General features: G+C 38.1%; 8 protein-coding genes across 12 annotated transcripts; 2 read left to right on the top strand and 6 right to left on the bottom strand.

Annotated features, from left to right (window-relative positions):
* Window positions 1-3,562: 3,562 nt before the first annotated feature.
* On the bottom strand, window positions 3,563-6,562 carry atp23 (ATP23 metallopeptidase and ATP synthase assembly factor homolog). The gene is made up of 6 exons (XM_033989675.2): window positions 6,313-6,562; window positions 6,069-6,114; window positions 5,799-5,880; window positions 5,570-5,707; window positions 5,223-5,306; window positions 3,563-5,147 (listed from the first exon to the last, which is right to left on the bottom strand). Exons 1-6 carry the CDS (start codon window positions 6,458-6,460, stop codon window positions 4,944-4,946), a joined length of 702 nt encoding a protein of 233 aa, XP_033845566.1. The 5' UTR covers window positions 6,461-6,562; the 3' UTR covers window positions 3,563-4,943.
* Window positions 6,563-6,984: 422 nt separating this feature from the next.
* Window positions 6,985-11,145, top strand: rpap3 (RNA polymerase II associated protein 3). 2 transcript variants are annotated; one of them, XM_055231406.1, is made up of 17 exons: window positions 6,985-7,128; window positions 7,283-7,442; window positions 7,601-7,777; window positions 7,856-7,966; window positions 8,038-8,165; window positions 8,255-8,376; window positions 8,448-8,518; window positions 8,594-8,728; window positions 8,916-9,043; window positions 9,128-9,249; window positions 9,333-9,400; window positions 9,470-9,556; window positions 10,029-10,216; window positions 10,293-10,467; window positions 10,557-10,654; window positions 10,731-10,831; window positions 10,915-11,145. In XM_055231406.1, the coding sequence occupies exons 2-17, from the start codon at window positions 7,290-7,292 to the stop codon at window positions 10,998-11,000; spliced, it is 1,950 nt and encodes a 649-aa protein (XP_055087381.1). In that variant the 5' UTR covers window positions 6,985-7,128; window positions 7,283-7,289; the 3' UTR covers window positions 11,001-11,145. The 2 variants fall into 2 exon arrangements, with proteins under 2 accessions (XP_055087381.1, XP_033845569.1); XM_033989678.2 differs by lacking the exon at window positions 6,985-7,128 and having other exon boundaries at window positions 7,221-7,442.
* A 486-nt stretch (window positions 11,146-11,631) lies between these two features.
* Window positions 11,632-15,633, bottom strand: LOC117391771 (uncharacterized). Of its 2 annotated transcripts, XM_033989673.2 has the most exons (6): window positions 15,245-15,633; window positions 13,837-13,866; window positions 13,508-13,750; window positions 12,515-12,772; window positions 11,903-12,151; window positions 11,632-11,721 (listed from the first exon to the last, which is right to left on the bottom strand). In XM_033989673.2, the coding sequence occupies exons 1-6, from the start codon at window positions 15,312-15,314 to the stop codon at window positions 11,633-11,635; spliced, it is 939 nt and encodes a 312-aa protein (XP_033845564.1). In that variant the 5' UTR covers window positions 15,315-15,633; the 3' UTR covers window position 11,632. The 2 variants fall into 2 exon arrangements, with proteins under 2 accessions (XP_033845564.1, XP_033845565.1); XM_033989674.2 differs by lacking the exon at window positions 11,903-12,151.
* Window positions 15,634-15,696: 63 nt separating this feature from the next.
* Window positions 15,697-22,510, bottom strand: LOC117392184 (mitogen-activated protein kinase 12). Its single transcript, XM_033990203.2, has 12 exons — window positions 22,233-22,510; window positions 20,883-21,012; window positions 20,750-20,808; window positions 20,035-20,146; window positions 19,415-19,444; window positions 18,494-18,541; window positions 18,306-18,420; window positions 18,116-18,187; window positions 17,918-17,997; window positions 17,258-17,336; window positions 16,994-17,167; window positions 15,697-15,963 (listed from the first exon to the last, which is right to left on the bottom strand). Exons 1-12 carry the CDS (start codon window positions 22,352-22,354, stop codon window positions 15,899-15,901), a joined length of 1,086 nt encoding a protein of 361 aa, XP_033846094.1. The 5' UTR covers window positions 22,355-22,510; the 3' UTR covers window positions 15,697-15,898.
* Window positions 22,511-23,182: 672 nt separating this feature from the next.
* Window positions 23,183-37,966, bottom strand: mapk11 (mitogen-activated protein kinase 11). Its single transcript, XM_033989795.2, has 12 exons — window positions 37,662-37,966; window positions 30,765-30,894; window positions 30,630-30,688; window positions 29,843-29,954; window positions 29,411-29,440; window positions 28,906-28,953; window positions 28,698-28,812; window positions 28,547-28,618; window positions 28,115-28,194; window positions 26,130-26,208; window positions 25,785-25,958; window positions 23,183-25,171 (listed from the first exon to the last, which is right to left on the bottom strand). The coding sequence occupies exons 1-12, from the start codon at window positions 37,772-37,774 to the stop codon at window positions 25,098-25,100; spliced, it is 1,086 nt and encodes a 361-aa protein (XP_033845686.1). The 5' UTR covers window positions 37,775-37,966; the 3' UTR covers window positions 23,183-25,097.
* Window positions 37,967-70,352: 32,386 nt separating this feature from the next.
* Window positions 70,353-104,046, bottom strand: cerk (ceramide kinase). Its single transcript, XM_033990184.2, has 13 exons — window positions 103,762-104,046; window positions 93,821-93,949; window positions 91,964-92,086; window positions 90,800-90,925; window positions 89,736-89,802; window positions 88,409-88,554; window positions 85,563-85,637; window positions 84,766-84,918; window positions 83,134-83,239; window positions 82,604-82,653; window positions 79,690-79,895; window positions 73,359-73,564; window positions 70,353-72,161 (listed from the first exon to the last, which is right to left on the bottom strand). Exons 1-13 carry the CDS (start codon window positions 103,907-103,909, stop codon window positions 72,077-72,079), a joined length of 1,620 nt encoding a protein of 539 aa, XP_033846075.1. The 5' UTR covers window positions 103,910-104,046; the 3' UTR covers window positions 70,353-72,076.
* An 864-nt stretch (window positions 104,047-104,910) lies between these two features.
* tbc1d22a (TBC1 domain family, member 22a) lies at window positions 104,911-231,288 on the top strand. Of its 3 annotated transcripts, none has more exons than XM_033989780.2 (14): window positions 104,911-105,147; window positions 105,584-105,640; window positions 107,306-107,483; window positions 109,144-109,393; window positions 114,128-114,307; window positions 132,557-132,627; window positions 143,335-143,463; window positions 145,350-145,415; window positions 152,580-152,694; window positions 167,566-167,672; window positions 180,073-180,148; window positions 190,478-190,605; window positions 203,431-203,526; window positions 229,500-231,288. In XM_033989780.2, exons 1-14 carry the CDS (start codon window positions 105,092-105,094, stop codon window positions 229,626-229,628), a joined length of 1,638 nt encoding a protein of 545 aa, XP_033845671.1. In that variant the 5' UTR covers window positions 104,911-105,091; the 3' UTR covers window positions 229,629-231,288. The 3 variants fall into 3 exon arrangements, with proteins under 3 accessions (XP_033845671.1, XP_033845672.1, XP_055087480.1); XM_033989781.2 differs by lacking the exon at window positions 145,350-145,415 and adding an exon at window positions 144,859-144,921 and having other exon boundaries at window positions 104,939-105,147; window positions 229,500-230,423; XM_055231505.1 differs by lacking the exon at window positions 145,350-145,415 and having other exon boundaries at window positions 104,939-105,147; window positions 229,500-230,424.
* A 44,179-nt stretch (window positions 231,289-275,467) lies between these two features.
* On the bottom strand, window positions 275,468-277,018 carry LOC129457372 (zinc-binding protein A33-like). Its single transcript, XM_055231536.1, has 2 exons — window positions 276,897-277,018; window positions 275,468-276,430 (listed from the first exon to the last, which is right to left on the bottom strand). The coding sequence occupies exons 1-2, from the start codon at window positions 276,999-277,001 to the stop codon at window positions 275,468-275,470; spliced, it is 1,068 nt and encodes a 355-aa protein (XP_055087511.1). The 5' UTR covers window positions 277,002-277,018.
* Between the last annotated feature and the right edge of the window lie 11,340 nt (window positions 277,019-288,358).

Below are 288,358 nucleotides of genomic sequence, written 5' to 3'. Positions count from 1 at the left end.
CCGTGACAAATCTGCACAGCTGGAGGACACTTATCTGGACTAACCACATAGGAGACGGGACAGGTCAAAGAGAAGGGACTCACCCGGGACACGAGCCCACCCTCCGGGCTCATCCCTGCACAATGTGGGACGTCCCATGGGCTTGTGTCCGCTCAGAGCACCACACGTTACTAACAAGAGGAAGAGAGGTGATCTGTCCTTGAGCTTCTGAATGACGTGCTGAGTGTTCATGCGTCTCTTTGTTGTTGTTTTTTTGTTTTTACTTTTGTCCATTATGTCCGTTATGTTTTGGTTTGGCTTTCTGCAGCCGTGGCAGGAAAATATATCTTTGTATTTATTTAATTTTTTTCTGTAAAGCCTGCAGTAAACCAAAAACTGCAATTAATTTATTATGAGACTTAGATTGGGTAGTTTAATATTGGCATGGATTAAGTAAATGATAATAAAGATGAATGAATGAACAGGGTTGTCAGATGCCAAATAGTGTCAAGTGTGAAGGCCTTGGAATGTAAAATAAGAAAATACAGACTGTGTGGACACTTCAAATATTTATGTTTGCTATTTTCCACTGGAAATGGGACAATTTTAAACAAAGTGCTACAGTGGGTCTACAAATGTTTCATGGTCAGATACTCAAAAACATTACTTACAAAAGATACCCAAAAATGTCCAATAAAGTGGAACAAACAAAGCTTTTAAACATGAATAAGTGTTTTCTTCATCCCAGCAAAAGCAAATTTAAATTTTCATCACGCAGGGAGGCCAAAGGCAGAAATGAGAAGACAATAGAACAAGTGAGTTCTACTTACATTTCTTTGTGAAACTTTCAAAGAAAAGTCCACAAACTTTAAGAATCACTCCAAACTGTCAAGGTTAGCAGAGCTGCCTGTTGGGATGTATTAATGAGCCTCTGTCTGCAGGGAGAGCCACCCGCTGCTGCACCTACCCCAGGACATATCCAGCAGTTATATGTTAATCACTTTCTCTTAATTAATATCACGCATATCATTAGCAGAGTGGTGATCCAAATGCCAAAGCAAGCTAATTACTGCTGTGGACATCATCTTCTGCAGTGAGAGTTAGCCAGCTGTCTTTGAAGGCATCTTATCTCTGCACTGTGTATATTGTCTAAGGCATTTAGCACAAATAAGAAGTAAAAAGAAGAAAACAAACAATGTAAATCTGAGAGGATAATTTGCTGATGAGAGAATAATGATGGTTAATTACAGACTTTAAAGATGTGTTTTTTGTAGACACTGGCCAATGTGGTTACAGAGAAAGACTCATGAAGGACTAGTGTCGGTGAATGTTTGGATTTCCTGATATAAGCTCCAGGATTAGGTCTTAATAAACCTCCGTCAATGTCACACAAATCCACTGACTTACAGTTTTGAGGGACTCGTCGTGGGAAAAGAAAGCAGTAATATCTTACCACATAATGATGATAATAAAAAAGTATGAAAAACAATTTAAGGCAAAAAATAAATAAATAAATACAAATTCTGAGGGACTTGTAATGTGGTTTTCTCTGCTCTTACTATTCTAAAAAATAGGATTATAACTGTCCACAGTATATTCAGTAAATGGGTAAATGGCCTTGACTTTCAAAGTTTGTACCCTGCCTCACTGTCTCATACTTCATAGCAAATGCATATATAAAAATGTACTATGAAAAAAAACACAATTTGTTAAAGGTGCATCATGCAACCTTTCTGTCTGCTCTGCTTGTCTCCATGGAGATATAATTGTGAAATATTTCTAAATATGGCATCAAACATATCCACACAGACAAGCAGATGGTACGAGGCCAGGTTACAGAGATTATAGTTACAATGTATGTTTTTAAGGTATTTTTAGCCTCACTAGACGCAACACGAGAAAAGAAAGAAAAGACATGTGCACCTTTAATGAGAAATAGTGTGTACACAACAACTTTTACTGAAGCAGTGGCCAGTTTAAATGTAAAATTATGCCAAGTAATGTTGAAACTTTTGAAATAAACCTGATCTATCTGTTATTTTAGTAGAAAATAAAAGGATCAAAGATTAGTTTGATATCACAAGGTCTCCACAGCATAGGCCTACTTCAAATTCAGACTGAGATTGCATTGGCTCCTCGAAGCAGGCACATCTCAAACATCTCTCCATGCACAGTCCACGCTCAGTCGGACTTCGTTTGGAATAGTCTAATTAATGGCACGACTTCATTACTGCTCCGTGGGTAAAGTCCCTGTCCCACTGCACTTCTCTGGAGGCTGTGTGCAGTTGAAGCAGGAGCATAATTACTTCACAGTGGGCAGCCCCTCACTTACAAAGATAGAATCTCAAATAAATAAAAAAATAAATCCTCTTTTCACTGATTACTTTGTTGAATGTTTGTGATAAAAAGCCACAGCATCTATCTACAACACTCAACTCATTTACATGTAAGTCATTTATATTATTAAAATAATTAAGCCTGAACTGTGCTTGTTCTGTTATGAAGCAAAACTGCCATCTAGAGGATCAACTTGGTAATGTAGTTGTGTGTGTTTCAAGTGTATAGTTTTTTTTTCTAGTTTTGACTATTTTATCCAGCCCTTAAAAACACAAATAACTGCTCACTATATATATTGAGCAAAATTATTTAATTATGGCTATATTTAATCACCAGGCCAGATGGCATTGTATGAAAAAAGTAGAAATCTTGTGTCAACATTGTCGTTATATCTGTTTATTCCCAAAAGATTTATTCCGTAGTCTTTCAGTCTAAGTGCTTAGAGCCTGTGTGGATAGAATTATGTCCTGTTCTATATAAAGCAATGAATGATAAATTGCCTTTATAAAGCCACCTGATCAAATATATTAGCTTTTATTACATTTGTACACATGTAATTCTGTTTTGTAGAATTCGTCTGTTTTGTCAACTTGGGATGACATTGCATTAAGCCCGAACATCATTTCCTCCTTCATCCCTCTCTTTAGAAGCTCTTTTGATCATTTTCTAAGCTGCTAAAATTAACCTAATCTTCTTTAGCCCTCCCATCCCACCCACGCTCATTGTTCAACCGATGCCCATGTTTTCTCAGCAGACACTTCAGAGATACAATAAGTGGTATATTACATTACCGCAGAGGAGAGACTGAGGGCTTTTGAGCGTGTGGTGTAATACAGATATACAGCAGAGAGAGGGAGGGGTGTTGGGTCCTTATGAGGCTAATTCTTATTTAACTTTGTCCCTCTTTAATTTCTGTGGAGAGACATGATTCTTCAGCAGCTTAGAATGTCATGGTGGTATGTGTGTGTGTGTGTTTACTGTAGACTTGAACTGTTAACTGTATAAAGAAAACATTTAAAGGTGTGCTATCTAACTTTTCTACCTACTTGGCTCCTTGGAGATGCTATTGCTTTGTTTGAACCGTTCCACCATATGACAGTAAAATTATGCATTTGTTCAATTACAGGTGCTTTTGCTCCTTACAAATTGCTTCAAAATTGTGAGTTCCCTTGCCCCACCACAGATCTGACCTGTAACTTGAATTAAACAAAATGTAGTGTGAAAAAAACATGAAGAAAACAATTTTGTAAAACTTTGTTTGGTTTACTCTTTAAAATTTAAGCACAGTCCAATCTATAGCAAAAGAAAATTTCAATTCTGTTAAGTGGACACAATTTTAACAGTGGAGATGCTTTGCTGCTCATTCAAGCGACTTCTTCAGTTTTGCTCAGATTGCTGGTGGACACTACCCATATCTATCTGAAGGTAGGAGCCAACTACACTGAAACTAACACATCTATTTGTTCAGTGTCTGTTTGTTGTCTAGATCTATTGAACTACACCAAGTGTGAACTGTGCTTGAGTTATATTTTGTATAATTGTTCCGGCCCCTGATGGGTGCTCTCACACCTATTAGCATATTGGTTATCACTATTGTTTTCCTCGTTTTGATTTGGATCTGAGGATGGAGTTATAAATAGGAGATAAATGATGTCCAAGCCCCCCCAGTCCTTTTCAAAGATGGATTGTCTTCCCTAACAAAAATTGCCTCTTTAACTCACCTCTTCAACCATTTATTTTCTTTGGCTAAGATCTGTACCTCACTATCTTCAAAGCAGCGGTTTGTGGCTTTGAGATGGCCAGGACGGCAGATTGGAGTCCCGAACTGCTCTCATGACGGTGTTTGAAAATTCTCTTATGGTATGGCTGTTTTGCTTCTCCAATATCACGCTCATTGCAGTCTTCACCACACTGATTTGTGACTTGCGGTTTAAATGAAAACAAGGAAAACAATAGTGATAGCCAGTATGCCAACAGGTGTAAGAGCATACATTAGGATGAACGATTATGCAAAATATGACTCAGGCACAGTTCTCACTTAACTAGGTCATTTGAACTACACTAACAAACAGAAACCATAAACGTGTGTTGCGTAGTTAGGTCCTCCCTTCAGATAGATATAAGGCAGTGTCCACCAGCAATCTGACCAGATCTGAAGAAGCTGCTTGAATCAGAAGCAAAACGTCTTCACTTTAAAACTTTGCTCAGTTGACAGAATTTAATTTTTCTTTTGCTATGAATCACATATGGATGACTGATTGATTACACAGACATAGTCCACTCTATTTACATGGAATCAATTGAGGTTGCAGAAACATTAATGAACAAACAGGAAATTGTGCATTTCCTCGTAAGCACCAATGATCACCTAAAAGTATCACTGCAGCCTCATCTAATACTTCCAAGGTGATTTCAGTCTTTACAATCCCTTTATGCAGAATTAATGTCCAAAAAGAAGAAATGTTTTATACTTCAACTACAAGGACACACTGAAATCCCTTCAGGAGAGATTTAATTGATTGACAGCTGAAGCTGTAAATAAGAGACTGTCTCAGAAGCTGCCACTGTCACAGTCTGTCAGCTTTTGGGCCAGCTAAAGCACCCTGAGAGGTAAATGAGATGTGCCATTAAATGTTTGCATTATATCGATCTCTGCTTTCATAATGTCTATAGGCAAACTTCGCATCCTTCTTGCTGTGAGGGATTCGTCCAAATGGTGCATGGTCATTGAAACAAGAGTCAAAAACTTCATCCACTATTTTCTCAGCCTCTTCTCTGCTTATTTTCCTCACGGCCAGGATGGAGCGGAGAGCACGACCTCGAACACACTCCTGTAAGATATTAGTAGGGTTTGTATGAAAGAAAAGAACAACCAAAATGAAAACACTTCAAGGTTCATTAGATACCTGGTGGTGCTTCTTTAGGCCAAAATGGAATCTCGAAAGTTCATTACTAAATGAACAGTCTCCACTAAGGTTAGCCGCCCGGATCTAAAACAGAAAAAATTAACTATTACATAGTGAACTTTGTGTACGCAGTAATATGCTATGCAAGAAAATATTTGTTAAAATTGAATCTAACCATGAGACCTATATGGTTTACCCTGTATATTGTAAATTTTGTTTTTCACAGTTCATAAGTGCTTTTTCACAACTCAAACATGTACAATCATTGTTGATGGTGAACTGCAACAATAAAACATGTCATTCAAGGTTATGAGATAAAGCACACAAGCAGCCAAGGTTGCACTCACCTCAGAACATGCCAGGTGTCTGTAGTTCTTAAACCAGTCCACATGAGCTCGGCAGTGATCAAAGGCATGGATGAGTTCATGTGTGACCACTCTGTTCATATGAGACTGCTGGTGAATGTTGTTTTGACACAAAACTATCTGTAAATTATCCATACAAAAGTTCATTTTAATTTTTTATGTGATAGACAAAAGTACAGTGTGTTTTAAAAAGATGAAAAGGTGCACTCACTTGAGAAGAGGCAGCATCAAATCCACCACTAACCGTACCATCACAGTCTTCACAAGCAAAATGTCTGTCTTTAAATACTTGGCTGTACAATAAAAGAAATGCACATGAAGCACTGTCAATGCCGTACATCACGAGATAATATAAGGGAATGTGCTGCAGACATACATAAACAAGAAACAGTGGTAGATTTGAATACAAGAATTGATAAAAACAGGTCAATGCATTAATGATCTTAAGATCAAATGTGGCCTGTGACATTATCATACATACCATCCAGAATGCTTCATTGCACCGAGTAAGAGTTTGGCATAAGGACCTAGAGGGAAAAAAAAACCCACAGAAATGATTAAGTAATCTATTTTTAGCTTCCACTGAAAGCTCGCCATGGCGGTCCAAAAAGAGTCAACTTAAAAAGCACTCAGCACGAACAACTACAACGACAACGTGCATCAGACATTACCCTTTCGTTGGTAACTAATATTTTAAGAAGACATTGCAGAAATCCTGGACTTACTGGTATCTATAGCGTACTGCAACATGACCTGACATTTGTGGTTGAACGTGAAAAGACTCTCTGTGATTGATCCCTTCTTGTACTTCGACTTGTTTCTTTCGGGGAATAAATCATACCCATAATCCTCTTCTTGTTTAGTCTGGTCCATTTTCTTTTTTAATATCTACAATTTGGAATCAACTGCATATGTACCGCTGTTAGCTGCCACCGCTAACCAAGCAGGAGGTCATCGCTGTTGTGCAGGTCACGTGGTACAGGCGAGTCAAACGTAAAGTTTTATTTAATTATTAATTATTTTGTATTATATCTTATTTAAATATTTTTTGTTATTTTGGTTTGATATGTAGGAACTGATTTAAAAAAATACTGTGTTCATATGATTTTACATAAAAAATATATATATTTTCGGTCAGCAACAAAGCTTGTTTTAGAAAGTTAACATGGCCGACAATGTGAAAGTACAAGTACAAAATCATGTACAAAATTGGCACTGATACCCCCCAAAAATTTTAATGACATCTAATAAACACGCTATATATTAGTACTACATATAACATGTTCTTAGCCCGTTATTGTCTTTCATAGATTCATGGTTATACTTTTATCACATAATTGTTCTTTTTCCATAAACGATCTTTGGCACATTTCGGCGCATGCGTTAGAGCAAAGGATGATGGGACTAGGCTGTCATGGCTCCGAACACAAACACAAACGCATGATGTTTGTCGAATTTTATTACTAAAAGTAAAAGTTAAGAAACTTTGAATGCGTTTGTCAGACTGTACATTATTTTGCATGAAACTGTACACGTTCAAGGTAACTACGGCTTCATTATTATCTGAAACCAACCATAATTCATGTATGTTTTGTTATTTATCGGCGTGAATCTCTTACTGTTTTTTAGCATTAAGCTAACGTTAGGTTGCAACTTTGATTGAGATTTACCCTAAACCAGAGTCTGCCATTTTAGAAAGATCATGTCCGGTGGAAACAAAGCTCTCGAACTGCAGCTTCAGATGCGCCAAAATGCAGAAGATCTTCATAGTTTTATGCGGGAGTTGGATACCTGGGAAGAAGACATTAAGAAGAAGGATGAGGAGCTCCGTACAGGAGAAGTACAAGGGGGAGAGGTAAGCTTTTTATAAACAGTGAAATGTCCTATTATATTTCTGTTTTGATATGGTAAATGTAATTAAAATAGTAAAAATGTATAGCAGCACCCATCCACATCATCAGTAGGTTATATCACATATAATGGTTGTATTAGCAATTTGTGTTTATTTTATAGAAGAATCTCCCACCTATCCGCAACAAAGACTACAAGGCAAAGATGAGAGAAAAGAAGAAAAAGAAACCGGCATCTGCAAGTAATGGCCTTGGAGGCAATGGGGATGAGATGACAGGAGAGAAAAAGCAAGAAAGAATCAAGGGATATGACTATAGATCCTGGGACAAATTCAATGTGGTATGCTGTTAATTGTACAGTTTAAATATTATTAAAGTTTTGCAAGATTTATGACTTCTTAAGCTTTTGTCCCATCAGGACAAGGTCTTAGAAGAAATGGATAAAGAGGACAGCCCAGTCGAGTCAAATGAATCAGACCCTGAGGAAATTACAGTGAGTCGAGAGAAGGCCCTGGCTGAGAAAGAAAAGGTACCTTAGTATAGATCAACTGTTGTGTTTATTTTTGTGTTTTATACAAGTACTTAGACATCTTTTTCCAGGGCAACATGTTTTTTAAAGAGGCCAAATATGATGATGCCATTGAGTGTTACACCAGAGGAATGGCTGCAGACCCTTACAACCCTGTGCTTCCAACAAACAGAGCTACAGCCTTCTTTAGACTCAAAAAGTGAGCATTTTTGGTAATTTTGTAAAATAGAAATTATGAAACCTTAAATTTGAATGAACATGCTACCCATTTCATTATGTTCTTTTCAGATATGCTGTGGCTGAATCTGACTGTAATTTAGCAATTGTATTAGACAGCAAGTATGTGAAAGCATTTTTGCGAAGAGGAGCCGCACGTTATGCTCAAAATAAATATGAACCTGCATTAGAAGGCAAATAGTGTAAAATCATTTGTCTACCTGATTTAAAGATTTAGAAGTAACACTCAATATTATTTGAACAGATTATGAAAATGTTCTCAAACTTGATCCGGAAAACACAGAGGCACAGAATGAAGTGAAGAAAATTAAGGAGGTTAGTTTCATATAATAATCAAGATGTATTAATGTGTGCCAGTACATGTTGGTTGTAGCTTGTATTTGCTTTCAGGTCATTGGTTCCCATACAGCTCATCACACAGAAGAAGCTGTACCAATTAAGGAAGTCCCAAAAGTGGACCCTGAACAACAAAAGCAAATGGAGGAACAGCAAAGAAAACAGGAGGCAGTATTACAAAAAGACAGGGTAAGATTGTACATAAAGTATAATCACTATATCACCATGAATTCATAACAATGAATAATATTTTTCAAACCAAAGCGTCTTTCAAAGTCCTAACTACGCTGCCATTATCTTTAAAATGTATTGCAACAATTCAAAATCTGTGATTATAATGATGTGGTAATATTGTGGTTTCTGTTCTTCTTTATAGGGAAATGCTTATTTTAAAGAGGGAAAGTATGAAGCAGCCGTAGAGTGCTATGGCAGAGGGATGGAGGCTGACAGTTTGAATGTTCTTTTGCCAGCGAACAGAGCAATGGCCTACCTTAAACTTGAGAGGTAAAATTAATTCCTTCTATTAAAATAGAATTGTTTTAAAATTACGTCAAGAATTTATAAACAATATCAATCGATTTGCTTTAGATTTAAGGAGGCAGAGGAAGACTGCACTAAGGCCATTTCTCTGGACAACACATACTCTAAAGCCTTTGCTCGTCGAGCCACAGCCAGAGTGTCATTAGGGAAACTGGAAGAGGCCAAAAAAGGTAATAGACCTCACCTTTCTTAATTTAAAATGATGTGATTGATGTTGTATTCTTAGCTCTTTATGTAATGTAATAATTAACAGATTTCGAAGAGGTTTTGAAACTTGAACCTGGGAACAAGCAGGCTTTGAATGAGCTTCAGAAAATACAGGTATTGTACACACAATGACCAACAATATAAATATCAAATGCAAAACAAATGATATTGTGCCTTTATTAGGATGTTACCAGTGGATGTCTTCAGTCCGACTGCACACAAAGAAGAACAGTCCAACCAATAGAAAAACCCAAACATTTGCAGTCCACGGTGAGTTATTCTGCTCTTTATTCTACATTTCACATATTATACGAGAATATATCTTATAAATCTGAGGCTAAGTGTGTATTTAAAATGTATGAAAATTCAGTTCAATCATAAGGATCAAAGGTGTATGCCGGCAATGAAAATACAGTGTTAAAAATAATGAAATGTGTCATAGCGTTAGTTGTCCAGCAGATGTCACGTGAGCCACTATTCATCTCAAATTAAAAAAAGCATCAAATAATTTAATAATTTAGAAATTATTATTTCGTTAAAAGGTTTTCATAATTATTCCACAATATCATGCATTTTACAATTCAACACATTTTTTTGTACCCAACACTAAATCCAGTGCAACGCAACGAGTACATGATAATAATACATGGTTTGATCTATTGCTTGTCTGCATTTCCAAAATTTACAAAGGCTTTTTTAAAGTGAAATTTTAGTGAAATTAGAACTATGTCTTGTTGTGTAGAAACCCCTCAGGCGAATTGACATAGAAGAAATCACTGGAAAAGTATTGGTGCCTGATATACCAGTGAATAAGTTCCAGGATGCAGTGAATAAGGTTCAAGAGGACACATCTCCACTGTCAACATCACCAAGTGCCAAGATGATTAAAATTGAAGAAATAGCAGATTTTTCAGCAAGCCAATCAGGACCGTGAGTCACAAAGGACTTCTTTATGTTCACTTCTTTATGTACATGTAACCCCATAATGAAGTTGTTTAATTTTCAGATATACACAAACAGAAAAGCCTTCACTTAGAATTAATGCTTCTGCTCCTGATACATCAGTCCAAACACCATTGCAAGTCGTGGACATACCCCCTCCTCCACCAAACAGTTTTCAATTTGAAGCAGATCTGCGCAAGATTGGATCTCAACCTGAAATCTTCTACTCATATTTGAAGGTGTGTGATTTGGGAATATAGCTCATAACTTGTGTATGTTATATTTTAGTCCAAATATATCTTAAATTACTTTATTCTCCTTTTAACAGCAAATTAAACCAGAGGCATACTCAAAGATATTCCACAATTCGCTTGAACCAAATGTTCTTAACCAGATCCTAAAGACACTGCATAGTTTTTACTTAAAGTAAGTTTGAGCACCTTCATCAACTCATTATTATATTTTTTATTATTTCTTACTTGCTTATTCCACTTTTGTGTAGGAATGAAACACCAGCTCTAACCTTTGAAATCCTCCAGAACATAGCCAGTGTGAGACGCTTTGATATGGTAGTCATGTTTATGTCATCTTCAGAGAAAAAAGGTATTTTAACACAAATGTTGACCATTTTCTAAATAATTCTCTGTTGCAACTTTAAAATTACTCATTGTTTTGTTTTTCTTTAGTGTTATCAGAACTGTTTGATTTTCTCCACCAAAGTGAAGTTGAGGGATCGTCCGTTACATCTTTACAGAAGAAGTATGGTGTATGATGGTGAAACTGTGAACTGTGAATGGTGAATTTCTTACAGTGAACAATGTCTTATTCAAAATGTGAGTTGTTTTTTAATGGCAATTATTCTGGGATTGTTGAGTATAACTGTGTATTGCTGACATAGGCCTACAGGTAAGAGCTTATTAAACAGCAAAATACTTACAAATACAAGCATGTCTTTCTTGCTTTTAAACCACTTTATTTTTTAATTTATCAAACCACATAGCAGTGGCATTTTAATCCTGTTTACTTTTCCATTTCGATTGTTAATAATAGCATGATATAATGAATGATGTTTAAATAGTTTCCGCCTTTGCTTACTGCCCACACTTTGACCTTAAACTCAAATTCAAATCATGGAAAAGCAAACAAAACACAGCCCTGTTTCACAAGGCGTGTACAGGATGACAATTATTCAAGTCACTCTTTGCTTTCCTAGATAACTGAAATGCATTTTGAACTAGTTTAGATAAAGTTCAAAGCCCACCCCAGGTTATGATTATAATGTTTTTACTGCTTTTAAATATGATTGCTGACCCAAATGGCAGAATGGAAATTGTATATGGGCCTACTTAGAAAACGTTTTGTTGCTGGACATTAAACTGATCAGAATCCTACAACGGTTTTGCATCACAGTGTTGTAATTATCGTTAAGACGCCAACAAAAAGCAAAACAACTGAAGCCATCTCCGAATGAGTGGATGCACTGCGAACCGTACCTGGAAGTGAAATTTAAAATATTAATAAAAACTATAATATCATTGCTGTATGTTTAGTAGCATAGAAGAATATGGAGAGATTGGTGAAGGAGTCACTGTGATTGGCAAGATTTAGGATTTATAGAGAGAATATGATCAATATGGTCATTATGATTTATTGGAATTCTTAAAAGACATCTACCTTTAATCTGTACAGTTTTTGTCGTAGTGGCAGACTTTCTTGATGCTGTGTTTTGAGCCTGACACTTAATAGTCACTGATTTTAGAGGAAGATCAACTGTCAACTCAATCACATGTCCTCTGACGCTTTGAGTGTCCACAGATGAGACGAAACGACAGGAGGGCTGGCATACAGCTGAGCACTCAAATTTAGCCTTTCTTCCCATCTCTATAACATCTGGGCCTGCGATCTTCATATCTAAAGGACCCACTGTGGTAAGGAATAGAGTGTGATAGGTATTAAGTTGACAGTGGACTTCCTGATTAGATGTGGATGTTTTAAAATCACAGTTTTACTCAAGTACAATTTCTAAAGCGTGGATTTTAAGGATAAGTACTGCAATGCAATGAGGTAGAGCAATTTGACAACTAATCTAAAGGTTGACAGTTCAATCCATGGCTCTCCATCACTACAAATGTGTTATTGAGCAAAACACTTCTTGACATTTTATGCATTTTTTAGACTAGTCATGTTTGCATTTTCTTGTCAACATGATGGTAGCTTGCAGAAAATGTACTTGAGTAAAAATTCAAGTCTCCTCTTCCCTCTTTTCTCTTGTGTTGGGGCTCTTACCATTGACAGTGATCTGTTGTGTTGCATAGACAAACAGCCCGGACACTGTGTTAGTGGCCTTACAAATCAGTACTGTAGATCTGTCCATCTCGCTGGGGGTCACAGAGAAAACATTCCCCTGTCCACTGACTTGTGGACCAGAGCCAAACCTCCAAGAGTACACACAAGATGGCCGACAGAGGGCGTGGCAGCTGAAGGTTTGACTCACAGAGGGGTTGAGGAGGTCACTGCCCGAGATGGACACATTTACTGGACCAACTGGTGAGGGAAAAAAACACTTTAAAACAACTTAAATAGTGGCTATGCTTACATGCAACCCAAAATACAGTTATTATCAGATTTCTGGACCTGTCATATTATTTAAATTAGACACAGACCTCAAAATCTGTAGGGCTGTAGTCAACAAAAGTGTTTGGTCAACTAAAGATATGTCCTGCCGATCAATTATTTGACTAAAAGGGGTTTGGCAAAAGCTTTCTGTATATCCAACCCAAACTGCATGACTACACCTACACGGTTCATGCAAAAACAACTATTTATGCAGAAAAAAAGAACTAGGAAAGTGTATTTATTTTATATCTTCAGCTATAACTCACTCAATATATTCTCCTTTCTGCTGTTATCCCGTGTAAATCCTTTATCTAGCTAAATAAAATCATCAAGACTATCGACTGATAAATCGACTAAACGACTAAAGGCCTGCAACCCTAAAAAAAATCTAATGTGAGGAATTAGGGAGACCATGATTAGAAAGGAATCAGCTGATATTAATAATCGTATAACTCCAAACATAATATCAGATTTTAAGTGTGCATACTTTTTCAGAGACGCTCAACAAAGAATGGATCATAACCTATCAAATATTTAAATACAGCACAGTTTCTCATGCACTATCCATTACCAAAGTGCCTAATAATTACAAAATCATAACACATATATCAAACCTGATGCCCACTGATCTGATCTTGAAATAAACTAATATCTCTTCCATACCTAACACTTGTATTTTCTTAGTAGCTGTAGCAATTTGCTTTCCTTCGGTTACTGAGCAGGCCACAGTCAGGTTCTCGGTGTAATAGTTGACAGTGAAAGCCACAGACTTGTCCTGTGCAGGAGCTGTCTGTCCATCCAGAGACAGAGAGTAAGTACACGACACACAATTAGCCACACACTCCACACTGCTGGGCACCCCCACTGTCACAAAGTCTGGGGCTATGATAGTTGGCGTCAGTCCCTCTGCAAAGAAAGTTACCAGTGATGGAGTCAATCAATAGAGGTAATAGTCATTTATAAGTGAAGATTTATATGTTCTAGTGACGTACCTCCACTTGTTAGTAGTACTTGCTGAAATCCTGATAAGGAAAAAAAGATTAGTTTTATTATTTGCTCAGGTAACACCCTTCCACCTGAGTTTTTAATTTTACTTTGTCAAAAATGTATGTATGATGTGTACTTTCCGCAACTAATCTACTACATTAAACATAAATCTTTATCGTTTACTTGATTTTTTTTACACCAGTAGATGGCAGATGTGGGACCTGTTCTTCCCTTGTCCCTTCCCTAACCTGGCATTTGTTTAGACTCGCCTGTGCTCTCTGGTCTTCTTCCAAACTGGCACACTATCTGAGTGCAATAATGTAGATAGCACCTAGTGGTTGCATGTGAGAATGCAACAGGATCGGGTCAGCCAATCTAATTACAGGTGGTAGCTTTAATGTTACAATTATCATGAAAAGAAATGTAACTACTTATTATTGTGTTAAGTTAATGTGATAGATAAACGAGCACTTTGCTTTTAGGTTTACTGTGAAGCGTTTATTGACATTACTTGTTATTGCATTTTATTTGTATTTTTGTTGTCGTTTTTTAGTTCTTAACCAAATAATCTTGGCATCCCTACACAAAAATACACCTGTAATAAAGTCATAAAAACAGGCATTATGAAGCTTAATACGTCTATTGTAGCTCGAGACATTTAATAAGCTTTTTTTTCTCGTTTAAATGAATATTAAACACCAAATAATAAGTAAATGAAAGTCTGCAATGAGGTTATGTCCATTTTTTTAAAGAGATGCCAATTTTCAAGTACGGCTTTGTTATGTAGTTAATACCTAAACCATTGCAGATAGAAGAAAACAATCACTGGCCTAATGTAAACACTGCACTGTAGGAGTGGCAGATTGGGTTAAGACATGGCTCTGAGCGTTTAAAATATAAGATTATCGGGTAGATTCTAAATAATTAGTATAGGTATATGCACGTCACCAGAGTCAGGCTACTACAGTGGACATAGAAAATGAGACAAAGCCTGCATTCACACTTTGTTGCCTAAGTATATGAAAAGGAATTACAGAAATATATATGGAATTCTCAAAGAGGCCTCACTGCTTAATAATAATAGTCATCAAATTATAATGAAAATTTAAAAAGACAGATGCATAAATACACTGCACCACTATTTCGGTGATCCCTATTCTCTCATATTAGTAGTGTATTTAATCTAAATCCAAACTTGAAACTTGTATGCATTCAACAAAAATCAAGTTCACCATTTATTTTAAAAGCAAAGAAAATTGTATTCTCAGCCAATACATTTACAAGTTTTTAATTCCACAAAAGTCTTAGTGCTTTGCCTTATCAAAGTAGTTTCATGTTTTGTAGTTTCATCAGTCTTATAAAAGTCACCGCTTTAGAAGTTACACCATAATACAGTTAGTATAAAGGTATTACCTATCAAAAGCAGCAATAATCCATATGTTTTATGAAGTCCATTATGTCCCAGTATAAAGTTATTATCCATGTTGCGAACACCAGCAATCAGGCAGCTCTCCCCCCGAGTTGCTCAGGTTTAGAAGCAAACAGCTCATATCACTCTCATATTTATCCTCTTACTCACCAACCTTCAGAGCGGGTCTCAAAAATGAGCCTCGGTCTAGAATGAACAGAATATGACACACACTCTTCTGTACGAGATCTGTCTGACCCCTGCTCACACTTAACACTTTGCATTTAGATTTTAGATTTATGAACTGAAGTAAAGCCATAATCCTGAACAAAGAATAACAAAACAGCACAGCAGCAGTTCTCTTTGGTGGAAACACTCACCATAACCCACTAACTAAACTCCACAGTCACCTTTGCATAGTTGTGTTGTGTGTTTATCTTTATCCATTCTGAATCTCTTGTTTAAACATGCTATTTCATTTGCTTCAAACTACACTGCTTCTACAGCCACTTTACATATTCACAATTAAGAACATACAATTCAAATTTATTCACATATTAAAACAGTAGCAGTTTCGATGACAAAAGGCCGATAAAACCATGTCTGCAAACCCGTCCCACACATTGTGCATAGGCTGAACGTACAGGAGAGTTTCTGCTTCAAAGGGTGGTCTCTCTGGAGTCTTTCGGAGATCTAAAGGTCAGGATCTCTGTGAATGTGTGGCCTGGAAACACAGAGGGGAAAATAAAACAGATATGTTATGGCCATCTATACATTTCCAAAACCAAACCAAATAGTAGGAGGCGCCTAGTGGTGTGTTATGAGATGGCAGCGCAATGACACAACATTTACCTCACTTTTTTGCAAAGAAAGTGAGGTAAATGTGTTTATTGGGTCAGTATTTGTTGTTTTCCTAAAGTTTATCTTATTATTATTATTTTTTAAGTAAAACATAGATGTGGAGAGAAATTTGTCATGCTGTCATACTATTATTGTTGGGGCACAAAGCTCAAACCATGGACCCAATAATTGTGGTGAATGGACCTAACATATTAACCAACATAATACGTAATTTTATTTAAAGTGTAAGTGTATATTTTCTTACTGTCAAAGGCAAACTATTAACAATAACACCCCCCAATGGTTTCTATAGCCCTGTAACGTCTTTCTAGTCAAGAACTTCTCAGCCATTGGGTACGGGGACGCTGCGTGATACACAAGCACTTAGCACAGGGGCGTCAAACTCAATTTCACCGAGGCCCACATCAGCAAAATGGTTCATCTCAAATTTGCAAAGATATAAAAAATATGTCTGCGTAAACTGACATTTTAAGACAGTCATACATTTAAATTTACCTTGTCGCGGGCCACATAAAATGACATGGCGGGCTGCAATTGGCCCCGGGGCCTTGAGTTTAACACATGTGACTTAGCAGGTGGTATTTGAAATGGTTTATGATTTTAAAAGGTAAAACTGAATAACATTTAAAGTTAGGGATATTTTAGAGGATTTTGGACATCAATATTTATAAAACTGTTAAGTAAAATAACTAAATGTTATAGTAGAAATTGACAGTATACTTGTAGTTAACAGATTTAGAGTAGTGGGGTACTAGGAGTGTGAGACAAAGCTTAGGGGGTATTCAAAGGGGTTGAGAAGTCTAGTAAATTTGAAAGTGAAATAGTGACCTCCTCTGGTACTTTAGATACTGCAGTCGGCATATTTAACAAAGCCCTCTCTTGTTTAGCCTTACGTTTCCACTGGTCGAGGGGCAGGTCAGTGTTGTCCATAGTCTGGTCGTACGGCTGCGCTTCGGTTTCTTCGTCTGTGTCTCGAAACTCACTAAAGAACGGCAGCTCCAGCGACTCTGAGGCGCTAACCCGCTCCTCTGGGTCCAACAACAACATCTTCTCCAGCACACTCACAGCTACAAAACAAATCATATAAACTTCCTTGTTAACATTACTACAAGTAGACAGCACGAGTAATATGAGGAAAATTAGACATATACACGTACCATCTGGACTAGCTTTGGAAAATATGGTGTGCAAATCTTTCTTGGACACCTTTGGTATACTTCTGAGGTAGCTTCTGGCCTATAGGGGAAAAAAAAGGTTCAGTGAGGCAGGAAGTACACCATATACATATAGAGAAATGTGTAGGATAGAAACATTGAGATGAATATACAGTGTTGATGAATATGGTGTTGAGTATTATATATATGATCTGTAAATTAGTCAAATAGTGTGTCCCAAATATCTCTGTTGGTCAGTTATTATTAGTGATGAGGAAGATGAAGCCTTATGACACAATGAGAACTTTCATGGCCAGTCCCAGCCCAATGCTTCACAAAAATTAATCCTCTAAATGCTGCCATCTACTGGGGATTTTAATGTATTACAAAGAATATGAAGTTTATTTAAGGTCTCCCACCATTGTGTATGAACATTTTGTACCAGTAGCAAACAATATTTATAAACCTTTTTAATGCTTATATATACTTTCTTGATTTTTCTGCATTTACACAAACCAAAGCCTTGATCATTTGACTTCCCTGTCACTGAACCACCTTTCACTTCATGGTTTTATTTGGCACGCCCGCTTTAGCCCGAGCCACGCTTCAAACCTTTGCTTCATTTTGCCCTAGAGTAGCTGTTATAGCCGTTACTCCACTTACGTCTTGGCTCTGTAGCTTCATCACAAACTCAGGGGTGGGTGTTCCTGTGATCTTCATGATTTCTTTGAGCTGGTCCAGATCTACGGTAGCTCAGGGGTCAAGGGTCATTCTTTAAAAGTTGATGTAAGTGGATTTAATGTACAATGTTTGTGTGTGCTGTATAAAACAATTACATATTATAAAGGAGAAAAAGGATACGGTCATTTCCTTTAAAAAGAGGTTTCCCCAGCAGCATCTCAGCCATGATGCAACCAGCGGACCAGATGTCCACTGCAATACAAAAGACAAAACACATCAGTGGTTTATTTTCCACCAGAACACCTACATTGTGCACTGTTAATATTTATGTATTAGTAGTTTGGTTGCAGACAAAGGTGTAGTACCATACCTGTTTGCGTGTAGTGCATCCAGTTGAGTATTACTTCAGGCGCTCTGTACCAACGCGTGACAACATAACCAGTCATCTCTGTGTCAGCCTGCCGAGCCAAACCAAAGTCCAAGATCTGAGATAAGAAAAACATTTAACTGATAAATTAAGAAATCTACAAAAACTATACTTTGCTAATGATCTGGTACCTTCAGTTCACAGTCTGGATTGATGGCTAAATTTCCTGGCTTGAGATCCTGCAAAACAAAACAAACAACAAAACAAAATTAGGGTTTGACATAATTTCAAAATCCACAAGACTACTAGTATTGTACATCATTATTAATTAATAAGCTGTCTTCTTTTCTGTTACACAAATAGAAAAGGAACTATTTTGTTGTGCTGAGAAACCTCACAGACATTTGCAGTCTATAAATATGTAACGAGGGAGGCTTCAAAAGTGCTGTCTTTTTGAGCCAGAAGACATTCTCTGCAAAGTCCCAGATGGCATTCAATTATGAAAACTTCTTTTGCAACCATAAAAACTGCACAGTGTCTCTGCATACATTGATTCATATTATTGAAAGGGTGGTCTCTCATATTGTTATCTACACTGAGCTTTGAAATGCTTCAGACTTGATTGGCTTACATGGCGAAAGAAATTGTCTATATCCTGGTTATACATTCTAGCTCACTTTTTAAGAGGTTTATATTCAAAAGCTAGTTAGTAAATATGACTAACCCACTTCTGCTTTCCAAAATGAATTACTCACTTTCTTTCACTCCACAAAAGTGAAAGAATTAGGTGAAAGTTGACTGCCATTTTTATGACTTCTGACAACATGGGGTAGTAAATTTAAACTCTGAATAGCAACACATGCAGATATAGACTTTATAAACATCTTAATATTGCATTGCTTTAGACCCAGTAGTGAATTAACAGAGAAATGTTTAAATATTGCAATCAGACAGACAGCATAACATTGAATCTCAGCTTTACGTCTGTCTGGCCATTGAGTGCAAATGAAAGTGGTAAATCTTGTGTGGGAATGCAAATGAAAAGAGCAGCAAGTGAAAAGAATAGGCTCCACCCCCTAAGGTCAGGTCTAAAAGGTCAAAAGGTCACGTACCCTGTGGATGATCCCTGCCGAGTGGATATACTAAGGGCACAAGACAGGGGCATAGTTACACTCTCAGCAAAACAACCTCTTACTTTTTATTTTATCTTTTTAATTTGTCTTGAAAACATTGAATTTTTATCTAACGGTGACACACAATCTAATAAAAAGCTTTATTCTTGACAAAGTAGGCCTGTCACGATAACAAATTTTGAAGTACAATATATAGCTGAAGAAAATATAGATGAATCACTTTGGTAGTTGCATGTATAATACGTCATAGAAGTTATTTATTCAACTCTCCACAGTTAAAATCTAATCACAGAGCAGGAAAAATAACAAAAATGTACCCACGATTAATACTAACCCCCAAAGATTATTGTTCATTCTAACATGTATTGAATGATAACTGGATACAGTATTTATGACAAAGGCAATATTGTTTTTTAGGATTAAAGTTATGTGTACATGTATTTTGGAAACAGAAATCGCTTACAACAATGAAATTGCACCAGTTTTTAAAATTGGAAAGTATTGTTCAGTAGTGCGAGCAAAAATGGGTTTAATAGAGCAGAAAGTGAATGCACATCCAGTCCATTTAAGACAACTAAATGTACTGTGTGCATGATAACCTTGAGTCCTCGGAGCATCTGATAAACCAGAAACTGTACTCTGTCCTCGGTCAGTCTCTCCAGCTTCATCAGTTTACCCAAGTCTGTCCCCATATACGGCATCACCAGATAACTGTGCACAAACAGTATAGTTGATAGATAAGAAAGCTTCATGTTAGCTGAAGCAAGATAAAATATCTGTATTAACTAAAAGTGGTAGACATCATCTTTGGTTTGTACGGTTAAAGGTACACTATGTAACTTATCTGGCGATGGGCGTACGTTATGCCAATGTTCAACAACATGCCCTTAAATTTATCTACATTTTATTTATTCAATTAAAAAAAAAAAAAGCTTTCTTTATTGCAAAAAAGACCTTGAAAAACATGCATCCGTGCTGTGAGCAAGATCTGATCTGTATCTTGCCCTGGTCATCTGCTTGTCTCCATGGAAATAACAGGCTATGAAACATTTCATAGCAAAGCAATAACATCTCCATGGAGACAAGAAGGTGGTGGACCTGCCACCAGAAAAGTTACATTGTGCACTTTTAAGAGACATCCTCTTTTACATGATGGATTGGAACACATGGATTGAATGGTTGGATGTCTTGAATGGGCACAGACAAAGGACAGTGAGTGAATACTATATTGATATGGATGCAGAGGCTACAGCTGTTAATATAGATTAAGAAAGTGAAAGAAAATGAGATAAAGAGAGGGGCAAAAAGACTTACAAGTCTTTAAACCGGTCCAGTGCAATCTCTGCAGTGAAGACATCTAACAACCCAATCACCTGTGATATGACACCAACAACATGGATTCAGCACAAGTTAATATTCCCAGTACATTAGCAGTAGTTAAACTCACATTTTCATGCTTCATGTGCTTAAGCAGTCGCAGCTCTCTGTAGGCTCGTTTGGCAAAGAGTTTAGACTGAAAAGGTCGGTGGAGTTTTTTGATTGCAACTTGAGCTCCCGTTCGTCGGTCCCATGCAGAACTAGAGGTGATGAAATAGTCAAACTTAACAAGTGTTGCACTAAGCAAGAAAAAAACCTAAAAACTTTAACGGTTGGTTTACTTCATAGGTAGGCCTATAGATAAAAGTACAGGAACATAAAATGTGTTTATGGTGTAGGAAGTTACATGCACATGTATGTACATTGTACATTATGTTCTTTACCCACTCTAAAAGTTTAAAAACTTTAGATTCTAACCAGAAGAATTGCTCTTGACATTATTTTTGTAATGACAGTCCTGACAAAATACTACTACTACTATGTGTTTGATTTCAGCTGAAAGGACATTAAGACATATGATTAATATGTGAAGTCAGTTCATTTAAAATAAATAATGATATGTTCCAATATTTGTGCATCCCAAGACTTAATATTTCAATCAATCTCTCATAGAGTCATATGGGCCCCTGTCCTCCACCTGAAATTATAACATCATCAAATTGTACCTGTGTCAGTTCTGGCATGTTACAAAATGTCCGTCCTGGGACAACATGTTTTTATGTTAAATCCTGGTTGTGGTGCATTGAGTCCATCTCTTTGACTCTCTGTAACAATGAGGCTGGGGGTAGTGTCTTTGTTGACCCTCATCAACTCATTACAATGCAAAGGGAGGCCCTGCAGAGCCAGCTGCGGACTGAGGGAGTGGTCAGCATTTAGCATACCATGGGGTTAGTTATTATGGGGTAAATGCAGGAAATTCAGTGGTCAATGTTTTTTATTTAAATGGTTAAAGTATGTAAAACTGTTTTATATATATGTTTATGTGGCTTCTGTTTTATGTAGATTTTTTTTTTTTTTTTTTTTTTTTTGAGATTTGGATGACAAAACAGAATTTGACATTTGCAATATAGAGATTTAGTTCTGTAGATAAGAATGACATTGGCAACTATAGCTGTAGCAATAGTTGGGCACGATGTAAGCAAACAGAGACTGAAATGGTGAAACAGAAGCAGGCATTTCCTCAAATGTAGATTCAGTTAGGGTATACAGAAACCCAACCTCTCTATAGCTTTTGGGCTATTTAAAACAAGGTCTAAAATATTGATGCTTAAGTAGGGAACGTGATCAAATTGTCATGACTTTAATTAAGCAAAAACATCTTGGAGTCACATTTCAATTTTGCGCTCATTATGGTGGAGCCAAGAGCCAAATTGAACTCAAATGAAATAAGAATATAGTGTCCGTTTCTTGTAAGACCTACCACACTGTCCCATAGGCTCCTGTCCCGATCTGCTTGAGGTCTCTGTACCGCTCCGGGACCTCCCACGCGGTTCTGTTGACCTCCTGCCGGTAGAAGCCCGTCCTGCTGGAGCGCAAAGCCATAGCCCACCGTGAACGAGACCTGGGCAAAAGGTGCGACTGTTCTGCTACTAAAACTCTGTAGACAACATGAGCAGATTCTCAAACTTCTAACTTGGCGTATTCACAGAAAGTTTGAGGCAAATTCCTTCAGACGCACCAGGGACGCATCGGCACACCCCCCGCGCGTATTGTTTTGGCGTCCCTCCTGTGGCCTTGGGTAGTCTCTGGGTGTGTCCACAATGAGAAGGGACAGCCTCAAACATCTGCCCACCCTCGTTTATTTAATCCCCTTGTTCCTACTTTTTCCTATTTTGCGTTTGTTTCCGATAATGTGTCTGGATGTGCCAGCAGAGGGCGCACGTAGTTTTCAGAAATAACACAATTTAGACTCAATTCTGTTACTTCACATAGCATTGCCTGAAATAAAATGGGTTGTTACAATTGTGACAAACCAGTGAGGGACATATTAAAGCTGATGTGTTGCAATAATGGACAAATTCATTTCTGACTCATGATTGTGGTGATGTTACACATAATTATAATGTTTCTACTGAATGTGCTATGGGTGTTTAAGATGTAGGGCAATATTATAGAAACTAAATCATCTCATAAATGGGAATAGATATAATAGATCTGCAATTAATTTAAGCAGCTAAAAAATTGGTGGTGCCTGGTTATGTACTTTCACCACCAGATGGCAGTAAAATGACTGAAAAAAACTCGTGACTTCAGCTCCTAAGTAAAATCAGTATACTGTAGTATGTCATTGCTCTGGTTTAACTAAAAGTTCAACAAACCTATAATTATAATATATATTCTTGCTAAACAATCAATCAATCAGAGACATACTGGTATTAAAAAGATTTGAATTTATTTCTCTCAGGCCAAGACTTGTAGATGGATGAAGGCGGGCATTCATCTCAGGTAGTCGTGGCTACAGCAGAAGTACATGCATATCCAAGTACTCAAATACACACAGTACATACATACAGTTATAGTATACATTCAGTTTGCAGGTACTATTCACATTCACCATTTACATTGCCCATTTTACACCGAACATTCAAAATAAATCTCAAGCTTTGACACCTCAAAATGAGACAAACTATAAGTGAGTAAAGGCTACAAGAGAATCTTCAGACTGTACCACTGACAAAAAAAGAATAACAGATTTAGGTCATAGGTAGCTGTTTTGTAAATGGTTTGTTATTTTCCTGTGTTGTTGAAATGAATGTTTCTAGACTACAAATCTCCACAAAATATCAAATTAAAGTTTTCAGAGATAATACTGTAATCAGCCATTAGGTCTTAAGAATTGTATCCGAAATGAAATACATTACTTAAACATTTAGTGATATGAAAAGACTAAACTTGCATACATTTGACATAGTTTTTCTCTGCAAATATTAAATGTTGAGTGGCATAAAGAACTCTCTGCTCCTTTGCATGGAACCTGCAGTGCATTACATTTCCATTAGGTAGTCATTTGTTTTAATAACCAGAGTTAAGTTCATAACAAATATTTAACTTCTTGGCTGTCTGGTGTAATTGAACTTTGTGTTCACGCTAAGTTAATTTTGTACAGCGAGAACACATATTTTGAAAAAAAAGAAGCTGTTTCCAAATGACAACTTATTTTTCATGAGTGAGATCCAAAAATGTGCAGTTGAATAATTTTTGATGAATAATATTTGATAAAAAGTAATTACAGATAGTGTTAGAATCTTTGTTGTTAGGACTGATTAATCTTGTGACATTACAGCCAAAACAGTTGCAAACAAACATTTGGATTGCAGTTACTATGTGGGTGAAGTTAGTTAAGAGAAAATGAGAATATTGCAACAGTACACACAGACAGACGTACAGTCATATATTTTGTTAATATGAGCTTGGTTCATGCAGTAGAGTATGGTAGCTAATTGCTAAGCCGTTTTAGTGATAATGGTGTGGTATAGCAGCAAGCCATGATATACACTCAGGCATAACATTGTAAATAGGGCTGCACAATATCATAATCAACTTCGACTTCAGTTATTTTGATAATAGAATGTCCTCTCCAAAGAACAAAGACAAATCTTGGTTTCAACAAACATCCTCTGAAATTCATGTGATTCTTGTATCTGTTTAGTAGTATAAGATTAGTTTGTCGTATTTTAGTTTTCTGTTAATGCTCCTGGAGTTGTTTGTGCACTCAGTATGTATGTGCACTCAGAGCAGAACCCTACTTTTTAAGCATACATGGAAAATTTAATCGCAATTGCAAAACTTGCCACAAATTTGCAATTAGATTTTTTTTTTTTTTTTGACCAACATTGTGCAGCCCTAAACGTAAATACCTAAATATACAGCCCATAAAAACAGGTTAATTTTCTTGTGGTAAACGCATTGATTGGTACAACTGCTCCCAGCTCTTTCCATTCAGTCCACCTATATACTTACAATGCTATGGCTGGCTGTGCATATATTCTAAAGCCATTGTAGTTGATGATCCACATGTACTGTCACTTTGGAAATCCTAGTGTGCATTTTTCATTTTTTTTTTTTTGTGTAAACAGTTTAAGTTGCATCCTTGTATGAATCCTTCCACTCACAGACATCCCTGAAGTCCAGCTTTCTGATACATTGGAGATTGTCCCAGTATTTTGCTCAGATGAACCTGTAGAAGGCGGTACTGAGCAGGGCATATTCTTGGCCTTGGTCATAGGTTCATAATAACACTCATGGTCCAGTCTTCCTCTCATTTGAGTCCATAGCTCTTAGAGGCTTATTGCTCCGCCTGAAGAGTATCACCGCTGCAGACTGGAGTTTTAAAACTGTTTACCTCTTCAAAAACCAACTCTGTAAACATATTAAGGAGCATTACTGGATAACGGCTATACTGTATATTTAGTCTCAAAGGGTTATGACTACGTTATCAATGGATGTTTAGAGTCATCACATTTTCAAGACAATTTTAAGACAGTATTTTCAAGGACTCCAACTCGCCGGCTTACGCTTCCCCAAAACCTGAGTTGCACTTACACATCACCGTGCTTAAAGTGTACTTAAAAATATGCTGAGATCCATAACTTCATAATGGAGGCAACTCTCCTGAACCTCAAACACTAATGCAAGCTTTAACACTTTTGCATCATCTGGTTTGAGAAGCTTAGTGAAAAGTGAGGTGTTAGTATATTCATTTTATTTATTTTTGATTAAGTAATGCAATAAACAACATTACCTAAACTGTTTAAAATGTATAGTTCATAATGTAAGTCTGTTTTTACAATACCTCACTGTTCTCAAGTCCTTGTTTAGAACTACTCAAGTCATTTTTTAGTTTTAGACCTGGTTTAGATCTGGTGGAACAATGTATATTCTTAGGTGGTAAAATGTGAGAACCACTGCAATAACTGGGCTCTATATACAGTAATCAATCCTTCCTTTTTACTGTAGTAATTCTCCATCATACCTTTCCATTCCTCTAGGGTGCGGTCTTTGCTCTCTAGAGTTTGGTCATAAGGCGGGGCTTCGGGCTCGTCCTCTGGATCATGGTACTGGGAGAAGTAAGGGTGGGCCAGCGCTTCACTCGCTGAGATCCGCCCATCACAGTCCAAAACCAGCATGCGCTTTAAGAGGTCTACGGCTGTGTCAAAACAGACCCAAAACGACAAATTATTGGACATGGAAGCAGAAATATCCTTTTAAAACCATCTGAAAGGCTATTCTGCATCATGTAGACAGCAACTTGAGACTCAGTGGCCTTTGTGAATTAAATTAAAGACTTTGGTAATCAAATAAACAGCGAATCGATCACCTAGTGGGTTTGCGCCTCTGAAGATCTTCTCCAAGTCTTGTGGGGGCATGTAGGGCAGAGACTGGATGTATTTCTGTGCCTGTAAAGAAGCAAAATTTGGTCAGTGATTTGCCCATTTAGCATTTTTTCAGACTTTTATATAACCTTTTGGCAAGTTAGTCTTAGTATTGGACTAAAAAACATGATGCCTTCGTAGTCTCTCAGTTGTCCAGGTTCTGTGGCCAGTTGCCAGAATAAAATGTCCTTTTGAAATAAATGATGTGAAATAGAAATATGCTGTTACACTGGGGTGTTTAAATGAGTCAAATAACAATCACTCCTAGCTGTTAGTAGTTGATTAGGTGTTTTGGGTGCAATTTGAGCACAAATCCTGGGAAGATGAAACACAAAATAAGCAGGATTACTCAAATCTGAATAAATTAAACAAAAGCCCATGTTTTTGATGGAGAATATAATGGGTTTAAAAGCCCCCAAAATAAGACCTGTATTTTATTTTATTTTATTGTGACCCCATTGAGATTCAATATTGCTTCTTCCAGGGAGTCCTGCTGCTCTTTATAACATTTACAGATGAATTGTCTATGTAATCCCTCAGTCGTCCAACTAGGATCCATAGTCAAAGAAAAATTCCAATCTATCAAGATAAAGTTATAGGAGTGAAGACATTTTGCTGCTCATCCAATTCGCTTCTTCAGTTCTGGTCAGATTGCTGGTGGACACTGCCTTGTATCTATCTGAAGAGAGGAGCTAACAACACTGAAACTATCACATTTAATCTTTACAGTTTCCGTTTGTTAGCTAGGTCTATTGAGCTACCTCAAGTGTGAACTGTGCCTGAGTCATTTTTTGCATAATAACTCAGGCCCCTAATGGGTGCTCTCACACCTATTAGCATACTGGCTAGCCCTGTTTTTTCCTGGTTTAGCTTTAGGTCTGAGGATGGAGTTATAAATAAGAGATAGATAATGTCTCAGGACGACATTCCTATTCAAACAAGGACCGTCTTTCCTGACAAAACTTGCCTCTTTAACTCCCCTCTCAAACCAGTTCTTTTCCTTGGCTAAGATCTGTACCTCACTATGTTCAAAGGAGTGGTTAGTGGCTTTGAGATGGAGATTTCATGATGGTGTTGGTACACTCTCTGTAGAGAATGTACCAACACCGTCGCAAGAGCTCCTCAGGACCCCAATCTGCTGTGCATCTGCAGTCTTCACTACACTGGATGGAGTACACAGATCAAAGAAAATAAATGGTTTGAGAGGGGAGTTAAAGAGGCATTTTTTGTTAGAATCAATATCTTCCATCTTTGAATAGGAATGGGGGCTCTAAACATCATCTGTCTCCTTTTTATAACTCCAACCTCAGACCTAAATCTAAACTAAGAAGACAGTAGGGCTAGCCAGTATGCTAATAGATGTGAAAGCACCCATTAGGGCCATGAATGATGATGCTAAATATGACTCAGGCACAGTTCATACTTAAAATAGCTCAAAAGACCTATCTAACAAACATAAACTGTAAACAATGGGTATGTTAGTTTCAGTGTAGTTAGCTCCTCCCATCAGATAGATAATATGGCAGGGTCCACCAGCAATCTGACCAGAACTTGGATGAGCAGCGAAACGTCTTCACTCCAACAACTTTTTGTCCAGTTGACAGATTTGAATGCTTCTTTTACTATTTAAGGATGAACAGAACGCTAGTACAGCACAGCAGATGTGGTTTCTTGTAGAAGAGTTACATGGAGTATAGATAATGCAATAACAATCAATTTTTATCTGACACTGCTTTCATTTGTAGTGACAAAGTGTTTCTAGGGGTTATCCATCACATCCTGCAGTGACACGTACAGACAATTCACTTAACTACTGTGTCCCCTGGGGCTAATCAATCACATCACTTACCAGGTTAGCGGGGTATGGCCATTGATTTAGACATTGTCAAAGTACACACTCTCTTTAAATCTATAACTTCACACCACTTACATGTTCAGAGCAGATTTTTTGCAGTAGATCTGGCGTCGGTGTCCCTACCACCTCCATGATCCGTTTTAACTGGTCAATATCTGATTTCATAATAGGTTAAGGGCAGCTACAGAAGTCAGAAAATGCATTTGTAGCAAGTAAGTCTGTGGATATTTTGAATAATCTGAATAATAATATGAATATCTGAAGTTACCCAATAATTGCATAGTTATTTATGCAGTAACAGCCTAATAACAGTGCTTTGTCATCATTAAACAAAAAATATGAAACCCTGAAAACATTAAAATTAGCATAACCATACATGTAACAACCAACATAAGTCATACCATAGCAATTATACAAGTTGTGTTCGATCGCATAGTAGTAGTGGTGTAGTAGTTATAGTATAGTAAGTATAAACTTAGTAGTTGACATTATTTTGTAAAAGGATACAGTCAGAACCAGGAAACAGGACCTTTCCTTTTATAAGCTCTCCCATGATGCATCCCACTGACCATATGTCAACTGGAAGACAGACAAAATAGTTTTATTCATTCATTTATACAGTGCTCATTCAGAACAGGATTTACAGCAATTTCCTCACCATTTTGGTTGTAGTGCATCCAGTTGAGCATGATCTCTGGCGCTCGATACCAGCGAGTGGCCACATACCCTGTCATCTCATCATCTGTCTGTCGGGCCAGGCCAAAGTCAAGGATCTAAAAATCACAATTCAATTCATTTGTTTAGGAGAATCATAATCATCACAGCATAAACCGTAATCATAAAGAATCATAAATAGTGGCTCTTACTCTGAGTTCACAGTCCTCATTGACCGCGACATTACTGGGCTTTAGGTCCTGGGAAGAAAAACAAGAGAAAAGTACAATGCAAATCATTAAAAAAAAGCATATTCTCAATGAAACGTGCTGTGTGTGATTTATTTGACCTTATGAGGTTTATTATATTCTTCAGTAATAACACATATCTACAATTACCCCAGTAGCATAATTATTGCTTTTATCCGTGATGGTTATCTGTTTAATAATTCATTAGTTCAAGCAACTGAATAATTTCCTCTGTGGAACAATAGAGTGCTTATCTTTGCTTATTTTGCAGAAGAATAGATTCATTATTTGTATTTAACATGAAATAAAGAAAATGAAACGACTGACAACTTCATGTGACATTAGAGGCAAGGCCATTTATGACCCCAGCAAACATTTTTTACAGCACATGTCCCCTCTTGTTCAACTATATAGATTTAGTATGCATATTTTCTACCAGATTACGGTAAAAGAAATATCAATCACTTACTCTGTGTATTAATCCTGCTGAGTGAATGTACTGTTCGACAGGCCATGGGCAGGGCAGTGGCGGAGAGGAGGGAGAGGAGAGAAAGAAGTCAATAGGTCAATAGAGCAATTCACCAGAGCAGCCTAAAAAAATGTGCTCTGGTTTGTTCTACTGTAAAAGGGTGGGCTTTCTGGTTAATAATAACACAAACTGACACATACTAACACAACATTTGCATTACAGTAAAATATACAACTGGTTAGTCAAGTAATAGGTGAAAATACTGTAAGTAGTTATTGCATTTTTTTTAAGTATTGTTATAGTCCCATTAGAAGTAACCATCCTAACATCTCAACTGCAGTTTAAACACTGCTGAACCCTTTATTCCCATTGCATGGCATTGTGGTCATTATATTGCATATGCAGCAGGTAATTAGTGAAGCGCTAAATTACCTTAAGCCCTCGGAGGAGCTGATAGATTAAAAACTGTACATGTTCATCAGACAGTCTCTGAAATTTCACAATGTTGTTGAGGTCGGCACCCATCAGGTTTGTCACCAGGTAGCTGTGGTGAAAGGGGGAGACAAAGATGTAAGTGTGAAGCAGCATCAGAGGGGAGAGAGGTTTAAAGGGGGAAGGGAACAGTGGCTGCCATGGAAACCAGCAGACATCTCCAGAAGTGTGTGAACCTCGTCACCATGAATGAGCCGGCATCAGTAGAGATGAGGCACATATGGGACTATATGGAAAATTTAAATATTTTTTAAACTTTATAACCAAGATGCACTTTGTAACTTTTCCGGTGGAGGGCCTGCTACCTTCTTGTCTCTATAGAGATGACTTTGCTTTGCATAGATTGCACAATATTGCATTAAATGTGTCTATCTTCATTAAGACAAGCAAGTGATGCGACAAGGCCACCGCTCAAACTAAGAATACATACTTTTCACTGTAATTTTGGCAATAAAAAATAAAAAATAAAATAATAATAATACATTTTATTTGTTAGGCGCCTTTCAAGGCTCTCAAGGTCGCCGTACATACATACGTACACAATACAAGAAATGTTTTGTTTAATGTTCTGCACCATGAGACAAGCAAGTAGTGGAAAACACATAGATTCCAACGAAGAGTTACAGTTTAATCTACCATATTTATTAATTAAAATATAAACTAGCAGAGTTATGAAAACTGTACAGAAATGATAATATGATGTATAAATAGGATCACTTTGACTCACAGCTCATTAAAATCCTCGAGAGCAGCAGCAGGTGTGAAGACATCCAACAGTCCTATTACCTGCACAGACACAAACAGCATAGGTCCACACCAAACATTTATTTCTGTTATTCTAAAATACAAAAAATGTACCTACATTCTCATGTTTCATGTGCTTGAGTAACCTCAGCTCTCTGTACGACCTCCGGCTGTGGATCAGTGACTGGAAAGGTCTGGACAACTTCTTCACTGCGACCTTCTGACGCAGTACCACGTCATAAGCAGAACTGGAGGAAGAACACATAATAATACATATTAAGCCTGGAGTGATATTTAAATAATATCTTTCTCTGTGCTGTAATATCTTGGAACAGTCTATCCCTAACTTCACCCATTATCGATGTGTTGTTTAGGACACGTTTAGAGTTACACCACCATTTTTAGTATGGCGTCAAAACTGTATCCATCCTCTAAATTTTCTCTCTTAATACCAATATAGGCTTTTCCATGGCCAGTGCCAATATCGATTTTTTTTTTTGCCTAGATCCTCTGACAGAGTAATGCAGGTAATTTTTGCGCAGCCAATAAAAAGAGCAAATATTTGTCTATATATTGGTCTGTCTCTGTGCTTCCTGGCTAATAGCTTTTAGGTGAAACTAAACATTTTTCGCTTTAACCTTTTTAATAGCTTTATCTACTGCCACTAGTCATTTGGTAACTTTAGTGCAAACTGAGTAAATTTGGAGCTTTCTATTCACAAAGGCCTGACTCTAAGTTTGTGCTGCATTTAGTGACCTCTGCAATTTCCAGTACTTGGTGACATCACACAGAACTTCCCTGATTGCAACCAGGTGTTTATAATCCCTCCTCCCCCCTACCCAGTTTAGCAGCTCTATCTGAAATGTGGTTATGGGCGGAGTTTAGGTATTCAGTCCCACATTAACCTTAACATTCATAAATGATCACCTTAGTACATCCACATATGTTTACATTTTCATAGAGGAGTTGAACATCTTAACCTCTGCTAACTCTAGCTAACTTCCTTACTGTCTCTTTATCAGACATCACTCTTTTCTGACAAGTTCGTCTCGTGTATGTGTATCTTCTAACATGAAGCGGAGACGGGCTAGTCAAAGCAAAGGGGTTTGTCAGTCAACTATCTATCTGTCTATGTGTATGTCAGACAAGTCAAAAGCATATAAAGCGAGTGAGAGGATGTGGTTGAGCTGGAGAATTGAGGATGTCAGATTGTGCAAGAGCAGGGTGTTGTGTTCCCTCTTTTGAAATGTAAATGTCATCCTTCATATTGTACGCTTTATTTTTCCTCCAGTCCACGACCGTCTTTAGCAATGTCTCTTCACGCCTCAGAACTGATCAATGCAATACTGCTGTTAAAACAAACAGGAAGGAAACGGGGGCAGGATTGAGAAATTTTGCAAAAGCGCTGCATGTATTAACCAGGCAACAGAATACATACAGGATTAATTAGTGTCCACAATGATTTTTTTGTATGGTGCATAGTAATTGATTATGTTTGTTATTTACTAGGCCAACATACATTTCTCTCTTTTATCAATATTCTTGTACACTACTTGATAGCTTTATATTAGCTCTTATTGGTTGTAACTTCAGCTTATCTTGAGATTTCCCACTGCTCTGGTATTGGAACAATCCACATGTCACTCACTCAGAGCATGATGGAGGAAACTGCCACCATATAACATTGTTTAAACTTATTTGCATAAAGTTCTGTAGTGTAATAGTGTAGTGGAATTTCCCCACCGTGGGACTAATAAAGGCATATCTTATCTTATCTTAATAGACATGAATGTAATTATTGGTGCTTAAGTCATCTCACTGTTTATCCTTCCTGCTTATTTCCACCTGAATTCTAATTGTACACCTCTGTCCCACAATCCTGGCAGAGTCGATCCATATGGTTCAGTATTCATCTGGTGCCCGGATGCCCCGCCAGGCTCTAGCAGGACAGCAGCCTGTCTGTCTGATCTGAGCCAGGCCTATCCCTTTCCTGTGCCAGCTTCCATACAAGGGACTACTGCTGCTGCATGGTGAGAGCATGGCCATTGATTACTTCACTTTAGTCATAACATTATTTTATATCCGCTGCTAATGGAGGGACTTAAAAATAAATGGGTGAAAATGAATATTAAGAGGGATGATATGCCTACATATAAATGTTGCCATATTTGCTCATCAAAGAGCAAAATATAAAACTGTGCTATCAATTATTGACATTATCAATTAATTACGTATTGTTCAAAATTATGGTGATGGTGTTCTGCCCTGAAAACCTGAAGTAATGCCACTTTTCTAATCTACATAGCCTTTAAAAAAAAGTGTTAGATTTATACTTTTTTTACAAGTTTATTTTGATTGAACAGAAGTAATCATTTGAAATAATTGAGATTTCAATTGAGTCAAAAATCATGATCATCATAATCTAGCAGCCCTAATGTTCTGAATCTCCCATTCAAAGATGTTTAGGGGAAGAAAAATGGCTAAATTGCATGTTGAGTCATCAAATATTTCCATACACGTTCTAAGAGAGCTTTGCCAAAGATTACATGGCTATTTTAACACAAACATGCAGCTTGCATATATTTGTGTCAGACATATGATTAATTACCACAAACCCAGTCGCACTGTTCTCAGTTTATCACATTTAAATAATTGTGACAAGCAATGATAACAATTTTGACAGGAGAAAACCAGGCAGGCATGTTTGATTCATTTTATCCAAATGGGAGGCTTCATCCAGCTCTATATTATATGAACAAATGTTATGTTTTTATTCAGGCAGCACATAAAGCAGCTGAGATGGGCCCACTGCATATGTTCTCTATAGATCTGTCAGTGGTACGGCCCTAATAGAAATGCATGAATATTTGACGGTAATTGTACAGATAACACCTTGTTTTAGTTGTTAGAATTGATTTTGTTAGTACACTACAACAAGAAGTTCCAGCTGAAATTAGCAGTAGTATCAATTTTAGTATTTGCAGTCGTGGGAGCAGTGACAGAAATACAAAACAAATAACAACAGTAGTAGTACATAGATCCAAGTATAAAAACTATAGGGATATATTGAAATTTAAAACTTGATTCCTTTATCTGGGCACAGATAATATGTGTGTCTGTACCCAGATCATAAAATGTGTGCTTGGGTTTACTGAACAAACAAGTTTATGAATTACATAATTCTGTTCAATCCTACCCTAAGATCCAAAGCATCTGTTTCGTCTTGGCACTCAAACAAAGAAAACAACACATGATCCTAACGTGCTTTGTTCACAGTCCCATAAGAGACAGCACAGTCATGGACGCCATTTTTACACAATATACCAAAAATATTCCACCCTGAATGAACCATGAACTAAACAAGAATAAAAGAAAAATTCTGGAGAAGGAGTATATTGTAATTGCAAGTCAACACTAGATATCATAATCACATCTTTCGATATGACTTTGCTAATAAGGAACCAAATTCGAATGAATATACTGCTATTTCACAGGCTCTTGGTGCATCCAAAGGGCTCCATGTCACAGCACCCCTCCCCCTGTAGCTTGTGCTAATCAAGTCGTACCATGAGAAAGTCAATGACAATGGACTGAGATCAACCTCAACAATACAGGTCAGACAGAGGGACCACTGCAGGAATGTCCTTTGTATCTGATAGGATCACACTACAACTATAACTTCACTTTAGCCACGGAGGCATTAAAGGTCCTGTACCTGATTTCTTCCCCATGTATTTGAGCAAAATATGTCTTGCCCCCATCCAGATATTGTATAAGTAGCTCTTGAACACAAAATAAGGCCACTGTGTGCTGTGTGTATCTAATTAGAAAGCATTTTATTGTCCAAAAGTCAAGTGCATTAGCATGATAGTTGTTGTTAGCATCACCCATCACAGCAAAACTCCACTCTGGTCTCTGAGAGTTGGAAAAAGCACTTATAAACTCATCACTCATCATGCTCAGAGATGTGGTAAGTGTGGAATAACTTTTGGACAAACCATTTAAAATTAAGTACTAGTTAAAATAGTAAAAATCATGCACAGCCTCTTTAAACATATCTATCTTGCATTTATTTACAAGTGTTTTTAATGTCAAAAAACGAAAAATGTACATTCTTGGTCTGAGCGTGATGACCTCTCCACAGATCGGACCTGTAACTTGGTTGGGAGGCATCACCATTGAATGAAAAGTAGTTTAATACCACACTACACTCCAGGCAAAGTAGCTAAGTAATAACATCTTAGTGAAAACAAGAAAGGTCCACCAGAAAAGTTACACAGGGCTCCTTTAAAAGTATTGCACAAAGGTTTGATCTAGTCCTAAAATAACATGCCTTATCCCATGTCTCTATCTAATTATAATTTCATGCATTCTGGTTGTGTTTTGACCTTGGATAGCCTTGGCTATGGCTTGACTAGGCCTCTTGAAGTGTTTAATACTTTCTCAGATTGTACAAGGCGTGAAAGTTCGGAGAAAGAATCTGTTCTCTGGAGTAAAGGAGAAGTAAACAGGCTCTGTGATAGGCTGATGCTTAAGACAGTGGTTACTTTGCATGTTGGGAAGTAAATACTGGATGAATGGTACAAATTGAAGATTCCAAGTCAATGTAATTTACTTTACTCATGATAAATGACTTGTGCTAAGCTGCAGATAGTGTGCATAACATTCTTGGATGTAAGAGCTGCATGGGAGGAACTAATGATCTGTTTCTCTGGCTAATATGGCAGTTTGAGGCTGAGCTATTCCGAGTGCAGTGTATAGAGTTGCACACTGGACTGTGCACTATGGGTCTCAATGTACGACACCAGCTATTAAATCTGCACAGCATAAAACAGAAGCATAGTGTACAGCAAGGTGTGGAAGTCTACTGTTGTTTTATACTACAGAATGACCTGTAATGAGAACAGACACAATAATTAGCCGAATATTGGAGTGGATTTAGATCAGAGTGGAGTAAGGTAAACTAATTTGAGATGCAGGCTAGAAGTGAATTTGGTACCATTAAAGGCTATCCACAGAAGTTGCACATTCAGGTGGCAGACGTAACAAAAAACAAAACAGGAGTGAAGAAGTTACTGCTCATAGAGGCTATACAAATACAACATTTTACTCTTATATTGGGTCAATTTACAAAGAGGGTGTGTAAAAAAGCTAGGTCACTTTCTGAACGAGTAGCATACAGAAAACAGTGCCTATGGTTAGTAATATTATCGAATAGTAGAATATGGCAAAGCTAAAGCAACAAGATGTTTGTCCACATAGACATCCAGTCATGAGTGTTATGAGAGTTATAGATCTTGCTACATGCTTACAAAAGATCATACAGCGTTGTAATATTGACATGGTAATTTTGAACATACTTTGGCTTTTGACCTTGCAAATAAATCCCTATATACATACATATACATATACATATACATATAAAACTCCATCTGATACACAACACTTTCTGTTATTGCAACTACAGACTTACCCTCATCAATTTAATAGAAAAAAGAATCCCGTTTCCCTATATGTGCCGATACTATTACTAACTTTACTTACGAAATAGTCATATTTATGTTATAGTGTATAAACGAAAATCTGTTCTATCGATTTACTACCTCCTCATCTCCCAGCACATTCCCAGCCAGAGTAAGATCTCATTGACAGTAGTTATCAATCCCACTCTTCACCGTGGAAACCTGATCCTAATGTCAGCAATATGTTTGACAAAAGTGTACAACAAGATTAGGAGTACGGCGAGATTACATTAGGCTAGAGTGGATTTTTGCATTATCCAGTGTTTTTAATGCCAGAGAGGTGTATATTCATGTAGGCAACCCTCACAAGGACAAACCAAAACTATTTCTATCTGTTGTGCATAAACAAACACCAACATCATAATTGGAATCATATCTTGACCATTGCATAACAAGATAATCTAATTTAACTTTTCCCAAAGCAAAGTTGATCTAAATATTGCAGGTCTTTATTTTTTTTTCCGTATTCACTGCCGGTTTTAGATATTTCCCATATACTCTGCAAGCCTAATTGGTCTCCAGCCAATACAGTGTACTTTATGTGTACTTTATAAAGATTAGTAGAAGGAAATTGACCATTTTAGAAACACCCAGGCTAATTGGACATTTGTAGGAACATTAATGTCAGCTGATGATAGACCGCAAATGCAGCAATGTAGCTTTAACAGTTTGCCCAATCGCCATCTCATATTGACTTTGAAATCACTAAAAAAGATACAATTTCACTGTAAGATGAGTCACACTGAACACTCTTCTTTACTGTAAAACGTGAACGCGTGGGCCTAGTTAAGTGATCGTGTAAAATTCTGATTGTCTTGTACTTTTAGATGCTTTAAAGTTTGAGAAAATAAAGTTGCACATTGAGGATTCTTGAATGCAACAATGTCAACAGTCATTTATTAAGTTACTGAGCAGGCATCAGTGCGCATCAGTATATTTATTCATGTTTATTCATCTTAATAAAGCATACTTACGGTTTAATCTGTCATAAATTACCAGTGCACTGTTAAACAACTGTTTTTGTATTAGAAAGATGTCCATTTCAAGATAGGCAGATGCGTTAAAGTATCTACAAGGCTCCAGTGCATTATCCAAGCTACTTTTTGTCATATCTGGCTTATTAGTTTATTTTATTTTCACCATCTCAAAACTCAAACTAAGAATTCCCCCCTTTAGATAAGAAGATATAGATGTTTGTTAACCTACATGTCATATTTTCCAGAAATGACATGAGCTGGGGGCATTTCCCTTCTAAGTACACAATTGGAACAACACGTATTGATTGAGTTGACATAAAGACCTATAGGTTTTCGATTCAGTCTACTACACGAGCTAATTACGCACTGACAGTGAGAACAACAACACAGTAGACAGCGGATCTTAGGCTTGGCACTGCTGCGCTACTGCATCATACCAAAAGCCTGTGTCTCCTAAAATACTGTGCTAGTGCCTCGCCCCTCTCCACGCGCACGGTGCCCCAGACAAACACTCACCACACAGAGCCGTACGCCCCGGAGCCCACCGGCGTTAGGTTCTGGTAGCGTTCCGGTACCTCCCACACGGTTTTATTCAGCTCCTGTCGGTAAAACCCCGGTCTGGCAGACATGTCCACGGGCTAGACAAAGCACAAACGGGTGAAATGTAGAGTGAGTGGGAAAGAAAAGGGCGAAACGCACGGGAGAGACCTGGGTGGATGGACCGGAGGATGGGCTGCTGACTGCCGCCTGTACTACCACTGCTGCACACGCGCCACAAGCATCTCTCTCAACTCCCCCTCTCATCTCTACGCCTGTTCACCAAGAAAAAAAGTTGGCCTTTTTTTTTTTTTTTTTTTTTTTTTTCAAAAATCATAACAGTTGCAGCCAAGCCGATATATATATATATTTTATGCAGACATTCCCAAAAAGCCATATGCAAAAATAAAATATAACGTATTAAATTGATGTAAGATAAAGGAATTTCTTAACGCGTTATGGTTAAAATGTCGCGAAATGCAAAGCTCTAACGCCATCTAGTGTTAAATATTTGTCAGTGGAGCCCTACGTCCTGACACTCAAAGCAAAGGGGTTGTGAAATTATAACTGCAGGCGGCTACGCTCATCGTAAACTATACGTGAAAAGAATATGTTAGATCCTCATTATTTTAGTTTGATACAGTCATAGAGCAGAGATCCCAGTGTCCTGGTTTAGTCCTGGTGTGATGAGCACAAAGATGACAGAGCTGAAGATGTTGATGTTCTCGTTGAGGACCACCAAAAGACTTATTATTATTAAATCAAACTATTACTATTATTTTAGCATGCATTCGATTTAATTATTATTATTATTATTATTATTATTATTATTATTATTATTAGTAGTAGTAGTAGTAGTAGTAGTAGTAGTAGTAGTAGTAGTAGTAGTAGTAGTAGTAGTAGTAGTAGTAGCAGCAGCAGTAGTAGTAGTAGTAGTAGCAGCAGTAGTAGTAGTAGTAGTAGTAGTAGTAGTAGTAGTAGTAGCATTAGTATTAGTATTAGTATCAGTATTCTTATTAGTAGTAGTAGTATAAATGAAAACACACTTAAAAAAACTTATACACAGGAAAACATTTTTTTATGAAGTATTATTGCTTCTCTATCAACACTAATGGAAGTTGAGGTATAACTGCAGTAGTGCTAACAGTTTCATTTTAATGTTCTTAAACGGTCACTATTTTCTGGTGAGGATAAAGTCTCCATAGAGGTGTTACTGCTGGAATGTTCCACAGTATTGTATTAGATGTAAATATCTTGGATTTAGTTAATGGAATGTTTATGGTTCAAATATGTCTTGGAAAACACATAGTATTCTTGGAATGAGGGGGATCATCTCTCCATAGGCCTGACATGTAACTTTGGCCTTGCAGAGTCACCAGTGTGTTGCTATAGAGGTATGTTTAATACCATACTGTGAAACATTCCAAGCAAAGCAATTACATCCTCAATCAGGCAGTGGCGTACACCCTAGGAAAGTTACATAGTACACCTTTAAGCAGGTTTCTGACTTTAATTCACTTTTTTTTTCCTTTTCAAAAGATAAGCAATAAATGCACTGGGCATACAATTATTTAAAAATTATACAAAAAGTCTGTCAACGCATTTATTGTGTACTTTCTGACCTCTTGCAGCATTTAGTGACCTAAAGTTGGGAGAGATGTCATGAATTGCCCGTTTGACGTCCCTGTATATGACATGCCACAGTCACTAGGGGCGCTGTCCTCCTGCTGTTTGATTGATTTAGTGTATTTTTAGGTTTCCCCAAAAGACACACTGGCAAATGTAAGTGCTTTACCATTAGTACACATGACAAAACGGTGACAGCTCTGCCTCTGTGCCCTTTGCTGTGACCAACTCATTTATTTGGTGCTGTCAACCGGGACTGACCTTGTAGCTCAAGTTTTGACCAAAATTTAGCCTAGTTTCTTCCTTGTAAAAAAATAAATAGTTGTAAAGTTTTGAAAATGCTAAATATGACAGTTAGACAGGAACATTTAGCTGTTTTTGTTTTTTGCTTTTTTAATTGTACCATTCCTGCTGCAATCATTACAGACCATTACATTAATTAGCTACATTGCCTTATGTAATTACTTAAATTGGTTCCTAGTATATACTTTTTATAGTTTTAAGAGGAAGACTAAAACACACACACACAACCACACCCCCGTTGCATGAAGACAAGCAGTATATATTTATAAAGCTAAAATCTGCACACATATGATATGTTTAATACCAAATACTGAGCAACTTTGCACATTTTTCAATAATTTTGACACAGTTCTCTCACGTAAAATACATGAAATTTTATCTCAGCAAAATACAGTTTTACATTCAAAACTGATCAATCAGCTTTTACCACCAAAGCTCTACCACTTTGGTCACATGTTTTTCTGTGCTCTTTTATTCAATATAGTTCAGAAGTCTTAGTCTTGCTCTCAGTGACCACAGGGAATCGCTGCTTTAGTGCAGTCTGACGTTGGGGTTCACAATTTGGAGTTTGAAAAACAATGCTTTTTGCCAGTATTTTATTATATTTGTAAAATAAATAATTTTAAAAATACATATACATTGCCAGTTGTAGCAAATACATCAACAGTACTTCAAAAAATTCATTTGTTCTTTATGTAACAAGACTTTGGGTGCTCACAATGACACATTTTTGCAGTTATGTTTGAATCTCTATCTTGAAAGTGACCGAGTTTGGGCCGACATCCTTTACCACGTGTGAGCAGGCCTGTTGTATTGAACAAACAAGCTTGTGTAATTCAATAATCATGTGTGATTCTGAATGAGATCTGTATCAAGTGTTCTGCGAAAGAGTCTCAGAACTGTGTGAGTGGATGAGAAATGTTCCAAATGGATTGACACGTGTCCCTGTTCAGATACATGTTTGAATCAAATTATCAAACTAAACCAAGTATAAAAAAATATGCTGAAACACTGTTAATTATCATGTGTTTTCATTTCATATCCTCATACAAAACTTAGCCAGAAGAGGGCAGTACATGCAAAAGGTATTGAAATAAAAAATAGCTTGGAAAAAGTTTACAGGTTGCTGTAGAGCTGTAGGCCTTTAGTCGTGTAGTTTATTAACTGGTTGAGTGTGTCTTATTTCATCAAAATCTGTATTAATCTGTCTTTATGAAAATATATTGTTTCCTAGTACTTTTTTCTGCATCATTTGTAGTGTAGTCAGATACATAGATGTGCGTAATAGTTTTGAGACCTTTTTTAGTCAACTAATCCATTAGCAGGGCATGTCTTTAGTCGACCATTCATTTCTTGAGTCAACTATAGCCCTAAACTGCAGACATACAAACTGTGAAGTCTTGTGACATGGAAAATAAATAAATAAAAACGCTGGCTAAAAAAGTATAGTATAGTCCCGATAGTAACATATCTCCAGTGCACGACTGTGGGTTGGAGGTGACCCCTGTCCCTATAGTTGGTCTCTTTATCCAGAAGGCAGAGGACATGTGTTAGGCGGCATAGTCATCAGTCATTAGTTAAATGTTGAACTGGAGTTTCCCTGCAGGATTTCATCTCATTCTGTCCTGTAGTTCTCCCTGTAGCAGCTGCTGGAGGCCTGCTAATGACCCACACTCTGGCCTCTCTGTGTGATGTATGCTGTTAGCCACAGACTTGGACATAATGGCAGTTATAAATTTGATTAATGTGGAATCATATGTAGTACATTTGTGGTGGCCTATGAAGAAGATGGTCTAGATCAGTGGTTCTTAACCTTGTTGGAGGTGGGGTACTGAACCCCACCAGTTTCATATGCACATTCACCAAACTCTTCTTGATTGAAAAATATATATTCTTTTTTTTTCAAATTCAAGACACATTAATGTTTTACTGATGCACAAAATGAACCGTGCATTATCATCACTGTGTTCAAAGAATAAATACAATGCATGAACTCACAACAAATTACATACAAACCTTTTCACAAAGACATGACCTTTTTAATACTACCACACTGAAATGATTTAAATTTTTAACCTTATGTATTCCAATAATGAACTTATTGTATTTATGCTATTTATTATTTTTAACATTTTAACACACAGCCACCACCTAATTTCCATCAGGCTAGAATAATAATGAATATTTATGGCAAATCAGTGTGACTTCTGCTGTCGCCTTTGAGAGACCAGTTCAGAAATGCATGGCTTCACCTTGGCAAGTGCCACTCTCATGTCATTTTCACAGCAAAGTCTGTTCCTTTTCTTCGTTTTTATGTCGTTTTATGTTTTTTTGCAGTTTGAACGGCTCATTTAAGTCGGGTACTTAAGCAGGTACTTCGATAGGCACATCAAAGGGTGCATTTGTCGGATTGGGACACGGCCAGCATCTGGAGACGCTCGCAGTCCGCAAATCATATGAGTCGGGTGTGTGTCTTGACCTCTGACGAACCCTGAGACTGACTCACCGAACCCCTAGGGTTCGATTGAACTCAGGTTAAGAACCACTGCCATAGAGATAGGCTCCCACAGGGGCAATGCAAATCGATTTTTGATGTGGTGCTCCTGACACAACATTTTATTTAAAATATAATTGATAACCTTTTATTGCACATGGATTTTGTGTCTTTTGGCCACAAAGTGGTTAAAGTGTTTTAGATAAAAACTGTTAAAGTAGGTGTCAAAAGATTATGATGAGTGGTTTCGTCAATTTCTGGTTTGATCCAATATGGCCGACTTCCTGTAGGGCGGGGGTCGGTGACCTGCGGCTCTCTCATCCTTATATTGCGGCTCTGCATAGGTTGAGAAAATAAATTATAAGTATTTAATCAAAGTGTAATTTATTTGTGTTAGTTCTTTTTTTAAATGTTAGTTTAAATTGGAAGATTATTGCTTCGCCCATTGACTCAATGTTGACGCTGACATGCTAGCAAGAACAAATATGCATTTCCCATGCCTACGGCATGGGTTGCTAGGATACAGGAGTCTGTGCAGGGGGTGGTGCTGCCACGAAGTTGCGCGCTTCGCGCGCATCTTCGCACGCATCTTCGCGCGCATCTTCGCGCCCATGCACTCATCGTTGCGGAAGCAATAGGCCCTACGCCCTGTATGGGCTCGGGCCTAATTACTCACAGAAAGTTCTCAGTGTAGCAGGTACAGTCAATAGAACCTGTGCCAGGACAATGATAACATTCCTCAGCACAAAAGTGTCCCTCCTTTTGAGTTACCCCAGTGAAGCCCTCTTGTAAGCCTCACTGTTGCCCCGCTGTGTTGTTTCGGTTGGTATAAGATGGGCCATTCTCTCAAATGATTTCTTCTGGAAGGTCTTCTGTTGCATTTGGTGTAAGATCCTTATCAAGATCCATCCACAGTCTCTATGAATACCTAAAAAACAAAAAGCTCAATTCACACAATCCAACTGTCATTAACTTCTGTCATGTCAATTGGACACCCTGCACTTCTTAGTTTGTTAAAATATCCCAAAATGCAACAAGAATTAAAATACTTAAAACTGTGCCACAACCATGGCAACCTAAAATGAGCTTGTGTGTTAATGTGTAAAAATGTAAATATCTCCACTCCACACTCCTACACTGTACACTGTGAAGTTTTCATCAGAGCAGCAGATTTGAAGATGCTTTGGCACAGAAATTTGACCTTTTAAAATTGCATATACATACTTGACTAAAACTGATTTCACGTGTCATTTTGGGACAATGGATGGAAATGTGTCTTGGCTATAATCCGGTGTGTTTATGTTCATGTTGTGTCATGTGTGTCCATTAACATGCACTCCCCCAATCAAATAAATAAATAAATAAAGAACACATTGAGTTTTCTGGTGACATATCTTCGCCTGCCTGTGGTCATAATGTTATGCCTCATCAATGCATCTTAAAATAACCATTGCATTTTCTCTTTCTCTTTGTATATTTTTGTACATTTTTTTCCTTCATCTGGCCTCTGAGTGAACTTGCTGCCTGCTCCTCAGCGCAGTCTGTAAAGTTGACTGGAGAGTTACGCCCACACTCTCCAGAACCTGCTGTCTAAGTCTTTGGGGCCACATTGTCTGCTGCTTATTCACAGAACTCAGCAAAGAACAACTTTTACTGCATTTTAATAAGCAATGCTTTCCAGAGACGAGAGACGCTGCAGCAGCAAGTGATTCAGAAAGTAAAGAATTAGTCAGCCCTATTGTTTTTCATCTGATAAAAATAGTCAACTTTCTATTATTTCATTATTTAAACTTCAATTGTTAATTGTTCTAAAGTATGTAAACAGCCATTCCCCCATTTAATAGTGATTCAGTTTGATAAAAAGAACAATGTAGAGCTGTGTCATTTGAAAATCTTTCCAAAAATATCATAAGAAAACACTGAATTGTTGCTGATATGTGTGGCCTGATACAAGTTATGCTAAACAGTATCTCTAATGTTGTTTAAATTATTGGTATATATAGCGCTACCACAAAAAACTTGCATTGCAGTAACTCTCAGTAACTGTCTGACGCACGGGGGGACCTTCTATCTGCCCCAGTGACAGTAATAGTAACACTAACATTAGCCTGTGAACCATTAACCGAGACTATGATATAACATCTAAGAATACAATACGTCTCTTCTCTGCGACAGTTAACAGTCATCAAATATTTAAAACTGCCATATAAATGAGTTTAAACATAATGAAAGAGAGCCACTTGAGCTGCCTAATGTCCCTGTATATTTGAGTGATGTATGGGACACGAGTAGTTATGTTAATGAGCTCATTAATTACAGCTAATTTACATTCATTACCAAATAACTCCATGTCAGCACTCACATAATGACCTCAACTTATTAAGGAGTTTGGAGAAGAAGCATAATTTATATATTTTCTGCAAATATCCCCAAAAACTGCCAGTGTTTCAATGTGTTCTTACAGCCTTTGTGGTATTGGAAAGGCTTAAAATTTGCTAATCTGAATCTTGATTTCAAAGATTGATTATGGCTCTCTGCAAACCTCTAAGATTATAAGTACCTTGATAAACTCTGTAGCTTTTCAGACAAATTTCCATTTCCTTATATAAGTGGTTCCCAAACTGTGGTGCGCAGAATGACTAGTGATGTTACGTTCAGGAACTACACGGCTCTTTTGAACGGGCCCTTAATGTGGACTGCTGGAATTGGATCTCAATTTTTAAAAGAACCAAATCTCTTTCTTTTAAGTTTTCATGCATTTTTACACTGATTAATGCTAAACCATCACAAGAATGAGCTCAGAAGCAGAGCAGGCAACACAATTTGACATCTTAATAACAGTTATTTTTAAATTGCTATTGTTAAAGTGAAATGTTTTATTTAGATTTCGAATCATTTGAAAGGGTAAACAAACTTCCACTCTCAGTTTGAACCATTTTAAACACATCTGAGCCTTGGTCGTTTCTCTCTGTGATTAGCTTGTTGTTATAATTTGTTCTTACATTGGCGTCTGTCATATAAAAGAGACAGTATTTTGAACAACGCTTTAAAATGAATGGGTCCAAAAGGTTTGGATCCCATAAAAGAGCCAAAAGTCCCATCACTAAGATTGAAAAAGGGGGTACGCTAATAGGTTTTGGGAAAAAAATAAAATTTATATTGTTATTATTTGATTTCACTGGTCATTTTGTTTATTTGATCTGCCAGACTAGTCTAAATGTAGATGTTTAATAGACCTATAACATGCATACTAACTATTAGATATTGTACGATGTTCGCAGCATTCAGGCATTTTTCAGGTGGTACGAGGAAAAGTTTGGGAACCACTGTGGATAATTTGTTGTGAAAAACGTAAAACAGTGCAGCACACCAAAAATTGCTCTCACGATTTTCAAATTATACAAGGGGTCTCTAGGAGTGTGAGTTTGAAGGGAAAGTAGAGGAAATGCTGCCAACAAAGCCAAATTAAATAGAGGAAAACTTAAAAATCTTATTTAGCTGATTGATTAGGGATAAACCGGGGCAGCACAATCACCCCTGTAAGCGAATCAAACACTCCAGGTGACACTTTATTCAGAGGGAGGACCCAGTTCAATTTAATTTTCCACTGTAAACTGCATATATCACCTAAGAAAAATGGGGAAATTCTAGTTAATCCTTAGTAACTTTGGCCACCTTGTTGATTACTCAGCGCAAGAATTGACTTTTACTATCACATACTTCCAAAAGTCACTTTGACCACCTTTTATGTAACAACAAATCACTTTAAATATTACATTGAAAACAGCCATTTTATGTCCTTGATTAGGTCTGCAGAACGAACAACCTTATCTGACAAGACAGTAATGTGTTCACATGGCAATCAAAATGTCATTCCGAAACCTCTATCATTAATACATGTACATTACCCTGAAGACTGCGGAGTCTTCAGATAAATGCAGCTCTGTCATAAATCATGAATATGTGCCATTTTACATGTGGCCATCCATCAGGCGGGTTCTGTCTAATGCATGGACACACCCTGACCCCTGCACTGGGACATGGAAGGGTTCTGGTCATCCCATCAGTCACGCAGGCTGCCAATGAAATATACACTGAAGCTTATACAACACTGTTCTTGTTTTATTTTGTATTGCTATTTCTATCACTTCTAAGTTTAACCTATATCAGAAAATGTTTTAAGGTTTGAGTTTTTTCTTACACCATTGGTCACATGATGCTTTTCCACCTTCACTCAAAGCGCTTTACATCAAGGAGCCACACACGCATTCGTACACCAGTGTGCACAGACAAAGGAGGCGAGGTGGGTTAAGTGTCTTGCCCAAGGACGCAGCAACAACAACATTCATCTGCGGAATTTGAACCTCCAACCTTCAGCAGATCTCTTCTCATCATTAGTTTGCTTGTCATCCTTTATTAACCAGTCCAACCAAAACACAACTTTCGGGGGAAAAGATAATAGATAGGACCGTAAACTGTCACCTCTATATTACATTTGTTGTATTACTTTGCTAAATGACGTTCTTGGTGGTGTCTCAGGTAAAAAAAAAAAAAAGCACAGATAACAAAGTCTCCTCATGCACCACAACACTTTATCTCCCACTCCTCTATCTAACTTCCTGATACACAGTGCGGTTACTTCCTGTTTCTTTTGCTGTCTTGTTTCCGTTTTAATTACTCCAAACCTTTTAACTACGTGTTGGGCCGGGGGTAATCGTATCGTGGGCAATTGTCACATTTGAACTGAGACAAAGGTGGAGGTAATTGAATGGGTCGAGTATCAGCGCAGAGTGTATGAGAGGAAATGTGTGGACTTTCTCTTTCTGTTGTGTAATTGCTTTGCTGTTTATACCTGTCATGGCAGTTTAAGAAAACTTGGATACTCATTTTGAAATTTTGAGGGGAAAAAGTATAACGTACAGTAGAAATAAGTTTACTTCTTCTCGTGAAATCTTTAGGGTATATTGACAGAACCGCGTTAAAGGCAAAAGAGGTCAGGGATGTATATATATTGAGTGATTTGTTGGAAACTGGGCTGGAAGACATGACAAAAAAGGAGGACAGTTGCCTTGCATATGTGCTTTAGGCAGTGGTGGAACATAACGAACCAAAAGTAGTAAAGTACTTCAATTAAGTGCATTTTAAAGTAGATGTTTTTTTTTACTTCACTATATTTGACAGCAGGTATCTGTATTTTCTATTCCACTACAGTTTTGAAAAGGACTGAAAAGTACCGGTAAAAGCATTTTTTAATTACTATTTGAGACCTGCTGAAAAGCCTGAGGGGTTTATTTTTTAACATTTTCGTAGTTTGAGCAAACAAAAGTATACTAATAAAAACTACTAGGAAAAAATATCGATTGAATTGTTTCTGTTGAACATAATTCACATCCACATTTGAAGCTTTATTAGATCTCAAAATCTGTGCAAAATACTTTTACTTTTTACTCTTTAAATGCATTTTTAAACATGCGCTTTAATACTTTTTAGGATATTTTTTCATGTGATATTTTTACTTTTACTTGAGGTTTTTTTTTGTTTTTTTTGCACTTGCTTAAGACTGTTTTGTGAAGCTTTAATTACAACAAAATACAAAACCTCACTATAGACCTAAAACATGCAACTATCTGCAGATGTTGGATTGTTGGTATAAATTAATTATATGTCTACGACTCATCCCCTGTTTTCTCTAAAGAACCACTTTGTGTTCTTCAGGTTTTGGCTATTTTTGCTGTTCCTTGTCACTTTTGATGGCCATAATTGTCCCAATTATATCTATCTCTGATTTATCGTGGCACAGTGCTATTGTTTGCACCCTGAGGAGCACTTCATTTGGCTCCTCCTGTTTCATAAAGCCTGAGTCAGTGCTGGACTCTGTGGTCAGCTGTTTCCACTCCACAGAGGAATACACATTATGATGATGAATGATCTATCCAGGGATGTCCACTATTTACTTCCAGTCTCAGTCACACCTTGTCTCAGTTTTTCTTTTCTGTTTCGAGGAGAGAATAAAACTTTAATACGATTGCAAATCCTATGCTCTCCACTTGGGGGCAGACATAGTACACCGCACTACCTTGTTGCTTGATCAGAGGAATGTTTGGTGATTTGATAAATTGATGGTTTAAATGTAACCCTTTAAACTATTTCACTGACACCTACCACTTAACATAATATATTATTTAAGAACTGGATGGGCAGTGACTACACAAAATGCATGCAACTCTTTATTCTAGAAATAGAGAAATCAAGAATTTTTTTTTTTTTCTTTGACTAATGTGTTTGTTGTGGGATTGCGGTCTATTAACCACACTAATAAAGAACTATTATCAAATGGGGGATTTCAGATGGCATTGAACTTGAATAGTGATTTCTCATTATGATATAGACTTTTTTTCTAATTCTTTTTTCCTTTTTTGTGAATGTATTATACCACTTTTGTTTCTTTAACTTAGTCTTAGCCTGTCTTTTTTCAAAGTTATCTCAATCCAAGTTAAATCTTGTGGGGCCAATGAAAGACAAAAGAACCTCGTGTATCCTGTACAGTCAGAATATTTTCTTGTCTCTCAGGCTAAAGTAGTTCAGACAGCTGACTAACTTTTCTGAAACGACTCTTGTCTTTGGGAATTCTGTGTCTCAGGGCTCAAAGTGTGATGGACTACAACCGCAACTCCAATGACAGCAACATTCCACAAAGTTTGCACCGTCTTTCTTTCTAAATTAAAAGTTATCCAAAAGTGCTATTGTGCAGATCCACAGTTACAGTGTAAGTAGTTTTCATCCAAAATTGTTTGTGCTTACTCTCTAAAAGACATATAGTTGTTCAAAAGTAGTGTATGTTGTGTACTGCTTTAAAAATCTGATCTCCTTAGATCTCTAAGCTAAGCAGGGCTGGATCTGGTTAGTACTTGGATGGCAGACCACTGGGAATTGGGTCGTGGTCGTGTCCTTAGGCAAGATCCTTCATTCACATTGTTTAGAATAAATGTGGGTGTTCATGAGTGTTGGTGGTGATCGTAACTGTAAAGCAACTTTGAGTGTCTGTTAAAGCGCTATATAAGACTAATGCATGTCTAATAATTGTCTTCATGCATATATGTTATTTCTTTGCCTGGAATGTTTCATAGTGTGGCATTAAACTGATCTATGTCCCATTTATTACTTTAAGTATGTCTTTTTACTGCTCAATAATAGCTTAAAAAACATGCATTTGTACTGTCAGTGATATTGCCCCTTCACAGATCTGCTCTGTAACTCGGTAATGTAAACGGCATGTCTCCTAAGATATGTATAATGTCACACTGTGGAACTTTAAAGGCAAAGGAATGATATCTCCACAGACAAGCAGGTGGTCTTGATTTTGTGTGCTGTTTTGTAAGGCCACAGCACTTACTTTAGTCTCACAAAATCCCTCTCTTCCTACATACTGAGCAACAAATACTGCTACTACCAAGAGTAACTTCTCAATCACTCAATCAGTTCACTTAACACACTGGAGGTTACCGCGGTGACAGGAGGTTAAAGATGAAGATTAAAGGGTGAAGGAGGTTATAATCAGATAACCCCACTCTCCTTTTGCTTCTAACCCTTGTTCCCCTGTTCAAACCCGGAGCCACATAAATCTCAATTGGCTGCAGTCACCTTTGATGGGGCTGGTGCAGCAGAGCGCTCAGTCCCCTCAGCATCTGTCGGACCCGGACTGGAGATCAAGTGTTACCAACCCACCATCCACACAATCAATTTCAAAATGACTTTTTCTCAGATACAGCCAGGAGTACAAGTATACGCTTCTTCATATTTGGTTGAAGCACAGACTCCAGCTGCGATTTAGCCATCCAGTGTCCAATAACAAAGCTTTAAAGGAGCACGAGACCTATAACTTAGAAAACGCCACCTGTATCCATGAATATGTTATCACTTTCCGCAGTGTAGCATCAAATATATTTAGTGTATCTCCATGTAAACGAGCAGGCGACAAACCGCTCACCAGAAAGTTACACTAAAGGACAATTAACCAATTAATTACAGCAATGCCTTGTAATATGACGCTTGGATGCAACCCTCATTCTACACTGCCTGCTATCCTGTCCAATAGTCCACTAAAGCCTATGAACCAACACAAAAATAACACCTTTAAATGTGTTATCTCTGTTATCCTGGAGCATATAAGTATAACTGGTTGTGCTTATGTGTTTGGCGTAAGTAGGTTTCTAGTTTCGTGATTGTTGTCTTCTCGTATGAATGGCGTTTGATTGTGATATTTGGGTTAAAAGAGCCAGGTGACGGCCAGTGAGCATCCAGAGCTCCTAGTCATGTCTGGTACGCGCAGATTCAACTGACCCATGTTCTTTCCGCTACATCAGAAGGACGCTGCTATCGGATTTTGCTCTCATTTCTCTTGAATAGCGTTTGATTGTAATTGTTGTAGTTTTATTGTTGCTTATTTATAACATTGGGAATTGGTAGCGCAATAGAGGGTTAGTGCAATGCAGGACGGCCTGTCTCGGGGTTAGCACAAAACATTTTAAATCTAGGTAGGCTCAGCACAGTGCACTTTATACATCTATAACTACAGCGCTACTTTGGGCTATTGGAATATAGAAAATCGCTTGTTTTTGTTTGATTAACGTTTGGTTTTGCATTACATACTGATTTTGGTTTGGCTTTGTTATGATTTACTAGTAAGATTCCCTTAAATACTATATTTCAGTACCTTTATGTGTTGTCCATTGATTTTTATTCCTGGAAAGTTAGCTAATCTATTGCTTTTAACATGATTGTCTAAATAAACTTTGAATGTTACCACTATATGCTGCCTTTATCCCTTGTTTTGCCACACTTCCCTGTTGTATATTTATATTAGTCAGGGATCTTAACCTCCCATTGGGTTACATAAGCAATAGATAAAAGATAAAAGATAGAACTTTACTGGTCTCACAATGGCAAAATCGAATGTTTCTTGCTATTTTACTGTCATACTTTTCTCCTTACACTCTGGTCAAAAATAAAAACACCCTGTAAAGTCAATGTAATATCTTCTCTCTCCTCTCACTTTCCTCTTGTGTGTCCTATCTGTTTTTGTCCTCTGCTTGTCACCATGCTGCAGGCTATAAAACCGCATTAACAAAATAAAAGTTTGATCGGTCGATGCAGACTCAGTGAAGTGGTTCATAATTAGAAAAGGACTCATAATTACCGTGCGGTCACAGGCTGTTAGCTCGCTCGCTCGGCCGCCCTGTGTGGGACTCCCTCTCCCTCGGAGGGGTCAGGCGCACAGCTCAACAGAAAAACAGATGCAGCAGCCCATACACTGTACATAAAGCAGCTGTGCACACTGTCAGACAGCTATAACTCTCTACCAGCACCACCAGCCTGCATCCTCCTATGGGAAAACTAGAACTGTGTGGAGTCTGTGCACAGGCATTACATACAACCACCTGTCCAATATACAACAAAATGTGATGTATTCACCTTTCAAGCAGAACGCTGATGTTTTGTCTATACTAATCCTAAACAGTGCCACAATGAATACATCTTATGCCAGACCTGTGTCCATATATTCCAGCCTTCCTTTCAAATTAACAACTTTAACACTTTATAATAACCACATTTTTAGTAACTACGACATACCCTCACCTTAACGAAGTATTTACTACATCTGAATCCTTCTTAATAAATTATTTGTTCATTATGACTTAAGTCTTTGCCCATCCGTTACGAAGGCATTAAAACTGTCATCTCTAGGATTATTTTATTTAATTTTTTGACCAGTAAATGGCAGGTATGAAACCTGTTCCCCCTTCCTGCCTCCCCTCAGCTGGCCTTTGTTCAGCCTGGTCTCACTTGAAAGAGAAGCAACATGGTGTCCGTCCTTTAGATGTAAATATTCTTGTGTGTATTTGAGTGGTATTATGTTTAGAGCTTATAGCCATAGTTTGACAGAGGTTTGTGCAGCTTTTGAGTTTTTGTATGTAACTGTTCTGTATAAATTAGCCTCATGATTGCATATTTAGTGTATACTTTATTCAGAACATCTTCATAAGTGCCTTTATTTTACATCTCGATTAGCCATCTCTGTCATATTTATATTTGGAGTTTGATTAAACCTGGTCATTTATTGTATGTACTTTTCTTTCTATTATAACTGTGTAGACCAGACTAGCCCCCATCAGCCAATTTGTACTGTAGCTTTATATAAATAACCACACAGCCACTTGCTGTGTAACCACCATTTTGATTTCTAATTAATATATTATTTGCACAGACACAGACATTAAATAAACATTCTCATATTCCCTGCATGTGGACTCACTAATTCTTCAAACTCACCTGAACATATTTCATTGCTGTCCTGACACAACATCTTGTAGTGATGGCTAACCGCCATTCAAACTATTACATATTATAATCCTCATTGCAGTCAGGCTGCAGTAATCTAGATAACATCTAGTGGTGTTATGTGAGAATACAACAGGTCCAGGTCAGCCAGTCTAATTACAAATGATAGCTTTAAGCTGCAGTAGTTATTATAAAGTGGCACCCAAATGATTTTTTTAATTCAATTGATAATTACCACCTCTGTTCAAAAGTGCCCCACTGCTCAGAGCTACATTATTGCTGATAGTATTTACCATGCTTAATTAAAAATATTGTGGGTGTTTACAATGGGAGAATGAAGTTTAAGCCTAAGGGAAGTAGCCTAATTAAGTGCAAAAAGAAAGTAATCTTTTGAGGTTACAAAAAGAACAATTTTTAGACTACTGTAGAATAGTTTTGGCACACTCTTTTGTACAGTTTCTCTCACAGTGCTATGTCAAAGCTTTTTCGTTCTAGTTTGATGAGTAAATAATGATGTACAGTATATTTGTCATATACAGTATTTCTCACTGAATCTCTTTCTTCGTGATCCATGCCGTCCTATGGTTTAAACATTCCTCCTTGTGGATGGAAAGCCTCCTCTTCTCTCCCCTCTCTACCCACCTGTGTGAGCCCATCCTGCCCCATGCGCACTGCTGACTGCTGCTTCTCTTTAATGAAACTCTGGGCCCATTTTGCACTGAGGTGTAAATTCTTCCCAGTCATCCCCCACGAGCCTCTCCAACTTTTATTTTCCATCTACACGTGGAGGTTCAGAGGGACGTCCAGCCAACTCATGCATGAAGATATAAGATGAGATTTTAATACCCCCTCGCCTATATAGGGCCGGAGCATTAACAAATATTAAACTGCGGATCAGATAAGCTGTCACAGGCAAGTTTCCGAGCACCAGCAGGCCAGTTCTTTCAGAAAACCTTTGTATTGATTTGTTCTCTTATGAGATGAGAGAATGCTGTTTATTTTCCATTTTGCACAATAAAAAAATGCATGTTATCCTTCCAAACAACGTGCTCTTTTTAATCAAAACTGGATCAATTTGCTATCACAAGATTAGATGCTTTTTACTTGCACCTCCATCTTTTTCAAGCTCCAAGCCAGAATTACAGAACAGCAATATTTTTTTTTCAATTTCAGTTTCAGATCGAATTGTAACTGAACACATATTTTTCACTTACAACTCAATTTGCATCGACTGTGCCAAATTATTTACATTTTGTCACTGAAAACATGATAGAACTCTTATTAATTGCAACACTAAAGGCAAGGAAACTTTATTTGTATAGCACAATTGGTACAAAATAATTCAAAGTGCTTTACAGAATAGGAAAGATGTTAAATACAGCAAATCAGAACATAAATGATTACAAATAATCATCATAAAATTTAAATTAAAGGAGAGGAGTGCAGAATAAAAACCTTTCAGTCATGTGCACAGCTAAACAAAACCTTTTCGAGCCTGGATTTAAACATTGTCCAAGTAGAGGCCTGTCTCACATCTTCAGAAAGACTGTTCCAAATTTTAGCTGCATAAAACTGAAACGCTGATTCTCCATATTTAGTCCTGGCTCTGGGCACCAGCAGGAGGCCGGTCCCTGAAGTCCTCAGAGTGCGAGATGGTTTATATAACATTAACATATTAGAGATATACTCTGGTGCTAGGTCATGGAGACACTTGTAGACTAAAACATATAATGCTCTTTTCATTTCTCAAAGGTTCAAATACTTGCTAAGTCTTTTCAGATCTTGTTTATCTTATGTGAAATTGATATGCTGTGAGCCCACTAGAAGAACAATAAAGCAGTATATGTATATCCCTTGACCCTATACAAACTGAGCTCATTCTGACCTGTTCATGACAAAAACATCATTTAGTGCGATTCTGGGTCTTCATGGTTGCTACCACTTCACCCTGAGTGTATTCTGAACCCCGCAGATCCAGCCCGGGCACAATGCTATTACCCACAGCAGCCCATAGGAAATAGACTGAAAAGGGCTTATTGATTATCTCACTGTGAAAGCCTGTGTCCTCCACTGCCTTCATCTCCACTGCTTCTCTCCTCTGTGTCTCTGCTGCAATGAAATCTATGGAAAGGTCTAAGCAGACACAGGGGACAAATAATAAAAATACTGTCTGCCACTTTTACCATAGGGAGAAATGCAGAAGAGATGCTCCAAGCTATAAATCGTGACTGCGAATTTAAATGCTCATTTTGTAGAAGTGCGATTTCTCAACAACAAATCCAGCTAAGTCTTTGTGCCAAACCTGTATTGAATGTCTGCAGTTGTAAAATAAAGTTTGAGCATTTATTCAGTTTGATAAGTAATACGCAAAAAAAAAAATAAAATAGTGCAAATTCTACGTTAGGGATTCAACATTCGGAAAGTCAGAATAACTATGGCATCCACAACCTCTTTCCAGACAAACATGTAGACTAGGGCTGCGACTAAGAATTATTTTTAGTACTCAATCATCGATAAGTGGACAGATGTCTGTGTAATCCCTCAGGCGTCCAGGTATTATCCATAGCAAAAGAAAAATTCAGTTCTGTCAAACAAAGCAATTTGACCCTTTTTTGCGTTAAGTGGACAATTATTTCTATTGTTTGTTGGGATTATTTGAGTATTTATGATTGATCAAAGATGAGTTGCCTTTCACTAATGAATGCACTTTGTATTGTTCCTGGGATTTTTTTTTTCCTCTGCAGGTTCATGGTTAGGAGTATTGGTTGAGGTAGACTGATAGAGGAAACAGGAGTATACGGAGAAAACCCATTCAGACACGGTTGGATATACATTTTTCTTACATATAAGGTTTAGATAAAATTAGGGAGTGACGTTCATGAATGAGTTGGCTCTTTTGAATGGTTCCTTAATGTGAACGGTTGGATCTGGACCTCATTTTTTAAAAGACCCAAATCTTTTCTTTCTAATTTCTATGCATTCTTATACTGATTTAAACTGAACCGACACAAGAATCAAAGCAGGCGACACAAATGAAAGCTTTGGGCACAAAAAAACGATTTGGTATCATATTAACACTTAATTTTAAAATGATTACTATTGTTGTGTTTCATTTGTGCATAATTTGAAAGGGTAAATGCACCGTTTGAACCAGTTTAAACACATGTCTTGGTCCGTTCTCTCTGTGATTAGTTTGTTGTTCTCACATTGGTTTCTGTCAAATAGCAAAAGAGCCGCAAGAGAGTGTCTTTTGAACGGCTCTTTGAAATGAATGAAGATACGGATCCCATCAAAGAGCCAAAAGTCCCATCACTAGATAAAATTGATTTACTGTATTTGAAAATTATTCATGTACAATATATGAATGTGTTTTTAGAATACTCTGAAATACTGTTGTTGTTTTTTTCCTTCCAGTACTGCTGCTATTAGGAGACACAAGGACACTAATGATAGTTTGGTCTTTCTTAGATTTAGCACATTGTTGTTTTGCATAAACAAAACCCTTTGGCCTCAGCTGAAATGGAGACCGTTTATTTTGTGGCCTTTGCTAACTAACTTCTTTAGTGTCACTACGAAAAACTATTTAAAATTCACAACAGCCTCCCCAATATCCTCTGAGCTCTACAGAGAATCACCATTTATTAACCTAGAGTTCATGTCTTCTTTGTAATTAAATACTTTAACCTACTTCACAAACCTATTTTATCTCATTGGAAACTGTTTTCTTTGTGGAAAAGTTTGTCTCTGCAGGATATTGTTCTGAATCCCACAAGTAAAGCTTGGATGAGCCAGTCAAAAACAAGTTGTATTTGTGGGGGATGAACTCCACTCCAAATAATAGTAGTACATATAAAACAAAAAATAAATTGAATGTTGCTCCTGGGGACAGAGAACACAGCTGATTTTTCTGTTATTATAAGACATTAAAAAACCCTATATTCCTTATACACTAATACAATAATTGATGTATTTGGGGTTCCCTTTGGAGAAAAAAAAAAACAAACCAACATCTGCTGATTAATATTCCAAGGAGTCAGTAAACAATTTAAGCCCAGAACCAACATTTGATCCAACTTAATTACTCCTGATGTGAACAAAGTGCCTCTGTATCTGTTTTAATGGGGTCTTTAAAAATGCACAAATGAACAGATCTTGGTGTCTCAGCACAGAGCCTTGCATTCAGATGGATTCAGATGAAAAGTAGCATCTGAAGCGAGCCTCTGTATGCCCTGACTTTGAACGCCCCACACACTCCTTTAGGGACAGCAGGCAAGATTAAAACCAGAAAACATCCAATATTTCCCAATGCCAACAGCACTAAACAGCCCCACAAGAGACCCAGCTCAGGAATAATGCATGCAGCTCCCAATGCATGTGCGGTATACCAACAAGTCTAATTTAAATACATCATTCAGTAATGTGGAAAATACATTCATTTTGTTAATAAAAAGGTGATTAGTAGATTATACTGGTGAATTTCTATATTACTGACACACTGACAAAACTGGTCATACACATTTATTTATAGACTGTAAAGTACGCAATGTATTACTCCCATTTAACAAAGCCAGTATTGTATTTTGAATGAGAGTTGAGCAAATGAACAGATTCGGTATAGGGTTTTGTTGTTGTTGTTTTTTCTTTTTTCTTTTCTTTTTGTGATCGATTGAATGATGCAAAATTAAGTTATTGAGTTATTTCCCATTGTAACCCCTAAAAGGACAACAAATAATAAAGATTTAATCAAAAGTCATGTAATCCTTGTGTTGACTTAAGGATGCACCAAAGGCACTGTCTGTGTGTCTTTACCTTTAATATGTCCCTGCTGTCCCAGAGGGGGGCTGTGTGAGATTGGCTGGTGGTTTCAGTCTGATCCTTGCCTCTTGTTTGCTCTGGCACCAGAGCTAACCTTTACAAGACATTTCCATATCCACCCACATACTTCTGCATATCTACAAAACATATATCTTTACAGCTTAGTAAATCGTAAAACAGTAAAAGGACCAGTCAACTGATATCACATTATTATAACTACACCTTAATTAGCCTTAACAAAGCATGAACAAAAGCGTATTTCATAATGAACAATTACTTTATGTAGGCTCTGTCATAAGTAACTAACTAAACTTAATCAAGCAACTAGGTCAGCTTTAATAAGGGTACACAGTAAATTCTCAAATTCTTAAAAAAAAATGTGATAAATAATATTAACTCTTCAATAGTTCATCTTTCAGAATGCCTCCTGGACACCTCCCTAGGGAGGTGTTTCGGGCATGTCCCACCGGGAGGAGACCCCGAGGAAGACCCATGATTGGAGGGACTATATCTCTCAGCTGGCCTGGGAACGCCTTGGGATCCCACCAGTGGAGCTGGAGGACATGTCTGGGGTGAGGGAAGTCTGGGAGTCCCTGCTTAGACTGCTGCCCCCGTGACCCGGCCTCGGATAAGTGGAAGAAAATGGGTGGATGGATGGAACACTCATCAGAGAAAGATCAGAGGCAAATTTCCTCTTTGTGTTGGTATTTATTCACAGTTAGCCCACACACTTACTCCAATGGGAGTAAACTAAATATACAAAAATCAGAGTCACAACAGTAACCACACAACTAGTTCAGTGTTAATATGACTCTCAAAAGAGTTTATCTAAACAGTGTCTCTGAACTCCTCAGCTCCGCCTCACGCCAAACCTCTTCAAATCAGTTTAAATCCATTCCCACGCACTTCCCACTTCCCAGAACTATTGCCTTGTCTGTCTTCACTTTGCTGCTTTTGATGCTGGTGACACATAAATAACACCACAATTAAATACCTTTCTAATTTAAAAAAAATAATGATAGAAGCTTAAAACTGTGATAAATTGTAGATTTATTTGACAGGTACTTTATAATTTAGCTTGTTTAAATGCCTCCATTAATCCAGAATTTGCATGCAGAATAGTTTTAAATATATAATAATCTCGTCCTCACTCTCTGCGGGTGATCCTTTTTCCATGCTCGGGTCGTCTAAGTCTGGGAGCTTGAAGGTTCTGCGCAGTATGTTTGCTGTTCCTAGTACTGCACTTTTCTGGACTGTGATGTCTGATGTTTTTCCTGGGATCTGCTATAGTCACTCCTCCAGTTTGGGGGTTACAGCCCAGAGTGCTCCGATGACCACGGGCACCACTGATGAATTCACCTTCCAGGCCTCTCTTCTCTGAGCCCCTGGTTTTTCATGTTCTTCCTGATGTTCCATTAGGATAAACTTGGTACTGTAGTGTCCATACTCTGTTGTTTATCCACCACCACAATAAGAATAAAACAAAACATGATTTTTCATCAATTTGTTGTCACATAATGTGGGTTCAAGACGAATCTAAATGTAGTTGCAATAAACTGTTATGCAACTCAGTGATTACTTTGATGATACTTTCTGACAGTATTTCTTGATGTCCGGGACTGGCCTCCTGCTGGTGCCTGTCAGGACTAAACATGAAGAATCAACATTTCAGTTTTATGCAGCTAAAACCTGGAACCGTCTTCCTGAAGATGTGAGACAGGCCTCGACTTTGACGATGTTTAAATCCAGGCTCAAAGCAGTTCTGTTTATCTGTGCATATGACTGAAAGGTTTTTATTCTGCACTCTTCTCTTTTAATGCAAACTTTATGACGATTATTTATGTTTTGATTTGCTTGTATTGTGATTTTAATGTCTTTTTTATCCTGTAAAGCACTTTGAATTACTTTGCGTACAATTGTGCTATACAAATAAACTTGCCTTGCCTTGATGTATAAATATATTGTTCTGTAGCTCACTAAACGCCTATTAATCTCCCCCTGCCTTAGCTTTCCACCAATACTTTTCAAGGAACTGATGATGAAGGAAGCTAGAGACACAAGGCAATAAAAAAAACAAGCGGAAGATTAGCTTTTGATAGTGTTTGCAGCAACTGGATGACAGCCGAGATGGATTTCTGATTGGCTAATGCAATGAGGTGGGAAACATCATGGGGCATTGTGTTCTGGCCTTTCTTCGCGCTACACTTGGTTTGTTTTTTCTCAGGCCTGACGGTACAAGATCAGACCACCCATTGGGGACGTCCCTGATCAATGCAGTCATTTTACTCTCCGCACACTGTTAACGCTAGGCACCGGCAAGGAATGATGAGGTCAGAAGCGGCGGCCAATGTAAATGTGTGAGCAGTGAAATATTCCGCTGACTGTCGCACCATTAACCAGGCTGCAGAGCGAGCCGACAAAGTGGCCCCAGGTATAATAACAAGTACGGATTTAGCTTTGTGTCAGACTGTTTCTTTATGACTATACACTGTCCCTTTGCCTTTATCGTCATCTAACTTCTGGCATAAGAGTTAAAGTTTGTGGTAAAGTGCAACTGCGAAGCTACGGAGATAATGAGGTATACTGTAAGCAAAAGGAAAAACACAGAAAGATATATGCTAGGTCTAAAGGGCATTGTAGCTGCATCATTATTGTGCTTTATTGTTTGTAATGTTATGTTTAGTTATATTTTTCAAAGTTGAAACTTGTCTTCTGGATGTTCAGTGGTCAGATTATACTTTATGTACACATCATTAGTTTCTATATTAAAATTGGATTGCTTTGTCCTGGTTCAACCTTGATTGGGTTTGTAATAGGTTAAAAGGTTAAAACTTCTGAATTAAATTAGACTACAATCATGTGCTAGCATTGGGATTGTGGAAATAAAACGTTATAAAATGTAAGGGGAAAAAAATGTAAGAAAAAATGTATGTTATACTAGCAACAACATGGATTAATGACTAATTCATAGATTTCAGTCAAAGGATTCCTTCATGAAGGATTTGGCATGGCAAATTTCTAATAGCAATAACACAATTCAAGTGAAAAGATGACATGTTCTGTATGGGAAAAGGTCCTCACAAAATCCATCAAATCAGGAAGGAATCATTTGCGTTTAATCCAGTAATAAGGGAGAACACAAAGGGACTGTTCTGGGATTATACATATACATTTTTTTCTGTCTGAGTTTGGACAGATTCATGACTAAACGCCCTCTCACTGCTTCACCCAAAGGAATCTTACCTCATCTTATTATACAAGTATACGCTCTACGATGCACTGTGACTATTTGCACAGTCTGTCTTCTGTCCTCTCTGTCCTCATTGTCATTTACGCATGATAAAAACATACACCTTTTCTTCACTCTATGTAAACGTAACATGCAATCCCTTCAAACAATCAGCTATGTGAGTCCCCATGCATTTCAATGTATATATACATGCCCCTATCTACCTCCATCTACAGCAGGTCCCAGTGGAGCACCCCCTGCCTCTGAACACTGCAATGACTAATGTCTGTGAGCTTTATACACCACCATATGTTTGAGTACCTCACATGTATTTGCTTTTTCTTAATAGCTTCAACCCACACACAACCCAGCACAAACCAGGAATATATAGAATCATTTTGGTTTTGACGTTATGAGGTATGACCGGGCTTTATCACATCACAATTTGTTCCGTAAAACAGCACTTACATTGTTACTTCATAATTTCTCTCACCTTCACCACAAGAACTTCAAGAACAAAATGTAAACTTGCTGCTTCAAATCTGAAATGAAGATGATCTGGGTATAAGGTACGCAGATCCAGACAAAGTTTGTTGAGAAATTAGGTAGATTCATTGCACCAGAATTCCTTTAGGGGGCAGTAAAAGACTGATTAAAGTGTGTACTTCCAGCTGCGGCAACCCACAGACAAATACAAGATAGAATTTTTAGGTGGAATGAGTGGGCAAAATCGTTAATGAGCTCTGCATAAATACTTATTTCCATTCAGGTAATTTTAGGATTGACTGTTTATAAAGAAGGACTTCCATATCCCTTTCTGATGTATAAGTCTATTTCTAACAGACAGACATTTTAATTGTTAAAACTGAATGAAACAGATGGAGAAACAGCTCTGTACTTAAGAGACCACACAACATCTGCTTCATGCTGGAAAAGAACAAGAGGTTTATTATGAGGGAAATAAACCATTTTCCAAAACAACATTTCAGAGATAGCTTCAAGGTTGCTGTTACTTCCTAAATTATTTTGATGCTGCCATTTCTTTTACAAGCAATCTATGGGCCTTAGGTGGGTTACACGCTGCACATTGAGAGACCATTCACACACCTCACTACTATCACTTGGTAAACATCGAATGATTGTAAAAAGTTGCATCCATGAGTATAAATATTTGAATTCAAAAAGTGCTTTACATCAAGGAACCACTCACCCATTCATACACGCAGACAGTGGGGGCAAGGCGAGTTATGCCTTTTGCCCAAGTACACAACGACAGCATTCATTTGTGGGAGGTAGAATCGAACCGCCAACCTGTGAGTCAGTGGATCTAACCGCTCAACCAGTGATGTTTATGTTGATAGCGGGATTTGAAATTCCAACCTTCGGATCAGTGCGCAAACACTCCACCAACTGAGCTACTGACGCCTCTTATTCTTGAGTAAATTTATAGTCCCACTTATAAGTTGCTTGGGTCATATTTACTTCTCACTGGTTTCTATGTACTTTTAAAATTACACGTAGCAAATTAACACAATACACAAAAGCAAGTCTAAACTAAAATAGATATAGAAAATTGAAAATGGAAGGAAATTGGTTCCTGGACCGTGGCGTACTCCCAGCGGTATGTGTTTAGTTTGTCAAGATATGTACACATTTTCAGGATTACTTACTGCTATCTCTACTTCCACAAATGTCCTGGCTCTCTACCATCTCTATCATTGCTGTGGACAGATACGGCTCATTGCCCATAAAGTGGACTGCCCTATAGTTGTGTCACAGTGGCTAAATCTGATGGTCTCTATATCTGTTTCGTCTTCCCACCGACATATTGGCTTGTTTTTCTCCCCAGACGCCAGTTAGATAAGAAGTCCGCCCCTCGGGAAAGGACGACCACTTCCACACTATAAGCTCTCTCCTCCTTCTCCTCCTCCTCCTCTTCCTCGCCTCTACGCGTGTCACCCAAACCATTCTTTACGGGGTGACATGTTCGTTGGTCCTCGTCCCGCTGTGCTTGCCCCGGGGCGGCTGACACTGACCAATGCACCTCAATCATTTTCCACCCGAAGCTGAAAACAGGGCGGCAAGATGGCTACTATTGAACACGAGGAGGGAAGAGAGCAACTGGTGAAGGCAAAGACACAGGGGAAAATGACCTCAAAAGGGCTTGGGAAAGTTGTAAAAGCAAGGAAAACTAGTAGTAAAAAGATGAATGTCTTTTTAATAGTATGTCTATAATCTAAGTGTTGGTTTGAATTCTATCTGTTCCATTTTGTTGCCAGGTATCTCATGTACCTTACCTAAAATTCCTCCATTTGGGACTGGACTTTGTAACTCAGAGTAGGATAAAGTCCCAGTGTTTCTAGCCAGCTCTATCAGTTGAAAATGGCTTCTGGATGGGAGCGGATACGTCTTGATCTCAAAAACAGTGCCCAGATGATCACCGTTGAAACAGTGTCTATATTGAACCACTCGAATGAGGGAATACCCTGCGTCCGAGAGCCAGAATAGCAGACATCTGTTGCCACATCTCTGCCATTCAGAAGTATCTAACCTCCAAGAGCAACTGAGGAGTGAATGAATTTTCATGAATAATGCACAAAACTATACAACAACTCTGGTAACCCTTTTGCACTTGGGTTTAATTGTTTGCTTCTGCCAAGTGCTTGCTAGTCTCTGTGGGACGCTGCAAGTTCCCGGGCCCTAAACAAAAGTGTTGCCACAACTGATTTTAATAGTTCATTTTATGGGTTTTAAAGATCTTCCAAAACCTTTTCCTAATTAAATATAATTTTGATAACCATTAAAAAATTGGAAAACTGGAGTATTTATCGATATAGCAACAATCCTAATTTTACGTCAGTTGAAACTTAGCAAAAGACGACGTTTAAATCTGTCAATGGGACAAATTGTTGTAGGAGTGAAAATGTTTCACTGCTCATCCAAGCCGCTTCTTCAGTTCTGGTCAAATTGCTGATGGACACTGCTTCATATCTATCTGAAGGGAGGGGTTAACTACACTGAAACTAAGCAGCGAAACGTCTTCAATCCTACAACAGTTTGTCCAGTTGACAGATTTAAACTTCGTCTTTTGCTATGGACCTGGACGACTGATGAATTACACGGAAATCTTCTCCAGATCTATGGGCCTACCACCATCAAACTGGCAAGAGAGCTGGAAAATATTGCCAAGAAATTAGCAGAGAATGAGAATCACTTACGGTTCAACCTCAGATGTCGACAGAATCAGTTAATACCCAAGGCATTACAGAAGAAAGCACCTGAACCAGGACATAGAGCAGCCAGCTTAACTCAGCGTTACCTCAGAAAAATGCTCACCCTTAGAATCAGCCATCTGCATTTTCTTATTGATAATGTGAAGTTTAAAATAGAAAGTTTAAAAGACAGGGTAGCCGCTTAAGTCCCAGAAGAAATAACTCAGAGGATCTACAATTTCATAGCCATAGGGCAGTTGAAACGACACAAGGAAACCAAAGAACGTCACATTAGGAAGTTTATGCAACTCCAAAAACAAAGTGATCAGAGGGACAGGAGGAAAGGGAATGGACGCGGTCATCCTGGGAACAGGGAATATTGAGTGAAAAAGCTTACCCAGACAATTTCAGTGTAGTTAGCCCCTCCCTTCAGATAGATATACAGAAGTGTTCACAAGCGGCTTGGATGAGCAGCGAAACGTCTTCACTCCTACAACAATTTGTCCAGCTGATTTAAACTTCGTCTTTTGCTATGGATCAGATCTGGACGACTGAGGGATTATGCAGATGTCAGTAGAAACTCTCAAATATGCATGGGTTTCAAAATAATGAAAAAGTATGACCGTTACCATAGTTATTAACAATTTAAAACTAAATATCCTATCTTTTGAATGGTTAGAAGCTAATATCTATGTATAAGATGTAGTATTACTCTCATCCTATTGTGCTTGGGTCCATAGTGCCATTGAGTCTTGCCCTTAGAGCCAATGTGCAGTTTTTATAGAGACAAGCCATTACCTTTGCTGCATCTCTGCACACACTTTCACAAAAAAACTCTCTCATTACTTGTTAATCACTGGAGGAGGAGGATCCGTTTGTTCAGACCGGCACAATGCCCAACAACATTGAGAGAACAGGAGAGACTTTGTTTTGGACTAGCCACAAACGCCATTGTGCTGCTAATGGTGCTTGAAGTAATTACAGGCTAATGTTAGTGAGACTTGTCCTCTCCAGCAGAACGCAGCATGGAGTGTCCCGAGTAGCTCACATACAACACGGTTTCTCCAAATGAGTCCATTAAACAGAAGGGGCTCACAATGGCTTCTCTTGTACCATTGCAAGAAAATACAGGCATGCATCAGTGAAGGCCTAACTGTCTGCAGAAGAAGGGTGTTTGGTCAAGGGGACTAAACAAACAAATTAGGAAGCTCTGCGGGAGGTTTACGCGCACATGGAAGCAAACTGAAACAGAAAAGTTATTATTTCGCCCCAAAATATGATAACATGTTTTTTTTCCCTTTGGCTTCTCATGTCACACTAAAGCAATTGCAAGATTCAAGATGGCAATTTTAATTTTCCTCACAAGATTCCCTCTTGTCACATGCTGTAACTGGAAATTTAAAACATCAAAATTCTAAACCAAACAGTGTGAGTGCCTGTAATCTATAAAAATAATAGTAAACATCAACACTCACACACACACCAGGCCCGGCTGTGCTTAGGTTCCGAGATCTGACAAGACTGGGCATTCCATTTCATAACTTTGAATAATTTTTGTAACTATTCATTGGAATTTACTGGTAAATTCACCATCAACTAGTTATTTGTTGTCTAGAGAATACATACTTTTTAGAACTGTAAACTTCTGCAATACTTTCTTTGTTCATTTACTTTCTGAAAACCCATCTCACCCCAACGTAAAGCACATTTCTCTCACAGACCAACATCTCAGCACAGACTAATGAAAATGGGCAAATTACTCCGGTTCAACCAGAGTTTACAAAGGTGGAGGTGGCAACATTCTCCAGAGCAGTGCTTTTAAGTCATTAAGATTTGTTTTTTACAATTTAGAAACATCCTTAAAAGCTGTGCTGCCAGCCATGAACCTACGGATGGCTCAGAGGTCATTCTGGAGGAAAGGACTAGTCGGCTAAACATGGTCCTTTTTGAAGTACAGCTGCTTGTATCTGATGTTGTAAGTTGAATAAAGAGGTTAATTTATGGTTTGTTTTTAATCAGCGCAACTTGTGTCACGGTGAGTTCGGCTTTTTATGTGAAACTCTTAATAGTTAAGTTCTCATTTCAACTCCAGTGACATTAATTACTTTCTACTTTGATATTTCTATTGCAATTCATAATTTTATTCATAACTCACTTTACATTTTTCATCTCTCAGTGCAAAAGGAAATAACAGCTAAAATTACTACAAAAATAAAACCACGCAAAATATAAATACTGAAATGCACTGAACAAAAAATTAAAGCTGCTGTCTAGACAGTAGGGGGCGACAGTAGCTCAGTTGTCAGTGTATGTCCACTGATCTGAAGGTTGGTGGTTCAAATCCCACTCAATCCCACCCATAAACATCACTGGTTCCACTGTCTTCCTTGATGCAAAGCGCTTTGAGTGCCTTGAATGTAGAAAAGCGCTGCATAAAAATCTGACCATTTACCATTGATTAAAAAGAGCTAAACCAATTCTACTGTTACTACTGCTTTATATTTAATTCATGAGGGAAGGAGAAGCAATGTTTGTGGAAATAAGCTGTCCAGACTGGCTAAACTACATATTTTCTCTAAAGATTTGTTTTTACTTCTCTCTGATAGCAAAAAGCTAAGTGGCAACTATAAGCAATTGTAATAATTTTTTGGGAAATGCAGAGAAATGGATCAATATGGGAAGACTCTCTGCCCTCGTCGATTATCAAAATACTCCACTGTTTGAAAGTTACATTGATTCCATATATCTCCCTCCATATCTCAGGTGTTAGACAGCGAGTGCGGTGTAGCCTGTGTAGGTGCTGGTTGGTGGTGGGACTTGTGAGTGTGTGGGCGATGGGCAGTGGGAGATAAGAGGCTCCTCTCTGTGAAGATGGACTGTTATAGCCTCATTGATCGCACTCTCTCACAGGGAGACCGATTCAATCAATACACGCAGGAGTGCTTCAACTGTCCACCATCTCTGCAGCATCCTCCTCCTCCGACCAAGTCATCATCAAGTCTGGATTTTTATCTTTCACTACACAGCAATTCCATGTATAGATACACTACTACTACTACTACTACTACTTTCAGTGTTTGTATTTGATTTTATGTCTGGAAAAGTTGCATTTAATATAATAAAGAACAAAGCGAATTTCATCAAACACCCAAGGACACTACACAAGAAAACAAGTTAAAAACATTAAAGGGCTCATATTATGCTATTTTCTGATCTGTTAAATGTTGTTTCCTCATCAAAAACATACTCGGAGTTGTGTTTTGTTTCATTCGCACATTTTTAACGCACAAACCCTGCGTATTTAGACTGTGTTTTTCTCTCAAACTGGAAACACTCTGTTCCACCTTGTGATGTCATGTGGTAATACAGGAAGTGCTCCACTGCGTTTTAAACTCCACATACCTTCACTAGAATCATTTGGGTGATTTCAGAACTGGAATTGCCCATCTCTTCTAAGCTAAAGGTAAAAGGGACAGTGTTTTAAAGCTCACAGGAGTCCATTTTGTGTAATATGGGACCTTTAAAATGACAGAATACAAAACAATACAAACTTGATGTTGATGCGAGCGGCTGATTACATAGTGTTGGACTGAAATAAAATATAATTCATTCTTTTAAAATATGTTCTCAGAGGTGGCAGCAAATGACACTTCAGGATCCCAAGTATTTACAGGGACAAGCTGCAGTTTATGAACGTATACGAATAAGCGAAGAGAGATATCGCTTCGTTCATGTACGCTTGTGGAGAGAATGAGATGTGTTTTGGCAATATGATTATGTAATAGTGTTGTACTGGAATGATTGATACTACAATTTTAAACTCAATTTCAATACTAAGGAAATGGCACAATACAAAAACACATTATGTGGACAATGCACGACTGCACCAATAGTAGTTTCTTTAATATGCACTGTATTACCACTGGTCTTAGACTGTAAAGTTTTAAAACTATTCAGGAAAGCTTGACCTATGTGCTTTTTTCAGTATCTATACTTTCTCTCTTTTTTTTTTTTTTTTTTTTGCAATTCTTTATTTTTCATATTTGAAGCGATATGAAAAATACTATGATATAACATGTGGGGAGTGCCTTTGATGCATATACATGAATAGTCACATCTATCACTTGCAAGCAAAACAATCATTTAAATAAAAGGGCAAACAAAGTCTGCTCTTACAGTTTTGCTAAATTCTGTCCACCATTCCCATTTGTCTTGTTGCAATTCATTCATTCCATCATTCATTCAGTGTTGGTATGTCTGGTTTAAGCCATTTCATAGTTATATCTTTCCTAACAGCTGCGCTCAAGAGGTTTTTTAACTTTGTATGACACGTTTCCACCCATCAGGAGACACAGGTACATTGTTTCAAGTCAAAATGTTTTTTAATGATTTGTCAATTTCCCTACAAAATGCAATAATATGAAAACCAAAACACTGTATGTCCAAAATATATGACAGTGGTTTGCATCCAGTCCACCACATTGCCTCTAACAGTTTGATGTTTTGTTGTAATGTCTTTCCTGGGCTGGTGTTTTGAAAAACCTAACCAAATTCTTCCAACAGAACTCTTTCCATTTTATCGAGTTGCAAGTTTTCCATTGTATATAAGATAAGATTTCCAATTCCTGGTCAGATATGGTTCTCTTCCAATTTTTGTTTTGTATGGCATCATATTTTTTTTGTTGCAGTCTTCAGTACGAATACTTTCTCAGGTGAGTATCCACTTTCACTTCTAGTTTTAGTACTGACGCATTGCAAGAATAGACTTTTTCACCATCCTAGGTAATAGGTTATTTTGTTTTCATGCATCATAGCAATATAGGGTACTCTCAAAACTTAATACATTTAAAAGGTTGTGTCAAGAAGGGCATCAAAAGTAATATAAAAAAAAGCTGAATGTATGAGTCTACAAACATTTAATTTGCTACAATGTCGGAAGCAAGTCAAAAAAATCATAACTGCTTTAAACAAGTGTCGTTTATGCCGCAAAACCCAAACCCACAGACGTATATATAGAGAGAAGGCCGACTCGAAGTTTGGAGCTGATAATACATGCTTCAAATCAGCTTTTTCTCCTTTATGTGGAACAAACCTCTCAGTGTGTGAAGCAGCACAGAAGGATGAGGGGGTGGGGATGTGTGAATGAGAGTATCGGGGCCGTCCCGCTCCGTCGTGTCCCGTTAGGAAATGTTTCTTGGGGTGAGGACAGCGGTGAATCCAGGCCAGCTCCTCGTTCTGTATGTGTGTATGTGCGTCCGTGTGTGTGTGTGTGTGTGTGAGAGTGTGACATCTTCAGCCTTACCTTGCGTCTCAGGTGGGACAGGGGAATGAGATAGCAGTCCTCAGCGGGCCCCACACACAGACGGAGGATAAATCAATGAGGAAGTGGCAAAATCAGAAAATGAAGAAGAAAGAGCAGACAATAGGGAGAGGAAAACAATTTGGTGCTGTTGAGGAGATGAGAGGCTGGAGAATCCCTGTGCTGTGACTGGAAACAAGGCAGAGCTGTTTTCTGTGAACAAGAGTGGGGTGAGAAAAAGTTGTGTATATACAGATCAGACCAGGCCTAGTTTTGGATCTCTTATACAAATACTTTGCTTCGCCAAGATTGTAAAATTCCTAATTCCTTAACTGATCCTTGTCTGGCAAATTCAGAATGACATCTCTCTGTATTTTTTATGTAGATTGATATCAGTCTGGTCCCCCTGGCCTCTGTTGCATCTCAAATAAACAGTCAAACGTGATTGTGCAACTCGATTTTTTTTTTTTTCAGTGACACGAAGGAGCTCATTGGTCACCTATGCTTTACAAATACAATCAAATAAAAATGTATCTCACCTTAGATTTATAGAGTTTAATGCTTCGCTCAATGATTCTGTAGAAATCTGTGATGTTCTGTGATGATTTTTCCTTTCTTTTTTCCTTTGCGGATGGACCGTGCTTGTCCCTGATTGGCTAATCCACCTGTCAATCACACCCATTTAAAAACAGGAAGAATCACCGGTGACCAGACTCACATCTTTGCAAAGTATTGAAGAAGTGTGTATTCTGGATCGCAGGCAATAATTGATCCATTTCTATGACAAAATAAATTTCATAAACATCTCCGAGACTGGGTAACTATAAAGGTAACAAACATATTGACCACTGACAACATAGTGTTCCTTTAACTCCTCAAAGTTAAAGGAACACTATGTAAGATCATTCATAATCTTGACCTTTCTGTGTCCCCAGAAAGCTTTTGCTGTATTCGTGTGCTGTGGAACAAAAGCAGCGATCCGAGTTGTTTGAGAGTCTAACCGATAAACGTAATACTGAGTTTTATACATCTACACTTCAGTGCTTCCAGAAGTTACTGACTGACCTTGTGAACAGCTAAAACATGGAGCACGTCATTTATTTTGTATTTGAAATCTTAATTAGCTCAATTTGAGTTTCTTGTAGCAGAGTAATTTAACATTTGTCTTTGCTTTTAAACAAGTTTGATTGTGTTTTAGAAATGGTTGTAAAGGCTTCATTGTCTTATATAAGTCTAATTATATTTCTCATTTCACACTTCCCAATTAAAATCTAAAATTAGATAAAACAACAGACTTTAGGTTTGATGAATTATATTTTTCTTAGTTAAACATAAGAGATAACGAACAAGAATGAACATGTGATTTCAAAAGATTTTATTAAGCAAATAAATTAGTCATCTACAGAGATACACACCGCATAGAGTACTTGCAATACGTAGCACATTTTTGTCTTCTCAGTCATAAACATCTAACTTTTGTTGCATCCCCTCACATCTTTCTGCAGTGTTTTGTACATTTCAGAGATTTAAAAGCACCAGAAGAACATCCTAAAGTAGATTTGAAGGTGAAACATTATAGGCCTGTATTAGGAGTTGGACCACGTTCATGGAGAGCCGACTTTTACAGCGTGAAATGAACAAGTGCACAGAGAAGGACTCACCACCTCAGGAATATAAAGACAAAAACATAGTGTACAGTACTAAGCATAGTCTAATTGATATGAATGAAATAAGGTTAGAGCCATTTAAATTTGTATTCATCATTGCAAAATTGGCTTCTTCCTTCTCACAATTTTGCATAGTTCTGAATAAGTGATGAGATTAGAGGAATAATTAAAACAACTCACATGTATTTAATAGGGAGCTGAACTATTGGGTGGAACAGTGCAAAAATTATGTTTAGCCAGGGGTAACTGTAAAAAACAACATGACAGAAGTATTTCAATCAAGTGACGCTAGCTCCAAACGACTCAGGTAATATCCATGCTTTAACATGTAGTAATTATAGTATTACCAAAAGGCTGATGTATGTGCTATTTAATGCATAAAGTAAGAATTTACATTATATGTACTTATAACTGTCTTTGATTTTACTTTATTTGATTCTATTGAAATAATGCTTCTATTAAAGAGCAGACTGGGTTTATTTCCAGACCACCAGATTATTCCTAATGAGGATTAAAGGTTTGTAAATGTGCATAACCTCATCTGATGATTGAGCTATCATTGGTTTTACCAGTGAAGATCAGATCTCAGAGTCACAGGTGCAGAGCAGCAGTGCAGAGAAGCCCCGGATCACTTAGTCACCACTTTGCCTTATTACCCACAATCCATTGGGGCAATGTTAGAGTATTAGCACAGTATTCCGCTTTCCATTAGCGCTTCTGGCTAAAATCAACTTCACCGGGGCCACAGTTACAACAATCAGATCAAAGTAACAATCAGATCTAGGTGCTTTGTTTTTTGTGCTTTTAAGTTTATCTTTATGGCTCACTGGCCTTCCAGAGCACAAATGTCTCTCTGAGAGAATATTCAATTTGAATTGTCCTTCATGACAAAAGGTAAAAAAAAAAAAAAAAAAGATTGTTGGTTGAGGCCAGCTCAGTCATGCTCAATGTGGAACTCTGTTTTCCTTTAGATGCAAAGTGAAAACATATTTTCAAAGAAATGCACAAGTCACTTTTAAGATAGAAAAACTGGGCATATTGCATTTCAAGCTCCAAATGGCACCAGATAAACATATTTTGTCTATAAAAATCTCTTAACACTTTTTTACTTTCATGTTACCTTTTAAAGGAATAGCTTAGGCTTCATAAGGCACTTGGAGAAAAGAACATTCTTGCCCACAGTCAAACTTTGAGCAAGCTGTGGCAATGGCACAGGAATCTAACTACAACAATAACACCTGGTCTGCCTTTGCAAACCAGTATTCTCCATATATATCAATTCAAAATCACTTTGAAATAGGATTACTGTAGTATCACCTGTTTTTGTACAATAAACATAAGAACATATTTGTATCTTCTTCTTGCCAAGATCCACTCAGCCTTTTGCAGCTAAATATTAGTCTCCACATTGTCAGAGATCCTCAAAAACAAACTGTTGCTGTTCTTGTGTCTCTTCAATGCCACGGGCAAACAGGTGAACCAACTGGCACTGGACACTGCATAGAGACACAAAGTAGAAAGATTGTTACAAGATAATATATAATAGCTGGATCTGTGAGAATAAAAAAAAAAAAAAAATTATACATCGACAATGTACAATCAACACAAGGACCAAAAGAAGGATGCATTATACCAGTTTATAGCAGAAAATGCCCATTTGGTTGACGTAACAATTTACAGAATCAAAAAGTAAAAGTAGTTGATTTATAATATATAACTCAAACATACACACACATTCGTATACCAGCACTACAGCATTTTCTAAAAAGTCTTGAAATGCTGTATGATGACTTTGAACCAGCCAAGATCACAATATTTTAATCCTCCCAAAACTATTCGCTTTTATCATTCCTCTACATCTAAACTCTGCTCGTTTTTCTTCTTTTTCCCACTTTCTTTCCGTTTCGCCTGAACTAAAACCATTAATTATCAACACAGCACTCAGACCAGCTCACTGTGAGAGCGATTAGCACAGGGAAGAGGCAATAAAGGGACAGACTCATGCTTTAATTAAAGGGGAGTAGCCTTTTAACATGGGGAGGGCTGTTAAATTAGTAACATTACAGAGCCATGCATCATTGGCTAAGTACAATGGAGCATGAAATAAATGATGTGTCCTGCTGTGCCATAGGAACGTACAGAGATCGAAGAGTATAGGGGAAGAACACTGTGTACTAGGGAAATTGGAATTAGTCTTATATTAAATAGTAGAAACTAATCCCTAACTAAAACACAGTTGTTGCTTGCGTCACGCCAAGGCTGATAATAACATGTACATCTTGGATAAGTTTTAGATCAGTTTTTTGTTTGTTTTTTTAAATTTAATTTCATTATTTGTTTGTATTGTGTATAGTGCACAATGTAACGTTTCTGACACCTGCTTGTCTCCATGGGCATATTACTGCTTTGCCTGAAATGTTTTACAGTATGGCTGTGGCTGGCAACCCTGCTACCAACAAGGAGGTACGTTTTTAAAGGACTTTATTAGAAATATACATTTATTAGCAATATAAACAATGGACAGGTTCAATGCCATAGTGTGAAACATTCCTAGCAAAGCAATAATATCCCCATGGAGACAAATCTGTCACTATTACATACTCTCCATACCCAAAAAGTGACACAGAGCATGATTAACTGCACTTTTTTCTGTAATACCACCCCATTTTTGGATTAACCCTTTCAACGATTACCTGACTTGAATGGCGATATGAGGCAGGATCTCGCCATCGCAGGTCCAGCTGCTGTGGGCGGAGCCACAGTTACACGTGCAGGGGCCGGGGCATACCGGTGTAAAGGTGCTCTTCTCACTGAGGTCCTCCAGGGAAACCGTTTCACTGTTCCGTGGCTGGAAATCAAACTTCTTGACTCGGTGGACCTCGACAAACACGTGGTCAAACTGAGAAGAAGAGCAGAACGGATTATTCTGAAAATGTAAGAAAAACATTTGAATTTCTAATAAAAGTAATGTGCATCTTTATAAAACAACCATGGATTTTAGGTTCCTGTTATCTACAATTTTTTGAGGACTTTTTTCCATTCAAAAGATATATCATTAGTTTAAATTGTTAATCACTATGGCAACAGTCCTAATTTTTCATCATAATGTAACCCATGGAAATCCTGTGCTTCTGATGAACAGGTTGACGTAAATTTTCCACTGTATTTTGTGGCAGGACAAAACTAATCATAAAACTAATATTTATTTTAAAATTTTATGATAATAAAATACTTAAAATGATGTAAGTCGTAAAGAAATAATAGGCTAGTCAATCCTTTTTTAAATGTCTGATATCTGAGACTTGCTTCTCTTCACAAAGTGCCACTTCCTTTTCGCTACACTCTTTATTCTTCTGCCTGTCCACTGTCTATCTCGCCCCACTCATCCAAAAAACTCACTGACAACCATTTATTTCACATCAGAGCCACTTTATGAGCGTGCTCTTTGCATTCACGCGGGACGTTGGGCCTAAAAGGCTTTCTGACAAGGCCATGAATACGCTTAGAGCCGCCTCACTCCTGTTTCTCCTCGCTCGGCTGGACACTGAGGCTGATATTAAGTGAACGGAGATGCAAAGTCACTCAGTCCTTATCACTCATAGTACTCTCTTCAGCTTGATATGTGCCAAGTAAAGCAGGAGTACTAGTTTAGTGGCCCCCAAAGTGAGGTATGGCTCCAAATGGCAGGGCTAAGATTTCAGTTGCAGTTCATGTCCTGATTTTGTTTCATTTATGGTTTATAGCTAATCCACATCTTGATTAGTTGTACTTGGGTTGAATTAAAAACCTTGTAAGACTGGATTTTAGTCACTGACTTGTTCTACTTTAGTCCTCACTTTGTGACATATTTAAAAATTATAATTTCGATTAGATATTATTCTGACAAAGACTTATTCTACCAATAAGGATAATAAGAAAAAGTTACTCACTTTTAGTTTGGTTTAAAAGACACACTAAGTAATTTTTCTGGTGTGGGGTCTGCCACCATAGATATATTTTTTCATGTTTAAAAACCCCAAAATAAAACAAAAAAAATGAAGAAAAAAACAAACAAACAAAAAAATCTTAATGTGAGCAGGGTTGCCTCTCCGCAGATATGATCTGTAACTTGACCGAGTAGTGAGGCCTGCTTGTTTATGGAGAGAGAGAAGTGTAATGTTGTCAAACCTCCTTGTCAAAGTCTGATCTCGTCACATGTCAGAAGCTAAACCGGGCTGGGCCTGGTTAGTAACTTAGATGAAAGACCTCTGAGAATTCCAGGTGCCACAGTGGGATGCCAGAAGCAAAACTGTCATTGTGTCCTTAGGCAAGGCACTTCAACCAGGTTGTCTAATATAAAAGTGGTATGTGCGCACGTGTTGGTGTTGGTCGGAGGGGCCCATGGTGCAGATTGGCAGCTTAAACTTAACACCCCCGAGCATGGACTGAATGAATAATGAATGAACTTGTAAAATGACTTTGAGTGTCTGGTAAAGCGCTATATAGGACTAATGCATTATTATTATTATTATTATTATTATTATTATTATTATTATCATTATTATTATTAATTCATTCCTTATAGTCGAAAAATCCAAGCAAAGCAATAACATCTCCATGATGGTGCACCTTTAATACAAAATTACACACAAAATCCAGATCCACATTTATACTCAAGTTCAATTGGTTAGCTGTTACAAACGGAATTCAAAAACACACTGCCAAATATTCTGTCTTTCCCATTCCCTCATTTTCTAGCATCTTTCTGCTTGAGCAGCGTGGTGATATGATCCCAGCAGTGCTCTCTGCTTGTTTTTGGTAAAGACTGATTTAGTGAACGTTAATCTGGCTAAAGACACGCTCCACACATCACACAGCGGCCAAATCTTCTCAGTCTAACAGCATCTTCCATTTCACCATTTCCTTCTGCTAAATGGCTCATTTTTCATTGAGCTTGTTCCAATTCAGTAGTCAAGCAGGATTGGCTGTGATATTTTGATCACATGTCCTGCTGCATTGGATTCCAGCCGCCTTCGTCTTACAGAAGTCATTTTCAAACACAGATACATGCCGTACTAATTACAGTAGAAACAGGTCAAAATTCAGCAGCACCGATCTAGAACAAAATCAGGAAAGATTCAAGATTGACCTAAAATGACAGTATGGTGTGATAAGCACTGCTGCCTTGCATCAACAGTATAAAATTACAGGATCAAATCATGTGGAGATTTCTCTGTGGAGTTTGCGTGCTCGCCTTGGCTCTTGTGGATTTTTCCTCCATCATCACCTAGAGTAAGGGCACACTCACACCAGACCAATCGAACTGTGCCATGCTCCGGCTTGATTGGGGAGAGGTTTGGGTCCCCTCTGGTCTGCACTCATACCTGCACAAACAAACTGAGCCACAGCCTGGATAGGTCAAGCTCCGTTTACTTTATGCCGTACGTTTTTTATGTAGGTTTTTTTCTGCCACCTGCTTGTCTCCATGGAGATGTTAATGCTTTGCCAAAAAGTATGTCATTAAGCGTATCTACAGCATCTTCAATTTATACATTTGTAAGTGTTGCTAAAATACACGGAGAAACATGCATTCCTATGTGTCTCTAAACAGATTTGATATGTAACATGGAATGATGATGGGTCTGTTGTCCTGGAGCCTATAATTAGACTATCTTCACTTTATCTCCATGCAGGCTTTCTTGTCCTGGGTGCCCACAATTCTATCAAAGGGCTTGGTTAGGTAGATTGGGTAGGGTAGATACTGTATATATTAATTGCAGGTTAAAGTCAGTGCGCAGTTTCTTCACGAAAGCCCCTATGGCTAAAATGCCTGCTTTAAGTGCTTTCTAAATGGGATAAACTGTCTCAAGGCGTACCCTGAGGTAATAATTACCAAAACCCACCAGACCCCCGGTGATGTAGTATAATCCTACAGGGGTATTGGACCACATTTCTCTTATTCATTACTAAAACTATGATCCAGCCATTACATACCTCCTCTCTGGACCAAACTGCAGATTATTTATGAAACCTGGGGAGGCACCGGGGCAAAGGGGGGACTACGGCTTCTGCGCTAAAGTGAACTGTAGCAGGTGAAATGAGCAGAGTCAGCAGATGGAGATGCTAGCACAGCAGTGGGCTAACTCCTGCCTTCTGCTCGCCGCTGCACACTACAACACACTCAATTTATCCAGGCACAGGTTGAGCAGCTCCTGGTGAGCCACATTAGGTTCAGTGGGAGAGAAGACAAGTGTCGGATATTGCTGTTTTTATTACTGGTTGTGAAACTGATGGAAAAGAATAATTAAAATGGACTAGTACGCAAGAAAAAAGTGGTTTCAGCTGATTTTTTTTGTCCTGATCACTTGAATGTTAGTTTTGTACATAAAAACATAAATAAATAAAAATGAAAATATATAAAACATTTGGGGCTATAAGAAAGGTATATTACTTTATGTCTGTCATGATAATTACTATATCGACTTCAAAATATGAAAGCTGAAACAATATATTTTTGGGCTCAATATTTATCGTTTGTACTTTTCCTTTGCAGTAATGAGGAGTTTTGTTATTTTTGTTGTAATGAAATACTGTCGTAACCGGTGGGGCTGGGTGGACCAAAGACGTGCAGACTCGGGGCAGATTTACAGTGTTTATTTACAAAATGGTGAAATTCAGTTCAAACACAATAATTAATCTAGCGGGGGACAGGAGCCAGAGCCCAGGGCAGGATCCAGGAGTGGAGCGCACGGTACGGTGCCGGGCGAGGTGCAGAGGACGAGCCGGGATATGGGAACGAGGGCCTCAGAGGCAAAGACCAGTAGACCAGAGCCAGGGAGAGGAGCAGGGTGCAGGGCGAGGTCCAGGGGCGTAGTGTGCAGGAGACAAGGTGAAACAGTACCATACCAGGTCGGGGCACACGCGGGGAGCCTGGCCCCACATGTCTGGTCTGAGATGGTCCTGGGACCAGGGTGTAGGCGAGCAGACGATCTGGCCCCGAGTGTCTGGAGCAAATCCCTCTTATCCACCGCAGCAGGTGCACGCGGGAGGAGCAGAGAACTCCACCCAGCTCCATGTTCAGGCAGGTGAGGGGGGGGAAGAGCACACTGAGGCCGTGTCTCAATTCGCCAAATGCACCTTTTGAAGGGTCCCTTCGAGGTACTCCTCAAAGTGTAGTTTCAAGCTTTCGGTCGAGAGTGTGTCCTCCTCAGTGTAGCCGCCATCTTGCTGAAGTGGGACAGGCCTAAACCAGGGACCACACTTCCACCGCTGTCTTTGAACGTACAATTTTTATTTTTAATGATTTATTATTTAATAGAAGAAAAGTCAAGATGTCGTCGTCACAGCCGTTTCTTTTTGATTAGATTGAATATTAATAGGCAAAGTTTCAAGGTGATTTTTTTCTCAATTGTAGCTATTTCATAACTTTAACAAAATATACCTTGTGAAAACGTAATAACAGAGACAGAGGTAACGATATCATTTTCACATTCATAGTCTATAAACCAGAGAACACTGATTAGTTGTACATATAGTGGGATATTGCAGTTTAACATTCGGTATTTTGGCCAGTGTCTACACCACTTTAATAACAGTAGAGGGCGCTGTTTCCCTTCTATGCCGTGCCAGTTCTTTCCATCTTATTATTGTGAGGGATTTTCTAGCAGTGCAGCGCTCCTTACTAACACAAGGGTAAATGACACGTGCCCACCAGGGGGCGCAGACCTATGGAATGTACCGGAACACATGAAGATTTTGTGCACGTCTCAGGACTCTCTTCTATCCTTTCTGGAGAGTCCGTTGCTTCATTGTTCACATTACCTGTGTGGAACTCATTAAAACTTCTGACTTTATGTTTCAGTCTCTTGGTCTTTAACGCTTACAATAGAAACACACATTCTTACATTATTCTTATTGCAGTAATATTTTCTAATGATAATAATGTTCTTATTGTCTAGCAATAACTGCACATTCCTTTATTCCATGTAACTCCTTTTTTATCATCAAACACACGGCCTGTACTTATCTTTATTCAGATTTAACAGTTTCATGTCGCACTGTTGTAGATGAGGTAAACCAGTACGAACATTTGAACATATATTGCGCAGCGGACTCCATTTTCTTCTGTTTCTTGCGTAGCCGCGGTGCATGATGGGATATAGAAGTGCGTGAAGTGTGCACGGATGCACGCTTCGGCCACGTCCGATCTCCATGGAAACGGTGGATAGGGGAGGGCAGGTTTGTCGGGCGCATTCTGTAGGGTGGGTTGAAATGGGACAGCCCTTGTCGCGCCGGAAATTACGTAACTGCCCTTCGACGCACACTTCGAATCGTGATCCTAAAGCCAGTTTGGCGAATTGGGACACGGCCAGGGAGACAAAACAGGAACAGAAATACACGCATCACGACAAATACGGTTTGAGCTGTATAGAGGGTTGAATTAAGAACTAAGTGACTTTGTGGTTAAGTGTGCAATTTATTTGTTGCAGCTGAAGCCTTTTAATGCTGCTTTAAAAATGGTTCACTGGGATTTTCTTGCTTCATTGTTATTGTGTCAGTGGCATAAAGTAGTTTCAATATTATTGTTTATCGTGGTATTTCTCTGTAGCAATATATCGTGCTTCAAAATATATTATCGTCACAGGCCTAATTACTGCTTTAAAGGTGCATGTAACTTTTCTGGTATTTAGTATTTTTGAGCAATGAAAAACACCTGTAATGATAGACACGATTGATAAATACATTCATTAAATCCTACACCACTGAACATTCCAGGCAAAGCGATAAAATTTCCATAGAGACAAGTATGTAACGTTAAAAGTTACATGCACCTTTAAAATAAAAGTAGACTAGATACCACAAATATTATAATACTACTTTAATATTTGTGCTGGATAACTCTATCACACATAAACAGTGTACAAGGTCAACTGTAACACTGACAACAACTTTTCACCTTTTAAAAAGAATAATAACCGAATAATTCACAATGTTCCCAGTTTACTACACCACATTTAATATTACACAATTGCTTAATAATCCCACCTGGTCGTCCTTGTTAGTATGCCTTAGCAGGTGTCTGAAAAAGTCAATCCTGGAGCACTTTCGGACCAGGATGAGGTCTACGGTCCCGTCTGCGAGGTGCGCCGCGGGGGACAGGCCTTTGGGACTGCGGGGACAGGCACAGCTCATACAGGCGGCGTTTACGGCCATGAATTTCCCGTTGATCACCTTCCAGCCATCACGTCTATCTGAAAAAGGCATCAGTAACGTGGATGTAAGTTGTTTTGTGTTTTCTGGAAGACACATTCTGGGGGACATATTTCCATTACATATAAAAAAAGGTGATAACAATTGTGAAATCCGTAAAAAATATGTGTAGAAAATGTGGTGCATATATAAGGGTGACTTTATAACCGGCTCTAGACTAGGCCTGTCATGATAATTACTATATCGACTTATACAACAATACTTTTTGGGGGTCAGTATTTATTGTGTGTACTTTTTCTTTGCACTACTGGGAAATTTGTGGTAATTTTTTGGCTACACAATCAGATTAAAGGAGACTCAGGAGTCATTACAGATGCAAACTAACTACTAAAGTGGTTCATTCTGTTGTTTATTTATTGCAGCTCATAATTTTTTACAATATTGTAGATTTGGAAGAGTTTTTGTGCTTTAAATCTGCTCTTGAGTTGTTGTGTCACTATCATAAATTAGTTTCATCAATTGTCTTCATGATTTTTGATAAATAAATACTTTACTCAGAAGTCATATTTTACCAGATATCAATATTATTTATCATCATATAACTTATTAGCAAAAATTCTAAGCACTTCATAAAATGATTTCCAAACTGTCATCAGTAACAGGGAACATAACGGACTTTTTAACTAAGTACTTCTAAGTCCCTCAGCACATTTGTTCTTGGATGCACTACAAAATTTTCCCAAATATGGCATGAGATTTGAACAATAATCCAACTATACTGAGCCACTCCATTATTATGTTAAATCTGTGTTTACTCTGTCTGATGTGTCTAGTAGCTGCCAAAGGACGATTCACTTTTGTTTATATCATTCTCCAGTTCATCTGCCATGTTTAGGCTCCATCAAAAATTGGCACCGTCGTACTAACAGACTTTGCGAGATCTACTCAGTTTACGAATATGCACATTTTAATTTGATTGTAGTGTACAGTCAGCTTTAGCATTCTCGTTTTAGACACAAAATAGCTCATTTAAGTGTTCTGTTGTTAGACTAAAGCCACAGTGTTCTGAAGTAAATATGTACTTAATAACTTTAAAGCATCATTACATCATCGAGTGGCCCGCTGAATGAGAATATGAATTATGTTGTGAAGTACGAGCAATTTAAATATTTTGTGCAGCATTCTTTTAATACGTAATTAAAGGATTGGCAGTGGGTTGCGTCAAGTCTACCACACAACACTATTCGCAGTAATGAAAGTCCATTAAGATCCAGATGTCTTGATGTTCTGAGAAGCTCTAAGAAGTTCAAGGAAAGAAAAAGTTTAAATGTTAAAGTTTAGATTTGTTTTTACTTTTTTACTTAACAACTCAACATGTATTTCAAAGGCAATTAGACTTAGCCAAGGATCAGTTTACAATGTCAAAAGAAGGCATATAGATAAAAGTGTGATTGGATTAAGCTTGCTTTTCTGATTAGACACGCTTTGCAGATTTCCACAACACCAGACGTGATGGTCGCACTTCACAAAGCGCTATCACTGCTCCTTAGAGATCCCTTGCTGTTGATGAGCCAATCAGAGGTCTCGATTCACTCAAGGGACCAGGCAACTGTCACTGCTTCGATAACCGACCAAGTGTGCAACGAAATCACGTTCAAATTAGCTTTACTTTTTCTCTGAGGGAAAATTAGGGAGGGAAAAAAAAATCATTACCTTTACCCTCCATTTGGCAAAACAAACTTACAGAGGTGATCACCACAGATAACAAGCCCGCTGAGGCTACTGCAAAATGTGGCTTTGCAATAGTACAATAGTGATTAAAGAAACATTTGAAGAGCAGGAACAAAACAAAGGCAGCTGTGTGAGGCCTGTATACATTAGCCAATGTCTCCAAATGACTGTTTTCTCTGAGAGGGAGGCCATTTCTATGTCAGGACTCATTGACTCAGCAGTTGGAGGAGTTTACCCCTCAAAGAGAGCGGGGCAAAACATAAAAACAAACAGAAATCGCTAAGCAAATGATGTGAGGTGAAGCAACAGTCACAAGAAAACCATGAACGGTTATTCTCAACTGGTGGCTGTTCCCCTTTCATCACAAAGTTACAGCAAAGTTTAGAGATATACTGTACATTAAATGACATTAGATAAGAGAAATGGATTTGACAAAACACTGTACTTTATCTAAGAAAACAGCAATAATAAAAAATACACTACAGTCCAAATATTTCAAACATATTCTATCAGGTGGAGATCAGTCGCTGTGTCTGTCTGTTTTTGTTTAAAGCGGCTTGGAATACAGAGTGATAAACTACCGTAAATTATTTTTTCCATCAATCACTGGTGAGCTGTGGGTTTGTACCAATGGAGCCAATGCATTAGTTTTGGAAATCTGGTAATGAAAAGATTTTAATTAAAATCATGATGAGGTTTATTCAATGTCACTAACATAATTTAGTATTTTCATCAATAACTCATTAAGCATCAAATCAAACGCAGCATCATGGAAAATTAGGACAAAGCAAGGTGGGGATTAAAAATTATAATGATGTGGTGAAATTGACATCTGCACACAGGTAGTTATGTTGACAAGGAGGCACTTTGATAATAAAAGATTACAAGTGTGCCTTGTTTTTGGAGAATAATCGTAGTCTGCTGTGGAAGAGGAAGCGTATTATCCAGATAATGAGGCACACACAACCGCAGAAAACTTATTATGTGTAGAAAAGGTTTGAAAAATAATGACTTGTACCTTTGGCAGTCGTCTTTGTCACGGCCGACATGTGCTGGCAGACACGACACCTGCGAAATGGTAAAGAATGACCCCATGTTATTGGCTAAAATTTTGAAGAATTTACTGTAATAATTTAACACTTAAGTCTTTTGTCTGTTGAATCTTGAACTAACTTGCTATGAAACGGGTAACTGTCTATTCAGCAGCAGCATAACCAGCTATTTGAAATACTATAGCAGAAAATAATGGGAAATATCTTAAATTATGTGCTGCAAACACATCCAAGGACAGCTGTGGCTACATATCATCAGGTATAAAGTGAATGAATAATAACCACAGTGAAGTGCTTTGAGAGGGTTGTCAAGTAACGCAAAATACTAATTATTATATTATTATTAAATATTACAACAGATAGTATTGATTGTTCTGTTAATAAACAACATGGGTACTCTGTAAGCCACTGCTGTCATATTACCTTGGTCTTTTCAAAGCTATATTAAAGTGTTTGGTGAAAATCTCTATACTGCCCCCTGGGAGCGGATGTTTACCCTGATCGGCACTGCAGTTTGTCTCTGGGGCTGCTCACGTCGTCCTCAGCGGGTAAAAATGACACAGTTCCTTCATAGTAGTTGTGGTTGAGAAAGGTTTTTACCCCTGATAAAACAAAACAAAACAGAGAACATAACAGCGTTGAAGGCATACTTGAATCATTTTATAAAGTATCAGGAAATATTTGGTATTTGATAGTGTCATTTGCTTGTCTACATGGAGATAGATAACATCAGTGCCATACTGTGGACCATTCCAGTCAAAGCAATAACATATCCATGGTAACGAGCAGGTGGTAAACATCCACTAGAATAGTTACATGATGCACCTTTAAATAGTGAGTCCAAGTGAATGACAAAATACAAAAAGCTGCCTAAGTATGTTCTTGTACCTACACATTTGCTAAACTAGAGAGCATGTGAAATACATTTACTTTTAATAAAATTTCTGTTTCAATTCTAATTCAAACCCCACTTCAATTACCACAATGCACCCAACCTTAGAAATATGTGCATATTACTGAATGTGCTTAATAAGCCAATTAAATTTCCTCTAAATATTAAAACTGTGTCCATGTGTATGGTAAAACAAATACAAATTCATTTCTTGCCTGTTCCGGATGGCAGCCATTTAATTTTGCCCAGTTTTTCCATTTTATAAAGTGGATTACTGCGCTCTGAGAACCGTACAGTGCATTGAGCTGTAGTGTATGTGAGGAGGGCCCATGGGAGCGGAGCCGGAGGTGGTAGTAGTAAAACCTTTAGCTTGAACTCCTGAGCTAGACTCCCTGTGTTGCTATCTGAAATCCTCCACAGCCACCAGCACACACAAGTCCTTCAACAATGGACTGTGGTGGGTCTAAGTCGGGTTAGAATAAGTTGATCTAGGGTTAAAAGCTAAGTACGTGTGCTTAGCCAGGCTTGAACTCAGATGCTGACCTTTCACACCTGTGAGGCTGCAGCAGTGAGTGGCTGTGTGGGTTAGTCCTGAGAGCTGTTTCATAAGAAGCATTCAGAAAAGTGTGCTGTTTGATCTGACTTCTAGCTAAAATAGTGTAGCCTAAAATGAAGGTTTTAAGGGGACATACTGTGTAAAATTAAGTTTAATTAGATTTTAAGCATGTCATAACAGTGTTCCCTCATCATTTGCTTACTCTTGTACTTGAATGTTTCATGCAGGTTTTATTAGTCCTATATTATCCTGCATTCCCATCCCCTGTCCCCGCTCACTGCTCTGTACTTACTTGCGACTATTCAAAAATTCAGACTCCGCATCATCATGTACGGTTCAAAAATGCCGCAAATCCTCTTTTTGCTACAGTGAAATGCCACTATAAAGAAGCATTTAGGATCAGTATTGAACATGATGTAAAATAATGCACGACAGGTGGATTCAACCAAACACAGTGAAGAGTGAAGTCTCCGAAGAAGCAGATTACTTTAGTTACCTCTTAAGACACTTAAAAGCAAGTGTACACACATTTGGACAAACTCAGATCATGACATTGCCTTATGGTGACTTTGTGTGCGCAGATTTATCTTTTTCCTACGTGTTTTAGTGATGGTTTAATGCTCCCCTACGCAAGGTCTCATCCAGGTTTAGCCCCGGTTCAGTCCTGTTTTTTTTTTTACCAGCGAGGTCATAGCGAGCGGGGCCCAGCCATCTTCTCCTCTCACTGTCGGACAGCACATCTCCGTAGAAACCGTATCCTAGCAGCGAGAGAGAGAATCTGAGGAAGGAGTTGTTGTGGTGGACCGAGCACACGTCCATCGGCTGCGAATCACCTGGAGAAGAAACGGACACTGTAAGACACGTTAACAGGTACAATTATGTGCGGCATTGATTCAAAATGTGTTTTTTGTTAGACCCATCTTAAGTTATCCAACAATTAAAAGTAGTAGAAACTTTCCAATGTATTGTAAAGAACATATAAGTCAATCAAATATTAAGTAAGCATGTTCAAATCAAATATTACTCTTATTGTAAGGATACTTTACAAAAAAACAAAAACAACAATGTAATTTTAGATTTCAAGTCAGTTATTTAATCATCAGACAGAAGAACGAAAACCAACAGAACAACCAAGTTCGAAATAAATTATAGACTAATTAAGAAGGTGCGCTTGTATTGCCGATATTAATCCAGTATAAGCACATGTGATAGCTATTACTTTCAATTCACACTAATAATCTGTGAAGTTCGGTACAAGATCAAATATATCTGTTATCAACTCAGATCTTTAAGCCTATAAGACCCTGACTGTGTGGTTTATTTTTGCTCAGGCCCTGTATTTTCTGCCTATTAATTCAGTTCAAAGGTTGTGCGTATTTCCTGTTTCAGACCAGCTCCGATAATATCTAGCAGAAAAGAAACATGCCGCAGCTGTAGTCCACAAATAAAAGGTGCATGTGTCTTTTCAATTACTCACCCACAATGATGTGTAAAGCAGACGTGACCGGATCGTTGGTGCCCACTGTGCTGAAGCAGATACAATCAGTGGAGCCTGTTAGAGAGAGGGCAGCGGTCAGGCACAAGAAAAACACATGTCATTGTAAGGAACCATGCAATACACCTGCTATCAACACCACACTTGAAACAGTCAATACTAGAGAGTTTAAAATAATATAGTGGTTTAATAAAAAAAATATAGTGGTTTGGATACTGTGGTGGCATGCGGGGTCAACAGTAGTTCGGGTATTTCTTTAATTTAGAGCAGGGGTGTCAAACTCATTTTTACGAAGGGCCACATGACAAAATGGTTGCTCTCAAAGGGCCAGATGTGACTGTAAGATAAATGTCAATACGTTTTTATCTTGTTAATTCAGCGTTGGATTTTCAAAGATATGAAAAAATGGCTGTTTAACTGTGTATCTAATGATAAACTCGCATTTTAAAATAGTCATACCTTTTAATTTACTTTGTCGCGGGCCACATAAAATGACGTGGCGGGCCGCATTTGGCCCATGGGCCTTGAGTTTGACACATGTGATTTAGATGCAAATAAATGTATGTTTTTGTTGTCGTATGGATTAGTCAAAAGTGCCTTTAATCCTTTTGGAACTAGTTTAATGCATGTTTAGGTCTGTTAAAATCTGGTGGCACTTGGAAAACAAAATATTTTCTATTTTGAGAACTGCTGTATAGTACTTGTGTACAAAGTAGTCACATTCCGTTCTATGTAATGCAGCTGGTTAGTTTGGTTCTTGTGGTTACATGCAGGTTTGGGTTGTGGATTTCCCAGTACTGGTGCAGGCATGTTATTTTTCTTGATGTTCTTGTTATTCTGTCTTTCAAGGATTGGCCAACTGAGTCATCTGTCTACTACATTTAGCTTCCTCAATGTATTTAACAGTACTTAAATAAGTTAAAGGTGAAATATGTACTGTAAGTTTTCTGGTGGAGGGTCTGCCTCCAGAGAGACGTCTTTGCCTTGACTGTTTAATAGTATGACAATAAACCATGGAGAGAAGCAGATGATGCAATTAGACCAAATTACAGGTCAGATCTGTGAAGAGGCGATACCACTGACAGTTTTCTTTAGCAATAAAAGATAGATATGTTCACTGTCATACTAAACTAGAGTGGAAAAATCCTGGCAAAGTCATAACATCCCAGTGAAGACAAGCAACATAAAAGATTGTATAGTGCTCCTTTTAACATCTGGAAAAAAAAAATACTACAATTATTGCGATTACAAAAAGCTAAGATAAACATAATTCTGTATAATCCACTTTACAATAAAACTGCCATTTCTCAGTTAGTATATTACGTCTAAATGTTGGCTGTAATTCCCTATACACTTTTAGTTTGATCAACATAGACCACATTTAGCTGAACTATAAAAGATATAGTTTTTCCCATCACTTCCATTTCTCAGTGCCTTTTGTGTCTCCATGTATAAAGTACAAGACTAACATTTGTGGACAAGAGCATAGTCATTCTGTATCTTGTAAAAGCTGCAACCAAGTGTGAAAAGTTCAGCCGGGTGATTTTATTAGTGATGCGTACCGCGAATCATAAAGCTAATCGTATATCTGGGTGCCCCTGGCTCATGAGCGCTCCTCAGCCAACAAATGAACGATAAGAGACATCCCCTGCTCCGTGAGAAATGTGAAGTTTGACGCTAAATCTTTCAACTTGAGAGGTAATAAGGTCCTATCTCTTTTTCTGCGCCACATGGCATAATTTCAGACCTATCTGCTCCACTTTGATCATGCTTGAGTGGTGAAATGGACCCAGCGCCACTGATAAAAGAAGACCAGAGAGGGGAGAGAGGAGAGGGAGAGAAGGGCGACGGAGAAGAGACAACGAGTGAATCTACGGCCTGATGTTATGGGCTAGTTCACTGCAGCGTGACAGAAGCTTGAAGATGTCATTCAGAGGATACTCACGAGAAGACCAGATCTAACGCAAGGGTTCCCAAACTGCGGGTATGGTACGGCTAGTCGATTTCGTAAGAATCAATCGAGAGCCTGATTTTGTTTCCCAGAAGTCAGGAAATATGAAGTTTATTTGTATCTTCGTCAATCCTTTTTCCTGAATTGCTTATTTCAGTCAATGTACTGTAATGTTTTTCTCTATATACACTGGTAGCTCTCATGTACATACTTTAATCGCCTTCATCTTTATATTTCTGTTTTCTTTTACAGTAAATGAAGGAATAGCTCTGCTCCCAATTTGGAAAACTGTCTGAAATGAAACCAAATAAAAACCAGTGTGCTTTTATTAACACTTAACCTTAATCCTCTTGAAAATACAGGCCAACTTTAAACTCCCTACCCATAAAATATCTGAATACTTTAGTTTTCAAAAGCAATAGCAAGTGTACTTATCAGAGAAGTGGTTCATGTCTATATAACCACGAGTGACCTAGTGCACTTAACACTTGACTCAATTTCTTTTGAAAATGATATGATTTTAACTCAGACCTTTTAAGTCTTAGCAGCAGGAAATTACGGCGATTGTAAATTTTACTCTGCAGGTATTCAAAACACACGATACTATCCCATTGTGAACCACAGGCTAAACTCCTTAGACCATTTCCAATCCCCATTCAGGTTTAATGCTGATGTAAAAAGCTACAGAGCTGGGGTTGAGTGATAAAGATCTTATTTAGTGTCTCACTGTGAAAACATGTTATTCCTTACAGTAAATCTCTTCTGACGTTAAACCATAGTCAGCTGTGTAGTTATGTACCAGTGGCCTTAAGAAGCAGGGGGAGTGTTCTTTACAAGAGTATGGCAGCAGAATAAAACCCTTCTCTCCAAAGTTCACCTGCTGGGATGATGCCGATCCTCAGAGAAGGCCGCGCTAGCTCAGCCCCCGGGTCGTTCAGGTCCACTTTGTTGTCGTTCTGAGTTCGAGTCACTAAACCATGGACAATTTCACTGAACATGCCATCTCCACCTACACACACCAGCCTGTAAAAAGAGACAAGACAAAACATACGATTTATCAATGTATTGCAATGTTGTGACAAGGCTACATTTTCCCTGTCAAACTATTAATATTTACAAAAGATTAGTTATTTTAAAGAAACACCAGAAACAGAGCAAAGGATCACCAAAACAATTCAATTCCCAATCCCCAATCTGCACGTTTTAATACTGCTGACGTCCCAGTTTTAACATAAGCGATGGCCGGTTAAGTGTTACATTAGCAAATTTTGATATGTTAGAATTTATTATTTGGATCTATAAGTGATATAAACTGCAATAAAAATGAATAGTGGGTAAGACAGAAACTGATTAGCCAATCACTCACACTTTTTTATAATAAAACCCTTACATAAACAAAAAGCTACACCATAGAATCCTAGAGTATAACCGGGGCTGGCATGGAATCTTACTGTGAAAGCTTTCAGTATATAAGATCATCCTCACACTGTGCCAAACTGCATTACCGCTGTTCACTGCCTCACAAAGACCACCACAAATGCACCCATCATGAATTATGTGAAGTCTTCAGCAGTATTTAATGGGTCCAAGTCCGCTTCACTGGACCGAACGCAAGATGGAGTCAACGGGGCACTGAGTAGCAAGGCTTTGCATGTTACTGATGTTCACCTAGCAACAGCATTTTTACTACAGCATACATGCCTCAGTCACTAAGTTACAATAGAGAAAATACTACCAAATATATACCTATTCTACAGAGGCACATACACACTAGTACAATGTTGTTTTTGCCCGTTAGAGCAAAGGGAGAGTGTAATTGGTGATTAGTGCTCCTACTAGTGTATGTAGGAGGTTTGAAAGAAAGCCTCTGATCTTCTTTTGTACTAGCTAGTCCCCTTAAGGTAGTTCAACACTTTTGCTTATCTTGCTCTAAACTGACTGTTACTCCCACCCTATTATCATTCCTCCTTTACACAAAATGTGAGGCAATCCGGAGTTTCAAGGGCCGTTTATTTTAATTCAAATTTGTACTGAAAAAAAAAAGCCTCTACCCCCTTAAAAACTAAACTTTCCATCATAAATCTCTTTTTAGAAATGCATGTTTGAGCACTCATGGCACATCAAAACAAAAAATAGATTTTATTTGCTGTCTCCAGATTTCACAGTTATGTCAGATTTTATAAACTGACCGTTATCTTACTCACCCGTCATATTTGTCCAGATCAGCCTCTGTCTGAAGATGTTCCTTTGCATGGTTGGCTCGCTCTGTAACTGTAGAAAGTTTGATAATTATTGTTGAGGAATTTTCCACTGGATGTTTGCACTCAAGACTCCTCACTCCTTATGACCTGTGACATCCAACGTTATATACTACTATACCCTAAAACAGAAGCAAGGCCAGACCACAGTGTTTTGAGTGTTCATGTCTCAAATCCTGTACAGATTAACTCATGGGTTAGACATTGTACCTCCAGCTTTTCTTTTAGTTCTACTTTAAATATTTCCAGAACAATCATCTTGACGGATTTGAAGTAGAAGATGACCACTTATACACTAAAGTCTGAGTGAACATGTCATGTGAAAACCGCTTTTGTTGTAATAAAGCAGTGGAAACATATTGGGCCAACTCTTGATGGATAATTTTCACTCCAGTCACTGAATAATAGATGTGTTTGGAAACCTCTGTTTATCAACTATCACTGTTCCCATTACAACTTCAGTGTGATTAATGGCACTGGGACCAAATCATATCGGTGCAATCCTCTTCGGGCCACAAGAGAGTCCACTATGGCACTGCAGATCTATACAGCCACTATACAAACTCATCCTTTATTTAAATATCACTGTGCGGCTCTGAGAGAAATCATGCTGCAGGATAAAAGAGTTTTATACTATACCCAAGTGGCGCTGGGCGATATGACAAAAAAAAAAATACCCCAAACCACATGCTTTTACTGTCAGAGGATTGACTATAAAGCTCTCAGTTAAAAAGTCCCAACGTATGATTGGAATATATTTTTTTTTCGATTTCATTATTTGTAAAGCCCTACACGTAAGATTAGTATGAATTGTGGTAACAGATTGGAATAATCTAATCATCTAATAATGTCAATGAAATAAGATGGTAAATATGTTAATAAAAGTTATATTTTGATGCCATATACAAACTTACACAATTAGGAAACCAAAGTACTAAGACAGGAACCTTGAATAAACTTCTTGTAATTATCTGATGATGGGTTTGGCAGACAATTTAACAAATACTCACCAATTACATCAGTTGAGACGCATGCCTTATGAAAAAGCGGTGCCACCTTTTGGTCGTAAATCCACTTTCCCTGCTTCTTCCCACCGATGGGATTGATGTACACAAGCAAGCGCTTTGGTCGGTTAGCTGCACAAGCAAGAGAAGATGGTGATTAAAAACCTTCAATGTTTTTCAACCTTTTTTCCTTACAAATGTGGTCCTGACAGCCGCTTGATGAAGTTTTCATTAAGCAGAGACCTTTCGCAAAATGCTCCGTCAAAGTGACTTGCAGCAAAGTAGAAAGCAGTGAGAAATAAATGGCGTGACTATGAGGGGAGTGTGGGCCAATGCAAAAGTGGTGCATCATATGGTGATAAAGCTTTAGAGGGGGATGCTAAATGGTTTGTTCATGGTTGTGGTTAAGGCCGGTGTTGAGAGAGGGAGGGGAGGTGCAAATTGAAAAACAAAAAGCCCACAGATTAAGTATAGATAAAACTATAGAATAAGGTGAGTTTTACAAAATTTGTCACGTAAGACTAGAAAGGAGGTTTAGGGGAGCAATTTTGGGAAAAGTACGGCATCACTTTTAATGATAACAATAAGATGAGGAAAAATCTTGAAGTAAACTATAATTTTTTTTATTTAGTGTGGTTATTTCAGGGATAGTGCATATTAAGGGACATTTCTGTAAATATGCCAGAAATAGCCAGAAATGTTTCATATGTAGTCCAGTGACAGAAACTAACCTAGAATTGAGTGGCTTATTGTCTACTGAAATATTATTATAACAACCCAACTTAATCTACTATTCGACCTAAAAAAGAACCCCTTAATCAATACATTTTAACATTATTACGAAACTAAATATATAACTTCAAATACCTGAGATTATTTAATAACATATGCTTAAGTTACTTTTTGAAATTAAATAATTTATACACTGCGCAATGTAAACTATGCCTATTATTTATAGTTTAAATTAAATGCATTATAATTATTTAATCATCGTCAACCTGCACTTCTATACTTCTTACCTCATAAACTGTCCACACACACACACACACACACACACACACTACTCCATATCTTATCAATGTGTACATAAGACATATTTTACACCTGTAAGTTTGCAGACTGTAGCATTAGTCCAAAGTCCTACACCAAAGATAAGGTATTCATACATACTCAGTAATGTGATCTGATTGCTGATAGCTTTAACCCACTGCTCACACGTGCTCTGGTCCGGGCACAGGAACACCACATCACTGCAGCGCCACTGGTGTTTACCGGCCCGCCGCACATAGGAGACTGCAGAGATACAGAATAATGTACATAAAAGTTTAAAAGACATATATCAGAGTAATGCAATGTAGTCAATGAAGCGTACTGAGAAGTCTGCGTGATTTGGATTTTCACTTTGGTGGTTCCCCTTGCTGGGTTTTGGATACTGGCTTTCTCAAACAGATCTGTAGTAGTTAATTTATGCTAAATGACTGTACTGAGTGGGGGACTGGTTTGCATATTTAGACCCCAGAAACATAATGCATTTGATAATGAAAATAATTCTAAAAAGTAAAACTAATTTGTTGTATTTAGCTTTGTTCTCTGTAGAATAAATTCTTGTCACATGGGAGGGATAAAACAGTAAGAACAGTTGTAATATTTGAAAGCTATAAGTCAATTATGTATAGCAAGTCCCTGAGGATACATGGACAAAAAAGCAAAGTCAGGAACATTACTAAAATATTTACATTAGCGTACCAAAAATACTTGCTAAGCACTTTGACAGTGGATTCACTCCCCGAGCATCTCACAGTCAAATTAACTACTAAGCATTTTTTTTATCAAATGGAAAAGTTACTTCTCGGACAACTTTCCAACTGGAGTGACTTACAATACAATCTAGTTCAGGGTTGAAGCGCAGACATTTAAAATGCCTACTAACTAAGTCTTTAATGTGTTACATAATCAGTGGGAGATGGTACTTTAAGCCAAGTTTTAAAAATGGGGGAACTGCAGCCTTGTCAGTTCAGAGTAATGTGCCAGTACAAGATTAGATTAGAGAAGCAATATGAAACATTTTGCCTGGATAAATAATATAAAATCTGTCACTTTTGGATCTAAAAGCCAAAAATAAGGCATAAGTGAAATGGCACGGTGCCTCCTCTGCCCCATTGAGCTCCAAAGTGAGGGATGCTCCAGTTAACACATAACTGCAGAGGGTCTGTGGGATCACTGCCAGAGATCACCAGAGCTAAGTGTGATGGGCTTTAACCTTTAACAGAAAAAAAAGGAAAAGACAGCAATAAAAAGTACCAAAGAGTCTGTTAAAGCTTCACAAAAGGCACCAGTGTCAGTGCTTTTCTACATACACGTTACACACCAAAGCCTCATGAAGGGACACCGCAACGACTGAGGTTCAAAGCTGTGCTAAGCTGTTGAGCGATAGTAGAGTAGTGTCCCTTCTGACCGCTTTGGATCTGACTCGCAGGTCTTGCTGGAGCCAAAAAAGATTATTGGTCAAAGATGAAAACCACCTTTCACACCCTGGCCTTATTGTTTCTTGGATAATTCTTTTTTAAGGCTCTTCAGTACAAGGATCAACACTGCACAGACTACTGGGCAGTAGATACTTTTTGCACATTATTTCCGGGGTATTTCTTTGCTGTAATGCCAGAACTATGTCGATCCATGTTCTTAGTTGGTGCCGGGGTACAATATACAAATAACTTGCCTAATTTGCTCTTACTGTCTGTAATGCCGGAGAAAGAGTAGCAATTGTTTTGTCACAGAACATCTGATGTGAAATACCATGTGTACATAAAGTGACATGCTCTGCTGATCCAGAAAGGCAAAGACAAAGTAAAAGAACATATATTTTTTATTACATAGTGTGAATTATGTTTTAAGTAGTAACGTTTTGTGCAGATCAGACTTCAGAGTAATCAGTCAATGTCCCCTGTAATGTAATCACAGTACCTAATCATATCTTTTTGTAGTTTTGTAGTCTTAAGCGTTTATTACTATGATACATTGCAGTACCTGTGAAGGCGTTAGTGAACAGCTGGCTGGGTTGCTTGGCGCTGCTCTTCCTCCTGCTGGACTGTAGATGTCCCTCTTCCGTCTTCTGGACAGATACTATCTCACTCACCTGGACCACCTGGCTCACTGCTGGAGAAGCACAAGATAATTCATATTTCAGTTCAGGGTAAAATAAATAATAGGACCAGATAATTGCGTGTTAGTGTCCGACTATTTGCTAAATGTAAAACCCACCTATATCTAAGCAAGAACTTTGAACATCACATTAAAAAGCACTGTGAAAGAAACATTTAATAATAACGATAATGCACTGGACTTAAATAACACCTTTCAAGACACCCAAAGAGTGAAAAGTTTACATCCGAATATTTACCCACAGCTGCAAATGTGCCTCATCTGCCCCTCCAATCACCACCATCACACCACACATACACATACACCGCACTCATAGTAGGCGAGGTGGGTGGAGTGTCTTGCCTAAGGACACAATGACAGTATGCACTAGACTAGAGCCACAGCTAGCCCACTGTGGCACCTGCAACAATAGCAAACCTGTTTCAGAGGTATGCATCACAATCATAGTCTGTATATATAAAAGGACATAGCTAACATGATATTATGTCTGTCAACTCAAGATTTGAACATTAATAACAGACAGAGATCGCTCCTGCTAGCATTTGCAACAGGTTACCTTCAACAGCCTTGCTTCGGATTGGCTCTTTGGTTGCTATGATACTCGCCGTCGCAATTCCTTATATGTAACTTGGCTCCAAATTCGCCCTTGTAACTGCTAGCCTTGATAAGCTTCATTTGACTGGAGCCCAACGCTATGGGTGACATCACACTCTATGATAACGATTAACAAAATGTTCCTAATTATCAAACATTATCTTTGCAAAAAATAAAAAATAAAAATCAGGAACAAAACACAATTGAACTATGGCTTAACAGAGATTCATAGCTTAGTGTACCTAACATGCATGCACAGTAAATAAATGGTTAAATGAGCAAATACAGTCGCACGAGTCTATAAACGTGGTCCCTGTAGAATGTTCTATTGATTTCCCAGACAGAAGAGTCAATGGGAGGAAAACGCAAGACACATCCCAGGAGAGATGGAGTTGGTTTGGGAAGAATCAGTTTCTCCTTGTTCTGATGTTCCCATGGGAAAAGTATTTAGGCCATGAGCTGAACGCGGGGCTCGGATGAAAGGGTTTGTGTGAGAGAGAGAGTTTTTTGTATGAGGGAAACTGGTCAAGTGGGGTTTATTGTGGGGGTCAGAACAGTGAACAACCAACCAGTTATAAAACACTGGGATAAATTGGGTCAAGTGACTGGTCCAGAGACAGATTTGAACTGAATGTTTGAAACAACAAGTTTGAAATGTCAACAGTGAGAAGTCAAATAAGAGTTTCCTTTGGTAAATAAATTACTAAAGACCATTGAGGTAATAGTAAAAGAAAATTTAAACGCAATGCTTAAACTGCAAGATACAGATATAACTCTTTTTGCTTTAAATGACTCCTTTGTTGTCAGTAATCCACAACTCTTTAGTGTAATAGATAGAGAGATTACAGCATGAGCTGCACCAGGTGAACATTTTCTATGGCAATGCATGTTTTCAAAGCATTTACTGTAGTGTACAAAAGTCACAAACAAGGTTAACATACTTTGCTATTTCTATATCAACAAGTAAAACAAGCAAACATCTATAGAAGAATGGAGTAATTTATCTGCAATAATCACTTGTCAGTTGAATCTGATTCCATAAATCCCATTTGCTTTTAATCACTTGTTACAGATCAATTAGCAGAATTGAGCAGTGTCAAAGTGATTTCATGCACAAAAGATTAGATTATGGAGAGTAGCGGGATACATGCTGATAATGGCGAGCATTACAGTCAGTTGCAACATAGGCCTATGTATCAAGACAGTCTGATTAAATACATAGTCATTAGGCAAGGGACAAGATCTCGCAAGATTAAATTACCACAAGACTATGCACACATCATGAATACACATTTTCCATGCGTTTACATTTGGGTTTGATAAAAAAAAAGGGTCGAAGGGTCTTGAGAAGCTGAAGTGTAACAATGCCAGCAAAAACAATATTTAGAACAAAATGAAAAAAGTCCAACGTTGCAAACTGAGCAGTACAATTTATGAATGATCAATTATGTAAAAACAAATTATGCCTTTCTCTCATGAACCCAGTCTTGTTACAGTTGTTTCTGGTGAGGTCTCTTTGTCAGTCTGACGAGGCCCAAGCACAAACTCACAACATTTAGACACTCACACTGTAATCTACAACTCACTCGTATCCTAGCACAGTGCAGTCCCAAACTACAAACTAAGCTTTTTGGCCAGTACAAGCCGGATCCCCTCTTTTCTTTGTGCTTGAGAAGAGTCTGAGCACCCACATTTGTCCACAGCGCACCTCCATTCATACCACAGGCTCAGAGTATAATGCAGCAGGTTTGCTATTTACAGAAACTCTAGCTTTCTAAGAACATGCCCCCATTTTGAATGTCTGAAACCTGTGCAGCAGAGGAGAGATGTGCCTGAATGTTTACTTTCCCACAGAGGTGAGAAGTGAAAGCTGATGTGCCATGGGACACCCTTTTGAATAACTTTTTTTTGTAAATGAAATACACACATTTTAACCATACAAATCAAACTCAGCTGAAAATTTAATCTGCAATCAATTTATAATGACCCAGGGAATTAGCAAAATATTCACCAATAAAACAATGTCATACAAGGCCTGTTTGCAATGCATGTTTAAGGATGACAATGGGAAAATTATTTTGTCAACAACTTTAAAACAAAACAATTGTACCAGAAAACGTATAAATCATGATAGAAATGTTTATGTGGGTGGCACGTCATCACTTTCCTTTCATGGACCCTATCATGTGACTACTGTTTCCACAATAGCCCTTTCCTCTGCTCACAGTGGTAAATCAGGTTCATATTCATAATGGTGTCACCTTGGGCCTGTTAATAACACTAACAAACACTAACAGAGAAGGGTGTGGTGTTCTATGAGCTTCTCGACTCCAAGAAATTGCATGCAACTATATCAATGAGGTTTATATTTCTACATAATTTTTTACTTAGAACTGAAGTCTAAAGTGAGACTAATTGTTGCGTTGAAGTCACAATACCTAGAATGTTTTGTAATGTTTTGTTTTCTACAGCTGAGTTGCATAAGTTGTTGAAAATGTTATATCAGTACAAAAATAAATAAATAAATAAATAAATAAATAAAATACAATAATAATAACAATGATGGTGATGATAAATTCTAATTATGCCACCAAAGCACAGGAGCTCACATACGACGTAATGTTCTGTGGAATGTAATAGAATATCAACTGAAGTAGATTTGAATGAAATTGATTCTTGTGCAATGTTTACTGTAGCCATAGGGAATCTATGAAAAGGCTCACACATACAGCAAACACTTCATTGACTGAAGTATAGTATCTATTGTATTGTATTCTAAACTCTATTAATATTAAGTTTCGCTTTTGCAAAGTGTGGAGAGAGCACATATAAAATAAAACCACATCAACACAAATCAATGTACTGAGTCTGGGATGTATGTGACTGGCTGGACGAATATAACAAAATGTCTTCATTCAAATTCATAGGCTACTTTTGAATCTTACCCAAATTACATATTTAAAAGTGAAAACAAATTTGCAAATATCACAGTCCACAGTGGATGCTTTATTGGACACATTTCAACAAATTTTTGCCCAAATTTAAGTAAGTGCAACTTCATTCTGCCCATACTTTTCCCAGTCTAAATCAGATAGGCCAATGTGTGAGGATAAGAAAGTGTCATTCATTTAAATGTGATCTGTCCTGAATGCACCAAGTGGGAACAACACTGGAAGAAGCAATAAATGCCAGGTCGCAGGGCTAAAGTCTTTAATCTGATGCACAGGACAGTACAGCTGCTTGAGTTTAGGAAAAGTGCCTCAGTGCAAGTACTTACGTATTTTTCTTATGTAACTGCCAAATGTTTCTCCTGTGAGTCATTGCTGTTATTTATGTGCTGGTGCCTCCACCTCACTAAAGACATTATGACAATCCAAAGTTTATTTGTAATGTCTGTAACAATGTAAACAAACGAGGTATAGTATAGAACAGATTAAACTCTGCTAAGCATTAAAGAAAATGTAGATGTTCTTTGTGTTTACATGACATTTTTTGGCAAAGAATTAGTGATTCGCAATAAGGATAATGTTACCTTCACAACATTTAATTTACTTTTAGAAAAGATTTATGTTTGAGACAAAACATAAGTCAATTTAGACCAAAAACGTAATGTAAATGTAGCTTTGCATTTGAGGAAGTAGGAAATTCACGCATGAGTCCTAGCGTGTGATGGTTTTATGAGGCCCGTAGTTAAACATTAGTCTATCTTGTCCCATATAAATGAAACAAAAAGTACACACCTTTATACACAGAAATGTATGTCAGTAGCATTGGATTTACAGCAGAGGAGTGATATTAACTGAATCACTATATCAAAATCACATATCACATGCATTTTATGTTAGAGCAACCACTTTAGCACACATATGGTAACCTACTGTGGCATCCCACCAAACAGGACCTAACTAAAAATACCGGATATTTTGGTTAACGTTTTTAAATTCCTCAACACACCCTTGATGAGCTTCTCTACTCAGCAATAACCCAACCCAATTATGTCAACAGCCAGAATTGAAGACTGCAAGCTATATTTTAGATGTCTGCACTCATCTGACCTACACTACTTTGCACTTGATGATGTTGTAGCTTAGTTGTCATCCACTGAGCCTTCAAACCTCAAGAATGATCTATTAAAGGTCACTGCTAAATGTCGTGGGATATGGAAGAATGAACTTGGGACATTTAAGCTGTTAGATAATATCTGCAATAACACCATATGATTTTCAGTTTTTAGCAGTCATAACACACAGAGAGATCAGTACAGCAAAGAGGTGCCAATACCAATAAGTATATTACAACTCTGAAAGCCAGTACACCTAAAAGGCTTGATCACGTTCTGAAAATTTCACTTCACAAGGACAAACCAAATTCAATGAGTGTATTTACTAAATCAGTTCACATTACTTTAACATCTGTCTAAAACTTGTATGCAAACTTGCACACCAGAGATGCTTTGTTTGGTTTCCATATAGGTTTCTTATGACAGCGCTGCACTGGTCTCACCTCATTTTAGTCCTCTGACAACAACTAGCTGTCACCATATTCATATTCTGCTGTTGTCGCCACGCCCTCCCTGTACACAGTGGATCACAGTAATCCCTCTATTGTCACAGAGCTGTTGGCGGTACGCGCTTTGGAGTTAGGATGACAAGCCAGCACTAGCTGAAGGAAAACGCTTACACTCCCGGCTTCTTACAACAACATTTCTTTCCGTTTTAATTCCTGCTTCTTCATGTCGCGCATACAGAGTGCAGTGCGAGTACAAGTGTGACAGCTGATAAGATGTGGCAGAATCTTTGAGTTATAAAACTATGTCTTGAAAAGCACACAAACAAGAAAACACAAGCTATATTCATGAATATTGAAGATGGTGTTTTAACGTTAAACTTTACTAAAACGAGTGAGGTGTGAGGCAAAACATTGTAACTACCAAGTCAATATGTCACATGAAATTTGAGCTACAGAAGATTATTTGTTGGACTGGCCCATGGATTACTTTTAATATAGAAAATTACCCCTGCAGGCAAAAAAAAAAAAAAAAAAAAAAAAAAAAAACACACCCATGATTACACCTATTGAGGAGAAATGTTCAACTTGGCTGACGATAATCATCCATGATCATACACCCATCTATTATGTTACTATGTTTTGGACAAAGAAAGTTTCCTTCTGTTCTATTCAGCAAATGTTACAACTGTAAAGCATAAAGTTTTTTCATTATGACATTTGTTTAGACATGTAGGCATTATATGACTGTGGTTTATCAGAACATTACTGGTGTACAACATGGTAACCATGCCAACATTTGAAATGGATCCTGCACAAATAAATTATTAGAGCCATTTGCTATTATTGTGCAGACTTATGTGTATGTTATCTGCTGATCACATGCTGAGTTGTCTTTAGCCTTTAGCATGCAACATGTTACATTGGCTGGTTGGGGGTTATACAGTATATATAAAGTAAAAGCTGGAAAAGTGCCAGGGTAGTTATACAATTGTGTCACTATAATAATCATAAAACTAGAATATTGATGGTTTTTAGTATGGTGTTCATTTATTAAACTTTATCTTATACTAATCATACATATGAAACACATTATTGACAAAACAAGAGTGCAATGGTTCATGCATTAACTGGTCATCTGAAAGAACACATTAGCCATTCACAAGGCCAGTAAGGCCAACACAATATGCCCCACACATTACCCCTTTAAGAGAGCTACTATTGACATCATGGGGATGGTTCTGCATCAGTCACTCACTTAAGTCATCATCCAGGACCCTGATTGATTGTTTAATTAGCTTTAGAGGTCCCACTCTTTATTTCTATTGAGCCCAGACACAGGTAAATAAATGCAATCGATGTGATGAGAGAGCCTGCCCTGCTGCCAATAACACTTCACCAACCTGCTCAGTCCAACCAATTTCCCTGTGTCCTTTTAGGGTTGTTTATTTTGGTGCATGCTTCTGCCTCTCTCTATAGCTTGCTGTGTATACAAAGTTATGTGTGCACAGGGCTTTAGATTACAAAGATCAACCTCTGCAGTACAACACACAAAGGTGAGTTGTCAAAAGAGACCTGCCATTGGACACTGTGTTTGCTATGCTTCGGAAAACAATACAAAAAATATGGACAAGAGAAAAGAAGATGTTATGGGATGCTTTGGGATTGGAACATGCTATAAACAACATGCTCCAGACATACTCAAGTAAAAGTATTACGTGGATGTGGCTCATTTATTGATTCTTGGACAGACCAACTGAGATGTGGCCAGATTTCAGTAACTCCAGAAAAAGTAAAGGTTATATAATACAGCAAAATAGAACGATTTATTATCTCAAAAAATGAATTCAATAAACCATTTTTTATTAAACTGTCCATTATTTACAGTATATTTAAGTTGTCTAATCAAAATATACAATGCTACAGTAGTGATCCTCCATTATAGCATTACATACTCTATACCACCAAGTCTGGGGTAAGGCTCATTTTCAAACTGCGTGTATCTCTCCCAGTGAATCTCGGAGGTGGATATTGATGCAGCTTCAGCATATGGAAAAGTATATCCCCTGGCCCAGGAGATATGAGGGCTTGGAAGGCTTGCGGAAGTTTAACTGTATAAGCACATGACTGGACCTCTCTACTAACATGATTAATTCTGTTTTGTGTATGAGTGGCCAGCGATAGGTAATGAATAACATTTAAAGTAGAAGGCCTGGCTTTGTTACATTTCTACTACTACTTCACTTATTTGAGGACTTTTTACTGTCTCATCTCAGTTTATATGCTTTTATTACTAGTTTTTTGATGAACAGTGATCTCGGCTCTAAGAAAGCTGTGATAAGACCTGACTGTCCTGGTGTTTGCTGAAAGTAATTGGGACCTTCGGCACTGTAAGCACAAGACAAATGTTTCCTGGGAAAATAAAGTTACACCTTGATTTAGAATAATGAATCTCTGTTTTGAATACGAGGCAAACAAATTGTGTCTTTGGCTTGCTCACAGTCCACATCCACTGACAAATCTACCTTCCTTGTCAGGATCTTTACGGGAAGGGCAATGGATGAATGTGTTTATCAAATAAAAAAAGGCTTGTTTGTTAGCTTTCTGCTTTTATGAGTGACAGGCTATGATTTCTCCCACTTCACTCAAATGGCAGGTGATAACATAAAGTCACATTTGGAGCAGGGTAGTATAGAAGATAGATACTGCCTGTCTGTTAGAAGACTTGGTGTAATAATGGCAAACATGCTTAAAACAATAACAAGATATTTTCTATCCACTGCTTTTTCTGCTTCCCTGTTTACACCTCTCATATATTAATCCATACAGTTATCAAACCAACTTGGTGAAAGATAACTACACAACTAAACTACATTATATTTCTAAAGTGTTGTTTTTATATCCTTGTGAAGTACCGGCATTTACAAATGTATATCTTCAGTGTTAAATGTAAAAGATATATTACATAATGTTTGATCTACATCGAATTTTAATTATTGCAGTTACAACTAGCAAAACCATGTTCCACGGTAAAAAACAAGCTATTTCCCCACTGGGACAACGTACAGACAGACTATGCTCAACTTTGGGGCTGGACACACCCCTTGAATCACTCCCACATTCACATCACGTGGTTTATTGGTGTAATACATAATTTGCAGGTTTTATAATTCAGCAGTCAACGCATCTATACCAAACTATTATGTATTCATATAAAGTAATTACAACACGCATATCACGTTATTATGAAACTCAATAGATATCTATCACAAGCAAGTCTCAAAAGCACCTATACCTTACAGTCAAACACCGAGCTATTACCATTATGACCGTCACAAAGAAGGAATCTCACAGGACTGTGTTGAACATTGACTCAATAAATGGAAGTCTTTATGGTGGGTTATTATAGGGCGCCTGATACCACTTTGAAGAAGGTCAATGGCTGAGTTTAAAGCCAAGTGTGCAGTGCTGGCTGTAATGAAACTGCTCTCAATACAGGATAGTAATTGCGGAGCGAGAACTCTATCTTCATGAACAAACAGTTAGCCCTCAGGGGTTACATGGACTTTGGGATCCGGTGACAATCGTTGCTGAAAGAGAGGGCAAAGTTTCCCCTATTACAGCAACAAGTGGGTTTATCATTTCACAGCTGCACTGGTCACACCTAGTAATTAGGCAAGATGGCTGAAATAACACATGAAGAGCTATATCATCTGTGTAAATACATTCTGTAAACTTTTAATAAGCCCATTTTATGATGTTTGGTTAAATATTATAATATATTATAAATATATAACAATTATGCAAATACATAAAAGACCAAAGTTTATCACAGCTGCTCATAAAATCATTACATTAATAATAATACTATTAAAATACATTGGATTTAGATACCAGTGACACATGACTATACTCACATGAAGAAAGTGTCTTCCATATGGCCAATATGTAGGCTACAAACATCTTCTTTGAATCATGTATTAATATCTGCTATTATCAAAATTGTAAGTAACAATATATTTTACAGCACTTTAGTGAAAGATCTTGTGCCTCAAGCAAAACCAATGAATGAACAACCATCACCAACAACTTTACACAACACACACCACAACAGCACTAGCCCTCAGCACATCCATGACCCAGATAAAAATCACAGAGGTGAAGACAATCACAAACACACACACACACACGCACACACACACACCCACACACACACACACACACACACATAGTAGTAATACAATGGAAACATACAGTACAGTCATAGAGCAAGAACTTTTGTGCTATGAGGTTCTTTATTTGATGTAAATGTTGGCTTAATTCATTTATAAAAAAAATAAAAATAATAATAATAATTATATATATATATATATATATATATATATATATATATATATATATATATATATATATATATATATATATATATATATATATATATATATTACAGTTTGACTCATCGATTCATTTATCAAACCCTGGATTGTGTAGAACACAGAAAATTACATCAGGGCTTTGAGACCCCAAAACTGGCAAATGACAGACAAGCCACAGCAGCCCCCAAACCACAAACTGAGAAACACACAGACTGACTTATCTCAGACTCTCAGACTACAGTGTCACAGTAGTCTGAGAGTCTGAGATAAGTCACACACAAAAATAAAGAACAAGTTATATCAGGAAAATACTAACTTTTTGATACTCACTTGTATCTACTGGGCAGCTGATGTCAGAGTCGTGTTTTGTGTTCCTCTGTATTTCCCTCCATGACAGTACGACGCGGTTCAGTACAACTTCTACCTCGGCTTGTTTGAGGAAAAGACGCATTGAAAGTAACCTGTGCTGTTTGTCCATGATGTCTGTTGCTCCGAGGGGTCACTCTGAGGACATTTCAATGCTTGTCAGCCTCTTGGTCGTCCTCATGTCAACTTTGGAACCGGCCGCATGTAGGAGCGCGTTTTCCCCAGTGCAAAGAGAAACGCACTTGCAGCGCCAGTGCTAAGAGCAAAGATCTTTTATGCAACAGACGGCTCACTCACCGTGCACGAATACATTATTTTATAACGTGTACGACCAACGAAGTAGATTCTGAGGAAAACCACAAAACGTACAAACATGGCCCAGGGGACAAATAAAAGTGAATCTCATTATTTATTTATTTTTTGACCTTCGATTCACTTCAATAAACAACACTTTTAAATGAATTTGGAGCCATGGTTTGGGACAAGAGTTTGCATCTTGTCCAAAACCATCGCTATATTCATAATGTAAACCTATGCCAACTTTGCATTTTATATCTTACCCACATACACCACTTATAATAAAAGGCTAATCAACAGACAGTCTAAGATTCTCAGAGTGAGACATCTGTCAAGGTTTTTGCGTCTGGACAAACATCTGAGCTGTTGCGTAAAGTCTTATTTATTTCACTGACTTCCCGGTGTACTGTCTGTGTGTACACGTAGGTCTATGGATAAATCTCCAATTGAAAAGGTTTGTAATTCTTAAAAAAAAAACAAAAAAACAAAAAACAACAAACAACAACAAACAAACAAAAAACAAAAACAAAAAACAAACCCTTTCTTACTTTCTTTTCTCTCATTTTCAATCACAATTGTTTTAAGGTTTAGGAAGGAATAATTCTAATGATAAAATGCCCGATATTAAACACACTTGTGGCAGAAACCCTATAAAATGTTATGTGCTAACTATTCCCTGGTTCCTTGGTGCTGATGCTGCTGGTGGTCTCTTGTTTGATTGACACTTTTCTGTCAACACAGCAGCAGACACCGCAGGCAACGACGTCAGCTCCCCCAGACACCTCACCTCAAATCTCACTTCTGATTGGTCCACACGGAGGAAGTCTTTTTTTAGCCAATCACAGCCACGTTTGCTCACCTATCTGGCAGCACCAACATGGCAGCTTTCTGAGTTTTGGAGGAGGGAATCTGTTCAAATAAACTCAAAATCGGGCTGTATTGAAAACGACAGCGCTGCGGGGCTTCATTTTATGACGTGTGGGATAGCAGAGGAAAAATGTCGAATGACGGGAATAAGTTTTGGAAGCGAAACACGGCGAAGGTTCCTGGCAGGTGAGTGACGTGTTCTCTGATCAGGGCTAACTTAGCACGGCTAGCTGCACACAAAACGCCTTGTGGTTTATGTATTAAAGCAAATTAACTAAATCTGTCTTACCGTATTAACTCTGCCGATTTCACCCTTTATTTTAACACGCTAATCAACTGAATAGCCCTCGTTTATCCCATGCTGCACATAGCTGGTTCAGGGCTAATTTGCTAACAGCGGCTAATTGTTGATAATTGTTACTCTGAAGACTGTCGTAATAAGAATATCGGTTAACAAAGTATGTAGATGAGCAAAATACATTTCTTTGGCTTTGTAAGCACTCATAGTCTCTACTATAAACTGCTCCTGTAATAACGAGTTGGAGTTTGGAAAAATCAGGAAGCTGGCTGTGCTAGCTTAGCAGGACTCATTCATTAACATTTTCTGATTTTGTTTTTTCAGCATCCAGCATGTGTACGGCGCACAACATCCACCTTTCGACCCCCTGCTTCACGCAAAGTAAGTGCCAACCTGTGTGTCAGTCAGTGCAAGCAGTTGTGTAACATTTTGAATCTTAATTGTAGCATCATCCATCATAGAGATTTTTAAGTGGTCCTTAACACCATATTTACACCAGGTCTAAACTAGATGGAAACCATATCTAAAGTAGTTCTGTTGAGCCTTTAGAGGACAAAAGGAGAATAAATTTGTTTTAAATTAAAGATGTACTTGAGATGTACTTGTGATGTACTCTCAGTGAGTGCCCCCCTTTTTGATTTTGTAGGTTATATTAGAAGTGGGCATTTGAATTATAGATAATATTGTAATAATATTGTAATAATAATGTTGTTTAGACTATCACCACTCCTAATTAATTGTAACATGTATTCTATTAATAACAGGGGGAATGTTTTTGCACGCCTATTCATTACTATATTCTTTTCCTTGAGGTCAAGGTGATGATTAAGCCAAATCTAACTGTGAATAGTTGTTGAATAACAATAGCATATGTGTTCTTTGTTCTCCACTCCTTGCAGTAAACTTTCCAGAAAATCTAGTTCATCTTAAGTTGTACTAGTTCCTATTGGACTTTTCAATTACTGTACATTTTACTTCAGTTTTTCTTTCTGATACTTCTCTTGACTTACACCTTCTCTTTTGATTCCTGTTGAGTTGCAGTTTTGAAGGAACATTTTCTCCTTTCAACTTGTTTTTAATTGAGTGCATTTCTACAAGGGATCCACTTTTAATTTGTGTTTTTGTGGAGATATAATTTGAAATCTTATAACAAAAATCTTTCTATTATAATTATTATGGTAATCCTTTTCTTTGCGAAAAGTCACTGCACCCTTTGTCCCTCTTGTCCCTGTTTCCTCAGTCTACCCCTTTCCTCCGTATTGCATAAAACAAGACCTGGGCTTAATTTAATCCACTTTCTCCTTTTGTGGTGGTTTTCATTTTGCCTGAATAACGTGGTGTCCTTGTAACACTCATGTGTCACAGCAAGAAGGTTTGATTTGATCCCCGGGTCGCCCAGGCCTTTCTGTGTGGAGTTTTTCATGTTTCTCCCCGTGTCTGGATGGGTTTCCTCTGGGTACTCCGGTTTCCCCCATCAACCAAAACATGAACGCCCTTCGAGACAACTGTTGTTGTGATTTTGGGCGTTACAAAAATAAAATGAATTGAATTGCATTAACAAAATGAAGCAATAGTGATGCTACTTTCATTTAATTTGGTCACATTCATTTGTAATAAAATACCCGATCAGGAAGAGAAGCTTTCTTTAATCTTTAGCATGGCAGCTGTCAAAGTGCCCTTACTTCTCCATAATTGTAATTTGTTAAAAAAAAAAAAAAAAAAAAGTCTTTACAAAATCAGCTTAATGGTCAAAATAAATACAGAGTAACAGAGGTTTATATTTGTTGTTACTTACGATTTCTGATGTACGTGGTTGAGATGTTCCAAAAAAAGTTACATACTATGCTTTCAGTTTTATTTTATTTTTGTGCAACTCTTGATAGTCTTTCTCCCCTAATTTCTTGTATCTTCCTGTTATTGTCATTTACTTTATGAGACTTTGCTTTTTTTCTGATTCTCGTAGTTTTTCCTATTTGATCATTTATCCAAAGCTGAATGTTTTTCCCTTGTCATCTCAATATTAATGATGTGCTCTGTGTGTTACAGTCTAATTAAAGCTGGTAACAAGCCTCCTCCGGCTACGCCTGGAAAACCTAAAAAAGCCGCCACTTTCCAGGAGTTTGAGAGCACTACGAGTGACGCCTGGGACGTGGACGATGACGAACTGTTGGCAATGGGCGCCCAAAATCTTAACATTGAGGTTGTCATGGAAACGGCAAATAAGGTAAACTGGATTTTAACCTCTCACATCTTGCACCACCGGTGACAATGCTTTGCTGTAGCCTGTACAAATACCATCCTTAAAGTGCCCATATCATATTATTATGCTGAAATGACTTTTAAACATGTTCTAATGTTGTTTTATTAATTTGTGTTTGAGTGTCCAACAGCTTCACTCGACTAATTTCAACATTTATATTCTCTTGACTACAAAGAACATGCCTTTATTTAAAACAGGGCTGCTAGAAAAAAAAAAAAAGACACACACAAAGCAGATGGCCATATATTTAGCAGAGGCTAGACCAGTCCAACACACTTTTATTCTGGCTTGGAACCTTTATATCAGGGTTGTCTCACACCTAAATGTAGACCTATCACGATAACAAATTTTGAACCATAATATATTGGTACAGAGAGATATTGTGCTAATTGATAAATATTGAAACTACTTTAATCCAATGACACATTAACAGTAATTCAATATAATCCAAGTAAACATATTTTTAAATATATAGTATCATTCAAAAACATGAGCTGCAAAAAAAGATGGTGGAATGAACCTATATTCTGTTATTATTCTAATTCGAGTCTATATAGTAATTATTGTGACAGGTTATCACGGTAAAGGGAAAAACCTCTTTGCTCTCTCTGTCGGCAATAATGGGATTTTGCAGATACAAAACTTTGACTGAATTACATTGATTTTCATTTAGTTTATATTAAGGTATAAGACATGATCATTGCTCACCCAGAACAAGTTAAACTGACAAAATGATTATCTACTGAAGATTTTGTTATCCCAGACATCTCAAGTTATAAATGGGCAAGATGATTTTAATTGAATTATCATTTCTACTATGTTGGTCACTTGACATTTTGCCTTTTTAAACCAATTAAAACACTACCACCACTTCCACACAGCTTCTCTTCTTACCATTTAATCTTAATGATATAGAACTAATCATACTTTTATTATTGCTAAAATCCTATGCACTTATAAAAGGTCTTATAAAACCAAATGCCAGGAGGTGCTCTTTTCAGGGAGAGAAAAAATGTTGAGTCCAAGATATTGCAGTATATTCAAAAGAAAACCTGCCCATTTCAGCTTAAGGCTCAATATTTATACACTCTCACTATTGCTTACAGACATCGTTCAAATGGCTGTACGATTTTTTTTTTTATTATGTGAAAGCACAAGCAGCCATATGGAAAGAAGTGGAGATTGCATTTGAAAATCAGTCTGCAGCTGTGCAAGGTTGAACTACTTTGTGGAATTTTAGTTTAACAATGGGTTTGGGTTTGTTTTTGAGGTTAAAACATGCTTTTGTGAAGAGGCAGAAAAAATGTCCAATATTACAATTTTGTATTCAATGTTACATGTTTTAATGTTATTTTTACATTGTCAAAAGTGTTGTATTCTATTAGCTACATGTATTACAATAATGCAAATGTATTTCAGAGACTTCAGAATTATTATTATTATTATTATTATTTGAGCAAGCAAAGAATTGTGGTAGCTTTCTGCATTCCTGTCCATGACAATCGCACAGGTGCACTTGCGTTCATGTAGGGAAATAGGCTTAAGTGCATATGTAGTGCTAGCAAAGACCACCAGTACAATGGTTGGTAAATATCTTAATTGTATTTAATGTTTTTACATCCAGGTGATTGAGAACCATAGCAGGCAGCAGGAGAGGCAGAGACAGGACGACTCTTTGGAGGTGGAGCAGAAGGAGGAAGAGCCCACAGAGGAGGACCCCGAGGACCAGGACTTGGATGTGGAAGGGGAGGAGGAGGTGGAGCGATCCCACGAGGGAGAGCTGCCCAGCCCGGAGGTTTCATTTACCTCCAGCCCCTACAGCGATATGCGCCTGGTCAAGTCCCACAGTGAGGCTCCAATTGGGTCACCAAAAGGTTAGTGGACTTCATCGCTCAATGTTCCAAAGTTTGCCCACTGAGCTGAATACTAAAACTTTTGATAGCCTAACTTGATTAGCTGGTAGTGTTGAATTGTTGATGTTGGATTAATCCTGTGAAAGCCTGTCAATCAGGAAACCTGTATAAGGGACACCATGCTTTTATATTTAATACAATGTAGTTCAAGTCTCTGCTCAAAAACAGATTTGTGAGTCTTTGTTCTCCCACTCACTCCTATTGGTCAGCGTCTATTATGAGTTACAGAAAGGAAGAAGGAAGGACTTGGGCAATCTCAGTAAAGTGGGACTGATTGAGTAATGCTTCTGTTCAGTCTGTTCAACTGGCCTGAAACCGCTGATAATAACTAACAAATCTGAATAGAAATCTGCAGCTGAATATGTAAAGCATCCTAAAGAATACATATAAATCGATGGAAAGGGTCTGTGTGTTTTGGAAGGCTGCATAATGTTTGTATTTTGCTTGGGGATGTATTGTTTTTTATGCAAACAACCAAACTGCTCCCTGGGCACTAGTAGCTGTCCTTGGCTGCCTCTACTTTTATCAAGTCGGGCACAGATGTGCTGTGACAGACAGAAAGTGCTCCCTTCTCCTCAGCCTGTGTTGTTTTCCGAAAGCACAAGTCTACTACTGCTTATCGCAATGTCATGGTCCTGCATTTACAGCTCTCACTACTCAAGGCTGGCCACAGATATAACAGTAATGTTTTAAACTGGCGCACAGCAGAGGTGACATACAGTTTGTCTGATCATTTTAACATATGACAACCTGCATGATATTAAGCATACAGTAAGAGTTTTGGTTTGTCTTTACCAGCCATCCTTCTCTCATCATTTATCTATTACATGAAGCACACAGGAGCTGTCTTTTTGTACCTCATTTCATCCAGTTCTTCAACTTTTGGCTTTTTAAAACTCATTCAGATTATAATTCTCAGTTATTTTATCATCCAGTGAGCATAGACTATATACATAAATGGACATGGCTAACCTGCTAGCTGCCGTGTTCCAAATAGGAAGTGAGTATGGGCTCCATTGACTCTGGCTCCAGTTCACTGTACATTTGAAAACTGTCTCCCCTCTCTCCATAACTGCTGCTGTTGGGCTTGTCTTTTTATCTTAAAATGTTTGTATTGGCCTCCTTTACATTAACCTGGTATTGTTATTTCGCTATTGTGTCCGTAACTCAAGATATGAACATCAATAACAGAAAAATAAGGTACCATCTCCCGCTCCTGCTACCAATAGCAAAAGGTTTGATTGACAGTGTTGCTGCTCGCTACGCTGGTTGGCGGGAAGGGTCGTTACCTTCAACAGCCTCACTCCGGATTGGCTCTTTGGTTGCTATGGTACTTAGGGTCTGAATTCCTATTACGCAACTTGGCTTCAAATCCGTCCCTATAAAAGCTAACCTTGATGAACTTCATTTGACTGGAGCTGAATGCCAAGTTTGACGTCACACTCCCATAGTCCACTTCTTTATACAGACTATGGCAGTGAGGTCCCAATTGGCATGAAAAAAAGTTAACAAGCTGCCTACTATAAACATCACTCACCAAGTCCTATGATAAGTGATCTATATTTGCCTTATTAGTGTTCATAATGTAATGCTGAATAAATATATATGCATTTTAAATCCTGAGTTCTTCTCTGGATGGCAGGTCACATGTCTGCTGTGTAGGCTGGTGCTGCATGTTGAAGATAGCAATAGCATAAGCAGTAGTACTTTGCCTCCGGGCGCCACCTCCTATCTCCGGAGACGCCTGGCTGCTTCGCTGTGTCACGCACGGATACAGGGATACACAGGTGATGCGGCGTGCATCCTTAGTGAGTGTTTAGTAAATGCACAAAAGCATGAAGATAAAAAAGTACACCATACAGGGTACACTCAGGGCGCAGAAAACATAATATATGACATGTAGAGACTTGCTGTGGTTAAGTTTGTCACCGCCCACTCTTATGTTCATTTCATTTCAGATTTTGCAGAATCTGTCTTTGCAGTAAGTTTGTTGATGTGTTGGTCATATATTACTTGCATTTTTGTCATGTTGTCATTCAGTTTAGCACATAAAACATTGACATTAAAAATCAGGAAATATGATTGAATCAGGTTATAGCAAAATTGCCAGTTTCCATTGCAGTCCGTGAGCAGGTTAATGTAAAAAAAAAAAAAAAGGTGTACATGCCAATAAAATCTAGTGTATGTTAAGTATTAATCCAGTCACATATTTTTAAGAGTTATTCTTGTAATTTATGCAATTTGTTTTCCTTGTTACCATTTCCAAGTGACTTATGTGTCAAAAAGGGAAACTGTTTAAAATTGGTGAAATGTACCATCTAACATGTAACTTTACAATGGCCCTTTTCATGTCTGAAAGCGGATTAGTCTAGTAATTAGTGCAGGTTTTTATTGCTTCTGACATCAACAGAAACACAATCATGCAACTCCTGAGCACACCCAACAGAAAGTATTTATTGGTAAATTTACAAAAGGGTGCACTACTGGTGGCTCTTTTAATATTTGTAAGTGCAAATAAAACACTGTTGGACATGTTTGTAAATGTTTTATGCGCTTGTTTGAAATGGGAAAGGGATATTACAGCTCTGGCCCCATTTTTCTCTAATTGTTATGGAGTTTTAAATATATTATAGTTAGCTGCAGCCACTGTTCCCTCTCTCAATTATGTGATTCACATACGTATTTGCGCAGCTTATCAACGTCATTGACAGGCTCCTCATGTCCCGCTCCCAGTGTTTTAGCCGATGTGGCCGATGTGGAGTGAAAACTCGCTAATGATGCCAAGTGTTTAACCCCTTAACGTTCCGACGGCCCGCACTCGGGCAAAGATCCGCACGTAAAATTACGCGCGCACAATTGCGTAATTTTACGCACTGTTTTGCAGCAGTTTTGCGTTTTAAACATGATGAAACGGACAAAACAAAGGAAGTAACCGACCGAGGACACTGTGGATGTTTGTACAAGTTAAACTAGAGGCATCTCGGACCCAGAGCGGTTCGTGGAACCGAGTGAAGATCTCATGATGGACTCAGGAGCAGAGGACCTTATGTTTTGATGGACTGGATGCTGTTCCTGATCGGTGAGCGTGGTTTATTCTGCTATTGACTTAATTGTGGGTCAAATGTGTGTCAATCTGCACCCTCCGACCACCACCAATCATCACGCAAACACCACTTGGGTGAAGTGTCTTGCCTAAGGACACAATGACAGAAGTTGGTCCGAGCGGGACTCGATCGTCCAACCTCTAACCACTGAGCCACTGTAGCAGAATGACTGTCACACTGTACAATCATGTACAGTGTGTTCTTAGTTTCCAGTGTGTTTGTTTACGTTTTGAAGTGTGTGTGTTTTTTTACTATTTGCAGTGTGTGGTTTGTAAATATATATTTATTTTGACCCATACAACTTGTTTTGAATATATTTTATATACAAATATACATTATATATTGTGTTTTGATATGTAAATGTACAGTAATAGAGCAGCTGGGTGTGCAGATACAGATTCCTCTCAGTGTGTATTGGTCATTGACTGTCACTAGTTTATGAGTTGTAACAACTGAAGCAAAAGCTAAAAAAAATGAAGCAAAAGCTTCACACAATGGCTTATACTCATAATACAAGTCAGAGCTTTATCATAAAAATGTTAAGTGTGTTTTCAACATTGGAGTTTACAGTTGTCTTGGTTTGGTTGGAAGTTCATGTTTTGCCATAGTTAAAGTGAAATATTTATACTTCCAATAGCATTAACATACGACACAGGTCATGAGCAAGATTTTTGTCATTTTCATTGTATAAGTGGCTAAAGCACTTAATTAAAAGTCTTATGGCAGAAATGTAAATGCGGTAATTTGATCCTTGTTGTAAAGCGCTTTGAGTGCCTTGAAGGTAGAAAAGCACTATAGAAAAAAAAAAAAAAAGTGACCATTCTTTTAATAAACCATTTAACATGGATGGATTCGATGCAGCATGACCACAGTGCATACATCTGATGACCACAGTGCGCACGTCTGATGTCGCTCACAGTGGTCCATGGGACCGCTCAGGGAGTTTGTGTATTTTTTCAAACTCGTGAAAAATTAGAGGGAACATTGGCTGCAGCTCTGGGAGAAGTTGGGATTCTGTTTCAACAAGATTCCTCTCTTTTGTAAAGTTTTTTCAGTAGAAGGAGCATCCCTCATCACATACAAGTTTCGACCTCGGCAGCTTCTCTGTGCTCCAGTTTGTGTTTGATTCTTCTTGAGTCTTTTTTAGCACATCTGGGAAACATGTGGCCCTGAGCAGTGTCTTTCTGATACAAAGGCAGCAAAGACATGTCTCAAAGTTCACAACCTCTGCAAGTTCCTTCCGCTTCAAGTCCTGCTTGTGCAACTTCTGATGAATACTGTACATTTAATATACCATCGCAATAGGAGAACATAGTGCAAGGCTGCAAGTACATAAGGGGCATAAGGTTGTTCTGAAAATGGTTATTGATCATTAGATATTTCAGGCGCCTTGTTTTTAGAAAGTGTACTGCAAGTTGATAAGTGTGCAACTAAAATGTTTCATAATGCACTTATATAGGATAAATAATATTAACCCATCACATGATCCATCACTTTGCCATGTAGTTGTGATGCACTCGTTTCCTTAATCAACCTTACTGTAATAGTGTAATGCAAACCATACATTTAACCTATTTATGTCTTTCTATAGATGCGGAGAGTGAACGAGCCCTTCACAGACAGCGGTCCCTGCCCCACCGGCCCCCTGTCATCCCGTTAGTGGCACGAATGGCAGACCAGAACACGTCTGGGACCCCCGCCATGACCGAGAGAGAGGCCTCCAGGCTCGACAAGTTCCGACAGATACTGGCTGGACCCAACACAGATCTGGGTAGGACACTGCTTCTTCTTTTCACATTAAAGGTGCACTATGATGGCGATTCAGGTGGGGGGGGGGGTCTCCATGGAGATGTTATTGCCGACCTGTAAGTTGGTCTGGTGGAGTCACATGCTTGTCTCCATGGAGATGGATAGACAGGGAACAACAGGTGAAGGTAAGGTGAACAGGTAAGAATCTGAAGGGCATAAGTGACTGTTTGATCACAATAGTTCAGTCAAATATATTCAGAAATGCATACAGAAATGGCATAAAAGTTCACTTAATAAATTTGGAAGCACTGGTTTTATTAGTTACAATTTAGCAATGTCATCTTCTTGATCATCTTACTCTAACGCACCAACTTTATGAACAAAAATATGTGTCAAGACATTTATTAAACCTCCCCAGCAACAGATGCCATAGTTAGGAGATTTACATTTAATGTTGTGCTAATGTATGGCTGCATGATATAAATGTGTACCCATAGTGTACCTGTTTTTTTGTTGTTGTTTTTTTTAATACCATCTGAGCTTTAATGTAAGACTAACAAAAGTGGACACAGTTTTCTTTGTCCAGTGTGATAAAAATGTCACTTGTACCCTTTCCATACATTTTTTGTTTCCCCAAATTCGTCTTATATGGCCAGACTTTTTCATGTTCTACTCTTTGTTTTACTCACTGTGGAGTTTGCCAGCTGTGCTAGCTTTAATGGTGCAGTGAGGGGGAAATTCGTGCAGCCATCTGGGCATGTGTGCATATTACAAGAGAAAAATACAACTAACATCAGAAGCAAATGACGAGTCTTTGTTGTGCAAATAACAATAATGTATTGTTTATCCAACCCCAGAGAGGGGCGTCTGGTGCTGCGGTTTTATCAGTGGCTCTAAAACGTCCTTACTGTCCATACTGACGAACAAAAGCAACATGTTGGCACAGTGTTAATCTGCCTTATATCAGTGGCCTCAATCAGTCAAGGATATTTCATGTTGATGTACAGTTGTCTCTAATGCTACATTCAACAAGTTCATATCATCTTCTTGTCCAGTAAGATTACATTGTGTAGCCTTAGAACTCTAGATGTTATTGAGCTTTCATGGGTTCTTTCCTTTTTCGTGTTAAACTTTGTACCCATCAAATAAGGGTGGACAGTATAGCCTCATTTCCATAGGTCCAGTATGGGGTGCAAAGTGAACCGCTGGAGGTACTACCTTCCAAAGGGGTCTGGGACACTTGAGACCTGAGACTACCTCACGGGGGACATTGCTAGTCATGCCTTCACAGAGTCATTGGAGGGCCAGCAGCACACCAATAGCTGCTCACGCCTGGCAAAATATTAACACCAGGGTCAGGTGCCAACAACACAGCACTTCATGAGGGAGACGTGACATCCATTGCCCCTTTGCGCTCCTCCACTCCTATGTCATCCGTGTCACGCTCCTCATTGCCTCTGTCAGGCTCATGCTCTGTATCACCATCCCGCTCCTGCTCATCAAGGTCTATCACGCTCTCCCCCCACAACAGCGCTGTCACAGGCCAAACGTCCCAGCTTCGATGACCAGCGGAAAGTGCACCTTTGGTGTCTTGCTAGACCTGTGTCAAGCCCTTAAGCGGCCTGAGCCGTTTGTAAGGCAGCCCAAAATGAACCATTCTAGTGAAAATGAGGCTATTACACCAGTGGTTTATAACTTGGGGGACGTGGCCCAGAGCTTTGTCTGGTCAGTGAATTATGTCATCATCAAGCCACTGATTGGAAAAAGGTTATGGGGAGCATAAACATCGTAACTGATTTTAAACAGATGTCAATAAGCCTAACTGTAAAATGAATCAGAAATACTGTTCTTGAGGAAATGTTTTAAAGGCTTTATATTTCACATAAAATCTTAAGAGCATAAGTGATACTTGACCTCTAACTCTGTTGAAGGGTTTAGAAATGTGTTTGCTGTCTGTAGAGTTCAGATGAGGTTTTGAGATAAAATACACTGGTCTTGTGTAGCAGTTAGAGGCTATGAGAGTGTGACATCACATCAGACTTATTGACATCATCAATATTGTTGTCTGCTGAAGTGGGCAAGATTGGCCAGGATGTGCTTCACCTTTGCCAGTTTACCCTTGTTACGTAAAATTCATTCAGACCACTACAACTAATCCACACACTGAAATGCAGATACACTCTGGATACTTTGGCTCTTGTAAGTCTCAAATTTAGCTCCCACTTACATATTTGATTTATTTCTTTGAAACATTTTGTTCAGGAAATTGGTTAGTTTTAACCATAGCACACATCTTAATTGTAGACACTGGTCTTAGTTAACCTCAAATAACCAGCAGCATATTTTGGTAAAAGTTATTATTAGATGTGCTTTATTGGCAATTTCCTCTTTTATATTTTCTTTTTCACTTTATTACTTGCTTGTTGTGTTTAGTTAATATTACTTTGTCTTTTTGGCTTATTAATAACTAGAGAAGGAAATCATGTGAAGGTTTAAGCTCCAGTGTTTCTCTTTTTGTTGTTATTTTTGTAAAACATTGTCTGGATTATGCGCGGACTAAAAAAAAAACCTGTTGTATTTTATGAATCAAGACAGCACAGTAATTACATTGACACAAGGACCTTAAGAGACATCACTTTGGTTTTGTCTGTGTCAAATTGTTGTAACAATTCATTTAAAAAAAAAAAAAAAAAAAAAAAAAATCAAATCACTAATTGATTAATATTGAATAATTATCACTAAATTGTTTATTATCTTGCCTTGCCTTATCAATATAAAAACTTTGTGTGCAGGGCTTAAAGGGTAAACAGCTTGACAGTTTAGAAATGAATTGTCTTGAATGTGACCTCTGCCAGTGAACTGTGCAGATATAATAAAAAGCCTTAAACAAAATAGAAACTTGAGAAACGTCTCTCATATCACATCAGCAGACGTGACCGATTGGGTTGGACTTTGAGAAGCCCTTGTCACCGCTTCACTGCCACATGCAGATTACTTTGAAGAGGTAGAGGCAGACATAGCACTGGCTGAGATCCTAAAATGTAAATGTAGGATTTCATTAAGTTTGAATTGCCTTAGTCAGCAGCGTGCCCCACCTCTGTGTGTGATCTCCTTGAAAAGTTTGGAACACAAACTGGTTATGGGCAGATGAGTGTATCCTTTACATCAGCTCTCTGTCTAAGACGTCGGGCCCCATTACAGCCCTGCCAGGCATCAACAGCCTCCTGTCTAAATTTAGTTTGGTCTCTGCGCCTCCATTAGGACGAGCCACGCTGCCGGCTGCTGGCAGAATGAACGATGAACTTCATTCACGGGACATAATTAAGTGAAGGATAAGGCGAGGGGGGCAGAGGGTGATCAGGACCCAGAGAAGGATTGGGGCAGATCAGATCAGATGAAACTTTAATGATCCCCACGGGCAAAAATGGGTCAGCGTTGCAGCGAAGAATGGGTTATGGACGAGCACACAAAAGTATCCAGACAGACTGAGGGACTTTAAACCTAATGTTACAAAATACTTGTGGGAAATGGTAAATAATATCAGTGCTTGCCTCCAGTAATAAGACTCACAGTGTCTTTAGATGTTGTTGTTCAGGGTGAGAAAACATCATTTTCGTTCCCATTTAGACCCATTAGTTCTCACTGGACTCTCATGAGGGCTTTAAGTATGTAGCCTCAAAGTCATTTGGACAATTCCATGACACACAAGAGGGCAAACAACTCTCCATTATATTCAAGGCCAGAGTATAACGTGACACAACTTAGAAACTCTTGATAGTGTTTTTCTCAATAACTTTTGATAAGCCTAACTGAATAAACAAAGTATGGACGACGACATACAACACTAGATTGTCAGGGATGTTTGCAGTATTACATTTATTACAGTTTTAAGCAAAGTTTCAAGTATTATTGTCACAGCATTTCTACAACCACCCAGAGTTGTGAGCTTTTGTAATAGTACATGGTGTATCAGGGATATTACTTGCATAATGACTATTACAGCTTGATTGCAGAAATACTATACATGTTTGGCTAAAATAAAATCCACATTTGTATGAACAGTTGACTTGATAATTAATGGAGACCTTCTACTAGTTTGTCAGTGTAGTCAGTGGCCTCTTGGGTAAAAGCTTTGTGACCGTGTGTCCTTGAGCTCACTGGAGGGGGTCTGCACTCATCCATCCACTGAGGTTTCTCACATGAATAACATCATTAATAGCAGTCATAGCCTCAAATCTCTCTTCTTTTTGGGGGCTGGCCGGGCTGATGACAAGTGAGAGCTGCCAGTCTGTGCTGTTAGCAGGTGGGCTTGTCTGTCTATCGCAGTGTGTATCTGGTGTTAGTAGAATCGATAGACCTGCTCCACTGCTGACTGCGGCCTCACTAACCCCATCCTGAGGTGGTGCACTGGCCACCCAGCAGTGTAAAGTTCAACACAAATGTTATTTTTAAACTCGCACAAGTCGGGTAGACTTATAACTTCCCTTTGTAGTGCCATTTTCTCCTGCCCCCACAATACAAAACACTGCATCTTTAAATGTTCTGTTTGTATGACATGGGAAATTGTTAAATGATGTAATATGCATTGTAAAATAGTATCTAAAATTGAACAAAACTGAATTATTTTTAGAGTTCTTAGCAGAGATAGGCCAATATATCGGATATAATATTTGCACTTTTTAACACATTGGCTATCGGCCTTAAATCTCCACCACAGGCTGATGTTTTGTTTTGGCTGACCTGCTACCTAAAGTATACACATAAAGCTTTATTTGAACACTTCATTGTAAAGCTATGCTGCAGAAAGCATGACTACAAAGCTCTCTTATAGGTCTGTGATAAAACAGGGGCTGTGGGTGAGTTTTGCACTAAATTTAAATTACATAAGTCATAAACTCTGCCAAATATTTCTGAGCCAAAATGTGGGTTTGATTATGATTTATCAGCCATTGGTTGCTCTGGATTTGAAACAATCGGCATTGGCCATGAAAAAACCCATATCAACTGATCTCTCTGAAATTTTAGTATTGTGACACTAAAACTAAACTATTTTGATACTAAGGAATAGACTTGATACGCAATACGGATTCCAATACCACAATGATAATAATAAAATAATGTCATGTTCAACATTAAATAATCTCACTTTCTATTATATTACCTTTATAGTCTTGTATCCGTTTTCTAGCCCAGGTATATGTGGTCTTCCACTAGCTCTAATACAGCTCAAGATCATTCTAAAGGTATTCAGGAAAAGTTAATGTCTGTTGAGTTGACTTTTTTTAGTATTGATACTTGTACAAATAAGAATCTAGTTTTGACACTAGTTTTAGTATTGATTAGTATCTGATTTTCGATACTTTTGACGACCCCATTTACTATTACGTCTAATTTACTGCAAGTTGGTCTACTCAATTTAAGTTAAATTATTCTCTTCACACTATTAAACCATTTAAAACCTTGTACAAAAAGGCCCCTCATCTATGCTCACAGTTTGGACATCAGACCTGACTGCTCATAGTGCTTATCATCTCTGTTACACTGTGGTTTGTAGCCCATTGGTTGTCTTTAGCCGTGGTTGTCCTGTGATGCGTGTGATGGGGGGTGACAGCAACCTGTTTAACATGTAAGGTCATGGAGGAGGTTATAACCTGGGCCAGGTGATGGATGTCAGCCTTGGCTCCGCTAATTATTGCTCATGTCCTGAGGCAAGGCAGTGTGAACGTGCACACACAGAGCACTGTACAGCTCCACCATTTAAACACTTTCAATTTAGCAAGCTAATATTTACACAAAAATAGCTTTGGAAATTGATTTCTATTTTTATATTTTGTTCATACTGAGACCATTGGCATACTTGTATATATTGTCTCTTTTTCCTCCTATAGGTCTGTTTATTGGCCTATACATTAAATGCACTGATTTAAAAAATAAATAAAAAAATCTATGGGCCATATCTGCTAATTTGTTTGAATGAATATGCACAATTTACTATGAGAATTAGTATTTTTTTAATGTGTTTTTGTCAAATTATTTAGGTATTTCCTTTATTCATTGTGCCTTTTTTAATACACTTTAAACTCTGGTTTCTGATGTTATGTATATGAAGTCATTATTTCGGAAATACTGCTGTTGCTATGGCAATGGTCCATTCTCTTTTTCTGCCAATTTCTGCTCTTTCACTTCCTCTTTTCCTCAGCTCATACGTTTGCCGGACTTGGCAGTTTTCCCTTTGCTTTTTTTCGGGGTCGTTGTATGGTCTCCTACGCACAAACCTACACTCCACCTGCCTCTGCCAACAAAACTGTCAATGACATATGTGAACATACAGCACTCATCAGGGAGAAAACATGTTGTACATTGGATTTGTAAACAAGGATGGACCTCTTTTCATTTTCTAGTTGTCAGTCCATGTGTTTCTCTGTTGGGGGTGCTCTAGCACTGCGTCTCCTCAGCTCATATCACTTTGAATGCAGCATTTCTTATGAAGCAGGACACTCATGCACTCTGCAGGCAATTCGCAGTCCTTTAAACACGAGTGACAACATATGATTGCCATTAACAGGCCTTTGGTGGATAGTTAATGCCTAAGTTAATAGCTGCTATAAAAAGTGTGAAGTGGCACAAGAGTATTTCAATTTAACTAGGTCCTATTTCTCCTTTAGACAGACATGTCAGACTTGACAATTGCATTGTTGTATATCTTAGATTAGTTAGCACAAGCTGCTTTGGGAAATTGTGGGTCAATATTTTACATTTATATTCAGATTTCGACTATAGTTTTATTTCTGTGCAAAGGCATGCAAGGACATGGCTTATTTTATTTATTTATTTTTTGTTTTTATGCAATGAACTCTTTATTATTACCTTTTTACTAGTGCAGTTTCAGTTTGGGTTTGATTTTTTTGAGAGCTTTTGCCTATGCAACACCTCACCAAATTTAAGGTGACCAAAAATGGATCTGTTGCAACCCAAGTTATCTCTGTTATTTGTTAAATGGCATCATATTTTACACTTGGTAGTCATATATTGTGCAAGGGTTTGACAGGGCCACCACACAACTTATTAATTATTATTAATATTATTATTGTTATTATTGTTATTATTATTATTATTATTATTATTATTATTATTATTATTATTAAAGTGACTATTTAATATTATTAAGAAGTGGTACCTGTTTCAAACTTAAATGTTTTGTTTAGTGAAAATGGGTAATGCATTGCTTGGATCTGACTGCGTTTCCCCAGCTCATATACTGTGTATTTATACAACACCTTCAAGATACAAAATCACTGGAACTTTGTAGTCCATTTTGGAACCTGTCATCTTGTCTATGGCCCTTGTTACAATTGATTTTAACCATGTCCATTTTCACTCCCAATTTGATCAATTTCGCGATAGATAAGAGAAGTAATGCTAGGGTACACGTTGGATTCTCTAGCCCTGCTTTTGAGCAACTAATTATTACGTGTTTTTTATCTTTTAGTGGTCATGAATTATAAAATGGACAGTATTATTATTTTTAATCAATCAGAAAGAAAAAAGAAACATTTAGCCAAAAGCCACATCACAGTTGGACCTTCTTATTGCTAGGTTTTATAAAGTGTCCTCAGTCAAACGGTACATGCAGGACACATACACTGCCTCTGGGCATCCCCCCAGGCAAACACCTGATTTTAATAAGGTTGGTCCAGCCACCACCTGTCTCCTGTGTCAGTATATCTCATTGTCTGGTTCAGTTTACTCATATGTTACACTGGTGTTATCTGTTTGCGAATATTTTTAGTTTTAAAAGCAAACTACACAACCTGCCGTTGCACTTCACGCTGGTTCTCTGGCCACTGGAATACTCGGTCTTTCCTCACATACAAATAAGCCCTATCTGTGCCAATGGCTTTGCTTTTATTTTAAGCTCCCCATTATTGACTCTTTTAGATGTTTATAAGGATTAGTGGAAGAGTGCTTTTAGTAGTTAGGCCTAATAAGCTTACTTTATTCATGGCAGAGTTGCAATAAAAAGGAGAATTTTGGTAATTTCAACTACTTCTTATGCTTGTTTTGTGTCAGTGACGATTGGTGATGATTGTTTTAACCAACTCAGCTTGTAGGTGTATTATGAAAATGGTCCAAATTTGGTGAATGGGAGCAAGGGTTAGGGTTAGGGCAGACAGCAGGGATGGTTTATTGGTTATCAGCTTTATCGGTGATATCAGATGATTTTCACAGATCAGGTCAGATATTGAACATTTAGCTGATATTTGGCACCGATATTTTGTCTGCTCTGCTCCAGTCTGTGGGTGCCCATTAGATTTGTCTATATGAATCAAACTGTATATATAAATGGACATAGCTAACCTGCTAGCCACCGGGTTCCACATAAGAAGTGATCATGGATGCGCTTCCAGCTCCATCGCTTTACATTAGAAAACGCCAGACACATCAGCTGCCTTCTTCTTTCCCCGAGGTCGCTCCCTCTAACATTAGCAACAGGTTTGATTGACAGTGTTGTGAAGCGCCCGCCCCCTGCCAAACCAGCCGTGCGGGTGGGAAGAGGCATTACCTTCCACAGCTTTGCTCCAGATTGGCTCTTTGGTTGCTATGATACTCAGTCGGAATTCCAAATATGCAGCCTGGCTCCAAATTCGCTCTGTAACTGGGAGCCTCATGAGCTGCATTTGACGTCACACTTACTTAGACTAATTTTTTACACAGTCTACTTTTTTGCTTTTGTAATAATCTGGGATATAAATTCATATCGTAATTTGTAAACTTCATGGTTATCGGCCACAACAGCAAGACAAATATCAGATATCGTATCAGCTCAAAAAAAATCCATCCCTAAAAATACTGAAGGTAATGGTTGCACTATTTATACAGTGAAGGTCCAACTACAAGTTTATTGTACTTTCAGAAATGATCATGTTGATACTCTCATGCCTCATGGACTTTCCCAATTAGCAAACAACCTGCAAACTCAACTGTTTTACTTTATTTCGCTACTTACCTCCATTGGGGAATACGCAAATCCTCTTCAGATTATCCAGATACAAGATGAGCCTCAGGGATTGAAACACGGCATCCCTGCTGTATATGCACGAAGCGTTGCACTGATTCTCACACCTGTACGCCCATCTCTGTGTCCTGTCCTCACCATCTGGGCCATCCATCAGGCCTCTGGAGCAGGTATCATCCAGGGGGGGAGGATCTCTTTACAAGAGTCCCATTAGTTTACGAGCCGTCTGCTCCCTGGCGCCATCGCTGTGTCCTTTAGATGTGTTCAAAAACTCTGCATTCAAGGTTTATAGGACAAGAGCTTAACTTTTTAATATACAACATGATAAAGATGCCTGTCTCCCTGCTATTGTTTATTTGACCTCCTAAACTAAATGGGCCTCATTATACTGATGTAAAACTTAGTGAAAGTTAAATCTTGGGTTTTGACCTTATGCTCAGCTCAAGCAACGGTGAGTGTCCACCTCATTCATTTTTACCATAAACTTTCGAAAACCAAAAAAAAAAAAAAAATACACGTAGGTGGTTATCCTTCAATGTGCCTATAAACTCTTAATATTTACATTTTTTGAAAAATCTATGGGAAAAAATAATTGGAAATTTACTTCCAGGAACCAGAGCAGATTCTGAAATGGGTGGGACTGTTGAGCTCTATTCTAGGAGCAAACAATTGGAACTGTCATCCTGCAGCTAAAAAAGCTAAAATATCCTTTTGATTTGACTATACATCTGATGCACTGAATAACGTATATTTTTGATGTTTTAAGTTTAAGTTGTTTTCAAGTGTGAGGTAAATCTTGGTTCACTTGGCGCTGTGATTACTGAGAAGGTTGCGAAGGGTATTATCAATCCTAATCCTATTCTTTAAACAGGAGAGATAACATTACCTGTTGTGAGTTTGCAGTCCAAACCATAGTAACACTTGACCTCCTTTTAGAATACATTATGTTCACCTTGTGCTGTATAATTTGGCTGTATGGTACATCTAAATACACCTGCACAGTTTTGTAGAAAAAAAACAATATACGTTTAAAGTAATTGCAGCCAATTTGATGTGATAATTGCGGCAACTAAATTTGTGATTTTATATAATATACACATACACGTACAACCAAAAATGTCATATACCCATACAACCTAAAACATCCAAAACTTGTCTGGCATAGAAACCCTCCATACAACTTATGTCTGTTTAAAACCAGCCCCTTCTGCTCTGACCTGTGCTGCTCCGTTGAAATCCTGGTGTACCACAGTTTTGCAGAGTAACTGGCTTTGGCGGATCTTGTATTTGACCTGAGGCAGTACCCGGTGCACAGTTGAGCCCCTGTAGCCCCTGTATTTTGGCAGGTGTGTGGTTGCTGGTGGTGTTTTGCCCCACTGGTCGCGCTCCGAGTGAATGATACCTGAATAGTGCATGGCCTCGGTTCGCCAACTGTCTCTCTGCTGCCTCCCATCAGCTCTCAGCTCAGGCAGCACTGACGGACAGCTCTTCCTCTGCACTTCTCTCTGGCCTTCACAGCGAGCTGCACACACAGGCTTCTGACTGATGGACAGGTGGGCCGGAGCAGACCCACAGTACATACTACAAACACAGTCATACATATGCACTCGCCTTTATTCCTGAATTTTTACTGTCTACCAGTGCTCTGGGCCACATCTCTTAGTGCAGAGCCCTTCAGCCCAAAATAATACAAGTCTGGAGATACAGTTCATGTTGTTTACAAGTTGCTCTGCAGATTTTAGAAAGTGCAACTGTCTTCCCAGGTGTTCTTGCTTGTTGCTTTGTTGTTGTTGCTTTGTAAGTATATTATTTATGACATAATTGTTACCTCCTTTTATTTAAACCATTTACAGTTTTGTAGGACCTTGCTGCTTTTATATCTTTTTGCCTTTGCCTATGAGCAAAAAAAGGACATTTCCATTTTAACAAAATTTGCTAGGCCATTATAAGATACCATTATTTGCTTTTCATGCTATTTTCTAGTTGTTGCTTCAGTGAGATTAGAAATTTTGGTGGACATGCTTTTCTCTCTTTTTGAAATTATGAACTCCATCAGTAAAAAAAGAAAAAAAATCATCCTTGTACTTTTGCATTTGCATGATTCTTTTACGCCTTTACCCCGTTTGGAGTGTGAAGTCAAAAGCACAATTTAGTCCTTTTACCAATAAGGCAAAACGTTCAACAGGCACGTCTCTGACCCACATTGTAATGCCATTGAGTTTTGTCAGAATCTGGGCCACCAAGGTGAATAAGACACTTTCTCTTTTAAACAAATAGGGTGGTTTTTTTCCTATCTGTTTCATTGTTGTCACCACTGTCTTAACACAAGTGAGTGCTCTGAGTCCCACACTGTCCACTTCAGTTCACGTTTATCCCCCAAGCAGAATACATTGACTATATTGACCCTTTGAAAATCTGTCCATTCTGTTGTGCCCCTTTTAAATGTTGTAAGCATCTTTTGAACATTCATTACCTCAGAGGGTCGGAGCAGCTGTTCTGGGTGTTTGAATTAGAGTGCATGGTGCCCTAATCACACCCTGTGGTCCCCTAGCTTAACTTCAGCCAAGACAAAGTGCACTTGAGTATGTTCATGCATAATGTAGTACAGTGGTCCCAAACACCAGGGGGAGTCTACAGAGGCAGCTGCCCTTGAGTTGCCAGTTTTACAGGTGTGTTTTTATTGCCAGTGAGGAACATCACTTCCTCCAGGGTTAAGCCGGTCTCTGTAGGACAGTCCCAAAAGTGCTGTGCCTGCCTGCATGATAAACACCACACACCCTTTATCCCAAAGAAACGATTAAATCATTACATTTTTATAGCTCCCACTTGGTATAATGTGCATAGCTTTGGGTGATATTTAGCATTTTTCCCTGGACACTCTAGTTTTTCAATTATTGGCATTGGTTTTGACGAAACATGGTAATTCGTTCTTAATCAGACAAGTTGCAGATCTTTAACTGTTCTTTAAGGCTTTGCTTGCTCTCACTATATTTAATGTTCTTACCTAGTTGGAGGTCCTTGTATAGTAATATAGTGGTGGGGAGAATCAGTTGAGATTTATGTCCTAGTCAAATAGAGTCTAAAGGTTTGTAAGGCTACAGTTGGTATGCATTGCACTTCAACTAATTGATTAATTATATAAACATAAACAAAGCAAACTTTTAATCCGTGTCATAATATAGTCACATTTATTTCTCCAAAGTCTGATTTCTGGTCCAATGCCAGAGGTCTTTAATTTACTTAATTACCACATGCACAGCTGTCTGAATGGACTTAACCTGTGACTGTGAGGTAGGGACAAATAGTGAAGCCTGGGAAATGCACTGTTCAAACTTTAGTCCTCCGGTGCCGCTGCACATAACACTCCTATTTAACGGGTGGACTTTGACCCTTCTGCATGTTATTCACACCAAATCATCAGTTAAGCGTTTATTCTCCGTGTCTGCATTACACAGGTGTACTTAGACAGTGTTTTGAGATGAACGGGGCTCTCTGGCCTACCACGGACAGCTGCAGAGATGCCGCAAAGTAGCGCAAAGCTTGAATGTGATGTGGATGTGCCGAAAAAATTATACATTTTTTTCTTTATCATGGACAAATGAGTCGTGGGTCGGACCATATTGCTTGGTGGGCAGGATTTGACCCGTGGACTTCCTACCCTATTCTGATTACTGACTATTTCAAACTACTGGATCTTGATTCAGTAAAAAAAAATGTATTAATTGCACAGTCCTTATATGTAACGACTCCCAAAAAAGCCAACTTAGCAGAAAATATATCTCCAATTTAACCCCACACAAGCAATGTAAAACAAGCCCACACTTTGGATTTTAATAATTCCACATGGCAGCAGGAGTACTTCTCTGAGCGCTATACAACTTTATAATTTCACAGCAACTAATCCAATTATTTATTGAAGACGTTTCTTTTTAAAGGAACTTTTATCATTCAAAATAGAGCATTTATAGTAGTTGGGAAGTTTTAAGTGCTTCCAGTAAAATTTACTATAGCCCTGCCTCCCCTCCAAACTAGCCCGGTACAGTGCATTAGTGCTCTGACAGTCGTGCTGAGTGTCCATAAGTCATACAGACTCACTTTAGGCGCGCTGTGATTTGGATTCTGCTGTGGTCCTACTTTGTGGCTGTGTTAGCTCTTTCTTCACATAATGAATGGGTCTTTTGGGCATCTTCTTGTCCTACTAGCCTTATGGTGCCAAGTAAATATTTGCCCCATGCCCTCACTGGTGGTAATTAGAGAAGTGAAAATTGTGTCTGTATATTATGCACTCCTAGGATTTATTCATTCACTTAAATATTATTGATAGTTGGTGTAGTTCGTGTATACAGTAAAGTAAGAACACATCCTTTTAATCAACTACATTTTGAGTCAATAGGTCTTATTAAAGGTGCACTATATAACCTCTCTGGTGGAGGGTATAAACCTGCTTATCTCCATGGAGAGGTTTTTGTTTGTCCACAGTAGGCCATTAAAGTGGTCCATCTCTGGCATCTCTGTGGAGCGGTGACCTTGCTAACAGTAAGAAGGCATGTTTTTTCAAGGTATTTTTAAGAGCTAAAAACACCCATAATTGGAAAAAAAACAACTATTGAATCTTAGCCTCTTCATGGAGATGTGCGAGGGCGGACTCTCCACCAGAAGAGTTACATAGTGCATTTTGGTGATTAAAAATTTGAAACTAATCTTGTCTGTCTAGTGAGGAGAGGATGCAGCCTTTTTAGATGTCACTGCGGCATTGGGATGTAAAGACTATTATCTAACTTGTCCCCTCCATTACCCCTCCTCCCTTTACCCCCTATGGTGAGATTAATGCCAGGTGGGACAAGTATAACATAGTTTAATTAAGCCAGAGCCCACAAGATTCATGGACTCATTTCTTTGCCTGACAGTGAAAATGAAGGTTCAAAGGGTGCAAGGCAAGAGCCACCCTTGACTAGCTGAATGAAGCCCAAGATAACGATTTCACGCTTTAAAGATGGGGATTTAGTTGAAAAAGATTTGCACATAGCAATGCCCTGACTGCCCTTCTCCACGTGCGTAATGAGAAGTCGACTTCAGTACAGATTTAATTGGGCTTTAACACCTGATATGAACAAGAACATTCACAGACACCGACTAATCCAAATCTCGGTGGTTCGAATCCTGCTCCCGATGTAAACAACATTGGTTGAGCGGTCGGATCCACTCATCCGCAGGTTAGCAGTGCGATTCCAGTTCCCACAGATGAATGCTGTTGTTGTGTACTTGGGAGAGATGCTTAACCCAGCTTCACCACAGCATCTGCATATACTAGTCTATGAATGTGTGTGAATGTGTGAGTGCCTAGAAAGTGGAAAAGTGCTATATAAAACCATGACCATTTACCATTTACTTGCATGTTTTTTTAATACATTCCTTAATAATTGCTTTGTCTTGCATTGGAAGTTAAGCGTTAAACACACATTAAAGCAATTATGTCCAATTCATCACACCTCCACAGTTTCTTCTTTTTTTTTTTCAAAACTGATGTGTTCACTAAAGATTTAAATGCTATACTACAAATAACAGTTCTGGTCAATAATGAGCAAGTAAATGCTTTTCTAATTGCATGTTGGCGTTGATGTGAAAATATCTCTTTAATCAGGGTTCAATCATTTGTGTGCAATTTTATTTGAAAATTGAATTAAAAGGGAAATCCTACCAGCAGATGTACTGGATATGGCATTTCCAATCTTGTTGATATGTTGATGCTGATTTTGTATCTTGCAGGGGTTGCAGAACGCTCAGACATCTAATTAGACAGCCACTGGTATCCAAATGACCATGCTGTCACCATTACCATTTCAGTAATGTGCATGTAGCCCAGTACAGTGAGGGGGATTGTAGAGATATGTACTGTGGACAATATTGATCAGCACATAGGAGAAACCAAGCAGCCATAAGTAACACACTGACAACCCAACTCCTCAGGACAGCACTCACTGAGGATGTTCACATTTTAGACAGGCATGATAGGTGGCTTGAAAAGAGTATAAAGGAGACAGTTTATATTGAAATGGGGGGACAAAAAACCCCACAAAACTGTAAACTGGTGACGTTTTTAAACATCATCTGTGTGCCTCATCGATTACTGTGAAACGCACAGAAACCACAGCATTTTGTCATGGTACTTGGACAACCTCTGAAAGTCAATAGTGTCCAAAAACCTACTACCCAAAATTCCACATCAGTTTGGTTTTGATCCAATAACAATTCAGTCTTCTAATATATCACTGCTCTTTTATAAATTTATGGCGACAGGTTGTGTTCGTGTTCTAGAATCTGATGCCATAATTTCAGATAGAGGGCAGGGAACTTTAAAAAAAAAAAAATGTGAACGGACATAGAGAAATATCCAAACTTATGATCCACAAGTGTTTAACCTTAACATTATTTGTTAGTGACTAGGGCACAAGATTAACGTGGCAAGTTCGTGGAGCCAAAGTCCTTTCAACTGACAACTATTACGACTTTAAGTGGAATAATGACCCCAGTCTCTGAAGCGTTTGTTTTTCTTTATTTGCGCTGACAGAGAAAACATTGTACTTTGCGTCAGTTTTTGTTTTATGTGGATATGTCCAGAGATCTTAACAATACACCAGCACAACAAATCTGCAATCCAATTTGTTTAACACCAAATTCCACCAGTGTATCCTCCAGCCCAATTTTAAACTATAAGGATTGTTGAATGTTGCGGTGCCATTTGAATGTAACAGCACAGAAGATACAGATCTGGGCTTATATTTCTGTTTTGTGAGGTTTTGTTCTCACTGTTGTAACATTGTTTTCTCTTTCCTCCAGAGAAAGATTAATCTGCTACCTCACTACCCCCAAATACACCAGCCTGTGAAGCTTTTGTGAGCAGTGCTTTCTTATTCAGTTGTAGATTTTACAGTGCAAGGAGACATCAGGAGAAAACCTTTCAAAAGATTTATTTTGTTCCTTACTATGATTCGTGTCTTGTAGAGATTTATTTATTTTTAATCTGTGTTTTTAAATGTTCTTGCACAGATAGCCTAGAGGTAATCGAAACTTCCTCTACTTCAGTGCTTTGGCCCCCTGAAAACCAACAGAGCCATGCCATGCACTAGATCACTGTATTGAATTTCTATATAATTAGAGTCACAGGGGACAAGGCGAGAGGAAATTTTAAGTGGAAGATGCACAAGAGCTGTTCCAAATAAATAGCCACTCCCTTCGGTTGAACAGGCCTTAATGTGTTTCACTCAATTTAGCCAAAGGACCTGGCTCCTCGCTGTTAAGCCGATTGCCGTTTCCTTTTTGGCTATCTCTCTCTTTCCATTGTTTTAGCCTTGAAGAACAGCCAAGCCAGTCATTTGACCAGCAACAGTCAGTACTATTATATTATTAAGGTGATTTCCACGTTCTTCTAGAGATATCACCATATCAATTTTGTGACAAACCTCATGGTTTATTGTGGGAGCAGTTATTATGGTGATATTGTCAAGTTGTGAAATCCTTCTTTTCTTCTTTTTCTTTTCTTCAGTCATATCCACTGTCTAATACATCACCATTCCAGCTATGTTAAATACCTTTATGTTACAGTTAACATTATTTTGTGTGGATAAGATGTGGGACTTCATCTTACGCATACTCGAGATTGGGAATTACTTAAAAAAAAATAAATAAAAAATTGATATGGTCACATATTTTTATATAGCACTTTTCTACCTTGAAGGCACTCAAGGAGCCACCCATTCACACATACTTTCATTCACCAATGTACACAGACACTGGGGGTAAGGTGGGTTAAGTGTCTTGCCCAAGGACACAATGACAGCATTTATCTGTGGGAGCTGGAATCACACCGCCAACCTGTGGGTCAGTGGACCTGACCGTTCAACCATTGTTTATTTCGAGGGCACGATTTGAACTGCCAATCTTCTGATCAGTGAACAAATACTACTACTCCTCCTCCTCGATGAATAAATACTCTACTACACATGTGTCAAACTCAAGGCCCGTGGGCCAAATGCAGCCCTCCACATTATTTTATGTGGCCCTCAACAGGGTAAATTAAAAGGTATGATGGTCTTAAAATGTCATGTTATTAGTAGATACGCAGTTACACAGCCATATTTTTACACCGAGGCAAATGTATATGCAGTATTTGTAAGTAATAAATACAGAGACAGTTAATTAACAAGTTCAAAAAGTAGATGGATTTATTTTACATCTGGCCCTTTGAGGGAAGCGTTTTTGCTGATGTGGCCCTCAGTGAAAATGTGTTTGACGCCCCTGCTCTACTACTACTCAGTGAACAAATACTCTACTACTAATACTACTCATAATAATAACAATCAATAATTAATAATAACCCTTTGTCCTGTTGTGAAGGTTGGGGCTAAAATTCTGTAGCCCCAGTGTAATTGTTAGTGGAATAAACAAATGTACTATATATCCAATCAGAGACATGAATTCTGGCTGAACTAGTATTAATTCCTTTCCTAATGTTGTTTTGTTTGTGTTTTGTTTGTGAAAATTGTCTTGAAAAACACAAAGAGCTACAAGGGTCATCATCATCATATCATTTCATAACATGTTCGATAATTGCCTGTGTGGGGATGGCGTTCATACACCAAGCATTACTATGAACAGTGATTTCAGTTTTTTAAGAATATGATCTTGTCTTGCAGTAAGGAAATGAGAACCTGCGCACTTTTTATTGTAGCCTAGTTATTAAGTGCGATTCATTGAACATACTCTAAAATGAAAGACACTAAAGCCAGAAGACAAAGCATTTCTCTTGGACTATTGCAGACACTCAGCCCACTCTCCCGCTGTCGATGTGGCTTGCATTAAGCCATTTTTTCTCAGTCTACAAAGGCCCAAAGGGAGCTGCTTTCAACCAATTTAAAAGTTCAATTTGGACCTCTCCATCCAACTTTATTTTACATTATAGCCACCGCTTCCTCTTGGCCATGAGAGAATGTATTTAATAATCTGAGGCTCTTTCCCTTCAGATAATTTCACAAAGATGAGATGGAAGCTGTGACAGTCAGTAAATTGTAGATAGGATATACTGACGGATGAATGTCCATGAATGAATTATGATGCAGTAAATGTTTGATAAATGGAGTTAGCTTTTGATTCAGTGGACTTCATCATATATTGAACACTTGTGGTTTTGTTATTTAAGCATTCTTTGTTTAGGTTAAGTTTAAAAAAAAAATCTTTCTGCCTTTTCTTGTTTTGCAGATGAGCTACGGAAACTGAGCTGGTCTGGAATCCCTAGACAAGTTCGACCAATAACGTGGAAGCTACTTTCAGTAAGTTTTGCGTATCTGTTATATTGTATTGTGTATCATTGTGTATTTTACAAACACTCTAAAGTCAGAACGGTAACGTCTGAGAGTAAAGCACAGACATGATGTGTTTGTATCTCTTTATTTAGACTATTTTAAACATCTTAGCGGGTAAGTAATTAGGAACTTGTTTGTTTACAATGACATCTTGGCGAGTGAAGAGTCTCTTAATTTCCACCTTCTGTAATCTCTACATTTAAATTACAGACATAAACTGAAATGAATAAAATAATAATGATTTCAGTGTAGCTTTTTTTTCTTACAAGCTCAAACCAAGATTACATTACTAAAGAAAATGCACCTAAACCCCATATCTATTCTTTAAGGGAAACCTTATAAAGCAATAACGCAGCATACACTTCAGAAACAATAAACACATTATACAAAATCTTTTTTACACACACAATCACTGTCAGTTTATTCTCATATTTGATTTATGAAGACTCGTAACATCCTCTTTTTTCCATCTTCAATAGAGAAAATTAATTACGCTCCGCCAATAATTTATTCATGAAACGCGCAATGTGTTTACTCATTAAGCTTTTGTTGTTGTGTACAGCCGAGAGAAGAGCGTCTTTTTGAGCTGCGTGACTATCCCATTAATTACAGCACAATAGTTAATGCGCTGCAGAAAAGATGTCATTAAAGGTGTGTTGGTATTGTGCAAATATGAGGTTGTCAACTGGCCATTTTAACTGGCCATTTCTGTTTTGTATGGTGCCAAATTGATGACACGCAATATTGGAAGAGATTGCTCACATCATTAGTAATGGTTGTAATAAAATGATTCTTGACTAGATCTAAAAAATGTCATAACAATGAAGCAGCTTAAAGCAAGTTTATAATAGTTACTGACAAGTATCTAACCAGCAGTCTCTTAAGTTGATTAATATAATATTCATACCTTAAACTTGTAATACATATCAATATTGTATCAACTTGGCAGAGAATATGTTATATACTAACGTGTCCGTTCAACAGTTTAAGAAAGTCTGGCTTTGCCCTGGCTCCTTTGGAAATTGGTTGCTGCATTTATACTTCAGTAATGAATGTAAATTTGTATACATATTTGACCAATCTATTATTGTTTGCTTGGCATTTGTGTTCTCATTGTTACCAATTGTTTTCTGCTGATTGTTCAGCTCTTCTGTGCAAGTGCAAGAAAGATGAGGGTATTGTGACATATCCAGAAACTCTCATGTATACAAATGTCAATTAATCCAACACTTTGTACACTTCTTTTTGACATACTTGCACATAAAAAGCTACTGTATAGTGCAAATGGAAAATCAAGCTGAATAACTTTACCTTGACCCTCCCAGGGCTTCTAAAAATGGTTGAAATGGCAAGAAAAACAATAAAAGAGTCATTGGTCAATAAAAGACAATATGCAGATTAATTAGGGATGCAAAGGATATCAGTGCAGTGCTTGTGTTTATGATAGTGGCACGCTAACGTGGCTAAGTGGTGCTGGGGGCTCTTTGCTTGTGCATGCGTTGTGACTTATTATAACTGACAAATCTAGCGAATAGAGTGGGTTCAGCTTTTAAAAGAGGTATAGCATGTCCATATTGGTCATGGTTAAAGTAAGATAGCACTTATGCTAAAAGTGTCTCCTTTAGCAGATACCGTGGAGCGCTGTCTGCAAAGACACAGTAGTAGATATTACAAGTATTTCTGTAAATTATTTTTGAATTATACCCTAACGACTAGGGCTGGACAATATGGAAATTTATCCTTTTTTTTTTTTTTTGATCGATAACAATTTTTATTCTTATTGAACATAGACAGATGAACTTCAGGGACAAAGTGTAGGGTGTCAGGATCACTACAGTTTTTATGTCATGTTGATGGGACTGATAATTCCAGAGAAATCCGCAAGACATTTGTACAACGCATTAAGCATTAAAAGCATGCAGGCCTTATTATCATGCGCATGCTACCACTGTCAGCAGAAACACTTGCACATGGTGTCCGTGCTGTCTCAAGTCTTACTCATAAATGGCGAGAAAAATAGTCATTTACTTTCCATTACTTGGATTATAATAAGAAGCACCAGAGGAGGGACAGAGAGGGGAAAAGGTGAGGAGTTGGATCAGAGAGATGGAGGAGAAGCGGTGGCAGATGGCAACACACACAGAGGCAGAGGGATGGAGACATTGGACTTTTAGTCAAATTGTGCAGCTTTCTGTCCAAACTTGACACGTGATGCGACATAAAGGGACGTGCTGTGGCTCTGACTCAGAGCTTTCAATTAAACAAGAGAGCAGTGACTCCTCTGCAGGACTGGCTGTAGACCTGTCCATTAAAATTCATGCTATCTTTGATCGATCTTTCGATTTTTGGCACAGCCCTACTAACTACAGTGATTTTAGTAGAAATTTAAAATAGCCCCTCAAATAAATATTCCAAAGAAAAATAGGCTATCATCTAAATTATAAATTATATAAAGAAATAGTGAATGAATTGAATGATGATGATAATAATGATGATAATAATAATGATAATAATAATAATGATGATAATAATGATGGCCATAATAATGATCATAATGATCATAACAACAATAATAATTTAATAGTATTATTAATAATAATCATATGATAATGGTAATAACAATGATAATAAATAATATCCTACATAGAACCCCTGTAAAAATAATGACGGGTATTAATGCTCGACAAGTCGACAAGTACTCAAAATGAAGTACTCATACTTGTTTTGGAAAAAATTGATAACTGCATCTCCCATCCTTGGACCCTACTTTTCGGCAAAGAAATAAAAAAATAAAAAAATACTGTGGGGGAAAAAGAGAAACCTTGAGGAGATCCACAGTAAAGGAGAGATCCCATGGACAGACGGCCTGTATATGTGTCTAGGACGTGTCATTTTGCAGATGGACAGAAGCCAAGGTCCACTCAGGACAGAGGGATAGAGGCTGACTCATCCAGGGTGAAGGTCAATTTTGTTTGAACATTCCTTTATTTTATATTAGAAATTTAGTTCAAGATAACCCGCTTTTGTGGGATTAAAGGCACAAGAGTGTCAGAATCCGTGTCACATCTTCAAAGGAGTCCTAACACATGAGTGCCTCTTTGTCTCCTGTCTTTGGAGCTTGATCCATTGGAGAAACGGGAGAGATCTGCCACATATACACCTTGTGTCTGTCTCTCTCACTGTATTCCATAAACTTGGCAGAGGCACCTAATAAAACTTCACTCCAGTGATGTCCCTGGTGCCCTTCTGCTGCTCGCCCGCCTGCACCAACTTATTTGATTTCTTTCTCCCCTCCAGCAGGCATGCTTCAGCCGTCTCTCTTCTTTTTACCTGACAAAGACCACAAGAAAACTTTTCCCTTTGTGGTCAGAGCTCAGTAATGCCTTCCCCACAGGCCTAGAATGATCTACAAGCCAAAATCAACTGTCTCATCTGTTATTACCTATTGTGAACATGTAATGATACTAGGGTTGTCAAAACCAGTACCCAGATACTAATCCATACTAAACTAGATACCCTTTTGAACAAGAAACAGAATTATATTGATCTGTGTTATAATAACTGATAAGACCACTTGATAAAGCACCGCTATTATTTTTAGTTTATAGTTGTGTGTATTGTAGAGATGGTATCCCGTCATACCACAGTATGATGGGATACAGTGTCGTTGCGTATCTTATAATGTTTATCAAAAACAGGGGACTTCTTATGTTAAAGTGTCAGCAATTAGGTACACTAGGATAGGCACACATGGACGTAAATATTATTTAATATATTGTTAAATAAAATATTATTGAAAAAAACTACAGGTCTTTGATATGTAGCTTTACCAAATATAATTATAGAATCAATGGATATTATTAGCGGTTTTAGCCAATGTGCCTGCTTGCCATTCATGTCCTTCATGCAGCTATGTGCATCTGGCCAGTGAGCAGCCAAACAAAGTGGATATAGGAGGAGCATTTCATCCTCTGAACGGTTTGGACAAGTTTGAGAGTGGGACTTCACATCGTCATCCTCTCTGTTCTCTTCTGCACGATTACATTTCACAAAGACGTCTTTTACAAAGCCATGTGCTTTTATTTTCGCTTTCACAGCCATTCAGTGTAATTGTAGCCTCAAAAGGCACATTTTCATTGCACGAAAGACACAACATGTTTCTCACATACCCTTGTCTCTTAATATATATTTAGTACACTAAGTAAATCTCCAGCGTGTGTACACACCTGTGAGTAAATGAGTGAAGTCCTTGTGTCCTGTAGATGCAGTGGAAAACCATTTGCCATAGCCAGAGTGTGTGCCTCCTTTCTTTACTAGATGTCTGATACACGGCACTTTATCAGCCCTGAACTCTTATTATACTTTTAACGTAAATGCTAGTGGGTTAGCTCCGTGTGTGTTTACAGGTGTGCATGGGTGCTCCTTGGCATAGTCCGCTCTGATACAAGGCAGGGTGCAAGCGAGGGTCAAGCTCAGATACAAGAGCGTGTTAAAGGACTTGATACGGCATTACTGTGAGGAGTGCCGTTTTTTTTTTTTTTCAAAGACTCATAAAGAAATATAAATGAGGTTTCCATACTGCCAGAAGTCCATTCTTATAGCATTGATACCATGGCATTGTAATAGAGCGGTGTACCTTAACACCAGTTATTGGCCCAACCCTAGTGTATTGTTTGTTTTTTTTAACATTAAAAAAATATATATTATTATTATAAAGATAAATATGGCATCACGCCTCTTAGTATTGCAGTCTAGTTTGAAATTCTAATGTAGATGTTTTTAGGGATTTGCAAATATGTCGTATTTGTGGAGCATTTACAGTTATTCACATGATGTTGCATAGATTTCTATATTCTCTGTGGATGGGTGCTTTGTCTTTTGATATATGGCCAAACATTGCTTCCAGCATCCGGAAACAATCCATTTTGTACTTTCTATTTATTCATGATAATAATACCATTTGTTTAAAGAGCACTTGCTGTCCGGGCCTTGAGGAAAGAGGAAGAAATGAAATGACTTTTCTGCTTTGTAGGAGTGTGTTGGCCTGTGGCAATATGTGCATTCCCTAATGAAGTGTGGCTGTTAAATGTGAAGAGAGGAAACTAACTGGGTGTAGAAATATTGATAGGCTAAAGGGTAGAATGAGACGCGCAGTGACTGATTTGGAGATTATGTTCAACCGTTAGCCTACACCAGTGCTCATGACGATATCGCCACAGGGACAACTACATGCATTTTGTCATTTGATGTGACAAAAAAACTGCATAAATTAACTGAAAATTTAGCTGTTGCCCATAAACTGAATTTGAACTTAAACCCAAGGAGCATTTTCAAATACTTTCACACAAGTCCTCGTACACCTAATTGTATCCTCGTGTGTAGTTTAGTTTAGTCAGATACATTTTTGTTTCAATGTATTAAACTTCTTGCTGGTCTGATTTAACTTGAACTGAACTTTTTTTTTGGAAAGCTAAATGTTTTTCTAGGTGTTACTTTATGTAAAAATGTCATCCAGTTCATTACAATCCCCACAAATATTGATCATGTTTGTTCTTCCCCAGTATGTTGATGTAACCATAGTCTGCTTCATACTCCAGAGGCCTGAGCAAATTACATTTTGTAAACAGCTTCAGACTCCGAGTTGAAAGATGCATTTGTTTCCTAAATCTTTGGGGATGAGTAGACTTGAGCCACTTTTTCTTCAGATGGATTGTCTTAAAAAATGGGCTGACATACCCACCACTCACAAACTCTTCTCCGGCACGCGGTGGTTGTTCTCAGTAAGTTATAACTTTAAATTCACAGATAACCCATCTTCTTCTTAAAAGCTGTAAACGCTTTCAAATTAAATATTTCAATAACATCTTCCTTCATTTTAGGCCTTTATTTTCTGAATGATTTTGTTATATTTTATGTGGTCCATGCTGTTTCTTTGTCCATCTCTCCCAAATGTTATGGCTAGATATGTAGATACAGGTGGCTCGAGGCAGACTGGCAAACACATGGCTGCCAACACTTACAAACTCAACATCCACTAAACCACACTTTATTCTATTAAAACAAAGGCTAGTTCTGAATTCCTGTTTTTTCCATACCAAGAAGAAACAAAAGTTTTGCCTAACTTTTGTCCATTTGAGTCTCTGGACACTGTTTCCTGTCTGGTTTTAAGATAATGTGCTGCTGTTAAGTACAAATCTATTTAGGATTGTGCGGCTGCTTGCTAAAAGAAACAATTTCAAAGTCCCCAAATGGATTCCCAGAGCATATTTCGGCTGTTTTTGGAGCGGGTTTAGTGGAGTGGGAGATGCATTAGAGTGGTGAAGGATTGGGAGGATGAAGAGGGAGATTTTATGTAGACTGATTAGTGGAGGCAGCCAGAGTGTTATGGGCGCATTTTTCTACATCAGGTCACATAGAGCAGTAGTGCATATGCTCCGGCATCATCACTCCATCTCTCTGTGGCAATGGGACACAGACTCTTGACATTTTAGACACGGAATAAAACTAAAGTGGAAATGTGTCTCCTGAGTTCAAACTGCATTAGACATTGTTGGTGTATAGTTCAATTATTGATGCCGATTGGGGACCGTATCATGCGAGGGTCTTTTCACAAAATGGAATTAGCTTCACAAGTAGGAGAAAAGGTGAAACCGGGTTAGTGTTCGACAACTACTATTAAATATTAAAATGGGAACTGAAGTGTGCAAAGGTCCTTGGAAGGCGAAGCTGCACAATACTTCGCTAGGGTACAACAATGCATTCGAAATCCATATGTTTAATGCAGTTTGGGAGCTAGTATTGATTTTCATGACCTTGATTGAGTATCTCCAGCTATCTTTCCGCAGCCGTACATTCATCAGTTGTCAAATTAATGCATTACATTTTCCATATGCACACATTGTCTAGTCATTATAGTGGACATGTTAAAGCATTACCTAAACATTGTGCAGCTAATTAATTGTGGTTAATGAATTAATCTCAGTCTAATTTAGGAGGCAGTTAATAGTCCTTTCAGAGTACCCTTGTGTGGATCCTGTGGAGCGAGTGCAGCTGCAGCAGTGACTGACCTCCACTAAAACGTCCATTAACCTTCACCACTCACAAATCTTCCTCTCCTTCATCTGCTCTGCCCACGTCACACCCAGAACTGTTGTTAGGGCGGTCCTTGTCTTGGGTGGGTTTTCTTATAAGGGAATTTACACCGATTATTTTATTTTATTTTTTGTGTCAGATTTAGATATTTGGCGATGTACCAAAATTCTTGCCATTAGGTGTATTGATTGAATTTATTATGCAAAATTCATTGTGCTTTTCTGAAATTTTCACCTCGCCATAATGTTTTATCCTTATTGAAAACATTGCTTCTATGAGCTTGAAGTTTTCTCTCTACATATAAATTGTACACAAGTTGTACTAAAACACATGGCAAACTAATGGGTGCATTGATTTAAAAAAGAAAAAAAAAAAGAAAAAATGCCCCCCACAATGCATAACCTAGGCTTTTTAGTTTAAGTTTGCTTGCATTATTTTCTCAAATAAATAAAAACATACCAACAATACTATATATCAAAATAATTCAAGGAACTTATTGTGAACTATGGGTATTGGTGGGCTTTCTTATGGTTACCCTGATTCTTGGTTCTTTGCTGATATTCCCATCTGTGGTTCTTGTCTGGACTCTTGACATATTTTACTATGAATCCAAATATCTTGTAGTATTTTCAATATGTTTTTGTTTGCCTGAAAATCTGCACAGCCCCTGTCCTTGTCTGCATGACGGTGACTTTTCTCATCATTTAAAAATATGGCTGAAGACTATTTTATTCAGCCACTTTTAGTTGAGAGTCCTTTTTATGTTGTAATAACCTTTTTTTTGTCTTCTTTTATATTTGTCTCCATGGGGAAGTGATTAACACTGACTTAAAATTCCAGAATAGAACATGGCATTTCCATTCAGTCTGAATGCAATACAATAACCTACTATATATTAAATAACAGTGTGGTGTGACAGTTAGACCCATAGACTTAATGGCTGTTTTCACAAATGCAATGCAATCATTTTATATTGGATTGGCTAATACTTTTTTGTTGCAGTTCATCTTTGTTGCATCTTTTTTGCTTTAAATCTGCATCTTGACTAAGACGACTCCTAGGATGGCCAATACAATCAAAGGTTTGCTGGCTGGAGTGAAGTGTGGTGCTTGAGTGTACACAAGAGAGGACACGTGTGTGTTTTAGCTACACTGCAAAGCAACTCTACAAAAACGACATTAGACAACAGCAGACACACAACTCAATGCTTTTGTCTGCTACGCTTTTTGTCACAAAGAGTTTGTTTGATGGTCATTTCAGTGAAGCTTGTCCAAGACTAAGTTGCCTTCACATGTGACTGAACTGCCGCCAGATCCGTCCCCAGACAAACGCTGGCTTTAACTTCACAGTATTGACAAATAAAAGTGGAGGAGGATTAATGAAGAGTGCTAGAACATCTCCGTTTACTGAAAACCACTCTCTGCTCTGCTCTTAGCCGACCTCTGGGAATATTGCACAAGGTTAGAACCACAGTGAACAGCTTTTACCAGCTTTTGAAATTATAATTTGTATTAAGATATATCGCAATGCACTACAGGCTGTCAAAAGTTTGTTAAATTACAGTTTCCATGTAAATCTGTTGTAACAGAACTGGCAGTAGGTTAAGGGCTGAAACAAACTGTGGCTTGGCTTTTCTTGGCCTTAGATCTTTTTGCACAATGGACCAAAATCTTAGCAGAGATCTCTTTGTAAGCATGTATATCGATGCACCCTTTCTAAAACTTTTATTTTATATTTTAACCTACAGTATTTAAGTCAGTTCTGATTTCATGGAACTTAATGTGAGTGTTTTAGTGGTTCCCTTCTAAAATTCTCTCATTATTATAATCAGTTGGTCTTTAATCATATCCTAAAACCACAGTAACCCCAACTTTATATAGCTCAGTGTTAAAAACAAGTCTAAGTTTTTATCCCAGTGTTAGCGTTGACTTCTGAGTCATCCTCAAAAGACTCCAACTGTGAATATTTCAGAGCCTGTGGTCGCAGCGCCTGCTTTTAATAGGCTTTACATTTGTTCACTGTTATCACTAACGTTACTTCTCATCATTGCATGAGCCTGACCGAACATCGGATACACTCTCACCAACTTGTACTCGCTTAAAAACAGGCCTGAAAAATGGTCCCTTCAGTGCAACAACAGTTAGTAAGTTAGTATTACTCCAAGACAAACATGGAGAAAAGGTAGCTTCTCCTTGGAGGCACAACATTTGGTCAAGAAGCAAAAGTTTTCTCTGCACAGTGAAATGTGTCAACCCCTCGCCGGGATACTTTGGTTGGCTGAGGAAATTTCAAGTAAGAATACAGGGGTCATAAGAATACGGCCCTAATGAAAAGTGTTTCCGCTGCTCTGTGCAGTAATACAAATGTCTTCTTTTTCATCTCACTGCAGTTGTGATACTGATAACTACCATATAGATTTGCTTTACTTAAACAAAACAAAAAATGTTAAATTGAAACAAAGGCATGACACACAAGTTCTTTCTTTGATTTGTTTTAGTTCGCCAATATTTTGGCTCCATTCTTAAAACAAAAAATAAAAAAAGGTTAATTTTAAATAGAACCAGTATGATTTGACATACATTGTTTCAACATTCTCTTTTTTTTATTTATTTATTTATTTTATTTTAGCAACTCTCCACTTTGGTTATTTGGTTTAGTTTTGTGTCCAGTGCTGTGGTGCTTCTGACTTGCAAACTCAAAGCAGGGGTTTGAGAAGACGTCGGTGGTAGGAAAGTCTCATTAGATGGTGCACATTGACAGATAAATAAGTAAAAGAGTAGAGAGTACATGCTGTTAAACGCCCCAAGCTTGGAGCACCTCAAAGGCTGTCTTTGTTAATACCAACAGAGCCATATTAATGAGTCTCATGTGAATAGCATACATATGTCAGTGTGTTAGCAAACAGGTGTATTAGACTGAAGTCCGATATATAGGTGGCTGATACGTAACAAATTATTCTGAAATTCATTCATTCATTTATGTGAGCTTGTTGGTGATGGCAAATTCCTTGCCAAAAAAGCTAGAGTTCAATACCTACTTCCTCTTCATGGCTTGAATATAATGAACCCCAGCTTTAAATATCGCATATTAAGCATTATTCTGTCCTTTTAAATTACTCCTTTAAACCTTGGCATCTGGAGAGATACATTGACTTGGCTTCATGGATTATAGTATGAATTAGTGAGGGAGTTTGTAAAAACAGTGGCATTTGAAAAAATTCATTCTCTGGGAGTGTGTGTATGTGTATATATATATGTATATATATATATGTATATATCTATATGTGTGTGTGTGTGTATATATATATGTGTGCGTGTATATATGTATATATATGTGTATATAATGTCTAGAAGAAAAGACTTTTTTGCAAAACTGATATATCTGTTTTCACTATTAAACTCTTCACCTGTTTTGAGCTGTAGAGAAGTACATTTTAAAATGTTGTGTTTACTTTCAGGTGTTTTTGTCTCACATTTTTAAAAAATGAAAACAGTGATTCAAAAAAAAAAGAATATAAATCTAGCTCACAATCAGTGTATAATTTTGCTGTCAGTGTCATTCTTTGCTTTTCTTTGTTCATAGGGATACCTGCCTGCCAACGCAGAGAGAAGAGACAGTGTACTACAGCGGAAAAGACAGGAATATTTTGGTTTTATCCAGCAATACTACGACTCCCGTAACGATGAGCACCACCAGGACACATATAGACAGGTACAGCCACTCATTTGCATATGCAACAGCTTCTTCTTGTCACTAATGTATTCTTGCAGCTCAAATCCTGGACACAGCTACTTTGTGTGAATATGATAAAAAGCATATTGTGAGAAAGGAATGGACCATCCAGAGAAAATTACGCAAAACTGTTGTGTGCTCAAATTACAGTGTCTCTACCTATACATCTTCAACTACTTTCCATCCAAGTTGATAAGGAACATCAAAGTGGGACATCAATAGAAAATTCTAGTATTTATTCACATCAAGTCCAATTTCACATTGATCTCCCTTGCAACTCTGCCAAAAATCTAGAGTACTTTGTTTGATGACAGTAGGGAGTGTCTTTAAAGGACCCTTTTTTGGCATTTTTTTGTCTTGTAAATGTTGTAAACACCTATTTTGTGTGATTTTCTTCCTGTTGTAATGTGTTTGGACTGCTTGCAAATGATTGTCTGAGAGTTTAGAAAATGTTCTGTGTAGGCTTATTAAGACATATTTTTATCCTATAGGGGTTCTCAAACTAGGACCGAAACGTTAATGGGATTCTACGTGTGTGTGTTTAAGTTATAGTAATAATTAGATAAAATGGATAAAGCAGTACCAAAGCAGGACATATGATTAAACAATTTAAAGGTGCAAAGTTGTAACTCAGATCTGTGTAGAAACAATCCCACTCATAAGAATGCGTGTTTTTCAAGGTATTTTTTCACCAATAGTTTCATATGGAACATTCCAAACAAAGCAAATAGATTAGACCTTCCACCAGAAATGTTACATAGTGAATCTTTATGATCTAGTACCTTGTCTGGAGATAATAATTTGATTAATCAGATAGGATTTGAACAGAAAAGTGCTCCTGTTTCACTAACTGAAACCCCACAGTTACACTACACTGTTTGATGGTGTTCCTATAGGACATTGTCAGCTGCTCTGTCTTTGTGGCTTGTGCTTGTCCATCTGTTTCCATCTTTACGTATTTATGTTTTTTGGAACTTGCTTTAACAGCTTGATTGTTTAAATACATATGGAGGATGCATTTTAGAAACCTCAATGTGCATAAGGGACTGACTGATGTAAGATTTTGGCTCTGTCCCAAAAGCTTGTCAGGGAGCGTATGTGTTCAGAGATTCAGATAAGTTTTTGGAATACATGTACTGCATATTTGGTGACAGTCAACTTGTAACGATAACTAGTACTTTAGAGATTCAAGCTTCCCAGAGATTAGATTATGTCGGGCTTGTAATTTCAACTGTTTATACATACAATACATATAACCTTAAAATATTCACCTCTCTCTTTCATTTAGTTTGTCTTTTTTAAGAAGAAAACAAGAAGACTTGGGCCAGCTTCATGTATTTTTTTTCCTTGTAACCTGTTTTTCTCCCATGTCAGATCCACATAGACATTCCTAGGATGAGCCCAGAGCATTTGGTACTGCAACCAAAGGTGACAGAGGTAAGGCAGCCATAGTGGTGCCATCCAGTCTATGGCCCCTCAGTAACAGCAGTAACAAGAGGCATACTCGACAACACACCTACAAACCAGGCTTGACTCCCAGCCGCTGTCCTGCATCCGTCTGAATCTTTTTGACAAATCTGCCTCCTGTCATATCGTTTATATATGGGGCTGGAAGTCTGAAATGGTGTCAAGGTGGTCTAACTTGAACACTCTCCATCATGTGCTGTCACAGGGAAGCAGAAGGAGGACCACTGCAACTATCCATTTCAGACAAAGCTATTCCCGCCTCCATCTGCCTGCGGTCCAATCAAGAACCAATTCACTAACTGTAGCCTTCTTATGTCTGTCCGTGTAATGGCTGCAAGAATCTGTGCTAACCTAAAACTGCCCGTTGCTTCAGTGTTGTCTCTTCTCTTTCTCTGCAGATTCACATTGACATACCGAGAACTAATCCTCTTATTCCTCTCTTTCAACAAGCTTCTGTTCAAGAGGTGAGACCAGATCCAAACCACTGCAGCCCCCTGCCCATGCACACACACCTCACGCACACCTCAGCAGGGGTCTCCCCCCTACCTGTTCTGGGCACATCAAAAAGTAGCTCCATAAGACACTCCTTAGATGCATGAGCTGTAAAAAGTATAAAATAAGTTTGAAATACATAAGTACACTTGAGGAAACGTATTTTATATTACGCTGTGCAGTCTAATTATGCATGGCTCTGCAACTACTAAAAATGCTATACTCATATATTAGTACTGTGTATTTCAATGTATTCAAATTCAGAACTGTTGTACACTTTCAATATGAATGAGAGCTCCTTTAGAAATATATTTTCATATTTTTTGTTAACTTTTGAGTAGGTGATACTCTCATCTGCTTTGCATTGCATGGTTTGCATGGTTGGGCAGTATATCTAACACAAACTCGATGCACTTTTACAAATATTGGTGATCAGATGCAACTCTATACTTTTAAAGGTGCATTATGTAAGATTCTCTGTAAAAAGAAAAAAAGACAAAAAGACAAAAAAAAACCCCAAAAAAAACCCTGTATCAAACCCATGGCTGTATCATTCATAACCTGAAGCCAAGAGTTAAACTTCACCTTCACCTCTTCATCTTCAGCCTGTACAGGGCCCGTAAACTCAAAAATAGGGTGTGTACGTCTGAACATCGCAAACGCTGAGCAGGATGAAATTCCACTTATGTAAATATAAACATTCTATCATGCATTCTATGATATAAACCACTAACTAGCCTAACTTCAGTAGCTGCTTTGAAAATGGATTCCGTAGACAACACAAAAATAAACCTGCATCCATCAAGTCTCAAACAATCACACACTCTACGCAAGCTAAAAAGACAAGATTTTATTTTAGCGGCAGTAACAAAGCAAATTGGGGTCCAACTTTTGATGAGGAGGGACCAAAGAGCGACTTTGGGCACCACACAACAGAGCACATGGTTGGCTTTCACTTGACTAAAAATCTCAGGCCAGCTCTGAGCTGCTCTGTGATATCGATAACTAACCATAAAACATCATTGCTACAACTACAGCCAGTAAAGCAAAGCATCAGGGCCAGACAGAATGACGGACACAGAGGGGCAAGATACAAACATGAGAAATGGATTTGCATTGTTTAAAAAAATAAAAAATAAATAGAAGAAAACTAGACTAGACATACATTCTAAACATACACTTCTCATGTGTGTATGTTACATCCATGGTGAATCTGCTGCTACATAACACTACTTCCTGTGTCATCTGTCACCACATTTCCGTGCATTAAAGATATTAGCTGTCACCACACCCATTTCACAAAACATAATAAAACATTGTATACTTTCATCTAAACTGGACTGCCCTGATTGTTTTAAGCATTCTGAAAGCAAAAGGAATAAAATCGCATAAATCTGGCTTATTTTACTCTAAAATGCCTTGACAAGATATGTCACCTTGTTTATATTTCATAAATGTAAATTTTCTTCTAAAAAATGTTGTCTTGATTGACTCCATAATCCTACATAATGCCCATTTAAGTAACCTATTAAAGGATATTTAGGCATTATTTAAATATGCAGGCTAGTGGTAAACTGTACAATTTCAAGCACATCTGTGCAGAATTAAGCTAGTAGAAAATAAGTTTTATTATTCAGTTGGTCATTTCATGGGCTTTGACTTTGTATTATCACATACTACTAACACCTCAGTACACTTAATACTGGGCACTTCGACCATTAAGTCCTTGATCTGGACTTCCAGGTTCCTTAAATCCCTTGCGTGTGAAGATGCTCAGAGTTGCTTAGGATTCTGCTGCAGTGCGCACATACTGTGTCTTTTGTATGAATAAGACTTAAGGGACTGGCTGGATGGCTCCTTATTACAATTTTACATGGAAATGAATTTGATTCCATGCCGGTCTGGAGGGTTAAGCTGAACCTTCTTATTTACACTTGGGGAGGGTTTGTCAGATACACGAGTTGGTGGCCTGACAAGCTGTGTGAAAATACAGACCTCATAATGAGGTGCAGGCTAACGAGGTGGACAGTGTGGTGCTGTGGATAAACACCTACACTGCACAGCTATAGGGCCAGACATTTTACCCACAGGAAGCAGCCGAAAAGTTATGTAACATTTATTAAGGCTCACAAAATAGGGATTGTTGTGTGGACTCTGACTACATCAGACACACAACACCCCAGGCCATGCTGCCTCATGTTGACCCTGTTGTCCTGTACACAATGGAGCTCTTGGCCATAGGCTGAAACTTAAAAGAATTACATATCACAGGAGCGACATGCAGGTGAAGACTTTGCTACATCATTGAGTGTACTTTTTCGGACAAGATTGTGTTTCCTTGTCAGCAACCTCCTTTATCTATATTCATAGGAAATGAGTCAGTATGATTTGCATTTCTTATTATAATTTAAACAGCTTATATTTTCACTTTTTCTTGATTTCCTTTTGATTTAATGCTTAGGAAAAAAACTCAAGTGGCGCAGCAGCGACAGAGGCAATATGACATGTATACTCTACTTTCCCCAAATTTGGACCTTTTATTAACTGATTCAATTTTACTTAATGAGCTGTATTTTACCAAACGTCCCTAAGGACTCAACGTGGCAACAATGGCACACCGCTGTGGCACCTGGCATTCCCAGTGGTCTCCCATCCAAGTACCAACCATGCACAACCTTGCTGAGCTTCTGAGATCTGAAGAGATCAGGCTTTGACAAGGAGGTTGGGCCATACAAGAAGGTTTGACCACATATTACACATTCTGGAATATGTCACTATTTTTGAAGAGTAAGGTGCATTTTAACTCACCTTAGATTGAGAACTCACACTTTGTCAATACTTTACGAAGATGTGAGTCTGATCACTGGTGAATCTGCGTGTTTTTAGATACGTGTGATGGACCGGTAGATTAGCCAATCGGGGACGTGCATGGTCCATCCATACCAGAAAAAATAAAGGAAGAAAATATCAAGGGGGGCTGAACAACATGGCGGATTTCTCTAGAATTAGTGACCAAAGCCCTAAACTCAGTTAATCTGAGCTGAGATAAATTAGATTTTATTTGTAAATGACAGGTGACCAATGAGCTTCTTTGTTTCACACGCGTCACTGAAAAACACAATAGAGGGCTTCGGGACCAGACTGTTATCAGTCTTTATAAAACTATAAAACATTTTAACAGCATTTTTTGTTAAACCCCTAACTGCACAAACTTGATATGTAATACATCCATTTTAATCAGTAAAATAGTGAATATGTCAAATCTAAACATGCGACAAAAATATGAACTCCCTCACTACTGTATCACCAAATTTAGTATCACTATGTACTTATATTTCAATAATTGGGCACACCGCTACTTGACAAATTGTGTCCTTGCAGACTATTGCTCTCACTTACAAAAGTATGGTTTATCTCTATACATTTTCTTACAACCACACTTGTACTGTATACATGCATTGTAAGACAAACTTTTACCTCTTGTCCCCTCTTTCATACTCCCAAAAGTCATGTCTCCTTCCCTTTCACCGACTCTGCCCTCTTCGTGTGCACACAGACAATCTCCAGCCTCCATTGAAATATTCAGGCTGCATGCTCCGCATATATTTTGTATGCAACAGACTCCAAAAGCACACTCTCTCCGTCTCTTTTATACGGTTATGCTTGCTGCGCCACCACCTGAAAATCACCTCTGCTTCATTACATTCAATTGTTTGTCTCTGCGCTGCACTCTGGGGGCTCCAAAAGATTTAGTGGAGATGGAAGCCAGTCAACAGTCTGCTCCATTCGCAAAACAGGGGAACGCTGAAGCAATTTTGCTGGTATTTCCAAGTGGTATCTTATATTTTTTTGAACAATACTGTTTTGAAGATTTTTGATAATCATCCAATTATAAGTTTTAGAGCCAAATGGGAAACCACCTGTAGTTGTAATTGCTAAAAACTCAAAAGCAATTAGCTAGGCGAGAAATTCAAATTCAGCTTTTTACACTTCAACACAAATTAAAAGTGCATAATTAGAGGGACGCTGACAACTTGGATCGTGTTGGCCCAAGTGGATTTTTAAAAATGTGATCATATCGAACACATGATCCGACTGATTGATAGTTGTTTTGACTTGAGCATTCACCACACAAAATGACCCCATTTGTAATTCAATCAAATAAATGTTACAACTGCTCATCACACCATCAGTTTGCAAGGAAGAAAAACAACAACTATATTACAGGCTTAAAATATGTTTCTAATATATGGACATACGTGACCTGAAATCAGTCATTTTGAAATAGTATAGTGACACATGTATTAATTAAAGAAACTGCTGATGTCAAAGTGCCTCCTCTGAGAGCAGAAACTAATGGAGTAAGTCTTACTTTGTCTTTCGATGACATGAAAACCATTTTGTTGTATTGAATTTCTTTCAAAGCTATGATACAGACTATATTGCAATCCTGGGGGCCTGGGTTTAATGGAACTGAACTGGAGCTCTGTGACTCTAGAGATGTGGCAAAACAGATTTCCTCTCTGGCAGATGAAGCACATTATGAGAAGAACATGAAATTAGTGCAAGATTAACGCAATTTACACAACTACCAACGGCTGCACACGACTTGGTTAAATCAGGCCCTTTATTACTGTATGCACTGAAGCCATCTTTAGCTTACATGGAACGAGATAGGACTTTGCAAACCTGGAGAAGCACCACAACACTTTTATACTCCATAATGTTAAATTGTCCTTATCACTGTACTCATTCTGTCATTTTCTTTCTGTTTTAATGTCCACAGAGTTGACCGGTAGACTTTTTTTTGTAACTTTATTATAGTTGCAATGCAAGCAAAACAAATCGCACTAGAAATAGTAGCAATTGCACAAATTATAATTGTAGTTATGGAAGTAGAGGTGGTAGTAGTGGCCACCCTAAGTTGGTTTTGGGCGCAATTGCTCTACGTGTGGCTCTGTGCCCATGTGAAATATTCATGTCAGCTTTTGAGATTGGAATGGAAAGAAAGTCCCATTAGCCGCTCTCACTGCAGCACCAGCAGCTCTGTGTGTTTGATGGATAGGGCTTTGATAAGGAAAGAAGAGGTGCGAGATGTGGAGGCAGGTAAAGGTGTAAGTAGAGTTGGAATGAAATGCCATATAGCCATGTGTGTGCCTCCTGCTAACGTTGATCAAATTAGTTAAAATAAAATGCATAGGTTTGTGCACAGGTTTACCAAAATATACCTGTCAAGAGAGATTTTTCAATGATATACAGGCTGATAGATGTGACGGGGAGATGGTGTTATTGTGACAAATAATACAAGATAATAGGTGTGATGTGAATGCATATGGATGTATTACAGAAAAGTGAAGTAAATAGCCATTGACCATAACATTATGACCACTGTCAGGCTGAGCTGATGGTGTGGGATATATTGTGGGATACATTAGATTGGGCAATGAGTGATGTTGATGTACAGAGATAATATTGAACAAAATTAGAATATGAAGTGTATTGTCTTTATTGATTAATGATTTAATGCCCGCGACAAGGTAAATTTAAATGTATGACTGTCTTAAAATGTCAGTTTATCAGGAGTTACACAGTTACACAGACATATTTTTTTGTATCTTTGCAAATTTGAGACGAACCATTTTGCTAATGTGGCCCTCAGTGAAATTTGACAGTGAGTTTGACACCCCTGCAATATGTTAAACAATATTGGTGATTGTGTGTAGTAAATGTGGACTTTTTTCAGCCAGGAAGAAAAAAAAAGGGAACATTTTACAGAGAAGGAATGAAGAGAGGGAGAGAAAGAGAGAGAGAGAGGTGTGACTTGGTGGAAAAGAGCATTGCACAGAGACAAACAGATGGAAAAAATAGACGAGGAGATGCAGGAGGACCAGCACCAAAGCCAAAAAAACAAAGTTCAAAGAGACCTTTTTTGTGTAGATAAAACAGTGGAGGAACTGAGGTGCGGTGCTAGATTCTGAGGAAGCAACATTAACAGAAAAAGAAAAAAAAAATCTTTATTCTGTAATGTCGAGTGTAGATTCTGCCAGTGAGAATTGTCTAATAAAACAAGAAAAAACAATAGGCGGGTTAAACGCATTTGTGTTGTGACAGGAAAGGAAAAGCATAAAGAAGTGTGCATCCTCAGTAGGGCAGAGTTTAAAACAACAGAGGCATGCATAATTTGGTTTGGATCTAAAGTGATACATATTCAACTTTGTAAATGTCCAACAACTGCGATGTGGAGACAGGAATTAGATTTGTAAATTTGGAAAAGTAGTGGAATGACTTTAGTGGCAGAGAGGTTAGTTCTTTTGGATCCACTAAGAGCTTGTCAGGGTAATTCTGGATGCATATTTTTATAAACAAACTGTCAAATGTAAATACTATTATGACAAAATGAAATGCATTAGACCGTAGATTAACCTGAATACTTATATGTACTGTGTTCAAAAGGTCAAGTCAATGTGCTTCTCTATAGCTAAGTGCTCAATTTGTCCCTTATATTTTTCTATTTTAATGCATGTTTAACAATGCCGCCATGCTTCTGTGAATAGCATTGCAAGTTCGATACAAAATTGAAAAAAAAAAAAGAAAAAAACAAACAATTGAAAGTGCTCATTTTTTCTGAACTTGTAAAACATTCTTGATCGTTTTAATTAAAATGTTACGCAAAGCCATAGCACGTTTTTCTGCTTTCCCTGCACCAGCCTGGCATGCTTCAATTTACTGCAATTTGTACTACTGCTTTACACACCTCACATATTTACACATCTACATCAAAAGCTGTAATTCGAACCAGCAATTATTGAGGATTAATCGCCTCTGAAAATGATTCTTAACATATAGAGAAAAGTGTTGTTACAGTCTCAGGAGAAAATTGGTTTAAATTCAATATGGACTTGCAGCTCTAAAAACAGACCATTGCTAAATAATTGGGGCCAACCAAGTGAATTCAAATACCTTATTTATTTCGACAATATTTCTTCCAATATCCCACAGAACTATTAAGATACTTTACCAATAGTTTACAGTGGTCTCTTGTTTTCAGAGCTGCTTATTGTATTTGCATGCATACTTTACTTAACCACTCTGACCTTGTGTTTTCTTTTCTTATCGTTTTTTGTTTTCCATTAAAGATTTTTGAAAGGATATTATTTATCTGGGCGATTCGACACCCGGCCAGTGGATACGTTCAAGGCATCAACGACCTGGTTACGCCATTCTTCGTAGTCTTCGTGTTTGAGTACATTGGTAAGTTCTTTTTTTTAACTTGAGTTGTTGCAAGAATAATTTGATGAGTGTGTCGTGACAAAATGATGGTTGGAGCTGTTGAAAACGTTGCTGTGTTTGTTTTGGCCTTTCAGACTTTAAGTCTTTACTACTGGTAATGAGGGTAAATCCACAAATCACTCAGGAGTAACAATTGTGGTCACAAAGATGCAATTATAAATTCCCATATTCACTGTGGGCTAAGAAACTTGATAATTGCATAACTTTTTTTTTTTTACATTTTATTCTGTGCTTATTAGATTTTGTTTTACCCCTGAGACCCAGTCCAGTGCTGCTGATCTACTTTATCTAAATGTTATAAGCCCAAGTTTTCCCTTTTTTTTGTCAAAGAATTATACGTAGATTCTTTCTGACCATAGACTGTATAAAGAATTGAACTAAATGAGTGTGACGTCATGCTTAGCGTTCGGCTCCAGTCAAATGAAGCTCATTGAGGATCGCAGTTGTGGGGCAATTTTTGGAGCCAGTCTGCAGTCTGCGAGTATCATAGCAACCAAACAGCCAATCTGGAACGAAACTGTGGAAGGTAACGCCCCTTCCTGCCCGCAACACAGGTTTACGGGTCAATCTACGAATATTTTAGGACCAAAATGATGAGGCTAACAGAAGCATTTATGGAGAGAGTAGTGACAATTTGATCAAGTGAATTGGAGTCAGATTCGATGGAGCCGGAAGCACAGCTCATGATCAGTTCCTATTTGAAATGCGCTGGCTAGCAGGTTAGCTATGTATCCATTTATATATACAGTCTATAATTTCAACTGAACTTTTTGTATTTCAGTTAAAAACAAATCCACATGGTCATTTTTGAAACACTTAACGTTGTTAATAACTCTTATTGAATCAAGCCTGTGTGATTCCAGTGGACACGAGTTCTATATCTGATTCTTTTCACCGTGTGGACCTAATTTGTCTTTGTGTAGGTCTGCCATTTGCAAGATATAAGCCCATACACTCACTGCTCCCTGCTGCGGCCCCGTCTTGCCCCCATGCCGTTCTTCTTTCTTCTAATACCTTACACTTCTGCCACCTCTCTCCGATAGCCGCGGTCTGCTTTTGTAAGTGAGCTCAATTCAATCTGAAAGCAACGTACTTCACAAGTCAGAATTCATATTTTTAAGAACCATTACATGTAAAACCCGCTGCACCTCTGAGCGGCATGTGACCTCAGTCAAACGTGCTTTTTTAATGGACTCTTTTGATCAACTTTGTGGAAGAGACTTCGGTGTATAAAGGTTTTGCCAAGACTGTGTAAGAGGAACGAGTAAGGAGACATGAGCCTATTTTTGAGAAGTGCACTTGGATGAATTTAATAACACAAAACACTGGACAAAAAGCTGGATCAGTGAAGTGGAGGTACAGTAGTCTGAGGGAAAAGGATATTTCTGGTTTGGGCTGGAGAGATTTGGGGGGGAAAAAAAACTTTAAATGAAGTGCATTTTATGAGCAGCTGTTTAATTCTCCTAGCTAAAACATTTGCAAGTAAAATCATATTCTTGTAGTACTCCTTTTACCAAAACGAAACATTTATACCTGGCTAAATCTGTCCTGGTTTATTTTGGTTTCATTCCAGTTTTGGGTTGATTGGGTTCAGTCCTGGGTTCCTCATGGTTTCATCAGGTTAATGTCCAGTGTAGTCTGAGATTAACCATCAAAGTTTTGTGCCTGCTAGTAATGCATGGGTGTGGATTTGACAATATTGTAATCTAGTATTCACGTAATTCTGGTCACCATACTGCCAAGAGCACATAACACCATAGATTTTTGCTCCTTTATATATAGCTCCTAACACAGCTCAGATCCTCCACTTCCCAGTTTTGTGCTGCCTGTCTTGATTCTTATTTAGATCTCCCTGTAACTGTCTTGGTTTCCTTGCTCTTGCTTGCTCCTGTCGTCGTTTGCCACAGAACATCTTTGCCCTGACATTGCAGTTACTGTTCAGCTGCCATCCTTTCTGCTTTCTCTATTCCCACGCTGCAATGCCAAGAGATGGACCTTTTAAATCAGAGCATATTCTGTTCTCCTACCGTTCAGTCCTTTCAATGTTATGTCATTTGCTTTATTGATTTAAGAAGTGTTTGGAGATTTTTTAAACTTCGTCTCTCACTTAGCATTAGCGTACATCACCACTCTTCAAATTAAGAGCAGGAAGGGCCAAGAAGAGCTGTCTTCCTTGATGGTAAAACTGGCATTGATTTACGTCAAGATATATAATGCAATTTGTATGTTTACTTTGGATCCACATTAAGGATGAGTGGATGCCTACAATAGGGGGAACAACATGTACAGACTTGTACACCTATTGATGTAAACTACAACTCTACACTCTTTTTTTGTAAGGAGGAATAGCAGTGAACCCATCATGTGCTCTGAGTGGATTCATATATAGTGGGATTCAATTAGTTGTATTGAGTCATTTCCTAGATGTAAAAAAAATAAAAATAAAAAAAATAAATAGATACAGCCAATCCTTGGTCAGTACTTAAAGCATGTGGTTATGAGCAGAGCTGAGGCTTTGAAAACTAAATTTGTAGTATTTTCTGTAATAAATGGCGACTATGAAAGTCTGAAAGGCATTTTGTGTTTTATAAGACAAAATTAAGCATGGTTAGAGCTCTGTCATACAGGAGGAGCTCAGAGTAGAGACGCTGCTCCTCCACATCAAGAGGAGCCAGCTGCAGTAGCTCGGGCATCTGTTCAGGATGCCTCCTGGAGGCCTATCTAGAGAGGAGGCCCCTGGGGAAGATGGACGAAGAACCCAAGACACGCTGGAGGGACTGTGTTTCTTGCCTGGCCTGGGAACGCCTTGGGGTCCCATCGGAGGAGCTGGAGGAAGTGTCTGGGGTGCGGGAAGTTTTGGAGTTCCTGCTTAAACTGCTGCCTCCGCGACCCGGCCCTGGATAAGTGGAAGAAAATGGATGGATGAAAGATGAAATTAAATTGAAATTTGTTGTCAATAAATAAAAAGAAAAAAAAAAACAAAAACTGTCATTTCGTCCAACCCTACTGGTTGTTCAGAGCAGTCAGGCCATCTCAAGAGAGAAAACCTAAATGGAAACGAAGTAGTGAAAATAGCAGGAGGCTGAGGGTGTGTTTTGGCGAGCTTAAGGGTGAGAAAGAGCGAGGCCATGGGCTCTGACAGAGGGGGACAAACAACACAAGGCAGCAAAACAAGATTTTCAGAATGGAGAAAATGAAACCCAGAAAGTGGCCCCATGCTGGCAGGAAACATCCAAGCTAGACTAGTCTTCCTTCTATCAGTGAGCAGAAGAATAGGCCAGTATACACCACTGCTCCTCCATCCTCGGCTTTGAAGCCACTGGCACTTGTCATGGCACTGAGAAAACTGCTATCATCACCTCTGCGCTGATGGTGTCCTGGGAGGGTCATTTTGTATGCTGGAAAAAGAGCTTTGTTACCAGTTCGTCATGGATGAGAATGTATCTGGTTGTAGAGTCATACCCTTGCAAACCAGTGGTAATGCGGTTGATACCATGTGGAAATAAATGCATTTTTAACTGTATTTTTTCTATTTCTTCAATATCTATGCTGCTTATATATTGAGTTTGAAGGCATGATCAAATATAAATGTACTACCCATTTGCAATCTGCTTCTACTGCTACAAATCCTATTACCAATTTATTGCTTTGTATTTGGGTTCTCGAGCAAAGTGTTAGTTTTCCATTAGGGATGTCACATTATCCATTTTTCACCTTTTTATTAATACGTGTTTTGCTTCCGAAATTCTCCCAATTATTAATAGAATTTTTATTTCTTACATCATTTTTATTGTGACCTATTTTTTCATTCATACAGTCGTCTGCCAGCTACAGTGACAAAAACAAAAATACATGTTTGTTAATCCTCTGATACATTTGACAGTTTCTAACAGAGTTTTTGAATATCCATATGTATTTTTATTTTTTTTTTACTGCTGTTACTTTTACTTCAGATCTAAACTTCAAAGACAGTATCTTTTGGACAAGACAGCCCACTTCACTTAGCAGGGGGCCAGAAGAGCCAAAAGTGAGAAGTTGACAGACTGAGGCTATCTGCAAAGTCGTATCTCTTAGGCTTGTGTCCTTGTAGGTATTAGAGAAGAAGATGGAGAGAATAAGGAGCGAGCGATGCCGTATTCCCTATGACACAGCAGCCAGAGTAATGGGTTGCGTAGTGTATTTAGCCCTTTTAAAACATCAGACTTCTCATCCCCAGACACATGCATTTCCTCAACAAGCTCTCAGAATACAGAAAATATGCTCTCTAACATCTGCTTAGGTTAAGAAACCAGTGAGCGCCCTGGGTACATTTACAATTTATGCTTGGCATTTTAGAAATAAGAGAACTAAAATGGTTTTGAAGCAGAGAGGAGAGGAGAGGAGAGGAGAGAAGGAGTGGAAATATCAGTATAGCTGGATGTTTCTTTTCAAAATTTAGGATTTGAACAGGGTCAAATGTCTTAATATGATTATTTTACATCTGAATTATGACCAGTAATTTCTCTATTTGCTGATAGTGCTTGTTCCAGTATTAGTATCGACTTGATTTTGGTGTTTTGCGAACATGTTTGGCATCTTTGCTCACTTCTACCTTATATATAGTTCCCAAACATATTTATTTTTAGTATCTTTCTGGATTTATTTGTGTATTTCCCCACAATAACTGTTTCATATTGTGGACAGGAAACAAGATGCAGGCGATGAATGATCCAATTCTGACCTAGGTTGCTTGGTTACAGGGTTTGCACTGTAAACTTATACTAACATGTTTTGACACTTTCATCAGAGCCCACAAGCAGACCTGCCTCGATAACACATTCTGAAGCACGATTTATTGCTACAGAGGAATACTGTGATAAGCGATAATATTTAAAGATTTAAATAATCCAAGATAATCCCACATAACCATTTTTAGATACATTAAAAAACATGAACTGCAGCAAATAAATAGCAGAATGTACCAATATTTAGCTATAAAAGAGACTTATTCATCCCTCCACAGCAAATCCTACTGTTTTTCAACACAAATACCCCCAAATCTCCCCACTTTTGCAAAGAAAAAGTACTCTTGATAAATACTGACACCCAAAATATATTGTTCCAGCTTTCATATGTTGAACCATAAGTCGATTTAGTAATTATTGTGCATGTAACATTGTCATAAGTAAGTCTTAAAGATGTAAAAGGTAAGTACCTTCTCTCCCAGAAATTAATATATATATTTTTAATTTTATAGAGTAGAATTGCCCAATGTCCAATCAGGAAGTAACATTTCAAACTTTACAACAATGTCAAATAGGGAAAACTAGACGGGATGTTTAATTTATGTGAAATTTATGTTAACTAAGTTTTAATTAAATCAGTAGTCTAACAAGTCATACGCACTTAAAGTAAACTCTTTATAATTTTGTGTGTCTTGGGACTTGTACTACTTATCATAATGCCTTATTCTCATTCATTCTCTCGGATTTGATTAAAGCATTCTTCTTCTTCTTGTCCGACTTGTCAAGGTTTGTTCTTGAGTTTTTCTTACTCTGCCTGCATCTCTCTCCGGCCCTGAGCTCCGTCCTGGGCTGCACTACTATATTCAGTTTAGAATGCAATCACAGTGTTTCTGGGGTTAAGTAATAGCCTTTGGAGTAGAGAAATTGAATTGGCCTTGTGGTTTTGACCCTGAGTCTCTGTCCATGTCCACCTTTTTCTCTATAAGTGTCTCTTTTATTCCCCTGAAGGATGTTCTCAGCCTTAATACTTCTGAGGGTTGTCATTTACATTAGTTTTGTTCATCTCTCACTCCAAAAGTCTGTCACCAGGTGTTCTTTTACTCCATTTTAGCTTTTTACTGTCACGAACTAGAGTTTACATAAAAGTTCATGGCATGCCTGGGAAACATTCTTGGAATAGCTGATGGTTAAAATATTCACTGCAGCATGTCCCAAGAAGATTACATATTTATGTCAGCTACTTCATAGGTCAAAGAGTATACCGACTTGTAATTGTTTGGCCTCTCATTGTCAGCTGTTGAAAGTATATTCTGTGTATCTCAAATTCAATAGTCGTTCTTTTAATCTGTATTGGGCCTGATCTTATTTCCAGAGATTGGGCTTGTCACCCTGATAAAAAGCAATAGGGCTCCGAAATGATCCAGAGAAATAGTTCTGTCAGAAAATGATTTATCATCTGTGAATAATCGCTGGCGTTATTGAATATTTTTAGATTAAGTTAATTACTTGACTATAAAAAGCCATAAATTGAAGTTCTCCCCAGCCCGAAGCGCCTCAGATCCCTCCAAAACCCATACCCCCTTTTTCTATGTCAGCCATGTGATTGGAGTGAAAAAAGTGTTTTATCATTCTGTGACAGTGAGATGCGTTCTGCTTGACCTGATGCAATTGAAGGCAATTGAAACAGTCGTCTAACTGTGCGTTACACTGAGGCTGCGTGCTGTTTGCAAGTTGCATCACAGTCATGTGTTCAAACATACACTGAATCACTATGAGAAATATGGAAAGTATGCTAATGCATGTGTTTGGATGGAAAGTACGCAATGATGTTTTGGGGCAAGAAAAAGTAAAAGTTTTTAGATAGTCAGCACTTTATGGAAAGAATCAATTGTATGTATTATAATTGTATTATAAATATACATTTTAAATATATTCCAACGATACCTTTTCTCCTTCCACACAAAAGTCGCCATATTTGTTTTGGAGCAGTTTTATGCCACTGGTTACTTGTCAGTCTTGTGCTCATCAAATTGTGGGGGATAAGACAAGCCAATGAGAATATCTAAGTATTTAAGAGTTATTTGGTCTGGCTTGCTTATTACTGATCTACTCATATTTTCCTTCTCCCATTCTAAAGCTGCAGATTACACACACTAATGACTTAATGGACTGGTCTGTCACTTACATCTCAGGAAACCTTCTTCAAATCCCAAATGTGTTGACTGCATTAGGCAGCAGCGCTCAGTGTCAGCCGAGTCAAATGGAAATTTTTAATGATTTCAACAGCTTTATGTGCCTCATCATCCACATTTCTTATTCAATTCAACATGGTGGGTTCTTAGTTATTTTATGCTACAGCTGCTTTTCATTATAGATTTAGAATGACAGAAGTTCAATAGACTGTTGTATTGTATTGCTTTGTTTGCAATGAGCTTAAAGATACACAGGTGATGTGAGGTTGCTTCATTACAGAGAATACTGGAGAAAATGTTGGAACAATAACAAGTGTAATTATGGTTATACCATTACGAAAAGACACAGTCTCATCTTATCTTGGAAGGTAATCAAGGCTGAGCTTGGTTAGTATAGGAAAGGAAGACTCTTGGGAATACCATGTGCTGTATTGGAGTAGCAGAGGATCCAGTGCATATTTCTGTTGCGTCCTTAGGCAAGACACTTCACACACCCGCCCTAGAGTGAATGTTGTGTATGAGTGATTGATCGGAGGGGCAGATGGCGCAGATTGCTTCCGTCAGCCTACCCCAGGGCAGCTGTGGCTACAATGGTATATTTCCATCAGCACAGCAAGGGTACCGAATGAACAATGCCCTGTAAATCGCGTTGGGTATCTTGAAATACGCTATTTAAGTATTTGCGTGTTGCCACATTAGCTTTTGAATGCCTATGATAAATAATGTTGTTTGAGACATGTTGTAGCGTAGACCCTGGGGCATACAGACACACTGAATACAGATATTGATAGCTGCAGTTAATGTCTTACTTTAGCCTTAATCAACGCTTTTCACTTCCTCATATAGGCCATGACTGTACCCCCAGGCGTGCAAATCATTATGGTAGCAGTACTGTATTAATGGCAGTACCCACCCCCCCCCCCCCCCCCTTTGATGTATGGACACACAGCATGCATTGCAGATAGTGTGGAGATGAGAACATTACTTGGGTGACTGCGTAGATTTTATGGCCTTAAGCGATTGCCATGTTGAAGTTCAGCTCTTTTGAATGAGTAAGTGCGTGGGCGCTCTTTGGGGTAAAATTTGACGTCTCAAAATGACGTTCCATTGACTCGGGTTTGCATGTATTCGGCTAACATGACGGATTTTCGCTCGACAAATCAAAGTCTGGTTTCATCTCACCCTTGTTCTTATTACTTCCTTGTTTAGCATCAGCGCTCCCACCCCCTCCCACTGCTTATCCTTGCACCTCCGCCTGCCTATTTCCATACTTTCACCTTTTGTTTTTTTTCACACCATCAAAACTCTATTCTGATCCATGCTCGTCTCGTGTGACAGATGTATTCCGTGTACGTGCACAAATGCCAAGTTGACTTCGCCAACTATACAGCAGTTTGCATGACACCTCTGGAAATGTTTGTCTCTCATTAACAGCGGTGTTATCATGCTAATTGTGTTGTGGTAAAAAGTGAAAACCGATATTTTCCTTCTGGAGGAGTCGTGCGAGGTGCGAGCAGCCCTAGAGGTATTATGGAGAAGTAATAGTTTTTTGTTTCAATTTGTTGTGTACAGCTTGTCGTTTAAAATCGTAATGAATGTACTACACTGTCATTATTTGTAATGAATTGTGTATTCGGTGGCAGAGTGGTTGGCATTCTGATGTATTAAAGTGGTTTCTTTTCTTTACTTTGTTTACTGTCCATGGTCTTTGCAACTGATAGTGGCTGGAAAATACTATATACTACCACTGACATTAGGACAAAGATTTTTAAAGTATGTATAGGCTTCATTTTCCTATGGTAATGATACACAGTAACACACAGACCCATTGAAACGGCCATTCATTTATTCATTTTCATTTACGCATGCACACGCTTAAGACCGACTTGTAATGATTCTAAGAAGTTGCTGTGGGAGTTGAGGGGAATGTGGATTTAAAATTGCATAGGTGTTTGGAAAATTTTAGAATATAGTAGAAGAAAAAAAGTTGGCAGAAAGTTTTTCCAACAGCCTAGAGTAGTTTTGCACCAATTGGCAGTGCATCAGAATTTCATTACAAAAGGTTTAGAGGAGAGTAGATCGGGCATTGTTTTGTAAGTTGTTCTTCCAAAAAATATCAAATGTATACCGATTTGGACAGGCGAACTCTTTTCCTTTTGTCTCATTGAAACAACAACAAATGTTTCTCTAAAATGTATTTTTGCTCCAAGACACCATGTATGTTTCTTCCTAACAGTGAGCTTATTTATTCGTTATTTTTAGTTTTGTTGCGCAGTGGATTGGAGCCAGTAACTGAAACACATAAATGTATTATTTCTTCAAATCACAATAATCTTGGCAGGTGTATTGTCAGGATTTTTTGTTATACTTTTTTTGCTTTCAGGCTTTTTGCTGGACCCATTAGTACAGTGCGATACATTTGTATTCATCATTAGGATCATTAGGTTGTGCGTGTGCTGTCAGCTCTAAATGAGAAGTAATGGCTGGTTTATGTAATGCGATTTTGCTGGAAATTCTTATTAAACTAAAGGTCAGTTTATTGTTTATTATAGAGGTTATAGGGAGATAATTATAAGAAGATAAATCAACAGTATAAATATATATGTATATTTGTAGCTGGCATAGGTTAAAATCTGCTAAAGACAGTAATTCGGGTTAATCAGTTTCATTTGTGTTTTGAATTCATCAGGTTTAACAGTGAGCACACATCCTTGATCATTGCATCAGCCCAAAGTGGCTCGTTTATCATCTTACATCACATTACCTCGTGGCTCTTCGTCGTGGAGGGCAGATGGCATCGCAGGCACCACATTGTGTAGAACTTGTGTAGTTTGTGTCACGGTGCAAACCCGGGTCTCCGGAGGTCTAACCCTAACGCTGTGTGCCAAGTGCTCACAGCTGGCAGCTACCAAGCAAGTCAGTCTCCCCGGACAAGGCAGCCCCACTTGCCAGGACAAACAGGAAGTGAGCCCCGGAGCCAACAGGAAGTGGGGTGACTCCAGTGGGAAGAATGAAGAAGAAGAAGAGAGTGAGGGGTGATGGAAGCGAACAAGAGATGCCAAGTTGTAGACTTCAGTCACTGGAAAGATAAGGAGACAATTAACTTGAATTAGGATGGCTCATCAGCAGACAATTCATAATGGCGAAATGGTTGGACTAAAATGAAGTCTAACATTTTGATTATTGCAGTAAATGATTTAGGTATAATTAGAAGCGCAATAAATATAGTAGATACGTAATAGTTCTTGTGGAGACTTGCCATTCAGAAGCTTTATTTCACAGTTAGTCTCATGCCTTACTTTTTGATTACGCGATTCAATTTTGACACAAGATCACATAAACCATTCTAACAGTCAAGGTCTGCATTTCACTCTAGCTTTAATACGCCATTAGTAGCCTGTCAGTATCTGTACACAACTGCAGTGCCGCATCCTGGGGCTATTTGTCTAGTCTTGAACCATGATTTTAACAGGGAGCTAGTTTCTTACCTTATGAATTATGGGGCAATGTTTTCACGGACTACAGGATATAGCGAGGATAATCACGGAACAACCAACATACCAATAATTATGGCTTTAAATCTTTTTATAATACACTCCCTTAGACTTCCACTACCATTGTTTTTATATAGTGACCAGAGAGGGCACTGTTGCTTTGTTAATCATACCGTTACCTCCCTGACTCACTGTAGCCTCCCTGCTCTTAGCCCTTACCCCCGTGTCCTTGTTGTTGTGATGAGCTATGCGTATTTCCAGTAACAACCACGGACTCCTGCAAACGCTCCCTGCTCTCCAAAGCTCAAGGTCTTCCTCTGCAGCCACATCCGCAAAGACTGGTCTGAGACTATGGGACTGTCCTCGGGGGTCTCCCAAAATGCCGGGCAGTGGTACTTCGGCACCTTGTTAATCAGCTCTGACATACTGCAAATTGTGAGTCGGTCTGCTGGCAATTAATCTTTTCAATTATAATTTTTAATGCCGTCGCTGTTGCCCAGAGCCGCTACGTCCCAAGGAGGAAGTCGGTATTCATCCAGTCTCATTGTTTTGTGGGCCACTACAGATGAGCTATTAAGTCTAAATACAGGTTCAAAATGATTCCCTCTTTCCTTTCACCTCTTCAGGGCCTAGTGTAGTCAGTTATTTGAATGTTACAGCTTTGATTTAAACGGAGAAGGAAATGTTGGTCTTTAGGGACGGAGCTTGGGTGTTGAATTTTTAAATAGCCTATAAATAATTAAACATTCACGTACTGTAAATACTATGTCTTTGTTTTTTGCTTGGAAGTTATTATATGCCTGACTTAGCAATATTATACAGGAAGAATGTAGCTTGATATGTTTACACTGTGTAACGGGTCACGTGAGAGACACAAAGCATGAAGTCGATGTAGAATTTATCTAATGAAATAGTATAGTCCCAATATTGGAAACTAAATATATGTGAGTGTTATTTATCTATTTGTTTGTTTGTGCCGGACAAGAGCAGATATTATACTCCTATGGTCAAACTTGCTTGAGTACTAGAAGCATAACTATTCTTTCCTTTGTGTTTTTTTTTTTTTTTTTAAGTGAATGGATAATTTATATACGGCTTTATTGGCCACACATTTTCATTTGAATATCCAGGACACAAGAAATTCATTTTTGAAGCGTTTTGTATGTACCACTTGTTTTGACTTATGAACTACATTTCCTCTGTAAAAGCAAAGTTTTCCAATAATTTAGACCGTCTTTGTAAAACTAGCTGCATATTTGGTTGAATGGACATGTCTAAAGAAAGAAATGCTGTATGTTTCATAACAAATGGTAGTCCAGTAATGAATGCTTGCTATTTGGGAAAAATTCAATAGTGTTTTTGTGCTTGAAACACCCTGCCAGTTTTTGTAGTTTATTTCCATGAAATGTCTGTAGTAATATCTTCGTGATGATTGGTGCGGGCTGTTTTAGCTCCCATCCCATTGATTTTTATCTCTTCATTTTGGCAGAGCTCATGTCCATTATTTTCTATCCCCTGGCTGTGTTGCATTGTGCTGCTACAGTGGTGCTAGTACGGTGGTTAAAATGAACTACTCTGACATCTAATCACACTGCAGGCCTCCATGTCCATATCTTGTGCCATTATCAGATATGGTGTCCATGTCACAAGAATACATTGTGTGATAATGTGGGTACCTTCGTCTGTCCTGCTGCGATCGGATGAAAGGTCTCGGGCTCTGTGCTCTTTTGTGCGCCTCCCTCAGCTGACTTCAAACAAACAAGGCAAAGATGAGAGTAGTATGTCCGGGTATATGAGAAAATCGCATATGTATACTAGCTCAGTGGAAAGTTTTAAATGAGGCTCCGAACTGGGATGATCCGCTGTGTTTATATTCATTTTGTATCGTGTCCATTCATTAACATGCACTGTCCCAATCGTATCCTTCTAGCATTTATTCAATTACAGGTGTGTTTTATTGCTTATACCTGGGAAAACTTGTCTCCATGGAAATTAGACAGGTTTATTTATAAAGCGCATTTATAAAACAACACGCAGCTGCCCAAAGTGCTTTACAAAGGAATTATAAAGTGCAATCTTAGAAAACAAAACATGCAAAAACACGCTAAAACAAAACAATACAAATGTCCCGCTCAGCTTGTATTAAAAACCAGTGCATACAAATGAGTTTTCCACAAATATTCAGAAATATTTAAATATTATTCTGTTCTAATACCCAGAGGAAGACTGCTACAGCAAAAGCCCGGCCCTCTGTAGTTTTTAGTGTGGAACATTCAGGCAAAGCAATAACATCACCAGGGAGACAAGCAGGTAGGAGACCACCTGGAAAGTTATATAGTGCATATAAACAAGCTATATAGTAGGGCTGTAACAATCGCATTCTAGTCAAAATTGCTATTTAAATGGACACAATTGGCAAATCGCAAACGCTGCACTTTTGAAGTATCATAATTTGATCCCCAAACAACAAAATATCCTATTCTAGTCATATCCGGTATAAAAACTGCAAACCCATTTAGTTTAGAGCTCTGCAAATGTTTTAAAATGTGATTCTTGTATTAGTTTGTCAGTTCATATTTAAGTCTGGACAGGTTTAAATGTTAACCTTGAACTGAATCTTGGTATTTAAACACACAAGAAAAATCACTTTGGTGCATGCCTCTCCCACCACTCCGTAGTTTGTCAGACAAAAGACCTGGACAGGAGGAGGGAGGCCCTTAAAAGGACTTGGCAGAGCCCACCTGGAACAAGACTGGGCTTGTTCCAGGTAGTTTATTTTTGATAATTTAGTTTGCTTAATTAGCTTAAAGTTATTTTATTAATCACTGTTATTATTTCCTGTATAGTTATAATTATTTGGCTTATTGTTACTTTGCCTAAGTTAGTATTTTTAGTTTATTTTTTAGTGTAGTACCTCCCTCTCGTGTTCATTTTAGGTTAGTCCACACCTCTTCTTGTCTGGTGAGATTAGTTTTTGTTTTGTTCTCTGCAAATAATAAGTTTAGCCTTTGTTAAATTACCTTTTTTGAATTGATTACATTTAAACACACACTTTTACACTCTGTCCCTGTCTTTCTGCTACAGTTGGTGGCAATGGTGGGGTCATTCAGTAGGACAATTTTTTTTTAATTTTTTTACTTTGTTTGGTCCGCTATAATCACAATTAGATATTTTGTACAAATCGTTTTAGCCCTACCATATGCCTACCTTTTTAAATGGTAAAATACAAAATCATTTCACCAATGAGAAGTTAACTCACAATTCCCCTCTGAGTTGATAGTTGCCATGTAATCACAGGCTTTGTCACCCAGATTGGAACAGACTCCTTTGTTGCACAGTAGGTATTGTTTCCGGGCAGGCATCAGGCACACCGAGTCCCCAGTCATCTCCAGCGGGTGACTTCCACAATGGGTGTCATCAGATGTCATTAACGGCAGCAGGGTGTGACAGCTGCATGTGTGTGACGGGCCCCTGACAGCCCCTGACAGCCAGCGGGGAGGAGATGGGATAAGACTGATTAAGAATGATCCAAAGAGTCGGATCCAAGAGCGCACAGGGGAGCACGGAGGAGGCGTCAAACAAGAACGTGTCTGTGTGCTCAAATGAGGCCCGCAACTTGTGAAGAAAAACATGTTTAAACTGTTTTGAATGCTTTGATATTTACCCCATGGTATTTGAATACGCCCACTGATGAAGTGAAGTTGGTTTTAATCACTATAGTTTTGTTCTAAGACTTATTGGAGAAGTTGGAATGCATTAATTATCTTCATGATGTGTCTTATCTTTGCAAATTAAGTGGCTTTTTTCCTTTAATCCAACCAAAATTAATCTTAAACCCAATTATAGAGAGACGCATCATGGAATATGATCTAATACCTACATTTCCTGTGCATTTCCTAATAATCTGATAATTGAGCTGATAACGCGATTGTTTTGTTCTTGGGCAAAACACTTAACCCACCCCGAGTGTCTGCGTACACTGGCGTATGAATGTGTATGCGAATGGGTAAGTGGTTGCTCAATGTAAAGTGCTTTGAGTGCCTTGAAGGTAGAGATGGAAGTGACGTTATATAAAATGTGACCATGTGACCGTTTAATATTCACTTGTTTATAATGTGACTAGTGACTTAAAACTGCTTATTATGCTAATCGCTGGTGAAATGGCATCTTCTAGAAGGAAAATTGCAGGCTAACCTTTAACAAAAACACATTTGAATGCCTATAATTTAACTGATCTTGTCTTAGCTGTGTATTTTTCCTGCTTTATTTTGCAAGTGAAACGATCGTGTACCTATGTGTTTTCCTATATATAGTACTAATTTTCATATGCCCCTTTGACTTTTCTTTCCCTTTCTCCCTACATTTACCCTGAATATATCTTGCTTCTTATCTTATTTTTGTCTGTTCTTGTCTCTTGTACAGAGGAGGAGGTGGAAAACTTTGACGTGTCCAGTCTAGAGGAAGAGGCTCTGAAGAACATCGAGGCAGACAGCTTCTGGTGCATGAGCAAACTGCTGGACGGCATCCAGGTAAACGGCAAAACATGTTCAGCTCATCTGAAAATACGCAAGCGAGATGCGGTTGTGCCTTCAAATGGGCTTATTCTACATGCATACACTATTAAAGGCATTTGAACTGGCAAGGACATGCACTTATGAGATTTGTGCAGACAGGTGCTGAGATACCCACCAAAGCTTTCACACAACATCTGGGCTAGACACACACTGCATTATCATCAGAAATGGTAGGTCAGCCTTACTGTTCAAAGGTAAAGTTAAGCATCATTCAATTAGCTACAGAAATAACACAACATTTGCGCAATATAAGAAATAAAGAAATAAGAAAATGACAAGCTTCATGATTTTAATAATTGCTATCAACATCTATTGTTTGAAACTCTCTAACTGAATTCAGATAATGTCCTTTGAATATTTTCGTAAATTACAAGCATGTTTCCGTGCATTCTTTTCTGTCTGAGAGTATGGCCTTGAAAGCTTGTTATCATTACGCCTCCACTCTTACCACATGAATGGGATTGCATGTGTTCCAGTTTTCTCAATTGAATTCATAATCTTTATTACATTGTGTTGGCCGGTGCGTTGCTCTGTGAGGCTGTGTTTCTGTGTGGGTTTGAGGAATGTGATTCTCTTGCATATTCTGAAGCCGCGGAGTGTCTGGAGACCTGATAATTGCACACGGGCCGCGGCACCAAACTTCATTTAGTTTCATCATTTCCTACTAAAGCTCGAGCCCACCCGTTCTCCTAATCGACCTTGCTCTCAGCGGTCACGGTTCAGCCATCTGTCAATGGTAAAATCCCTGCCTGCGAGATTCAACAATGCTCTGCTATACTTAACCATGACTTTGTCCTACAATAAGTTGTCTTAGGCTTCTTCTGTTTCAGCTCTAACCAACACAGTCAACTTTCAACTATTCCCTGAAACTGACATATTTGATGATTGTAACTTTAGGACAATTGTTTGCAGTAATGTATAGGCAGTTTAGCATTTTTAGTACCTTGAGGCTTTTAATGTGTATTCATTTTGCCATTGAGAATTGATGTTTCTCCAGTAACTGTTTTCTGGTCTGTGCCAAGTCCGCCCACCTGCAGGTCAATAGCCCTAATTTAAAGCGCCACTTAAGTAGACTACAGCTGTTTAAATCTGTATTGATCCAGCAATATGCTTATTGTTTTATGGAAATGAGCTCTGGAGCGGAGAAAACGTTAGCGATATTAAAGAGCGTGTTTTACAGCCATTGGTCGCCATCTTGGTTACATAGTTCTGCATTTAAGAGGATCTAAGATCTTTTAATCTACATATATTTCGTAGCAATATCTTTCCAGTGCCAAGAGATACCCAAAGAAATGCCAATAATTTGGTCATGTTTTTGAGTAAATGATTCTGAAGTAGAGGCAACAGTGTTATGTGTCAAAAAGTTGTTTTTGATACTAAGGACAAGACTTACTATACTCAAAACCCATTTCAAAACCACGATAACAAAAGCGCTTTTTAGACAAAAGACTGCAATTTACAAACAAACCAACCAAAAATTATAGTACTACTTTAATATTACCATGTGGTCTTTTTACCAGACTAAGACCTTTGTGAAACTATTCAGGAACGGTTCAATTTTGTCCTAGTATTACTTTTTTTGTTGATCTGTTTTCTCTATTTGTTTGACTTATAATAATACAAGAGTGAATGATCTTGTGTGGATGCAGCAATCAGTTTAAAAATATTGTTTACTTGGGAAATCTCTTGGAGCCCAATCATCTTTTCTCACATCCTATCAAATGTAAGAAACTGCCTTCCACCCTTTGGGACCTTTTAAGGGATGTGTGATATGAATCAACTTTGACTCAACTAATCTTTGATAAAATACTGCGGTTTCAGCCAGGGTTTAATATTGTTTAATGCCTATTTAATACATTGCAGCATATCACAAAGGCTTTCAATTTACTGGTGCATTCATAATGGTGTGTCTGAGGCAAAGGTAATTAATAGCTATAAGTGTGCATTGTAAATGAAGTGTGAATAACCATAAATAACACTCAATCAGAAGGCTATTAATTTAAGCAATGAATGCAGCCTCTTGCGTCGTCGTCCTGAGAGACTGAAGGAGGGACTGTGGAGAAGAATACATTGTGTGTTTTGTGTTTGCTTTCGTGTGTGTGTGTGTGTTTGAATAGCATTTTGTCTATGGGATTGTGTGTCTCTGCACGACCTTGGCTACAAACTAATTATGTGCAATCCACCAGGGAAGCCTATGTTTCGCCCCTAATGCTTTCTAAACAATCGGACGCAGCCAGAGTGCCAGTGCTGTGTAATTAGTTGGTGATCCCTGGTCTGACCTGTTCACATTCACTGGCCACTGTTACTTTTAACTGAAGAAGGGTTGCTGGCCTGGGAGAAGACTCACAGAAAATTACGTGATGTGTATTGACTTTCATGGTCTGTAGTTGGATCAAAAAGTTTGTTAGTTTTGATTGTGAGTAAATAGAGCCTATTAGATCTCTAAAGAAATCAATGTGTACTTATGAAAAAAAAAAAAAGTATGCCATAGTCTACTTTTTCTGGGTAATAACTTGATGTTCTCACCTTTATTTGGTATGGGGTTAGGAACATAGGCTGTATAAAGAAGTCAAGTGTAACATAACCCATAACATTCAGCTCCAGTCAAATGAAGCTCAGCGAGTCTACGAATTCCGACCTCAAGTATCATAGCAACCAAAGAGCCAATCTGGAGCGAAGCTGTGGAAGATAATGCCGCCCTGCAAAGCACCCCTTCTCTGCACCAGTGTTGTGCGCGCTTTGCAATGCTGTCAATCAAACTTGTTGCTAAAGCTACCGGGAGCAACCTGTGGAAAAAAGGCCGCTGATTTATCTCTTATTAATGTCGATATCTTGAGTTACGGACACAGTAGCGAAATAAAAAGTACGAGGATCATGTAGAGCGTGTCAATATGGACATTTTAAGAACAAAAGCATTTACGGAGAGAGGATCAAGAGTTTTCTAATGTAAAGTGAACTGATGAAGCTTATTTCGAATGCGGCAGCTAGCAGGTTAGCAATGTCCATTTATATATACAGTCTATGGTTAGGAATTGTGCCATGTAATCACAGAAGTTTGGTTGCAGTGATTCAAACTCAACATTAAGAACATAATACTCATGAATGCCTTTCTATTATAAATAAATTAAACTGAAAGGGGCTTGTTTATCCATGTACATATATCTTGACCAACCAAGGGCTACGATTCCTAATTAAACTTGGCCCTAAATGTCACACTTTTTTAACCAAAACAAATCTGACATTTATTATGGATTTTCATTTTGATTGCTGTCTTCCTGGGCTTGGTTTGAAAAAGTCAGTCTGCTTGAGATTTAAATTCACTAAAATGTGTGGCATAATAATCAAACGTAAACAATTGTTTTTATTACATTGCAATGCATTCTATTATTCTGTCAATCACCAGTTATGACAGTTGTTTTCAAGCAAGAAGAACTAAAAGTCTTGTAAAGAAGTGAGAATTAACACTATAAGACCTTCCGCAAATAAGTCTCTATTGTAATTCACGCTAGCACACTCAGATGCCCATTACTCTAGTTTTGCTGAAAATAAATGATCCATTCCTAGATTTAATGAACAAAGCACCACCCTGAGTGAACTAAAATTAAAAATAAAAAAGGATGTTCCCATGTATTGTCCCACTTTTTAATTACCTGCATTTCAGTGGAAATATTTAGCTGTTTTTTTTTCTATCGCTAATACAGTAAATTGGCCATTAGCCGTGTTTTTTAGTGTCTTGCTGAAATGTTCAAAGTGCTATTTTGGCTGTCAATTCTCTTTAGCAGCTCCTTTTAATGAGCTTCTGCTTTAATTGGAAAAACAGCACCACGGACAGCTCCCCTCCTCCCCTCGGATCAAATGGAGGTTTGCGAGATCAGTCGATTTGAAGCAGGACCAAGGCCAGCATCAACTTCACACAATCTACTCAGACACCTGCGAATGGAGACTTTCCCTTTTTGTTCAGTTGTTTTTTTTTCTCCATGCTGCTGGAGAAGTGCACTTTTAAAATCATTCTCACATGGTACTATAACTTTTCTAGTTCAGGGTCCATCACCTGCTTTTTATTGGTAAAAAAGTACTTGGTTTTGTATAGGGTATAGTCTCCAAGTATACTGCTATGTTTTATACCAGAGGTGTCAAACTCAATTTCACTGAGGGCCACATCAGGAAAATGGTTGCTCTCAAATTTGGATAGATGTAAAAATATGACTGTAACTGCGTATCTCCTGATAAACTGACATTTTAAGGCAGTCATACATTTTAATTTACCTTGTCACGGGCCAAATAAGATGACGTGGTGGGCTACATTTGGACCACGGGCCTTGAGTTTGACACATGTGTTTTATACATTTTAATAAAATATTCCAGGCAAAACAATTCATAGAGATATCGTTAGACTGAAAACTTACAAATTGTCCCTTGAAAACTTTGAACTACTCTTGCCATTTGAGACAATCATAGAAAAATGAGAATAGAACACATAATAGGTACAAGAAATTAAGCTGTTGCTGTGGAGACTTTTTTTCCCCAGTTTAATCCACCGCCAATGGCAAATCAAATATCTGCACAAAAGTCTATTATTCCTCAAACAATATGCTTTGAAGCCAGAAACACAAATTAGTAGGTACTTTGTACATTCAGGCATTCTTAGATGCCATTCTTTGTCGAAGTGACCTTATGCTACCCCTTTACTTCTGTAGCCAATTAGTCATACACTGCTCTGAATTGGACAGCGCCTCTGGCAAACAGGACTAATTTAACTTATTAAAATGGTTCCATATCTGCTGTTTTTAATGAATTCAAATTGAACTGTCATCTTTGCCCAATACTGTAATGTTGGTTTAGGCTTTTACTGTTAATCCAAAGCTAAATGATAATGCATTATTAACACCAGCAATAAACCTATCAGTCATCTCATTTTTCTTTTCTTTTTTTTTTTTTTAAGTTATTTTGGAGGTAGTGACAGGCGTAGTGCTCCCAGCTCATATTATTCAATCAAAAGCGTATGTGGCGTCCGTTCACAGCCAGTGTCAGTTTGGGAAATGAAGTCCAAAAGTTTAAAAAGTCCATTATTCTGCTAGCACACCCCCGAGGCCCTTTAGTTTTAGAGGCAGCAGATGAAAACCTGCCTTTTATGCTAATACTGCAGATATGACCTGAACAGCAGGGGCTCTCTTAAGAATAATTTAAAGCGAAAGAATGAATTTCGAGGAATTTGATATAACCTTCGGATTTGAGTGGATAATGTTTTTTCCGATCATCATGTCAAGTGAAGATAAGGCGTATTCTCTGTGTACTAGATGCCTAACAAGTTGCTAGTTATTCAGATGCCAAAAACATAGCGTCACTGTGACTTATACAGAAGATATTATGTAATAGTAATAGTCTTAGGTCATTTTACCCTCCTCAGCTCAAATATAAGTACAGCACTAGTCCAATTAAAAAGTACAAACATATGTAAACCAATAAAGTATCAAGAATAGTATTAAATTGGCTTAAGTAAGATACAATAAGATAGACCTCCACTGAAGTCTTGCCAATAAAAAAACCCTGTAGTTCAAGTTTCAGTTTGGCTCCAAATTGAGAAGAAAAAATGAAGAAACCTGCTTCTGAGACTATCGTCTCTGCACACACTTACTACATGAACTGCTGTAGTTCACTTGCCAACAAAATAACTAAACATCTCAGCTCCCCTGTGCCTTCTTGTCTGAGGCACACTCTATGAGCCAATCCAAGTGTGTCTGCTCATTGTCAAGGCAGCCATCTGTTTGCTGGGTGCCGGATAGTGATGGGGTCTCCCTGGAGTGGGTGCAGGGGTCCGGGAAGAGATGTCTAGCAGAAGGTAGCCAGAGCAAAGCAGACGTTTAGGCCTGTTCCTGGTTCCCAAGGGTTTTTAGCGTCACCTTCTGCTGTCAGTCACTCCAGTATCACCAGCTCAGTCCCCACACAGTTGCAGAGAAAGTCCAGCTGGTCCATTTGTAAGAGGAGATGTCTAACAGCAGTTTCAACATATGATCAGTTTAGGTCCATAATTTTACCCTTGAATTTTAAAATTACTGAACAAAAATATCATCTGGAGTGATTGAGATGCTGTTGCTGCAGGGGGATTAAAGTTTTCCAGTTCTCAACTTCAAATTATGATGTTTTTTGTTTTTGTTTTTTCCTCCACACTCTTATTGTTGTACTGCTCAGAGAAGGATTTCACACTGCTTTATCTTAACAAGCCATACACCCAGGTCAATGTGAATAAACAAAGCAACAGCTGTCAGGGATGAAACAAGGTGAAGAATAATATACAGCAAGACATATTTCTGTTTCAACAGAAATATTATCCTTGAGCTCGACAAAAACTAATTTTCCTGAAATAAATTGGTGTTGATCACAACAGGGGTCATACAAACGATGGCAGGCTTATTTATAAAGAACAGCACACAGGTTAAATCAAATGGGCTTGTTAAAGTTCTGGAACTAACACGTACATTATAAAGCTAGACTTGGTAGTTTTTAACACTTTAAAGTAGTTTCTAAAGAGAATACATCTTGCATCTTCAAAGTCTCCTGCCAGTCTTTCCACTTTACTCCTATCCTTGTAAGTATTAGTGTTCACAATGATTTGAGAACAAGCATTTTACCATCAAACTATATCAGAATAATGAATTAACCAATTAATATTATACATATGCAGGTACTGTTTTAATGCAAATAGAGGCCACAAAGTTGTAATAATAACACTGTTTCATTGTGGCATTTTACTTTTCATCAAGTGTGTAATGAGTTTCACATTTCTCTCTGGAAAAATACAATTTCACACAAGACAATTTTGTATTCCACTCAGTTTGTTGTCTGGTAACTAATGCTCATCAAATATGAATGCCACTCACAGGCGTTTAACAACTTCAAATGTTGGATGATCTTCACCAAATAAACTAGTATTATTGTACAAAGCTGCATTTCGCAATCACATGTTGCACCATTTAACAAAACTTTTGATGGAATGCAAAGTAGGGCAGCATGTCAGCATTTTCACAACTTCTGATTGAGACTCTGACGAGATTCACTTTTTTTATCTCATAATTGATGTTAAAATTTGAATAATAAAAATGCACTAGTAAACCAACCCATGAATTCTTGATTAATTTGTCTCTATGAAGGCATTGACGCTATCTCATTGCCAGCTGTCCAAACTGAATAAATAGCTGTCTCAAGTCAAACATGGGACCTTCTTGCTGTGAGACGAGAGTGCCAGCTATTTGTCTTATTGAAGGGTTTTTACATTTGGCCATGTCTTTGTTGTTGTGTTAACGACTCAAGAGAAACTACATTGTCTTTTAATTATTTAATGCTGTTACATATGTCCCATTACCTCCCATGCAGAGTTTTAATTACAGTCTTGGCCACAATTAACAGCAGACATTTCAACTTAGCTTTGAACACATGTATTTGACCTATCCTTTCTCCTTCTCATCACGCGTCTGTCTCCTCCATTATATTAACTCCACACACAGACATGCGCAGCTAAAGTGGACAGATCGTTGGCTCGTCCTTCCAAATCCCATGGGCCTCCATTATTGTTCAGACTTTATCTTGACCTGTCATCTCCTACTCTACTCTTCACTGTGTCTGCCCCACAACCCGCACCAACCTTTACACTGCTCCCTTTTGCCCCGCAACATTGGCGACCGTGTCCAAGTCTTTGATAGACATCCGGTGCCACAAAAGCAGGCAATCTAAGTCCAGCGTGGAGCCATTGTTGTCCTTAATAGAATGGAAAGAGGTGAAGAGGAGCTATTGATTCGAGAGCTGGACGAAGGAGGGACTACAAGGCGATTGTGTGAACAAAGGCTGTTGACAGATTTTGGGCAGGAAGGTGCTGCTGATTTTTTGGTAAAAGTAACTTTTGGTGACAGTTTTGATGGGAACAATAGAAATACTTGGAAATATTGCTTTTTATAGAAATTGTTATATGCAGGAGCACACGCAGTAGACACATGTCAAACTGTGGTTAAACCATGTGCAGCATGTGGCTTGGTTTGAATAAGAACAGAATAAATATGCTTACAGTTTGCTGAAGTTGTGTAAAGCAAGTCGAAACTGTACTTTATCCATGGAGCACTGATCATTTTGGATTATGGCAGTATTGAATTTGCTCTTTAAGAAATTTGTGTCGTTTTATTGGTCCTTTCATCATGGGAACAAATCATTGACCTCTACCTCAGTTAATGTACAATGTTTAAAAAGTGCAAAATGAGAGAAGATGGTTAAAAAGTGGTTACTAGGTCAGGTGTAGTGGATGGGCAGATGGCTGAAGGGAACATGGAGGGATGAATAATGAAGCAGGGTTGATTTCCTCCTGTTGCCTCAGCTGATCAAAGATCTAACATATTGGATTTGACAAAGAAAGGCTGTCAATGAAGGAGGGAAAGGCAAGAGAGGAGAAAATTGGAAAATGTGGCAGAAAAATAAAAGGAACTGCAACCGGTGAAATGAGAAGGTGAGAAGTAGTAGAGATGGTACTGAACATGGACAGCATTGGAAAAACTGGTAATGGATTGAATGTCATTTGATTGGTAACAGATTAGAATGAATGTGTAAAGTTTTGCATTAGCAGCAATGTACAAATGTCTGAGATTAGTTTAAATTAAGGAAATGATGTCTATTAATTTGCACATGTGTATTGATTGCATGGTTCTGCGTGAAAAGCAGTTGTCGAAAGGGTTATACGAAATAGTTACTGCTTGTGACAACTTTATTTTTATAAGACAAAATTATACCTTTAATATTATTCTTGGACTGTTTAGGTCTGATTAGTGACACCTCAGTGATGGAAGTAGACACAGAAAAGAAAACAGCAGGTGATGATGGTGGTGAGCCTGAAAAACATTTAAAATCGTGTCAAGGGAAAATCTGACAACAAGTTTGAATCTCCTTTCATCCGTTTCCAGCCTGTTTTCACATGATTGCAAAATTCATTTCAGAGTCGTCTCACTCATGGGGTTTATGACTAAATGATGAGCAATGAGAACTATCCATTGCAGTTCCAGTTATTTATTCACCCAACTATATATTAAAACTGATATGACATTTATTCAGCATACATTATCAACACCTATGTATAGCTTAACAGTTATACAATATCTTTTTTGCAATTGGGATTTTAGTGTGCCCTATCCTGCTGTCAAACCAAGACCCTTATTTGACACCATTTGTGGAGGTAAAAATGATGACTTCTGACATTCATATAGTCTACTTTTTATTCCCAACTGTGGAATGGTGACCGATATGAACCGACAGGAGCGAATGGAAAAGCGGGAATGTTTGTGGGTTGACTGGTTTAGAAGGGACAGCGAATCAGAGTGGCAAATAACTGAGAAATACAATAGGAGGAAGTCGTGAAAACTTATTTGAAAGCAACAAAAAAATATATGAAATGTAACACAACGCAATATACCGGTAATTAAACATGAAAAAGATTTCTTTGTTGGCATTTATATATTGCGATTACATTTTCGATTTGATGGCAGCAGTGTACGTCTTTAAAAAAGTTGAAAGAAATATGTTTTTTTGTTTTTACTAAAGCAAGCAAATGGACGATTGAATGTGAATTTGGTCTAGGACTAGGACTAGGATTAAACCAAGTCTAAACCAGGTAAAAAAAAACCTGTCTAAACCAGTGCCAAAATGGTAAAGGCAATGTAATTTCATAGAAAGCACTGCTATGGGGAAAGTTGTTGAGAGCGAGTGGGGAAAATTGTGGCAAAGGACAGTTGATTAAAGCCAGCAGCTTCAATAATGCAAATGTAATTACTGGCAGTGAGCCGCACACTTGCATAGCACCTAACCGCATTAACACCGGGCTGACAGAAGCAGAGACAGCCAACAACAGAGCCAAAGGGGCTGCAAACCCTAGCAGGAAAAAGGTAATAAACCACATTGTATTTCTGGCAAACACGAGTCAAAATTGATGTGATCTAAAGAAACAGTTAATTGGACAAGAGTGCAGTTTTAAAATTGATGTTTCCAATGTGTCTAGTAATTGTAAGATCACTTTAAAGATAGGGTCAATAGACGTTTCTGATCTGGCGCAACACAGTATCAAACGGTTAAGCATATTATTATCCTCAATTGCCAACCACACAGTGTAATATTTCATTTGACTTTACATTATGGCCAAAAAAAAAGAAAAAATGCAATACATAACTTTGCCACCTTTTTGTTTTTGCTTTGCCTGGAAACTTCCACAGAATTACATTAAAGCAAGTGTCAGACTCTCCATCAGAAAAGTTACGTAGTGCTTACAAAAAAAAACTATATTACAAAAAAAAAAACAAAAACGTGATAAACATTTTATGAAACCGTACAGTTTGACACCCATTTTAGCACGTTTCAGTGAAGTCTGTAGTGTTGTGCATGTAGGGACCTTGTGGGGTCGTGACAACCCCAACAGCAGCTGAATATGATGATAGGAGTGGACAGGGGTTGACTTGGGCAGAATACAATCCGAGAGCGAACAACACATAAGCATTTTAGAGACTGTGTGTGTGTAATCACCTAAACACACACACAACAAGGATTAAGTTTCCTTGAGGGGTCATTTCAGAGTGGCTCCAGAACAGCTGAGGTGGCAAACTCTAGCCAACAGATGGAGAGAGTGGCAGAGAAAATGAGAAGGAGAAAGGGGGAGAGAAAGAGTGGGGGAGAGAAGTCATTTAGCAGTAAACAGTCCAGGTTTGTCCTTCAGGATCAGCACAACCAGGAGGGCACCGAGTCTGCACTGAGGCTGTGTCCTGGGTCATACAACAGAAGAAAATTCAGCACATAGCTCTCTGCCCATTTATTCACTTTGTATTTATTCATATGTAAAATGAACTAGAATTGAAATGCACTTTAATGTACACGTAAGCCATAAATTGTCTAGTATACTTAATATGACAGACAAAAAAAACACACCGGTAACACTTTATAATAACTACTCCTTAATTATGTTTAGAAAGTACATTTTGTTTTCATTTTTACATTTCATTTCGTTTTCATTGTTTTCTTCCAACAAGACAAATAGTGAAAAAGCTATTCCTTATTCAGCATGTTTCAGTGGTAGGACTTCCACTTCCACCTTCGTCAGATGTGTCAGCTGACTGCTCCAGAAAGCTAGGCACACGGACCATCAACCGAGACGAGGGGGCATTTACCCTCTCCAGAGACCACCACGCAACGGCAAACGAGATCAGTTTGACGGATTTACCAGATCTGTCAAACTGATCATGCCTGGGAACAAGGTGATAAAGAGACATGTCACAGCAGTCAGCAAACACCTCTGATGAAGTAAATAAGCACTAGCACCAAGTTTGTTACACCATAATTAGCTTTAAAACATGAACAAAGTCTTAGTTATAATGACCAAATATAAAGAATGGCTTACTAACTACTGATTAACACCCTAACCCCATTTCCTAACCCTATTTCCGAGCCCCTTCAGTAGTTACTAAGCCTGTAACAGTTTAAATAATCTATTAGTTCACTATGAATGTCTTTGTTCATGTTTATTAAGGCTAATTACAGTGTAGCTATTATAAAATGGTACCTAAACTTTATCAATGCCTTTTCCAAGTTTATTACACGGTACAACTTTTCTGTTACAAACAAAATTCACCTACATATTCTTTATGTTTTCAAGAGGTGTGCTCAGAAGACCATATGTCATCTTTCGTTTCAAGTCCTTAACCTGGACCGCCTTTGTGTTCAGAGCTTCACTGTTTCATTCACTTTAAACACTGTTGCGGTAGTTACATTTTTCTGTTATTTGGTCTTCGTACAAGGTGTGAAATGGGTCCACCAAACACTTGAGATACAAAAAGGCTACATCTGAAATTAAATTATCAGGTTGTAAGTGTGAAATGCAAAGGCTTTCTGAATAATACAAGCGTGACACAGTTTCGGACCAAATGGAACTGAAACATTGGTGTGAGACAAATTTAATTGGTTTTCCTCAACAAGACATCAATTTCGCAGCTTGTCCCAGAAATTATACAGGAATAGAGTAAATATCCCTTTAATAAATGAGTCTGTCCACGCATTTGAGATCTTCTTATTGGTCGGTGGTCTTTCATGTAATTTTGTCCTGCTGCTAGTAGAGCTACTGGACTAGAATTATTCCTTTTATTTTCAAATGTTAATAGTGCTCCGTGATATGCTTGAATTCCTGAACACAAAGCTTTTTTTTTTTTTTTTTTGTAGAAATCTTCCACTATCAATTTATGTAAAGCATAAGTCCATCCCTAGCCAAATCTTTAGAGAAACTATTGTTGAAGTCGTGATTTTCTATTTTATGTAGACTTTAACATATTTTAATTCTTGTTTCCAGGACAACTACACATTTGCACAACCAGGGATCCAGAGGAAAGTTAAGGCACTGGAGGAGCTCGTCAGCAGGATCGATGGTGAGCTGTTGTTTTAGTATCCACGAAGTATATTGACATTACGCACATCCGCACTACTTTTTTGCCACTAGTTGGTGTGTTGATTATAAGCAATATCACATAAAGAGTATATAGATACATTTTTGAGAACTGATACACAGCCAACAAGTTATACTTTATACAACTAGAAGTCTGCACTTCCTCAGTCATCCAGGTATGATCCATAGCAAAAGAAAAATTCAATTCGGTCAACTGGACAAAAGTTTTAGAGTGAAGACTTTTTGCTGTTCTGGTCAGATTTGGTCAGCTTCTGATCCGTTTCTGTTGCTCAAACTATTGAACAACACAAAGTAAACAAAATCAACTAAATATGACGGTGAGGTTACGTTGTGTTCACACGTTACCCAATTCTAAGCACTTTTACGTGCACCGCGGACTGTTTAGGTTGACCTGTAGTGGGCCTTGTTCACGCCACGCTTGCCCTGCTGAGTGTGTGTGGAGCCAATCTGAAACCACCTGTTTTAAGTCTCGGAGCTGGCTTTAAATATGAATCAGCGACTGTTGGGTTCACACTGGCAGTGTCCACCACCAATCTGACCAGAACTGAAGAAGCCCTTCGGATCGGAGTGGTGAAATGTCTTCACTCTATAACTTTTTGTCTATCTTACAACTAGAACATACTGGGACTGTGCTCAAATCTCTCCTTATGCAACATTTACGTTCATCTGAACTTTACTTCTGCAGAGTAATGTCACTGGGTTTTTCAACTTTCTCTGAGCTCATAAAAGTTCCCCTCTGCTGTGTAAGTATCAGAAAAAAGTGTATATTCTGAGTGGAGGGATCTGAAAATGTGATTTTGCACACTTATGCATGTATGAATATTTCATGGCTGCGATTCATTGCATTCTCTCATTGTTCACCACAGTGGGTCTTCTTTTTCTACTTTCAAAATATTGAACTTTTTTTTATACTTCCCTTTATTACAGTGACTGGGTCTTGAGATGTCTAGCTATAAAATGCCGTCTAGCCACCGTTGTTTTGATTAGTTCTCCGCCGCTGAAAACAAAAGAACTTACCAAACAAAAGTCATTGAGTTGAGGAATCTTCCCTTAACTCTGTGCGCTGTTAGCTTAACGCTGGCTTTGATTGCTTAAACTGTGATGTCAGGCTGAGAGCGCGGCAGGATGTAGCATTAGTTTTTCCCACTCTGTTCTTTCCAGGGTTTTGAGTTGAGTTTGTAATGACATGACACGACACCACCATCGCGCCAAGCTAATTCTCATTCGGCCCCACTGTCTGCAGAGGAATGTTTACGTGGTGTTGATTATTAATATGACACAAGGGGCGTCGAGGGCTCGGAGTTAATGTATGCAAACACAGAGCAATCACATGCACACGCTTTCACACACTATCTGTTAATTATCAGCTCTGACTTAATATATTCCTTAGAAATGTTAGATGTGATTATTAGTTTGAGTCTTATCACAAAACCCTATTTGAGGCTGATCTATTACACGACTGATTGAAATTCACTTTTCATTCATTTTTAAATGTTATTCATATCACAGCTGTAAGGCGAGAGTGCATGTGGTTTCTTTACATAGTCTAATCGGTGACTATTTGTTGTATAGTTGTCTCTTAGTCATCATCCTTGATTCTTTAAAGTCCTAGTAATATTCATTAATAATTCATACATTTTTTTAAAACTGCTTTCACACCTTAAAATTGGTATTTTTGTAGTACTCAAAATAATTTGTGCCTCGAAGGCCTAACTGAAGGTCTGCAAAACATCACGTGTGCATCTCCGATAGTGAAGTAGTTTAAGCTATTGGATAAGCTACAATTCTTTACCTTTGTGACTTAGTAAGAAAGACTAAACAAACAAAAACAAAACGTGATATTCACATGAGGAAATATTATACATTATTCCACAATATTACATAATATTTACATTTTGAATATTGAGAAATATTTGTTTTACTTGTCAGTCCATAAATAATTGTTTAAAATTATGATTTCAGTTATAACTAAAAAAAATTATATATATTTTTTTCTTTTTCCATAATTACCATGTATTGGAATTTATTTGCATTTAAATGAATATTATAATTTTTTTCAATTTTTATTTATTTATTTTTTTTGTCAGACAACTTTGAGGGACAAACGAGCACTTATCATAGCATGTTTTTTTGTAGAGTGGTTGTGTATGGGTCTAACCTTGGTGCTGCCGGGCCGTTCTGTCACCCGCTCAGTCAGCCAGAGGGAGGGAGCTGCCCCCTGCATTCAAATGGACACAGCAGCAGCTCATACAGCAGTGAATGTCAGCCAAAGTCATGTGTATGTGATCAAGCCAAACTCTTAGTGGAAATTGTACATGCACTGTGACTGGGAGCGTGCTCGGAGTGACGATGTTCCTGTTAATGCTTCAGGCTGTGTACTTAGTATGTTGATGCTCTTAAACAGGCGGGTCTGTACATGAACTTTAAATGAGCCCAAAAGGTGACACGTTACATAGTTGATTTTTATTTTTATTTTTTTTTCTGTTGAAATCAACACACTCAAACTCCCAATATGAATATAATAATAATAATAATAATAATAATAATAATAATAATAATAATAATAATAATACCAATAATAATAATAATAATACCAATAATAATAATAATAATACCAATAATAATAATAATAATACCAATAATAATAATAATAATACCAATAATAATAATAATAATACCAATAATAATAATAATAATACCAATAATAATAATAATAATACCAATAATAATACTAAAAATTGAGAGTAATATTGAGTAAAAATGTTTGGATGGAGTTGTTGGGTTGGGATTTCTTTAGCCTTAATATCAAATGTAGCTCTAGTCAGTTAATTATCCCAGGGACCCAGTTGTCCCAGTTGTCTGCCTATTTTCAATGTACATCCCATTTCACCGTTTCGTTCCCTGTTAAATCCTTTTGTGATATAAACTAAGAAGTTATATTCTAAATAGTAGTAAATATTAAAAATATTTCTGTTGTGTTGAAAATTTATAGATGTATGCCATTTACCATGAATTCAATAATTCATATTTCTTCCCCAAAAGAAGTCATAAAACTGAGATTCAGATAGCCCTGTCATATAGCAGTTTGGGGCAGAGCCATTTCGGAGCATTACCACCTCCATAATGAGATCACAGATCGCTTTTATCTTGTGTTACTGGATTGTTTTTCGCTCTGCTGTCGACATACCATCTGTTTCGGGGACAATGGCCTATCTGCTTCCTTGAATTACCTATCATCTCTTATCATATGGCCGATTATTGCATATTTCCCTCTAAAGACTGTAGTTTCCTCTTTGTTTTGGTCGCTCGCTGAGACAATATTACTTTTCGCATCGTAGATCTCAAATTGAGCGATGACTTTTATGAGAGTTTTTACTGTTTAGAAACTGTTCCTTTCCAAACGCTAATGTTTTATTCAGGCGCATCTATCCATCCTGCAATTTGGCCTATATCCTAAAGCTCATTAATTTCAACAGTTTTTTGGAAGCTTATGGTAGCAAAAAACGCATTTATTTTACACAGTTAAAAGTATAAACATTGCTCAAAGTGGCAGAAAGCAGTGCTTTGTCTTGGCCTTGTATCGGTTTGTGTATCTGACGTTAGGACTTTACTGGTAAAGACTGAGGTGGACAGAGCTATTTGTTAAGACAACAGGGTGCTGAGGCTGCGGGGGCGGGACACGATGCGCACAGGGTTCAGATTTTTGTCGACCCAGACTTTCATTGTATTGTGTTTTTGTGTGTGTGTGTGTGTTGCCAAGAGACCAGGACACTGCAGTGGGTCTGTGGTTGTCTGTCACCTTCATACTCAGATGCAGCCACACATATCAAGCCAGTGCGAGCAGAAAAATAAGGAAAACCCAGCAAGATGTTTAAAAAAGACATGTATATCATTACTTGACATTCTGTCCATAGTAAACTGGAATATTTATCTAAAATGGCTTATAGAAACTGGGCCCTTTTGACTTTTTTTTTGACTTTCTGTTCAAAACCAACTGCTGGGCCCTGCCTCTCGACGTTGGCTTCTCATCGCAGCAAACAGCAGACTTTGATTGTGTTTTTATCTCTCTGGGTGGGAAAAGTGGGTAGGTGAAAACAGAAATTTTCTTGGCACTTAAGCTTCAAATTTAGGACAATACACGATTACTCAAACGTGCATGAATCAACAAATATACAACCATAGTTAAAAGTCTATTTTACAATCATAAATTCCGTTTAAGGAGAGCAAGAAAATAAATTGTCAATGTCAAACTAACTCGCTAATTTGTACTATAACCACAGCTTTCTGTAAGGCAAGGCAAGGCAAGGCGAGTTTATTTGTATAGCACAATTCGCACTAAAGTAATTCAAAGTGCTTTACAGAATAAGAAAGAGATTAAAATCTGTAAGGGTCCAGAGCAGACGTAGTGTGCACTGCTAGAGAATAATCATCATACTGCACAGTTTATTCATTTTTCACAGAGATTGATTGTTTGGGCTGAACACCTTTTCATCAGTTTAATTACTTGGTATGTTATTTTGAATTTGACTTGTAACTAGAGTGAGGTTAAAAAAACAAGGTCACTATTGTCTACTATTAGTCTGTGTGAGGGTATTGTTGAGACTTTTACTCTTGTATCATGTTGTTCCTGCTTGGGCTGGTACCTCCTCAGATCCACCTCTTTGTAATTACTTCACTCCAACAGTGTACAGCGGCTCCTATTAGCTCCACTTGATGCTACCGCTGTATCTGCTCATAAGACAGTAGACATGTAGAAATGTTTTTTTTTCCTGTAATGTTTTTTATCTAGTCTTATCTCTGTGTGTTTGTCGTGCGCGAGTGCATTAGCTCAAGTTCTTCATCATGTAAATTGCCCAAAGGTGAATTTATGGAAATGAGAAAATTGCTGGTATGGTGCATATATGATGTATTCCCACTATTGTATCCTACATGAGTCGGTTAGAAAATAACTTGGAAGGTAGTGGCTATGAAGCTAAAGTCATTTTTTTTTTCACTGCAATTTAAATGTATTTTTCAGTGTTCATCGCTATATACAACATACACACACGTAACAAATATAAACACATGCGCATTTACACACTTCATGCATACTACATACACAGGTGTACACTTTCATTTACATATATATGCCAATGTATAAGTGACGCTGAAAAATATGGACACCCTAGGAAGTTAAGCACACTCATAGAAGGGGGTCCATCCCCACTGTGCAGGTAACAATTTAAATGTGACTACCATTATTGCCTATCTGTACATGACACTTGTTTTTTTTATTCATGAATGTATTTTAAATGTCATTTTGCACTATTAAATCTCATGTTGTATAGTAGTAGAAATATAATTGGAACAGTAGAGCCATACTGTGTAATGTATAAAGTTTGCCTGGTGCCGTTTGTATGTGATTTAATCAAAGCAAACACAGTAGGCGACAAAACAGCACAGACCTGTAGTCTCTCTCTTCTCTTTTGTGTTAGTGCAACATAATGAAACATGGAACATTCCTTTGTTCTGTGTGAGGCTCAGACAATGTAAAAGTCACCACCTACCCCTGCTTTATATTTATACATGAAAGTGAAGAGTAGGTGTACAGTATGCAGAGAAAGTAATTACCTTTTCCATGTATGACTGCGTGTAACCTTGCCCAGGTCCTCATTATCATTTCTCTGTTACAAATATTAATCTTAACACTGGTTATAGTTCACATGTTCATTCTGTTTATATCAACCTGGGGTGGAAATGACCCATGAGCAAAATCATAAGCCTATCTGACTTTGGTTACTCTGTGACCTATAACCTTTCACTGTCCACCCACATCTGTACCGCCACAAGCGTCTGCTATAGTAAGACTGTCCACAGTTATAGTCATCAGTATGGTACTCACCACCCAGTCAGTGTATGAGTGAACCCACGTTTTGTCTGCGTCAGCCATCTTGATTCTCTTGCTGGATAGGAGCCAGGCAGAGGTTAAAAGGGCATTCATTTTAACGCTTGTACTTATTGCAGTTCTTTGGGGTTCCCACGCATCATGGAAAACCTGGAAAATAGTTGAGCAATTGCCCAATCATAAAAATGCCTATGTCAGCCCCCAAGATTGGACACAAGCCAAAGGTGAAGAAGTCATAAGTTTTAGTGCTTGTAGTTGCACTTGTTCATACTACAGACTTAATACAGCTCATTGAAAACTTCATAAAATAGATACTTCACAATTATATAAATTGTTGAAATTCACAAAATCATAAACTCAAAACCTGGTTTTCAATCTTGTTTTATTACTGTTTTGTCATCTATGTTATGTTATAATGTTGTTTCCTCATCAAAAACATAGCTGGAGTTTTGTTTCATTTGCACAAGTTTAACACACAAACCCAGCATATTTATTGCCTGACCACCCAGTCCCTTCAACCGGACAATAGACGGTGAAAGTCCTCCATTAAAAAATTCTGATTGGTTAATCCACCTGTCAGTCACGGCGTCTGAAATGTGGAGACGGCATACGGCTCCAGATCCACACACTTGTGGTTTAGACTGTTCTTTTCAAACTGAAATCACTCTGTTCCACCTTGTGATGTCATGTAGCAACAAAGGAAGTGCCCCACTGTGTTTTTAAACTCCATACCCCTTCACTAGAATCATTTGAATGATTTCAGCCCTGGAATTGCCGATCTCTAATGCACTAAAGGTAAAATGTAGATGTTAACTTGAAAACTGCTGCTTCATGACATCACAAGGTGGAACAGAGCATTTTGAGCTTTGGAGATGTCGACAAACTAATAATAAAGGATTACTCAAGTGTGTGTGAATGAAACCAAACACAACCCTAGGTGTGTTTTGAGGTGGTAACAACATTTTAGCTTGACTTAAAGCTCATAAGAGTTCATTCTACTTAATATAGGACCTTTAACTAAAGCTTAGAGTGTTGGGACAAACAAATTTGTACAATCATTTTAAATTTCCGAGTTAAATGGTACAAGACTGCAATCCTTACGATATTGTACAGTCCAGCTGAGTTTTAGTTGTAAATGTATGTGCATAAAATTGTAACATTATCATAAAAAAACAGAATATCGTCTTTTTTTTATCATTTTCAATCTATTTACAATTCCAGCTGAACAAATGTCTCATGGAATATAATTTTTCCTTGTCTCAATGCCACTTCTCCACACTTGCCATCACAAACTGTGCCTCGTTCTCTGCATATTTGGCCAAGATGCCAATATTAGGCAGTGTAAGATCATTAGTGTAAGTTAATATCATCTAAAGTTCCTCTCTCTTTCCTCTCTGCTCTGATATGTCACTGTGATGCATTCCCTGTTAACGAGCTTCTCTTGTTTATGCGTTTACAGCAAGTGATAATTAAACTGTAGAGAGAGAGAGAGGGATGATGTGTTCTCTTCTCACCCGATACAAACTGGAAAATATACACCTGCCAGTGCATTACAAAATTATCCCTCAATAATTTAAGAACATAATGCAACATAACTATATTCAATCTGGCACAGGTCTGCAACATTTCCATGTGATGTTTATCCTTGTTAGGCCATGTATGCTTAGAGCACATAAAAAATATTTTAATGATCACAGTTGGCAAATTATAAACCCTGCTATTTTTGAAGCAACATAATGTCACACTGTTACCGTGTCAAACTCTAATTCAGTATTCAGGAAAAGACTTGATGCTCGATACCAATTTCAGTTCCACAATAATTATTGCATCGGCCTTATACAGAATCATACAAGTTACTGCTGGGGTTCAGATGACATCACAATATTCTACAGGCCAATAATTTTTCATACAGATGTGGGACAGTTAAAACTAATGTTGTTAAAATGCATTTTTGTTATAAAACAAGACGTTTAATGGGTATAGTCACCAATAGAAATCATTGGTTAACCTGATGATTTCTATTTGTGAATGAACTTTTTAGATATTTCATGGCTAAGCACATGAAATAAGGAAATTTGACTCCATCTGGGAGTATGACATCATCATATTCTCGAATCTGAAAAGCACCAATGCTCCAACCCCAGTGAACAGACTGACAGGTGTCTCTTACGTGTTTATTTCAGCATTGCACCTCAACCTATGTTTTCAGTGATTATCACTGTATTAATGCATATAGTCTTGTCAGCCAGAACAAAGTGTGTGAGAAAAGGATGCTACAGTTGCCTCCTAACAGGCTCCTCTGACAGCTCTATAATTATGGATGTGTTATTATGTGTGACTGTGGGCATGAGTGTCACAGGGCTGATGACTGCGAAATAGGATGCTGCTGCATACTGAGAAATAATGTGGAGGTTTTGTTATGTAAAATAGAATTAAACAAGCATTTATCAAGAGGCAGAATGGAGAACAATGCTGTCATAGTTAGATTGCCAGTGTGTATTATCCATTTTTGTAATGTTGGCAGTCGACGAAAATGTAAAGAAAAGGTATAGAGGGAAAACAACACTTTAAATGTTGCAAAATAATGACGTTGAAATGCTTGATACTGTACCATTGTTGGCTCACTCTCATTATGTATTTCAATAGGGGAGTCCAGAGTCCTCAATGCACTCCAACATTGGGGCTTGGTCCATCCTTCCATCCATTTTCTTTCACTTCTCTGGGGGCTATACATGTATGTCTATAGTGAAATGTTCTGCACTTACCATGGAGACGCAAAGCATGAATTGGCAAAGAGTCAGAAAAGTTTAGAGATAGTCTGAAAGCTCAATAAAAAATACAAAATGGATTATTTTACAACACATATTGATCGATATGAGCGCTCATGGACCGTTTTAGGAGTTTGATTTTCAACAAAAATATTTGACTAACTGAAAAACTGTTGGCTAATGGTAGCTAGCGTTTGACTATAATTTTATGTGTGAGAGACTTGTGTAACAGCATAAATGAGCTCATCTGTTGTACTTCGATCTAAGTCAGTTCTTTATTGTCAGATTGCATTAAAACAAAGCTCAGATTAAAGTCTAATTTGAGTCGCAGAGTTCCAGACCGAGCAGTACTTACAGTTTGCATCACACCCCCGGGAAATGTTGACGGTATCCGCAGCAAAGTATCAATAATGTGCATCTGACAAAAGCCACACAAAATGCATAAAGAATAAGAGAATGCTATTTTACAGTCTACTGTCTGTCCACTGGCAGTTGAATAAAATGAAATATTCATAACACATCAAAAGGCATTGTATAATGAGTAAACCATGTTTGTTTTTACAGTATGTTTTGCTTATTATTCCTTCAACGAATAAAAAAGTTATAAAAGGTTCCTGTCCCTGTAGACAGTAATAAGATAGTGATGAAATGTGTTCCACAGTGATATATTTAGATTGAGCCTCAAGCATCAATATTAAATACACTATAGAAGACTAATTGCAGGATGTCATTACTTTAAAATGTATCCAGTCAGATATGTAGCCTAATAGCGTGTAACAGTGATTACTTACTCCAGCTCATTCCGAGTTTGATGTGATGTTCCTGATGACAATTCTCTCAAGAAGGATAATTACCTCTTTTTCTTAATGCTACACTGGAGTGATAGTAAGATAGAAGATAGAAACTACCTGAAGATCAAACAATTTATACAGCCGCAAATATATCTGGGATTTGTACAGTATTGAAAAGTATGTATAAGACATAATTGGACATTAATATAAAAAGGTGCACTATGTAATGTTTCTGGTGGACGATCTGCTACCTGTTTCTCTCCATGACGATGTTACTGCTGTGCCTAAAACATTCTACAGTATGGCATTAAACTTTTCCATCTCCATGGAGACAATCAAATGATGCCAAGTTACAGTTGTCATATCTGTGTGGAGGCGGACCCATTCACAGGAAGAATGCATTTTTCCAGTAAATTTTTGACCCCTAAAACAACCATCATGAAGTAAGTGATACATGCAAGTTAATACTGAAAAAAGGAAAACTAACAAAACATTTCCATGGAGACATGTAGGTGGCACCACCAGAAAAGTTGCATATAGTTATGGTTACGTAACAGACTGAAAAATCTGCGTTTTCTCAAAATGCAGTATAAACAGCCCCTTACTCTATCAGTAGTTGGCAAACCTTTATGTAATTTCAAATATAAAATCCTTTGAGATCATTTAGTCTCTAGAAACCATATACGAGAGATAGACTGCTGCAGCAAGAAATCAGCCACATTCTCAGTATGCCTTAAAGAGGTACAAAATGTCACACTTCAAAACCTTTCCAGTCACCTCACATCAACATAATCACATATTTTGAAGATTTTCACAGTTGTACTAAAATGTTGTAATTGTTTTGTCAGAATCCGTGCATCGCCACATGCACCAGTACGAGGTGGAGTACCTACAGTTTGCTTTCCGCTGGATGAACAACCTCCTGATGAGAGAGCTGCCTCTGCGCTGCACTATCCGACTATGGGACACCTACCAGGTACGGGCCCATTCAACACATTCACAGTGGAGTTTTACCACCACTGAGAGGGGGGCTGCTTTCTGTAATGGGCCTGTCTCTCTGCGTGGGATTCCTCAAAATGGGGGATGTTCTCTGATAATGACATCCATGATTGCCTCTAAAGTGTTGTGTTTGTAGTTCCCACTGTTAAACACCAGCCAAGCCAAATAACAGAACTCATAATCCAGATGTGTTTAAACAGGGAATAAAACTGGGACTTGTAATAAATACATTTTTAAAAAGCTAACAAAATTCTAGGGCTGCACAATTTCGGGAACAAGATGAAATGGGTTTAAAAAGAGATTTGAAATTTACTATGGTTAGGAATCTGAAGTTCACATTTTAAACATTTCCCTGAGAATTTACTCAGGAGATAAGGTTGAAATGTCATCTGCTAATAACTAATCCTTTTGTTCCCTTTTCGTATTAATATTTTTGTTTGCACAGGACATTGCATTCTGAATATCGAGGGTCTCCACACTGTAGCTTGGGAACTACCAGTACCACTCCACGCAGTAGTTATTAAGTTCACAATGGATGACCCCGGACCTAAATTACTAGATAAAAGTGATTTTTTTTTTTTACATTGTGATAAATGATGAAGCCTTATGTTTTATTATTGTCAGCGTTTTGACAGAAGATGTTTTCAAAATTAGGCTTTAGATTCCAATGAAAATGCTCATAACCACTATCTATCAGAATCAGAATGCCTTTGTAGTCATTTCACAGACTGCACAATGAAATTTCAAAAGCCTCTCCACAGTGGTTCTCAGTTAACGACACACGCGCCGGACGTAATAATTTAGTAGAACAGATAATAAATTGTTAAGAAAAAATGTAGTTTGCAATATGTGTTTTGTTTTTGCCTGAAAGGAAAAGGGTTGATTTCTTTTGTCTATATAACACTGTATTATTTGACCTCAAGCTGTGAAGGTTAGCCAAAGAACAAGCCATTACCTTTCATGAGTTAATAGCTTGAACATGTACCCTTGATCTATACTCCTGAAACTTAATCTTTATCACTGCAAGACAAAAACCTTAACAGATTCATTTTTCCTCTCTTGAACTGCAATCGTAGCTCTTTTCTTAGTATTTATGCTCACTTCAAGGTCCCTTTTTGTGTTTTCCGTGTTCAAAAGCATTGTAATTGTGTCTGTAACTCATCTTAAACTGCTCTTTCACAAGCACACAGGGTTTAATAGGCAGTCGGACACTTACACCACATAGTTAACCTCCGTCGGCTTTGTCAATAACATCTAATGCCCGCTATTGATCGAACAGTGTGTGTCCAAACGCACTGTGTCTGTGAGAAGCCAGCCAGAGGAAAGTATATTGGATTTTCCTGTTGCTGCAGAGGTCAGGGAGGGCTGTTTTAGCATTTGAAAAGGTGTGCAAGAAAGAGGAGTGGAGGAATTGAATGTTAAATGGTCTTTCCTGTTTCATATAGAGAAAAACAGTCCCTATTTACGTCAGAGTGTGGTCGAACGGAAGCCATTAAAGTCTCTCACTCACTTTTCCATGACAACAGCACACAGTTATTCATACATGCATGCATTTAGACTTGGAGAAATTGAAAGTGTACACAGAACGAAATTTCAGAAAATTCAGAGTAGGGAAGGTATATCAGTATACCTTATTGGGCAATATCGAAGAGATTTCACCGATATAGGTACTGTCCAATATTTGCCCATGGTTCATTCCCAGGTTGTCCTCAGTACATCAGATCCGCCTTTTTGAACCGACTAATGAGTAAAAATGGAAATAGAGGAGTAATTAGACTAATATGAACCAATTTTATAATCCAGATCAATACATTTTTACAAAAGTGAGAAGTTTGTTTGTGATATTTGCGTGCCTTGCTATGGATTTTAAAAAAGGTAAACATCGATATCGGTTATGAGCCACTGCCAAACATCAGATATTAGCTAAAAAAAAAGTCATATTGGACCATCCCTAATTCTGAGTGGCAGCTATGAGCCTTAGGTGGTTATTTGAGGACCAACTTGGAGACATAAGCATGCAAGTGAAACAGTTTTGATGTTACAAATCATACCAAAATGAGTTTGTAAATGCTCAGAGAGAACCAATGACTTCACCAAACAACCATGACGACCAACAACGTCCACCACTGTCGCGTTTCAACTGTATTAGCTTCAATATGTGGCATACTGCTACTGGTAAAGCAGCATTAATCAGAGTAGCTGCACCATTTTCACGCCTACACTGATTAGCATATGTGCTATTGAGGGAAAGGAGGAAAAAAAACAACACACACACAATACGCGTACATTGATGTGTTAATTGGATAAATGTTGCTTGCGTTTAAATAGAGTACATGGGCCCTTTTTTTACTTATTCCATCAGTATGTTTTAATGAGCCTGAACTGATTTTGAACTTGAAGCAGTGAGACAGATTGTAACTGACAGCAAAAATGTCCACAGTAAAAATAGACCTTTTTTTATGAGGAAAGTTAAAGACTGAAACATCTGCCATACTGATTGTGCTGTTTAAACTATATGCAAGCAAATGGATACATATTTTGATGTCAACTTTGCGTTCTGAAACCTACTAAATCATTTGTAGATGGTAGGAGTAGTTGTTTCACTTTTCCATACCAACCTGCGAATTGTGCCTCTTTTGGATGCATTTGTAGTTTTAACCTCATTGAAAGATTTATCCAACATTAAAAGTGATTCTGGCTCCCGCTGAATTGCCCTCGTTGCCTTAAGTTATGGGAAATGCAGTTTCTCTCCCCAACTCTTGACCTCGCAACAGTTTCTGTGCCCAAATCCATTCATAATTACCACAACTTAATTAAAAGCTTGCGAAATATTCTGACTTAATCATTGCAATTAACCACTGGGCCGCTCCTCTAGGTCTGTGTGTCTGTTCCAATTGTGAGCTGGCAGGGGAAGCACATGACACTGCCTGGAAAATGCTCTTTGATCTATTGGATTTCATTGAGTAAAATGGCTGGAAAAATACTTGGGTTTTAGCTACTCAGATTTGTTCACAAAAGAAATGTCGCTTACAAGGAGTTGGTAACAGTTGTTTCAGTTAGTGTCAGACTTTTTGGGGGGAGCGGTCTAGTTATTTACCATTTCAAACACGGCCATGGAGCTGTCAGTTTTGTTTTTGGTAACAAATGCACATACTATTCTGCAACCATTCATAATTCAGTAACATTTGTTGCAAGTGAGATTTTATTTCTCTTTTCCCTTGCAAATAATTGTTGATAAAATCCTCCTTTTTTTTTTTTTATTTATGTATTTTTGCACATTTTTCAAAGGCCCTGTCTCATGGCTTTATTCATTACCTCATCTACAGTGTTTACAGCTTGTCCAGTTTGACCTCTGTGGGCACATATAGAGAGGAATATAATGTTTTTTAAAGCAGGGGATCACATACAGTGGAGTTTGCTGCAACCTGGGGGTATACACTGATTTCATATGCTCTATAAAGATAATTTGATTCTATTCCTCTTCAAAGTATGTCCGCCCTTTTCAGTAAGATGGACAATGCAGGGGGTAATATTAGCATTTGAAAGATCACCAATGCACACCAGACTGTTTAGTAATCTGTCTGCACCAAATGTGTAGCCACAGTTTTGAATGTTATTGAAAACGACAATGTGCTAGTTTAAGCAAATTGCAAATCTGACAATGTACATCATATGACCAGACATCAGTTTTATTTCCATTTTGATCAAATATTTAGCTCTATCTTGGTAAGTAGACCTGTCACGATAACAAATTTTGAAGCACAATATATTGCTACAGAGAAATATTGCGATAAACGATGATATTGAAACTATTTTGTCACTAATTAAGATTTAAATAATACAAGCTAATCCAAGATCATCCAAGAATTTTTCATTAAAAGACATAAGATGCAACAAATATGTAGCAGAATGTTACAATAATCAGACATAAAAGGGACTTATTTACCCCTACACAGCTCAAATCTCGTCGTATTGCAACAAAAATCCTCAAAAACTCACTTTTGTAATGGAAAAGTACTCACAATAAATACTGAGGCCCAAAATATATAGTTTTAGCTGTCATATATTGAACGATAAATTGATATCGTAAGTACTGTGACAGACCTAGTGCTAAGTGTGCAGTCTAGTGTATTCTCCTGCATCTAAATTACAATGTACTGTCAATAGTAAATTTAAAAAAAAGGTGTTTCTTTGCTTAGAACTTCATACAGTTATCTGACCTTGTTTTGTGTGCTGCAGATGAACAGATTGTCCTGTTGAGGCCTCCGTACTCTTGGCGATTATAAACAGGAAGTCTTTGGCCTCTTGCTCCATGCCTGTGTGGATGTGTGTGTCTGGTTCCTCTGGGCGTTTTAACCTGAGTGTTGTAAGTCTCCGCTGTGGGCTTCTCTCCACGGTGCTGCCATCTGTTCAGTTCCTCCAATAGTAGACAGCTCTCCCTCTGTCTCACAGCATCTATGCACCACCTTTCACACTATTTGTGCTGTGTAACTTCAGGCAACAAGATATTGCATATCAAATGCAATGTGGTCATTTTCTGACATTTTAGGGAAGGTTAGTTATGGGTCAAGGAAGAAATGTTCCCAGAAAGAGGTGTAGACAGTTGTTGGAGAATTTCTACAAGCAAACAACTAAAGAATAAAATGAACTAAGAAGTTGTTTTGAATCAAAGAGTATGATTTATTAAAGCAATTGTGCACATAATGACAGAGCGTCGTCTTGAGCTTGACCCTGGGCTGTGTCAATGTCAGTACATACAGCGTATTTATAACATACAGAAGAATTCCATGAACCAGAAAACCAGTTTAGATCTGTTGAAGGAGCACAAAACTAAAACACTTCTTGGGACATAGGAGAAGCAGAACAAAAAGAGGTTTTTTTTTTTTTGTTTTTTTTTCTTAATTGAAAATTAGGACTTTAGGACTGTAATGATTAATCCATTCATCATGACAAGTTGACTACTAAAATAATCATAATCTTATTTCACTAATTGTTAATCTTGTTTTAACATTTCTTTGATTAAAAATGTATTTTTAAAAAATCTAAATGTACGTTAGAAATACAAAAAATAAATAAAATAAAACAATAAAAAACTCTGACTAGTCGAATACTACTGTTAGATGCATCACTAAACACCAATACCAATAATGTATAAAAGACAGAAAAAAAAGACACATAAAAGACAGTCCAAAGTGCTTTTAATTTAAAAGTGCACCGGTTATTTTTTTCTGGTGAGAGGGAGCTTGGCCACCTGCTTGTCTCTATGGAGATGTTATGTTCGCTGTTATTTGGCTCGAGGACTTCTTCTACTTTCCTTGATGGAGATAAATAAGTTTAATGCCATAAGATCTCCAAGCCAATAGACCCTACAGCAGAAAGTCATAATAGTGCACCTGGTACATACATTTGAAACTTTTTCTTCGGAAATCATTGTCCATATTTCTTTTACATTAGAATATGCACTGATTTTTGCACGTTACTGTTGCTGGTTTCTGTATATTTCCTGTGTTTTTACACACAGTGAATGGGTAACCATAAATCCAAAAAACCGTGGCAAGCACCAGTGGAGTCACCATTCTTTCACACACACCTCTGCGCTGTCTGACAGGGACCAAATTATCCCCGAAGCGTGGAGCATGAAATTAGCCTTAGCTCGCTGTGGCAGCATTAGCACGCCTGTTAACGGGATTCGGTGACATTTCCAGACTCAGTAACATGGTAGATTTCCAGGCAGAAGCCCAGATTGACCAAGCAAAAAGCTGTTCTCCATTGTTAATAAGCACGTGAGGCTGAACATTTGTTGAGGAAATGTATAATTGCAACCTCTCAAATTATAATTGTTTTTAATTGTTTACTGTTATGTACAATCAAAGCAATGGTGTTAACTTATGCTTGCGTGGTTTATGGATAACGACTATCATTACATTAGCTATGCACGTCAAAGGCCCTGATTTGTTCAGTTTTGAAACAGTGAAAATTAGATCTAGTTCAACTATTAGCAGTGATCCAACTTCTTCACTTTTGTAACATTCCATCTTCACTGGGATCTTTCACTTTAAAGGGGCAAAGCTAAATTAGAGGTTCACAGTGTTAGTAACAACAACTAGCCTACTGATTTCCTGGTTCATGATACAAATGCTTTATAGTTAGACAAAGCAAGCACATTACTGTCTTATATACTGATTTTTTTCTATCACATGGGGGGAAAAAATCTGGTACAAAAATATTTAGTTTGGGTCAAAACTTAATTCAAGTTTTAACACTGCGAAGAGGGTAATGTAGAAAATAATACTACCACGCTCTTATAAATGTTTTGTGAAAAGGGCGGTGAGTGTAGGTATAATAATAATAATCATAATCATAATTTTTATATAGTGCTTTTCAAAATATGTATACTTTTATTTTATGTAAATTGGAAAAAATGCCAAAATCTGCCCTACATTGATTGATTTGATTTTATTGTTTCTTTCTTACAAAAAATCCCGAGCCCTTTAACAAAATACAATAGGCCAGTTGCCAGACGTGTGCTACAAACACCACTCTCATTTAAACAAACTCATCTGCCGCTTCTTCCAGGCTTTACAAAGAAATCAAGCTGACTTATAAACATTAGAATTAAACAACCATTTCATCTTGTTGTCGTCATTACACCAGAACCAGAACATATCAGTGCATTGGGTGAACATTTCATCAAATAAAGGATTTCTAAATTCATCATAAAACGGACAATACAACAAAAAATGAGCTTCACTTTCCGCTTCTCCCAATTTACAAAGGTATTTTTTTATTTACTACAAAAGCTATCAACCTTAAGCTTTCAACAGAGCTCATCGGTTGCTCATAATAATCAAAAATATGCAATGCCCGTATCGCCCGCTCTCTAATTGTATGCATAAATCTTCCTTTTGCTTGCCCACCGCTTCAGCCTGTGCTACTTCTTGGTTCCTCCGCTCTATATATTACCACACAACCACTGTATTGAGATGTACTGCTTTGTAAATGCATTGTAGCAGACAGTTGCATTCTTTGAGCTTCGATCCTTTGACAGCTTTGTAAAATCAAACAGATGAGTGTTGCAGTGAAGTTAAACCCAAAGTGACTTGACTTGAGTGCGAGTGCTGCTGAATAAGAAAAGCAGTTGTCTTTGGGGAAGTGGCCCCTCTCACACTGTCTGGCTCTCCTGTCTTCTGTCTGTGGTAATGACTGGCCCCTGGTCACGGCAAACAATACCCCGAATCCCCACAGACCGGACCAGGCTACCCCCTTTCTGAATAGATTTCGCAAATTCACACATAGAGAAAGCGAGTCATTTTAAAAGAACTTTCGGTGAGGATTTTTTAGGCTGCTACTTAAATTGTTGTACAGGTATCATCAGAATAATGCATTTGTCTTAGTTAGTGTATCGCTGGTGCATCCTTACTATGATGGAGGGGTACCATGTGTTTGTCTCCACGGAGATATTATTATTTTGCCTGAAATGTCCCATAGTATGGCATTAAACGTATCTTTTATTTAACAAATTACAAATGCAATTCTAATAAATGTCTTGGAAAACATGCATTCTTACTGTTATCTAGCCACAAATTTGATCTGTTAGCATCACCTGCTTGTCTCCTTTAGAACAGGATTCTCAAACTCACGGCCCTGGGGCAAATTGTGGCCCACGAGACAGTATTTTGTGGCCCGCGGGACAATATGAAAGTTTAATGTTTAATGTGTGTGGAGTTACCGTGTTGCGTGTAGAAGCTTCCTCCAAATCTGTAAACCCAAAACGCACGTGTCACTCGCGCTGTGGTCGGCTGTTTGTACTCCCGTCACAAAAGATTCAACAAATAACAATGTATATCCATAAAATCCACAAGAATTGGCATATTTTCTCATGTATGTTGAACGCAGCGGTGACGTTTGAGATTATTTTAACTAAGATTTTTTAAAAAGCTTTTTTTGTGGAATACCCGATGCGGCCCAACCTCACCCAGACTCTGCCTCTTGCGACCCCCAGCTAATTTGAGTTTGAGACCCCTGCTTTAGAACATTCTAGGCAAAGTTACATCGTGCACCTTTAAGCTAAAAATCATTCATTCTTACCATGAGTGGAGTCCCCTTTCCACTGATCTGTCTGTAACTTGACCAGGATGCATCACCTTAATAGTAATATTCATAGAAGTATACAGATTTTAATTTGTAGATCACAGCCAGTATGCCATGAGACAATGTACTAACTACTCTATATTTTACATGTGAAAAACGACCGTAAAAAACATAACATTTCCTCCCATGCTGCCATTTCTCCACTTTTATTGTTTTTCATTTGATCTCTGTGTGAAGTCTACATTAAAACTTCAACAGAGTAAACATTTATCACCGAGTTAATGTACTGAAATAAATGAATATTGCTTCTCATTTCCTTAGCGTTATATCGTCTCTGTAGTTGGCATACAATTAATTGCCATCACCAGTATATATATACCCCCTGTATGTATCGCCCACACACAGTATCTTTTCAGTGGCACTTCAAATAAACAGGTTTCATCAGTTCAACCTGCAGACAATAGCTTTAAAAAGATTAAGCCGGAGTTGAAAAAATATTTATACATCAAGATTAAAGTTTGCGTCTGAGAAGATGACACAACAAATCTTAAAGTTATCTCACAATTGAGTGTGGGGTAGTGTACTGTTACTGTTACTGGGCGATGTGTAGCTTTATATTATAATAGAAAGGACAACGCATTTAGCTCGCACCGTCATCGTTTTACCAGTGTGTTTGAGTTTGGCAAGTTACTTTTTTTTTTACATAACCATCACAATGATCAAATATTAATGAGTGAAAAGTGGGGGGTGGGGGTTGCTGCTTTGTCATTGCAACTCAAACTGCTGTGCTCGCTGTCTGACTAGTCAAAACCTGTCATCCCAATGAAACTCCTGATGTTTGACTGGCAAAACGATAAGGTGAAAAGGTGACACAAGAAAGCTAACGGAACAGTTAAATACACACGGACGCACAAGCACCCCCCCCCCCCCCCCCCCCCCCACACACACACACACACACACACTAATAGAAACAAAAAGAATGCCACCTCTTGATAATATATGAGATGTAAGTGTAAATGAAAGCAATTACTTATTACGCAAATGTTCCCAGTAGCTCTGTATTATTAATGCATAAGTTAAAGCTTCCCGTAGGGTGCTTACTGTAATCTACATTGTAATTTTGTCCAATGTCTATTCTACATGGACTAAATAGTGTATCTGTTTACTGTAGTAGTGTTTAACTGTTAAGTATAAAATGTTTATTTATTGATTTTTCAAAAGTTTGTTGACAATAGCTGTGTTGTGGCCACAAGAGGTTGGTAAAGGGTGAAATTGGATTACTTTGTGACAGTCTGAGCACTATAAGTAGTAGTCCATTGCTTTAGTTTGTATTCCCTTCTACAAAGTTAACACGCTTTTTGCCTCCCGCCTGTTGCCCCACCTACATCCAGCTTTGATCTGTGCTGCTTGTCAGTCAGGGCATTACTTATCTGAACCAATATGGCCGCACAATGGGCTGGAGCACAGAATGCAGAGAGCAGAGTTAGAGACAGGTTTGACTGAGTCACCTTCAGTTCCACAGCAAACTTTGTAAATCATAATGATGTGGGCCCTGGAGGCAGGGGGCAGCAGCAGGGGGCATGGGACAGGGGAGGGGCGAGATGGTGCACACAGGGACAAAAGGTCAGATATACCACAGTCGCTCTGTAGCAGGTATTTTTATTTAGACTGAAATATGGAAATGGCTTTTAAAGTTGTTTAAAGGACATTCAGTGGGGAAAATGATGTCACATCTTCTGTTATCGTTTTGATTGTATGGACATGAAACAAATGTTGATGAGTTTCTTTAAAAAGGGGGCGCAGTGGGTGGGAAAATATACTGGAGTATTTGTAAGTAGCTGATCAAGGTTGGCTGATGATGAAACCACACCAGTAATAGGAGCACATTGATCAAAATAAACAATACATCAAGTAATGAAGTTCTTGAAAGTAGAGTTTAGTCAAAACTAAACCAGGCATCAATACTTTTCAAGTGACCTTTAAGGTGTTGATTCCCTGGTGTTCCTGCCCTTAAAGCAGAAGTATCTAACTTTTTGGCTTTTTCAGCAAACAGTAAAGTGGAAAAACAGCACTTTGTGACAAAATGAGACAGCTGTACACTGTCTGCAGCTAATGACACTGTCTACAGCTAATGATAGAGTATTTTTATTTCCCATCAACCCAGAAGTAAGACTCTGATTGGCTGTGCTTCAATGCGCCACCCTAGTTTCACTTCATCTTCTAAAAAAATTGTCCACAATCACGAGAGACACGAAAGTTCTTTTCACTGATGTTTACTGTGGGTTTTACTTCTTCATCACAGTTCACACCATAGAACTAGCAAACACATAAACACACAAAACACACAAGACTGCATATGAACGCATGGAAAATATACATAGCACTTTGGCCTGCTAGTAAACAAACTGGTGAACTGAAAACTTTATATTTTTCTTCTCAATTGCTTCTTAAATAGTGCTCTGTCGGGTTTGACTTTGCATTAGTGTAAAAAAGGCTGAACCGGAAAACAGGAAGTAGTTTTTGCGACCGTAAACTAGGCTTATGATAAACTAAACATTTCAACAAATCAAATAACTCACACTTCACCGTGATTGGTTAATCTAGCTGTCACTCAGAGCCTTACAGATGGTGACCAGTAGGAGGACTGGGCTGGAAAGTGTCTGTATTTGAGCACAGAGCTGCATCTATTAGAAAATTAATGAATCACGATATGGAGATATTCCCAAAATATCAGATCGTCACAGGAATCGAAGCATGATTCATTTTTTATCATGTGGCCCAGCCCTACAATGCTTAAACTGGCTCCCATATGAAGAGCGTTCATATGCGAGTCATAGCCCCTTGTGTTGTGTCTGTCTCTGTGTATTTGCTTGCTTTTGCTGTTTGTATTGGAGTTGCAAGGTTAGACCAACAAGCCAATCACCTGCCAGTTTACAACTCTCCTCCTGCCACGCTCCACTGTTCACAAACAAGCGTCCCGCATCTCCCCATCACCTCCCCGTACTGCCATTATTCAGCTCACACTCTATTAAAGTATTTTCTAAATTGATGCCCATACGTAAGTGAAATAAGCTACCTCAGTTTGTCTTCCAAACAACAAAGGAACAGTTAATGCGTTTTTTGATTCATGCGTTCTTAAGAGTGGCTTTCGGTTTAATCTCTCCTTTTTATTGTTAATCTGTTTACATCTTTTTCCTGGAGGCATATTCAATTATCACAGTGGAGAGGCAGTTTCTGTTAATTCCTGTGGAGTTATGTGTCCAGCTCTCTGTCAGACTCAAATGAGAATGAGACCCAACTATTCCTTTTTTTTTTTTGTGAATAGTGTGTGTGGTGTGGTGGTGTATTTATCACCTTGTGGGAATTTAAATCTGCATATGCACTAACTTTATGGCGACATGCTGCCCTAACCGGAACACAAGTCACATCCACGAGAGAAATCCTTCACTATTAGATCAACCACATAGTTAAATCACAAATGTATTTAGGTTAAAGTTAGGATTTAGATTAGATAAGTAGTAAGGGTCCATTATGAATGCAGGTCACACACAAAAAGATAGCATTACCTATATCAGTGGAAAGTAAGGATTTCAAAGCCCCATTATCTCAAATGGAGCTTCTTGTGAACAACATAGAACCAAGTAAAAACAGGATTCATCTGTCCTCCTCAAATAAACAATCTTCCTGTAATGTAATGTAATAAACAATACATATTACTTTTTCTTAATTAATGTGTTTATATTTAAAAACTCTACTCAAATTAAATCAACTTATGAAAGGATTAATAAAAGAAATTCACCTTGATATAACTTGTTTCCATATGAGCTGGTATCTTTAACACTCTTTTACATCATAAGATTGCGTTCCACATGCTTGGAGTGGGTTCTATAGAAAACGTGCACATAAGTTCATTGTAGTCCAAAGTGTATCATCTTTTCCTCCCACACCCCACAATCCCCTCTCACTTTAATTAGGGCACATTTTAATTGCATTGATTTGAACCTCCATGTGAAAGATCCCACTCCCACACCACTGTATGGTAAGGTGTAGACAGGTTATCACAGAGGTCACAGGGCTCTTAAGTGTGCTGTCAAAGAAACTAGTAATTATCCCACTTGCAATACAAAAGAACAATGGACCCCTTTGTTTTGCTCTCCACATTTAACACACAAAGTGGAAGATAATAATGTCTTTGATTTTTCTTTTATCCTTGCTGAGTTGTAGCTATAAGCATCATGTACTGGGTTTGTCTGTAGGTCGGTCTAATGCAGTGAAAGTTGATCCAAAGTGTTGCTGTAAGTGTGAAAATGCTGTCAAAAACAACCTTAGATGCTAATCGATACTAAAACATGTTTTAAAACTAGATGGTAGATATGTAGAAAGATGAAAACAATAAAAATACAAATGACAACTTGTTTCAAAATGGTCTTGATCTGAATTAGAACCAGTTTTGGACAACTCGCTAATATTTTCTTATACACAGATGAGATTGAATGAGATCAAATTGCTGCAAGCTGCATATAAATACTCAAAAGTCCCTCGTTTATAGAAAACTGGACAAACTATTGTTTACTTTTTTAAGAATTGTCCTGAGATTCATCCCATGATTCACAGTAGTCTTGTATCGATTTGTTCAGTTTTTCCAGTCTCTAGTCTCTCTTCGCTGCCTACAGCCATCACTCACCATGTTTATTTGTGTTTGTGTCATTAGGCTGAACCAGAGGGCTTCTCCCACTTCCACCTGTACGTCTGCGCGGCCTTCCTGGTGCGATGGCGGAAAGAGATCCTAGAAGAGAGAGATTTTCAGGTACCACGCACACGCCTCCACACTGTTCCTACCTGCTCTCCTCAGACGAAATATCCATAGAAAAAGAAACAACAAAGTACAAAGCGCCAAAGTAAACAATACACCTTTGCTGCATCCGGTATCAGTGTTCACTAAACCAGCGAGACCTCAGCCTATATTTACAACAAACTTATTTTTTTTTCTGTTTCGAATGGGAAGTTGGATAAACGTTTAAACCAAAGCTATAAAAGATGAAAAGACGACGTGTGTGGGTTTCCTGATGTGATGAATTATGATCTTTTCCTTGAAGCTTCCCTGCGTGAACTGGAAACTACCGCCCCAACAAATGACATGATAAAGATACTAGCACGAATTTATTTAATACAAATAAACCGCAGTTATCGTGTTTACGCTCATATAACTATTATTTGAGATTTTTACTTCTTAATTTGCACAAACAATTACTTCGATGACCAGACAATGGTCCCTGCCCCCCAGACTGGGAACCACTGCTTTAGAGAGTACTAGTTCTTTTGTGCTTAGTTTAGGCAAAGGTTAGTTGAAATTCAGATATTACTTTTGCTTACTTTTTTATGTAGTATAGTTCACGTTGTTCTTTTTCCAGTTCTTTTCCATTTAATTTATCTTGTACTTTGTTTTACACCGTAAGCTGTCTCAATATTGGCACATTTTAGTTAATTAAAGAGTATAGAAGCCCAAATATTTAGATATGTGCTTACGCCGTACTGTGTCGTCTAAGTACACAGTTTGAGATCTTGTCACATTGCCGGCTCCCAGAATGGAGAAATTAACTTGTGTTTACTTAAGACTATAGACTGTGCTAATGTTTCTCCAATAGCTGTGCTAAAGCAGGGCTGAAATGGCAGTGGGAGGAAAAGATAATCACCAGAGAGATGTAGCATTTAGTAACAAGCTTAAGAAAAAAAAAAAAATCTTTGTGGTGGAACTTCCAGTTAAGCGTGAATCCCATTCAGTTAAATAAAGAATTTAGGGAAAGTTTTGCTGCTAAAATCGTCATGAGCAACAACACATTCTCCGATTCTCTGAGAAGCTTTAAAACGGCTTTGTAGTCTGTATAGAACTTATTTGCGCCCATTTAACTCCCAGAATAAGGTAAATACTCTGTTGATTAGCAATTATCCAATAACTAGTGCTGCTCTGGTGTAAGTACAAGCAAAAAGCGTGCAAATTGTCTGAAAGAAACAAAAACATTAAATGAATATACTTGCTCACGATATATGCAACTTCTTTAGTGGAGAGTCTGACATCAGCTTGGCTCCATGCTGATATTGTTGCGAGCGGTCTTGACCCTCCACAGATCTGACTTTTAACTTAACCTGGTGTCTCCTGCTTGCCTTGACAAACAGAGAGATAAGACGTAGCTGACGGTAGCTGACTTCTCTACTAGGAAAGTTACACGGTGCATCTTTAAAGAGGAACGGTGACTCTTATACCTGTTCTAGGGGACTATAGCATGTTCCCTGCTGACACTGATGCTGGTATACATAGCTGTGTGTCCATGCAGATAAATCTATAGCGTTCCAGTTGTGTACAGACCCAGCTAAAGAGTGTCCCGTACTGGCCTACATCCCTCTCCATTACCTCCCTGGTCATTAACTGTGGGTTTAAAAGTCATTGTGAGTGCATTAGGAGATGACAGTACACAGCTGCCAGAAGGTGACTTTGGCTGCCAACTCACAGGGGGACTTGGCCTCTTAACGGCACCAATACCAGCTTCATCTGCGCACACACAAACAGAACTTTTGCTTTTTGCTTTCATGTGTTATTATTTTTAAGTCGGTCATCACTTTTTATTCAGACACTTTAACCTGGCTGGCACTGTAGTTTTTATTGTGTAACTTGGGGCTAGAACAGTTTGCGTACATTGCATATTGTTAACAGACTTATAAACCAAATGCAAGTACGTTCCTTTGTTCTGTGACATTATGATTTGTCTTCATTAACGTCATCAGCATCTATTCATTTACCGTCAAGTGTTTAACAGGAATGGGCTCTGACGCTGTCTGGCTCTTTCTGCAGCGGGAAAATGCAGACTTTTTTAGTGTAAGAGCTACTGAGGATGCGATGCTAATACTAGCGGACATTTTCAACAAGGGAAGTTGTAGAAGTTATTGTACTTTTGGGGTGGAGACTCTTAGGAGCGCTTTTCCGACTGCTTCTCTCAACTTCCACAGGCCTGCACATACACACAGAATGCAGAATCAGAGCCAGCAGATCCCAGTCTGACCCAGCGCCTCACTCTAAACTTGCTTTTTGTATGAACTTGTCTATCTCCTCAAATTCAGCAGGATTTGCAGCGTGCTGATGACCTAAATTAACTTAAATTTGTGTAAAAAAAAATGGGTCACGGTTGAAGTGACTTTGCTTTAACATGATAATAGCACATTAGAATTGAAAGCTCTAATCTGCATCGTCGATATTTTGACTTAATTTTAAAGCAGACCCATCATGCAAAATGTACTTTTCAGAGCTTTTAACTATTTTAGTCTTTTCCCCTTTTCATTTACCTTCTCAAAGTTGTTTTGGAGTGATTCATGCATGTTTAAGCAAGCTTTAATTGCTTATTTTTGAAGACGCCATATTGCAGATCAGTCCTCCTTTTTCACCGCCACCGGCATACACCCCGTCCTCTGTACTTACTTTGTTCTCCAGTTTAATTTTCTGAATCAGTGATACGCTTAGGATGCTGCAGTGTCTCATGGTCATTTTTGTACAAAATGTGCTCTGCAGCTATCCATTGTAGGTGTCGACAGCTGCACAGCTCTAACGCAAAAGTCAGCAGATTTGTTTATTTAAGTTGTTTTAGATGAATATTGCAATTTAAAAGGTGCAAATTATAACATAAAGATCTATGGGTGTCGATACAGCAAACACAATATTACATTTCATATTTTAGTATTAGCAACATTACTATTGAGACTAAATTATGTAAACCTCTTAGAAATCTTGAAAATTGTATGTACCCATTCAGTTTTAGCTTGGTTTTCAGCGATTTGTAGCATAGAAATACTCAAATCTATTAATGATGAGAATGCAGAGTGTCACAGTCCAGCGTAATTGAGGTTGAAATTTGTGTTGGCATGTTTCTTATGTCAGGAAAACATTAAAAATGAATTGTACATTTCCATCAATGTTTTATAAGACGTTGCCCATTCTCATATCGGCCATATTGCTTACATCTTACATTCATTCAGCAAGAACATTGTGTCTAAAACACTTTCCTTCTCTTCATTAAGCTCCACTGCTGCACACATAAAAGATGACCTTCTCTGTAGTGGTCCTATATACTTTTACAGACTATACAAGCTCCCCTCAATACACTACACAATTAAGGGCCCTGTATTGATGAAAATGAGAGCAGCCTTCAGCAGTGCATCAGCAATGGCGGTGTTTTGACAAATGACAACATATAAAACTTAAAAACTCCATTGAGTGACATTGTATCGCCATCATTGTGCTGTTTGTATTTATTTGAATGGATATCAAGTGAGTATTTCTTCTGGAGATATCATATTATACCCGTCAGAGGATGGAAACATGGCAGACCACCATTTACCATTTATATATTTTGCAAATCCACTTTTTAAAGACTGCAATTTAGGACATGCATTCATCTTTACCTTATATTTTGTATCACTCCCAAGCTCAAATAAATGAATGTAATTAATAGCATTTTATAGGACATTCAATTTAACCATGTTTCATTTTGAGCGTAGGGAAATATAGAGGTATATTTTTTTCCAATAAATTTCTACAGAATTTTGACGTGTCTCCTGAAACTAACCTTTAAGCTCTACTGCACTGATTCTTGCTGTAGAGAAACCAATGTATTTATGAACATTTTATTAAATAAGGATGGTTCTGGCAGTGTAGAAGGAAGAGCACTGCAGTAAAACAATGAAAACTGCAAGTCCATGAAGTTGGGAGTATAACTTTATGACAAGTTACAGCCATTTTAGGTTCAGGACCTACTGACAAGAAATGTCAAAAAACAAGCACAGTTTATTTATGAAGAATCTATTGTCTATAGAGGAAGCATAATGTGTCAAAGGCTCTTAAATGTCATTGTAAATCAGAGTGACCTAAATAATGTTGCTGTCAATTTTCTATAACTTTGCGTAAAATTATAAAAAATGTTGTCTCTGTATATAGGAAAGTCTAGTATGAAATAATGGATGGTTATGTTCCCACAATCCAAAAAATAAAGAATATGATGTTGGTACAAATGTTTTTTTGTTTTTTGTTTTTCTTCCGTGCATACAGTTAATCCCAGTTACAGTTTTGTTGCAATTGGATAGTTTTGGACTTTTTATGTATATTGTAGGGGGAGCTATAGTCATCATTGGTTGTGTTCATTACTCTCCTTTATTTTATTTTTTTTTTGCACTGTTGGTTAAAATTTTTACTCTGCAGGCTCATACGTGTGGCGGTGAGCAAGTATCAAAGAAACAGCAAATAAAGACATTTTTGGAGGCACGTTACACAAAATACTTCATGAATATCCAAGAAAAAATGATAACTATTGATAATCAACATCTCTAGGTGTGGCATGTGAAATGTGAGCTCATTTGGATCAAAAACCTAGGACTAGATAGATTTCATATACACATATGTCACAGTTGCTGCAGAAATGCCATCCAATATGGCAGACTTACTGTTTTGTACACAGTATTGCTCCAGTTGTGTTGTAGGGTTGTCCTTGTGTGTCCCATCACTCTTTTTAATTTAATTGGTAGAAAGGTACAAAGTACATGCGTCTCAAGTCCCTTAGGGGTCACTTAAGGTGGAGCTGTAGAGTCATTTTTTTTGGACCATGTAAAATATTGTCATGAGAATTAATTTTGTGCTAAGCTCTGCCAACTTTGGTGCATTTCTGTTCATGTTTTGTGGGTTTTTCCTTCTCTTTTGCGTGATTTGAGTCAGAGTTGTATTCACTTAGAATGGGAGCTTTGAAGGATCCTAGAGGCAAAACTGTACAAAATGAGGCATGGCTCTCATTGGCTTTTCTGATCGGGGCACATATCAGAATTTTCTTTAAAGTTTCACTAATTAATGTCAAAGTAATTCTTTTCTCTCCATTTTAAAGTTTGTGCGTTCCTACAGGTGGTGCCCTGGTATTAAACAGTGTATTTGACATATCAATGTGGTTTCTGGCAGCCAGTGTATAAGTGATTCAAATTTTAACATGGTCAGACTAAGCAGGTACGAGATTTTTAATTTTTTTTTTTTTATTTATGTTGAGTCTTTGCGCTCCTGCTGGTCAACTGTGACAATGCCCCACATCCATAATTTTTTGCATCTTTCCATGCAGAGATTTGAATCCCCAAGTTTTGTACAAATTAAATCATGTTGACATTTCATGTCTATGGCAGGAGGCCCTATAGTGTACATTTTTCATATGCTCCAGAGTCCATTTTTTATGCTGGCATGCTGCACAGAAAGCATAAATGGTATCCCAAAAAATGGAAAACTTTTGAAAATGTATGTCTCTACATGTAGCATGACAAATCTGAGCTAATTTAGACCAAAAACCAAGGACTAAATAGTTTCCATACAAATGTAAAAGTGACAACCAAATTGTAATCCAATATAGCCAACTTCCTGTTCATCATAGAGCAGTGCTCCAAGTCAACTTTAGGCTTGTCTCATGGAGCTTTGTGTCTGTCCCCACTCCCAGCGGGGTCCAATTTCTGGTTGCCATTTTGAATTGGTAGATACTGGGCTTTGTCGTGATGCAGCATTTTTTGTTGTGCTGGTCGATTCTACACCTCCATGTGAGACACTTCATCGATGTTCAGGAAGTCAAAAATGCTATTATTTTTTGAGGAGAAAAAGAAGAAACTGATCAGGAACAATGCTCTGTTTACTTCCTTACTTGCTCGATGCATAGTAGTTATGCCAAACCATTTTCCTCCATATAACTGCCACCTTTAAAATGAACTAAAGAGCCGTATCTCTTATGGGTGGCACAGTGGTCCAGTTGGGCATCACATCAAGATGGTCTTGGGTTTGATTCAGAGAAAAGAGCTGGAATTTGTGGAGTTGGCAGGTTCTTCCTGTCTGCAAATTTGCTTTACTCCCCTAAAATAATAGCTATAGGTCTCCCCTTTTAAAATATTTTCAGTTAATGTATTATAGATAGTTTCTTGTCAAATAAAGTAAGAAATAAATCCAGTGCTGGTCCACCGTCTGTGAACTGCAGCCACACACTGAACTGTGGACAGAGCTCCAGACATCAGCCCATTCAAAGCCTAAAACTTTTGTTCAGGTTCCTGCCCTCACATTTCATGTTGTTTAAGTGTTCAAAAGAACTGTGGGGAGAAGTGTGCTTTGTCACAGTATTCAGGCTAATTAGGGTGCATTTTAAGACATTGAGCAATTCACATATGGCCACACCCCTCCCATCATCATTGGCCACACCCCTCCCATCATCATAGCCTTAGCATTTGCCTATACTGATAAATCCATTTTGCATATCCACTATCCCCCTGTTGTTCTGTCTGGTCTTACTGACCTTCTGTTCTGTTTTTCTGAAGTCCTTAATCCTTATGGATTCATTCATTCTCATCCTTGACAGAATCTTAACATCACCATTATAACCTCGCACTCCTGTTTTTGGAAAAAATGTTAAAAATGTAATTTAGGGCTTATGTAGAAAGAAGCTGCTGTGTCCCCTTTGGGTCATTGCCACAAAAAAGTTGTGATGATGTGGCATATGAGATAGCTTATGAGTAATTTTGGCACAGATTGAATGGGAAGTTTTGGAAGGAAAAGCTCATTTTCTTTTGTCTTTTACTGTCTAATTCTTTGAAATTTCTTCTCGTGATCTACTGATCCCCGGAGTTGAGACCAGGACAAGCTGTTTTTTTTTAATAATTTTTTTTTTTTAAGCAGCTGCAACATCCTTCAGCTCTGCCCTCTCCTAAACCCTGTTCTTTTTATACTTGTTGTTTTTTGCTTCCTCCTACTAGACATGAAAACACACCCACACTTTTTCCGAAGCTATATTAAACCAACAAATCCTGACAGTTACATGAACAATCCCATAATGCATTTCTTGTACATACCATAAATGCATCGTCACCACACATCTCATATTCATAGGGGTGATATAAGCCAATCGTTATCCCTGCAGTAAAAGAGAGTGGCATGTTAGTGGCTGCTTTAAACCTCAGTATGATCAAACCAATCCAAATACTGTGATTATGACTGTCAAGTCATTATTAATCATGCAAGTAAGAAAGATGTATCTCTATACGCAAGGAATAATAAATGGATTTTACCACAGACAAAAAAAATCTGCATATATCATTATATTTAGTGACCTTTCCTTACATCTGCACTAACTTCTAAGTCGCATGCAAAGTTAAAGGTAAGACCTTCACTTTTATTTCAATTTTCTGCGATGGCTAGACCCAAAGTGAAGTTTAGGTCATGTCAAACTTTGAGTGTTTTTGGTATTAATTTATTCTTTAATTATTAGTAGTTTCTCCTCGTCTTTCTCTGACACCCAATTTATCGCTGACATTATGAGCAGAGTTTGGGTGACCTTTATATGTAAAAGTCCGTCTAGCACATCTTAAGGAGACGTTGCACAAACATCTTACACAAACAACTCAAATTGGGCAGAATCTTTGCATTATCGCTGTAATAACCACATCTGTTTAGCTGTAATTCCTACGTCCCCAGTCACGCACTCTCACATTCAGGCTCGGAGCAATTTAATAAAGGTTTGCAACCTGTTCTCATCAATCTGCTCATTATTACTCTGAGCTGTGCCTCTCAAGCCTGAAGGAGAGGGAGACTTGTTACCTGCCACTTACCTCAGCTTTTAATGACATTTACATTGGGAGTTGTAGCTCTGCATTGACTGTTTTGATTGATTCATGCTCAGCACACTTTATAACCAAACATAAAAGAGTAACTTGAGAGAAAAATGTACTTCCTGAGCTTTTTATCTTTCGGTTACACAGTTTAGAAGGAACCAAAAAAAAAAACCCAACAACTTTGTGTCCATGATAGGTTAGACTGCATGTTTCCCTAAAACATACTTAGCATAATTAAGATTTTGCTAATAAACTGGCCTATTTTTTCCTGTTTTGACAATTTTGGTGTTTATTCATTTATAATTGTACTTCCTGGTTGTACATGGGCAGCAGATGTTACATATATAGAGGAAATTCTTATTCTTATTCTAATTATGTTACTTGGCAACCATACTGTAATAATGGGCCAACACTTATCTAATTTCCACAGTATTATAGTTTGACAAATAAAGACACATTAAAAGACCTTTATTTTGTTAAATGAATGTTTAAACTGTCTGAAAAAAAAATGTTTTATGGGTATTGTCTCTATTTTAAATGGAATTTTGTGTTGATTCTATTATATTTAACTATATCTGACTTTGGTCCCAGTTCTCTCAAAAGTGCTGCTAATTGCGTAAATGTAAAAAGCAAAATGTTATGGGCAGCGATATATGACAAACTGCAGCAGAATTACATGCTTGGGGTCCTCAGAGGCCAACGCCAATGACTGATTCACTTTAATCGTTTTAATTAAAAAAAGCTGGGAAAGTCATTTCAAAGAGATAATTCATGCATTGTTATCAACACAGAACGGAGAAGGTGTGTGTGTGTGTGTGTGTGTGTGTGGGGGTGTGTGTGTGTGTGTGTGTGGATGGGGCTGCCTTGTTTTGGTGGGATTAGATTGGTTTAGTTGCTAAATGAAAAGGACCGTGCTCCCCAAGCAATCTGGCTTCCTCCGTTCCACCTCAGCGCTCCCTCCATACCTCTAAGAGTAGGCCTGGCTGCGAGGAAAACCCACATAACACATACTTGAAAACCATGCTCCAGACACACTTTTAGACACCCTTTCTAATACTAACACATGCAACGAGACACTCAACTAATTACATGGGAAAAATGTGGGCGCCCCAACGATTGAGATGGGTTTAACAAGACTCTGCTTAAGTTCAAAGTGAGAATCAGAATGAGGAAAGAACATTAGATAATGCCATGACACGGACTGGTCACAGTGTTTTAGAAACGGCTATAGGGTATTTCATTCAAACATGAAAGTACGCATGGGTGTGACTTGTCAAATATAGAGCTCGGGATTGTGACGTCGCACAATATAGAATTTTCAGTTAGCCTAATGTCTGTGTAATCCCTCAGTCATCCAGGTATGAGCCACAGTAAAAGAAAAATTCAAATCTGTCAACTGGACAAAAAATTGTAATAGTGAAGATGTTTCGCTGCTCATCCGAGCCGCGTCACTTCTGGTCAGATCACTGCCCACATAAGGCAGTGTCCACCAGTAATCTGACCAGACACAGCTGCTCATCGTGTTGTTCCACGGCTCTTTTAGTTTTGGCTAATGCATCACTATGGACATTTTGCATGCTGGCTTTAAACTTGGTGGATTTCTATGGTAACAGTCCAACGCTCTATAAATAATTTTCTTTTGTATTCTGTGTAAAGCAGTTTTATGATAACCACAGTCTAAAAATTAAACGATTAAACAATACAAATATAATGCAACAGGACGATGCAAGGTTCAGATGCTGTGTAGACTACGTTATCCGTGCTGTGTACTGAATAAATACACAAAACTCTAATACATTTTTCACATTACTTCTACTTTCTGTGTTCTTCAAAGTCGTATTTTTGCATATACTGACATCCCATGCTCTCTGTATCCACACCACAGTGCCTCTCTCTCACACTTTGAACATCTGTTCATGCGGATCCAGCTGTGTTTTGGTCAGGTCTGTTTTTCATTCTTTGACTCCAGTCCAGTCACATGAAGTGGCACCACACAAACAATATTTTCCACATCACCATCAACAGCGAGCAGCACCTGAGCCGGGCTTTTACACACGGAGTTACTATGTTTAAGCTCTTAAAAATTACAGATATGTTTGTAGGGAAAAACAATCTGGTGTTTACTTGAGTTTGACGATAACAGTTTGATTTGGAATTGGATTACATTCACTGTTGTAGGCAGTGTTAAAACCAATCTTAGCCTGTTGGGTTTTTAAGCAGAAGATTGGAGCAGCTTTAACTTGCACGGGAGTTGACAAAGCTCCACTTTGTAACTGTTCATCCTAAAATGACAAAAATAAAATCACTTATTCCAAACATGCATCCTTTCTGTGAGCAGGACTCCCTCTCCACAGATGTGACTTATAACAAACCCACCACCTACTTATCTCCATGCTGATGCTTTGCCTGGAAGCAACATAATATTAAAGTATATTCCACTACTATGCGATATTTAGTGTTACAGAATTATTCATACAAAATGTCAGTGTACCTCTGCAGTAAAAGCTTGTTTCTTTAAATTCACTTCCGTATCACTACCTGCTGATAGTCCTGATATATTGCGCTCCATATTCTGTTTGTAATATAAATCAATGCAGAGTGATGAGAAAGAGGGATATAGACAGGGACTTGTATTCACTTTAATTACAGCTCTGTGGAAAGTGCAGACCTTTGTAAATGCCAGCGTGTGTCCTCTGATCATAACGGGGAGTGAGGTGCTTTAGGTTAGTCTGCTGTTGGCAGTGAAGCAAAGGGGACCCCCCCAGAGAAGCAGAGAGGAGCTGGAAATGTCAGCACTATTTCAGTCACCACGATGAGCAGCGCTACAACTTTATGCAAAATTATTACCGCTATTAATTTTATGTAGAGCACATTGAAATGTTAATAAGGATGCCATTAATTAAAGTTTGTGTTTGTTTTGGGTCTTTTTGTTCTCAAAAGAGTCTAAACCGATATAATCCTCTCAGGCTGATCATGCATGTGTACTTAAGAGTGTAGGCATAATGGAATACTTAACGGGTTTGTAAAAGATACTACAATCACAGCTGAACCTAGGTTTGTTTCTTAACCTGTATACAGAGGACAAATACAAGTTTTTCTCAATATCATTATATGGGCAGCATATACTGTAGCGGCAGAGGCTACATTAGCACTGTTGGCTACATTAGCAAAGATGGACTGCAGGTGCCGAGGTTTAGGTAGTGAGGATTTAGATCAGAGAGTACTTTTAGGGGTAAAACAACTGGAACCCAAAAGAGACTTCTGATTAGATAATTGCCTTGAGAACCAAAACACCAAATTATTACATAAACAACACTGATATCATGTCCAATGTTTGTGTAGCTAAGAATAAATCAGCATTGCAATTGTTATCAGTGAAAGCTATATCTGATTTGAAGACGTTTACCTCGTGTCTGGGAACATAGCTACTGTCAAGGTGATCATTTTAAATCCAAATCTGCAGTTCCTTTAACATTGTCGCATATGTTTGACTGTTTGAACTTGTTCTTATCAGATGATGGAGTATCTTGTAGGCAATTCCACAGCATAATGAAAGTCCAGCTCCTATTATATTCATTCGTCTTTGTGCGAAGCATTTTGTTACCATGCCAACATATCTATGTAAGGTCTCCAATTAGTGTTAATATTTAGCCGTTTTGAAAAAGGTCATCCCCGTCTGACTAAACTTGTACGTTCCCATTAATTACCCCAAGTTGATGCTCTATATTCTCTATATTTTTCTTTGGTGACATGTTTATCTTTTTGTATTTGTTTATACGGAACTGAACTGACTTCCTGTCTGGTCTAATTATGAGAAACAAAGTGTGTCCCTGTCATTTTGCCAGGACTAAAATGCTTGAAAATTGGCCCTCGCTTATTTTAATTGGGACATCTGGTCAATTTCAACGTTGTACTTTGCCAATACAGCGCTGCAGTTCAAACTATCCAATCCTCGGTGATCTCCATTAAAAACTCTAATGTACTTTACACTTGCGGTTAATCATTTTGTACCTCTTGTATGGTTGAGCGATGGTTCATTTCTCCACATCACCACCTTGCAATTCTCAGTAAAGAGTTTAGTCCCTCCTCTGATTAATTTTGTCCTTTTAGCCATTTATCAAGAATAGACCACCTCATTTTATGCCGGAGAACTTTCTTCCCTAACTTGGACTACGCATACCTTCTCTGTTCTGATAGATTGTGCTGTAGTCAATAGTGTTGAAAGTGAGACAAGGCCACCCCCGGTAAACAACTTTTAATAATCACCCTTTTGATTGAGTGCCGCGCCGGATGTGGCATATGAATCTTTGCTGCCGAAACAACGCGGAAATCGGAGGAAAAATTAGCGCAAAACAGATGGGCTTAAAGCTGTGAAAGTGACTGTTTACATGACCAGTAAAAATCAGAACTAATCCGACAACCCGGTAATCTGACTTTCGGTGTGTTTTGATCATTATGGATGGACATTTTCACTTGATGTTGAACTTTACTGTTGTATCTGAAAAAACAAACCCCCATTTCTTTGTCAAAACCTGCACAGGGCACATCTGATACAACTATTTACATGACATTTAAATAATCTGGTAATGATCAGGTTTTAAGTGCGCTTGTAAACATTGTCACCGTTGCATCCCCGGCTTTTGTAGCATGACTTGGCTCTCCCCGTAGCCATCTAAATGTCCTCCATCACTGACAACGAGAGTTCACTGTGAGGCTAACTCGTGAAGGGGATTGAATTATTGCACTGTACTATTCTGATGACCAAAGCTGCTCCTAAAGTGCGTAGCCATCGCTCATAGTTTGGCATGGCTCTGACAAAGTGTGAATGAAAGAGAACAGACAGCGCACAAATATATAGATAGTCATTAGAACGAATTCCCGGTCTTGACAGTACAACATTGTGAAGTCTACCTGTCGGTGTGTTATTTTTTGGTAATGGTTCTATCATTTACTTATGTAATCTACCAAAAAATCAGCTTTAACATGCACTATGTAACTTAATGGTGGAGGCCCTGTCACCTGCTTATCTTCTTGGAGATGTTAGTGCTTTGTCTGGAATCTACTAATGGCATTAAACTTAATTATGTCCCTGGAAACAAGCAGAAGATGCCAAAAAGCTGCGTAACCCTGCTAGCGGTAAGAATGCAAGTTTCTCAAGGCATTTTGTAACACGTGTAATGTGTTACATGAAAAAATATGTTTAACTCCATGTTGTGGCGTTCGCATAATCACGGAGACAGAGGTTGCATACCCGCCTGATTGAATGTAAGGCTGTATAATTTTCTATAATGGCATGAAATAATTCCCCCCTTTGATACTTCTGAACCCTCACCTCATGAGTTTACTGAACAAGAATAAGATTATATCACCAACAAACCTGTGATCTATGCTACCCTAAATGATGACACGCAATTTCCTTTTCACTTTTGATGAATTTGCCATTCTTCTGCAGTGAGTTGCCCCAAAGCATTTATCTACAGCTCCCTGTCATTGGCAACATTATCATTTGGCAGAGGTTTATCCACAAGGGGGGAGGGAGCGGAGATACGAGGAGGCCGACTTTTATAGCTTTCTTTTGGGCAACGATAACAGAATAACAGAGCAGTTGTAGGCGATGCACGTGGCCTTGTTCGAGTCGGTTCAGACACAAAAACAGCAAATAAACAGCTCTATCGATCGTCTCATAAGGAGTAAATGAACTGGGCGGCGCTGGCAGAGGGGAAGAAAAATAGAAGATTTGAATAATGAGATGGGTCATGAACTCAGACATTCATATTGGAGAGGTATTTAAATACGAAGACTGAAACACTATTTATTATTTGGCTTTCACAGAGGATTGTGTTGTCTGCAATTGTGTAGAATTATGCATGCTGACACAAGTTGAAGTACTGTGTTTTTCCCTTAATACAGGTAAACGGCACATAGTCATGTTGGATAATAATTGAGGGGTACTGCAGCAGTGATGATTGTGCCATTGTATTAGATTGACTCGAAGGTGTAACCACTTTCTATGCGTCTTAGCCCTTTTATTTCATAACATTTTCCAATACTAACTTTTCGATCTTATTTAGACTGTTTTAGAAGTTAGCTTTAGGTCCAATTTGTGTGACTATTCCGATTTAGATTTCATTTGTGTCATAGACTCTATAAAGTCTATAAAGCAAATTTCATAGCAACCAAAGCGCCAATTCGGAGTGAGGATGTTGAAGGAAACACCCCTTTCCAGCCACCCTGTTTAGCAAGGAATGGGCGCTTAGCAACACTGTCAATCAAACCTGTTGCTAACGCTAGCGGGGGCGACCTTGGGGAAAGAATGCGCCTGATTAGTATGTTATTAATGTTCATATTTTTGATTTACCGACAAAATAGCGAAATAAAAACCCCAGGATCATGTGGCGTGGATTCCCAAAATGACGGGCCCGACAGCAGCAGTTACAGAGAGAGGGGTGATGTTTTTTTCAATAGAAAGTGAATTTGAGCCAGAGTCAATGGAGCTGGACGCGTGCCCCTGCTCACTTCTTGTTTGGAACGCGGCAGCAAGCAGGTTAGCTAAGTCCATTTATATTTACAGTCTAAGGTTTGTGTCCTTGTATGTACAGTTCAGTTCAGACCGATTTAAGAAGTCCTGCTCCTGTTTGGTCCTGGTGTAGAACTAGTTTAGCCTAGAGCCTAGAGAATTATATTAGTATTTTCAGACATGTCACTTGGTCTAAAGCTTATCCGTACTGTTGTGATAGTATTGGCTCAAGTCATGCTAAAACAATGTAGTGGTGAAATAACTAATTTAGCCCATTTTCGCTTCTCTGCTTGTCATGCAGAGAGGGCAGATGGCTGAAAAACAACTAAGCTTGAACTTGGATATTGTTGAAAAATGAAACTACTCATGCAGAGACCATATCATGCTTCGCTAAACAGATAAAGATGACAGTTTTACTTTTTCTATTTCCAACTTGACATTTTAAATCTGTTGTGTTTGTGGGGGCATACCGGCAAAAGCTAAACTATGTTAGTAAAACAAGTCGTGATGGACTTTTCATATGATTAAAGGTTCTTCCCACTTATTAATTAGCAGTTTGGCCCCATGACACTGTGGCACACTAGTTAAATATGCTAAATTAAACAAAAGCCCATTTTACACAATACAACCTATATGTCAGCCTGTTATACTGATGACTACTACTGAAACTAAATTATTTCATACTTGTGTAGTTTCCCCTTTTTGTCTAAATGCTATACACCCTTTAGAAACACCTTTTTAATGAGTGGAGCAGATTATAGCATAAACCCTAACCAGAAAGAACTGGCTTATTTGTGCTGTTAGACACATTTAAAATTGTACAAAATATGCCCAAAAATAAATGTATAAATAAGAAAAAACAAAACACAAGGTCCTTAAAATTCTAGTCACAGTCACTTGCTAGCTAGCCTTACCCAACTATTTTTCAGTTAGTTTCCCTGATCTTTTTTGTGTGCGTGTCACCATGTCAACTGCAGAGCAAAGTATCCAGCGTGTAAAATGCACCTATAGATCTGAACGTTTTCAACTTATATTTAGCGGTACCAATTCATTTTCATTGAATATTCCATTAATCCTCCTTGTTGTAGGAATTAACGATGAAATAATTACGAAAACACGTTAACTGGCAACCCCACTTTCAATTCAAAGTAAATTAGCACATCCCCTTTGGTTCTTTAGCAGCAGCAGGCCCTCTTTAGCAGCAGACAGTTTGGCAGTGCTCTTTGCCTCTTACCTCCACCCGCTCCTGCATTAGCACCCACTGTTTGCCAGAGTGCCTATTTTGTGTAATTATACGAACTACAGCAAGCTAATGGCCCTGACTGAGCGTTGCCCGGGCCCATTACACCTCAGGGTGCTGCAAAACACCATTACCACCAGCAGGAGCAGACCTGGCGTGTGCGCATGTAGGTGACAGTCTGCACGCGTGGCCATGTAGATGCGTAGAGAGAGGGCGGTCGGTACCTGCCAAAGAAACACAACAGTTACTGGTCGTGATTGCCGTTTGTCGAGCGGGAGTGGAGTGTTTTGTTGGTTGAGCAAAAACACCTGTCATCTCTTCTCCATTAATTCCTCCAGGGCGTTAGCTGCAGACCGCCGTGGGGAGTTGCTGTCGGCCACACCGGAGCGACAGCGAGGCATCTACGGAATGCTACATTAGAAAATACTTTATTTATTTATTGATTACACTTTCTCAGTAGGTGAACTATGAAGAATTAGTGTTGGCACGATAACAGGAGATGGTTGTTGATAATAAATGACTCCAGACGTATGTGGATAGACGCTTGAAAGAAGTTTACTGATATCAAGAGGCTTCACTTCACACGCTAAGCTTTACATAATCCAGTCAAAAGAGATCGTCATTATCACCAGATGAGAGTGAAGTGGCCGTTTATAAATAAATATATGAGTTCTAAGTACAGAAGATATAACTGAGAAGAGATATGTCGATCGTTCAGGACGATATGATGGCAAATAAGTTCTACATGGACAACAGAACCGTTTTAAAGCCTCACAGAGAATTGGTGCAGTGTTGATTTGTTGGTGTACATGAACATGGAACGTTTTACACAAATCAACCTACAAAACTTTTCTCAAATTCTTTATTTAAATGAATGGGATCCCCGCTTAACCAGAAGTGCCATCATAAAGAAAGTGCAGTTTAGGAGCGTTTAGCTACAAAAGTGTGTGGGTCGTAATAAGGTCAGTAAGAGCTTATCCATAAAATAATGCTTTAACATGGTGCGGAAATTTCAAACTCAACTTCAGTACCAACAAGTAATGAAGAAAGTTTTGTGTTTGTTTTTGTTTTTTTAGCCATAATAAAGCAAATTGGTTTATTAAGAATGATTCATGCTTAGCAACTACTTAAATTCCCTAACTCTTAACCCCTTTAAGTAGCTACTAAGTCTGAATCATTCTTGATAAACTAGTCTTTGTTTGTACGTTATTATAAACTACGAATATATGCTACTGTTCTATTTTCAGTCCTTTACCATGGTCAGCGTCACAGGAAAAAACAAGTAGCACCTTAGTTTTATATCCACCTGACTTCAGTCTTGCCGGTACATTTGCTTCACAGGCAAACTGGCTGTGATTGCCCAGTTTATCTCTGTCTGAGTGTGAGCGTTTATGCATGCTTCTGTAGGTTTAACAGCTATTCCACAGATAACACTTAACTGTATTAATAGCTGAAGGAAGATTTCTCTTTAAGTCGGCGCCGCTCATAACTAACATTTGTCTCCTGTGTATAAGCAGTTTAATAAACCACAGAACGGATCAAATGTGAATAGTGAACTTTTTAGAGATCTTTCATGTGATTTTTTTTATTTTTTTAATTCAAATTTCCTCTAGTACCTCAATGAAACTTTAAAACCAAGCTTACTAACTAACTCAGGTTTCAGACATGTTCTAAAAGTCTTCTTGTTGGCACACCCTGGACACTTAATATGTCTTTACTTTGATTACCAAAAGAAAAGGTATTAAAATTATAAAGTTTCTAGCATTCCTTAAAAGTATCACAAAGAAAGATGTAGAAGAAATACCTCCAGAATTATAAATGACTTATTCAAGCAAATCCAACAAATCACTAGGCCACTGAAAGGTAAAGTGAAAAACCCATTTTCAATTTTGATATATTAAACGCCTAACAGAAAGTGGAACAGTAAAAAAGCAAGAAAAGTGAGTGCTTCAAAAAGGGTTCCAGAATATAAAATGGAAAATGTAAGACAAAGGTGCTTTTCAAGGATTAGGCCAATAATTTATGAAGAGCTGAGAGGAGCTGGAGACTCATCGTATAAATGTTTGATTGGTAATGGGCCTAATAAAGCGATCCACAGCACTATTGTGTACTAAAGTCCAATAATAAGCCTTGTATTAATAAAGGGCTTTTAAGCCTCACATCTCTTTTTTTTAGCTCCACTTTTTAGTTAGTCTAAATTAATGTGATTTGGAAATCTTGGCTGAAGCTTTTCCAAATCTGTAACTTATTATTACAAGATTATAATTCTAGTTCTTATAGAAAGCTTCATAGTTGCGTATGGTGCTCCATCACGGGGCGAGTGATTGCGTTCACCAATAGTTGGCAGGTAAGAATAATGGTACCGGGAGCGTCATTTAAGAATGAGCCAATTCAATTCAAGAGAAAACATAACAGCCATCTTTGAAATGTGTATCGATTTGCGTCCATTGGCTGGTTAACAGTATACAGAGTAAATTTCACTTGACAGTGGTCTCCATGCTTTGTGATTTTCTTTTCGGCTTTTTAAAAAGGACCCATTGCCCTGAGTCTATTGACAATCTGCCTCCCTCTCAGTATCAATAGCCATTAACCAGTTTAAACCTTGCCAAGTGTAGGAGATGGGAGCTAATTGCCTTGTGGTATAATGTAGCGTGTACAGTAATGGTGAATCAATGCGTTTGTTAGCATTGCAGGGCAAATGGATATTCATGGCTGAGTAAGTTCAAGTGTACACACCTCACTAGCTCCACTTTCAATCTGCAGTATTGTCTTTTTCACTTTGACCTCAGGAGATAAGCTGCAGTAGAAGGCTATAGCTTCAACTCAATGCAAATCAAGGCGATCCTATAGGTATTAAAAGGGGCGACAAAGATAGGGTTATTATTTCCTTATGCTAAACACAGACACATGGCATCAACTTTTCCCCATCAACTTCTAATGATCAACCTCTCATGAAGCTACAGACAGATATAACCAGTTGCAGTGACATGTGAAGGGGAAACACACAAATTGCCACCCAAAATACAGGACAGTTTAAACATGAATTTAACAAAACAAAGGTCATATATTTGTCAAATAAAGTGTAAATTAGATGATGCTTTTGGCTCAGTATCGTTGCTAGTTTATGGAATTATCTCTACATATGTAACATTTGAGATATGATGAATAGTTTTCTACCCACGTCCAACCAGGAAATAACATGATGAAATTCACTTGGAAAAAACTAGGTGGATATTTTAGGGTTTTTTTATATTGTTTAACCATTTAGCCAAAAAGTAGGCTATGTCCATGGAGAATATTCTGAAGTGTGGTTCTAACTATCTATTTTTGTGGAATCAAACAGGTGACGTTCTACTTCCAGAAAGCTAAACGGTGTTACTTTAAATATAAGTACGTTAACTACATTTTGGTGAAATTATTGAAGTTTACAGGAATAAATCAAAATAAATCTAAATTGTTGCCTTGGATTTTTTACGATAACAAATTTTGAAGTTCGATATATTGCTGAAGTAAATATACACGATAAACGATTAGAATAAAACTAATTTATTCCACTGACACAACAACCCTAGAGCAGATTTAAACCACAAAGCTATTCTAAATCTACAATATTGTTAAAAAATCATGAGCTGCAATAAATAAACTGTAGAATGAATCACTAGTCCTTAGTTTGCATCTGTAATGAGTCATAGAAGTTATTAATTCAACCTTTTACTTTTTAAATCTTATCGTATAGCCAAAAAAAAATCACCAAAATATTTTCTAGTAATGCAAACAAAATGTACACACGATAAATATTGACCCCCAATATTATATAGTTCCAGCTTTGACCGATAAGTGATGTGACAGACCAACTCTTACACCATCTATCAACTTCATCTTAGAAATAACACCAAAACAGGTGACTACATTGTCTTTAAATCCCACCCGTTCACAACTCGAGTTATTGTGAACTTGCTTCAAATCTAGCTGGTGAATATCTGGTTCTCATCGCTAGTATTCGGGCCTCTCATTTTGGAGTGGTGCCACCTGTGTGGAGTGGAGCAGGCAGCTTTCCCCCCTGACGGCGAGATGTATGCAATTAAACCATATTAAAGTCATTAGCCCAACACAAGTGATAGCCAACAGATGGTTACTGCGCAGAAATCTGCCCTTAATGAAAGCCCTCACTCAATGTAGCGGTGTGCTTTTTGGCTTGTGTGGTGGCTAACAGCTGTAACACTCAACCGCAGAGCTTGATTAGACCGTGGTTGCTCCATCTCCCGTTGCATAGTAATTTCTTCCTATTGTCGATTTATAAAGAACCACATGTTTTGTTTTCTTCTCCCCCTCTTAGTCATTTAGAGGCTGTTGGGTGTCATCTGAAGACCTAGACAATCTGAAATGTAATTTTCTAAGAGACTTGATGTAGGAAGTTCATATTGGCATGCTGCTGTTGTACTGGATGATTTCAATATAATTTTCTCTTTCATCTTGGAGGAAATCAGTACACAGACCCATGGGAGGGCTAAGTAAACATGCTTTGTTTGGTGCAGTCTTATATAAGTGATCAAGTGTGTTTTGAACCAGACGCAATGTAAATTACCTAACAATATAAAGCACCAGTTCATTCTATATAGCAGAGTATATTAAGTTTGACTTAATATAATTGAAATGGACAGGCTTTGTTTCATGCATTGCAAATAGTACATTAGGTACAGCACAGGCGCCCATTATTTTTGTATATGCCTTTTTAAAATCCCAGTTTTGGTGCCATATGTGATTTAATACTTGCAGTTTTGTTTTTGTTTTCTGCATTTTATAAGCTATTGTAAATGTATTTTATGTTTTATTTGAAAAGCTGGGTCAAAAATGGGACTGTACCTCAGTATGTACTATATAAGAAGTTGTAGACTGGTTATATTTTAGCCTACAGAGTCATCTGAATAGAACGCATGTCTTAATCACAAGGGTTCATTTGGGTTAGTTTCGTTTTCCTTTTGCTGGAGGTGATAATTAAAAATCTCTGTGGTTGGTCTTAAGAGCTTGTCGTTTTTTTTGTTACTTTTGTATAATTTATTGGAGTCATTGTTATTGGTGTCATTAATAAAATAAAAGTCTAAATTAATTTTTCATAGCGAGCATAGTGTATGTAACAGATAAGCTTCCCCTCTGGTATGTTTTTGTTGACAAATCTAGCAGCTTTTTTATTGAATTTTGGTCTAGAGCGTCTACTTAAGCAAAGAAAAACAAAGAACTCCAACATATAAGACACAGCTAGAGCCTGCCCCATCCACCGGCTGAGACCACCTCTTCTTAGCTCACTTCAATTTGCTTTGGTCGGCGACTAAGTGTCATTGTGGTACCATCTTCCCAGACAAACTGCATCAAGCCTAAATTTGTTGTTTGTTGAGTTGACTTCGATGGATGGAAAGTGTCCCGGCTATTTTAAAATATATAAGGGATGTCACGTTAAAAAAGAAGGCTGTACGTCAAATGCTTTTTTTTTTTACACACCAAATGAGACCTTTTAGAAACTGTCAAAAAATAATTCATTTCAGTAAGTAGTCAGGTGATTTCAGCTCAGTTACTTGGAAAAAGTTCCCTCTGTACTCTTCAATAACAGAATAGTTTCTACAAAATATTAGATTTTTTTTTTTCTTCTTTCATTGTAGTGCAACTTTTGCTTCCAAAATTCTAAATCCTTTTCAAATTGTACAAAGGTCTATTGTAGTTTCGGCGCTTCCAAGATTTGCCACTAGTTTATTCCAGTGGGATTCTTTTCTTTGTGAAGGCCTGGGGCAGGGAGTACAGTGGAGTCTTGTATCGCCTTAGGCTGCCTAGACTAGCCAGACCATTCTCCGCAAACACATATTTACATATATATTTAAATAAGTGCTGATGCCGTTAAGCTGTTCCCTAGACAGCTTACACACCTCTGCCCTGTACAAATCGAATCATTTGTTTTGACCATTATATCCCTCCCCTCGTCTCTTTGTTCTTTTTCAAACACACTGTTAGCCGTGGCTGATTTGTATTCGGCCTAATGCCTGCAGCAGATGCTCCACAGGACACCTACAGTTCAAACGCTTTTATAAGTAATTCTATCATCAGGTTTGAGATTGTTTTCACGTGATGAGACAAACATAACCCCACTGTTCGTAGCACGCCGCTGAATTTGAAATTTTTGTGAATAGTAGCGGCGGAGCAATGAAAGGGGAGAGTTGAGAGGGGAGCTCTGTTGAATACCAATGAGGAAAAGGCCTGTGGAATACAGATGCTAGCGCCCACCTCACACAGTTCTCAGGGACTAATGCTAAAAGCAACTGAGGTCAGCCTTTTAAAGTCAAGGTCGTGATCTGTTCAATTGTGCATCTCTGATAGTAAATCTGCAATAAAATCAATGCACTGAAGCACGGACCTGTACAAAGGCAGTGGTCCTAATCTTGCAATGATAAAGATGTGGTGTAGCGTACTATTTTTATTATTTTTTAAATATTTTTATACATATTCCTTTTTATTATTTTTCTCAATCTCTTGTGGTTTGCGTCGAGATTCTTGGGAAATCCATATCCTACAGTATTAGCCAAAGCCAAAGCGTGGACTTGGTTTCCAGTTGTATTGTAGATGCGTGCTCAAGTTATACACAGTAGTTTGCGCTCAAAAAGCAGCCATAGCATCTCTTCAATAAAAATAATCATTTACTTTTTACTGTTTCGTGGTTGTATTGTACATAATGGACCACACTACATACATGAAGCAAAAAAAAAAGTACAAACTAGCTAAATAACCTTCTCGGGGAGCTATGTTGTAATGTTGACACTGCAAAATAATGAGTTTAGTTTTAACAATTGTCTTGTATCGCCTGTGGCCAAGGATACTTAACCTTTTTTAACATGGACAGATAAAAACAAAAAAACTCAAAATGTCTACTAAATGTTTAATAAATGATCATCTTTTAGCCTTGGGCCATTGATGGGCAATTGTTTCAAAATGTGTTTACTTTCTAATAGCTAAGTGGAAGCACATTTAGTCTTTTTTATTGTATAGCCTGCCCGCATGGCAGCTTTGAGCCTAATTAGTTCGAAGAAAACTTGTACTTTTTCACCCTCTCGTAGAATACAAATGCGTTTTGTTGAAAAGTCACTGGGGTCATTTCACCGACTCATTAAAACGAACCAGGAAGGAAAAATTAATGGCACAAACACCTTCTGTTTAATGTGTGGGAGGGAAACAACACACACACACACACACACACTGCCTTAGCTGTAGTAAATACTTCCACTTAAAGTTGTGAGTACTTTGACTTCTGCGGTAGTTATGAAATAAAGCTGCAAAAATATGTAGCGATGCATGACGTTGTGGTGAACAGCGGTCAACCTACTGGGAAGTCTTTCATACCATAACGGCTGTTCAACCAAAATCGAAAATATTCTGGTTTGAATGAGTAACAGACCTTGTCCAACCAAATGGCCTTTCTTTGGTTTGGTATAAAGAAGTACTGGTGGACCAGAACTTTCATTTCCATTAGAAAATGACTTTTACAATAACTGCTCCCTCAAGACCAAAGCTTTAAGCAACAATCCAATTCAAGACCTGCCAGGGGAAAAAACGATTTAACGTAATAGTAAAGTTATAAACAAGAACATTTTGAAAACTATGAAATTGTTTTTCATCGCATTACTTTTTTCAATGAACTTTAATGACCGTATAAACTTGATATAATGGTTCTGACTCATGATCAGTTTTCTAAGAGTTATATTTGAGTGATTCATGCATGTTTTGTTCTGTATTCAAGGATCAAGCTCTCAGAAAATGTTTTACCTGTCCAAGCATACAGCTCTGAACTTAACTGGGAAATTCAAACCCTGGGTCAAAAACAAATGTCCAAAAATAAAAGCAAAGTACACCTAAATAAAAAATCCACTGAACCATTTTCTAAGCTTAAGCCATTTTAGAACAATATCACTGTGTTTTCCGGGCTATAAGTCGCACTATCCAAAAAATGCATAATACTGAAGAAAAAAACATATATATAATTAATTTTACAAAATCCGACACCAAGAACAGACATTTTATCTTTAAAGACAAGTTATAATAATAATAAAATGGAGAACAGGCTGAATAGCAGTACAACACACTAACATAATGTATTTATTCAGCTACATGAAGCATAGACGGCAAACTGAATACATGGTATGTTAACGTAAGATGTTAACAATTAATCAGATAATTAAGGCATAAAAATCAAGCTAACAAGTTTACTCTTGATCTCACTCCAAATCACTAAATCCATTGAATTCTTCATCCTCTGTCACTTCTGAACAACTCGGCCAACTCCAGAGGCAGATGAAGCACCTCTTCTTCTTCTGCGTGGCTGTGATCAGACTTAGCGGAATACGATTTTCTTTTAGGGGACAGCACGAGGTTGTCAATGTGGCAGTAACTAAGTCAGTGTGAAAATAATGAAGATGTGAAATGATATATTTTAATAATTTCACATGTAAGTTGCCTTTGAGTATAAGTCGCACCCCCGGACAAACTATGAAAAAAAAGTGTGACTTATAGTCCAGAAAATACAGTACTATTAACAAAATGCACCATATGTCTTGAGTCCATAATTTGAGTTTGACATGATGGATTCTTTCTCTGCCCTTAGTTGGGACTAAGGAGCGACACGGTTTGGACATTGATTCAGTCTTTTTGAGGTCCTTTATGTTGCAATGAATGGGCTGTGGAGTCACACGTTCTCATTTGAACATATACTTGGCTCAACTGGTGATTGTTCCATCCATATAATAATCAAAGAACAAGATTGGTTTGTAAACCTGTCTGTCAGTGCAATACTGTCAACCACACACAGCTGGAGCCAGCGAGCCCACTCATTCCCCTTTGAAGCATATGTCTTTGTGGATCTTTTTTTGATTGTGGGTCCATATCTATCCTTTTCTAATGTAATGTTCAAAACAATTGTTTTTATATATATAATAGTGTTTGTGTCTCAAACCTAATGGTAATTTTAATTAAAATGCAAAATATTCATGAATAACAAGTTCAAATAGTACACAATTGTTTTTAATATGCAAATGATTTCATTTTTCGTCAGTATTTTAATATTTATGCTCTAATTGTTGTTAGCATTAGCATAGAGACAAAACACACTTGGCCTGTATAAACACAGAAGTGTACTCCAGTGTAGTATTCACTTCATTTGTAGTCTTGAATATGTTGTCGGTGATTATCCACCCACAACTCGCTGTATCCTGTGTGATCTTTAGCTGACACTATTAGTGACCAGACGTAGCCAGGCACCATTGTGCAGAGCCAGTTGGCAGATATCTGCACTGTACTTTGTTTTTTGAGTCTATCTTAAGCATACTTCTCATAGATACTCAAGTTTGTCTCTTAGTGCAGTAGAGAAAAGGCATTTATCCAAAGCATTACGTCTATTTTAAATAAACTGTTTTATCTATCTAGTGTATGCCTGACATTGTTCGGTGTAATTATGTTGTTTTTATACCTGAAAGGTGAAATAAAAATTCAAATCATTTTCTCTGGTGACTGATGCCCTGTCATCTCCTCCAATGATAAATGTCTTTTTTATTACCCAAATACAGCGGCGGTATCGTGGTAATTAACTGTAATGAAAACATTTGCATAAAAGCTTGATTTTATCCTTAAGCTATATTTAAAATGAGCATGTTGGCCCGTTTTCTTTGACGTTGTTCTTTAGAGTATAATAAACCACCGTCTGCCTTCACCCACTCCTGTCGCCTCCCCTCAACATCTGCTGATTTATTGTGGCTTTTACAAGCACCATTTTAGTCTCTGAGATGTTTGTTTATTTTACTGTTTCTTACCTTTTCTCAGCAAGTACCTTCCATGAAAAAGTATATTTGTGCCGAGTCTTTGAAATGTCACAAAATAATATGCAAATTAGAGGTTTCTGTCCCTCAAAACAAACACGTCAATAAATCAACAAAAAGAGCATCCAAAAGTTTGCCCATAATTTATTCCTGATTGTAAACAGTGTTTGTCCACATAAAAACATGCATTTATTTCATATATTTTCTATATCTTTAATGTTATCATGTTTTGTTGTGTTTAGGGCAGCATTTTCATAGTTTTATTTCTGCAGTAAATAAACATCTGTAATACATTTTAATGGACTGGCATTACTATTTGTATCAATCATGTCAGCATTGTCATCAGTACAATCAAAGTTAACAGATTTTTTTTTCTGTTTTTAGCAGCACTGATTGGGTTTCAATGACCAGGTGTAATTTAAGCAGATTTTGCAATTGACTATTTTTAACATTGCAAATATCTCAAATTCAAAACCAAAACCGAGTGTCCCTGGCAGTGCTCTCATTCTGTTCTCTTTTCACAGGGACTGATGATCCTTCTGCAGAACCTTCCCACGATGCACTGGGGCAACGAGGAGGTCAGCGTACTACTGGCCGAAGCCTACAGGTTGAAGTTTGCCTTCGCAGACGCCCCCAACCACTACAAGAGATGATAGGCCTTTTGCACCTATCTCCTCAGACTTACTCCTGTCTTAATCCTCCTGTGTTGAACGAGAGGTTTACGGGAAGGACCTCTTCTTCAACATCCTTTCTGTGATCGGCCTTTGAGATTTGAATCAACCAATGACTGCGAAGGACAAGTTTAGCATCTTTTTAAATTATAGCTCCAATCAGCTTTGGCGTATAGACTTGAACTTAATGTGAGAAACGCGTGAGCTGGCACCTCTTTGGTACATCCCCAAGCCTAATGCAGGACCGTGGCATGACATCGCCTGGGGATTCTGTCACGCTCTGAGAAAATGCTCCTTCCATGGTAATACATTGTTTTCTCCTTTCCCTCTGGAGGCAAAAATGTGACCTTTTTTCAGTTGAGAAAGACAAAGCACGAAGGCAAAAGGGCAAAGCTCCAGATGGCTTACATATCTGAGCTTTCCTGGTGACCACCGGAGGGAACGCCAATGTGTGCTAATTTGTTCAGTTTTTATTTAATTTAATATGTTTTCTTGCTTCAGGAAAAAAAAAAAAAAAAAAATCATTATCAGGATGGCCAAGATGCAACGTTAAGTCAGGGGCTTTTTTGCTACGTTTTACAGAACATATAGTCTTAAAACTGAAATTGCCAGGTCCAGTCAGAAATAATGTAGTATTTTGTAGGACAACACCTAAACACTACTTGCCTGTGCCTTTATTTAGGCAAACTATCGGATTGTATTTTTACACTGATGTTCATTGGTTTTCTGTCCATCTTGTTACACACTCTGCACAATGGAAACGGCTAAACTCACGGCTAACTGGCCAAACTAGTTATTTTGACCTGCTTTGTTATTATCATCTTATTTATCCAATATTATAAGATATAAGGCTATTGATTCAAATCATGATAGATTTAATTTGGGTATTGTATGACTGAGTTCAAGCAGTTTGTGTAATTGCGAGTGAATTGGTATGACTCAAACAAGAGGTACAAATCACCTTCAAGTACTTAATTATACTGATTGGCTTTCCTCCATAATACTTGTTTCTTAAAATAGAATAGTTGATCTGAAAAGAAACATCAAGCTTACATGAGTAACAATTCAACTTATGGTGTTTTTCCATTAAAAAGTGTGTTTTCTGATTTGTCATTGAGCTCATGTAGTCTGACTGGATGCTATTTACATATTCACTTTTTTGTTTGCACCACCAGTCACTTTTATATCTTCAAAAGCAACAAATGTTTACCTAATCGGCTCTTATTAAACCAATTTCCCACTCCCGTGTCAAAACAAGCTTGATTCGCTTATATTTGACTATACAGAAAACAAATCTTCTATCAACTTTAATTTAGTCCATTGCCTGGTGGTTACGAGTCTCCCCTCATGGAAAGAAAGATCTTAATATATTGACTTGGCTTCCCTGCTTTACCCTAAAAAGTCTCATATTATGCAAAAAAAAAAAAAGTACCTTGGAGTCATGTGCATGTTTGAGTAATCCTGCACGGTGAGGCCATCTTCTCAAGAACTGAAAATGTGTTATTTCAAAATTCTCTGTTAAACCAAATCTCCCCTTCGTGCCCAAGTTCTTCTCATTTCAAAGTCTTTATACCCTCACGAAACTCATTCTAATCACCAAACTGCCATGTGCCTTCACTACAAACCATCTCTTGCAAGTTACTAACTTAAATGTCATCATCTACTTTTTTTTCCTTTTTTTTTTTGCCTAATTTTAACTGCTTTACATTCTTTACTTTTGGAACGTTTTTCGTGCGTTTACAGTATCCAAATTGTATAAAAACAAGAATAGAGCATAATATGGGGAACTTTTTTATGGTAACGTTTTGGTTTTCAGACATTCATTACGGTTGTTAAAATGTGTCTTTACTCAGACACTTGTGATACATTATGCTAACATTTGGAGATTTCTGTTGTGACTCTGCCAGTTTACTCTAAATTTAATGGCATCAGACAGATCTCATTATGTTCAAGCTCCGCAAACAAAAAAATTCCCTTACACTCCAACTAGACAAAACAAAGGATGCCTTCTTTTTTTTTGTACTGTCTTTCTATCAACGTTTTAAAGATGTGTGTTCACTTTTATTTTACGTTCTTTATGTGACAAGCCTATTAAGTTGTGCCTGACTTTGGAGACATAAGACGCGCTGATTTAGTGTGACCTTAAATCAACTTGACAACAGTGACTCTAGAGTTTTATGTAGAAGAGAAGTGGGAGGTTTTTGTGGGTTTTTTTTGCACATTTACTTTGCAAAAATCCAGCATAAATGTTCTGCTCAGCCCTTTTAACAACTGTTGTCAGAAACATAATTGTGTTGTATTCATTGTGAGAATTCTAGACAATGTTTCAAATGAAATATTAACCAAACGAGCTGATGAACTAGAATGAGTGTGTGAACGTTTGTGCGTGGATAGAAAACAGGGTATGTTTTTCTCTGCCAAAAAATATTGTGCTGTGTGGTAACTGTGCTCTATATATTAAACCATATGGAGCCCAACAGTCCCAACTACTTTGAAGCATATACATTTCCCATTCATTTTTCCCATAGACTTTTCAAAAAATTATTATTATTATTATTATTATTATTATTATTAGTATTATTATTAGTATTATTATTAGTATTATTATTATTATTATACTAATCAAATTAATAATAATATTAATAATAATAAAAGGGGGCTAAATGTGATTCTTTCTGGTTTCTAAAATTTCTAAAATATATAATTCATTAATTTTCATTTGATATGCTCATTAGTTTCCACTTAGCTAATTAGCCCCCAGCAGATTTTTTTTATTTTTGTTTTGTTTGGGGGTAATAATAATAATAAAATTCATAATTAAATAAATAATAATAATAAAAGGGGGTTAAATGTGATTCTTTCTGGTTTATAAAGTTTCTAAAATATATAATTAAGTTTAATTTGATATGTTCATCAGTTTCCACTTAGCTAATTAGCCCCCAGCAGATTTTTTATTTTTGTTTTGTTTGGGTTTTTTTTTTTCCTTCAAAATTTCTACTGAAAAAATGAATGTGAAATGTATTTCTGGAACCCGGGAGGTGGGCGAGACTGTTGAGCTCCATTGTAACAGACATGAGAGGTTATTTCATAGGTAACACATTCAGAGATCTATATTTGAAACTGCGCTACCTATGAAGGAAAGAAAATCAGAAACCCACTGTCGCCCAAAGTTGAGTTGCCTTATTGAACACATTATTACAGTGTCTCAAAGAGTAAGCAGACATGCCTAGGTAGAGACACAATTACCGCTGCAGCCTGACAACTTCTGTATTAGCTGTCAATGTGTGTATGCCTAGCAAAGACATCTATCCAGACAGCCAAATGGGGTTTCAAACAGGCCTAAAATGAAATAATTTTTTGCAATATCCAAAATGGGGTGTTAGTGGTGAAAATGTTATTGAGCTTGGCAGTCGCACGCAACTCCTGATTTCTAACCGTTTCTCTAGTGTTGCTACAGTGTGACATCAGTTCCAAAACTAAATTGGTGACCCATTTTTGCATTTTTTTATATTTTTTTCGTAAGATGTGCTTTAATAAACAAACACAGAGCATTTATGAGCGCGAACCCTATCTCCGCACTGTCATCCGTCTCCATAGCAATGAAGGCCTGAGAGCATTTTGGCTGGAGCTTATTCGTGCTTTGCTTCTACGCTTTGAAACTGCAACAAAAACACAAGCCAACATCTCCGGGAGGTTAACCTGCAGTAACGTTTTCAACCACCGTATCCCATCTTTTATTTTATTTTTTTATTTTTTTCTCTACAAACTTGAAAAATGTGGCTAGCATTAAAATAAATCTGGGACTGTGCTTGAGTGTGGGTGACAGGAGGTCCTTGAATTTAAAACATGTACAGAGAAGATTTTGAAATTGTAAATACAAAGTGTAAATAAATCCTATCTATGACAAACTACAGCTCTTTTTCTGGTGTTTTACATATAGAACCTTTGAGTGTCTTGAAGTTGGAAAAGTGCTATAACCGTGTGACCATTTCCAACATAAAAAGTTAGAGAGGGTTAGCGTAAACAACTGGCTAATATTTGTCCTTAATGGGAGAATTCAAGGAAGAATTTGCATTTCACTACTGCATAGCCACCCAAATATTGCTATTTTTTTAATTCTTACAGAGAAAAAGTCATAAAACACAACCTGATTCTTGATTCTGCTCAGTTAAACTCATGGGAAAATGTACAGCTTGTGCTTCTCAGTCTCATTTGACCATTTCAAACTTCATCTTCTATTATTAAACCCTAGAAGAGCATGCATGCTTCAGATTATACCCATTCACTTATGCTACATATTCATATGTAATTAACACAATTACAGGACCCACTCAAATGTATTGGCAGCTAGTTGAGTTAATAGCTAGCCCACAGTATTGGTCATGCTCACACATCTCACATAAGGTCGTGTTATTTCTTGATATGGTATGGGGGTTTTTTTCAAAGTGCAAATTCTCAGATAGGCAGAAGTTGCTAGGGTAGCCATATACGGGCCAAACGTTTTTGTTTTTTTTGTTCTGTTCCATCAGTATTATATTTTGGTTTCTTTGAGAGTGTTGGCCATGAAGTTGTTTGGGTCGATATGCCACGACTAACCACCACAAGAATTACAACTGCAATCTAATTCAATCATTCCCAGCCAGGTCCCCGAAGATTCTCAGGGGTTCTCAGAAGTTCTTAGAAAAGAAGAACAAACAAGAGGAACAAACAACAAGTGTGAGTTTCCTCCAAATCCAAGGCCATGGTTCTCGACTGGAAAAGGGTGTTTCATCCTCTCCGGGTGGGTGGTGAATCCTGGCTTCAAGTGGAGGAGTTCAAGTATCCCGGGGTCTTGTGCATGAGTGAGGGAAGGACGGAACGGGAGATTGACAGGCGGATCGGTGCAATGTCTGCAGTGATGCGGTCGCTGTATCAGACTGTTTGGTGAGGAAGGAGCTGAGTCGAAAAGGCAAAGCTCTCGATTTACCGGTCAATCTACGTTCCTACCCTCACCTATGATCAATGAGCTTTGGGAAATGACCAAAAGGACAAGATTGCGGATACAAATGTTCCGGGCATGTCCCACCGGGAGGAGGCCCCGGGGAAGACCTAGGACACGCTGGAGGAACTATGTCTCTCGGCTGGCCTGGGAACGCCTTGGGGTCCCACTGGAGGAGCTGGAGGATGTGTCTGGGGTGACAGGAAGTATGAGCTGCTTAGACTGCTGCCCCCGCGACCTGGCCCATGATAAGCAGAAGAAAATGGATGAATTTTAATGAAGGAACAGGATCTTAATTGCGTCTGATGTATTTTATGATCATTACTGTTCTATAACATCTTTATTAACCAGAAATTAATGCTATGGTTGTTTTTTTCTGATAGGACAGTACCTTATGGTCAAATGTATTCAGAGGTAAAGTAAAGGTCGCTGGTAATTGACTGCTTAAATAAGTAGCCAATTGAAACTTTAATTATTTATTGATAACTGAGCAACTCATTATTAACCCTTCGCTAATGAATCCAAAGTACTATAGCTCTTTAAGTGTTTCCTGATAGAACTGTACAAAAATGGCCTAATGAGACTTGTGCGTAGAGAGCCTTGATTGTATTATCACTGGGAGCAGAGCAGCACCTGTGTCGGTTGTGGGCCTGGTCTCTGTAGCTCCGCTCTTCTCTCATTAGTCTGACTGATGTTCACACACAAACCAATTATACTGCACCGGTGTCCAAAGCCTCAGTCACTTTGTGGGAAATTAAAACTACATTAAAACCAACTATGTGGCCGGTTATGAGCCCACGGCCGTGCACATGAAAACACAAACAGCGCATTGTTAGACTGGAGCTGATGGAGAGACACAAGGAAGAGCTTACAAAGGACTGCCATGGAAATCAATGTTTTCCTTCTCATATTGTCACTGCTAACTGTGGGTTTCATTCTACTTTGTGCTGTTCAGATGTTTTTATACAGAAATTTTGAAAAGCGGGGTGGACCGGATTCCAGTTTAATAACATGTGATACGCCTTAGAATTGATTTTGTTCTGGAAAAGCTGCACAATCTGGGACATAAACAAGTTTCGCAAACATAAAAAATGTCAAGGAAGATCATTAGTTAGCCTTTTATTTTTTAAAACCATAGCTAAAAATGCAAGATTCACTTTAAAATGGCCCTGATTTACAAGGCAAGGCAAGGCAAGGTTATCTCGTACACAAAGTAATTCAAAGTGCTTTACAGAATCAGAAAGACATTCAAATCCATCTCCACGTATTCAGTGGGATTCTACCTTTTTAGTCCCTTTGTGAGTGTGCTTAACTTAAACTGTACAAGATTATAAAGACCTGCAGGTGCGAGGGAATTGAAATCGATTATGTGGCCACTACGGTCCAATTTATCGTTTTTGTGTGTGAATTGTGAACCCATTCCAAGATATAGACATTTTTACTGTTAAAATATTCATGTTCATTTTCAAAACAGTAAAATACTGAATGTGGCTTGAGGTTTTAATTCAAAGGTTTTTTTTAAGAAACACACTTTATTTGAACTTCTCTCTACAAAAAGTCAGCTTGTAATGGTTCCACTGGAGTATTCAGACATGTGTGCAAGTGTAGACTTAAGTGAAGACTTGAATCAGCAACTTTTAGCTGCACTCTTGTCTCTTTGACATGGCCCCCACTTCACCCCAAAGAAACAGTATAATATCTTTCATTACTGCTATTTTAGAGTAGTACTGGTACACCGATCATAGTGAAAGTCTTACAGCGTGAGTCATCTGTTAGTTGTTATGGTTTTAATGTTCGCGCTTTATTTAAACCAAGGCTGTCCAAACTACGGCCCAGGGTCCAAATGCGGCCCTCAGACCAATTTTTGTTGGCCCTCATGCCTCCTTCTAAACTGGCCCAAATGATCAGGAAGGTTTTTGTACAAACTGAACCAATTCTACGTCTATAACCTGAATAACATCACATTGCATTGTGACACAGACCTAAAAATAATCTTTCAAGTTTTATTAAAGGTACGATGTCTCCGTCAAACCTGTGTTAAATGTACCATTTGACTCTCTGTATCGACACTGGTCTGTGGCCCTCAGCTTCGAATATGTTTCAGTATGCGGCCCTCGGTGAAAAAAGTTTGGACACCCCTGATTTAAACTATACATTTTAATCATAGACTGTATATATAAATGGACATATCTAACCTGCTAGCCACCAATATTCCAAACAGGAAGTGAGTATAGGTGCGCTTCTGGCTCCACCGACTCTGGCTCCAAATGACTTCCTATTAAAAAACTCTCTTACGCCCCTCTCTTTCATAACTGCTGCTGTCAGACTCCTCATTTTGGTCTTAAAATGCTCGTATTAACCCGCTCTACATGATCCTGATATATTTTACTTTGCTATTTTGTCTGTAAATCAAGATATGAACATTAATAATAGAAAAATCTGGCACCTTCTTTCCCTGAGATCGCTCATTTTAGTGTTTGATTGACAGTGTTGATTGACAGGCGGGATGGAGTGTTACCTTTAACGGCCTCGCTCTGGATTGAGTCTTTCGTCGCTATGATACTCGCTGTCGGAAATTCTGAAGTTGGAACTTTTCTCCAAATCCGTCACTATAACCGCTAGCCTCGACGAGCTTCATCTGACTGGAGCTGAACGCTATGGGTGACGTCACACTCACTCAGTCCACTTCTTTATACAGTCTGTGGTTTTAACATATTAACATGTTTTGTGATGGTGTAGTTTAGGTTTCAAGGTGTTACTTTGTACTTATAGAGTTCAGTGTATTGGGTTTAGTCTTAGCACACATTTCACTTTTAAACTGAAGAGTATTTAATGCTTTCTACCTCAGTATTGTCTGGGAAAATGTTAATGAGACTGGGGCGAGCAAGTCAATTCAAAATCAGCAGACAGGATAATGCAAAATATTGTTGATGTGCTTTATATGCTTGAGAAGACATTTTAATTTGCTTTGTTTTCCATCTTTTATTCATTCCAAGCTTACAAAATGTACTTACATAAAGAAGCAAATCAGAAAACAAAAATGCTGTGTACATTACCAGATTATGTAAGTGCGTGTGTTACCGAGACAAACTGCCATGTTTTCCCCGGTGAACGTAATGAGCAGAGATCTGACGCGTGTTCACACCTGGAGAAGCTGCTCAGGTCTAACTCTGCTCTAATGAGACTTCTTTGCTAAGTTTTCTATAGGGCTGAGCCTTCACATAATTTGCATGTCTTTTTCCTTCTAACAGGACTTAGGGAGAGCATTTGGTTTAATGATTATTTAAAACCAGTGGTGGAAGAAGTACTTTGCTTGAGTAAAAGTACAGAGGTAACAAGTTACTCAAGTAAAAGAATCACATGAAAAAATCTACTTAAGTAAAGGTACTTAAGTATGCATTTAAAAAGGTACTTTAAGAGAAAAAAAAAGTACAAGTCTTTCACACAAATGTTGTTAATTTGTTCAAGTGTAAAATGTGATATTGATTAAAAATGATATATATTTTAGTCAACAGTAGCAATACGAATTATTATTATTTTATTTTATTTTATTTTTTTCTAGTGAATTGTCTGTGTATTTGTTTTTGTTTGCTCAAAGCCGAAGTTTGAACTCTAAAACTTTAGTCAGGATGTTACCATGAACATGGTAAAAATAACCCCTCAAATGATAAGAAAAGTAGTTTTTACTTTTCAATCCAGTTTAAAATGTAGTGAAGAAAGTAAAATTAAAAAGTATCCACTGTAAAAGTAAAGTACAGACACCTACAAAATCTTATGTTCTACCACAGTTTAAAAGTGATAATTTACCTCAATCTCTACAGGGCAAAATAAAATAAAATATTTTTTTTTTGTATTAGTTGTGATGTTTTTTTTTGTTTTGTTTTTTTTTTGTTTTTTTAATGTATTTATTTTTATTATTACATATTTTATTTGCTCTATTTATTGTTTATATTATATCATTTTCAATCACTTGCAATCATGTCAGCTACTTAGGGTCCAGAGGCCACTAGAGGGCCCCAAAGAGCCCATACATTTATACTGATGATAATATAATGTGTAAAGTTTTAATTGGAAACAGGGCTTGTGTGTTTAGAGCCGCCTAAATATCCCTCTCAAATGATTACATTTGTTTTTTAATCTATAATAGCAAAATATCTGTTGCTGCTTACATTTTTTTTTTTTTTTTGAGCCAGGTGCAGGTGAGGGCAGCTATGTGCAGGGACCCCTTATAATGTAAATGTAAACTGACTGTCACCAACTGGAACGCATTAAAATCAACCAGAAACCAGGAAAAATGTCTAGAGTCTGTCAAAATCTTGGACCCCCCCTACATGTTTGTGTACTGTTCTTGTGACCTTCTGGTTATTTTCAGTCTGATATTGTTCATATAAACACAAATAGAACTGGTCATGGTGATTAGAGCAGAGTCATAATGCGGTCAAAAGTGAATCACCAATAGCTGAGCCAGGATACGCCCATTGCCGGGGGCCCCAGAGACAAATTCAGTTTAGGGCCCTCTGAAAGCTAGAACCGGCCCTGGTTACAGTAACACAACAATTTCCATTCCTCCATAGCACTCGCACAACGCATAAAGTCCATGCACTCTCTAAAACACATATAAAATCTTACGCTATATGTGTGTAGTTGCTGTAAAAAAAAAATTCTCCAAGTCTCCAAGTTGCTGTGTAAGCTGAAAAGGATGCGGCCGGACCAACCTAAGCCTAAGCGAGCGAGTGGTGATAAAGAGAGCAGTTAAGAGATGGTGTAATTAACTGTGTACTTGTGTGCCTCTACTGTACATGTGTGTTACTACCACCAACGCCTTTTAATATGGGCTTAACAATTTCAATCCCGCGGCTAAAGTCCACCACGTACTTTAATTTCAAATTGAGTTTTGCATTAGTCTAAGGTTGGGGGGGCTGCGGATATAGCTTAAAATCACTGTAGCTGTTAGTTTAATACATTTAAGCATGACATTTGCACAGAAGAATGACAAAAAATACGCCGCTTTGTAGAAACAAAATTTAAAAGGGAGATAATAATGAACTGCCTGTTTGAAAGTTTTTCTCCAACAATTTCCAAATCCAAAAAAATGGTCAAGTTCTTGTGCATTTGACTAAATTCTCATAATATAAGCACAATCCTCCCAATGCAGGTTTAGTAAATAGAAAATATCTACAGTATAAGAATGATAGTTTGATAGATAGGTTTACTTTGTTAATCCCAAAGGAAATTCAGTTTTCCAGCTGAACAACATCATATACACATACACAGACATACCAGCAGACACACAGAGATTTAAAATAGGCATTAAAAATAGTAATATCCAAAAAACATAAATAAGGCAGTGCAATGATAAATACTCAATAGGTGACTTTTCTCCCAATCACTCCCTTCTTTACGTGGACGCATCATGAAGTCTAATATCTCTGGCTAAAGTCGCTAAAGGAGCTCCTCTGCCTCAGCATCAGCTCACGCAAACGGCGACCGCAGCGTGGCCAGTGTCCTCCTCCAATCACAGAGGAGGCCTTCTTTATTAAGAGCATTCTCTGATGTGCTATGATTCAATTCCCGCCAACTGGTTTCCATCACTTCTGACTTAAAAACATGCCCTGGAGCGACGCTTGTATACAGGCAATTCCTACTTGCAAACTGGGAAATGGTTGACGGATTTCCTCTTCTCCAATAAGATAAACTGTGATGTAGCACAACAAAGGTAATGACCACAAGTGGATCTGGGTGGTTAACCGTTACATAATCAAAGTATACATTTGTTACACATTCCATCTGACAATATTCTTTTATTTACCATATTAGAAACATTCATTTAACATTTACATTTCTCTAGCCTACAGTTTAGCATGAACCATATTGTTTAAATCATGAGTTAATTCAGCTGGAACACTCTGTCGGTCCTCATAAGGTTCAAGTGGGAAAAACCCCACCCCCAGCTGCCTGTTTTGAGCATTAGCACTGTGGTCCCTCAGCTGACTGTTTTCAATGTCTCTCTCTGTGCGGTGACACTTCCCTGTGGTTCTCGTGTTGTTCCTGCTGAGAATGACTCTGTGCACAGTCCTGCTGCATCACCTTTAGCACCACACGGCCCCATCCCGAGACTCCACCTGGCACCTGGCCAACTGTCGCTGCGCAATGCATACACTCTGTCATATAGAGTTGAACCAGAAGTTTACATACACTATATAAAAAGACACATACGCTTTTTTCCTCACAGTGCTTCTTTGTGTAATATCATGGGAAAGTCAAACGAAATCAGCCAAGATATTAAGAAGGGAATTGTGGAATGGGACAAGTCTGTAAGCACAATCTTCACAAAGACCTCGTGAAGATGCTGCTGAAGATGGTAAGAGTGTGTCATTATCCACAGTGAAATGAGTACTGTACTGACATGGGCTGAAAGGACACTCTACCAGGAAGAAGCCATTACTGCAAAACAAACATAAAAAAGCCAGATTACTGTTTGCAAATGCACACAGTGATAAAGACCTTCATTTTTGGAGATATGTCCTGTGGTCTGCAAAAACGTGATTGAATTGAACTGTTTGGCCATAATGAGCTTCGCTACTTTAGGAGGAAAAAGAAGAAAGTTTGCAAGTCTGAGAGCACCATCCCAGTTGTGAAATACGGAGGTGGCAGTATAACGTTGTGGGGTTGTTTTGCTGCAGGAGGGACTGGTGCAGTTCACAAAAAAGATGGCATCATGTGGAAAGAATATTATGTGGAAATACTGAAGCAACAACTCGAGACATCAACCAGGAAGTTAAAGTGTCGGTGCAAATGGGTCTTCCAAATGGACAATGACCCAGAGCATACTGCCAAACTGGTTACAAAGTGGCTTAAGGATAACAAAGTCGATGTTTTGGAGTGGCCATCATGAAGCCCTGATCTAAATCCTATTGAAAATTGATAGGCAGACCCGAAAAGGCGTGTGTGATCAAGGCGGCCTATAAATTCGGCTCATTTACACCAGTTCTGTCAGGAGGAATTGGCCAAAACTGCTGCCAACTATTGTGAGAAGTTTGTGGAAGGATATCCAAAACGTTTGACCCAAGTCATACAATTTAGGCAGTGGTACCAAATACTAATGAAATGTAAACTTCTGACTTTGATGAGAAATGGTCTGAAAAAATCCTTCTGTTATTATTCTGGCATTTAGTAAATAGAAATAATTTTCTAATTAGGTGATCCTAATTGACCTAAAACAGGAAAAGTTTAGTCTGATTTCATGTGAGACAATGAGAAAAAAAAGTGTACTTGTCTTTTTTTTAAAGTGTATGTAAACTACAAACTGTTTAGACCTGGTCCTTTGGTAAAGAAAAGTACACATCAACAACTTTTTATTATTCATACATTGATTGGGGTCCAGGTCTGTTTATAACGGTTCATTAGCTTGTGCAAAACAGCTGTTGATTCGTAACTGCAGGAGATTATTAATTGAATCTTTTGGTTGATTGCTTGAATTTATCAAGTACTTATTTTTGTGCACACAATAGACCATTAAATGAGCTGGTTAGCAATCACCATTATAACCTTGAATTAAAAATAAAACAAATGAAATACAAATAGTGAAATGAAAAAAATACAATTTGTTCATTGTAAAAAATTATGCATGAGGTAAATTGAAAGCCAATGCACCCAGTTCTTATCTGCAATGCTTCTTCCTCACCTGTCTGTGATACACCTGTCTCCTCAACTGTCTCTTTGTCTGTCCCTTCGCTTGTCCCCTCACCTGTCCCTCATTTGTCTGTGATGTACTGTACCTTTTTCCTCACCTGTCTTCTCGCATCTCCTCTCACCTGTCTCCTCCTTGTCCCCTCACCTGTCCCTTCACCTGTCCCTTCACCCGCCCCCTCGCCTGTCTCCTCCTTGTCCCCTCACCTGCCCCCTCACCTGCCCCCTAACTTGTCTCCTCTTTGTCCCCTCTCCTGTCCCTTCACCTGTCTCCTCACTTGTCCCCTCGCCTGTCTCCTCACTTGTCCCCTCACCTGTCCCTTCACCTGTCTCCTCACTTGTCCCCTCGCCTGTCCCCTCACCTGTCTCCTCACTTGTCCCCTCACCTGTCCCTTCACCTGCCCCCTCACCTGTCCCCCTCGCCTGTCCCTTCACCTGTCCCCTCACCTGTCCCCTCACCTGTCCCCTCACCTGTCCCCTCACTTGTCTGTGTGTGAAAATGTGATAATTCAGATACATGTTGTTCTTCCTTCAAAACAGCACATTTTGTTCCCTCCAGCTCCTCACAGCTTCAACATGAAGAGAGCAAACTTAATTATGTTTGTCTAAGGACTTTTGGTGATGAAAAGGTTTTCCAACTGTAAAAACGGCAACAGCTCCCTTTTAGCAAATGCATCTATTCACTTTCAGTTGCTTGAAAATTCAATGAATGTACAGGTTGTAGATGACAGCTATACACCAACGTCTATAATTATACTTATAAAACCTTCACTTGATAATGCACTGAGTCTGTCATTGTAACATAGTATTGATGCTTTTTTATAGTCATGTGTGAGATACCGAACAGGCTTAGGAAATAATCAGTTCAGGGTTTAGATCCAGAAAGATTTTAAGTAATTTGAAACCTTAAATTCAGAGTACTATATTGGTAATCCCAGAGTAATTTCATTCACTAAGATCACATTGTGGTGTAGTCAGATATTCAAATTTAAAACTAGATTTCAGTGCCAATTTATGTATTTATTTTGTCATGTTAAACACAAAATAATATTAAAATCCTTGTTATAATGACGTGGTCTAATACTAGCTCCAGTTTAGTATAGAAAATCAAATAATCCACAGTAGTTTTAGTGTTGATTAGTATGAAGGTATTATTTCTGTATGTTACATTCCTATACAGTGAACAGCTTATAAGATGTAACATGGCTCTCTGAAGTATGTCTGATGTATGGAGAAGTATGGATAGAACTGATCCTTTGGACTTCAAATACCTCCAAAGTCCTGACTTGTCATCAATCTGTGTTGTTACAATGCACTCCCTCTGCACAAACCTCCATCACTTCTCTCCCCCTCATTCCCTCACAATGAGCCTGTGGAGGGCGTTTTATGCAAAGTGACTCGTAGGCACTAATCATCCATCTTCATTTACCAGGACTAAACCGCTGCGTTCCTTTCAAGTCTTGGTTAAAACGCAGAAGAAAATTCTTGCTGGTAGTGTTATACCAGTGTCCAGGTCAGTTTGAAGTGCCGATCCTCGGAGAGGAGGGAGTTATTTAAAGTTCCCATTCAGAGCAGTGGGCAAACGTCTGAACACAGTGTACAACACAGGGTCACTGGCCATTTGCTCGAGTCTGCTCTCTCCACAGTACACATCAAAATCAAATAAAGAGGGTCTAGACATTCGGCTCACTAAAAATAGAGTTATGTTACTTTCCTAAAATGCTAACACTTAAACATATGTCCTTCTAAAATGCTAACATTTAAACACGTGTCCTTCTAAAATGCTAACATTTAAACTTGTCTGATGAAGGCTTATAGGCTCAAAGACACATCTTGTCAAACAGTTACAGGGAATCTGGTTAACTTAAAAGAATATCAATATGTTTCTGTTTAATTAATAATAATGATTATTCTGATCACAGTCATCATCATTGGAAAAGTACACTGCTGTGCCAAAGACACTGCCAGCTCAGTTCTTGTTATCTGGCCTACAGCATCAGGTATAATACTCCCTACAACAGAAGTATAGCCAGACTTGAATGGACATTACCACATTATGTTTAGCGTTCAACTCTCCCGGTACTGATGATAAAGATCTTAGGCTGCTTCATTTACAACAAATATAAATGTAAGAGTAATATTATATATACATAGATATACATGGATATCCAAGATCCATAAGTACACCAAGGACCAGATATAAGTACATCGTATAAGCTATTTGATAGTTTTACCTTTTTCATTTCTGTAACTGAATATTGTAGTCCTCAAGGCATAGCATAGGCAATCTCTTTGCTAACTGTTAATATTATATATTTATAGTTCACATTATATATTTGAAAGCTTCTTTTATACTGCATGATACTCTCACATTCCTACATTAACACAGCTGGAGTCCAGCAGACAGAGAGGCCATGACAGGTGAGCCTATTTTATGAGACCAGAACTCATAAGAGGGCTTTTAATAGCTCATTTCAATTTCAGCTACTACTTGAAAAGTGGCAGGGAGTTGGGAGTTATATCTAGTGACAGAAACACAGCTATAAGAAAAAGTAAAGGGTCAGCTGGGTGCTATGTTCCTCATTTACAGTGAATGTGTGCGTCTGAGAGAGATGGAGGGCAGTGTCACAGTAAAGGCCAAAGATGCACAGCTAATGGTTGATCTTTGAGAAAGGTCAGGAAAGTAAGAGCATCCAAATTATTTAAGGGCAATGTTATTCCATAAGGACAACGACCAAGAAACCAGAGGCCACATTGTTAGTAAGGCAAAGCACTGCTAAACACGACAAGGAGAGACCAATTAGACTCAAGTACAAGGTCTTTCAGAAAGTTTTGCCTGTTATTAAGTGTAGTATCCAATCAGGGATCACTTTATAGTAACTACACTTTAATTAACAGTAACAGAATATAGAAACAAGAAAAAAAGCTATGTATTTGTATAAAAATAAGGCATTTTCAGTATAAAAATGGCCAAAGTTGACAATTTTTGAGACATTCGAATCTCAAAAATAGATGAATCCAGGTTCAAATTTCTTGCTTCATTTTGTTGTCATATTGAAAAAAATATATATCTACAGAGGGAATTTTTGATATCTTATTTAGTATTTGAGTAAACCAAATCTCACTGAAAAATTGCCTACAAATTGAAATTCCCTCTAAATTCCGCCTCACTTTTAGAGTTAAAATTTGAATAAATCAGACTTGGAATTGGATATCAAATAATCCTTCAGTATGCTTTGTCAAAATCTTGTTAAGTACAACAAAAAGCTAAGCAGGGTTAGGCCTGGTGAGTACTAGGATGGGAATACTGTTGTTGTGTCTATGAGTGTAATTGTGAAGGAAGCAAATACAGACCAGGTAGAGAGTTCAAACAAGTTTATTTAATCAGATGAATTAAGTTACAGATAAGGGAGTTTTTTCCAGTACTTATAGCCAGCGAAAGGTACTATCTATAGAAGGCTGGTCCTATAAAGACTTAAACTAATTTTACATACTGTCTGTACAAAGTCATAAATTGATATACTGCTTACTGTTTACATCAAGGTAGAACATGGCACTAAAAAGATGCTTGCAGTCACTGAAAAGATGTATTACAAGACCTGAAGATGAAGAGCCGTATCCTATAGTAGCAGGTTCCAGTGCAGACGTCTCACAATAAGTATGTGTCACATTCTTATAGAGTTTGTAACACACAGTATTCAACACAAGGTTTAAGAGTAAAACAAATAGAACAAAAATCATGCTTTCAGTGAGCAAGATATTTCACCCACCTTGTCATCAGTGTCCATGTGCGCTGGTTTAATACAAAAATTCATAATAGTAATGTGCACTTAGGCTGATGTATTGATATGTGCCATGTATTTACTGTTAGTGTCACTGGATCACATGGTATGATAAATAATAAACATTACATTGACTTTTCTTCATTGGTTTGGAACAAGGGCTTCAATCTGAACGAGGTAAGATCATACTCTATAGACCCATGGGTGTAATTTGGTGACACTGGCATAGGTTGAATTAACTAAAGTAGCCAAACAGCAACTGCTTTTCCCCAGCAACTTTTTCTATTAATTTATTCAACACATGTAGGATGAAAATCACCATTCATATTTCATATTCCCTCATTTCTCCTTTTGATCTGGCCCCAAAAAGCGCACCATATCCACAGCTGCTCTCGTCTCAAACTGATACACACTGTGCTTCCTCCCTCTATCTCCTCCTCTTCTTCACTATCAGCCTCCATATACTGTACATTGAAATCTCCAGTGATAATTAATAGAAACAGCATCTGTGTGACCTCCCACTGAGAACAGAGTAGACCCGCGCCAACCGACAGTACATAATGACGTGTGGAGTGTTAGTCTATGTAAAACCATTGTGACTTCAATGCACGCCATGGTTCCCCCACATGGCACATTTGTTATTATTCATATTTCATCAGGTCTGCTGTTGCATGACACAAGAGTGTGTGTTATTTTTGGAGTGATAGTGTTGTGTCTCCACCTGCAGAGGAAGGATAGATAAGGGCATGTCAAACACGGCTCCTGGTTGGATTAGGGCTGCTCGAGCTGGCTGCGCCCCACTGTGAGGGATAAGACTTCAGGCTAAAGTCTGTCGTCTACTCAAAAGTCAAGGAAAGTAATGCAGCATATTAGACAGCATTATGAATTCCCTTTAAGCAGCGGTGTATCTGAGACACAAGGTTAGCAGTTATGCACAGACACCTGAAATTGTGTATTCCCAAGACACATAGTCCCTTGAGTTGTGATATTTGCTCATAACTATTGAGTACTACTCAGCAGCTTGAAGAATATATTATGCAAGCTGACCTTTAAAGAACTTTTTACTACTTTTTTTTTTTTTTTTTGCATTTATCTCATGACCCTGGCGCTAAATGTTGCTTTCACTTAGCTTTCACTACTCGTTACAATGTGTTGCAGTTGACCTCTTGACACACTTTTGAATGGATCTAATGTCACACATGAGACTTGCTGCATATTCCTACAGAATCACCAGGTTATGTGCTTCTTTCCCTAAACAGAATAGATTTATCTTCAGCTATCCATTTATCTCTTCACATTTCCAGAGGTCTGTCCTGGTTTGACCTTCATAAGTGCCCTGAAGTAAAGACCCCTGTGGATTACCCAGCATGCCTATATACATACATTTATATAAAAAAGTTTCCTGGTTTACTAAGATTGTTCAGTTATTTTACATCACTACATCAATAAACTATGTCTGTTTCTAAGATTCAACCCATTCAATATTAAACCCGCAGTAGCTATCAGATGCCTCGAATGCAATAACCACTTGGGATTTAAAACGATGGTCTAATACTTGGAAAGCAGTCAGGGTGTGTCATTCTCTAAGCCACGGCCAAGGCTCAGAGTAATTAACAGAAGCAAAGTGGTGTTGTAAAAACGGTTTGATGTGAACTTTATGTCATTTTACAGCAATACCATTATCCTCTTGTCTGCAGCAAATGGTGAGCTATTACCATGGAAATCTAAGCCAAATATAATAATGCAGAAGTGTAAAGTTGAAACGATCCCCATTGAACCATTACAATGTTTGATACGTATGTCTCAGTGTTACCGGCGACTGAGTGTCACCAAAGCCCATAGGTGCTGAGTCCTTGAAGTATTTTGTATATCTTTAAGAATGATTTGGAGGATTATAGACTCAAAAATCATTAAAACAAGACAATATTCTAGTAATTGTCAGTCTACCACTATAGTACGCAGATTGACTTGCCCATTACCCAGTGGTGGCAGGTAACAAAGTACAAGAAGTAAAGTGCTGTACTTCAGTTGATTTTTTCAGTATCTGGATTTTACTTAAGAAAACAAACTTGTGAAGGCTTGGAGCTTGGATATTTGTAACTTGTTTGATGAAGAATTATGGGCTCAAAGACACATCCTCTCAAACAGTTACAGGGAATCTGAAAAACTTAAAAAAAATATCAAAAAATATCAAAAAACTGTAATGTGAGTGCTGAACTTGAACTGAATTCGCATGACTCAGAAATGAAAACAAGCATGAAGTCTATAGTCCAGTGTATTTCATTCGACAGGAGCTATGTAAACCCATTCGAAAATAAATGAGAGTATTTTATTGGCTGGACTGCTTTTTAGTGTCGCATCACGTCTGGGTAATTACAGACGACTAATGTGTTTGTGTCCTCTCAGAGCCCTCACACATGTCCAGCCTCGCCTAAATGAAAACAGAGTGCAATGGTCTTATACCTGTGTTGCGGAGCAGCTGCTGGAGTTAGACTTTCGCTAATTGAGAGAAAAACTTCAAAGTGTGTTTTTCTCTTTGCATCCCTTTTTACTGTACTACGTTGTTGTTTTTACCCCAGACCAAAGAACACAAACATAAACACTCAAATGATCTAAAATGTTGCTTATATTTAATCTTTTTATTCAACTTTATGTGTGAAAAGTTTTTAAGATAGTTTTTTCCTCACTGAAAATAAATTACCCTACCTATTTATTTATTTATTTATTTATTTATTTATTTTTATTACTGTTAATATTATTATAAGTATTATCATTAACATTATTAATATTACAATTATCATTATTATTATTACAATTATTACTACTACTATTATTACTACTACTACTACTACTACTACTATTATTACTATTATTATTATTACTATTATTACTATTATTATTATTATTATTACTATTACTATTATTACTATTATTATTATTATTATTATTATTATTATTATTATTATTATTATTATTATTATTATATCAAATTTGTCTCTGGTTGGTGCGATGAGAGCAATGTAGAAAGTTAGTGTCACGTCAAGTTAATCATGTAAACTTATTTATATTAATTATTCTAGATCAGGGTTTGTCAAACTTTTTGAAGTCAGGGATCCCTTATCGGTACAAAAAGATCCCAAGGTCGGTCCCCACAATGGCATTGCAATAATATTCACAAGTTCAAACCATGTTTATAACCACATTTTGATGAAGGACTAATTTCTCATAGGCTTTAATGTACTGGTGTTGTTGTTTCCGTCAAAAAATATTGTATATGATAAGAAATTCAAGTAATAATAATGTTCTAGATAATAATAGGTTCCAAAAAATATTCTTCAAGCAATGGTATAAAAACAGTTACCAGTAACCTCGAATCGACTCAGGTCTTAGGTCTATAGATTTGAGAGTGTGTGATGTGCAGTGTTCAAAAGCACATCTCCAGCAGCCTCCATCTGCCTGCTGACTTTCACCTGTTGCCATGGAGCAGCTCCTAGTGTTGTTTCTTTATTCTTAGCCTTTTCATGCTAACAGGGTCTCTGCGTCAACAACCTCTCACTTACTTCCAAAGCATGCAGCGCGTATGGATGTATGCTTTGGTTAAAACATGAAACAAACAGATTTTGCACAATATAAGAAAATAAGAAAATTTAAATAAATATGTGCATTCAGGTAAAACAGCATGATTTTGTTCTTTGAGTGTCTCACTTTGTAACAGAACTGGATGAAAAAGGTATATATGGAGGGAAATGATAAAACAGCATTTACAACTAAGATTATTATTATTATTATTTCATACATTTACTTGTGTAATATAAGATGCTTGGTCTGAGTAATGAATGAAAAGTGAAAAGACTTGTCTGTTTGCCAAGATCTCAAGCATAGACCAGGGGTGTCCAAACTATGCGTACACACACACACACACACACATATATGACCCACTCTATAAGCAGACTATGCAGCTGCTTAGGGCTCCGAGGCCACCAGAGGGCCCCCAAGAGCCCATACATTTATATTGAAAATAATATGTCAAAAAAAAAAAAAAAAAAAAAAAGAAAATAATATGTCAAGTTTTATTGGACACAGGGCTTGTGTGTTTACAGCAGCCTAAATATCCCTCTAAAATACTGTTTGTTTTATATCTATAGTAGCAAAATATCTGTTGCTGCTTACATATGTTTTTGAGCCAGGTATAGGTGAGGGCAGCTATGTGTTTACACCGGTATTACGGCCCTGGGCCTTAACTTCCTTTTTGTTTGTATTTATATATTTTGTTCATCCTGTGTCCCCAAGTCTTCTTTTTCCCCTTTAAACATGGCCGCTGGATCCCTGGGCCGTGATTGGAGGACCGTCTTCAAGCCTCGCCCACCTCCCTCCCCATTTAAGAAGACTGGGGACACCTGCTCGGGGCTGCTGGCCTGGAGTGGCCAGTATGCGTTTGTTTGTGTATCTCGTCAGTTCAGTCACTACAGGGGTAGTGGGTTTGTTTTGAGAGACTTTGATTTGTTTGTGTGTAAGATTTTAGTTACTGTAAAAGTCGTGTTTAGTTTACTTTACCCTTTCTTTTTTGGCATTGCATTCAACAGCTTGGCTCTGGATTGGCTTTTTGGTTGGTTACTGTCATATTCAAGGTCGAAATTTCAAACATACACTTTGGCTCTAAATTTTCTCCTATAACTGCCAGCCGCGATTAGCTTCATTTGACTGGAGCTGAACGCTATGGGTGACGTCACACTTGTTTAGTCCACGTCTTTATACAATCTAAGGTGTACAGATTGATTACTGGCTTTTCACCCCACCTAACTTCATTTCAAGTAAAGCATACAGGCTAAAAAAAACCAAAACATCGGATTTGCATATTTAAGACCCGCCAGTGGCAAAGAAAAATGTTTTGGTTGATTCGTGAATAGCAAATTTTGATCTTGTATTTTTACCCAGTCACTTTTCAAGTAAGATTATGAAAAATTCCAGGCACTTTTTTGTGAATCATTAGCATACAACCTGCTGCCAAAAACCTCTGTAAAAATAAAAATGCATTTCATAACAATAACCTTTTGTCACTTCTGTATTAGTTGATGGATGACCAGTTTACATTTGCAAAGTATTTGACTGTTTACAAGAGTACTGTAATGGATGATAAGCAAATCCACTGCACTTTGACCGGGAGAGATCAAAACACATCGACTCCACCACAATAATACCCTCAAATGTAACTAAATCAGGCAGAGCTGTGGCTGCCAGGCAGGAAATTAGCATTGGAAATCTACTCTCCACAAGCTGCAGAGAAGTGTCAAGGTAGATGCATCGCTCCAATTAGCTGCAAAACGACTGCATTGAGACACAAGGAGCTCCCTCACTACATGCTTTGAAATCTGATTTTCTGGCTAATTTGGAAAAATAGTTCAACAAGTTGTAGAAATCATAATTATGTAGTGTTCAGCCTACACTTATAGTAGACTTCAGTGTTATTGTTGTGATCTCTTATTAAATTAGACACAGACGAACTTTGTTGATCCAGGAGGGAAATTACTTTGACTCAGTGACACAATATGTTATAGAATAGCAAAGGGGGTAGTGATAATTTGATTTTTGTTTTCAAATGGGAAATCGAAAAATCACAAATGTTTCCCAGTTTCAAAACAAATAGAAAAGTGGGAAATAATACTTTTTTTTATATATATATATTTGAAAACCAAACCCTCGGAAAACAGGCCATCTTTGTAACTTTGAGCAACATACATGGACACATTGCACAGAAATTGTTTGATTTGTGGTCGTATTTCTTTTATTACAACATTCATGACTCTACAGGCACTTAACAAGAACTTTGGTATGACTTTATGCATCATTCTTTTGGGAATTCATGCAACAAGTATTTGTATTTATTTAGACAAATGGTCACAGTAAATGGTCACATTTTTATACAGCGCTTTTCCACCTTCAAGGCAAGCGCTTTACATTAAGGAACCACTCACCCATTTGCAAACATTCTTACGCCAGTGTACGCAGACACTGGGGACAAGGTGGGTTAAGTGTCTGGCCCAAGGGTAGAACAACAGCATTCATCTCTGGGAGCTGGAATTGCACCGCCAACCTGTGGGTCAGTGGATCAAACTGCTTCAGCAATGATGTTTACGTCGAGAATTTTATTTGAACACTCTATGCTCCAGAAGGTTTAGTAAATATTTGTGCAAAAAGTCAACAAAGATACATCTATATCTTTAACATTTTAATTGGAATTAAATAGACGTGTTTGATCTGGAGGCACACAGCAGACAGACTTCATTAACCACTCTACTTTCTCCACTCCCTTTGCTTCAGTATCGTCCAATAACATGACCTTTATGGCAGATGAAGCAAATGGGAAATGGGCAAATGTAACCACCGAACATAAACATAATGGTGCCATGATAGATTTAGTTTTCTGTCCCATTCTAATACAGAGAAGAAGAAATCATTTATTTTATCTCCCTTCTCTGTGTGCCCTCTTCTAATATCTCCACAGGAGCAACCTGATCCGAACTCAAAAAGGCATCTTGAAAAAGCTCAGGCCCAAGTCAAGGATCAAAAACAAATTAGGACTTCAAAAAGAGGTTCACCCTGACTCCCCTCTCTCCTGCCAAAGAACTGCCTCCAGTCTCTGTGCGGTAATAAAACAGGATCACGCAGATACATGATAATCACCCTTTGATTTGACTAAAGACTGGCATCATCTCACACACTGAATTCACTGACGTTTTGGTGCTTAATCTTGGCCTGGATTAAGACAGAGGATTAAATTTTTTATTTATTTTTTTCCCACTTTAACAAATTCCCAGAACCATTTACCAAAGTGTTTTTTTGTAACAGAACATGGTTATATTAGAGCAATGGTTCACATGCTTTTTATTTTTTGACTCGTGTAGCCCCTGACGCCTCGCTCAGACTGCACCCTGTCCATCTGTGACTCCTGTACCGGGCCGGTTTAGTTGTGGTGTGACACTCAAACAGAAACTGGAGGCTGTACTGTGGCGATCACCACTTTGAAGATACATGCACGAGACCAGGTGACCAATTTTACTTATTAAGGGAAAAGGCTTGTGGTCAGCTCCGGGATGTGGCAAAAATAGAACTCAACAGATTTGATCTGGAGCTCTACGGCACCTCTGCTGGCACCACCGGAATGCATGGTGTACCGTCTGAGCTCCTCTTATATTTTGTACTATACAGAATACTTACAGTCACTGGACTGGAGCTGGACTACGTGCAGTCTGAGCCCGGGGTAAAACCCAATCCCACTTTTCTTTTGCATCCCTTAGCCCTAGCTGTTCCCTCTTATTTTTTTAATTACAACAAACCAAGGGCTGTGTGCTGTTATTTATGAATATGTTAAATACAATTTTTATTTTTATGATAATCATACTATATTATAACATAATATATAGCCTAATATCCTGTAATACTGTATTATAATGCATGATTATTATAAAAATTTAGGTAAGATTTTACTTTTGACTTTTACTATGGATCAGACTTGGACAACTGAAGGATTACACAGATATTTAGGCTTGGACTATTAGACTATTGGACTATTAGATCAGTGGCAACACACGCTAATGATTGATTAATTAGTGATAATGCTTGAACTTGCACAGACTGATGCTGTAGTTATAGGCTGCTTTTAGACCAGAAGCCAAAAACCACACAGCGAACTGTTATGATTCCATATTATATATTTACATATCTGCGGGGGACTGCACAGCCTCAATATAACCATGTGCAGTCCCCGTAGTGTGGTGCTTTGACCTCCGAGAATCAGGTCACGACTGTCCAGCATGAATGTGAAATTAAATACAACTCACGTCTATTGCTCCAGTAAATATTGTAAACTCTAGAGTGGCCGAGGAGGCGGACTGGGGTGTGTGCTGTGGCCAATGCAGCTGGATATGCAACAATGTGAAACACACCACTGTTTCATTTTGAGCAGATTACAGTGGTCCAAGTGAACAAAAACATGAAAGAGCAATGTTAAGACCTTATAAATGTCATTAAAGTCATTATTGATGACATTTGAGAGTTTATTTTGTTAGCACATTTTCTTTTTTACTTGGAGCTCCTCCTGCCACTTGGTTTGAAGTGTGCATCTGAATTTGCTTCGTTTGAAAGGGTGTGCAGCCCTTACTCCCATTCCTCGTTCTTAGAGAGAATTGGGATACTCCTTTGTCTATCACAAATGTGCAAAAATTAAGGGGCTAAGGCAAAGATCTAAGGGGTAGAATTGGGATTGGGCCAAACACTTGATGATCAGTGTACCCCCTACTCCAACACATTTGAAAAAAATGTCTATGAATGCTGTACATATTGTATATTTTTGGATTATATTAAATGTGTGTCCCATTTATTCTCCCAAAAATTCTTATGAAATATACTGTAGACAAAATGATGATTTTCTTTCTTCCAAAACCTTCTTCACATGCCCCTTAGGTCTTTCCACATATCTCTTTGGGTACATTTACCACAGTTTGAGAACCACTGTATTAAAGTAAAAGTAAACAAACCAGGCCAACCCATAATGCACATTCGTATTATCTGTTATGTGATAGAGGATTAAAATCCTGATTAAAATCTACTATTTTTGGCCTGGTCTCTGTTTAGGGTAAATAAGTGTCCAGTTTTGAAAAGACTTCTATTACACACTGAGCCAGTAAATTAAGTTTTAAACACTATAATGATCAAAAAAAAAAAAAAAAAAAAAAAAGTATGGAAACATCCACTGAACAACAAGCTCTTGACAGAAAGTAACAAAAGTTTTTCCATTTCACCACAGGGTCATTTTGTTCTGACAGAAAGTTTGCTCTCCAGTCTCATGTTTTGATTATGGAGCTGGGCCGGAGTTTGGTCCATACTGTATGAAGCCTCCATTCTTTCACTGCTGCACAAATCTGTCGAAGAAATGTCAGCAATTACCGCCGTCAGCCGTGCGCGCCCCTTGTTTACCTGGGAGACTACAGCCTGGCGTCATTGATCTGAGCTGTATAAAAGGTCACTGGATTGAAGATGACAGCAGTGGAGTAACTATGGAGACGCTCCTATGTATCTCCATGTCTGACACGTGGAGAAAAATCTGATGTGTGGTGGATTTTGGGCAGGTTTCGAACAGGTGAGAGGGAATCCACTTAAGTTTAGCGTGAACCTGCACTGTCAGCATATAATACTGTCTGCAATTTAATATATACTTGATATTTAGCAACTTAAATCCAAAGCGTTTTGCTCAAGAGCGCCATGGAAGCACCTCTATGGAACTTAGAACACACCCCTTGGTTCCAAAAGTACATTTCCTACTCATTTTTCTCATAGACTTTCTGAAAAAAATAAAAAATAAATAAAAAAGTTTGAAAGCTTGCTCAGGGTTAATCAGCTACGTTGTAAATAATGATCACAAGGCCTATACTTTTATGTAAAATCTGCTTCAGAAACTTTATAAACCGTGAAGTAAGTAAAACACATCTTTACACACCCTTTTTCGACTTAAAACAACTGCGCTAAGGATATTACTTAGCACATAGCTGGTTAGTCTCCACAATACCTTTGAACTCTTAATATTAGAAGTGAAATTACGGAATAATTTACTTCTGGAAACGGAGCGGACTTCGACGTGGGCAGGAATGTTGAGCTCCATGGCCGTTACCTTAATGATTACTTCTCTTAGCATTGTAAGAAAGTGGCAGCACGGGAGCTGGGTGGACAGATAAGTGCAAGCATGTCACAATGGGAATATGGAAATTCAATCCGGAAAGAAGAGGGCGGGAAAGGTATTAGTGCTTTCAATGATAGTGCAAGGACTTCTAAGAAACCCGATGTATGGTTGTGTGCATGTCTGTGGTTATATTCATAAATGGAAAGCGACCTTGCTCCGTCAAACACAGATTGACTGGGAAATACAACTGAACAGTCCAAAAAATGTATTCAAGTTAGAGTAGTATGCTAATTATTAAGATCTCACGCCACACAAATTGCTACATGTTTTGAAAATAGGGAAGATTTTAAGTTCACAGCACATATTTTCATAATTAGATTGACAGTATTTGTGCACATTTAAAATAATTAAAGCCTCGGTTGCATATTCCAAACAGACAGATGGAGATTATTCACACCCAATGTGTTTAAGATGTGTTGAAAGTGCAGATAGACACATTAAAAGGATTTATTTCACTCTACTTAATTCATCATTATTGCTTACTCTATGCAAAAGTGTTGAGTCCCTGTCCAAAAGAGGCTTGTGCCCTTTGACCCCTGGGCTGACGGTGGTCCTCCGCTGGGACGTCCTCTCAGCGCTGCCCCCTGTACTAGGATCTACCTCTGTGAGTTCAACACACACACTCAGCACGCGGCCCTGGCCTACTTCTGTGTTGTACGCGCAATGACTGAATAATTCAAATACTACTCATAAACCTTTCACCAGCCAATACAATCCAGCCCCACTCACCACTCGCCGACGTTTATTCAATAACTGGATCTGCACAAATGATTCATGACATGTTTTAAGCAATACCGAGATGGCTTGGATTTGGATGTGTCTGAGGTAAAATCCTTCCCTTGGCTGTTTTTACTAAATTATATAGTCCGTTTTAACTTCACAAATTGTCACATTTTGGTCACATTTTTTATTGCGCTTTTCCAAATTCAAGTCACTCAAAGCGCTTTACATCAACAAACCATTCACCCATTCACACGCACATGTACGCAGACACTGTGGGCGAGGCGGGTTAAATGTCTTGCCCAAGGACACAACGACTGTATTCATCTACGAGAACTGGACCGCTCAACCCATAATATTTATGTCGAGAACGCATTTCAAACCGCCAACCTTCGGATCAGAGGACAAACACTCTACCAACTGAGCTACTGTCGCACAAGTGAAACTGTCAACGAAAAAATGGGGTAATAAAAGCAAAAAATAAATTATTTGTTGAAAAGTGAAGTGAAATACCTACCACAGAGCTGCCAACCTAAAAAGTGCAGCTTTCCAGGAGTCGTGGAGTGTGTATACGCTATGCCAAAAACGTATAGTGCTCAAATAGCTTTACGATTTCAAGCAATTACCATTCATTCTGTATTCGATAGTGGTAAGCTACTACCACCTGGGGTAGACTGATGGAAGCGAGGCTGCCAAAGTATACTGAAATCGTGAAGGAAGAGATTGTAGACCAGGTAGAGAGTTGATAGAAGTTTATCTGATCAGATGAATGAAGTTACAGACAGTTTCAGAGGAGTTTTCCAGTACTTAAAGCCTTTTCAAGGTACTATCTATAGAAGGCAGGTCTTATAAGGACTTAACTAATTTTACATACTGTCCGTACAAGGTCACAAAGAAATGTATGGTTAGCTGTTTACAGAGAGGTAGAATACGTCACTAAGAGATGCCTGCAGTCACAAAAAAAATGTATTGCTAGGCCTCTTGTCAACATAAAGAGGAATACCAGTATCCAGTGACCGAAGCAACTAATGGAGACATCCTAAAATAAGTTTTGTGTCACATTCCTACAGAGAAACAAGTTCACCTTCATGCTAAGACACAAAATAATCAACACAAGGTTTAAAAATCATGCTTTCATGCACCATCAGCTCCTCTACTCTCCACCAAACACTCACTTATACACCATAATCATACTAGACAAGGTGGGTGAAGTGTCTTGCCAAAGGACAAAACATCTAATATTCTCAGTGGTCAACAAGACAAGATAGGGCATAGACAAGAAGGTTTGCTACTCTTAAACTAAATTATTGTTTTGGTCTGCAAGCACTGGTATGAACAGATTTGATACCTTTATATTTGATCATGCTGCTACAAGTCTCTCAGTCATCCAGAGCAGAAAACACTCCTTGCATGTGTTACATTTCCTTTTCTGTTTGGAATTGGCGTTGTTGTCTATGAACAGCTATAGCCAGCAGCATATGTCAGGTGCATTACAAAGTAGTAGCAATGATTTTCTAAATAGCTCTCGTATTCAGCTGTTTCACACACTTTACATGCTGTTAAATCAAGATGGTAGTGATAGCACCATTTCATCTCTACACATTGTTTCATCCACTTCCATTTTTACATATTAGCCATTCGACGAGTGGCTGCAGATTGCACAGGGGCCATTAGGTGTCATAAATCCCACCATTAGCAAAGCAACATGTCTGTTTTGGAGCAATTTGCAGCTTCTCAATGCACCCTTTCATGCATAATGTAATGACTCTAGTCTGTGAGATCAGAGCAGGAGGAGTGGACTCGTTATGTGCCTGTTCCAGTGGCTCATCAGCCATTCAGCCATTACGTCTAATATGTGGTTAAATATTTATCTGGAGCAGGGCCTCGCTGTGCTACATTACATCTGTATGTTCATCATTAGGGGACATCAGCTACATTATGGATGCAGTGTGAGGATTGGCGGCCGAGTAGCGTTGGAGTTGGATTGAGCAGATTTTACCTAAAAACACAGATTCAACGTCAGGTGGTCAGTGGGTTTTGCCAGTACAGTCAGGCTCAGTAGTCACATGTATGCACTGTACATCAATGATATGACAACAATACCTGTCACAAGAATCAGATGTACTAATATTTAAAGGTGCCCTATGTAACTTTTCCGTTTGCATAAGCCTCTTTTGCACTGGACAATTTACAATTTACTTGGGGCCGCCTTGGAGTGGGTCTGTTTTCTCCAGCCAGCTTGCGTGTCCATGCTCCAAGCACGACTCCGGGTCCAGGGGCAGGGCTCCTCTCTGTGAGACACTGACGTCACCCAAACATTACAAATGTTTATATCCGCTTTTTGCCGTCTTGATTCCACATTCTTTCTTGTCCAATCGTCGTGTTTCTTGTGTAGCCTCGCCTTAGTTCATTTTAGACAGTGGAGACACTTGCAGCCCGTACCAATCTGCTCCAAAGTGAACTAGTAGAAACGAGGCTATAGAGATGCTATTGCTTTGCGTGGAATGTTCCATAATATGCCATTGAACTTGTCTCTATGGTGACAAGAAAATGGAGCAACCAGTGTATTTTTACCAATAAAAGCTCCTGTTGTATAAATGCATTCGGTAAGTCAACTGCAGCGGATATTCCGAGCAAATAAACATGTCCATGGAGATAAGCAGATGGCACACACATGCAGAAAAAGTTACACAGTGCATCTTTACGTACAGTTTACAAATCTTTAAAAAATGAGTTACAATTACAGTATGATGACCTTCTTAGGGTTTAGCATGGTCAAGAACAACACTTGTGATCATTTGTCTTTACTTACAGTATACACAGGAATACAGCGCACTGACCTTTCACCTCTGTATTTACACTGCAGCTAGGCAACAGGTGGTCTTCACATGTGATGAAAGAAAAACATGCTAACATCTATGTTGCAGTTAGGGCTGGGTAATATGGCAAAGGTCAGTGTAGTAATTACGCATGTTTCTTGAATAAAGTCAAAATAGTCCTCTCTAATGCAGCTGTAGTTCCAGCCCACTCAATATTTTATGATTCCAATATGCTAATCATCTATTAATAAAGATATGCTAATTATTTCAGCTTTTGTACACACATACTGTATATGCAGTATATTTGAGGTTACTGACCCGGGCTCACCTCCACCTTTTGCCTTCATCGTCAGTTCAGTGAGTCTTATCTCTCAGTACATACATTTTAATGAAGTAAAAGTTATTTTCACTGGCAAAAATAACCATAAACATTTGCTTTGATATATTGTTCAAGACATCACATGCACATATGGATATACCTGAGATTTCATGAAAAATCTTTAATTGGCAACAATTTTAGGCAACTATGGGCCTTACGTGGAGGACATCTTGTGTAAATCATTTTAATGGACATTTTAATCATTTCAATCCTGGAAGTAGATTTCTCATATTTTTTTCCCATAGACTTTCCAAAAAAAAAAATGTCAGGGCTAATCAGCTATGTGCTAATGACCACAAGAGCTATAATTTTGTGTAATAATTATTTCTGAAACTTTATAAACTGCTAAATTATTAGAACATTTTGCTGAATCTTGTGTTTTGAATGTGCTTGTTGGACTTAAATAAAATGTCTAAAAGTCTATAGGAAAAATAAATGAAAATTTTACTTCTGGAACAGGAGTCAACTTCAAAGTGTACAAGACCATGGAGCTCCATTCATCTTAACTCTAGACAACTTAACCAAACTCTTCCACTTACTGACATTGTTAAAGTGCAATAAACTAATACCCACTACCACAGCTGTGCATGAATTTGAATGAAATATGAGTTTGTCCTTCAAATCTTTTATTTGTTCTAATTTCTATCTGCGTTCCCTCACTTGGTTTTAGGAAGTGTGGTTCTGTGATATTCAAAACGTGCATAAATGATGTAGTGAAAAGATGTAGTGTGGTATCATAAAAGGATGTCTAAAATGATGCACTGTAAATTGAATTGTTCTTCTGAAGTGTGTTATTTGTTTTATAAATGTCGACATCGGGTGCAGTGTCAATCCCAAAAATTTGAACTCTTTGATTTCTACTAAATCTAGAAAGACGTTGGAGTGCTGTAGTACAGTCGCTGTTTTGTTATTATCATACAAACTGTCACAAAGCTTTGATTGATTTTGGAATACATGAAAATAACTGCATTGTCCGTATAAGTTGGACATTGACAAATAAAACAGGCCCTAGAACACTGCCTCGGGGGACCCTATTATTGAAAAAGCAGCAGCAGTGTGGGTATTTTCTTGAAGTTGTGACCTGCAGTTCTTGAAATAAAAGCTTGTGTGGACCCCGTGCCACTCCTGTACACTGTTAGTCCATGTGGCTATAACACAGACCTCAGCATGCCGCTTACAGACTCACGAGTCACCAACGCACAGCAGGCCCCGGACACAGCTCATTACTGCCAGATGGAGCAGAGCAGCGCAAACACACTGGAACTCAATAGTAAATAGCTCAAGAGCATTGGCACCCAGGGGCCACCTCTGCTGTGGTGATTTTCAGACTTGACTGATGTGTGCATATAAAGGAAAGGTTTGTTCCATGGGTGCTCTTGTTACCTCTTGTAAATTGCCGCGAGTGAATGAATGTAAAGGTGAGTGATTGAGTGATAGTGTCAAACTATACACAGTAAAAAACGGTCCAGCTAATCCTGACCAAGACCCTGGCACGTGATTTGAAGAAAGGTCTCATGGCGCATACGCTTCATCCACTGAAAATACACTCCCTTTCTTTTAGGTTAGGATGAATGCAGAACAAATATACCTTCACCACAGAAAAGACTGAGGGATTACATGCCATTTCCAGCATTTCACGAAACCAAAAACACATTTGACAAGCACATTTGAATTGTGGTCCTTGCATGAATTTGAATAAGATAAATCTCACTAAATAGAATCAGGATAACCAAGACTAAAAACCTACTTTTATTACACCTTATACCTCCACTGTCTCATACTCCTAACTGTAGGGTATACTGTGCAGACTGTAAGCATTGTGGCACAGTGAGTAATTCCACATTTGAGCCCCCTGTGTTTGTCCACAGAGCTCCTTTCCCAAAGCCAGTGGTTGATATCTGTTTTCACAGCAGCCTCCTCGACACAACACACTGAGCAATATCCATAATATGCACTGTACAGAATCCCTTTCCAGCTTTATCAATCGCCAAGAAAACCTGTCACGACCCAAAGGAGGAAATTTATGACTGCGAGGAAGGTGAATATTCATGACAACGGAGAGGAAAGGTTGGCTCTGGGAAAACTCAGGGTTGTTAGTTCAAGCCAGACAATGTTGTGTTTGTTTATTGTTGGGGTCCCATGCCAGCTGGCTTGACCGCTCACATCCACGGGGCATGAATAATGGACAGTCTGACACTTTAGACAGAAATGGCCTCTTCCCTTTTTCCTCATCTTAAAACAAAACTATAAAAACATATGCATTTATTTTAGTGGAATTTTTACTGCCACTGACAATGAATGATGTTTAATTAATCATTGTGTGGATTCAAGACGGCATTTAAAGTGATTTGCATCGTATTGCCTGCCTCTCAGAACACCACCAATCACTCCCGCTGTATACTAGGTAAGTGTCTTGCCTCAGTACACAACAACAGTACGCGCTAGAAACAGCCAGAAGTGGATAAACATGCACACTTTTATACCACGTCTCTGTAGAAAGCAGTCTTTCAGTGTACGGAAGCTAAAAGGTTCTTTTAGTGCAGGTTTGGGAATAATCAAGTGGTCCCGCGGTCAAAGAGATGCTGCCCATAGTGGTGCCCTGGGAGTTGGATGCCTTTTTCACCTTGATGCATGTTACATAGACTGGAGGCGCTCGGCTATTCCAGACTCTCCCTGTCAACATTGCGCTGCATTGGAGTTGACTGGTGTTTTGGTGGGAAGGGTAAGCTTGTGGTCAATGACACTCACTAACTGGGACATCCAACACTGCCACTGCTCTAAAATATCTCTTTATTTAGAAGAGTATCCTGAAGGCTGCAATGCGCTGTGCATCTCAACTGTTGTTTTCATTCTTGTCACCAGCACAGACGATGTCAACTGCAGCTAGAGAGAGAGGAGAATTGTGTCCTGTGAGTCACTACAGCACCATGTGGAAAATAAGGTGAAACTGTAATAGTCACAAACTCAATCAATAGCTATATAATATTCTATATGTCAGAGAATCCTATGCAGTAACTGGGCTCCAGGATGACAAAACAGTTACCTCTGTACTGGATTTCTGGATTTCACGCTCAAAAACTTGCATACACAGCATCGTATTAACAGTTTTAAAATGAACTCACTTAGACTCGCTTTGACAACACAGAATTGCCTCGTAAATGTATTCTGTCTCTAACGGCCACTCAATCTTAACCACTTTAATTTTGCATACCATTCAAGGGTCGATCCATGTTTTTCTATACCTCCCTTTCCCTTTCCACCACAGCAGTGAAACCACCAGCCACCTCACACTTACACTTGTTCGGCCCTGGTTTGAGCCCAGTTTAATTCTAAGACTTGGTTTTTATCCCAATTTTAATGTGGTGGTTTGTGCAAATGTGAATGCACCCCACGTTTCTCCCAAATAGTTTAATTTCAATAGACTTTCAATGTCAAGTGTTCATTTATTCTTCACATGCCGGCCAATATACTCCATTGCACTGTCAATTTGTTTCATGTGCTTGATGTTCTATTGGTCTGAATGGTTGTAATGACACTCACTTCATGTTCAAGTTCACATTACTGAGATCTTATGCATCAGCTTGAAACCTCTCTAAGCCTGAAATTTGTATGACTAGACATAGATTGGCACGAAGTCATGGCATCTGCTTCTATTATGCATGGACAAGTATGAAAAGTGAAGAGCGTACTGAGAAACCTCCACTTCAGTCATGCCACAAGGTAAAAGGCCACTCCTGTTGGATCTAAGCGCCCGGGTTGGAGCTCTGTCACCATGGCTTCTGCTGCCGGCTGACAGTTTGCTGTGCCCTCCCAGTGAACCCCTAACTCTGCCACATGTCTGCACTTACTGTAATGTATTGTCGCGGTACGCTCTTTAATTGTATATTACCGACAGAAGCTATTCTCTCCACAGAGTCTCATTATTTCTCCTATTTTCTTCACTTGTTCATATTGCAGCAGAAACACAGTGTCATTGGCGGTGCAAACACTAATTGCATAGTGCTGTTCCCTTCCTATCTTGTAAATGTTCGAAAATTATACATGAATTGTCGTTGCTCGGAAAATGGTTATATGTCATGTATAACTCGCTGAACATAAATGTTTTACCATTTTATTTTTCAAACTTTTGTTGCAGTGCTGTTAATCCTTGAATGCAATCAGAGGCTAGATTATGCAATAAGTATTCATCTTCTCTGCAGTAATATTCTCGACGACACTTCATAATAATGGCACATGAATTTACATAACTGTCAGCACCTCAAGAGAACGGCAAAAACTAAATAAAAAAATGCTCAAAACCATCCATCTGTGCCAATATAGTCACTGGTACTTTCTATATGATTTCAAAATGTAGCAAAGAAGCTCAATGACATGTCCATGTAAAATATATAATAATTAATAATTCATATTTATTGTAACACTATAAAACTAAGTCAGCTCTGATATAGGGAAGATATAGAGATTTGACTAAGCACTAACTGTATAGCTATAATAATCGTACTGGCCATTTTAAAAGGTATAATTTTCAAAAAACAGAAATGTTTTTTTTCTTGAGCATTTCTGGGAAAGAGCGAGTCGGTGAAGCTTAGATACAAAGGGAAGAGGCAGACAGAGGACACTGAGAAGACCTTCAGAAAACATATTTAGCCCACATCTATTACTACATGAATATAACAAACTAAAAAAGGAGTGACTGTTAAAATCACTGACTGGGTAAAATCACTTGTCAGCGTGTCCCAGTATATTTCGACCCGTGCTTAAACTATAACGTGTTTTTTTGTTAGGCTGGCTCAATAAAGTGCAATCAACTCAAAATCACAATCTGCAATCGTCAAATTGCAATGGCTGTATTATTTACTCTGCAAACAACAAAATGTTATGTCTTTTTTATGGGGGAACAACAGCCTGCCTTGTAGTTTAGAACTCTTCAGAAACACACTATTTGCACACTATTTGGGTTTCTTGTATTAGTGTAGCACTTCAAATTACATTCTGTTATGAGACTGTTACAACAGAAATAGTTTAATTACTGTTATCTTCTCAAGTATTTAAAGTTTTGCCTGGATTGACAACGATATTTTATACACCCACACACACACCCACACACACACACACATAATTGACATCAGTAACCCGCCCTCTCCCTCACAAGTGCTGTGGTATATTGGGAATACAGACTGTACTGTACATGGAGGTGTGTTAAAGGGACATTATCAGCAGATTAGAGTCGAGCGGCTTCATTACTGCTGGCATTTAGCAGCTGGACCCTGCTCCTTCGTCCAGACAAATGCCGTGTGCTGTGTGGTACTGAGAGCCACCTATTATAGCCTGACACATGTGGAAAGGTTAATGCAGCCTTTAAGTGAGGGAGGGCCCAGCTGCTCAGGACAGTCCATATTTATTAGACCGTGGGCTAAAGTGCAACTATGCAGCTATACTTCATCTAAAACTATTCCCTCTTCAATAAAAAAATAAAAAGTAACAAAAAAGAAAAACACTAGCAGAGATAGGATGTTTACCCACTGGGTCTATATCCCTTCCAGATACTGACTGCCTTCATGATTTCATATCAAGCTGCATTATGTCCTTTGAGCTTAGAGTTTTTTGTATTGTTTTGCACTTTTCTTTGACGACGTTGGTGGAATAACAAAATCATTGTAGTAACAGTAGAATTTGCCATTTCTAATCTTTATACCCTATTTTAAATCTTATTTCAGTGTTGTATATTTTTTATATTAGTCTTCAAAACATACACCTCAGTATGGTCACTCTAACTTTATCACTAAAATATAAAACAAGCTGTCCCTCTCACTGTCACTAACAAAGAGAAGCTAGATACTCACACCTCTGATCCCAGACTTGTCCTCTGTTCTGATTCTCTTTAATCAATATTAGTCTAATACAATATTCATTTAAAGGACACAGAGTGAAGAGGTTTTCTAATAAGATTATCAATAATATCAATTTTAAATCAGATACTGGGGAGGAAACAGATGTGCTTTTTTTGCTTATATTTTTATGTAAATGTCAAGAAGCACTAAAATGTTTTATTCATGAGATTAGATAAGAAATTAAGTTCAGTCCTTCATAGATCCCATCAATCCACATGACAACTCACTGCTCCACCTTAGTCCCATCAAACACACAGCCCACGATAGCGGAGTTAGCTGACGGAACTGCTGGACAAAACAGCTGTCAGTATGTGAAGTCTGAGATGGTGAAGAGGGACAATGGAAGTACTTTTCCTTGGCCCAAAAGATTGACCTTCTTTGTTGAAATCTTCTAAACTTGATCGTCACTGCAGTTTTTAGCACTCCAAGTATTTTTTTTTTTATGTACCAAACACTGACATCCTTGAAGTTGTTAAATAAGTTTACATGCAGTGGCTGGGCCTTGAGTGACTTCAAAAACTCTTTTAAATCCAAACTGATAATGATAAAGTGCAGTGTATTCCCTGTGGTTGAAACTCCAGCCATGTCTCAGACTAATGAAGCTATCAGGGACTAGTTTTCACAGAGGAAAATGTCAAATGCTAATTTTTATAACCAGCTTGTAATAATTCAATAGTAAATGGTGTTAAAAAATAAAAAAAATAAAAAATACAACACATACTTTATACTACTTATGTCATCATTATAAAGATCAGGGTAAGTGCAGAGGGCAGGTTTTCTGTCTTTGGTTGTTCTGGTTTAAAATCCACAGCGTGTCTTTTTCTACTATCCTTGGAGAGCTCAAATACCCAAACCTGCTTGTTCTTTCTTTCTTCGTCTTTTTCAAAAACAGTGTCTTTGGTGTTTTGACAGGACTGGAAATCAAAGAAAACATGTCGGCTGGCAACACATTAAATTAGGGTGTTTAGCTGGCGCCAGAGGGTACATCGCTCTGGGAGAGAGTTTAAAAAAATGTCATGAAGGCTTCTGGGAAAGTCATGGGCACAGAATGGCTTTGAACTTCTCCTAGTGAAGGGGAAGCAATTAAAACATGAGCTAAAAGAGCAAGTCTGGCATTATCCTGAAAAAGCGATATAGATGCAATGCAACTGTGACTCGGGAATGTACAAAGTTGTCAAAGAAAGGTTTAAATACTAGCATGCGATAATGTCCAAATTTGAGCATTTACTATCAAACATAATCAATCAAAAATAATAATCTATTCTCCTGAAAATTCAAAGGCGCACTAATGTAATGTAAAGTTTTGATGGATGGTCTCTGTGTATATGCTATTGCTTTGCCTGACATGTCCCACAGTCTGGCTTTAAATGTATCTATCTCCGCAGAGACAAGGCAGGAGGCGTGGCAGAGGCCAGATTTGGGGCGTGGTCAGCTCGTTGTAAAAATACAGGTATTTCTGAGCCACAAAAACACCTACAACTGAACGATTGCAAAATAGACAAGAACATTCCAAAGCAATAACGTCTCCATGGAGTCAAGAAAAGTGGCATATCTGAAAAGTTACACTGGGCCCATTTAATACAATATTATGGAGCAGCCTGAACAATTACAGCTATAGCTACACAACTGAAAAAACACAGTATAAACATGCCAGTAAAACCATACAAAGAGCTCAGACAAGTGCATGTTTGCAATAACACATACATCAGGGAAACAGGGAGGGAAAGTACACGGGAAACGGAATATAGGACAGAATGTGAGAAGAAAACAGCGAACAACAAAACACAAAGCGGAACACAGAACGGAAGCGGACATTTCTGATCATTGGAAAAGACATTATGAACTGAGATAGAGCAAACATTACTAGTACAGAAGACAAACAAACACCAGCACTGGATTAAGGAGGCAACTGGGATGATGTCCTGGGATGCTGCTGTCGTCCTGCCTCCAGTGGTAGAAAGACATCGCCAAAACGTGTTTAAATCAACTGACCAGACGCATCACAGCAACATCACGTGACCAAATGAACCTCACTGGACTGTTACTATAGATAGTTCTAATATTGAAACATTGTAATTAGCTGTATTTATTTGATTTCTGACTAAATAAATACTCAAACTCACAAAATACAAAGAAATAAGCAGTAAAATAAAGTTACACAATATAGACAAAGGGATAATGCTAGGTGAGTAATAACAAGAACTCAAATTAGCTCTGCTATCACTTCTGGAACATCTCAAATTAGCATCTATAAAATGTTACACGCTTGCATAAATTGTTACAAATATAGTTGCCAAAATTCATATTAAACATAAAAACTTACTCATATTGCTCCTCAAAGGGCTGTAAAAGAGCGGATGGCTTCAGATTGAACAGCAAAACACATCATGAATTTTGCATGGTAAAATTCTAATACCACCCTTGTGCCTAGCGCCCTCTAGCGGGCTGGATGAATAAAAAATATGCAACACTTTCAGCACATAATGGCTTTTCATATTTCTTCCCGTCAGTCATGCCATCGAGAGCTCTGACCTCGTGTGGCCCTCTCCAGCGTCGCACCTCGAATAACTGGCTCGCTAACATTAAAATAATAACATGAAGGCAATCTCCTGAGTGTTACAGAGACTTACACACAATACGGGGAGATGGAGAGGGCAGGAGGCACTGAATATCCACTTAAGTCCTATGAAAATGAAATCCTTGTAAGTTCTACCGGAGTGAGTCAGTTCTGGTAGAGCAGTCATTTCATTGGCGTTCAAATCGAAATCCTAACTTGAGAGACAGGCAGTTGATGATCGCTGACTTTCACACAGCCCGGCGCGTTGACCCTTTTGACCCTGCGCCCTTAAATCTTTCAGAAAAAAGAAAAAACACTTGAGAAGAAGTTTATGACATTGCACTTGAGTGAGCAGCGCGAAAAGAAAAATAAGTAGCAATTTTACGAGAGGCGCTAAATCAGGATGGCTTCGCTAGCTGGGACGACTTTATCGCTCAATCTGTCGTGGCGCTCCGGAGGTGTGGGTGCGTGGGGGTGTGGGGGGGCTCGTCACCCTCCCCCCCCGCCTCCCTTAACAATAATCACAGAGCTAAACTGAAGCTCATGACCTGTAAATTGATTAAGGAGCAGCGGCGACAGAAATATTTGGTGTGATGGTCTCCGTGGCGATGTGCGGAGAATTCGAAGGCTGTTATTAGATGGACAGTCTGTCTGAGCGTGCCCGGTGCAGAGTGGAGATGATGAAAGGGTGCAAAGGGCTAATGGGAAAACTCCAAACTCATCCACGGTGTTTATATGAGCTGTCTCCCGCCAAGAACAGGCCATGGCCCGCTTTGTCCCCTCCGTGAATAAAAAGATCATCTTCTGTCTTTTTCATTACACACAATCATTTCTCCCAAATCACAGCAGATAAATCATTTAGAGGAAAACGAGGTGTGGACTGCACCCTTCGCCGTGAGACGAGACGTTTGTGGCTGTTCTGTGCGTGCGAGCGTGTCAGCAAAGTTAGACAAGTTGTGCCGTTGTTGTAATTTATTACTAATTTATTTTATGCAACCAAAGTAAAAACTCACAAGCTTTTTCAGACAAATCATGGTCATGAGGTAATGAGACTTTAATGGGACTCAGGCACTTTCCACTGTCAATCTTCCGTTCATACATCAGTCTAAACCAGGGGTGTCCAAACTTTTTTGCAAAGAGGGACAGATTTGGGGAGATGAAAATGTGTGGGGCCGGCAATTCGGTCTGATCATTCTTTAAACCATTAATACTAACTTTTTATTGCAAATGGCTTTCACCTTTCAAAAACAAAATGAATGATACACAGATTATAAATATGAAAAAGTGAACATTTAAACTGGTTTATTGTGATCTCAATAAAATAAATTTGCTGAGATGTTAGAATTTATTCACCTCAGAAGGCAACAAATAACTTTCCCACACTAATGATGAGATCTGGGCTATAGTAAATTGGCCAGGTCTGGCTCAAAGACAGTGGTTTTGATGCGCAAAACAAATCAGTCAAGTCAGTCTTGTCCTTGCATGGCTCTTGTTAAAGTTCATAACCAAGAATGTCTTCTCACACAAATATGTCGAACCAAACAAACTCAGCATTTTCTTAGCAAACGTTCAAATTTCTTTAAACCTGTCTTTATCCAGTTGGCAATAAAAGTCAGCGAGAGCGCGGCCTCGGAGTACGGCTCGGACCAATGGTGCTGACGGGCCACGCATAAACATTTTTATTCCAGAGGCTACGGGCCGGTGGATATTTGTACACAGGCTGCAAATGACCCCCGGGCCGGACTTTGGGTATGCTTGGTCTAAACCAGGGATGTCAGTCACATTTTCACCGAGGGCCACATCAGTAAAATGGCTGCCGTCAAAGGGCCAGATGTAAAATTTAATGTAATTACTTTTAAAATTGTTTATTAATTGTTTCTGTATTCATTACTTATTCAAGTTACAAATATTAAACATGATTTGTGAAGATGTAAAAAAAAAATGGCTGTGTAACTGCGTGTCTCCTGATAAAATGGTATTTTTAGACCATCATACCTTTTAATTTACCCTGTCGAGGGCCACATAAAATGATGTGGAGAGCCACATTTAGCCCACGGGCCTTGAGTTTGACACGTGTGGTCTAAACTAAACTGCTGGTGTCAACGGGGGGATACCATTACAGGACACGATAGCTAAATATTCTTGGTTGTGTCCACTCTTTTTGTTGTTCCTTTAAATCCGGACGTCCAAGGCACCATTTTGAGCGTCTGCGATGAACGATTTCTGATTGTGGGTTGTAGATCTCACAGTGAGGCAGGACCAAAGATGAACTGCTGTATGACCAAGACGAGCTGCAGTATCTCGCTGTGTCCGATATTTTGAAATCTCGGTGGCAGAGTGAGCCCTCCTCTCACTGCATCTCTAATCACTCTCTGTCAAACATGTGATCGACAGCAAACACAAGCGCTCCGTCAGAATATGGGCAGAAAAGCAGTGCTGTCTTATGATTTAAATCCTTATGAGATAAAAAGAAATACAGTGGACACCGGGCTTAAGCAGAAGATGTCCGTGCAGAACTAATGATTGCCGTTCCACAATTTAAGAACCCCTGATCGATGCAATGCGAAAATATCAATCAATAAAAAAACAGTGATACTATAACTCACCATGGTGTCCACAGACCAGTGCCAGCCCCCCCTCTGAGAGTAAATGCCTTGTAAATACACTCCCAGCATGTAGACTGTTAAAACCACAGCCTGGACTGCAGCGAGTGCCAGATCGGAGCGTTTCTCTGATGTTGTGTTGTCAGTGAGTCGATGAGGCCTGCCAGAAACTCACTCAATATTTAAACCAACTCTGTGTGCTGATTTATGGATTACATTTTGAGTATTCTCTCTCCAACTCTCATGGCGGTAGACATTTTTACACATCCAATCAAAGTGTATTAATATCGCTGTTGGAGAGTCAGCTGAACATTGACTGTGTACAACAAAAGAACATGCTCTTTCATTTTGTTTTTTTTTAAATGAAGTTTGACAGAAATCGAGATGGAGTGATTTTTTTTTGTTATTTTAGAAAATCCTGAGTTGTAGGGAGAAACCTGAATATTTGAACATTATTAATGCCATTATTATTATTTTTTGTATCACTAGTTTTTGAACGTCTGCTGCTTGAATCATTTTACAAGTTATTTATTTATTTATTTATTTATTTTTTATAACTTATATTTTATTGTTTAAAAAACCCCAAAACATTACAATAGAACAATGAACAATCGGTCAGCTGTCATTTAAATACAATTTCCGTTTTTTTCCCCCCCAGTGTTCTTCATATTTTCTTTTTTTTTTAACCCTAGAATATGTGTAAGTCTCTCCATAACACAAATCTCTTCCACAATATCCTTCAAGTTGACAAGCATACAGGGGTTTTCCTTATGCTTTTTGTGTGTAATGGCTTTTTTGATGTTTATTTTTGACATCTTGATTAAATAATAGTCCTTTTTTGGGATGTGTGCGTCAATGGTTTGCCCAAAATACATCATTCAATTCAATTCAATTTATTTGTAGTCATTCTCACAGAAGAACAACTAAATTGCATTTGGAGCATCCCATAAATTGCAAACCCATAAATAATAAATACCCCTTAAACCCATTACGCATGTTCTTGGTAGTGTGTACCCAAATATTTTCCCCATTTCTTTGCCCAGAGTATCCCAAATTTGTGACACTTTCTTGCACTGGTGTGATGAAAAATCTGTTTATGTTCTTCCAGGAAAAGTTTCTCCAATTTGTTAGACTCACTTATTTCTTCTTTAATTTCTTTCGCCCATTTATCCCTAATGTGCAACGATGTATTTTTCCTGTTGAATCCTAAACCTTCATACCATTTAGATATAATTTTTGCACTCTTGTTCTTATACACATCCCAAAGCATCACAGAGATTGTATTTAACTCACTCGGGAGGTCCGGTCTAATCACTTTTTGATAATATTCTCTTCAAGTACACTTTTGCCTTGGTTTCAAAGAGCCACATACTAGTAAACACATACAGGATGCTTTAAATAGGAATTGAATATAAGAATATGACTGCTGCAGTTGTGGATCATATTACATAAGATAACACGTTGCATAATCCAATGTATTCTGATTACAACATCCTCCGGAGCCATCCCTATGTGTTACATCTCCCTCTTGGGCCCGTGTCATACCAGACGCACACAGTCAGTGAAAATAAAAGCATGTTTGATTCGGCACTCAGTCAGATCCCACCGCAGCAAACACAAGACGAGGCTCTGGAAAATGGTTTGCTCTTGACGTGTTGAGAGCGCCAAGCAATTACAAACAACATGAAAAATGTAATGAGCCATATTTGCTCGTGAGCCGAAGGGCCTGGTCTATTTGGGATAGATTCACCGTGGTGATAAGAGGACTTCATTAAGAGATGCGTACCACAAAGGAAAAGTACAGGCAAAAATGAATAGAAACAAGCTTTACTAGCATTGCCAGAGAACAACAATTGATGTTTTTGTTTTATGTGGAATGGAATGTTTCTTAATACGGCATTAATTTATCCATATGCGTTGAATTTCTTAATATGAGATGAATTACCTCTCCACTCATTTGACCTGGTGGCATGTTCTGCTTTTCTCCTATATGTGTTTAATATCAATAGGATCAATAGGGAGGCATAGTAAAAAGATTAGATTAGGTAATTACAAATGAGAGGTCGAGGGGAGTGGCTAAAATAGTGTGTCCAGGGAAGGGTCAGCTGCGATCCGACCTGCCGAAACCCGAGTCCCGGAGACGTACAGGTCCTAGAGAGACGGGAGATTGCAGCCAATCACCTTCTCAGCAGAGCGTGCCTGTCCCTGACACTGGCCCTGGTGTCCCACACTGTGATGGAGGAGATTTATTTATTTTATTTATCTTTATTTATACAGTGAGAGCTCTTGGGCTGTCTTTTTCATGGGCACCCTGTTTAAAATACAATACAAACTCAAAAAAAACAATCAAAAGTCCATATAAAACATCAAAATCAAGTGCAGGTATGTGTATAAAAGTTTGTTATCAGATTATTAAATTGCAAATGTGTCACCAACATATCCAATTTTGCTTTTCCTTGGAGTGTATTCCATTTTTCTGAAGCAAAACAGCTAAAAACCCTCTTTCCCGTCTCAGTTCTGTCTTATACAGTCATATGATCTGGTATTAAATGTTCCGGGATCAATGATTAACAAACCGGTGAGGTATTCTGGCAGTTTTTGAAGTAATCCCTTATAGATAAACTTCATACGGTGCTGTTCTCTTCTAACAGACAGCAATGGCCAACCTACTTTTTCACAGAGAATACAGCGATGAGTTTCAAATCCATCACCTGTAATAAAACGAAGGGCAGAGTGAAAGAGTGGATCCACTGGTGTCAAAGCAGAAGCTGAAGTCTATGAGATGAGATGTAGAACTGCACCACCATCTGGATTGGGCCTTGTATTCCTCAGCTGTCAAATTTGAATGAAAGGATGAAGTAAGTAAAATGAAAGCAGAAACATATACTCTGACCTCTTGAGGCTGTGCTATGTTGGCCCTATCTCTCAGTTGTATAGAAATCCAGCAACTGCCAGGACTTTGTGCTATTGACTGTAATGCAGGGACCGGCAAAGCACTAATAAAACCCTGCGGACAACGGAGGAAATTGACTTTTTATGGCAGCTCATCAAATATAATTAAAAGTTGGCACATACAGATTGGTAATGGTGTGAGCTGAGATGTGGGAGAGAGGCAGCGGAGAGTCCCCGGTTCATCGTAAAGATGCAAAAGCACCTAAAGCTAAAGTCTGTGTGGAGCAGATGATGTTTTTATATTTCTTTATGATGAGTGATGAGGACAGGTATAACAAATGAGTTTCCAAACACTTGCACTACTTAATTTGCCTCAACGTGACCCTAAGAATAATTGCTTTAGTTTATTTTTTATTTTTTTTAATTCTTTGAGGTCGATCAAAACAAAATTTTTACTCAAAATAAATATAGGCATGATAATAATAATAATAATAATAATAATAATAATAATAATAATAATAATAATAATAATAATAATAATAAATACATGAATTTACCTTAAAATATTTTAATGGAAAAAGGTGGGAAAAAAAACTTTACTTTCACATTTACCTAAGTCATTTATAACAATTATTAGTCTATTTCTTCATTTTGTTCATAACTAAACTACAAATGTTTTTACCTGAGTACTTTCGAAGTGATGGGCTCTCCTGATTGGCTGACAGTGAGATCAGATGCAGTCATTTGTCACACACACCGCTCCTGTCTTCTGTCCTCCTGTGAGCTAATGGGCCAGGAGGACGTAGGAGACACGGGGAATCCCAATGTTTTTAAATCTCAAACACATTATCGGAGCCACACACGGCGGACATGCTGACAACACACTTCCATAATGCTGTTAAAGACAAAGCTAATGGAAATAAGGACCTATAATTTATGATGTCTGTCGGGATAAAAGATTACAGCAATCTGTGTGTGATCTGATAAGGACAAATTGTGTGCCCTTGAACGCAGTGGCCAACCCAGTCCTCAAGGTGGACCCTAATAAACCTCTTCAATGGTCAGGTAATGGTAAGACTTCGGCACACTTATAGTGCAAAAAAAAAAAAAAAGATGATTTGTCATGTTGTGGAGGCTCCAAAAGTGAAAATAATTTTGTCTAGGGCTTTAGTTATTCTTCGCTGCACTAAAATGTCTTCCATTTTATATTTAGATCTTAAAGGGGTCATATTACTCAATTTTATGAACTCTTATAATGTTTTCTCATCACAAACATACCTAGAGTTGCGTTTTGTTTCATTCACACATGTTTAACACACAAACCCTGCATATTTAGGCTGAGAAAACACTCTGTTCCACCTTGTGATGTCATCATGTGGTAATACAGGAAGTGCTCCACTGTGTTTTTAAACTCCATACATCTTCATTAGAATCATTTGGGTAATTTCAGCCCTGAAGTTGCCGATCTCTACGGAATAAAAAAGTAAAAGGTAGCTGTCAACTTGAAAACTACCACTTCATGACATCACAAGGTGGAATAGAGTGTTTTGAGATTTGTAGATAATAAAAGGTTACTCAAACATGTGTGAATGAAACAAAACACAACTCTGGGTATGTTTTTGAGGATGTAACATGGCTTAAAGCTTAACAAAATGAAAAATGTCACTTTATAAATGACTTTATTAACATAACATTTAATTTGTTCTTACACACATTATATATATTCTGATTCGACCAGTTACACTCAATAAAAAAGATAAAACAATCAAATAACGCAATCATTGTTTCTCAATATTAAGATCAATTTTAGGTACCGGTAGAATCTTTAGTTTGACATTATTATGAGTCTCAACATATGGGAACAGTTTTTCTTGGAAGGCGTATGTAAACCTGTGTATGAGTTTCCTCGTACCTGCATAATAAAAGGACAGTCTCCCCGTGTCAAAGTTCAACTTGACTCTTACTTTCTCCACTTTCTTCTTAATATTCAGTTCCTTGCAGGTTCCATACCCAGCGCAGGCTTTGTACTTGCCATTCATAACAACAATTTCCCAGAACCCAGATACAATGAGGCCTTTCCCCAGCACCGATTCCCTGACCACCCCTATCACCCAGTAGGAGTCATCAGGCACCTGCACTATCCAGCTATGGCCCCCCTGGCTCCACCCCTCCCATCCCTGGACACGGGTGTAATAAAAGAACCTCTCTGGATTTTGGGGCAGATGAAGTTTTCTCGTTTGCCCCACACTGCAGAGGTCTTCGGACATCATCAGATCAGGGTGTGCTGTGTTCGGATCTAGAATTACAGGACTAAACTGGACGACTTTTTTCATGTTGTTCCAGACGTGAAATGCCATATTGCCGACGTGTTTGGCCTGGTCCAATAATGCTTTAGCTCCCAGATTTGGAACATTCATCAGGACACAGCGAGAAGCTTTGTCCACCGTTTCCTTGTATTCTAAAGGAAACAAGGAATCGCTGGCTTTGAGTAGCTCCTCTGTTGCTCTGATGGTGTCGGTCAGCGTTGTGATGTTATCCGTTATGGCGGCTATCTTGTCTGCAATGTTTTGAGTTTTCTTCGACTCTTCTTCCCTTACAGCCTGGAGTCGGGCTGCTTCTTCATCTTGTAAAAACTGATGGAGTCTCCTGAACTGAGCCTGAATCTGCATCTCTGTGTGCTGGGCCTGTGCTCTGACATGAGCCGCTGCTGTGGTGAACTGATCTTTGCTTTTGTTCAAACCCTGATGGGAAAGAAAATATATGCATTTTTATTGAATGATAGATGTGGTTTCATAAATCACAGTTATCACTATTAGATTTATTTACATTTTTATATTATTACATTGCAAATAAATATAGTTTCATTGACTTGTGTAGCGACTTGACAATAAAATCATCAAACAGACTTTGACCAGAGCTCAAAAAGTAAAGACGATATTTTGAGAGAAGTTAAAATGTATTTGATTAGATTTTTTCCTATATAAACTTTGCGACATAATTCAATGTTAATTTAGATTTAACTTTTTGTAATTTATTTTAGAAGTCATGAACATCTACATTCGTATAGCCAAAACTTAAACTTTGAATACAACTTTAAACATTGAATACATACATTGTACATGAAGTGCATACTGCCTGACTCTCCTCACACAGTTACTTTTAATTGCTATGAAATTACAGTCTATATAAAATGAATGTTGAACGTACCGTGAGTCTGCCCCTCAGGATGTCCAGAGCCCTCTGCATCTTACCCCTCATGTTTGGCAGTGCTATGTGCATTGAAGTGAATCTGTGGTTCTTGTGTGCTCGCATGTTTTTGCAGACTTGACACGCAGGTTGCTCATGATCCTCGCAAAAAAAAAGTAGTTTCTGCAGGTGCAGTGCACATAAACGAACAGCGCTGTCGTCTAAAGTGTTGCTTTGTACGTCTTCCTGGCTCAGTAGTGGGTCATTTGAGGAGGACTTCTTCAGGCAAGGCGGACACTGTTTCTTCCCCTGCAATGTCTTCAGACAGTTTCTACAGCTGCTGTGCTTACAGGAGAGGATCCTTAGACTTTTAGACTTTTTCAGGCAGATAGAACAGAAGAAAAGGTCTGAGCCAGAAGCCATCGTCTTGTCTAAAAATGCTTTCAGTTTCTGCGTCTTCTCTAACTTGTACTTGAGTCCTGACTGCAGACTGGTGTGAATACATAGCTGCAAAAGAGCAGATAAAATATTTCCTGCAAAACCGGTTGGTTCCCCGTCATGTCATTTTGAAATATTTCCTGCAATGTTGCCTGTAACACTGTATGCATTCCTAAAGTTCATTTAAGCATACATACAAACAATTGTCTTTTGTTTAGTGCTTGAACAACTCATCTAAAAAAAAGGGGGTTTCTGTCAGTGTAGTGAGTACTTCAGACACTTAAAACAACTCAAATGACACTTCAGTCTTTTTATTTCCTGGTTCTTTCGAAGCACTTCATACTTCTGATGCATGGGAAGTGAGAAAACCAGAATTCTACAAATATTTCATTAGACTATAAATCTTATGGCTGATGACTGTTATGTGTTGATCAACTTATTTTTTTGTATGGCAAGGTAGATAATAAGTCTTATCAAGGCCACAAATACATAATGCAAACATTTCATAACTGAGCAAACCTTTCTCGTCATGGGTAAGATGTCTATCTCTTCCTGTTCTGGTAAAAATAAGATAAGAATGTCTGGTGATGTACAAGTTTCCAGTAGATAGATAGATGAGAAGTGTATACAGAGGGCAGGATAAGATGTAAGCAGATGAACTCTTGGACATGAGCTCAAATAGCTAAATAGAAATAAATAAATAAATAAAAAAAATGTTTCTTACACCAGCTTTCAATCATTCTTTTACCTTTACTTATGTGCCCTGGTGTTTTCACTATCCCCAATCCACTGCTCAGCTCTTTTGCTCAGAGAGTCGCCTCACTACCTCATCCACTTGTATCCTTTGCTCACCCCTGATATCAGTGCTAATAAATCCCATTATACAGGCTTGTGACCCCTCAATCATGTCTGTGCCTAAAATAACACTGTGGGAACAGAGAGAACCCCCAACGCCCCACTTATTCATTGTAGAAACGATGAATCTCCCATTACCGCCGGCCTGAGCAGTGGAGATAGAGCGGGGGCCATGATCGGATTTATGCCAAGTTCACCCAACGCATGATTCATTGTGAAGTGCGAGTGGGCGTTTAATCAGAGCCACATGTGATTTGATCAATTATAGGTGAAGAGAAAGAGCTTCGTAATTACTGTACCTTTTAGAGAATGGGACATTTTCATTTTTCATTTGATAGTTAACAGTATTCAACTCAAGACAGGACTATTTTCGCTGTTTATTTGCATAGAATGAGATGCAAATAAGTTCAGTTATATCCAATATTTAGTCTTGTCCACAGTTAAATAGACACACAATTTTGCTGGTCAAGGATCTTGGATTGGATCAAGGACGGTAGACTGCTCTTTGCTCTTCCAACTCTGTTTTCTGTGTAGTAAAGCGAAGCCTACGAATCCCAAAATAAAATAATAAATGATACCACAAAAAACGAAAACCGATAGACCAAATACCAACCATTAACTCAACACACAACTCAACTTTTTACTTTTGCTTATCATCGTAAATGTCACTTCACGGCTCAGCTCATCTTAAACTGCACTATCTCCATGGAAACGTTGTTGCACTGCCTAGAACGTCCGTCACTGTTGCGTTGAACTAAACTATCTCACATATTCAATAGCATGTGTTTTTATTACTCAAAAACGATGTATTCTTTCGCCGCTCCACAGATCTAACCAGCAATGATCTTGTCTGACTGCACCTTTAAAACACACCAATACATGAAATAAACTAAATACAAAATATGTGATTAATGAGTAGCACGGTCAGACAGTCTAAAAAGTTGTTTATGCCATGACTTGGTTTAGTAGCTTCAGGTCTAATGTAGGATTAAACCCAGTAGATTACACAGTGGCTCTGAGGAGATGGAGTGTATAAGGCTATTCTGGGTTTATCCGAGTGTGAGCTCCAAGTGAGAAGGGTTTTATGTTTGGGCAGTTAAGCCATTCAATGAAGTTACAGTGAATAGTGGAGTTTGTTGCTCGGTTAGATTCACAGTCATTAAATAGCAGTGGCTCAGGCTCGAACTCAAGAGGACTTATGGTCAGGGACAGAAAAGTGGAGGAGATTGAGTCACTATAACTGTGTTGGCTTTCCATGACCAAAATATACTGAATTTAAAAGAGGCTAGTTTCCACAAAATCGAGGTAATCAAAACGGTGGCTAATTTATCAAACTAGAGTGCACAGAGGATGGATGAGAAGGTCACTATGTCAGATTTTAATGTGGAAATTACTGTGAGAAGAAACATCACAATTGTATCATTAAACCCGTTGGAGATTAGCTCTAAGTGGTAAAGTAAAGTGAAACGTGTAGCATAAACAACCACTTAGAGAAACACTTTACATTTAGATGCGTGTGTAGGGTTCAAAAAGGGTTCAACTGGTCAAAAGATCAACTGACTTCATTAGATACTCCTTACTGTAAACAACAAGGTGTGTCAGTTTCGATGTAGTTAGCTTCTTCCGCCAGATAAATACTTTCACTTTAATGGCTTTTGTCCAGCCGTCATAATAGTTTTGCTACAGTTCATGGTCACGACATAATGATTAGTTAAAAGCTGATGTGCAGCTTACAGATAAGGATCCATTTTCTCTACAATCTGGAGACGAGGGCAACGAGAGACGACAACAAAAGGGACCCGTAAGTGTGTGAGGTCAGAGAGCGAACGACGTGAGAGATGCTCATGTGGTCGACAGCTGACACAATCGACCAATGGAAATAGAGCTCCTAAGTTGCAGAACCCACCTGCAAAAATTGTTCTCACTATGAACACATATTGGGCCATAACTGCACATTCACATATTTAAACCTCCTTTTACCAGATAGGAGAGTTTTACCAACAACCTGGTTTGTAGAGAATTATGAAGGAGCAGTGCAGCAGTATGCATGAGCAGGTCAGTCTCCACGTGACCACCTCTGCTCCTCCACCTGGAGCTCTGGGAACACCTCGCACGTCAGCCTGCCCTTAATTTGGCCTTTGTTAATGGTTGTGTAGCACCTTGCCAACGTTCATAAGCACGCCACAGAGACAGCCCCAAGCAGGACATCATAATTCAGGAGAATAATTGGGGCGTTTAGAGTGAACCAGGGACTTGGCCATGCCAGACAGATACAGGTCAGAGCGGAGGGGCCAGGGAGGGGGGGGTCTGGGATGGACGGATGGATGGAGAGAGGAGCAAAGGGAGCTGACATGGAGGAGATGGATGTGTGCAGGTGGGCCGTGCAGAGAAAAGAGGAGAATAATGATAAATGAACGCTAACGTTAGAGTAAGACCGAATGCTTTCCAAAATGTAGTTTATATATTTTCTTTTTGTTGTCAGAAAGTATGTCTGAAGGAGCTTTATGAATTACAGCTGGCATAGTATGTTTACAGTGTAATATTACCATAGATATTCATTGTATGAAGTAATAGTATGTGTTGTATCAACTAATAACTTAGTTTAACAGTGCATCAGGAAGGTGTTCAAACATGCCTGAGGTACCATTTAATAGTTTTGATTACAAACAGGAAACTCAGCATTCGTCACATATCTTCAAAACACGTTTTGCAATATGATTGTTTTTTGATATCTCTCCCATCTCTATGTGAGTATACCTCATTTTTAAATTATCATCGAAGCCCTGGGACTACTTCACATTTTATATAATAATTGGGAAGGCATTATTCAAGTATCCTACAAATAGCCCATCGTCTTCTGCTCATACTTTAAAACAAATGCAGTTTTTGACCCAACAAACAAAGTTAAAAGTTACTTACTGCTTAAAGTTCTAACTCTGAATTTAAAAGAGGTTAGGGCCGAGCAAAGGCAGTTAAGAGGCATAAAGTAAGAAAGAGCAAAGTCTAACCAGGAAGTCGATAACAATTACCTCCTTGCTCCATACACTCCAATGTAATCTGCTGTTTCACTAAGCCCTGAACTTTGGGCCGCATGTTCCTAATGTCTCTGACTGCCTCTGACTGATGCTCTAATTTCACCTCAGGCCAGTGTCCAGAGGTGAGGCTAATACATGCACCATGATTATATGTGATACAACCCATTTCTCACCGACTATTAGCCCTGACAAAGTGGGTTCATTTAAGTTCAATATTTGCTTTTCAAAAGAGCTTAATCCACAGTTTCTCCACAGCAGCTTTAACAGTGAGCGTGGACTCCAACTTATTTCATTTAGCTGATGCTGAACTTTTGAGTTGATCAGAGTGATATGGATTTTATTCATAGCTTTCGATGAATATCTTCCTAGATGTCAATGGGGAACCACATATCTGACAAGACTGGAGAGTAGTGCTCCTATTGCTAGTAAAATGATTGTGGTTTTACACTAAGCCTGCCTAACAAGGAAGCTTATAAAACACTTGGCTCTGGCTTGTCATACCATATTTTGAAGTGTCAGTCCTTTAAAGTTCTACATGGTGGAAATACTCAGATCTGTATGATTTGATGATTTGACTTCAATGCCATGTTGGATTTAATATGATTCAGGAACAGGATTCAGGAGCAGGACCATGCCTCAACCTCCTTTTTCTCTCCAGCGAACCACATCTCACCTCAACCACACCTTCAATTACCCAGGAGTCCTACTTGTACCGGCCTATTCCATCAAAATAGTTTGTCTCAGTTATCTCGATCCCATCCTCCCACCCCATCTCTCTTGCCTTAAGACATCTATAGAGGGGGGGGGGTCCTGTATCGACTGGCCTCACCATCCTGAGTCTCCTCCCAGTCACACATCAACTACATCATATCATTATATCATCCATCAATAAATCTTCAATTGACAGTAGTACGTACATACAGAATCAATCATACTTATAGTCTTATTATGCTGCTGTGCTAAGAATTTTCTACACTGTGAAATTTCGAGCGTAATACATTTCCTATCTTACATTAAAACACAACAATTTTTTCGCAAATGGAATTTTTCAACATGCACAGACCAGAGATCGGCATCCATCCAAGGACAAACTCTGAACATTTCATCTAGTAATGCCAGGCCCCTTTCAAAAACACCGCATTATTCTAGCAGTGAATACGTCGCCTCGTCTTTCTTATACTTGACTTACCCATTACTGCATCTTAGAAAGAATTTGTCTGCCTAAAATACTGTCTGACCTCTTGTTTGGTGCTTCAGACAGATGTACAGGGCTGTCTCTTTTGTTTCCAACCTTGTTTTATAATTAATTTTGTCCTTGTTAATACGTACAGCGTGGGTTTAGGACATAACAAAGAAAATTAAAACAAATGCGCTGTCCCACAACGCTGCCTGCCTGTTCTCTATTATTCAAACTATGGGACAGCCAAGGGTGTTGCAGACAATATGAATTTGCAGTCGAAAAATACAAGTCCACACGCGGGGATTGCTACATGGGTCTGAGAGACGGCTGCCTTATGGACTGTGCCATGCCAGTCCCTCATCACAAAACAGGGCCATCTGGAAACCGAGGAAAGCTGAAGCTAATGGGGCTAAAGCTATTTATTTACTGAGCCACCACTTCACATACTAGACTTCACAGTATCACCACACCTCAACTAAAGTCATTCTGTTTACATGTTAAAATAGTAAAGCATTGCAGTTTTTAAAATGTAAACTTCTCTGGTAGAAAATAAAGCACTTACACTTGTATTTGTAAATGATCACTGATAAATTAACTTTTTATACAGCGCTTTTCCACTTTTAAGAGCTTTACATCAAGGAACCGCTCACACATTCACACACATGCATACAAGGTGGTGGGTTAAGAGTCTTGCCCAAGGACACAATGACTACATATGGATCTGTGGGAACTGGAATCGCACCGCCAACCTGTGGGTCGGTGGATCTGACTCCTCTGCTATTACGTTTATGTCGAGAGCGGGATTCGAATTGCCAACCTTCGGATCAGTGGACCAACAATGTGCCAACTGGGCTTCTGTTACCCTTTTTGTATGTATTTTAGTGGTAGTAGTAGTAGTAGTAGTAGTAGTAGTAGTAGTAGTAGTAGTAGTAGTAGTAGTAGTAGTAGTTTACCCAAAGAGTTGATCCATGTCTCTTTTAGGGGGACTAATGCATCTGTGAAAAACGTATTTACCCAAGTGTACACATAAAGAAATCATAATAAAAATAAGGATATTTTGCCCGCTTACAACAGAGATGGTGGGTTTTTCCAATAACGTTCACTTTGTAACATTTGACCCCAACTTCTTAAGCTTGTGATTCTACAATCAACCAGGGACATAATGCACTTACAATTACAAGAAGTAAAAGGGCAATGGGTTACATTAATACTAGGCCTATAGTTATAAGAAATTCAAGCCAAATGTATTCAGTTTGACATATCAGGCAGCCAACAAGTCCATTTTCAACTCTTTACTATTGTTATTAGATTGAAAAAAATAAAATATGCCAAAAGTTATTCACAGCCTGACTCTGAAATTTTGTATTTTTCTTCTCTTTTGATTTTGGACACACACTGAAGCTTTTTATCTGTATGTTTTCAGACATGTTCTCCTACCTCAGACCCAATTTCAGGAAGAGGTTTCAAATTCAAAAGCAGAGCGGTATCCTGTGTATGAAGTACTACTGACTAAAAGTAAAAGCGGGAATTAAATCTGTCAACTGTACAAAACGTTATAGGAGTGAAGACTTTTTGATGCTCATCTTCAGTTCTGGTAAGATTGCTGGCGGACACTGCCTTATATCTATCTGAAGGGAGGGGGCTTGAGACATAATATCTCTCCCATCTACAACCACATCCTCAGACCCAAAACAAAAAAAAGAAACAAGAACAATAGGGTGAGCTAGTAGGACCATTAAAGGTTGAATGGCGGCCATTGAGACTGAAACTGACAATAGTTGTTTACTGTTTTAGTGTAGTTACCCCCTCCCTTCAGATGGATATAAGGCAGTGTCCACCAGCAATCTGACCAGAACTGAATTAGCAGCTTAGATGAGCAGCGAAACGTCTTCACTCCTACAACGTTTTGTCCAGTTGACGGATTTAACTTCGGCTTTTACTATGGATCAGACCTGAGGGATTACACAGACATTACTAACTAAAGTTGCGTGGTCTTTGTGATGCTCTATCATTGTGGGATATGTCATAAAGCAATGAATCCACTTAAAACGAAACAAAGTGATGCATTCTACTTTTAGCTTAGACAATTATCTTTAATTATTTGTACAGGAAGATGCATTTTGAAATAACGTCACAACCAAATGCCTTGAAGCAACAATGTAAGATTAGTCACTCTTACCGAGGCCTTTAATAAAACCATGCCTGTGGCGGTGCTTTTAATTATATGATTAGATTTTAATTACACATGATTAAAGAAGATAGTCACGAGAAGTCAGGTGGTTTGATATGTTATGGTAATGTTAAAAAATGTTATGTGGAATTTAATCTACAACTCATAGCAAGAAGACGACTGATTTGTCTATTATTAATGTTCATATTTTGATTTACAGACAAAATAGCTGAATAAAAATGCTAGAATCATGTAGAGCAGGTCAATACGAACATTTTAAGAGCAAAATCATGGCTGACAGTAGGAGTTTAGAAGAGATGGGTTACAGTTTTTCAATAGAAAGTGAATTGGAGCCAGTGCCCATGCATACTAATATCCTATTTGGAACTTCTGTATACAGTTTATGGGTCAATAAGACTTTGAGGACATCATAGAACAGCAGAAAAAAATGCAATATCATACGTATATATCTTATGCAGTGTTAAACTATGTGCACTAATCAAACACCGCAGGATAAATTGATGACGAAACACCTTCAGTACTGTGAGTATACTAACTTATCTTAAATCCATAGTGTTATAATGGCCCCGGGGTGTTAAACTCGCTAAAATGGACGCATCACAGATCATTGAGGGGTTGTGACCTTGTTGTTTGTCTCATCCTGCCGGTTCATGTGAGCGTGCCTCCCTGTGTCAGACCTGCATCATTTCACTGACCTGCGTGTCTGTTTTTGCAGGGCTTATAGGAGATTTACGACATTTATGGTGGCAATTACACACACACCAATTATATAGAGCATTTTTTTTAGCGCCTGGCCAGTGGGATGTTTGGATTTTGTTTTCACTGTGCCCTTGATGTCCAACACAGATTTCTGCATTTCGAGACAATAGCTTATCTTATCTCAACAACAAATGATGTCCTCATATTTTACTCGTATTTTGTTTCGTTTACACATGTTTGACTAACGCTGGATCATTACTCTGCCTGTATCTTCAAAGCTCAAAATGCTCCGTTCCACCTTGTGATGTCATGAAGCAGTAGTTTTCAATTTAACAGCTACATTTTACCATTTGTTCATTAGAGATTAGCAAACCCAGAGCTGAAATCATCCAAATGATTCTAGTGAAGGTGTATGGAGTTTAAAAACACAGTGGAGCACTTCCTGTATTAACACATCACAAGATGGAACAGTGTTTTCTGTTTGAGAAAAGAACGCAACCTAAATATGGAGGGTTTGTGTGTTAAACGTGTGTGAATGAAACAAAACACAACTCCAGGTGTGTTTTTGATGAGGAAATTACAGTATAACATAGATAAGAAAATAGAGTAATATGGACCCTTTAATAAAAAATGAACAAAAAGTTAACGCATTGACTAATTTAGTAGTGATAAAATAGTTTTTCAGTATGAATTAAGTCTGTGTTCATGCGTTATTATTGCTATTTAAAGTATAAAGTGTCTATGGTTCTGACATTTTTCAATACGCACCTCAGTTTTTTTGTTTTTGTTTTTCCTTAAGTGACAAACCTCTTCACTTCTGTTTAGTTACCATGCTACATCTGTCAATACCGCCCATTGGAACAACTCCTTGAATAAGAAACAAGTTGGTGTTTTCAATTTGTTTTCCAAAAGACTACAATTCTCATTCAGGCCCAGATCCTAAATGTAATTGTTACAACAGTCCATGTTTATTTTGGGGACAAATGTTGTGTCACAGAGGGATGTGCATGACTGACAGACCAATGGTGGCACTATCCTCAGGTGAAGCCTCCAGCCACAGTCTATCAGTCACCATTATCAGCAATTATAGCACACGCTGGTGCCAATACAAGAGATCCGACTGTGGTTTTATCCTCCCTAAAAGGAACAGGAAGCGCCTAATGGGATTTCCTACAGCATTAATGGGAGCCCTGGGCCAAATACAGAGACCCCACTGCTGAATACAGAGACACGTGGAAGGGGGAGAGGGGGAGGAAAACACATAGTTTTCTATTCTGTTCAATCGATTTGGTTTGATCACAGCTGCGGGGATGTGGGAGGGTGTCCTGTTGGAGCATGTAGTCTAAGAGTTAAACATGCATTGATGATTATTAGTCATTTCTAATTTGATAGTGATCCTTCTGATTACACACGATCAGATTTTGTCGTTTACATGTCATTTAAATAATCCTAACGGTCCAGAAATCAAATTATAATCAGATTTTGATGAACATTAGAGATAAACTAAAAAAATATACTGGTTCGCTGATATATCAGGCCGATATTTGTACTTCTTTGAATATTGGTTATCGGCTTTAACTCCTACCTAGGCCATTATTTGGTTTAGACTCACCAATTGCAGTGTAAAGTTTTATTTACTTTACTTTAATGGCATTCACAAAAATCGATTACACATCTTCATTATGCGTTAGTAGTAAAAACAGGGTTGTGGATGTCTAAAAATTGTTTCTATTGAGATTGCTTTTCCTTATTATAGTTAAATTATGCAGAGCAGTAAAAAACAAAGACAGTATTTATGTTAGTATTAATTTCAATTTGAATTTATGGGTTTTAAGAAGACTTGTGCGCACTGTTTCACTCTTGTTTCAGTTTTATTAGTACAACGGTTTGGTCCCTCTGACTGAAACGTACTAATGAAAGTGAACCAAGTGTGAGACAGTGTGCGGGAGTCTTCTTAAAACCTTTCAGTCTACGCAAAACACATTTCAATTTATGGGGAAAATGATCAAAATTGACCCTATGTATCAGCTCAAGAAAATATCAGCAGTTTTTATCGGTTGCTCTGGATTCTAAACAATCGGTATCGGCATAGACCATGAAAAAACCAAAACATATCGGTTGATCTGTTGTGAACATACCCAGTGATTCTATATATAAGCAGTAAAAAAGAAGATATTGTATTTTACATGTTCAAGTCAAATAAATCCAAATCACTTCGTTTATCCATTAGTAATGTCATTTGCAGACCAGAGTGCAATTGTGAATAGGGACATAAATCAGTCATTCATCAAGTTTCTAAATTGGATTGGAAACAACATATCAAACCAAAATGTTTTTCAGAATTACACTATTACGAAGAGCTTGTACGATTTGGATATTGATGGTTTTAAGGTTCTTCTCTATTGATTACGTTGCACTTTGCCATGGAATCTACAAAAGGTAAACGCACAAATGTTGAACCTGATTATTTCTATTAGTGAATAGACCCAAGAACTCACCATATTACAACACAAATCTGCTACTTAACAATTAATTTTAGCTGCCCCCCCATCTGTATTAAATATTATCGGCCTATAGAATGTTGAAAACGAGCAATATAGCAAATCAGACATATACTTTCCACATTTTTGCGTTGAATTTTGTGTATGTCCTTAAGTGGAGAGAGCCGGAGTTTCAGAAACCATTTAGCATATAGATGTTATTACATTTACCCAACCCATTTTGTCCTGCTCAGCTAAATGAACCAAAGGACAAATTCACCAAGAACGTGCTTCTCGCTTTCAAGGAGCAGATGAGCGAAGCACTTTACACTTACCTTAAGGTATTTTATGTCAGCTGCCGATGGTAAATCCAAGGGAAATGTCTGCGTGGGTGACACGATGGCTCCTGTATCTACAGTTAAACATTGATCTGCTCATAAAAGAGAAGGGGTGTTGTCATAAGGACTCATTGAAATGCAATAAAGAACAGTTATAATATATTAGCCTTATAAAACGGGATTCACACGGTGCTGGTCAGATAACAACGCAGGTAAATCTCCGGTTTCATTTAGTGTGTATGTCTGCCAATACATCCACAAGGAGCA

Source organism: Periophthalmus magnuspinnatus, chromosome 23 (genome assembly GCF_009829125.3).
Source record: "Periophthalmus magnuspinnatus isolate fPerMag1 chromosome 23, fPerMag1.2.pri, whole genome shotgun sequence".
Taxonomy (NCBI): Eukaryota; Metazoa; Chordata; class Actinopteri; order Gobiiformes; family Gobiidae; genus Periophthalmus; species Periophthalmus magnuspinnatus.
Note: the sequence above shows the minus strand (reverse complement) of the source record. Positions and strands in the feature narration are given on the sequence as shown.

Coding starts and splice junctions, on each gene's coding strand:
- atp23 (XM_033989675.2), bottom strand. CDS start 6,460: ATGGACCAGACTAAACAAGAAGAGGATTATGGGTATGATTTATTCCCC. Junction 6,115..6,312: donor GCAGTACGCTATAGATACCA/GTAAGTCCAGGA, acceptor TTTTCCCTCTAG/GTCCTTATGCCAAACTCTTA. Junction 5,881..6,068: donor GCAATGAAGCATTCTGGATG/GTATGTATGATA, acceptor TTTATTGTACAG/CCAAGTATTTAAAGACAGAC.
- rpap3 (XM_055231406.1), top strand. CDS start 7,290: ATGTCCGGTGGAAACAAAGCTCTCGAACTGCAGCTTCAGATGCGCCAA. Junction 7,778..7,855: donor CCTGGGACAAATTCAATGTG/GTATGCTGTTAA, acceptor TTGTCCCATCAG/GACAAGGTCTTAGAAGAAAT. Junction 9,250..9,332: donor ACTGGAAGAGGCCAAAAAAG/GTAATAGACCTC, acceptor AATAATTAACAG/ATTTCGAAGAGGTTTTGAAA.
- LOC117391771 (XM_033989673.2), bottom strand. CDS start 15,314: ATGGATAATAACTTTATACTGGGACATAATGGACTTCATAAAACATAT. Junction 13,867..15,244: donor ATTATTGCTGCTTTTGATAG/GTAATACCTTTA, acceptor TTTCCTTATCAG/GATTTCAGCAAGTACTACTA. Junction 12,152..12,514: donor ACAACAGATCACTGTCAATG/GTAAGAGCCCCA, acceptor TCCTTACCACAG/TGGGTCCTTTAGATATGAAG.
- LOC117392184 (XM_033990203.2), bottom strand. CDS start 22,354: ATGGCTTTGCGCTCCAGCAGGACGGGCTTCTACCGGCAGGAGGTCAAC. Junction 18,421..18,493: donor ATCCAGACTGTGAACTGAAG/GTACCAGATCAT, acceptor TTCTTATCTCAG/ATCTTGGACTTTGGTTTGGC. Junction 17,337..17,917: donor TGAAGCTACAGAGCCAAGAC/GTAAGTGGAGTA, acceptor TTTCCCCTATAG/GCCAGAAGCTACCTCAGAAG.
- mapk11 (XM_033989795.2), bottom strand. CDS start 37,774: ATGTCTGCCAGACCGGGGTTTTACCGACAGGAGCTGAATAAAACCGTG. Junction 30,895..37,661: donor GGGGCGTACGGCTCTGTGTG/GTGAGTGTTTGT, acceptor TTCTTCCTCCAG/TTCTGCTTATGACGTGGTAC. Junction 30,689..30,764: donor AGCACATGAAACATGAGAAT/GTAGGTACATTT, acceptor GTGTCTGTGCAG/GTAATAGGACTGTTGGATGT.
- cerk (XM_033990184.2), bottom strand. CDS start 103,909: ATGGACAAACAGCACAGGTTACTTTCAATGCGTCTTTTCCTCAAACAA. Junction 84,919..85,562: donor TGCTTTACACATCATTGTGG/GTGAGTAATTGA, acceptor TTTCTTCTCCAG/GTGATTCGCAGCCGATGGAC. Junction 73,565..79,689: donor ATACTAACAAGGACGACCAG/GTGGGATTATTA, acceptor TCTTCTTCTCAG/TTTGACCACGTGTTTGTCGA.
- tbc1d22a (XM_033989780.2), top strand. CDS start 105,092: ATGTCGAATGACGGGAATAAGTTTTGGAAGCGAAACACGGCGAAGGTT. Junction 114,308..132,556: donor TGGACCCAACACAGATCTGG/GTAGGACACTGC, acceptor CTTGTTTTGCAG/ATGAGCTACGGAAACTGAGC. Junction 167,673..180,072: donor AACTGCTGGACGGCATCCAG/GTAAACGGCAAA, acceptor TCTTGTTTCCAG/GACAACTACACATTTGCACA.
- LOC129457372 (XM_055231536.1), bottom strand. CDS start 277,001: ATGCGAGCACACAAGAACCACAGATTCACTTCAATGCACATAGCACTG. Junction 276,431..276,896: donor TCCTGAGGGGCAGACTCACG/GTACGTTCAACA, acceptor CTTTCCCATCAG/GGTTTGAACAAAAGCAAAGA.